The sequence below is a fragment of the Gorilla gorilla genome, chromosome 5 (assembly GCF_029281585.2).
Source record: "Gorilla gorilla gorilla isolate KB3781 chromosome 5, NHGRI_mGorGor1-v2.1_pri, whole genome shotgun sequence".
In the NCBI taxonomy this organism is placed as follows: Eukaryota; Metazoa; Chordata; class Mammalia; order Primates; family Hominidae; genus Gorilla; species Gorilla gorilla.
This window is the reverse complement of record NC_073229.2, coordinates 129,059,655-129,348,012: the sequence shown is the minus strand read 5'-3', so window position 1 is coordinate 129,348,012 and position 288,358 is coordinate 129,059,655. Positions and strand designations below refer to the sequence as shown.

Here is a 288,358-nt window from a genome sequence, read left to right as displayed (position 1 = left end):
GGCGTGTTTTACTGGTCGTCACCAACCCTCACATTTGTTTCATCACAAAAACAAAACAAAACTTTGCTAATTGCAAAGGAAGAAAAAATGCACCTGATCATTGCTTTAAAATTGTATGCATTTGGTTATTACTGATATGAGCTTTTTGTCATTTGTGTTTTTAAATTTTTTCCTTTTATGATTGTCTATGCCTTTTACTCATTTGCTTTTGGAGATGTTCATTGATTTGAATATAGATATTTTATTTTTCACGCAACAGTCCGTATTTATTGGTTAGGTGCGGTGGCTCACACCTGCAATCCTAAGCTTTAGGAGGCTGAGCCAAGAGGATGCCTGGGCCCAGGAGGTCGAGATTGCAGTGAGCCGTGATCACCACTGCACTCCAGCCTGGGTGACAGAGCGAGACACCATCTCTAAAAAAAAAAAAAAATACTATATTTACCTCTCTCTCTCTCTCTCTGTCCAATACACCCAAATATTCCCGTCCCCACTATGGTGATTTACCTCTTCATTTTGTTTACGGTGTGTGTGGAGCGGGGGTGAGAGAGCAGGCGTGCAGTTGCCTTGGTTCAGCAGCCAGCCCATCGCTCCTGCCTAGTGTGACTGTGAATACTAGGTGTACGTTACAACCGGGAGCGGTGTACACTCGGGGAACCGCATCTTTGGAAACTTCGGTCCGTAGCGGCCGCTAGGATTCTCCGCAGCCCCGCACCCCGGTGGCGGAACCGCCTGTCCCGGCCCAGACGCAGCCGCCGCGCCCGCCCACCCGGCTGCGCCCCGGAGCGCGCGCCCGTGCCCGGCCCCCGCCCGCGCCGCCGCGCCGCTCCGGAGCCCGCTGCGGTCACGCTGCGCCCGGCGCCGCGGGGTGGGCGGCGAGGCACTCACGAGGCGGGCGCTGAGGGCTTCCGCGCGGGCCACCCGGGTCCAGCGCGCTCCGCCGGGAACTTCTGCGGGCGCCGGGCTGGAGCTCCGGGCAGGGCTGGGAAGGAAAGGTAAGAAGGCGCTGCGCCCGCCGCCTTCCGGTGCTGTCCGCACCCTCGCACCTCGCGGCCGCTTCGGGCAACTTAGCGGGCGCGGCTTCTGCTGGGCCGCCGACCCCTGCGAGCGCGTGCGTCTCGCTGCCCCGCGCTGCCCGCGCCGCCCCGCGCCGCTCCCTTCCCGGCTCCGGTCAACTCCGCGCCCTGGGGTCCGGGGTCTGGGGTCCCGGCTGTGTCGCCGCTCACAGCTCGGAGGTCTAGGGGATCCTTTGCTGCGGTTCCTATCCGCACCGACCCCTGAAGAACGCGAGTCGTATGCCCTAGAGGCTTCTGGGCGAATATTCCTCCCAGATCTTCTCCTGCAGGTCCTACTCTGGCCCCAGGCACCCTGGAGCCGAAATAAACAGGCCAGTTTTGCAAGGGAGAAAAGCAGTTCCTAGGGGCCCTTGTCAGTCCTGGGGAAGTCATGCCACCGCCGGGAGTTTCCTTCCCCCCCCCCCCACCCCCGCCCCCGGTCTGTAAGCAAGGGCCTGACTGGTGTCAGTGCTCTCACACTGTTCTCACAGAGTTGGGGGTACAAAAAAGCTGCCTCATCAAAGGTCGCGCTGACCTGTTTTCTCTATTTGGGTATCCCCCTGCCAAAAAAGAAATTTGCCAACCACTAAATTGTCTTATCACCATGTCGGTTACAGTGGTATAGTTTTGAGGGTCTGTATTTTAGGCAAAGATGAAAGACACAACCAAAATACAGTAAGAGGGGCAGTGCCAAAAATTTAGCCAGAAGACATTTGCAGAAAGTGAAAAATTCTGTTTGTAAATAATAAATGGAAAAGTAGAATTAGAAGCCCACTTTCGGACGCAATTTGATTTACTAAACTTCGTTGCTTCCTGACTTTTCACTGTAATTCCGGTAGTTAGATGTTTTGAATTTGCAAGCCTACAAACTGCAATTGAGTTTTATAGCAGCCTTAAAAAATTATTGTTGCGTGTTCATACTAAGTTTAGTGGCTATTTTTTTTTCCTTCTTGTTTTTAATTCTACGGACTGTTGCATGAAAATATCCTCTTGTGAGAGTACAATAACTTGGCATTGTTCTTTGTGACACTAGAAAACCAAACAAGAACTACATGAGACAGAAAATATAAACAAAATTTGGATCTCAGTTTCCATATTTGCAAAATGAAGAGCTCTGGCTGATCCCAGATTCCAGGTATCTCTGAGGTTCTGTCCTGAAAAATCTGTGTGTGTGTGTGTGTGTGTGTGTGTGTCTTCAGGAGTTTGGGATACAAATATTAATTGAAATCTAAGATATTCTCTGTCCTCAAAATTTTATACATTTAAATGGGAAATATTTGATAGTTGAGTTTCTTTAATCATATCAGTCCCTCAAAATAGCTGAATCATGGTGCATCTTCTGCCTCTAAATGGTTACATTCTATGCTATTAAATAAAAATGTGTCATGGGAAACAAAAGTCCCATACTTTTCACCACAAGACTGACTAATACGGTTGACACACTAGAGCACTGATGCCTGCTTATTTTGAAACAGTCTCCAGGAAGAATTAAGAATGTTATGAAGCATTTGCTACAGTATGTGAGCATAACACATAAGCAACATGGCAGGCAAGAAATTTCAAAACTGCTTTGGAAATATCCATGATAGATCTGAAAGTCTGTAAACTGCAGTTGAGATCACATTTTGTAATTATGGTCATTGGTCAGTTGGGATTATGAGCTCCCTCGAGAGAATGAATTTCCCTCCAATTAATAGAAGAGTATATCGAATCACCGATTCGATTGTTTTAAAGGAAGAGAGAAAATGTTTCTCCCTTTTATCTAAGTAGTTATAAGAAAAAGTCTTACATGGAAAATTACATTAGGTGTTTTCTAAATTAAATAATCGAAAGTTCCTGACTGAAATTACCTATAAAAATGCAGGGTCCTCCTCCAACCCAGAGAATCCAGGGATTGATTCACACAGACTTATAGCGAGACTTTCTTACTTTGTGTTCTTCAGCAGAATAATAACCTCCAGTGACTCTGGCACACTGAAATTGGCTAGAATGGGATCATGAAGGAAGGTGTTGTGGGGTAGTATTGGAAGGACAAGCAACTGGCTAAGCTTATAGAAGAATCTCCATCCCTCTGAGCTTCATCTTCCACTCTGAACAATGCTGACAGTAGTATGTAGGTTTCAGAGTTGCTGTGACTCCTAAATGGATCTGTGTTTGTAGGAATTAGTACCTGCACAGAGAAAGAGCACAGCTGATCTTGGTTCTTCCTGTCTTCTTTGGAAGGTGTTTGTTTCCTAGCTGAACAAATTGCAGCTGAACTGAAGATAACAGCTTTTGCTTTTAATTTCAAAATTCTATGTGGCAAAATCTTGATAATTGTTGAATCTGGGTAACAGGTATATGGGAATTTGTTGTATACTATTTTCTCTATTTTTGTATGTGTTCAAAATTATCAGAAAAAAATTTAAGTGTGAATCTGAAAAAAAAACTCCACACTTTGAGTTATTTCTGGTCTAGGATTTCATTTTACATTGTCTGTTTCATTTTACATTGTATTTTTTAATTAGTGAATATTTAAATATAGAGAAATATAAATTATGTACTATATAGGGAGTGGATGGGCAGCGACTGGTCCTGGAGAACAATCCATGGCAGTCTTCAATTTTTTGTGTGGAATATTTTTTATTATGAAACAATCTAAAGAAAATATGACAGTGTTGATGGTCGTTAATTCTGGTTGTTGGGTTCATGGATTTTTTTAAATGTTTATATTTAAAATTTTTTTACATTGATATAAAATCACCATATTGTTTCCCAAAATCATTATAAGAATACAAATAATGCAGCTATTTTTAAAAAGGTAAAAATAGTTTCTATCCCACTATCAAGACATATTCATCTTTAACATGAAGTGAAAATCATTGCGTATGTCTTTCTATTTTTACACAAAGAGGATATGTCGGTCGGGCTTGGTGGCTCACGCCTGTAATCCCAGCACTTTGGGAGGCTGAGGCGGGCAGATCACCTGAGGTCAGGAGTTTGAGACCAGCCTGGCCAACGTGGTGAAACCCCGTGTCTCTACTAAAAATACAAAAATTAGCCAGGTGTGGTTGCGTGCACCTGCAGTCCCAGCTACTTGGGAGGCTGAGGCAGGAGAATTGTTTGGACCTGGGAGGCGGAGCTTGCAGTGAGCCGAGATCGCACCACTGCACTCCAGCCTGGGTGACAGAGCAAGACTCTGTCTTAAAAAAAAAAAAAGATATGTCAAAAGATTAAAAAGAAATGCTTTTATAAAAAATAGAATTGTTAAATAAGCAGGAGGCCATTAGCCTGAGCCTTTCTCCCTACTTTGAGTCCCTGTGTGAAAAACTAACTTTGTACATAAACAAACAGAAAACTAACTCAACAGTGTATTTTTTGTAATAGCCAGGTTTCAGCCAATCACAGGCGGCTAGCTCATCACACTATGCCCAAATAAAGCAGATGCAGAGCTGTAGCCAATCGAGTGATTTTGGTTTTTTACTTCTGTCATCAGTGTATAAAAACTGCAGCTCATGCTGCTGGATAGAGCTCTGTGAACCTCTTCTGGTTGTGAGTGCTGCCTGATTCGTGAGTTGTTTGTTTTTCAGGTAAACTGTTAAATTGAATTTATCTAAAGTTTTTCTTTTAACAGGATGATACTATATATGCTTTTTAAAATAAAAAAAAATATGATATTTTAACAGAAGAAACTGTAGTGAAAGTGAAGGAATTGCTGAACTTGACATCAGTATTTCTTCATTCTTAGAGATAAACAAGTCTTCCAAACTAAGAAAAGATTCTGAATACATCTTGAGATCAAGATTTTTTAAACATACATTAATTTAGACAGTCAGAGGCTCCCTGTTATAAAGGATGGAGCACTGGGCACTCTTACATTACCTATAGTTTCACTTCTACTCATATCCCAATTTTTATTATTTATTTATTTATTTATTTATTTATTTATTTATTTATTTATTTATTGAGACAGAGTCTCACTCTGTCACCCCAGGCTGGAGTGCAGTGGCACGATCTTAGCTCACTGCAACCTCCGCCTCCCGGATTCAAGCAATACCCCTGCCTCAGCCTCCCGAGTAGCTGGGATTACAGGCATGCACCACCATGCCCGGCTAATTTTTGTATTTTAAGTAGAGATGGGCTTTTACCATGTTGCCCAAGCTAGTCTCAAACTCCTGACCTCAGGTGATCCTCCCACCTGTCCTCCCAAAGTGCTGGGATGAGCCACTGCGCCCGGCCTATTTTTTATTTTTTTAATTTTGGAGACAGGGTCGCACTGTGTCACCCAGGCTGGACTGTAGTGGCATGATCACAGCTCACTGCAACCTCAGCCTCCCAGGCTCAAGCAGTCCTCCCACCTCAGCCTCCCATGTAGCTGACTACAGGCATGCACCATGGCACCCAGCTTTTTTTTTTTTTTTGTAGAGTTAGGGTCTCACTGTGTTACCCAGGCTGATCTCAAACTCCTAGGCTCAAGGCATCCTCCCACCTCAGCCTCCCAAAGTGCTGGGATTACAGGCATGAGCCACTATACCCAGCCCCAATTTTAAAAATATGTTTATATTGTGAGGATCTATAACATTTGCATTGTGTTTTGTAAACTTCATTTCAGATACAATTTTTTTTTTTGAGATGAAGTCTTGCTCTGTTGCCCATGCTAGAGTGCAGTGGTGCATTGTTGGCTTACTGCAACCTCAGCCTCCCAGGTTCAAGTGGTTCTCCTGCCTCAGCCTCCTGAGTAGCTGGGATTACAGGTGTGTGCCACCACACCCGGCTCATTTTTGTATTTTTAGTAGAGATGGGGTTTCACCATGTTGCTCAGGCCGGTCTCAAATTGCTGACCTCGTGATCCACCAGCCTCGGCCTCCCAAAGTGCTGGGATTACAGGTGTGAGACACCACGCCTGGCCATTTCAGATATAATTTAGTCTTAGTTTTATAACTAAATGAAATCACGATGAATCACTGGTTCTTTTACCATGGCATCTCAAGTATCAACTTTTGATTCATCCTTTGATTAGCTAGATTTTGTCAGTGTGTCTGTTTGTTTCCAAGAAGGGCTCATTTCCTGTGTCTTTTTATGTTTGAAATGCCCATGTTTCTTTCCAGACAGTCCCTGACTCACAATGGTTTGACTTAACCATTTTTCAACTTTATAATGGTGCAGAGACAATATACAGTCAGTATGCTCAACTTTCGGTGTGGTTACACCCAAGTAAACACATCATCATCATAAATTGAGAAACTGTAAGTCAAACGTGTGTTTTCAACTTATGATATTTTCAGCTTACCATGAGTTCATTGTACATTGGGGAGCATCTGTACTTGAATGACCATTTGGCTGGCTGTACCATTTTTGAGCCAGTTTCCTTACCTCCGGATTATATAGCCTTCGCTCCATTCACTGCTAGCATCTAATGTAGCTGTAGAGAAGTCTAAGTTTGGTTTCAAAATTTCTGGCTGGGCGCAGTGGCTCACGCCTGTAATTCTAGCAGTTTGGAAGGTCAAGGCAGGCGGATCACTTGAAGTCAGGAGTTCAAGACCAGCCTGGCCAACATTGTAAAACCCCATCTCTACTAAAAATACAAAAAATTAGCCGGGTGTGGAAGCGCCTTTAATCCCAGTTACTTGCGAGGGTGAGGCAGGATAATCGCTTGAACCCGGGAGGCAGAGGTTGCAGTGAGCCAAGATTGTGCCATTGCACTCCAGCCTGGGCAACAAGAGCAAAACTCCATCTAAGAAAAAATTTCTTCCTTGCAATTGATTTGCTTTTTCTGCCTGGAGTCCTAAAGTATCCTTTATATTCCTGAAGTGTAGTAATTCAGGCTATATCATTGTTAAGTTCTGTATCAATTTTTCATGGAACCTGGTGCATTCCTTCTATTTCTGTTCTTTCTATTGGAATAATCTGTTGTTCTTAATTTCAGGGTTTTTTTCCCCATTATGAATGCTTTTTCTTTCCAATTTTGTAATTCTCTACTTCAAAGACACCAATTATTCTCACACTGTCTCATCTTTGTTCTCCATAATGATTATGTTATCTCGTTTTAATTTCTCCTCTGTTTTCTTCATTCACTGTACTTGTCAAAATGATTAAAATGTAACTGATTTATAAATGAAAGTGTAGCATGGTATAAACAGAAGCAGGTTAGGTATGAGGATATTTGGATTCTAACTTGGCCAAGTCTTTCTTAAAGAGGTTTTCTTGCTTGAAAAATAGGAAAATAACTACCCCTTCCTCCTGCCCTAAGTATTTTTGGAGCTATGAAATAATATACATGTAGTAGTTCACACAGGTTCTGACACAGGGTTGCTACTCAACAGATGCTGGTTATTATTACTTACTCCTCCATTCAAGATGCAGGAGGGGTGGTGTTAGAATTCAAGTTCCAAACACATGTTACATTATAATTGTTCTGGAAGTCACAATACATGAAGGATAGCTAGTACCTTTTCCTCTATGTTATAAAGAAAATTTAACCTCCATGAGAAAAAGAGATAAACAGAAGCACTTTAAAACATTCTGTTTGGAATTTATTTTGTGGAATCTCAGCTTATTTTCTGTTGTTTGAGTTCATTTTCAAGTTTATATTAAATCTTGGTAATGCATGGAAACCCACCAACTAGTGGAGCATCCTTGATCAATACTTGGTCAGATATGAAAGGAAATTTAAGATAATGATTCTAATCTCATTAAGACTTTAGACTGTTTTAAAATGTAGCATTTCTTTAAAATTTAGTATGCAACAACTGACTTTATTTTTTATTATACTTTAAGTTTTAGGGTACATGTGCACAACGTGCAGGTTTGTTACATATGTATACATTTGCCATGTTGGTGTGCTGCACCCATTGACTCGTCATTTAGCATTAGGTATATCTCCTAATGCTATCCCTCCCCTCTCCAACAGGCCCCGGTGTGTGATGTTCCCCTTCCTGTGTCCATGTGTTCTCATTGTTCAATTCCCACCTGTGAGTGAGAACATGTGGTGTTTGGTTTTTTGTCCTTGCAATAGTTTGCTGAGAATGATGGTTTCCAGCTTTCATCCATGTCCCTACAAAGGACATGAACTCATCCTTTTTATGGCTGCATAGTATTCCATGGTGTATATGTGCTACATTTTCTTAATCCAGTCTATCATTGTTGGACATTTGGGTTGGTTCCAAGTCTTTGCTGTTGTGAATAGTGCCGCAGTAAACATACGTGTGCATGTGTCTTTATAGCAGCATGATTTATAATCCTTTGGGTATATACCCAGTAATGGGATGGCTAGGTCAAATGGTATTTCTAGTTCTAGATCCCTGAGGAATTGCCACACTGACTTCCACAATGGTTGAACTAGTTTACAGTCCCACCAACAGTGTAAAAGTGTTCCTATTTCTTCACATCCTCTCCAGCACCTGTTGTTTCCTGACTTTTTAATGATCACCATTCTAACTGGTGTGAGATGGTATCTCACTGTGGTTTTGATTTGCATTTCTCTGATGGCCAGTGATGATGAGCATTTTTTCATGTGTTTTTTGGCTGCATAAATGTCGTCTTTTGAGAAGTGTCTGTTCATCTCCTTCGCCCACTTGTTGATGAGGTTGTTTGTTTTTTTCTTGTAGATTTGTTTGAGTTCATTGTAGATTCTGGATATTAGCCCTTTGTCAGATGAGCAAAAATTTTCTCCCATTTTGTAGGTTGCCTGTTCACTCTGATGGTAGTTTGTTTTGCTGTGCAGAAGCTCTTTAGTTTAATTAGATCCCATTTGTCAATTTTGGCTTTGCAACAACTGACTTTAAATGAGTTTTAATGGCTGGGCACAGTGGCTCATGCCTGTAATCCCAGCACTTTGGGAGGCCAAGACGGGAGGATTACTTGAGTCTGGGAGTTTAAGACCAGGCTGGGCAACACAAGGAGACTCCATCTCTAATATAATAAAATAAACGAAATAAGTGTTAGGGAGTTTATTTGTAGATAAGGTGTATTTTTAGTAATATTTAAAATAGATCACAGTTTTGAAAACTGGACTTAAATAGTGTTAACATTGGAATTTCACTAAAATGCAGGCTCCATGAGGACAGGTTTTTAATGAATAATAATAATTATTATTATTATTATTTGAGACAGAGTCTTTCTCTGTCGCTCAGGCTGGAGTGCAGTGGCGTGATCACAGCTCTCTGCAACCTTGACCTCCTGGGCTCAAGTGGGTCTCCTGCCCCAGCCTCCTGAGTAGCTGGGAATACAGGTGCATGCCACCATGCCCAACAAATTTTTTTAATTTTTTTGTAGAGCTGGGGTCTCACTTTGTTGCTCAGGCTGGTCTTAAACTCCTGTGATCAAGCAATCCTCCCACCTCGGCCTCCCAAAGTGCTGGGATTATAGGCATGAGCCACTGTACCTGGCCCTGAATTATTGCATATATTAATTCACAATATTTTTAAGGCCATTTGAGAGCTAATGATACAGTTAATTATGTTATAATGCATGTTTTGAAAGTAAGCATTATTCCAAAAAATTGACATATTAGGGAATGATTTGGGCATAATACAACTTTCATGTTTGCTTATGCATGTTTTACCCAGAGAAAACACTGGGTGAATTCATTAAATTGCAACTAGCTGACCTAAGCCATGTAGGGATACACAAAATGCAAAATGCAAAATGCAAACACATACCTCTCAAACCTCTACCAGCTATCTTGGTTTGCCATGTATTATTTTGAAAATTTACACTTTGCTATCCTTTCACACTTGTGAACTTTCCTATATAAAAACATGCTCATTCTAGGATTTAAGGGCTGAGAAAGAGCACAGTTTTTATTCCTTCTTCCACCGCTTCACCATAACTCACAAATGGCAACCATTCCCATACCACCTCCCTAGCAAGTTTTTGGCCTTTTTTTAAGATCAAGTGCCATATTTGTGTATTTTTAACCATTTTAGATAGATGTAACTGTGCTATTGTTTTTATTAAATTCCTATCTTTTAAAGAATGTGCCACTGATTAAGATTTTAAGTGTTATATCACTAACCCCATTTTCTTGTGAGCCCTGTGGTTGTTATTGCACAGTTTAGTATAGTGCAGTGACTGTTTAGGATCACATATGTTGTTGTATTAGAGTAGAATTGACTCTAGTTGATTAAAGTGGCTTAGAAGTGCTATTAAGTGTCATGTTGTTGAGACAATAAGCGTGATATCTACATCTGGCATTCTCGCTACTAAAAGAGTCCTAACGTGACTCCCCTGACCCAAATGTGTGGTCCACCTGGTTATTTAGCCAGAAAAAAAGAAAAGGCAGAGATTATGGCCAATTAGCTATCATATATGATCTTGTTAGGGCTGTTTGCCAGGAAGTAACTTGAAAACTTGATCTAAACATAGGAAAAGTGAGTTCATTTTCTGCATATAGGTCACTTAGAGTAAAGGAAAGCAAAAGTGTCTACCATTGATTCATATAAAGAAACGACTGCTTAATGTATCTAGTTTCTCTTGCATCTTTCATCAGGAATCTCTCTTCAGTAAACTTACTGCATGATGTCATAGCAGCTCATCGAAAGGGAATGTCTTCCTGCTTATGCCTTTAACCATTTCCAGGATATGGAGAAGAACTTGAGCAGAGCCTGTCAATTATTTAAAACAGTCTAATGGCAAGCTTGAGAAGTAGAGACTTTACTGCTGCTTCTTAAAATTAAGGATTTTCACAACTATAGGGCTGAGTGACTCAACTGGTAGGACCTACCCTCCTATCCCTCTGTGCCTCAGAAAACTGTAGCTTCTTAAGAAGACATTTAAATTATTTAATCTAAACTGAAGAAAGAAAATAAGAATGTTGTTGATTTGTTTTGTTCCAGTAAGTCCAGATATTTATTGAAATTGTATATGTAGCAGGATATTTTGGTGGTAAAGAGAGCAGACACTGGCATCTGCCTGCCTGGGAGTGAATCTGGGCTCTATCATTCATGTTTCCCTAGGCAACCAACTTAACTTTCCTAATACCTCAATTTTCTTATCTTTAAAAACTGGACAATAAAACTATCTGCTCAGTAAATGCTAGATGCTAGTAGTAGCATATGAGGATCAAGAAGATGACAGCTGGGTATTGCCTTCCCAATGCTGAAGTCATCTGGCCTAGGTGGCGTCACACAATTTGAAGAAATAGAGTTAATTCTTTTGAGTTTCTCTGGGCTGTATTTTGAGGGTCAATCTCTGAATATATGTAAAACATTAAGTATTTGCCCTATCTTTATGGCTCAATGTTACAAAGAACTGACTGATTTGAAAGTCAACCATGAAAACATGGTATTCCAGGAATTTTGGAGATTGGTATATGAATGTCATAACTATTCTGGAAGTTGCCCATGTGTTCAAATGCTTAACAGTATGGTGACTACCTGACTATATGAAAGGAAAACCTCTTCAGTGACACTGGGAACCACAGTGAATTTAATGTAATTCCCAGGGACTCTCATAGGGTCTTGTTTTCCAGGTTCTATCAAGGAACGATTCTCAGCTGATTTTCCTGATTTAAATCTAGCAAGGATTGAGTGTCTTTAGCTTCACAGATCTATATTCTAATTCTATTATAAAATATAGATTATTAATGAAAAGCCTCATATACAGTGAGTACTTATAACTGTTTATGTGTGTGTTTAGTTTTCTGTTGCTGTATAAAAAATGACTACAAACTTGGCATCTTAAAACAATAAATATTTGTTACCAGTTTTTGTGGGTCAGGAGTCCAGGCACTGTTGAACTGGATCTTCTGCTCAGGACCTCCCAAGCCTGCAGTCAAGGTGTCAGACACACTGAGCTTCTTATTTGGAGTTTGGGGTCCTCTTCCAAGCTTCTTAGATGGTTCACAGAATACTGTTCCTTGAGGTTATAGGACTAAAGTCCCAGTTATCTTGCTAACTGTTGGCTGGGACTTCTTCAAGCTCATAGAGGCTGCCTGCCGTTCCTTTCCTTGGAAACCCCACAGGCAGTTCACATATGGATGTTTGCCTTCTTCCAGTAGGAGCACATCAATCACTCTGACATCCAATCTCTCTCCAGTCCTATGATGGAGTCCTGTATAACTTAACATAATCATAAGAGTGACTATTCCACCACCATTTGCCATATAATGTTACCTAATCAAGGGAGCATCTATCCCATTCCATTCACAGGTTCTGCCCACACTCAAGGAGAGGGAATGATACAGGGCATGTATACCAGGAGGTCAGGAATGCTGAGAGCATCTTAGAATTCTGCCTACCACTGTATGTGATAAAATGAGAGATCAATCATGGGTAGAGATAAATGTGATGTTAGCTGAGACATGAGAACAGAAAAAAGTCCAGTGTAGCCTGTCGGCATGTTCTCTGATTTCTTCAACTCTCAAGGAGACTCCAATATCTCACTGATAAGGGGGATCAAAAGCATGCTCCAGCCTAAGAGATTAGTGGTACATGAAGAGTCTCCAAGTATTGTGTGAAAGCAAAGGCTGGTGTGAATACTCTGGAATCCACATCAGAAGATGAAATGAGAAAATTAAACCGTGTAATATAATTGTTTGGGAAAGGGGAACTGTCCTCAGGCAAAAGGAAAAAGGTGATACTTCCCTTGGTAGGATAAAGGAGCCAAGTGCTGTAGTGGGGTTGGCCACCCCTGTAGGCAGAAACCAGATGGTGACATCTATGCTTTGGGTAACATCTGACTGATGGCAGCATATGAATGTTGTAACCAATACCATTTACATTTCCATCAACACTCTGTTCTGAATCTTGGATAATTCGTCCACATTTATACACTTATGCATTATACATATGCAATGTTTGCATAGCATCATGCCAAGTCTTTTCATTTCTTCTATTACTTGAGAGACTCTAGACCAGCACTGTCCAATAGAAATATAATGCAAGCCACATAAACAACATTTTTTTAAAGTAAGAACAAGTGAAGACAGCTTTAATAATAGGTTTTACTTAACCCACTATTTCTAAAACACTATCATTTCAATATGTAATCAATGTAAACATTAATGACATATTCCTTACTTTCTTTTTTTTTTTTTGAGGCTGAGTCTCGCTCTGTTGCCCAGGCTGGAGTACAGGGGCACGATCTCAGCTTATTGCAACCTCCGCCTCCCAGGTTCAAGCAATTCTCCTGCCTCAGCCTCCCGAGTAGCTGGGATTATAGGCAGCCACCATCACATCTGGCTAATTTTTGTATTTTTAGTAGAGACGGGGTCTCACCATGTTGGCCAGGCTGGTCTTGAACTCCTGGCCTCAAGTGATTCATCCTCCTCAGCCTCCCAAAGTGGTGGGATTACAGGCGTGAGCCACCATGCCCAGCCTATTCTTTACTTTTGTACAGTCTTCACAATCTATTGTGAACACTTTCATTTCTCCCTATGCTCTTTTTCAATAATCTTAACAACCCTAGTTTTTATTTAGCATTGACCTGTGTGATAGTAACTGCTAAATCTCTCTCCCTTTATCCTACCCCTTATCCTCTGCTGTAAATTCTGCTAGACTCAGAGCATCAGATTAAACATGGCTAAAACTGAGTTCCTTTTTCCTCTGACTTTTTCCCTAACTTCAAGGTCTTATATAACCCCAAAATGTCTTCAACCCTTCTTCGTTCCTCTGTTTCAATAGATCCTTTCACCTCTTCCTCATAGTCTAATACATGCTTCCCTTTTTTTTTTAATTCAACATCTAAACTGTTGATTCAGGAGCTTTCTGATTTATTAAGCCTTATCCCAAGCTTATTTCAAACACTGTTTTTCTACCTGTGCACTCTTGTCTTTATTAGTGAATGTTTACTAAAGACCACTTTGTGCTAGACAGAGGAAAATTTCAAATATATTTACATAAATATACATATACACACACACAATGCTCTATCAATAAAGCTGTTATTCTACACACACACACACACACAACCATCTATGTTCATTTTTTTAAATGCTTGAATATGTAACCCAACTGAAAAAATTTAAAAATTGTGATGCTTTAAAAAGGAAAAATATACATAATGGTCAGTATGACACAATCTATGATGGAGGCTATGTAGACAGATAATAAAGGCCATTAAAAACTCAGCTTACAAGGTGCACTTCAGGCCACCATGGTCAGGGAAGGCTGCTGCAAAATTTCGACAAGCTTCATCCCTCTTGGACTGATGAGCGTACGGAAGGAAAACGTCTTTTCACCAAGGTAAAGGATGGAAGTGAGAACACATGAAGAGGAAATGTACCTTTCCAGCTCTTTAAAAACAAGGATTAAAATCCAGATCCTTTATTCTGTGGAATGTTCTGGTGTCTCTTTTCCCTCCCCCACCCCCACCTGTCACCTCCTTCCTATCTCTTAGATTTGTTCAACACTTCTTAACCCTGGTTGATCATCAAAATCCCTGGGAAGTTTGTGAAAAAAATTCAGTGCCCTGGCGACAAAACAGGCCAGTTAAGTAACAGTCTCTGGAGCTGGGCCCCAATCAAACACCTGATGTTAAGACCTGCAGTCTTAATTCAGTTCTGCCACTCGGCTCTATATTTTGACCCATGTTTGGAATCATCTTCTACTCCACATCATACGGAGTCATGTCATTTTAGAGCTCTTGTGATGTTGTCCAGTTCTTTCATTTTACCAATGAGGAAACCAGACTAAGGAGATGAAAATCACATAGCTATCTAGGGATACAGCTAAGACTAGAACCCTTCTCTTGGGTGGAATCTTAGTTCCATTATAAGCAATGTGACATTGAACAACTTAGTTTTTTGCTGAATTTAAATTTTCTTATCTGTAAAATGGAGATAATAGTACTTTCCTCCTGGGGTTGTTAAATGAGATAATTTTAAAAATATGCCTGGCACATAGTTGCTGGGTAAATGTACCACCTCAAGGACAAGTCGAAAAAACTAAGAAAATGAGAATTTAGCTTAGGGAACACGTGCCAAAGTTGAGAGCTGATCCCAATTAATGAGTAGAATATTGATGGAATTTTCAGTTTGTGGGTTGCTTAGCAACCAAAACTCACTCAATACCACTGACTACCCAAGTTGTTGTTTTCAATCAAAGCAATAAACTGTTCTTAAGGAGTTCAAGGTTGTGAACAGACAAAAGGATTCCCTTATGCATTTGGGGTTGTGCCAGGCATTTTGAAAAAGTGATGCCCCAGCTCCTCTGTGTTTTTGCACTTAAACATCTTGGACATTTGGATCCCCCCAATTCTGTGCCCATAGATGACAGAAGATGTTACAATATCTGTTACATTGGATAGAGAGTGAGAAGGGAGAAGGCAGAGTGCTTGCACTTCTGTACCAATGTATTAAGCCAAACTTATTGAGTGCTAGGGCTCAGAAATACAAAAGCATTTGTCTTTGCCCCTGCTGCTCCTTAGGATTTCAGTCTAGGAGAGGAAACCAGTCAATATTGAATAATACAGCAAATTATTCATGAGCGGCTCTCTGTGTCTCCAGCAGTATTCTAAGAGTTACAGACTGAACAGTACAAGAACTTATAGGGTAAGTCTGAAATATCCATGGTTAGGATTTTTATTTTCTTGGCAAAGCAGCCCTGGAAGAATATCCTACTTGGGTTCCCCAAAACATTAATATTTGATTCACAGTCTTGAGAGCTGGCACTGAATGTTGGAGAGGGTCTAAAGAGGGGCGGACGGGAATTGGAGCTCCATGCCACCACCTGTTTTACCTGAAGCCAGAGACTCAACCAATCTGTGCCCTTCTTTTCTCATTTGTAAGCTGGACATGATGATTTAGATTCTGCCTCCCTCGTGGCAATGAGATAATAAATGCAGAAGTTTTTTTTGCAATAAATGCAGTTTCTAGCTAATTTGCCAGCAGGTTTACTTTGCATTTCATTGAGCATCCTTGTATCTTCATTTACATTTCCTATTCCTTTATAACTCGTAATCTTAACAATTTAAAGAGAAAAAACCCAGATGAGCTTGGAACAACTGTGTTTATTTGCACTTAAGTTTGTCTTCATCATTTGTAGCTCAGTGTGCTAACTTACTTTGCAGTGAAGATCAACTCTAGTGCTTACGAAAGAAATCCATTGTGCCACTTTGGCATGTCAGCATTTATTTACGCAAAACATGACCTCAGGCTTACAGGCCTTTAAGGCAGACAGCTGGTTGATGAATCATGTTGGACATTCATATAGTGCTGCTGGCACATGTCAGAAGGATACTCCTGCTCATCACCTGCCCCTGTCAGTTCTTCCACTTCTAATAAAGCATATCTGTTTTGGTGACCAAATAAAAACACAAGTGAAGAAGGGCTGGGTGTGGAGTAATTTAATCAGGGCAAGTCAGCACGCTGCATTGAGCAGTACAGTATCAAGGATAAAAAGATGGTTTGGTAACAGCTGAATGAAACGAAGTAGATTAGTAAAGACGGAAGCACAGTTCCCCTTATAATCATAATGGGTCATGACCCTGGAATGCAGAAGCCCCAATATATCCTACAAATCAAGATTTTTAAGGAGACAGGATTCCCAGAAGTTCCCTTCTGAATTGCCACGAACGTTTTACATGGCCTTTCTCTATTAGCACCATTTTAACATTTCGCTGAGGATTATAAATTTTTAAGGAAGTTCAAACCAAAGTTCAGAGCTCCACTAGCAAATCTTTTTAATACTGGCTTTCGTGGGTGTGTTTGGTATCCTGAAGAATTGATTGATTTAAAATACCCTAGTTTTGAAACAGCAGGGAGACTGACATTTGCAGCCTGGTATTTTGCAGTTCTCACTACTCATTGTATTTGAACAATCATTTTTCTTTGTTGTAATACCCAGTAGAATAGAATTTTGTGCTTTGTTTAAAAGAGGAGAAATTGAACATGTTCAGGATGCTGGCCTGTCTTCAATTTCATCACCATCATCTCATAGATTGATTGGTGGGGAGAATAATTAGGGATATGCAGCATGTTTGAAATGTATTTGAAAACAAGCAAAAACAACAATATGACTATAAGTTGTAAGTCTAAGCTTTTTTTTCCTTTTTTTTAAAATGATTCACCTGGCAGTGTTCTTGAAGTTATTACTTACTGAGAAAAGAATCACTATCCAAGATGAAAAATCAGGAACTTCAACAACAGCTCCTTTATTTCCATTTCTACTTCTGTTGGTGATTACACTGTTCCATTTTTTACTCCAGCTAAGTCATTTTCACCTCTGTATTTTTTCTCCTATGGGGCAAGATCTGTGATATCTGATAGTTTATTAACAGGTGTGCTGGAAATAATCTATTTCAAAAATAAAACACTAAATATAGCACACAAGTTCAAGGCTTTTGAATGTTACCATGGTTTTAAAAAATCAGTGTCATGAATGCTTTACATTGAAATCATTTATTGTTAGGAAACCGGGTGGCAAATGATACATATATCCTGTAGCTCTGTCATCATGGCTAATGCTCTCCTGACTCAGATTACATATTAGCATTTCCACCATATGGCTGAAAGGGTAGAGAATGTATGTGCAGAGGAACAGAGTCGGTAATATTTTTGACCATCTGGTAAATAAATACGTAAGTAACAGGAATATTAATATTTATTTCGTCATATGATGCAACCTTTAACCTGAAATAACCACTAATACAACAAAGTAGTACATCTGTTTCTCAAATAATTTCAATCTAATTTATTAAAGATTTTCATAGTCAATTAATGCTCTTAGAATGTGACTTCTAATTCTGTTTCTTATGTTTATTGATATAGTAGGGTTCCTTATCATGCCAAATTTAAAAATCTTTCATGAGAGGCCACACGATTGGACCCAGCATATGGGCATGAGTGCCAGAGTTCTGCTCTGCCAGTGACCACTGTGTGGCCTGGGATAAATTACCTGACCTCTCTAAGCCTCAAATTAATGTGTAAAGAGTGAATAACCTATTATCAGACAGTATCCCTCAAAGGGTGGGCCATGGAGGACCATGGATTAACACATCAGAATCACATGGGGAGCTTAAAATACAAACATCTGGGCCCCACCCGCAATGATTCTGGTTCATGTATCTGGAAGCAGTCCATGAATCTGCAAATATATATATATATTAATACAGAGTCTTACTCTTTCGCCTAGGCTGAAGTGCAGTGGTACGATGATCTCGGCTCACTGAAGCCTGTCTCCCAAGTTCAAGCGATTCTTGTGCCTCAGCATCCTGAGTAGCTGGGATCCCAGGTGCACGCCACCACACCTGGGTAATTTTTGTATTTTTAGTAAAGACAGGGTTTCGCCATGTTGGCCAGGCTGGTCTCGAACTTCTGGCCTCAAGTGATCCACCTGCCTCAGCCTCCCAAAGGGCTGGGATTCCAGGCACACGCCACCTCGCCCGGCCCGCATTTTTAGTCACTGTCCCGAGTGATTCTGAGGTACACTGAATCACTCCCATAGAGACGAGATTAATATAGAGCACTTAGCTACCTTGAAAAATATGTAGCTAATTTTAATAAATATACTTTTTATACCATAGAAATTTAACACCCAACAGCATTTGTGCTTAAAATACTCTAACTTCATAGAAAATGGGAGGTCAGCTTGCTAAGTAATGCTGCTGATCATTAAATATACCCCACAATTCTCCTTTTTGTTTAATTAGATCCTTTATCTTTTTTTCTCTTGCATAGGAAATACCAAAATATTTGCAGACTGGATCCAAATCAGGAGCCCAGATGAACTTAAAGAAGCGAGCATGGGATTCTTAGTTTTTCAAGATCCGTACACACGAAGCCTTTAATCAGCATCAACTCCAGTGTCCGTTTTCTCTGGTTTTGTGAAGACTGCACAAAACTCTCACGATGGAGAACCAAAGGACTTAGTTACCTGTTTCAGTGTCATCTAAAGTCAACTGAAAAGTGAAGCAGGCAGTAATACAGCCATGGAAAGAAATTCAAGTTTATGGAAGAACCTAATAGATGAACACCCAGTCTGCACAACCTGGAAGCAAGAGGCCGAAGGAGCCATTTATCATCTTGCCAGTATTTTATTTGTAGTAGGTTTCATGGGTGGCAGTGGATTCTTCGGGCTCCTTTATGTCTTCAGTTTGCTGGGGTTGGGTTTTCTCTGTTCTGCTGTCTGGGCTTGGGTAGATGTCTGTGCAGCCGACATATTTTCCTGGAATTTTGTACTGTTTGTCATCTGCTTCATGCAATTTGTTCATATTGCATATCAAGTTCGCAGCATAACCTTTGCCCGAGAATTCCAAGTGTTGTACAGCTCCCTTTTCCAGCCCCTGGGGATCTCTTTGCCTGTCTTCAGAACGATTGCTTTGAGCTCTGAAGTGGTTACTTTGGAAAAGGAACACTGTTATGCCATGCAGGGGAAAACTTCCATTGATAAACTCTCCTTGCTTGTTTCAGGAAGGTTTGTACCTTTGGTGCTTGCATGTCTTTCCTCAAGTATTAGTTGTTTGTGTTTCTTTCCACTATATTTTTCCATCTCAGTATCACATAGTCCTGGGTGGCATTTAGCACCCTGAGGCTTGAGGAAGTCTTTGATACTTGAGTCACAGACATAGCCATTTAGAGTATATGGCATTATTTACTTGAAGCAGAAAATAATCAAGAGCCTTAATATTTCATCTTTGAAATCAAATTACATAATCTTAAAGTATGAATTTGTTTATGTGATATGATATTTGTTTCCTAATTACTGAAAGTCGAGAAGATGATGTCAGCTTGAATTAATAGAATACTTATATTGGCGTGCAAAATATTTTAAAGACTCTTTGATAGGGCTTTCTTTTAAGTAACAGAAAACATTTAAATTTTATTATTATCTTTTTTTCTTCAGTAAATTCTAGCAATTGCCCATGAGAAGCAGGCTGGGGAGACACTTCAGGAACATATATAGAAATCTAAACTTTGAAAACAGGCCAGGTGCGGTGGCTAACACCTGTAATCCCAAAAACACCTGTAATTCCAGCACTTTTGGAGGCCGAGGCAGGATAATCACCTGAGGTCAGCAGTTCAAGACCAGCCTGGCCAACACTGTGAAACTCCCATCTCTACTGAAAAAATACAAAAACAAAATTATCCAGGCATGGTGGCACGTGCCTGTAGTCCCAGCTACTCGGGAGGCTGAGGCAGGAGAACTGCTTGAGCGTGGGAGGCGGAGGTTGCAGTGAGCTGAGATCGCGCCACTACACTCCAGCCTAAGCAACAGAACAAGACTCTATCTCAAAAATAAAATAAAATAAACTTTGAAAACAAAGTTTGGGAGAGGAAACAATAATGGGATTACTCATGGTTTTCAAAAAGTTAAAAATTTGGCTTACAGGCCAGGCGCGGTGGCTCACACCTGTAATCCCAGCACTTTGGGAGGCCGAGGCTAGTGGATCACTTGAGGTCAGGAGTTCGAGACCAGCCTGGCCAACATGTTGAAACCCTGTCTCTACTAAAAATACAAAAAACTTAGCTGGACATCGTAGTGCACACTTGTAATCCCAGCTACTCAGGAGGCTGAGGCACAAGAATCGCTTGAACCTGGGAGGAGGAGGTTGCAGGGAGCCAAGATTGTGCCACTGCACTCCACGCTGGGCGACAGAGTGAGACTCTGTCAAAAAATAAATAAAAAATAAAAATTTGGTTTACAGAGGTATTTGCAGAACTCCTCTATGTTCTTAAATGTTTCCCTACTTAAAATCTGACAAAGTCCATTAAAATGTTTTATTGAAGTATAATATGCACACATAAATGGACATATATCATAAATGTACAACTTGATGAATTTTCTGATGAATTTCACTCAATATTCCAGAATCCTGACTGTATAAGGAACATGATAACATGAATCTTACAGGATATTATGTCACTTATTATAATGTATGAATTTAATATTTTGCCTCTCAGAATCATAAAGGGCAAGAGTCATCAGGGATCTGAAATACACTTCCTCTACCCCCCACCCCTCCCCAATTATGTGCTCTCTTTCTCCTTCCCTTATAAATGTTGTTCTTGTGTTTTGATAGGATCAGAGTGACAGTTGATGGCGAATTTCTGCATTACATTTTCCCCCTTCAGTTCCTGGATTCTCCTGAGTGGGATTCACTGAGACCCACAGAGGAAGGCATTTTTCAGGTAAGGGATACCAGAACACACAGTTAGCACTCCCTCTTTCAAACAGATGTTTGTTTAAAAATAAGTAAACAAATAAACAACAGTGGATAAGACAAGAATATTTTAAGACTTTGGAATGTACTTTGCAGCATACATGACTTTCCCAATTCTGCTGGACTCTTGATGATTAATGCCACTTTATAGGTCCAGCAATGAGAAGAACAGGTGCTACATATGACAGGAAGGAGGCTGTGATCAATACTTTAAGCTTTACTTTGCATAACTGCGTATTTAGGAATTAAAATATAATTGAGATTTGACTAAACACTGCTAATGCGACGTCTAGAAAACATCAAGAACAAAAAACTGCACTTACTAAAAAATAAATGATTTTTAAAATTTAAAATGCCAGTGGATTTCAGTTGTTTTCCAGCAACAGAATGCTAAACTTACTGTCATTACTCTGCTGCCACGTCTGGCAGTTTTGAAAGATAATCATTTCAGCAGGTTTCATTTATTTTGTTACACAGTTTTCTAACAAATATATGTGTGTATGCAACAAACTCAAATATGTATGCAGATTAGGTATATAAATTCTGTTTTCTGCTGCAGAAACTGCATTAGGGTTAAATGTCCACAGTCTTCAGAAGTGACTTGGAAATATTTCTGTAACATCAGCCAACTTTTTTTTTTTTAAGATCAAGTAGTTCTCCCTTCAATAAAAGAAATGTAGATACTGGAACTTAGAAAAACAGACAGATTGAAGATGGCTAGAACATTGTGATTATTCATATTATAAATTATGTATGTAGTAACGAATTTTGTAGTTTCTATTTTTGCAATATATTGTAGGTCAGTGGGCTTTTTCAACCTAAAAAAAAGGCAGCACGTGAAATTAATTTAACAATTGGGGTACTAAAAATGTGGCAGAAGTTTTCTTGCTTCCACATCTGTTTATGTGTGGTCTTGTGTTTTTTAGGTAACCCTCACTGCAGAAACTGATTGTCGATATGTGTCTTGGAGGAGAAAGAAATTGTATCTGCTCTTTGCTCAGCATCGTTACATCTCCCGCCTGTTTTCAGTGCTAATTGGCAGTGACATTGCAGATAAACTCTATGCCTTGAATGACAGGGTATATATAGGAAAAAGATATCACTATGATATTCGGCTACCCAACTTCTATCAAATGTCAACTCCAGAAATACGCAGATCACCCCTGACACAACATTTTCAGAATTCCAGACGATACTGTGATAAATGACATCAAAGTCTGAAATTTATAAGTATAAAAAAAGACTCTCTCTTCATCATTCCCCAGTGAAATAGCAAAATACAAAAAAAGAGCTCCCTAATGTTTTTATAAATCAAATTCAGAAGCAAGATGCCATTGCCAACTGTTTTATTCCTTTCAACAACTGCATTGTGAATAAACTTTACAAATTTTTCTTGTATTTCTCATTGTTATAATTGGGGAGGGGGTGGATAACTATGGGCAGTTTGCCCTTTTCTGCATCAAAACTGGGAGAATGAAATTCCACTTTCTCAATTCTTTTCTCACATTTACTCAAATGCATTGTCTTGCCCTATAGACTCAGGAGTTGCTTCTCAAGAAACAGCCAGCAAGTATTCTCAGCCTGAGGGTGGGTTGCTACTGTCCACATAGGCATTTCCAGAATTCACTTTTTTGCTACAACCTCCAGTGAAAGCAATTATTTATTTTAAATGTGCAGTTACTTGATGTGACTAAAAAGTAGAATAAATGCAAGAGATAATAATATGTGAATCTTGAAGCCTATTTTATTGCTACAAATAAAATAACATTTAAAAAGACGCATTTCCTGGAAAACAAAGCTGCCTGATCATTACTAAGTCAAAAGAGTACTCCTGAACCAATAGTAAAAATGTTGCACGGTGTTTCAGTTTCACGTGTTCAGCAGAAAGAGCTTTCAGTGGTGTGAATGGGCAGCGAGGGTTCACAGGGAATGCTCAGCCCACCACACAAACACAAGGGTCTGCCTCACAGCAAGTGCTTCAGCTTTGTGAAGAGCTTAAGAAAGAACCCTAGTTGGAGATCTGATCCCTTCCTTTGGAAAACTGGTTTTCTGAAGATCACATGCAGACTATGTTCTTTGATACAGAGATACATTATCAAATATTTAACAAGTGTGTATTGAGCACCTTCTATGGCTGACATGGGCATGGGGATATATCAGGTAACAGATGGAGATCCCACCCCTCATAAAGCTTACATTCTGGGGATGCGGGAGACATAATAAAGTAAATCAGTAAATATTTAGAAGGTGATAGTACCAAGGGGAGTGATAAATTAGAGAAGGTGGGTAAGAAAGGGCATTGCAATTTTAATAGGGTGGTCAAGGAAAGCCTCCACAAAAAGGAATGTTTGAATGAAGACCTGAAAGAGGCAATGGAAGAATCCATGCAGATATCTGGGGGAAGAGCGATTTGGGCAAAGGGGACAGCAACTGAGGAGGCCCTTAGGCATGAACATGACTGGCCTGTTCCAGGAGCAGCTGGAAGGCTAGTGTGGCTGGCACAGAATGAACAGAAAGTAACTGTGGGCAGACTGGGTAAGGCCTAAATAAGTCATAGTAAGGACTTTGATTTTTTTCTAAGAGTGACCAGAAGCCATTGTAGGGTCTGAAGTAGAAGAGTGATATGATCTGCCCCATGGTTTAATAGGATCACTCTGGCTAGCCTGCTGAGAATAGACTAGGGGGAAGAGAGAAAAGAGGGAATTGGAAAGTAAAATGAGGATTAAGAGTGAGATGCCTGCTAGACGCTGAAGTACAGTAGATAGCTGGAGATATGAGCCTGGAGTTTCAACGAAAAGTCTGGGCTGTAGGGACAGCTTTGGGAGTATTTAGCATATACATGGTATTTAAAGCCATGAGTCTCCATGAGATGGCCAAAAGAGTGAGTGTAGATCTGAGGCTTGCCTTGGAGCACTCCATTGTTAAGGGGACAAAGAGATGGGGGAAGAATCAGCAAAGGATCTGAGGAAGAGCAGCCAATGAGGTAGAAAGAAAATCAGGAGAGCCTGGGATCCTGGAAGCCAAGCAAAGAGAATTTCTGGGAGAAGGGAGTGATGAACTGTCTCAGATGTGGCTGAGAGGCCTGAGAATGAACCATCAGGTTAAGCAACATGGAAGTCACTGGGGAACTTAACAAGAGCAGTTTTGGTGGAGTGAGCAGGAACAAAAACTCGACTGAAGCAGGTTGAAGGAGAATGAGAGGCAAGAAGTTGGAACAGTAAGGGTAGGTAAGTTTTTCAAGGAGTTTTGATGTGAACTGAAATAGAAATGGTCAGTAGCCTGGGCAGAAAGTGGGGTCAAGAGAGGGGGTTATTATTGATTTTCAGATAAGATGGTGCATTTGCATGCAGATGGAAATAATCCATAAGTGAGAAGTGAACTGCGGGAGTGATGACCTTGAGCAGGTGATGGGATCCAGTGGCCTTAAAGAGAAATATGGACAATTCTTCATGAATGAAAAGAGTATCTGTGAGAGTAGTTGCTGGCAAGTGGGAGATGTGGTGAGAGACTGTGAAAGTTCTCCAGTGATTTTCATTTTCTCAGTGACCTAGGAAGCAAAGTCAGCAAGGAGAACGGGAGAGGAAGTACTGGGGTTATGTAAAGGACATTGTTTTTTCTGTATGTTAACATCTACCATAAGTGGGACAATGTAACAAGATTTAAATCATTAGTCTGGATGAACTACTGAGCTATTCAAGTTTAGCATGAACTAAAGGAATCACTGGAATGGTTTCTTCTATTTCTTGGCCACACATGGCCATCGTGGGAAGCTCTTCCAAGCAGACACGAAGGCAGCTGTCTGCCAGATGCAATCAAAGGCCTTCAGGAAGCACCCACTGGCTTGTCAGTGGGCTTTACAATGGCTCTGGGAGAAATTCATTTCTTGAATCTTTAAGACTTTGAGATATTTATAAAGTATTAAAATGCAGAGCATCCCAGGTAGAAGTCACATCTTAAGTTAGTACTACCAGGTAATAATTTTACAGGGATTAATTATCAGATAGCTTTCTAACCATTAAAGTCAGCAGAGAACAAAGCCACATAGAAATGGGATGTAGACTTTGGCTCAACTCAGTGGCAGAGGGGACAAGATTTTATATGTAAGTTTCCCAGAAATCTATTTTTACTATAAGGAGAAAGGGGTACTGAAAGAGGAGGTAAAGGGATGCTTTGAAACTTCACAGTCTTCACTTCTGTATAGGGCTGGCACTGTTCCTTGGTGTTAACAGATATGCTATTATCCAATACCTAGGTTTGCACTCAGGTTTTCTCACTTTATTAAAAAAAAAAATCAAAAACCTACAGTGACTTTTAGGTAGCTGTATTGTATGTCTGGTTTGAAATGTCTAGCAAACCACATACTATCTCAAAATAATCAAACCAGATGGAAAGCAGAAATGACACATATCCTAGAAAAATACCTCTGACCTCTGTATCATAGTGCCCCTAAAATTTAATTTTTATTAAAAATTGGGCTCATTTTAGTCTTAGCCTAATTATTTCCATCCTTTGGTTCTCTTATCATTGATAAGAGTGCACTAAGATGAGGAACAGCTTGTGTTCTTGTGCTAAACATGCTTTATGGCTTTGTATACAAGATCTGGATATTCATAAATAAATGGACTCTTTGTTCAAAGAGTCTTAAGAATTTCAAGATGGAGATGGCAGAGCATTATGCCAAATGCAGGGCTCTTGTAAGCCTGGAGCCCTTTGTGACTGCACAGGTCGCATGCCCAGGAAGCTGGCCCTAGCTGAGTTGTTCCTAGACTTTAAGAAATTGGGGTGACTGCCTTGTGATTTTCTGTCCTAATTTTCATGGTCAGGAGGGACTCTGAGAAGTAGTGAGTCTGGGAAAAGGGAGTGGCTTTGGCACAAAATGAGGCCGTAAACACCCCACACCCCAGTCGCCAAAGCAAGTCCCTGGAGCCTGCAGGCTTCTCTTGCATGGCCTTTCCTTTACCTGCATATCTGGAGGCTTCCCATCCCCATGGGGCTATTCCTCTGAACTTGATTTGACCCCTGTGCAAATATGAGAAAGGATCAGTGGGATTTGCCTTGGACTCTGCAACCCCTAGGAACTCATGGTCTTGAGATTAGTCTACTGTAAAGAATAGCATGATGCTCTCTGAGCACTTACAGCTTGAAGAATTTTTCTCTCCTCTTCAACAGGGGAGCAGAAGGAAATTCATTTGCTCTCTGCTCATCTGGATAAGCTCTGGATGCCACATTGTTACACTGCTCAGACCCAGAAAGGCAGAATTAACAGGGCAGTTACAAAGTGAAATTTCCTCAGCTGACAAGAGCCATAAGAAAAACAAACTAGGCAGACAGTACATATTATTGTAAAAGCAATACGTTTACAATTTTATGTATGTGAGATGCTTGGTTTGACAAAAGCCATAAATATACATGCAGCATTGGATGGCACTTTCTAATCGGGTTCCATGTTCCTCCTATACTGCACATTGTTAGAGAAATTAAACTTCAGAAATGATGTGCCAATTTAATATTACTTGTTAGTAAAAGACAGTTTTTATACAAGTTAAAGAGATCAATGGGCCCAATTAATTCCACTGTTTTTCTTCATTCTACTAAAATTTAACGCATACATATCAATCAAAAATACAAATAAGCATTAGTATGATATAGACCTATTATAATAAAATGCAGGTTTAATTTGAGAGAACTGTGTATTATTTCAAGACTGGAACTCTCACAGCTGTGAAAAGATGCAGCAAGACTGAAACACTGGTTACTTTAACTCTTAGTCATCTCATCATAAGTATTACCATGACTGTAATGCTGAATTGTACATTTGCATATAATATCAGCATGATTTGAACATAACTTCAAGTTTTATTGCTATGCTAAATTTGACTAGTTTTAAAACCTACTAGCTATTAAAGATTGGCAGGGAACTTTAAAACACTTTTCTCCCTAAGAACTGATAATTTGTGTCTTGAACTGTAATTGTCCCCTTTTTTCTTTTATTCCAATTCAAGCTTTGGTGATCTTAATAAGAGTAATTTTATTTTATTTATAAGATTCTAAAATATTTGTTTTTGCATAATTTCATAGAATTTTAGCTCCACTTGATATAATATCAAGTGTCTCAGGCCATCAGAATTGAGATTACTACTCTTATTAAATGTAAATTTATCTCACAAATTCTATAATTACAAAACAATGTCTTACATTTATTTAACACTTTATAGTTTACGAAGCATATGCCTACATGTGATTTCATTTGCTTGTTCCTTGGAAGGATCCCATTTTATGGTAAAAATCAGAAAGACTGAATCACGGTTAGTAAACAGTGGTGACACTCAGCTTAAGCCTAATTCTTCTAAATCAGTGTCCTTGCATTTTTCATGCTGCACTGACCATGTTCTTGACTGTGTTCCTGACTTGGAGAGTACTAAAATGTCCCCAATCTGACTTGAAGGAAAATTCAATGCCAAAATGCTAGTTACACATCTTCCAAATCTGTTAGTGACAGCATGAGGAAAAATTATTCAAACATGAACCTTTCTTCTTTTGAATCATCAGCAGTAGCTTGAGCTCAAATGTGATTTACAAGTAAAATGTGTCATTAAGTGTAACTCTATTTTAAATGGCTATAAGTTTACATAATGAAAGAACAAGGCCAAGTTTCTTTGATGCAGTTTAAATCAGTTTTTAAAGTTTTGGTTCTGTCCAATTTCATTCAGATATTGTCACAGCTCAATTGAGGTCTCTCTCTAGGTATCCTAGAGAGAAGCCTTCATTATCTCAGCCCATCATGTTTTATGTGCCATCCACTCCTTCTTATAAGAAAATTAATTCAGTGCCCCTTGTAGTGCTACTTCTCTTTCTTCTCTCAGGTAGAATAAAACTTTATGTACAATGAAACGTTGTAAAAGCTAAAGTTTTTTCAAATAGCACCAGGTAAGGGTTCCAAGATGTGGAAGAAATTTTTGGTGTAATACAAGTGGGGTTTCTGAAGAACAGGATATTACTGCAGAATATAAGTTGGTTCCTTTGAGATAAAAGTTTAACCAATGCACAAGCACAATGTCCATCTTATGAGAAAAGGAATTCTACTCTGAAACTCTTCCACTAGTCTATATCTTCTTCACTGTTAGAGAACAATGCCTGGCACATGGTAGCTGCTTTGTAAATATTCATTGCATAGAAGGAAATTAATTGCATCTTTATTTTTGAGACAGAGTCTCACTCTGTCACTCAGGCTAGAGTACAGTGGTGCCATCTTGGCTCACTACAACCTCTGCCTCCTAGGCTCAAGCAATCTTCCCACCTCAGCCTCCCCAGATGCTGGGATTACAGGCGTGAGCTGCCATGCCCAGCCAATTGCATCTATTTTTGTATTTGAATTTTAACATTGAATCCCCTTCTCAAGTTGATTTCAATTATGCAGTGCCACTAGTAGTTTCTCATGAAATAAAATGTAAGAACTATAATAATAGCATTTTTTTATGATATAGAATTATTATTTCCTTAAATGACTTTCAAAGTCACATTTTTTCTTGCTGATACTGTTGAAGTGAGTCTGAACAGCACTTGTTCAGGATGCAGAGTTATTAGTCTTTAGGTTCCAAGATCATTTATTGAATTGAAAATCTACAAAATGATTTTTGCTTAGAGATTCTTTGTTGGGAATGTTAAAAGGTAAACTTAGGCAAAACAAAATTTTGAAGAGTTTATTTGGGCAGACAGCAATTCACGAATCAGGCAGCACTAGGCTACAAGTGGTTCAGAGCTTCACTGTAGGGGGACAGGCAAGAGAGAAACTTATAAGGTCCAGAAGCAAAACAAAGAAAATATACTTGAGTGGTTAGTGTGGAAAGTCCCTAGTTAGAGGCTGGTTGGCAATTTCTGATTGGTTAAGCTTAAGTTTTGTTTTACTGTTTACACTGGGCTTTGGTTTTTTTACATAGGAGCCGAAGGCACTGGAGCCACCTCAGCCTAATGGCCTCCCAATTAAATTTTCTTTTTTAACAGAAACATGTAATGGATTATCATGTCCCTCATAAGTGCAGTCAGCCCCCTGTATGTGAGGGTTCCACAGCCACAGATTCAACCAACCTTGGATCCAAAATAAAATGTAAGGCCTGTAATAATAGCATTTTTTTTTCCTGCATAATGTAGAATTACTATTTCTTGGAAATAATAATTTGGAAAAAATTTAAAATAACAATACAACACTACAAATAATACAAATAAAAACAATATAGTATAACTATTTACATAGAATTTCCATTGTATTAGGTATTATAAGTAATCTAGAGATGGTTTAAAGTATACGGAAGGATGTTTGTATGCTATATGCAAATACTACGCCATTTTATATCAAGGACTTGAGCATCCTCAGATTTTGGTATCTGAGGGGGTCCTAGAACCAATCCCCCACAATACCCAAGGATGACTATAATTCCATTTTAAATGATAAATTAAATAATATGGCTCTCACACCCTCTTCCCAGGGATGGCAGAAAACAAACATTTGATCCTGCCACTTAAGAGACATTTCTACAACCCACAGAATGGAAGAAAATATTTGCAAACTATTCATCTGACAAGGGATCAATAACCAGAATATATAAGGAACTTAAGCAACTCAATAGGAAAAAAATCAGTCCAATTTAAAAACGAGCAAAAGATCTGAATAGACATTTCTCAAAAGAAGACATGCAAATAAACGGCTGGCAGGTATATGAAAAAATAGTCAACACCACTAATCATCAGAAAAATGAAGCTCAAAACTACAAATGAGGTATCATCTCACCCCAGTTAAAATGGCCTTTACAAAAAAGGCAGGGAATAACAGATGCTGGTGAGGATGTGGAGAAAGGTTGGTGGGAATGCAAATTAGTACAGCCACTATGGAGAACAGTATGGTAGTTCCACAAAAAATTAAAAATAGAAGTAACATATGATCCAGCAATCCCACTGCTGGGTATACATCCAGAAGAAAGGAAATCAGTATATCGAAGAGAATCTGCTCTCCCATGTTTAATGCAGCACTATTCACAATAGCGAAGATATGGAATCAACATAAGTGTCCATCAACAGATGAATGGATAAAGAAAATGTGGTATATAGACAAAATTTTCAGCCACAGAAAATAATGAAATACTGTCATTTGCAACGACATGGATGAAACTGGAGGACAATATTTTATGTGAAATAAGCCAGGTACAGAGAGACAAATATTGCATGTTCTCACTCATTTGTGGAAGCTGAAAAAAAAACTGAATTCATGGAAATATAAAGTAGAATGATGGATACTGGATACTGAGAAGGGTAGTCGGTAAAGGGGATATGAAGTGGAATCATTAATGGATACAAAAATACAATTAGATAGAATGAATAAGATCTAGTATTCAGTAGCACAATAAATAGGGTGACTATAGTTAACAATAAATTATTGCATATTTTTAATAACCAAAAGAGTGGAATTATAATGTTCCCAATACAAAAAAATGATAAATGCTCGAGGTGACAGGTACTCCAATTACCCTGACTTGATCATTACACATTGTATGCCTGTATCAAAACGTCACATGTACCCCATAAATATATACAACTATTATGTACCCATAACAATTTTTAAATGTTTTAAAAAGATGTTTCTTTCCATTTTAGGCAGTTATTATATTTTATTTTTTAAATTTTATTTATTTATTTTTGCAACGAGGTCTCACTCCATCACCCAGGCTGGAGTGCAGTGGCACGACCCGGCTCACTGCAGCCTAGAACTCCCAGGCTCAAGAGACCCTCCCACCTCAGCCTCCCTAGTAGGTGCAACTACCATGGTATGCGCCACTACACCCAGCTAATTTTTTTTTTAAGAGATGGGGTCTCGCTGTGTTGCCCAGGGTGATCTTGAACTCCTAATTCCTCCCTGGATCGAATGCAATGTTGCTTGGGTAGTTGGTCTCTGGGTATCTGGGCTGATGGCCCCTAGAGTGTGGTTGGCTCTGCTGCTGCCTCTGACTTGGAGGCCTCTGCATTCTTCCCCTATTGCTACTGTCTGACCCCAAGCATTTCCCACCTATCAGACCACTCAGTGTTTCTGAATGAATGAATGAATTCTGAATGAATCTCAGGGTTAAACCTTCCCTCTCCTCCACCAGCTCTTTCCACTCCTTCCAAACCTATCTTTTTCGAGTTGTTCCTGTTCCATCATTAATCAGCTAGACAGGACAGGGGAGAGGACGCTGGTGATGGGGAGTATGAGGGTGGGCTGTGGGGTGGGGTGTCACTGTCATGGTGAGACGTCACCATAATTCTAATAAAGTAATATGACCTGGTAGAATATTAAGTGTCACTTTGTTATTTATTCTATTAGAAAAATAATGTATTATAAACAAGTTAGAATAGAAAAAAGAAAAGACAATCATTCCACTATCCTAACCCAATTTCTATTAACATATTGGTATACATTTCTTCTACTGTTTTCCCCATTCATAATAATTTAAGTTGTAAAACACGATTTTTAAAAAGATTTACTGTTTGTTCTATTGGAGAATTTACCGAGTTCCAAATATATGTAAATCATGTGCTAAGCACCACGGAGATATGAAAGATAAATCAGATACACTTCTTATCCTCCAGAAACTTTTGACCTGGAGGGAGAAAAAGACTTTTACATAAATATGTAAAAGGTAGCAAGTAATAAAGGCCATAACAGAGATAGAGAAAAATGGCTCTAGGGAATCACACATCTGTAGCGTCACCTTAAAACAGCTGGGAATCACATGCCAGCATGTTAAGTCATCAATAATGTAAGTACTGAATGCCAAGTCATTAATAGCAATATTTTATTTTTCCCATTCAACATCAATTTTCTAGGTATTACAAGTTTTATTTATTTATTAAACCAAGTCATTTGAAACCTTCAAAACGTGAAAAATTTCCTGATTCACACTGTAATACTCTATTGCTTTTAGATGCCATTTTCTGAGCTTATAATATATTCATACACTTCTACTCAGATGACTTAATGTGGCTGAAAGATATTAAGAAATTCTATGTTGTGGCATGCAGTAAAACTGCATAATAGTTCTGTATATCTCGTATAAACCCAAATCATCTTCTGTCAGAAACTGCTCTGTCCAAAGTACTTCTATTCTTCTCATACTCTAAAAAGAGATTCAATGGCTCTAAAATCTCTTTTTCAAAGCATGATCTTTTTGTTCTTTCAGGGGAATGTGTGAGGGTGCCCTATAGTTTTCAAACTAAATAGCACTTGCAATCACTTTGTGTGGTTCTAAATTACATCAAATATGTTTGATCTTAGATTAGAGAAATGTTTCATCATGTTTACCAATTTTTTATGCAAAATGCTAAAACTGCTGGATGTGGCTCATAAATATTTTATTAGGTTTTATATATGTATTAAACTAGAGAGGTGTCTTATTTTCATGAATTTATTACAACAATTTAAGTAGTACTAATACAAATTTGCATTTAAATAATTCTTTTCTCCTGGGAACTGAGTGCTTTTGCACATCAATTAACGCTGGATGGCAGCGTCATTATTCCCAACTTTATTTTATTATTCCATCTTTATGATGTGCTGCTTTGGGTTTTTGTTTCTAGCCTTATGTCAAATTACTTGGCTGGCTATTATCAGGCCTCCTATTTCCCTCCCAAACCAGCCTTTTTGGAGAAGTAATTGTATAAAAGAATGATACAGAACTCTATGTCACATAGTAGAAACTCTATGATAATTGAAAGTTCTGCTTTCACCAGATACAGATTAAAAGTCCTTACATGGCTTCACTTTTTTTTTTTTTTTTTTTTTTTGAGACAGAGTCTCGTTTTGTCACCCAGGGTGGAGTGCAGTGGTAAGATCTCAGCTCACTGCAACCTCTGCCTCCTGGGTTCAGCAATTCTTCTGCCTCAGCCTCCTGAGTAGCTGGGATTATAGGTGTCTGCCACCACACCTGGCTAATTTTTGTATTTTTAGTACAGACTGGCTTTCACCATGTTGGCCAGGCTGGTCTTGAACTCCTGACCTCAGGTGATCCACCCGCCTCGGCCTCCCAAAGTGCTGGGATTACAGGTGTGAGCCACTGTGCCCAGCCTATAGCTTCACTTTCAGTCAATCAAAATCTTATCTATACTACTAAATTACATACTATTAAAAATTGCCAAAAGTTATTTTTCTACCTTTAACAAGTTTTCCTTTCTAACCACTAAAAACCTCATATAAAGAAGTTGTTTACCCACTAAATAAAATAGTACCTTTAAAAGTGTTGTCCTCAGAGACTAAATGGTTGTTGGCATTTCTCTTCTCTGAAAGTGGACATGCTTGAGATTTATAGATGGGCTTTATAGGTCTGCAAATTCCTAGAAGTTCCCAACAGGGAAAGAACAAAAGACAAGAGAGGTTGTCACTATAGATGGCGCCAGACATTTGAATCTGTCCTTCTTGGGGTATCTACCTAGGCCCCTGATCCAGTTTTGTTTTGAGGATCCTATCTGGCCCAGAGATTGAATCCTTCTGGTTACAGGTTGAAGCTTCTTAGAGAATTGAGTGGAATTCAGGGTCACTTCTCTGATCCTCTTTTCATATTTACCTTTTTTATTTAAAACACGATTTTGTTACGCCTGCTTACTTACAATAATTTCCTTCTCTTTGAAACAATTTCCAAAAGGATTAGGAAACCCTATGAAATGCTTCATCTGTGGCCTTTGTTTGTTATTATTAATATTTAAAACAAATATTAACAAATGTAATTCTTCTCTTTTAGAAGAAAAGCTATGTGAAAAAGAATAGACAGAGGGAAGATCAGGCCTCTGGTTTTTGACAATACAGTTACTGTATGCACATTTCTGCCAACCCCAAGATGGTGAATTACTGTAACTTAGCTCTGCCAACTGCCCAGTTTATACAATCTACACTGTTGCATATTTCATGAGTTTGCTTTTGAAGCCAGTATCTTTTTTTTTTGAGATGGAGTCTCGCTCTGTTGCCCAGGCTGAAGTGCAGTGGCACGATCTCAGCTCACTGCAAGCTCCGCCTCCCGAGTTCACACCATTTTCCTGCCTCAGCCTCCCGAGCAGCTGGGACTACAGGTGCCCGCCACCACGCCCGGCTAATTTTTTGTATTTTTGGTAGAGACGGGGTTTCACAGTGTTAGCCAGGATGGTCTCGTTCTCCTGACCTCGTGATCTGCTAGCTATTCCAGGGAAATCCCAAACTACTGGAAATTTTAGCATGCATCAAATTCTTATAATGTATAAGCAAGTTTCATTTAAAATACCTTGTGCATTCTGTATTCCATCTATTTAAAACTGGCAAATATATAGAAAAATGAAACTACATTTTAGCTACTTCATGTGTTCATAGGATAGTTCAACTATTTCTCCAGACTAGGGAATTTTGATGATTCAAATTCATTTCCATTAAACAATTAAACTAGAATTCAAATAATTTTTATGAATTGTGAACCATGTGCAGGGCACTATTAGGGGCATACAAGAGATATGCAATTATGCTACCAAGAACTAGATGCTAGGCATTTTAAAAAACATAATCTCTAAAAGTCAAAATCATCTTGGTAACTATGAGTTATTTTCCCAGTTTTATAGACAAGTAAATTGAGGCTCAGAAGAGATAATTATCTGAATACACATACAGCCTATTAAATGTAAAACCACTGTTCAAATCCAGCTGCTAATTCCAAAGCTACCACTCTTTGAACTGCCTTCATAATTCACTATCTTCTTAAAGTTCGGGGTCACTTTTTAAAATTTTGGTGTTGTGTGTGTGGGTTTTTGTTTTTGTTTTTTTTTTTTAGACCGAGTCTCGCTCTGCCGCCAGGCTGGAATACAGTGGCGCGATCTCAGCTCACTGCAACCTGTGCCTCCTAGGTTCAAGCAATTCTCCTGCCTCGGCCTCCCGAGTAGCTGGGACTACAGGCGTATGCCATCATGCCCAACTAATTTTGTATTTTTAGTAGAGACAGGGTTTCACCATGTTGGCCAGGATGGTCTCAATCTCTTGACCTCGTGATCCACCCGCCTCGGCCTCCCAAAGTGCTGGGATTACAGATGTGAGCCACCGTGCCCAGCCGTGTGTGTGTTTTTTAAATTTTGTTTTGTTTGTTTGCTTGCTTTTTGAGACAGGGTCTTGCTCTGTCGCCCTTGCTGGAGTGCAGTTATGTGATCGCAGCTCACTACAGCCTCTACCTCCCAGGCTCAAGGGATCCTCCCACCTCAGCTTCTGGAGTAGCTGAGACTACAGGCGCCAAGTCGCCATGATGGCCCATTTGTAGAGATAGGGTTTTGCCATGTTACCCAAGCTGGTCTCAAACTTTTGGGCTCAAGCAAACGGCCTGCCTCAGCCTCCTAAAGTGCTGGGGTCACAGGCATGAGCTACCACGCCCAGCCTGTGTGTCATTTCTTTTAGGAGCTGTGAAGCCTTTTGGTGAAAGTTTATTGTCCAATGATTAAACTGTTACATGACTTTAGGGAGCTTCTCCCTGAATTTAACATTAACAGTATCTGGACACTGCATTTTTTAGACGGCGGGACTTGCAAAACAATAATACAAAAGTTTAGGCCCTTTCCTTTGAGATGCTGTTTCCAGTTTTCCATCTAACAAAAATATAGACCTGTTGAGTGCATAACCTGTTTGGTTATTTTGAACAAATTAAGTAATTGAATCAATTTATAAAGTAAAAAACATACCTATTAGAATGGCTAAAACTCCCCACCCCACCCTACAAAAAAATGATAGTATTAAATGTTAGTACAGATGTGAAGCAACAGGAACTGTCATTCATTGCTAGTGAGATTGCAAAATGGTGCAGCCACTTTGGAAGACAGTTTGGAAGTTTTCTTACAAACCTAAACATAGTCTTACCATATGATCCTAGGTATTTACCCAAATGAGTTGAAAATATGTGTACACAAAAAACTCCACACCAATATTTATATATGTTTAGACATAATTTGCCAAAACTGGAAGAAACCAAGATGTCCTTAAAATGGTAAATGGATAAATGAACCGTGGTACATCCAGTAATAAAAAGATATGGGCTATTAAGACTCAAAAAGACATGAAGGTTACAATTGATACCACAGAAACAGAAAAGATCGTTAAGACACTACTATGAACAATTATATGGCCACAATTGGGTAACCTAAAAGAAATAAATAAACAACTAGAAACAGACAACCTACCAAAACTAAATCACAAGTAATAGAAAATCTGAACAGACCAACAATGGTGAGGAGAATGAAGAGTAATAAAAAGACTCAACGAGAAAAGTAAAGGACCAAATGGCTTCACTGGTGAGTTCTACCAAATATTTAAAGCTTCAATCTTTAACTTTTAGTTTAACATCAGTCTTTCTCAAACTCTTCCAGAAAGCCAAAGAGGAGAGAACACTTCCAAACACGTTTTATGGGCCCAGAATTATCCTCATACCAAAGCCAGATAAGGACACCACAAGAAAAGAAAATTACAGGCCAATATCCTCAATGAACATAGATGCAAAAATCCTCAACAAAATACTAGCAAACTAAATTCAACAACACATTAAAGATTTCACACACCATGATCAAGGGGGATTTATCCCTGGGATGCAAGGATAGTTCAACATATACAAATAAATAAATATGATACACCACACTGACAGAGTGAAATACAAACACCATATGATGATCATCTCAGTATCTGTGGAAAAACGTTTGACAAAATTCAACATCCTTTCATGATAAAAACTCTCAAAAGGAATGTTCCTCAACACAATAAAGGCCATATAGCACAAGCCCACAGCTAACATCATACTCAATGGTGAAGGCTGAAAGCTGACTGAGCATGGTGGCTCACGCCTGTAATTCCAACACTTTGGGAAGCTGATGTGGGAAGATCACTTGAGGCCAGGAGTTTGAGACCAGCCTGGCCAACACAGTGAGCAGTGAGACCTGTCTCTAAAAAAAAATGACAATTAGCAGGCTGTGGCAACACACAGCTATAGTTGCAGTTACTCAGAAGGCTGAGAGAAGAGGATTACTTGAACCCAGAGTTCAAGGCTACAGTGAGCTATGATCATGCCACTGCATACTAGACTGGGCAATACAGCAAGACCTCGTCTCAGAAAAACAAAGAAAAAGAAAAAGGAAAAGCTGAAGTCAGGAACAAGACGAGAGTGTCTTGTCTTCTATTTAAGACAGTACTGAAAGTCCTCGCTGGGGCAGAAAAAGAAATAAAAGCCTTCCAAATCAGATAGGAAGAAGTAAAATTGTATATTTGCAGAAGACATGATCTTATATATAAAAACCCTGTATACTCCACCAAAAATTATTAGAACTAATAAGCACATTCAGTAAAATTAAAGGATATAATATCAACATGTGAAAACCAGTTGTATTTCTGTATATGAATAACAACCTACCTGAAATGAAGTAGCAATCTCATTGACAACAGCATCAAAACAATAAAATATTTAGCAATTCATTTAACCAAGAACATGAAAGACCTATACACTAAAAGTATAAAACATTGATGAAATAAATTGAAGAAGACACAAATAAATGAAAATATGTCCTACGTTCGTGGTTCAGAAGAATTAATATTGTTAAAATGTCTATACTACCAAGAGTAATCTATAAACTCAATGCATTTTCTATCAAAATTCCAATGGCATTTTTCACAAAAATAGAAAAAAATCCTAAAATTCACATGGAACTACAAAAGGCCCCAAATAGGCCAGGCGCTGTGGCTCACGCCTGTAATCCCTTCCAGCACTTTGGGAGGCCGAGGTGGGTGGATCACTTGCGGTCAGGAGTTCGAGACCAGCCTGGCCAACGTGGGGAAACCGCGTCTCTACTAAAAATACAAAACTTAGCCAGGCATGGTGGTGGGCACCTGTAATACCAGCTACTTGGGAGGCTAGGGCAGGAGAATCACTTCAACCCTAGAGGCAGAGTTTGCAGTGAGCGGAGACTGTGCCACTGCACTCCAGCCTAGCCAACAGAGTGAGACTCCATCTCAAAAGAAACAAACAAACAAACAAACAAAAACCCCAAATAGCCAAAGCAATCTTGAGAAAGAAGAACAAAGCTAGGGGCATCACATTTCCTGATTTCAAGCTGTATTACAAACCTGCAGTAATCAGAACAATGGTACCAGCATAAAATCACACGTCTAGACCAATGAAACAGAATAGCCCAGAAATGAGTCCATGTGTTTATGATCAAGTAATTTTTGATGACAGCACCAAAAATATACAATGGGGGAAAGATAGTATCTTTAATAAATTGTTTTGGGAAGACTGATTATTGGACCCTTATCTTATACCATTCACAAAAATTAACTCTGAATGGATTAAAGACTTTAATGAAACCATAAAACCACTAGAAGAAAATGTAAGAAAAAATATTCTTGACATTGGTCTTGGCCATGACTTTTTGGATATGATACCAAAAGCAAAAACAAACAAGTGGGATTCCATCAAACTTAAATGCTTCTGCACAGCAAAGGAAACAATCAACAAAATGAAAAGGCAACTTATGGAATGGGAGAAAATATTTGCAAACCATATCTCTGATAAGGGGTTAATATCCAAAATATGTAAGAAACTCATATAACTCAACAGCAATAAATAAATAAATAATAGGTAAAGGACCTCAATAGACATTTTTCCAAAGACATACAAATGGCTAACAGATACACGAAAAGGTGTTCACCATTACTATCATCAAGGAAATGCAAATCAAAACTACAATGAGATAATCACCTCACACCTGTTAGAATGGCTACTATCAAAAAGACAAGAGGTAACAAGTATTGGCCAGAATATGAAGAAAAGGGAGCCCCTGTGCATTGTTGGTGGGAGTGTACACTGGTATAGCCATTATGGAAAACAGTATGGAGGTTCCTCGAAAAATTAGAAATATAATTACCATATGATCCAGAAAGCCCACTTCTAGGTATATATTGAAGGAAATAAAATCAGTATCTCAAAGAGATGTCTGCACTCCCATGTTCATTGCAGCAATATTAACAACAGCTAAGACAGGGAAACAATGTAAGTGTCCACTGAGGAAGGAATGGATAAAGAAAATATGGCATATGTACACAATGAAATATTATCCAGCCATAAAAGAGGTAAATTCTTTCATTTGTAACATGAATAAAAATGCAGGGCTTACACTAAGTGAAATAAGTCAGAAAGAGATAGACAAATGTTGTATGACCTCACTTATGCATGGAATCTAAAAAAGTTGAACTCACAGAAACAGAGAATACAGTTACCAGGGGCTGAAGGGTGGGAAAACCGGGGAGAAGGTGGTCAAAGGGTACAAACTTCCAGTTATAAGATGAATAAGCTCTGGGGATCCAATGTATGGAGTAGTGACTCTAGTTAGCTATATCGTATTTTATAACTAAATTTGCTAAGAGAGTAGATCTTACATGTTCTCACTACACACATAAAAATGGTAACTATCTGAGGTGATGGATGTGTCAACTAATTTGATTGTGGTAATCATTTCACAATATATACATACATCACATTAAAAAAAGAAAAGGCATGGAAGAAACTTAATGCATACTGTTTAGTGAAAGAAGCCAATCTGAAAAGGCAATACATTATATAAGGCCAACAATAGGATATTTTGGAAAAGGCAAAACTATGAAGACAGTAAAAAGATCAGTGGTTGCCAGGGGTGTGGGAGGAGGATAGACAGAGGGATGAAGAACTGCAGCACAGTATATTGAGATTGTTCTGTATGATACTGTAATGGTGGATACATGACATTATACATTTGGCAAAACCTGCAGAATCTACAACATGAAGAGTGAACCGTAAAGTAAACTACAGACCTTTGTTAATAATGATGGATCAATTTGAGTTCTCCCTTTGTGACACACATACCACACTAATGCAAGGTGTTAATCATGAGGGAAACTATCTGCTCAGTCATCTGTAAACTTGAACTGCTCTTTAAAAAAGTCCATTAATTTTTTAAAAATCAAAAGAAATGTAAAAACAATCCATGAGGCTGGTTGTCAAACTGGTCAGTGAAAAAGTTAATGCAACAATTAATGAGAGGAATGTGGGTTCAGAAACCAGTCGTGACCAGAACTGTCTGCTATGAGAATGTATCAGAAACTGCTATAGTCTCCATGCAATTAGTAATAACAGTTGAAATAAAGTCTACACTGATGTATACCATGGGCAGATTTGTAGATAAGGAATATAATGCTACTTACTGTTATGTGAGTACTTGTTTTTTTGTTTTTTATTTGAGACAGAGTCTCACTCTATTGCCCAGGCTGGAGTGCAGTGGTGTGATCTCAGCTGATCGCAACCTCTGCCTCCCGGGTTCAAGCGATTCCTGTCCCTTAGCCTCCAGAGTAGCTGGATTACAGGCATGTACCACCACACCGGGCTAATCTTTGTATTTTTAGTAGAAATGAGGTTTCACCATGTTGGCTAGAACTCCTGACCTTAGGTGATCCGCCCACTTCAGCCTCCCAATATATGTGTACTTTTAAAACAAGTGACTCCCTCAGATCTTGTTTTATTTTCACAAAACTTATTCTATCTGAACTTTGAAGTCTCATTAAGGTTTTATCCAACTGGTAAAAGTAGACTAGGATGCCTATAGAGAAATAAAAGTAAAAATAATTATGTCAATCTAACACTAGCCAGAGTTTTTACAGAGGAGACAGACTGCCTTGTATTTTGTTATTCATGCTTCTTACCCTTTTCATTCTACACGTATGTGCAAATTAGCTCCTTGCTTCATATTAACTTTCAAAATAGCGCTCGGAAGCTTTCAATCTGACCTTTCTGTGGCCAGCAGGAGGAGACCAGGGAGCTTAAGGCATTCCCATATCCTGGGCTATGTGTCTAGAATTCTTGCTTTGAATTTTATAAAGCTACTATTCATACATCTGGGATAAGAAATTAAAATACAGTAAGATACTCATTATAAATAACGGTTTCAATCCTAGATGGGTTATAGTGAGGGGATTAGGTTTTTTCCGATCTTCACTTCCTATAGAACACAGATTCAAAGAAAACACAGACTCTGTGAAAGGCTAGAACTCAAATCTTATGATAACTAATTCAGTGCTCTTTTCATAAAAATGTGCAATCTTTATAAGATCTACATGCCTTACAGGTATCCTATCCTGAAGGTAAGGAGTGGGTGTGTAATAGGTGACAATATATCTAAGTTACTTATAACACTGCCTGACACAAAGTATACTCTATTTGAGGCGTCAGTAAGCTTCTTCTGTAGAGCCAGAGAGTAAACATTTTAGGCTTTGTGGGCCATAAGGTTTCTCTTGTAACTAATCAAAGCCGCATTGGCAGCATGAAAGCAGCCATAAAAATGAACGTGACTGGGTTCCAATAAAACTTTATGGACACTGAATTTGAATTTTATATAATGTTCACATATCATGAAATATTCTTCTTTTGATTTTTTCCAACCATAAAAAATGTAAAAATGGGTATACAAAAACAGGCAGTGGGCTGGGGTTTTGGGGGCATAGCTTGCTTTATATAATTAGTAGACATTATTATGATGTCTATAATATCTTTCTAGAAATTATTTTTAATGGTTGTTTAAACATAGAGTCTGTTTCTATGTTTTTTATTTTTAATGGCTGCTTAAACTGGTAGGAGAGGGGGGATTCAAACCCAGCTTGTGTGACATCAAGGCCCATGCTCTTTCATAAACAAGACTGTCTGGATGTTCTATAATTTACTTAGTCCCCTGTGGTTAGAATTTAGGCTATTTCCAATATTCATTATTATAACTCACCCTCCAGTGAACATCTGTGTAGTTAAGTCTTTACGCACACATGTATACCCACACCTTAAAATGTAATTAGTGGTAGCTATCAAAACAGCTGGCAGGGACGTGCGCACACCTGTAATCCCAGCTACTGGGGAGGCTGAGGCAGGAGAATCGCTTGAACCCGGGGGGCGGAGGTTGCAGTGCGCCCAGATCGCGCCATTGCACTCCAGCTTGGGCAACAAGAGCGAAACTCTGCCTCAAAAAAAAAAACGGCTGGCAGAGCATCTAGAAAGAAACAGACTCTAAAGAAGTAATCTCAAAAAGTAACCTTTTATGGTTATAGGAAAGTTCAGACGTATTAGAAAAGGAGTTTTATAAATACAATATATATACATAGAACTTATGTCCCAAACACCATTTTAAGACCCTTATATATAATTACACCATTTAGTCCTCAAAACTATACTATGAAGTGCAGGTACAATTATCATAGTTATCATCATCAACATCATCATCATCATCATTATCCCCACGTTCCAAAAAGGAAACTGAGACACAGAAGGGCTAGGTAACTTCTCCAAGGTCACACAGTAAACTGGTAGGAGAGGGAGTATTCAAACCCGGCTTGTGTGACATCAAGGCCCATGCTCTTTCTTACTAAGCTGCACCATCTCTTCAACCAGAGACTTGTCCAGTGTGCACCTCCAGGTACTCTTTATAATGTACCTTCACACAATCGGTGGTGGTCTTTTTTATACTGAGATCACATTTCACATGCATGAACGATCTCATACTCTAATAACTGATGCCAATTTTAACCCATAATGGGACACTTTTGGTGGAAACTGGGTACCCATCCAACCTTCCGCTATTGTCCTACAAGACAACCCCCAACAACGCCAATTCTTTATTAAGTTTCCTTGCTTTTCTTACCCAAAATAGTTGTCCAGTAAACAGTAAAAGTTGATCGGAGCATACTCTCATGTCTTATTTTCCAACGTATGGCCCCAAATCTACATTCAGGTAGTGCTTTGCCTACGATGGAGGGCCTTGTACCGCCTGGGATTGCTAGTTTCGGTTAAGTACCCCTCTTTGAAAACAAAAACAGTGGCGCGTGTCAGAAGTCCCTCCCGCGCGGCCTCTTCCCCCTCTTCTTCCGCAGCAGGAGGCCTGACCCCCGCGTCCTGCACCCGTGTGGACCAAACGTTCAGCCTCCCCCGCCACACTCGGACGGGAACTCGCGTGCTTTCCGGGCTATTCCCTGTTTGTGCTGAGTTACGGGCGAATCTCCCAAAAAGGAGATATGCGAGTGGGTCGTCCAACTTTGAGGGGAAACGAGGATTCTCTTTCTCATTTTCTCTCCTGATTTCTCTCCCTACCCGGACCGCACTTCTCGAATTATCCCCGTGAGGAGGAACGACGAATGCCGCCGGTCCCACGAGACTGCCGCCCCCCACTCATGCCCAAACAAGGATAGAATCTTGTAGCGAGGCGACAAGAAAATAAATAAGCGGGCGTTTCAAACCGAGTCCTCGGGTGTGTAGACCCGCCGCGGAATCGCGGGAGCGAGGTGGGAAGTCCTGGCCGCGGCGCCGGGCTCCGCCCGCCGGGGGGCGCGGGGCGGCGGGCGCATGCGCGTGCGCGGTGCGGCCCCAGCCCTGGCCGCCGCCGCCTGCCGCCGCCGTCGCGATGCCTATTTTAGTCAAAGCGGCTGCGGGCTTGGGGACCCGGCCCGGGCAGCGGAGCTTCCGGACCCGCCGACCCGCCGAGAAGCGCGCGTCGGGCTCCCGTCGAGCAGCTGAGCCCGTGTGCTCCGCGTCCCGCGCCCCGAAGCTGCCGCTCCGAACTTTGGTCGGCGCTGCCCAGGCTCCCCGCCAGGGACCAGCCAGGTAAGGATGGGAGGCGCAGCTGCAGCCGGCTGTCCCCCCGCGCCGGGTTGTGTGCGGCCTCGCGCTCCCCTGGCTAAATCGGGAAGCGAAAGTTGGATCTCAGCCCCTCGGGGAGCAACTTTGTCGGCCCCGGCGACAGCTGCTTGTTCTACGCGCCCGGGCAGCCGGGGGCGCCGCCCTCTGTCCCTCCTCGCTGGCCGCGCCCTCGAGGGGCTCCCGGCCCTTGGAGGCCGCCCTTCTCCCCGGGTCTGGGCGCTGCGGCCACAGAGACCCTCAACGGTCAGCGGCCGCCGCTCGGGTCAGGCAGCCCCAGCGTCCCCGGGCCCTCGGCCCCACCGGTGCCGGCTCCCGCGCTCTGCGGCGGGCAAGCCCCTTGGTGAGCTCCGTCTCTGCTCTCTCCGCCGGGTCTCCGGGGTTCCTCCTCGCCCCCTGTAGGGCCGCCGCGAGCCGCGCATAGCCTGCGTGCAGCCGGGCGCGCGGTGTCGCCCACTGCGTCCCCGCTCGGAGAGTAGGGTGGGCCACGGCGCTCACTCCTCACCCCCGCGTCCCGAGAGCGCCTGTCCGAGGAGGACCGCTGCCACGGACCCTCCTCCTTTAAGGAGCGAGGTGAGAGGGCCCCGGGAGAGCGCCGATGGCTGGGGACCCGAGGTCCGCGCCACCCACCCGCAACCTCCTTCCCCGAGCCTTTGGGAACGGGTTGTTGGCCAGACAAGTCCCAGAAACTGCCTGCTTTGAAGCATGAATAAGTGCGAAAAGACTCTTAGCAATGTAATGCCATTTGCCATTCGGGAGATGTGCGAAGATTCAGTTAGAATTACAGAATGAATTAACTCGACTAGCAAGACGCTCGTTGCAGTTATCTTTTTCATTTTTTTAGTTTGGTAGAGGTTTAATGTTAGTTTCAGCATTTAGCTATTTAGCCCTACAATCACCTATTTGAAAAACGATAAACAAAACTTTACTAGTATAGGTAATTTAAGGACTTCAACTTTGATGATCTGATGAGGGAAAAATAATTTCTCTTGATTTAGTCAAAATTAATCTGAAAAGTTTACCAATTTAGCAGTCTAACCTTTCTCTTTCCACCTATTCTCTGTATAAGAATTGTTAAGTGTAAGCCACTTAACGATTAAGTGGTAATCAAAGTAAACTGATCTGATCAATATTTTCGACAATAGGTAACTGGCATTTCACAATAGACAATTATATAGATATATGGATACATATATCTATCTCTCTCTCTCTCTCTCTCTCTCTCTTTAATAAGGTGTCGTGCGTCAAAACATGTTTAGGATGACCGTACCTTCTAAAAACTGCTAATAATATTTTCTGGTTCTTGGGTCATAATTGTAGTTTTCCTGTCATTTTTCTTGGACCAGAAATTGGTACTTTTAATGTCACTTTAAGAACTTGTAAAAGCCTGATGTTGAATTATAGTGGATTAATAGGCAATACAGATGAAATTGGGTGAACTCGAGGGGCAACATGTATTGATAGATTGATTATGTAAATGTGTATTAGAACCATAGGCTATTAAAGTTTTCCGTATTCCAAGGAAGAAACAGACCCGAGGAGCAGAAGTGGCTTTCCCTGGCTTAGGTAGCACCCTGGTGGCTTGTGGTGTAGAACCTCACTCAACCTCAGGAAGGCTAGGCACTCCTCTGGCTTTATTACTGAGATCTGGGGAGCAGTGATTTCTGAAAGTGTTTATCAGGTTGACGTTCCTTCAGAGTGGCTTTCATCCCTGTCTCAGTGGCCTTCTCTACAGAGGCTAGGCCTTGCAAGTACATAGATGAATACACATTGTCCCTGCCTCCTAGAGGACAAACAGGACAATGGGAGTGTAGGTACATTCTACAGTGCTGTCGAAATGATAGTTATTATTAACCTATGTAATGCTAGGGTAGGTGATGTTGGGTTATGAGTGATAGAGGATACCTCATATCATTCTCTGTCCTGCAGAAGTTACGAGATTCATTCTCGTTTGGCCTTGAAAAGCAAACTTCGTATAAATGGAGTTATTAAAATAATGATCTTCCCCCGCCCCCCGCCATCCTGATAGGCTTATGTATTTGCTGATTTCAGACATTTGGAAAATAGGTGAATTTTTGTTTCTTTCCTTTTTGTAGCAAATCAATATCTAAGTCAACTATTACTATTATATTTATGAGCTGTTTCAGAATTATGTAAAAAGATCTTCAGTTGACTTGATCATTTCATTCACAATTTGTAAATTGGTGTGCTTGTTTTTTATCATCTTTAAGCTGTGGAATTCTTTCACATTTGTCTGTTAACATCCTTTCAAAATACCCATTTTGTACCAATTAATTATTCTACTACCTAAAACCTTTAGTATGTTAAGAACAAGCAGTAGAAGAGTAAGATTAATTGCATGACCTTATTTTGAAAGAAATACATATTTCTAAATTTAAATGTATTTAGGGTCCCCATTTGGAATTTTGCTGAAACAGAATAATTCATATAATCTGTAAACCTACATAGTGTTTGGCAAGGACCAAATTTGTGCAATTAATAATAGAGTGTTTTTTAAGGACCGGAGACAGAAGACAGGTAACATAGGAAATGGTTTTATATAAGTGTGTGTAAAATGTATATTCTTTAAATGTACTTGCTATGGATTTTCATATGTATAAGTAAACTGGAAGTTTACTACTTTTAAATTTGTGATGTGCTACCAGGTAGAATTATTATGGGAAATAAAGTAGAGATTTAAATAAGACAATGAAAGTTTCATGTTGTATCTCTCTGTGTATATATAAATGTTTATATGGCTATATATTATTTGCATATATGATAATGTATTATGTATGTATGATACAGTGATTTAATGGTGGTATAAAAATAGAGCCTTCTAAATATCCTAAGCCTTCAAATAGATGTGAGGGTATTCATATTTTTTTAAGTATTCAAATCATTAGTTTTCTAGTTATTTTTCCTGTGTTTGGATTCAGTCACCAGTGGGAATTTGATGGAAGACTAGACTAAATAACTTTGTAATTACCATGGTTTATGAACATTGGTGATTATCTTAAAGACTAATTCCCTCACTCCTCCCTTCCCTACAAGTCTTTATATGTATATATGTGCCTATGAGGGAATAGTTTTGCACTATGCTAAGTATTTTATGTATTTCATTTCATTTGATCATAAGGCAAATGAGGTATTATTATCATCCTTTAACAGGTAAGGAACTGAATACATTTAATATGTGACAGAGTTGGATTTGAATCTGGGTCTGTCTAATTCATAAGCACTAGAGAAGTCTATTTAATTCACAGAAATAATTTTGGTATAATACCTGTGAAGGTAAAAAGATATAATTGCCATTTTTATTATTTTACTTTTGTTTACTTGTTTTTACAGGAATTTTCAAAATGAATTATACAGAGTCCAGCCCATTGAGAGAATCAACTGCCATAGGTTTTACACCTGAGTTAGAAAGTATCATACCTGTGCCTTCCAATAAGACCACTTGTGAAAACTGGAGAGAGATACATCATCTGGTTTTTCATGTAGCAAATATTTGTTTTGCAGTTGGGTTGGTTATTCCAACTACTCTTCACCTTCATATGATATTTCTTAGGGGAATGTTAACTCTAGGTAAGATACCTAACTGATATTTTATGTAACTTTTCTGTAACTGACATAAGATGGGCTTTACAATGAGAGCTTCAGAGTATTCTTTGTCAGGCCCATAGCAAGCCAAAAAATATAAGTCTTTGTTAATGAATTAGCAGTATATCAATTAGCTTAGAGCATAGGCCTTCACATGCCATATCTCTCCCTTACTTACTTTGTTTATATGTGCTTTCATATGTTGTTTAGGTTTTCCAGATACCAGAACATTCATTCATGTGTAAGAGTATGAACTTTAAAGCCAAATTGTGTGATTCAAATCCTGGTTCTACTTCTTGTCAACTGTAATTTGGGCAAGTGATTTAATCTTTCTACTGCCTCAGTTTCCTCATGTATCAGATAAGGGTAAAAATAATACCACCTCCCAAAGTTGTTGTGAATTAAATATGTGTCATATATATATTTAACTTGGAATATTGCCTGCCCATAGTAAGTACTGTATAGTTTTAACTATTATTACTTGAAAAGATATTTGCTGTGGGCAGTAAAGAAACATTGGGAACAAAAACAATTACCAGATACAGTAGTTCAAATAAAACAAAATTTTTTTTGGTCCCAGTAACCCTGATGAAGCAAGTTAAATTGATTCACATCAGAATATTAAAACAATTTTATCTGTTATATTAGCCAGTGATTCTTGACAAATTATTCTCTATGTGATTGTTTCCCTGATGGCCCATTTATTCAGGTGCATTTTTTAGCACCTGTGATGTGTCCAGACAAAGACTGAGGAAGGCCGTCTTCATCCTTGAGAAAGACACTCTTGTGGGGGCTGGTGGAGAAACAGATGGGCAATCCCAGTATGGCGTATCGGATGCTGGGATGCAGGTGTGCACCCATTATCCAGGGGGACACAGAGAAGGTGATAGGCTTAGTAGGAGGGCAGAGCAGGGTCCCACTGAGGAGATGACATGGGACCTGGATTTTGGAAGATGAGCAGGATTTATCTGAGTAAATGGGTATAGTATCCAAACAAAGAGCACGGAAGAGAAGGAAATTGAGCATATTGGGGTGAACGTAGAGTAGTGCATTGTGCTTAAAAATATAAATTGGCTGGACACAGTGGCTCACGCCTGTAATCCCAGCACTGTGGGAGGCCGAGGTGGGTGGATTACCTGAGGTCAGGAGTTCGAGACCAGCTTGGCCAACATGGTGAAACCTTGTCTCTACTAAAAGTATAAAAATTAGCCAGGCATGGTGGCAGGCGCTTGTAATCCCAACTACTCAGGAGGCTGAGGCAGGAGAATTGCTTGAACCCCGGAGACAGAGGTTGCGGTGAGCCAAGATTGTGCCACTGCACTCCAACCTGGCGACAGAGCTAGACTCTGCCTCAAAAAAAAAAAAAAAAAAAGTGATAAATGACAAGGAAAAAGAGGCTGGAAGGTTAGTAGAAGCTTGTGGGACCTCTGTGGCTGTGTGACCTGTGAGTAAGGTGAGGATTACAGCAGTAGGAACAGGGAGTTGAATGGAAAAAAAAAATACCGTACCCTATAAAAAAGCAAACATCAATTATGAATTTTAAGACAGAGTTTTGGAGGTGGAATGAACCAAAGATATTATCAAATCTAACACTTTATTCTGTAAATGCAGAAAGAGAAATCTAGGCCAGGCATAGTGGCTAACGCCTGTAGTCCTAGCACTTTGAGAGGCTGAAGTGAGAGTATCTCTTGAAGCCAGGAGTTCAAAACCAGCCTGGGCAATGTAGTGAGACCCTCTGTCTACAAAACATTTAAAAATTAGCTAGGCATGGTGGCATGCATCTGTGGTCCCAGCTATTTGGGAGACTGTGGTGGGAGGACGGCTTGAGCCTGGGATGTCGAGGCTGTTGCACTCCAGCCTGGGCGACAGAGCAAGACCCTGTCTCAAAAAAGAAAAAAAAATTTTAAAAAGTGAAACCTAGACAAGTAAAATGACCCATCCAAAATTAAGATGGAGAAAAAATGGCCAAACCAGGACTATAATTCAGGTCCTCCAGTTTTTCTCTATCCTCCCATTATATACCTTGTCTCCTTTAAATTAAAATATTTTAAATTGCTTCACTATTTGCTATGAAATATTACTTAAAGAATATTTAAATTTTTACATTTTGGGCTTTATTCAGGTGCCTCAAATCATTCTTATGAAATAAAAAATTGCAAGTGAGTAACTTTTAAAGTGGGTGGTTAGCTTTTGTGAGTATGCGTGTGTCAATGATTTATATCTTCATGATAGTTTTATTTTAAATGTATATACTGTATTAACTCTCCTATCATAAAATTGATCAAAAGAAACTGGGGATATTTTATATAAGGTAAGAGAATCAATAAGAAAACACAGGAAGATTCTCAGAGATAAATGGATTATCACCAAGGGAAAATTCAGATGGCTAAAACATTTTGGTAAAATATGCAGGCTCACCAGTAATCATGGAAATGCAAAATAAAGTATACATAATTCCTCACTATCAAATTAGGAGTTTTCACATTTTATAATACAGTTATGCATCGTATAACGAAAGTGGTCCCATAATATAGTACCACATGTTCACCTTTTCCATGTTTAGGTATATTTAGGTATACAAATACTCACCATTGTGTTATAATTGCCTGCAGTATTCAATATTCAATACAGTAACAAGCTGTACTTTATTGGTTTATACCCTATAGTGTGGTAGACTATGCCATCTGGGTTTATGTACGTATACTCTCTGATGTTCACACAGCAACAAAATCATCTAACGAAATGTTTCTCAGAATATATCCCTGTCATTAAGTGACACATGACTATACTGACAACTTGATATTGGCATTTCTAACTAGTAGGATTGCAAATTTGTACAAACCTTTTGGAAAACAATTCTTCAATATTGTAAAAAACTATTAAGTTCATTCCCTAGATTCACCTTCAGGTAATCCAGACTAAGTAAACAATCACAAATACAGAAAAATTTGTATGTATAAAATTCTTTTTCCATTTGTCAAAAATTATACCCTCAAAATATTGTGTTTCCGGCAGTAGGGGGATGGTTAAATAAATTATGGTTTAATCAGTTGCAGTCTTTTAAAACTATGCTTGCAAAGAGTTTAATGAAATGGGAAAATCACTGGAATAAGTCAAAAAGGAGATTTTAAAATTGTATGTGTGCTAGGTTTGCCATCAGGTAAAACTGTATGAAAACTCTCTAAGGCAGAATTAAATTATTTGATATTTAATGGCTTTCTTTAAGTAGTAGAATTATGGATTTTTCCCCTTTAAAAATATTTTTTATACTTTGTATTTCCTATATATTTTTAATACAGATTTTATTCAACAAAGCATATATTTGGGGGTTTTTTGGTCACTGGACAAAAAACAAAATGAAACAATGTGATATTTGGCTTAGGTAGTTCTAAAATGTGTTTGATTTACAGTAGTCCCCACATCCATGGATTCACTTTCTGTGGTCAACAACAGTCCAATAATATTAAATGGAAAATACCAAGAATAAACAATTCATACATTTTAAATTGCAAGACATTCTGAATAGTGCGATGAAATCTTGCAGTGTTTTGCTGTATCCTGCCTGGGATGTGAATCATCCCTTTGTCCAACTTATCCCCACTATCTATGTTACCCACCCAGTGATTGCTTATTAGCTGTCTTGGGTATCAGATCAATAAAACATAGTGTTTATAGAGTTGTATACTATCCATGGTTTCAGGCGTTCACTGGGGGTCTTGCAAAGTATCACCTTCAGAAAAGGGAGGACTACTGTATATATGGAGGATATCACATTTATTAAGCTCCCCGCTTAGGCTCTTCTAGATTATCTAACATGTTAACTTTGCTCTTCAACAGGATGTACCCTTTATATCGTCTGGGCCACTCTCTACCGATGTGCCTTGGATATAATGATCTGGAACTCTGTGTTCTTGGGTGTCAACATTTTGCATCTGTCGTATCTTTTATACAAGAAGAGACCGGTAATTACTAAAATTAATTAATAAGGAAGTGATTTTAAAGCTAAAACTTTGAAAGGTACTTTGTTCAGAGTTAAGAGTAAGCATCTAGCATATTTAGTCACTTTAATATAATTTCTCTGAAGTTTAGGCTTTCTGTTTACATATGCCTGAAAGTGAAACATTTTAGTACCATGAAACTTGTTCTACAAATGAGTTTTTAAAACTTTAAAAATCATTAGCATATGAGAGAACATGAATAATATTTTCCTTTTTAAGTCATATTACTTGATTTTTTATATTGATATTCAGATGTTAACCTGGAAATATCATTGCCCAGTTATAAAATTACTTACTAATAGGCAACTTCTTAAACATTCTAATGATTTACAAATAGTTCATGCTATTTTTTAGTGTAATAACTGTATATTTTTCTAATGCCCAAAATATTCATTTAAGGAAGTCACCATATTTGGTGGGTTGCTACCAAAACACCAGTCTTTAACTTTTTCTTTTCAACTCTGATTTATCTTATATTTGTTGATCATACCAAGAATAGAAAGAGTAGGAAAACAGCAGGGGTCCTAGAAATCACCCCATATATATCTACTGACTTTCCTAAGCACAAACAAACATTCAGTAAAGTAAAAGATATAATGCTTGCCTTAATCTTATGTTTGGGGCCAGATTTGCATGTAGAAAACTATCAGAAAACAAGATGATTCATAGAAGATTCTAATTTGAATGATGCAGATGATATATAATAGGCATTCAGCTAGATTGTAACCTCATCTAAACATAGTCAGTCTGTGTTGTTTTACTGTAATATTCAGTTTTTTCCAGGTTATGCTATGTAATAAATCTCAATGGTATATAACAGCAAATGGGCTTTTTTTCTCACCCACCTTGTATCTTGACTCTGGCAGCTATGTGTCAGCTGCGATTCTGTTCTATGCATCTCATTCATTTAAGGGTCTGTGCTGAAGCAGCAGGTTCTATTTGGACCATGCATTCTCATGGCAGAAGAAAAAGTACTGGAGAGCAAAAGAGAAACACCCAATGTCTCTTAAAACTTTTGCTCAAAAGGGACATATATTGTTTCTGTTCATATTTCATTGGCAAAAACAAGTGACATGGCCCAGTTTGATAATATGGGGCATGGGGTGGAGTAAGGGGATGTACAGTCCTCTTACAGAGGTTGGGAGCAGTGAATAATTGGAAACAATAATCTAACACACTTATTGTTGTATCCACTTTTCCTGTCAACCATTATTGGCACACAGTAGGTGCTCAAAAAAACCTTTGATGAGTAAATGCTTTCAAAGAGGAAAAGTATTAGGCCAGGTGCAGTGGCTCACGCCTGTAATCCCAACACTTCGGGAAGCCGAGGCGGGTGGGTCATCTGAGGTCAGGAGTTTAAGGAGTCTGGCCAACATGGCGAAAGCCTGTCTCTACTAAAATACAAAAATTAGCTGGCATGGTAGTGCACACCTGTAGTCCCAGCTACTCAGAGGCTGAGGCACAAGAATCGCTTGAACCCAGGAGGCGGAGGTTGCAGTGAGCCGAGATTCTGCCACTGTACTCCAGCCTGGGTGACAGAGCAACACTTTTGTCTCAAAAAAAAAAAAAGAGAGGAAAATAATTAAGAGGGCTTCATGAGGCTGGGCGCCATAGCTCATGCCTGTAATCCCAGCACTTTGGGAGGCCTAGGTTGGAAGATCTCTTGAGCCCAGGAGTTCGAGACCAGCCTGTGCAACATAGACCCTGTCTCTACAAAAAATTTAAAAATCAGCTGGATGCGGTAGCACACACGTGTAGTCCCAGCTTCTCGGGAGGATCACTGGAACCCAGGAGTTTGAGACTGCAGTGAGCTATGATCACACCACTGCACTCCAGCACAGGCAACAGAGCGAGACTCCATCTCCAAAAAATAAATACATAAAAAGGGCTTGATCTGAGAGTTACGGGATGAGCAGATTATGAATAAATCGTATTAAATGCTCATTAATAGAGCTTTGGAGTAGAGGAGGTAGATAATGATTGCATTTTCTGAATGTCAGAACTTGCTGGAACCCCAAAATGTAAGGTTCAGAAGTTGCTGATATGATCATAGCACCAAATAGGTAAATCGCTTAGTGTCTGTGCTTTTGTTTCTTCTCATACTATAAATCTACTTTTTTGAAAAATATGAATGCTGGATTTTCCTCAGAATGAAACAGCAGGACAAGTAGGAGCACTGCAAATGCTATAGTGACATCGGTTGGAGCAGCTGTCATGATCCGGGTCTATAGGCTTCGTATCGTGCCTGCCAGAGATACAGTGCAGTATGGTTTTCCATCCACCCAATTAGTATGACTTCCAGAGACTAATGCTGGGCCCAAAGATGGGGCATGACCTGGGCTTTGGAGAATCTGACAACAGAAATGATTAAGCCATTTTGTTTTTCTCTTCCTCCAGTAGCCAGCCTTATTTGCCAGTGGGTTCTCCATTTTACAGAGTTCATTTTAGCTTACGATGAAACTTCTACACTAAAACTCTTTTACACCCTTTTATTTTTCCTTCACTTTACTTGAGAGTATATAAATGTGAAGCAGTGATTGCAGCTGTGCATATTTGTTTTTCTATATTGGTGCATTAAGTAATCACATGGAGATAAAATGCTTAATGTATGTGTTACCTTTGTAAATTTGTTTCCTCATTGATTCCTATTTTGTGTTTATTTTCTTGCTGCCATATTTAAAAGTTAGTAAATTTTTTTTGTGTGTGAAACAAAAGGTTTCACAGAAAAGGTTTTCTGTTATTTATAGAAGGTGCTAAGATTGGGAAGATGAATGTTGTGGCAACATTGAAAACCTAAACAGTTGCATTGTAGCTAATAGGAAGAGGTTATGATGAATAGTGCGGATCTTCCCCTTATGCTCTGAGTTCAGTTTAACTGCAAAAGTTTTTTGATTTTTTTTTTTTTTTTTTGATACAGTGTTACTCTGTTGCCCAGGCTGGAGTGCAATGGTGCAATCATAGTTCACTGCAGTCTCAAACTTCTGGGCTCAAGTAATCCTCCCACCTCAGCCTCCCAAGTACCCAGGACTATAGGTACTAATTTTTTTCTTTTTCTTTTTCTTTCTTTTTTTTATTTTTATTTTTATTTTATTTTTTTGATACCGAGTTTCGCTCTTGTTGCCCAAGCTAGAGTGCAATGGAGCAATCTCAGCTCACTGCAACCTCCACCTCCCAGGTTCAAGCAATTCACCAGCCTCAGCCTCCTGAGTAGCTGAGATTACAGGTGCATGCCACCATGCCCAGCTAATTTCTTGTACTTTTAGTAGAGATGGGGGTTTCACCATGTTGGTCAGGCTGGTCTCAAACTCCTGACCTCAGAAGATCCACCCGCCTCGGCCTTCCAAAGTGCTGGGATTACAGGCGTGACCACTGAAAGTGCTGGGATTACAGGCGTGACCACCGCACCTGACTTTTTTCTTTCTAAGTAGAGATAGAGCCTCACTGTGTTACCCAGGCTGCTCTCAAACTCTTGGGCTCAAGTGCTCCTCCCACCTCAGCCTCCCAAAGTGCCAGAATTACAGGCATGAACCACCTCACATGACCTAACCACACCCTTTTAGCATCTGAAGTATAAACTTCTATCACCATTTCACTTGCTGTGTAAGATTCTATTAGCCTAAATACAGAAGGGTGATGGTATATATCAAAGATTTGTTAATTATCAAAACCATATTTAGACCACAGAAGTCAGTGTTTTGGGATTGCTGCTGCATTAGCATCTAGTCATTGCTGCATTTCAGGTAAAGATTGAAAAGGAACTCAGTGGCATCTACCGGCGATTGTTTGAACCACTCCGTGTGCCTCCAGATTTGTTCAGAAGACTAACTGGACAGTTTTGCATGATCCAAACCTTGAAAAAGGGCCAAACTTATGCTGCAGAGGATAAAACCTCAGTTGATGACCGTCTGAGTATTCTCTTGAAGGGAAAGTAAGTGTTCTGTGGAAATCAGAATTCCTAGTTTACCTTTAATCTTTTCATGGCCTCTGAGAAGGAAGTGAATGGAAGGAAATGTTGCCAATGAATGGAGAAAGCAGTCACAGAGTTTGTTGTTGGTGGAATTTTTTGCTACAACTATACTTTACAATGCTATAGAGCAACATGTTAAAGCCAGGTTGAGTGTACTGCTCTGAATCTTGATGTCAGGATTTCAATTGCAAGTATTTTAACCATTTTTGACCTTTTATTAAAAATATGAGTCAAAATTGTAATGGATTTAAATTAGACATTGAAATTCAAAAAGCTTATGCATGCTCCAGAGTTAATTTGTCTTGAATATCACAAAAATACAACTTCTAGGAATATCAGCCTTTTGGGGAGAGAGTCAGTCTCTGTTGTGCTGGCATTGTTATTAATAACACCTCTTTCCCTCTCAGAAGTGTCCCAGCTAGAGTTACAGATTATATGGTCACTTCTGTTAGAAGAGCAATAGTAACCACTAGACAGCATACCTCTGGCTCAATACTGGACACTGTTTTTTTCTTTTTCTAATGTTATTTTTTGAAATACTTGTGCCTCAAGAAGTGCTTTTAGTTATGTCCATCATCTCTGGAATTTTTAAAACTGTACTACAAAATAAAATCACATAAGATGATAGCAGTTTTAAGGATTATCATGGTATTTGTGAAATATTGCTTTTATTAACATTAATTTCTGTTATCAGAATGAAGGTCTCCTATCGAGGACATTTTCTGCATAACATTTACCCCTGTGCCTTTATAGATTCTCCTGAATTTAGATCAACTCAGATGCACAAAGGTGAAAAATTCCAGGTATGTTTTCACATGATTTTTAAGGAGATTGAAACTAGTTTGCATCTCATTCAGAATCCAAAGGATATTAATAGAAACACTGCTATGAATTATTGGGGGGAAAAACAAGTTACCATAGGGCATATATAGTATTGTCTCTTTTTTTTTTTTTTTTTTTGTTTGAGACGGAGTCTTGCACTGTCGCCCAGGCTGGAGTGCAGTGGCGCAATCTCGGCTGACTGCAAGCTCCGCCTCCCAGGTTCACGCCATTCTCCTGCCTCAACCTCCTGAGTAGCTGGGACTACAGGTGCCTGCCACCACCCCCGGCTAATTTTTTATATTTTTAGTAGCGACGGGGTTTCACCATGTTAGCCAGGATGGTCTCAATCTCTTCACCTCATGATCTGCCTGCCTCGGCCTCCCAAAGTGCTGGGATTACAGGCATGAGCCACCACGCCTGGCCTAAAAAATACTGTATATATGTACAGAAAATGTTATAGAAAGATATATTCTAATTTTGTCTTAATGTTATTTCTAGACTGTGTTTGCTTTTTGAACTTTTTTTTGCTTATTTGAATTTTTATAATTTTTTCTATAGAAAACATCTTATGCTTTATTAGTGAAAAGGAAAATGTGAGCTGTAGATAATAAGTGTTCTTAAACCAAGTAATTGACATTTATTGAAGAAAACCAGAAAACTGGCTTTGCCTTAGGGAATTTATTTTGTTAATTCTTATGAATGAAATCTAATCACTGAACTCTTTTATACTTAATGAATATGTTTAAGGGGAAAGAACGAAGTTCTTCGTAATGGCAATAATTTGAACATGGACTACTTGGTGTGATTCCTTTTGTGTTAAAACAAATTGCTCCAGCCGGGCACGGTGGCTCACACCTGTAATTTTGGGAGGCTGAGGCAGGCAGATCACGAGGTCAGGAGATCGAGACCATCCTGGTTAACATCGTGAAACCCCGTCTCTACTAAAAATACAAACAATTAGCCGGGCGTGGTGGTGGGCACCTGTAGTCCCAGCTACTCGGGAGGCTGAGGCAGGAGAATGGCGTGAACCTGGGAGGCTGAGCTTGCAGTGAGCCAAGATCACGCCACTGCACTCCAGCCTGGGCAACAGAGCAAGACTCCGTCTCAAAAAAAAACAAACAACAACAAAAAACAAATTGCTCCATTATGTGACACTGTTCTGATTCTTTCTGTAAGTGTCCAGCCCTCATATGTTATTCATTCACCTTGTTATTGGAAGGAAATTAACCAAGAAAATAAATGGGTGAGAGTTTCCTTTAGTCTCAGCCTCTGGATTAACAGCAGTAAGGAAATATCCTGAGAATGGGATTGCTTGTGGGCAAGAAGGTAAATCTATTTAGGTAAGAAATGGAAACGAAGAGGCTATTACTACCTGAGGGAGGAAGGAATGTTAGTGTTTCTTGATGACAGAATCTTATTTTAGAGTCTCATTTTGAGATGTTATACAATTTGGGATGCCACAAAATTGGAGATAAAAGAATACTTTTAGACATACAGTTTAGTTTTTATCATTTACGATGGTTTCAATCCTGCCCTGCTCCCGCCCTTCCTGAATAACTGGCCTGAGTAATCGTGCAGCTTGTTAGTTATGTGCATTTACTAAAAGGTTGCATATAGATTCACTGTTATGCAACATTCTTCCCAAGCTGGCTGGACTTACAATATAGAAGGAGACAGCTAATGCTGTGTCCTGGCTCCTGTCTTTACACTCTCACCTTGTTGTGAGGGTCAGCTTTGATGTGAGATTTATATTCTTAGTTTATCTTTAATCACCACAATCTACAAATGTGCAGGGCCGCATCTTCTTTCTCTCCTTCTTTGCTGTGACCTTTTTACAGTTTCTTCTTCCAAAGCCCAATATTTATCTTTTGCCTGTATTTCTCTGTGTATAGTAGCAGGTGGTTTTGTGTGATAACTATCTCATATAATCCGGAAGAGACTGGGATTTGAGGATGGGGTGGGAATTGAACCTGCTTTGTTTCCAGAATCAAGTGGTCCCCAAGAGGCCAGAAATACTAACATACTATCTTTTCTGGACTTCAGATTGTATTTATAATTAAGTCAACAAAAAAGGAATTCCTACCACTAGCTACAGTTCTCTTTCTTCTTGGGGACTAGGGATTGGATTTTGGTAGTTGAGAATTATTCCCGGTAATTACAAAGATTCCAAAAACATGACCAAAATTTTATAGTGCCATAACTGGATGAAGAAAATGTGTTCAGCTTTTCCTAATGCCAGTCAGCTTTTCTCTGCATAGAGTCTCGTGTGGCATTTCCTGATTGGCCAGTAGATTAAAACTAGCATCATGAAGCCTGTGTCCTGTATAGCTGGAGCCATCAGAGTAAGCCCTTGGGAGAGACTGTACTTTGATTGTTTACAAAATGTTCCTGTTGGCAGATCCTCGAGAGTAATAAATAGCTGTTACACATCTATGTAGGAGTATGTATATTGCCACTTACCTATGCAAGTTCCCAAATGAAAAATGTCACATTCTCCCAGAGCCAACTTCTCACTACCTGTGTCAATAGCAGAGGACGCTTGATCATCAGCCATCAGGCTTCTCCACCCTCACACTTTTTACCTCCTAAGCTCATCTTTCCCTAACTCTGACCAGTTAAACATGTTCGATGAGGATCTACTTCCTTTGAGTTTCTCTTTCTTTAAATTCGTTCTGTGGTCAGGGTGCTCATGAATTGTACAGTAGGATGAAAAGGAGGAAAGAGAAGGCAAGTGGACTCAATGACTGTCCCTTGAGATTGCACAGCAGGTGTTGCTCAGGTAAATATGTAGTAATTATCATGATAATAAGCATAGTGATAGAGCTGAGAAAACAGATTCTGAACTTACAGTTTGTTATCCCTAGGTACTTATAGTGATTTTGGTTCTTATAGCCCAGAGTTGCTGTTTATAACTATTGATAGAATCTTGAGTATTATTATTACAAAAGATGAAAGTAGGCCAGGCGCGGCCGCCCACACCTGTAATCCCGGCACTTTGGGAGGCTGAGGCGGGTGGATCACCTGAGGTCGGGAGTTTGAAACCAGCCTGGCCAACATGGTGAAACCTGGTGTCCACTAAAAATACAAAAATTAGCTGAGCATGGTGGCAGGTGCCTGTAATCCCAGCTACTCAGGAGGCTGAGGCAGGAGAATCACTTGAACTCGGGAGGCGGAGGGTGCAGTGAGCCGAGATCACACCCCTGCACTCCAGCCTGGGCAACAGAATGAGACTCCATCTCAAAAAAAAAAAAAAAAAAAAAGATAAAAGTAGTGTTTTGTTTGGTTTCTTCTTCTTTATGTAGATGTTTTATATTAAGTGAGCTTTACTGTTCGCAAGCTTTTCTTTTGTATTCTATCTCATGCTGCTGCCTTCCCATAGCCAATAGCATGTCCTGGTGTTGCAAAGCCCAAAAATCAAAGTTTTATTGACTTCAAGGGGAGAGGGATGTCTTGCAGGCACATGTCCATGCTCTTGTAAAAGAAATGAACACTAAGTTTTAATGGTATTGAAAGAAAACATTATCTTAATATTAAGTAAATATTTTGGTGGAGCTGTGAAGCAATTTCCTCTGCCACTTTTGAATCTGTGTTATTTTAGTGCTTAGGATAACTCAATAACCATCAGTGGAATAGACCACTTCTAGGATATTTTAGTGTTTGGTATATGAAATGCAGTATGATGCATGCAAAAAGTATTAAATTATTTCCTTAGGACAGTCAGCCAGTCCTATTGCCACACTGCGGTTTCTGATTCTAGCACATGTGGCAGATCCCTCAGAGACCTTTGTTTCCTACGGTGGAGCCCAGTGTCTTCTCTTTATGAGAGGCTGTAGAATTGGTTTGGAAACTAAAGGGAGGAACTGATCCAGTACCTTGTGGTAATCACGGCAAACCTGTTTGCAAATGCTTAGTCTAATTCTCGACCTGAAAGATGTCCTTTTATGTCTTCTGTTGCCATATTTGCTTTTATTTCTTCAGTAAAATTCTTCACAAGGACTCAAGCATAGCACTACTGAAATGCCTAATAAGAAGTAAATTTATTTTATGGAAACTTTTAAAATTCTTATATTGCTTTATAAGATATTCTCATAAAAAATACACTTTGCTTGACTGTTGTGACAGGAAATCATTAAATAAAACTGTCTATTTGGTAGAAATGAAACATTAGGAATCAAGTAAAATGACCTCAGTCAGCACTCTAACTACTGGCTTCCAACCAAATCCATGTTTTTATGGGCCTGTAAGTTACTCATATGAACTAAGTACTGCTTATTATTTGAATACTATTATTTTATATTCAATAATAAACAGGTCGAAAGTAATTTTTTAACCATCAATAAGAAGTGAATTTGCTAAGGAAATTACAGTGTCATCGTAAAAGTTTCATTGCCTCAGTGGAAACTTGAGGTAATTCAGATGGCTGAAGAAAAGTTAACAGCCTTATGTATCATCTAAATATAATTTCTTCATCTCATAGATGATTTCCATCTCGTCTTTTAACTCCTTCACCCACTCTTTTCCAGAATCCTGGGTGACATCTTTGCACAACGAAGGAACATCAGTCCTAACTGTCTTTAGCACTTAGGTGCATGGCTGGGCCCTCATGAGGACCCCATACTCACTTTTCTGTTATTACTCCAGGAATATTTTTCAGTTGCCTTCAATTTATGCACCCACCTCATACCGTCTGTGGGAATTCCCCAGGGTCAGTTTGCTTATACTCCTCTTCCTGTAAATGTTGCCATGTTTTTGATCCTATTTCTTTATTAGCAGCCTCCTCTACTAGAATGTAGGCTTCATGGCATGTGTTCAGCCTTTCTTTGTATGAGGGGCTCTTGATGGACTGCACAGCCAACCTTGTAGTCACTAGGCAGAAATACTTTCTATGAAATGGTATTGATGAGTATTGGGTGTATTGGGTAGATTTTGACCTGGTGGGAAAATACATTTGGGCTGAAAGTCAAAAGTGCTCACTTTACCACTACTTTTTTTTTTTTTTTTTTTTTTTTTTTTTTTTGAGAGGGAGTCTCACTCTGTCACCCAGGCTGGAGTGCAGCGGCACGATCTCGGCTCACTGCAACCTCTGCCTCCCAGGTTCAAGGGATTCTTGTGCCTCAGCCTCCTGAATAGCTGGGATTACAGGCGCCTGCCACCATACCCAGCTAATTTTTTTTCTTTTAGTAGAGACAGGGTTTCACCATGTTGGCCCAGGCTGGTCTCGAGCTCCTGGCCTCAAGTGATCTGCCCATCTTAGCCTCCCAAGTAGCTGGGACTGTAGGCACATGCCAGTATGCCCGGCTAATTTTTGTGTGTTTTGTAGAGCCACTCTACCACTAATTAATATGTGTTTGTGAGTTTTTTGGTCCTTCTCATTTGGCTTCTGAAAAATGGGGAAGAATATTACTTGTCTTATTTTAAATGGATTTTTGAGGATCCACTTACATGATAGATATGAAAGCACCTTAAAGTTTAAAAGTACATATACAAAGTGAGTGGCATTATGTGCTATTGTCACCCCCTAGTCATTCTCGACCACTTTCCCCTGTTCTATAGTTGTCAAAACACTTACTGCCACCTGAAATTGTCATATTTCTTTATTAATTATCATCCTTCTCCACTAGAATGTAAGCTTCATGGGGCAAGCATCTTGTCTTTCTTGTTTACCATTGTAACTTCATACCTTGAAGAGTATCTAGCATAAAGTACATGCATAGTAATGTATATCGAAAGAATGAATGAAATTTAGTGTTTCATCAAGTCTTAGATGCTGATGCATTTCTTAAAAACAAATACGTTTGGTTTTGGAAATTCCTACTTTTGATATAATAAATAAACACAAGCTTTTTTTCCTAGGAATGTTGACACCACTTTTTAAAGTAGCCAGACATTCTTAATTTGCCAGCAATCAGATTTCAGCTTGTTGAAGTAAGGAGACAAGCTGGGTGTTTCGTTTTCTGTCTTGGTAGATGTACATATCCCCTTGTCCTCTGAAATGTGTTTACTTTTGTGACAAAGGGGACAGAGCTTCTTTGGAAACATTTGCTCTGAGGCTCAGATAGGACTGGATGTCAGTTTAATGGACATTGGTTTTTGCCTACTGCGGTATTTGTGTTCATTTGTTTTGTTTTTGTTTTTGAGATGAGGTCTCGCGCTTGTCACCCAGGGGTCTCCTGCTGCCACTGTATGATCGAGTGTAGTGGTGTGATCATGGCTCGCTGCAACCTCGACCTTCCTGGGCTCAGGTGATCCTCCCACCTCAGCCTCCCAAGTAGCTGGGACTACAGGCCCGTGCCACCATGTCCATCTAATTTGTGTATGTTTTATAGAGCCAGGGTTTTGCCATGTTGTATGTTCATTTGCTTAAGTCCTTCATACAACAGTCATGCATTAAGCACCACTCCATGTTGGAAGTCAGGCATTCAGACAGACGTGAAGATACACAATCCCTGCCTTCACAGTGCTTAGAACAGGCAGATGTGTCAGCTGATGAGCTTGGATTTAATGATAGGATTTAAGCCATAATGAAGCTTGCAGTTGTGTTAACTGATGGAAGTGTTAACATGGGAAGAAGGGCTTCCTGGCACTGAATGGTGAGGGCATGGCCCCTCACTCTGGCAAAGGGATTTATTTGAGGGATACTTGAGCTCTGTGTCGTGCAGTTATAGTACCTTTCTGCTTTCCTACATACAATACTGAAGGAAAGGGGGTATGATTTCCAGCTCTGAGCTAATTCGGGGGTGTCTGTGAATATCTCTAATGGGCTACCCTGGATCTAACCTTGAAATGTGACACTCGAGAAACACCTATGACAGAAGGACCCTCACCAGCCGTATTCATCAGCAACAGCCGAGGGCCCTTGAAGTTTTCTCAGTCTTTAGTGTGTATTTGCAGAGTTGGATGGGCAGAAGGTCTTTCACAACTTGCCTCATGAATCTTAGTTCATCTGCTTGAAGCTGTATTTTTGAACTTCATTGTAATGTACAGGGTGTAAAGAAATATTTCGTGTAAGTCATATGTCCAGTGGCATCCTCAGTTGAATACATGCTCCAGCAGCAGTATCAATACAGTGGCCATTCTTCTGTCACCAGACCTCAGAAAACAAAACAACAAGGAAACACAGAGAATTTGCTTTTATTTAGTCTGCAGACTGCTTTTTTAAAAAACATAATTTTATACATGTAGAAGCTTGTGTGCATTGAGTCTCTTTTTTTTATAATTTGACAAATCATTGCTATGATAATGTCCACTAAATCATTCCTAGTTTTCTAAATCACTATAGTCATAATTCATATACATAGATGTACTTTATTCTTTGCATGCTTGTTTCTTTGGCAGGTCACCATTATTGCAGATGATAACTGCAGATTTTTATGCTGGTCAAGAGAAAGATTAACATACTTTCTGGAATCAGAACCTTTCTTGTATGAAATTTTTAGGTATCTTATTGGAAAAGACATCACAAATAAGCTCTACTCGTTGAATGATCCCACCTTAAATGATAAAGTAAGTGTTTTCTGAGTTTATTTTGTTAAATAAATATGTATATGAGGTATATTTCACTTTATGAAATATGTTTTCCTGAATTTTTAGTAACTAGCCATATGTTAAATGCACTGGGGATACTTGTAATCTTGAGAGGAGAAAGTATTTTATAATGATTAGATTTGCTGTTACTTAGTAAGGAGTCTACAATTGTCAGGGACTAGTGTTTATGGTGATAAGGCACCCTCTTCATCAAGAGCATTTTAAGGAAGATGGTAAAGGAGTAAGAGGGGGTGGAGGATGGAGTAAGTTAGGGAGGACAGGGCAGCTGGAGGTTTGCAGACAGAGAAAGGCTGGCAGACCCCAGCGATCAGGAAGTTGGCCTTCGAACCCTGCTGTCTTCCAGTCTTGCATATCTTCAGGTCAGGCGAGAAAGTGAAAGGAGAGGTGTAGAGCTGCATAGATCTTCAGCAATTTGCAATTTGATCTTAATTTTCCTGTATCTTTTTAGAAAGAAATTAAAATGATTACAAGAGAGAATTTTTTAAAATGTCGTTTCTGTGATAAGTACTGTTACCCAGTGACAACTGAGTATATGTGCCCTTTCAAAATCATCTTGTCTGGGCTGTTTATCAAATTAAGCTGGTGCTTATTTCAGTTAATTATTTAGCTTATTATAAATAGGCTACTAAGTATATTTGATTTTTTATAATATATTTATAGTAATAGCTAATAATAAAAATCATAGCTTATGTTTATTGGCCACCTAATATGTATCAGGTATTCTTTTTTTTAATGCACTAACGTATTTCTAGGAAAAGTACATGCTGCTTAAATGGAATGTATGATTCAACTCCCATAATTCTCAGAAAGCTTAAAACTTTGCTTTGTAGAAAGCCAAAAAGCTGGAACATCAGCTCAGCCTCTGCACACAGATCTCCATGTTGGAAATGAGGAACAGTATAGCCAGCTCCAGTGACAGTGACGACGGCTTGCACCAGTTTCTTCGGGGTACCTCCAGCATGTCCTCTCTTCGTAAGTTATCCCAAAACTGATACTACTCCAGAGTTCTGATGGGTATCTCTGGACATAGACAAATGGCAACTTTGATTAGAAAAATAACTTTGCAGGTAACTATTTGAAATGCAACCTAAAGGTAACAATAAAAACAATCAAATTTTGTTTAGCATTTCCCCCATATTGCATATGAGCTGAAAGCCAACTTTAGAACTATTATTTCTGTTTCAGAAATTGAAATTGTTCACTGGTTTTGCCATATACTTTGCTTAAATAGTGGCTCACTGGCTGGGCATGGTGGCTTACGCCTGTAATCCCAGCACTTTGGGAGGCTGAGGCGGGCAGATCAGCACTTTGGGAGGCTGAGGCGGGCGGATCACGAGGTCAGGAGATCAAGACCATCCTGACTAATACGGTGAAACCCCGTCTCTACTAAAAATACAAAAAAAATTAGCCGGGCTTGGTGGCAGGCGCCTGTAGTCCCGGCTACTCGGGAGGCTGAGGCAGGAGAATGGCGTGAACCTGGGAGGCGGAGCTTGCAGTAAGTCGAGATCACGCCACTGCACTCCAGCCTGGGCGACAGAGCGAGACTCCGTCTCAAAAATAAAAAATAGTGGCTCACCAGAATACTCTAAGAGTCCACATGGTTTGGTTTTTTTGCTTTGGTTTTGTTTGGTTTTGTTGCCATTTGGCTTTGTTTCTTTCATGACTTTAGTTAGAGTGAAAGCCTAGACCCAGAAATGTTTTACTAAGTGGTAGACAAATAAATGCTGGGTGTTCTGCTGCTGGCTGGTTATCTCAGTATGAGTGCCGTGAGTTAAAAAGTGATTGAGAAATGGATTATTCCCAAAGATAAAGGAGATCACTCAACACCCTTGTGAGCTACCTCATTCACACGCCTGCCAAGAGGCACATTTTCCGGTATTCTTCCATAGTTTAGATTGTTTCAAAACATTTTAAGTAACACAAATAACCCAGATGTTGAAAATTAGTAAGTAAAATGAGAAAAACTAAATTAAGAATTAAATACTTTAAGAATTATTCTAAGAATGATGGTATAAAAACTTTGAACAAATTCATATGAAATAGCAAAAAGGCAGACATTCTTCCATTGCATGAATTAAAAACTATTTGTATTTCCAATTGTATTTTAAACCAAATTAACTTTTAAAAAATGCAAACACATTCAACAATTCTTTATGTAAATGATCTTGTAACTTTGTATGCCTTTAGATAAGTTATATTAGGGATTTTAAGTATTGCATAGTCAGGAGAGGCTGGAATTTACAAGGCCATATAATTGGTGTGTAGGAAAGAAAAAACTTTACCTCTTCCCTTTTAGGGTTGTTTTTTGGCTGGACCTGAGAATTAAATTGACATAAGACAGATTAACAAGAGAAAAGGATACAAATTTAATACAAGTTGTATGAGTTTGTATTAAAAGCTCATACAGGTTTTACATGGCACAGAAGCTTTTGTAAGGAAATGAAGACCTAAAGAAGCAATTAAACAGTTTATAGTGAATTGGACAAAGAATAGTAAGTTATGAAAAGGCAACTAAATTATGTTGGAAGACTTAAAGACGAGTTATTTTAATAAAGGCTTGTACAGAATTCTCTCTGCCTCGACATCTTGTCCTTGATGATAAGAATGTTGTTTTCCTTCTAATATTTTTGGAGATCACCTTTCATACAAGAATTTCATCTCCTGTTTTTTTTTGTTTGTTTTCTTTTTGTTTTTGTTTTTGTTTTTTTTGTGTGTGGCGGGGGGGATGCGAGTTGGTCTCACTTTGTCACCCAGACTGGAGTACATTGGTACAGTTACAGATCACTGCAGCCTTGAACTCCTGGGCTCAAGAGAACCTTGTCTCTATAAAAAAATAAAAAATAAAAAAATAAAAAAAAAAATGCCAGGCGTCGTGGTGCAGGCCTGTAGTTCTAGCTACTCAATAGGCTGAGGCAGGAGGATCCCACCCGCCTCGGGTGCTGAGATTTCAGGCATGAGCCACTGCACCTGGCCTGCATAGTAACTTTTTGAAGGTATTAACTAAAGCTCACATGAAGGTCGGGTGCTGCACTTCCCTACTCTTGGGGCTCAGCCAAAGGACTAGCTGCCATCTGGGTCATTGCCATTGTAACTGCAGAGGGAAGACAGTCGTGGCAGATTCACAAGATGGCTGGCTGTTAAAGCTCCTGCTCTAAAGGAGCAAGTACCACTTCCATGCATGTTCCCTGGGCCACAGAAGTCACTTGCCAGAACCAACATCAATGGATAGATCATTTAACCCTTCTGCAGGGACTGCTCAGGAAGGGCCTAGTGAGAAACAGCAGGTGGAAAGCTGGACTGTAACACAGTCTACTACAGCGGGTGTTAGGTCATTTTATAGATGAGGAAATTGGGAATATGAGATGCTTATTCACTTGCCCCTCTTCCATGGGGGCTGGTTCTGCGATACAAACCTAGGGATCCTATCTGATTCCAGAGCTCATGCTTGGCCAGGCACAGTGCCTCACACCTGTAATCTCAGCACTTTGGGAGGTTGAGGCTGGAGGATCGCTTGAGCCCAGGAGTTCAAGACCAGCCCGGGCAACATAATGAGACCCCATCTCTACAAAAAATTAAAAAAATTATCCAGGCATGGTGATATATGCCTGTGGTCCCATCTACTTGGGAGGCTGAGGTGAGAGGATTTCTTGAGCCGGGGAAGTCAAGGTTGCAGTGAGCCATGATAGAGCCACTGCACGGAAGCCTGGGTGATAGAGTGAGACCTGTATCAAAAAAAAAAAGAAAAGAAAAACAAAAGCTCATGCTTGTAGACCAGATTACCTCTGTGATTTTTTAAATGCAAGTAACAGTTGACTAGTGTTTTTCCATATACAGGTCACCTTCACATCTGTTCTTGCATTTGAACCTGACAGCTATGTGAGCTAGGCACAGGAGCTGTTATTATTTGCCTCTTTGCAGATGAGTCTACCTAGAGTTGGTGAGAAGGTAGTGACTTGCCCCAAGCCACTTTTTCTCAACTCCCACCTACTTTTCTGGGGAAACCTGTCATCTCCTGATTCCTTCCTTGTGATCAAGTAGTGCTGCAGATAGGTTTTCATAGATTGGTTAATGTAATCCATTTCAATTAAAATTTTTGCCTTTTTCTTATCACTGGAGTACTAGGGTTCTACTTAGGAATGTGTGAAATTATCCAATGATAATCTCCAGTGTCATTTAGCTTTTAGTTAGATTACTTACAGAATTACAAGCAGTGTCACTCCATACCAAATTAAATATACCTTATGTATTTCCTTAAACCTTTTTACATTGTTCCACCTGTTCATTAACCCAAATCTAGGTCGATTTAAACATTAACATGCATACGAATATTTATAATTATTTTTCGAATCACGATCTGAACAGCATGTGCACATTGCATTCAGCCACTACACCTCAGGGCTCCCTTTCCATCTCTGTCTGTCTCTCTGTCTCTGTGTGTGTGTTTCTGCATATGTTTTTGTTTTGGTTTTTTGGTTTGTCCTGTAGAACAACAGATTCTTAAATGTGCATATGAATCACCTGGAGATCTTATTAAAGATCCTGATGCAGCAGGCTGGGGTGGGGGTCTGGGAGTCCACAGGTTTAACCAGTGCCCAGGTGATACCAGTGTGGCTGGTCTGTGAACTACACTTTGAGTAGGAAAGCTGTAGAATTTCCCACCTTCTGGAATTTTGCTGAATTCATCCGCATGGTGGTGATTATGGTGTTCTTGTCTTTCTCATCTGCCGGTAGTTGGGTGTAGAAGTTTGCATAAATTCTGGTAAAGGCACTACTTTAAAGATCTCAATCAGTAATGCGACAAATATACTTCATAACTTTACACAGCAAATGTTCAGTGAAACAGAAATACGGACAGAAAAAGGTGGAGGGAAACTAAGTGACCTGTTTTAATGGAATTGCTGCTGCTCCCGTTTCTCATGTTGTACTCTGCTTTTATACATGCCACACAATGCTAAATCCACAGCAAGGTCTCTACTCCTTTCCACACAGATTCTGTATTCCCACTCCAAATTGTGGGAAGAAAGTGAAGTCATGAGATAGCCTGAGAAAAAGTCATTCTCTCTGTTTATTCAGTAGTTCATAATTCAGTTCATTTAACTCTTTCACTTTCCCATTGCTTCATTTACCGGGTTTCATGTTTGCAAACATGGAATATAGCGAGATAGGAAGAGAAGAAGGGACAAGATGTATGAGAGGTGTGAGAACGCTTTAGTGCCAGTGTATGTAGGAAAGCTTTCTTCTCTTGGCTCCTGGACCAAGGTGTTGCTCGTCAGGGCACCTTGTTGTCATCTTTGTGTCATCTTCTCTCCTTCTTAGCTCCCTTCATGTATAAAACATATGCATTCACACAGATGGATTGTATTGGCAATTCCGTCACTAGTAAGTGCTGCCCAGCTCAGGCATTGCTATGGTAACAGGAAGACATATGTTTCCTTGAATGTTACAGAACTGTATTTTAGTTAATTGGGGTTAAATAACCTATCATTTGGATTTTTTTTTTTAAATCACAAGACAATATAGGCAATGCAATCAGTTGGAACTCATCTTTGAAAAAGCTTGTTAGTTTAAACCGTGTCTTTTTTCACGAAATAATAATTATGTTGTTTTTAAAAATGCTGTGAGATCTTTAGAGAGATGTTTCTTATTAAGATCTTTGTAAGTATTTTGTTTGTTATTAGTGTCAAGACAGTACTACATTGGCCAGGTACACTGGCTTACACCTATAATCCCAGCACTTTGGGAGGCCAAGGCAAGAGGATCTCTTGACCCCAGGAGTTCAAGACGAGCCTGGGCAACATAGCGAAACCCCCTCTCTACAAAAAATTTTTTTTAATTATCTGGAGGTGGTGGCATGCACCTGTGGTCCCAGCTTCTTGGGAGGCTGAGCTAAGAGGACCACTTTAGCCTGGGAGATCTAGGCTGCAGTGAGCCATGGTCTTGCCACTGCACTCCAGCCTGGGTGAAAGCGTGAGACCCTGTCTCAAAGAAAAAAAAAATGCTGCTGTGGACAGCCTACTAATGTCATATGACAAATATTTAGTTAGCTTGCAGTCTGAAAAGACTACCAATATGTCTGAGAGAAACTAATGAGTTTCTCTTGGTTCTCTTCTATATTTATTTACCTGGAAAGACGCAAAAAGCCATTACAGCATTCTTAGTTTTGAGGCTGGTTTCATGAAATAATCTGTTCAGCTCAATTTGTGTTTCATTCCCGTTGTGAGCAACCATAGACTTCAAACAATAAGCTTTACATGAATTGTACAGAGAGGTAGAAAGATGTGTGATTAGGCAGCAGGTTTCTGGAAGATGAGTCTGAACAATTCTCAGACCTACCAAGATGGCTAGAGAAAAGCAATACCCTCATTTTATAGATGAGTAAAGTGTAGTTTAGGGAGATCAATGTGAGCATAAACTTGTTTGGGGATATTCAGCTGCTGCTGTAGCAGCTGACACATCCTGACCACTTTCAGCCAGGTTCTCATTTAATCCTCACAACCACCCTATGAGGTGGGTGTTTCATTTTCCGTTTTTAGGCTTAGGAATATGACCATGTCTCCCCCAGCCAGTAGAGGCTATGCTTTCTCATGCCAGTGCCCTGCTCCTCGCCCCAGGAGGGGGCCTCTGTCCTCACACAGCATTTTCTTACCTGTAAAATCTTACCTGAAGGTATTTTATACAGTTGTACATTTTTAGTCTCTTAGTCAAAATTGTTTAAATTATCAAGTTAGTATACATAGATATCACATGGTTAAAAAACCTTACAGTGAAAAAAAAAGAACTGACCCCCCTCCAAGCTAATTTTAGTCCTGCTCCCAAGGAACAATCACTTTGAAACAGTTGGTAACCACAGTGCCAAATGACGTGCCATTATTTATTGCTTTATACACTTAATCTTTTTTTTTTTTTTTTTTTTGAGAAAGGGTCTCACTCTGTCATCCAGGCTAGAGTGCAGTGGCATGATCACAGCTCGCTGCATCTTCCACCTCCCAGGCTCAAGATGTCCTCCCGCCTCAGCCTTCTGAGTAGCTGGGACTATAGGTGTGTGCCACCATGGCTGGCTAATTTTTGTATTTTTTGTAGAGACCACGTCTTGCTATGTTGTCCAGGTTGGTCTCAAATTCCTGGGCTCAAGTGATCTGTCCGTCTTGGCCTCCCAAAGTACTGGGATTATAGGCAAGTGACTACCTTCTCACCAACTCTAGGGGGACTTAGTAACCTTTATCTACTGACCTACGTAGATAGCTCACTTCTAACTTCCCCTCCACTTTCTGCTCAATATCATGAAGTCACTAGTTTTTGTTCTTTTATTGTTTATCTTTGTAACATTAAACAATACACCTAAATCTCCATTTCTTTTTCTCACTGCACTAATTTTAAAGGTGAGGACATTAAGGGCTGGGCCCAGTGGCTCACTCCTATAGTCCCCGCACTTTGGGAGGCCAAGGCGGGCAAATCACTTAAGCCCAAGAGTTCAAGACCAGCCCGGCCAACATGGCAAAACTCTGTCTCTACAAAAAATACAAAAAATAGCAGGGCATGATGGCCTGCCTGTGCCTGTAATCCCAGTTACTCAGGAGGCTGAGGACACCTGAGCCCGAGGAGGTTGAGGTTGCAGTGAGTCAAGATCACGACACTGCATTCCAGCCTGGGCACAGAATGAGACCCTGCTCAAAAAAAATAAATTTTTTAAAAGGTGAGGACATTAGCATCCCTACTTTCTTATTCTTCCCCCTTCTACCTTCAAACTGTTGTGGGTCTCTTCTTTTACTTTGAAATGGTCAAGTTATATGTTCTCTTTTATAACTGCAATTAGCCTTTGTCTATGAATTGTTTCACAAAGTCTAAGACAAATAAACAATGTTGAGATTATTGTGCTTTACGTAGAACCAAGTAGTGGGCAGTGCTTACATTTATTTCTGTTTCCAATGTCATGACTCTTGTTCTGTTCAAAGGAGACTGTTCTAAAAATCAAGTTCAAGTGGATTCTTCTTTCATATACAACATGAAAATCATGCCACGGTTTACTTTATGCCTTGACTCTCTTTTTTCCCCTAAAGTTGTTTCATTGCCTTGCTGTTGTGGGACACATCTTATTCACCATATCCCTGGGATCTTCAGGCTTCTTCCTCATTCTGTCTTTTAGGTGAAACCCATTTCATTTTTTCTTCAGGTCTCTGAGTGGTTGTCCTCTATTTGAACCCTGCCTTTTCATACTGCTTATTGTTTCTACGGGCATTTCTAGTTGCCTTCCTTTTTCCTTATCATTGTCTTTTCTGTCCTTATATCCTTTCTCCCAGTTCTGTGTCCCATTTTTCCCAGAGACTTTCCTTACAGAGCCTGCCGTCCTCCAGCCTCATCCTGGATGGATTATTCTCTGAGCTGTTGCATGGCTGCCAGCCTGAATCCTGCCCTCACTTTTCTCCTGGGTTCATTCACCTTCTCCTCTACCCTGTATCTTCTTCTTTGTGAGCAGGAAGAGGCTGCGGGACTTTTGCTTCTCCTTGGCTGCTCACACCACACCTTGTGCTGTACAGCTCACGGCCCTGATGGTCCATCCAAGTAGTTAGGGACTGCTCTAAGAACGTGCTCTTGGGGCAGAGTAGACCTCATCACAGGAACCACTAAGCTACTTCAACCTCCGCATTTGCCCTAATTTTGTACGCTTTGCCTGAGTTCCTCAGTGCTGGTGCTGAGTGTATTAAAGGAAACATTTGGTGCACAGGCCAAAGCTACTCTTTAGTATTATTGTTCAGAAAGCTTCAATTCAAACTCAGTTTCCTCAATTAAAAAAAATCTTAGGATATAATAAGCAAAGACAGGAAAAGAATTCTTTCCAGGAAAAAAAAAGCCATTAAATCGTTCCCCATTCCCATTCTTCAAAAATTGTACAATCTAATTAAATTTTAAACTCCTGTAGGTTTTTAATTACTTGCTAAAGCAGTTGGCCAGATGGTTAAACATAATAAAAATAATAACATTTTGAAAGAAATGGAGAAAACGTCATTAAAGTTAACAGGGGAGAAAAGAAAATCTTAGCACCTTATATTAGCTTACAGAAATGTTGCTCCTTTTTAAAAAGTGTATTTCTTAAGCAAGGATAAAAGTCACCTGACAGATTTCACATCGTGGTACTCTACTTATTTGAAGCTCAGATTTGAGGTAGTTTGTTCATCCTCTGGAACAGGCATGACCTTCACTCTGGATTTAAGAACAACAAATATGTCTGTTTACTTTTACTTCCTAGGAGAGGCCTTCAGGCCCTCCTGTAATTAGAAGCACACTGAAATAGAAATAAGCTTAATAGGGACAGAATCTTACCTCATTTTTTCTTACCCTGTATGCCAGAGATTTGACTGATTGTCATGTAAGAGCTCCCTGGTTCATGTATGAAAAGGCCTCCTCTCATTATGTTAAGTGAAATAAACCAGGCACAGAAAGACAAACTTCACCTGTTCTCACATATTTGTAGAAGCTAAAAACTAAAAGAACTGAACTCAAGGACAGAGAGAGTGGAAGGATGGTTATCAGAGGCTGGAAAGGGTAATGGGGGTGGGGGGAGGTAGAGGGGAAGTGGAGATGGTTAATGGATACAAAAAATAGGTAGAAAGAATGAATAAGACCTAGTATTTGCTAGCACAACAGGATGACTATAGTAAAAAATAATATACATTTTTAAAATAACTAAAAGAGTAAGTTGGATTGTTTGTAACACAAAGGATAAATGCTTGAGGTGATGGATAGCCTATTTACACTGATATAATCATTTCACATTGCATTCCTGTATCAAAATATCTCATGTAACTCATAAATATATACATCCACTATGTACCCACAAATATTTTATACTAAAAAAAAGTTTTTTTAAGGCCTTCTGTGGTTCTTTAACTCAAGACTCTGGAAGACAGAGAAGGATCTGCAGGGCAGCCCAAGCCCACCCTCTATGGAGGTCAATGTTTTGTTTGCCCTTGCAGCCAGTGACCCTCAGGGACATGCAGTGGGTCTTAACGATGGGCTCCCCTCCTCCCTAACCAGCACCCAGCCCTAGCTGCCATCTGAACAGTTCTGCCCAGGAGAGACTCCGCTGGCTGTATCTGAATCCCCTTGTGGGAGCCCACGGTGTGGTCACCCCCTGCCATCTGGCAGGAGCAAAGGTGTCCACTGTTTCGCTCAGCACTCTCGCTGCTGTCCCAGTCTTCCGCATGTGCTCAGGGCCCTTGACTTGGAGTTTTTCTTTCTCACCCTCAGCACGGCAGCCTGGTGCTACAGTTCTCTTTCCCACCTGAACATACTGCGAGTGTGGCACACACCCCAGAGCACAATTGTGCTCCACTGGCTGCACCTTCTCGATGCTTTGGTCCTTATGGAAGTCCTTTGCGCAGAGGACTTTTTTGCCACTTGGTGTAATATGAAATATCCCTCCAGCAACAGTAACTCTTGACCTATCTGTTTAACAGTTTCACACCTGTTAAGTCTGGGTTTCAGTTCAGTATGATACTGTTTATATGCTTTTATAATAAAATGTATTAACTGGTAGGTGGAAGGTGATTATAGCTAACAGAAAAAAAATTACTACAGAAGTCTTTTCCTGATCACAATCAATACAACAGGATGGAGTTAACCACTCTGCCTCCCAACTGTAAAAATAGTTTTAATAGAAAACTAAGAATCAATTTTCTGGGAAATTTATGGATATGAAATTATTTGCCCGTCTACAATTGGCAATAAATGAAAAGTAAAGCATTCTACAGAGATCATGAACCTTATAGTAACCTCCTTGAAGAACAAAAGTGATTTGAAAAATCACTTAACTAAAGATAAGCTCTATTTCTTCCTCTCTCCTCTCATGTTCTCACATCTCTGGAAGATAGATGGGCCTCTGGGCAAATTTCTGATATCTATCAGTACGTAAAATTAATGAAAAACCAGGCAAACCTGTAGAAGTTATTTATTAATGTTCAACTTGTGAAATGTAAGAGCATTCCCTTGAAATATAATATTCCCTCTTTTTTTTTGTTCTTACTACAAATTGGTTTTGGATGTATTAGGGGTTCAAAGAAATAATTTCCTGCTATATAGGGATGGACTCTGAATCTTTCCATTGAACCAGTAAGTCCCCTGATGAGGCCAGAGAGCCCCATGTCTAGGGGCCAGGTGAGCCCCTCACTCCTCAAAGCTGGCCTTTCTGGTGGCCATGACAGTTGCAGATTCCGAGGCAGGGCAGGTGATCCTTTTGTCTTCCTGGATGTGAATGTTATACTTGGCCCTCAATGGTACAGAAGGCCAGGCTAACTGGGGTTGGTACAAAGAGTGGACACTCTCCGTGATTCTAATTCCAAGCGAGGGGTTGGCAGCCAGCTGGCACCAGGTAGTCCCTGGAAGTGACAGGTTGGGCTGTGCTCCTGTCTGCCAGTGTGTCTACCAAGGTGGAAAAAGAGCAACAAGGCAATGTTGTTATAAGGACAGGGAGTTGGGGGGGGATTGCAGATTCTCAGCCACAAAGCTTGAAATGAAAGTGAATCAAGAACTTTTGCAGAAAAATTCCATCTTTCCAGGCCCTTAGGACTCCCTGGTTTATCCTCCTAGGATGTGTTCTAAGTGGTTCACGCCCTGGTAAGAAATAAGCTCATTCGTGGCAGCCACCCCTCTCTGTTTTCTTTCACGGATGTCTTTGTTTTAGCTTCTGAATATACAGTAGGAATAACAGTACAGATGTGGTGAGGGTGAATTGCTCTGAAAAGTGCTTTGAGTTTCTGAGAAATAAAATAAGACAGCATGAAAGACTGGGTGTGATTCCTTTTTATTTCCCCAACATTTAACCCATTGTCCTAGCACCTTGTGGTCACTCCCTGATTCCTTTTACTGATTGGATGAAAACATTGTAGCAGGTGATGGTGCTATTAAGCCTATTGATATTCCTTTGAGAGAACGGTGTTCTTGTCCATGCTCTAAGCAGTGTCGAATCAATTCTATGAAAGTGATTTCCTTCAGGGGACATGCTACAAAGTAGAGTGATGATAGTCCCTTTTCCTAATGAGGTTTACTGGACCCTGAGGCCTGCCTGTGCTTGAGGAATGCTGGTGGTGCCCCACTGGGAGACCCGCCAGAAATTAAAGGTGATGTCCATGTCTTTTTCCCTCATCCTCAGGATCCTTTCTGAGGTTCCCTATGTGGCCTTTCAGAGGAGGGATTTTTTCATCACTATGTACTTAAGGACATTATCAAGGTCCTGACTATGTGTGGGGTAATTCTGTGAGGCTGCAGGAGAAAAGAGGCCTTGGTTACAGCACTCAAGATGCCTGTTTTCTAATAAGGAAGAGATGCAAATGCTATAACCACAATGTTACACAGAACGTGTAAGGGCTGAAGTTATTGAGATGAAGAGGGTAGAATCTTCCCACAGGAGTCATGGAGGGTTACACATGAAGGAGGTGGAGTTTGAATCCTGCTTGAGGAAACGATGGGAATTTGGTGGTTAGAGATGGGAGTGGAGGAACCATTCCAAGTAGAGGGAAAAAAGGCAAGAGGAAAAGAGGAGGATGGGCTGGATTTGAAGAGCAGTGAGTTTGCAAGAGCTTGGACTGGAAGAGGGAGGGAGACCCAACTTGGAGAACCCTGGATGTCACCCTAAGGATTGTGAATCACTCTCATTATCCTTTTAATGTTATATAGTAAGTTCCACAGCTCTTCTTCTGCCCCAGCAAATATGGTGGGAGCAGAATAAATTCTTTCACAGAAAAGCTGAAAGCTCTTGGGAAGTTCTCACTTAACCATTTCCATTTGTGTTGAGTCCTCCCTTCATTTTCTCTCAGTGAAAAAAAATGCAAAGGATAGGTGAGAGAGTTGGGAGGGTCAGATAGCATTGTGGCTCCAGAGTGTAGATACCTGCCTCAATATAACTGTAGGATGTCCTTCCTGGTATGATAGATGAGCTTAAAAACTAGAAACCAGTTAGTCCTACTTCCTCAGACAGAATAAACTGGGTATGTTTCTGTTAAGCGTGTTACACAATTATGTCTATATACTGTATATTATTGACTTGATTTAATGCTCTTAGACACGCCATCTTATTGTTTGTTCTGAGAGTTTTATCTCATTGTAGATACTCAGTCTAAGTTAATATTTATGAGACCCAATGATAACTTAAGGCTAAAAATATGATGGAAACCAGGGCTATTTTTTTTGTTTTTAAAGACAATTTTGCTACACTCAAGAGAGCTAAGATTGAGAAACACAAACCCACATTTGAGCACAAGGCCCATTTCCTTTATTGGCCATTCTTATGAGCAATGATGAATTTTAACAAATTTTCTCATTATTAAGTCCATAGCCTTCCAAAGACCATAGTAATTGATTTTTATGTTCTTACAAATATTTACAAAGTGGTTATTACATCCCAGGCACTGATCTAATAACTTTACAAATATCAAGTTGTTTTATCCTTATAACAACCATATGAAATAGGTGCTGTTCTTATTATTCCTATTTTACAGGTAAGGAAATTAAGGCACAAAGAAGTAACTTGTCCAAGGTCGCACAGATAGAATTCATTGCCATTTGAATAGACATTGAAGTAGAGGTTGTGTTTCGTGTGTTTGATGTCACCTGCATGGGAAAGGGGAAGAACTCGCCTGAGAACTTCCCATGCTGTGCCCTGTGCAGAATTGGGTTCTTGGACCATTTTATTAGATGCTTCTTTTCTACAGTTTATGTCAATAGTTGTCATTCAAGAGACTCAGTATTTTTGCTGTAAATGTCTGTAAGTGAACAATTTCCGTATATATACAGCGAGTATACATTAGCTGTACCACAGTCTAGCCCTGCATATTTTTTTATGTTAGAAGATGTGACTGGTGGTAGCATTTCCCCAGATGTACGGCAGTGACTGTACAGTTAATAAGAAATGACATTTAGTCACATGTTCTATAGGCCCAACACCCTGCTAAGTACATCCTATGCATTATTCTGTTTAATCCTCCTAACAATCCCGTGGAGCAGATCCTAAGAATATCCCCTTTTTATAGATATGGAAACAGAGGCCTAGAAAGGTATGGTAATTGAGTGCAGGTTGCAGAGTAGGGATTTGAACTCTGGAACTGTTTGCTGAGCCTCTGGTCTTGACCACTCTGCATGCTCCCTCCCCCTGTGCCATACCAGGGGCCAGGAATGACCACTCGTTCATGGCTGAGTGCCAGGGCAAAGCCTTTGCCGCTGTCTCAGCCTCCCTCCAGGAGCAGCCATGTGACATGCTCATGGCCCTTGGCCCTCCTTGCTGGTTTTGGCATTCTCCCTGTGCTGGCCAACCCAGCTGTCTGCTCCTGACTCCTGCCAGTGAATGACAGCTGATCTTGACAAACTTCTGTGGTCATCTTGTAGCAGATCTGCTTCATGTCTTAATAGATCCTCCACTCGCTTTTGCTGTGAGCATGTATTTAAAGAGCCAGGTTTCACCCGGTATCCCTCCACCATCAACCTTCTCCCCAGCTGAGTTCAGCATTTGTGGGCTGCCTGAATGCCACTCCACCCTGTGATTGGGTAGCGAAGATATGGGTGTGGGCCGAGCAGGTGGAAACCCAGACAACATGGATCCTGACAGTGATGGTGGTGACTGTAAGGAGGGGAGTTTATGCAGTCACGTTAGCTGCTCATTAGGCACCTTGAGAGGCCTTTTGATAATGACTTCTACTCTTACTTTTAGATAGTATTTTCTTCTACATCAAGCATGGTATCCATTATATGGTAGATGCTTGATAACCATTTGGTGAATGCATGAACCAGTGAGTGACTGAATGAATGAATTGCTGCCTGGTTCCTTTGATTAAATGGCATCCTAAAAGGCCCTGGGGTTGCCTTTTCTCCTGCTGCTGCCTGGGATTGCGTTTCCTCTACTTGGCTCTTCCCTCCTGAATGCCTGGCCTTTCTTCCTCGTCCCCTGTCTCCTTTGCGTATAAGCCCAGTGGGTGGCTGGACTCCATGGTGGAGGCAAGAAATGTTTTAGGTGATATTACAGATGGTGATTAGGTTCCATAATTTTGGAATAGAAGTATTCTTTGGGGAAATTAGGAGTTAAATCAACTTTCAAGGGCTAATATGAGACTCAAGCCCCCATGTATGATATTAATGTAGGAACATGCGTTCTGAGTCCTAAGCAGACTGTGGGGCAAACCCCTGGGAACTGAATATATTTGAGAAGCTCAGATCATCCAAGCACATGCGGTGGAATCTGTCCCTCATCTGTGCTCCTGACTGAGTCTCTTCTTGACTTGGTTGTTTTATTGAGATGCTGGATTGAAATAGAATGGTTTATGGAAATTGTGTTCTTGGTGCTAGTGATAGATTCCTACAGTTTTATTTTCCAGTTGGAATTTATAATTGATATGTCACACCAGGGTCTGGGCAGATTGTGCATTCAGTGGTTTTCCCTCCTGTGTCTTTCCACAGATGTGTCATCCCCACACCAGCGAGCCTCTGCCAAGATGAAACCAATAGAAGAAGGAGCAGAAGATGATGATGACGTCTTTGAACCGGCATCTCCAAATACATTGAAAGTCCATCAGCTGCCTTGATCAGAGAGAGAATTCAGGTTACCAAGATGGAAGGTGTCTTGAAGAGATCCTGAAAAATACCAGCACTTTTTCATGGCTTTTAGGTTATTCTGCTTTAGTGCATCCAGACTGGTAGAGTCTGAGGGAGGAAGTGAGGAAGGGTCAAGGATGGAAGAGTTCTTTCACTTACCTTTTTATTAGTCAGCTTTTAAAGTAATTGTTTTACTGAGCCTTCTGACTATGCCTTGTTCTCTTTTGAGATATATATTTTCACAGTCTTTTCTAGATATATTATTGTTTTAACTTAACAAATCTTAGCAATCTCTCAATGCCTTTTCACTTATTTTTTTCCAAGTTATGATTCTTTTTCCTCACAGTCTTTTTTGTTCCATGGCAATGAGGTGGTCCATTTGATAATTTTAACAAACAATGTAAGTTTAAAATTGAGGCTAAGGTAACATGAAAAAGCAGGGAATCTCAAACTTTATTCCATATATATATATATATATATATATATATATATATATATATAATTTTTTTTTTTTTTGAGATGGAGTTTCACTCTGTCACCCAGGCTGGAGTGTAGTGGCGCAATCTCGGCTCACTGCAAACTCCACCTCCTGGATTCACACCACTCTTCTGCCTCAGCCTCCCGAGTAGCTGGGACTACAGGCACCTGCCACCGCGCCCAGCTAATTTTTTGTATTTTTAGTAGAGACGGGGTTTCACCGTGTTAGCCAGGATGGTCTTGATCTTTGATCTCCTGACCTCGTGATCCGCCCGCCTTGGCCTCCCAAAGTGCTGGGATTACAGGCGTGAGCCACCGCGCCCGGCCTATTCCATATTTTTTTAATGGGACATTTTAGAGAAAGGTGTGATTTGACTGGTTTTGTTTTCCTCTCAGGCCAGAAGTATTACTTCACTAGATCACCTTACTTAATTGGGCACTGTGTGGATAACTTGATAATGAACAAAACTCTCAGATTTTACTCACATTACCCTTGTATTATGCCATTTATAAACTGCCCTGAAACCTGAAGCTGGAAAGATAACAGATGGGTTTCTGAGCACGGGGTTAACCTCCAGCTAAACTCAACTTCCTTGGGATTTGGAGTCACCATGTTGTGCACACTCTGGTGTGGGAAACACTTTATGTAGGGTGGGAGGACAGGGGAGTTAAATGGCTGGGCAGGTGCCACAGGATGAGGCCACTGAAAGATCTGCTTCATTCTTTGATCTGTATTCTGAAGTTCCAGATTGTTCATCTAGAGGCAGAGACGTCTCTTTTAAAAAAGTGCCAGATGCCCCAGTGCCAGAGCTGTGAACGTGAACACAGTGGAAGGCAGAGGGTTTACTACAGGCCAGGCCATGGACACCCCACCCAGATCCTGCAGTGAGGGCCTTGATTCCAGAGCTCTCTTTTCTACTGAAATCATGGTTTAGTAAACAGTGGCATTTGGCTGGTGGGAAATGCGTAACTGGTCAGTGTGTCTGGCCAGCGTGGCTGTGGCACTTGGCCAGGATGCTCCGTTGAATGAAGCTCATTGATTGGCCATGCTGGTCATGTCTATTTTGCTTCATCCACTAGAACCAACTTTGAGTCAGTCTCCTGTTACGTTAAATGGCTAAGAAAAGTTCCAAATGAAGTTGTTCTCAGGTGAACTGAGCCAAAAGAAGCAACTCTTAGCATGAGGTGATTTCTGTTAGAGGAGACATATAAATAAGCTCATCTAGGGTCACCTCATTTTCCTAAATATGTTTTTAAAGCAATTATTTTAGTAATTTCATTTGAGTTAAATTTACATGCTCGGTCACTCATTGAAAAAATTTATGCAGACTCTGAATCCAGTTCCTGACATCTTCAGATGTTGGTTTATTGACATCACAGTAAAAAGGCTACTGTCGACTGGACACAGTGGCTCACACCTGTAATCACAGCACTTTGGGGGGCCAAGGTGGGTGGATTGCTTAAGCCCAGGACTTCAAGACCAGCCTGGGCAACATGGCTAAACCCCATCTCTACAAAAAAATTAGCCGGGCGTGGTGGTGCATACCTGTAGTCCCAGCTACTCAGAAGGCTGAGGTGGGAGGTTCGCTTGAACCTGGGAGGTTGAGGTTGCAGTGAGCCCAGATCACACCACTGCACTCCAGCCTGGGCAACAGAGTGAGACCCTATTTCAAAAAAAGGCTGCTTTCACTGTACTGCTGCAGCAGTCTCTTCAGGTAGCTAAATTAGGAGCTTGTTTTGGAGAAATGAAGCAAAGGTGAATGACAGCCTAGGCTTTGAAATTATAAAGCTCTCTCAGGTTGAACTCTCTCGTGCGCTCTCGCTCTCACTTTCGCCCTGTACCTGAGAGCACAGGTGTGACTGTGATGTCATAGTGCCGAGACTACTTTCATTTAACCATTGGGGTTAAGTTGGGCAGCCCATTTAGTTTACACGCGCATAAGACTAATTTACAAAATCACTCTATACAGTCATTAGATGTAACATCCTTCCCTGAGTAGAAAGTAATGCATGTGTTTGGAGATTATTTTCTGTAATGCTGGGAACAAACCTGTTTTAAAAGCACACTGCTAAAAGTAGGTGATATAAGACCATTTGCTGTTTTTATTAAAGTATGTGTATGTATCAGTGTCTCAATGTGAAGATTGTAACCTCAAGATTAGGAATCTTAAAAGAGCCACTTAGCCTGAATGGGAAACGTGAAACTATTTTTAAATACACACCTCTAAGGAAGAAGCCCTCCCATGTAGACTTGATCTCAAAGAAGCAGATAAGAAGACAGAAAAGTGTTTTAAGTGTAAGATCTCCTATGGAGTACTTTAAATTCATTTATACAAATGAATAAGTGTATCTTTGTATAATGCATAAATACATAGATAAAAACATGTTTGCTGCCAAAGTTCCCAATAAGATGCTTCCTGTGTTTTTTGGCCTTTACTTAGCTGAATCATCAAAGTTCAGAAAATGGTCTGCAAAAGTTACTCCATATACAACCCCAAATCTACTACTTTAAATGTAACATCAACTCAGTTGTATGAATCTGGAGTGTAATATTTATATTAGAATGTATATGTCATTTAAAATATTTTGAAAGCCCTCATAAATATTTATATTTACTAAACTAATAGCATAGACACTATATAAATCCGCAGTGATGCTTATATATCTTAAATTAGTAATAATGGGTGCTATATAATTATTTTCAGTTACTATCCCTGACTCTCTGGAATCTTCTCCATTTCTCCCTATCACTCAATTTCATTTTAATCATTGGACACCTTTGCGTTTTGCTGCTAACAGTGTGTGTATGTCACCCTCTTTATATCTGGTTTTCCCACTTGTCTGAAGCTCTCCTGATCTTAGAACCTGGATCTGCAGATTCCTCTGTGTCAGCTCCCATCACGGCCCCAAAGACAGAGTCACTTGGTTGCTGGAAAAATCTTTGGGGAAAGCTGGTATAAGCTACACACTGACCTGTCCCCAGTGTTTCCAGGTAATGACTTGGCACTCCAGAGAAAGTTTCATGCTGTTGCGTGTGGTGGCTCCAAGCCAAGCACCTGGCATGCAGGTCAGCCCTTCCCAGCAGGGCGTGGCGTCGTCCTCTTCACAGATGCCACGTTGCAGCCCCAAGGCCTCACCATTTTGCGTTTTTTAGAAACCCATTTTCTTGGTCATTTATAAAGCTGCTTTATAGATATCTTTGATCCTGGCATGCCTTGGTTTCCTCTCCCTTCCCTCTTTCCAATCCTGGTTTCCTAACCTTCTCTTGTAGTAATTCTCAACTCAATTCAAAGTCCCAAGAATTTGGAATGGTAGGATGCTGTGCAGGGAGCTCGAGGCTGAGGCGTAATCACTGCTTCGGTTCTGCTCATCAGGGGACATGCTCCCTTACTCATGTTTGATTGTCACAGAGCCCCCCGAATACTCTGTCTATAGTGACACACTGTAGGTGTCATAAATTTTAAGAAACCTGCTTTTAAGTACTATTTATAGGTTTTTCTGTTATACTTGCAACCTAGTTTTAAAATACATGAGGATTTTATGAAAGCTTTATACAGACATTTATAGGAAACTCATTCTTTGATTTTAGGTGCCATTTAAATTGATAACACTTACTTTATAAAAAGATGCTTTTTGTCTGGATAGAGCCTTATAGTTTAAGATATCTTCATATATTGCCATTTGATCAAATAAATTTCTTACTTAGAAAATGTGTGTATTTTTTATTTCATTCCTCTTACATATATCTAGCTTGTTCGAATGTCATGCCCAAAGGCCAAGGTTGTGGGGATGGGCCTGGTGCAGGCCATTGTATTCTGAGCAGACCAGCAGGGGCGGTGCTTGTGGGTCGGTCATACCTGACTTCAAAGGTCCTGCCATCTTGGCTGCTTTGACTGTGAAAAAAAAAATGGCCAGAAGGCAGTGTAGACAGTGTTGACTAGATGGAGCAATGGAGAAGCCTTCAGAGTTTTATTGATGGGACTTGGTGGGCTTCAGCTTTTTTTCCATTGCATCTGAACATTCACTCCCTTCTAGTTTCCTAAGATTCAACAATATGAGGAGTCACATGAAGGAGTCAGAAAACCTCCCTGGATCTGTTCTGTGGTGGATGAGGGGGACAGTCTTTCTATCCTTTGAGAAACCCACATTTTCTCCCATCAGCTGTCCTAGGTATTGGAATGGAAACTTGACAGCCCATCTTTTGGCCTTGAGTGGCAAGTCCTTGGCATCTAACACACCCACCCTAGTCAGCCTCAATGATAGGCCCAAATGGAAGGAGCATCTTATACCATGAGAGGAATTAATTCTGTCACTCAACAGGCCATGGCATCTAGGCCTGATGTCTGGGTTTCCAGCCCTGAACATCGTGCTGAGCCAGCTTTTGGTCAGCTTCCCCTTACCTAAGGCTGTGCTGTAAGAGCTGGGAGTTTCCACTGATGTCCACTTGGGGGTTTTCTGTGGACAGACATGGCTACAGCCCACCAGAAGATAAAGCTGACAGGACTTGGCTATTTGTGGGAGCAGAAGTGGTGGTGAGTGAGAGGAGCATGTCGGAGATTTCTGGCTTATGTTACTGCTGGTGATTCTCTGGCCAGGAACATCGCAGAGCGCCAGGTTTTAATGCAAAGCCTGAGTATGTTTTCTTCATGCTAAGTTCCAGGGGCCTTGAGAATAATGAAAAGATGTCAAGCAAGCAATTGGATAAGTCAGCCTGGAACTCAGTGAAGGGATCTGGGCTGAAGATACAGATTTCCAAGTTGAAGATGTCACTGTGAGTTTACCAGCTTCCTAATACATAAAGATTTTTCTAGTTAAGGTTTTTTCTTTTCCTCATCCCTCCCCCCCATGAATGAATGAATAATAATAAATGAGTGAATTTTTTATCTTTTATTTTGAAATGTGTTAACATTTGAAAGATCCGCATAAGTGAGCCAGTATTTTTTAAGTGGTCAACACATGATGTTGTAAAGTCACACACATGGATATAAGATCTATTCCAAGCGCAAGCTAGACCAGTGCAGCAGCACAAAACTGCCATTAACGGGGTTTCGGACTCCACACTGCGAACAACCTTTAAGAAAGATTGTTCCTTTTCCACTCCCACTGCTTCACTTGACTAACCTTAAAAAAAAGAAAAACAAAACTATTACAGAGTTTTTTGTAGTATCAAGAATAGCCACAGTTGGCCGGGCATGGTGGCTCACGCCTGTAATCCCAACACTTTGGGGAGCCTAAGGTGGGTGGATCACTTAAGGCCAGGAATTCAAGACCAGGCTGGGCAACATGACAAAACCCCACCTCTACTAAAAGTACAAAAATTAGCCAGGTGTGGTGGCACGTGCCTGTAATCCCAGCTACTCAGGAGAATCGCTGGAACTCAGGAGACGGAAGCTGCAGTGAGCAGAGATCATGCCACTGCACTCCAGCCCGGGTGACAGAGCAAGACTCTGTCTCAAAAAAAAAAAAAAAAAAAAAAAAAAAAAAAATCCACAATTATCTCAAGATTATTAAAGTACTTAACTCTGTACTCCTCCCTTTTCCAAAATCTGTGTGAGGCTAGATTTTCTTCATATACTTCAACCAAAACGATATATGTTACAATCTACTGAATGCAGAGCAGATGTGAAAATCCAGCTCTTGTATTTAGCCACACCTCTAGAATTGCAAAAGCGTAAAACAATGCCACTCTACACTTTTTTGTTTTATAAAATAGTAATCTTATAAATTTTATAAATAGAAAAATGTTCTTCATGTTAACATGTAATAAGTTATTATTTTTAAGCGGAATGATGAATTTCATCATTCTCTAAGTGCCTCTGTTTCTAGCCTCTGTGGCTCTCCCCTGGTTCCTGCAATAGAACCCCACCTTGTTTCTCCACCTCTGGCCTCACTTTTTCCAGTCGACCTTTGTGCTGCTATCGGAATAATCTGAAAATTTGCCAACAGAATTGAAAACCTTCTGATGGAGCTTCCTTTCCTGCAGAGAAAAGGCCGCACTCTCTGCATGGCCACCAAGGCCCTTCCCATACCCAGTCACCTGCACCCAGCCAAGACAGTGACTTCTCCATCCCCTGAACTCATCACACATGAGCCCACCTCTGCCCAAAATGCCCGAACTTCTCCATCCAGCGGTACCCCCAGGGTAAACTCCCACACCTCTGTGGATCTGCTCTTCCCTCCTTTGCTGCCCTCTGTGGCCAAGAATTTATGCACACAATATGGCTGGTTGTATGGCAGCCATGGCAGGGACGTTTGCTTAGGTCTCAATGTCTCTTCAGATCATCATTGAATCTAGCAATGCTCTTTCACTTATCTATTTGAACCGTCAACAGTACTGTCAATGTGGGAGGGCAGGCCCTGTGTCCCCTTAGAAGGGAGAGAAGGTGGGTACAGAGACGGTAAGTGACTAACCCAAGGTCACATTGTCGACAGGTCCCAAACGTATGTGGTCTGTTCACTTTCCTAGTTCGCCTTACAACCCTGGTTAATTTTTTTTTTTTTTTTTTTTTTTTTTTTTGAGACAGGTTCTTGCTCTGTTGCCCAGGCTGGAGTGCAGTGGTGCGATCACAGCTCATTGCAGCTTTGAACTTCTGGATTCAAGTGATCCTCCCAGGTCAGCTTCTCCAATAGCTGGGACCACAAGCGTGCACCACCATGCCTGGCTAATTTTTTTTTTTTTTTTTTTTTTTTTTTTTGGTAGAGATGGGATCTCACTATGCTTCTCAGGCTGTGTCTTCAACTCTGAGAAACCGACTTATTGTCTACTTATTCTACTCCTACTCTATGCTTAGGCCTTGTTCTCATTCCAGTTTTGGGCCATGTTCACAGTTCCCACGTCATCTATAGCAGCGTCCTCTTGGTTGCTCTACCACTGGGTCTTGGATTTTGTTTTGTGTTTTTTGTATTTTGTTTGTTTGTTTTTGAAACAGGCTCTTGCTCTGTTGTCCAGGCTGGAGTGCAGTGGTGCGATCTCAGCTTACTGTAGCCACGACCTGCCAGGGTCCAGTGATCCTCCCACCTTGGCCTCCCGAGAAGCTGGGACTACAGGCGTGTGCCACTATGCCCCGCTAATTTTTGTATTTTTTGTTGAGATGGAGGTCTCACCATGTTCCCAGGCTGGTCTCGAACTCCTGAACTCAAGCGATCTGCCTGCCTTGGCCTCCCAAAGTGCTAGGATTACAATTGTGAGCCACTGTGCCCAGCTGGATCCTGGATATTAAACACTACATTGATATTTTCTCGCTATTCACCAAGGACAAATATATCCCACTGACTTCCAAGTCCTCCCAGCCTTCTTCTTCATCCTGTCATGAGAAAATTTACCTCTTTCCCACTTTTAGTTATGTCTTTCTGATTTTCTTCATCTATTCGCTCGTCCCAGCTGCCTGTTAAATGCCATGGTGCTTATCATTGCTGGGCCAGTGCACAGGGCCTGCTCCCAGGAGGACAACTTGACTCAGGATTTTACCCTCTGACTCCTTGATTGGCAGGCCAACAGAACCAAAAGTGGTTTGAACTGAGCTAAATTATCTCACATCTGAGTCAATGGAGGTCCCACGACTGTAAAACAGCTCTTATAAAAGGGACCTTGGACAGGGAGGTGATGGTAGCCATTTAATTCTTGATATTTATCTGCAAATAATGAAAGCGTACTGAGCTGTTCACAACTGTTGGTGACTACATTATAATTATTCCATTTGTGTAGAGACTGGCTGAGGCAAGACCGCAGAAGGATCTCAGACAGGGAACAAACCTCAGGTTCAACCTCCCAGCAGGCCAGCTACACTGTGCAGAAAACAGAACTACAATTCACTCATCTGCTATGACATTACTTCTCTTAAAATTGTTTCTGTAGGCCGGGTGCGGTGGCTCACGCCTGTAATCTCAAGGAGGTGGCTTTGGGAGGCTGAGGCAGGGAGATCCCTTGAGCCCAGGAGTTCAAGACCAGCCTGGCCAACATGGCGAAATCCTGTCTCTACAAAAAAAATACAAAAGTGAGCCAGGCGTGGTAGTGCACACCTCTAATCTCAGCTACTTGGGAGGTTGGGGTGAGAGGATTACTTGAGCCTGGGAGGCGGAGCTTGCAGTGAGTCGAGATCATGCCACTGCACTCCAGTGCACTCTGGGCAACGGAGTGAGACCCTATCTCAAAAAAAAAAAAAAAAAAAAAACGCTTCTGTCGTCCTGGAGACCTAATTTTTTTCAACGTGCTTCCCACTACTTTTGTTGTTCTCACCTGATCTCTTCTAACTTTTCTTATTAGTGCTGATATGTTTTGTTAGTAAGAACAATTAGGTGTAATGGGATATAGTGAGAACAGCATGTATTGAGTGCCTATTATTTACCAGGGGCTGCATTTAAAATACATGATTTAGTATTTTCACAACAATTCTGCAAGGTAGTTATTATGATCACCACTTTGCAGAGGAGGAAACTGAAGCTCAAATAGATTGAGTTTACCAAGACAATTCAGCAAGTCACAAAGCCGGGACTTCCTCCTGGACCCCTCAGACTGAGGCCTGCCTGTCTGCAGCCCTCTTTCTCTCCCGTGCCCCTGGAGGTTGAGTGTGAGGCCACCAGTGTATCTGGTTCCCAGCTCCTTTCCTTAGGTTATCAAGGAGTTTTCATGCTAAAATAGAAAAAGGTAAGACTTTCTATTCTTTGTACATGTATTTATATAGAGGGGCATTTTCTTAGAAAAAAAAAATTAAAATCTGACATTGGCCTTTAAAATGATTACCAATTCCTGTGAAAAAATGGGGTCCTAGGATATTTTGTCCCAAACTGATTTCTTATCTACATTGTTTACCTCCACTTGCCTCACAGATGGAAGCAGCTGAAAAGCACAGGCCTGAAAAAGGAGGCAGAGTCCTGTCCTGGATGTGGCTTGGAGGTGGGACAGAAGCGGTTCTGAGCGCCGGCTCTGACAGTGTGATCTTAGGCAAACTGTGAAGCCTGCAGAGCCACTGTGTCCTCACATGTACACTCGAACCTTTCCTAACACATAGCTTGCACCCAGTACATGTTTGTCCTCCTCTTTCCCTTTTTCCTTTGTCAAGTCGAATCCTTAAGCCTTCTGGAATCTTGGCAGCCACAGTCCTTGTAAAGAGCCTTGTAAAGGTCAGTGCCAGGACCCACAGGACGGACAGGGCAGGGGATTATTACCAAGGCTCCTTCTGCTTACAGCAGAAATGGCTGGAGGCATGGGTGGCCCACACTCTCAGCTGCAATCACTCTGGACCTGTTTGCCTGGGGCAGAGAGAAGAGCCAATTCCAACTTAGACAAGTGGCTCCAGAAAGCACTGGGCAGAGAGGAGGCTGCAGAGACCTCTCTGAGGCAGCCAGTGGATGGAAAGCACTGGTGTAACAGCGAAACAAGAAAAGAACTAACACAACTAACTCCATTTGTTTAAAGGGCCTGTACCCATTCCTGCACGTAGCCTAGGATAATTTTAGAGAACTAAGATAAAACACAAAAACAGCAATCCTGTAGCTTTTGAAACCAGCTCTGGGAATAAAGGGGAAGTATATATATTTTAAAAAGCAAATCAACTATTTTGTTAAAGGTTTACAGGAGCATTGTGACCTGACCAAGGACAAGGAAGTTCTGAACCTCCTCAGACCCTTGCTGGCACTCAGATGTCTGTGATTATTGGTCACCTCTTGATCCAAAAAAGTTATGTTGAGGATAACTTTCTTTTTATTTTGAGACAGAGCCTCCCTCTGTTGTCCAGGCTGGAGCGCCGTGGCACTATCACAGCTCACTGCAGCCTTGATCTCCTGGCTTCAAGCAATCCTACCACCTCAGCCTCCCAAGAAGCTGGGTCTACAGGCACGCACCACCACGCCTGGCTAATTTTTGTATTTTTTGTAGAGATGAGGTTTTGCCATGTTGCCGGGGCAGGATGCTGCTGCTGCTGTTAAGGACCACATTTTGAGGTCCTCTTGACCACTTTGAGGTCTGATCGTTTGAGTCCACCCCCTGCCCCCATTGGGCAGATGAAAAACACAGCCAGGAAAATTGAACCCAAGAAAAACTAGAACCCACGTATTCTTGTTCACAGTCCAGTTAAAAGCAACTTGTATTTATTGGCTCCTGGCCAGTAGTTTTCAGACTTTTTATAAAACGGTCACTCAGGGAACCAGTTAAAAGTCTAGCTCCAAGAGCCCACCCTCACAGATACTGACACAGTGCACCCGCCGGGACAGTGGGTTTAGCCTGGGCTGCACGTTGGGATTAAAGATTCTGATGCCATTCATCTGGGCATTGGGAGTCTTAAAAGCTCCCAGGTGATTCATACGGATAGGAACGTTGAGAAACTCTGGTCTGGGGTGAGGTCCAGGAACTTCCCTTGCACAGGCATGGCAGGTGATTGGGTGGAACTCCTGGCAGGTCCAGGCTTCGCAGGCTAGTGCATTCATAGCCTTGCTTCCCACTGTAAGAAACACGGCCAGGCGCAGTGGCTCACGCCTGTAATCCCAACACTTTGGGAGGCCGCAGCAGGTGGATCACTTGAGTCAGGAGTTCCAGACCAGCCTGGCCAACATGGTGAAACTCCGTCTCTACTAAAAATAACAAAAATTAGCCAGGCATGGTGCACGCCTATAATCCCAGCTACTCAGGAGGCCGAGGCAGGAGAATCACTTGAACCCGGAAGGCGGAGGTTGCAGTGAGCCGAGATCGTGCCACTGCACTCCAGCCTGTGCAGCAGAGTAAGACTGTCTCAAAACAAAAAACAAACAAGACCAGAGAAACACAGTGGAGCAGGATGAGAGTGAGAGTGGGTTTGGAGAATGACTAGTAGAAATGGGTGGCATGGATGGAAACATTCAGACAGAAGCAAATGTGGGCAATCACATTGGTGTGTGATTTTGATCCTTTCAACTCTCCCACTCACTTCCTTGTCTTCTTGGCACTTCCTAAAGAGTCAGAAGGAAGCTTACTGCCTGGTTCTGGTGACTGGAAGAAGAGAATGATTCAAATCAGAATTCTGAGGTATCTTTCCTAACTAGCTCCAAGCCTGGTTATGGCCCAAGTAGTTAATGTAATCTCCCTGAACCCATCTGTAATATAGGAATATTGATATCTGCCACCTTAATCTTAGGAGGGTTTTGTGAGAATTAAATTTTAAAGCACCATGTCACCGATAAAGCACTATAAAAGTAAAAGCTATTATTACATTAATCAGTGATACATAAATGGAAGCTGAAGGTAAAAGATGTATTTCTTCATTAAATTATACCTGAAAACTCTTTTCAGAACTTGTATCTAATTTGTTCTTGTTTCTAGAGGCACACATTTAACTCAAATACTTAGAATACCTGGGTGTGATATCAGCATTTTGACAAGATATTGTTTCTTCTCAAATAATGGAAGTGTGGGCAGCCCTACTAAGATGTCTGAGTGAGAAGAGGAACATCAAAGTTTTCAGTAATAAAACCCCAATGAAGAAGTCTTGCATTTCTTATTTCTTTTCTTTTTTTTTTTTTTTTTTTAGTGACAGTCTCACTGTGTCTCCCGGGCTGGAGTGCAGTGGTGTGATCAAAGGCACTACAGCATCGAACTCCTGGTCTCAAGCAATCCTCCTGCCTCAGCCTTCCAAGCAGCTGGAATTACTGACACAAGCCATCATGCCCAGCTAAGGTTTTGTAGAATCAGGCTGTATTCGTCCGTTTTCATGCTGTTGATAAAGACATACCTGAGACTGGACAATTTTACACAAGAAAGAGGTTTAATGGATTCACAGTTCCACATGGTTGGGGAGGCCTCACAATCATGGTGGAAGATGAAAGGCATGTCTCCCATGGTGGCAGACAAGAGAAGGGAGCTCGTGCATGGAAACTCCCCTTCATGAAATGATCAGATTTCGTGAGAATTATTCACTATCATGAGAACAGCATGGGAAAGACCCAACCCCATGATTCCGTTATCTCCCACGGGGTCCCTCTCACAACACCTGGGAATTGTTAAGAGCTACAATTCAAGATGAGATGTGGGTGGGGAAACAGCCAAACCACATCACAGGGTCTCACTATGTTAATCAGGCTGGTCTTGAACTCCTGGCCTCAAGTGATCCCTCTGGGTTGGCCTCCAAAGCACTGGGATTACAGGTGTGAGCCACCATGCTTGAGAGAAGTTTTGTATTTCTCATAGCTTGAAAGGTGGGGGAGAAACGTATGGGGTAATAATGCAGTATGATTATTTAATGTAATTGAATGTTTACAGTCCTGTGGTTTCTTATTACAAGAAGACTTTTAGAAATACTTTTTTCTAGACAAGTTACAAATATCTGATTATCTCTTCAGTATTATGAGCTCTGTGTTGACTGCCCCTGTCTTCTGCATAAGAGCTCAAAAGGCATTACTTATAATTACACAATTTTTCAGTCAGAAATTTTCCTAGGTAAGTTTATCAATCGTGGATATTCAGATACTCCAAAGAGTATTATAGCTATGAGGGGATGTAAAAGAAAATCTGTTTCAGAGAGCAAGTGAAGAGTGCCCTCTGGTGGTGTCAAGCAACAACTGAACTGTATCATGTTCAATCTTTATTCAGAATTATTAAATTCCAGTACTACATTCTTAAAAGTTGGACTTTCACCTTAACCATAAGGAATTTTTACACTTCTAAAGGCCCACTGCACAGTGGAGTACATTATGACATACTTTTTAGATTGTGTTATTTAGGACATCTTTTACATAAGCCTTGAAGAAAATTTTAGTAAGGATAGTGTTCCATTAAGAAATAATGTCTTACTAAAAAGAAACACTGCAGGTTGTCAATATGGTCCCTTTAAATGGGATCTCTTTTTAAATTATTTTTTAGTTTTTGTGGGTACATAGTAGGCGTATATATTTACAGGGTACATGAGATATTTTGGTACAGGCATGCAATGCGTAATAATCACATCATGGAAAATTGAGTATCCATCTAAATGGGATCTCTTGTATAATCTGACATTGACCCACAGTCTTTTATTACTTATTTTTGTTGTTGTTGTTTACTGATTCCATTCTAAAGGAACTCGTGGAGTCTCCTCCAGCAGATTTTGGGAATAACCATCTAGGATGGTCAGGTATGATCCTAGATGGAGACAGACTATTGAACCAGATGCCAGTCCAGAGTCCCTTCCCACTGTTTGGTTTTATGTTACATTTTCCCCGGCAATAAGTTTCCCCATTAATGCTGTGCAGCCTCAACAAACAAAAGCCCACCTAAGGAAGTAGAGCGTGGACCGGGCACATCGTCAGAACACCACAGCAGGAGCTTCTCACTCGGCAGCCCCTCCTCTGCATTTTCCAAGATTTTTACTGTGAGGAAATTATGATTGTAATTAGGTTTTTATTAATATAGTTTTAAGTGGATTTTTTGGGTCTGTTTGATTGCTTTTGGGCAGAAGCAGGTTAACAGGGGACTAGCAAAACTACTATCTGAACTAGTTAATGAAAGTTGTGGAGAATTAATTTCATGAAGAAATGAGAGAACTTGAAGAGCCAGTGTGGAGATTGATAACTATAAGGGCTCAATATGTGGCCCGATGATCTCAATGAAAGAGTGATAAATGACCAGGCGCAGTGGCTCACATCTCTAATCCTAGCACTTTGGGAGGCTGAGGTGGGTGGACTGCCTGAGCCCAGGAGTTCAAGACCAGCCTGGGTAACATGGCAAAACGCTGTCTCTACTAAAAATACAAAACATTAGCTGAGTGTGGTGGCGTGCACCTAAAATCCCAGCTACTCAGGAGGCTGAGGCACAAGAATCACTTGAACCCGGGAGGCAAGAGGTTGCAGTGAGCCGAGATCACGCCACTGCACTCCAGCCTGGGTAACAGAGCGAGACTGCGTCAAAAAAAAAAAAAGAAAGAAAGAAAGTGATAAATAACACTTGAAATATCTGACATACTGGCAGTGAGGGAGAGGCCACACTTCTAGAAGGTGGAAAAGCAGTATGAAAGGACAGGTCAACAATATGTCTATTTGCACCAAGTCAAACAGAAATGTGGTTTGATTCTCAAGTGTGAAACAGTTTTTCCCTGGACTTTGACTTTGGGCATTGTCCTTGCGTTAATAGGTGTGGGTCCAGCCTCTTCTTTCTTCTTGACAAAAGAAAACCAACCATGTGATTTGGGGTGTAAGCAAAACCTCCAAGGTTGGAGTTTGTGTTTTAAAGAACTTTTACAAACTGGAGCAGGCGGATATAGCTACAGATGCTGAGGAGCTCAGAAATTAAGTAGAAATGGAGACCCTTGACCTTCAGAAACAGCCCACATCTTCAAGAAATTTTGAGTAATTTTAGAAACAAAATACACTATAAATACAATAAACTATCCTATATTGTGTTAAGAAACATGCCTGCTATGCAGCCACAGAAACATTTACCATTTTCAAGGCAGTCCAAATTAATTCAGAAAGTGTGTGTGTGTGTGTGTGTGTGTGTGTGTGTGTGTGTGTGAGGATTAGAAAGGGCAACATACTGGTTTCTAAATTGAGGATGACAGAAATTACATTTGAGCAACTGTGAAAGTTTTAAGAATTTTCAATTATTTCTAGAAAGCAAAGCAAACAAGAAACCCCACAGAGTTTTTGAGGAATATTTTACAAAAATAACAGGCAATCAGGAGCAGAATCGATCACAAAATGGTGGCTATCACACAGCACTGCTTTGATTTAGTAGCCTAGCAAGCAAAAGCTTCATACAAAGGTCCTTACAAAAGGCTTATAGACACAGACAGGGGTAGGAAACATAGTACTCTGTGTACAGAGAAGGACAGCCTGGGATTCTGGCTGGGTCTTCCTGTTATCCTAAATGTGACTTACAGCTATTCTTTATTCGGAAAAAAAAAAAAAGCAGCATTAATTACATAAGCATATTGGACTATTTAATGATCAAATTATTCTATGTATAAACACTGGCCAGGCATGGTGGTTCACATCTGTAATCCCAGCACTTTGGGAGGCCAAGGCAGGTGGATCACCTGAAGTCAGGAGTTCAAGACCAGCCTGGCTAACATGGTGAAACCCTGTCTCTACTAAAAATACAAAATCAGCCGGATGCAGCGGCACATGCCTACAGTCCCAGCTGGAGAATTGCCTGAACCGGGGAGGTGGAGGTTGCAGTGAGCAGATTGCGCCACTGCACTCCAGCCTGGCAACAGAGTGAGACTACATCTCAAAAAAGAAAAACAAAATCACCCGCATGTGTATGTATCTGTGTGTGTGTGTGTGTAACCAGAAGAAAATTAATAAAAAATGCTAATGGTTATTTCTAGGCGATGGGATTATGTATAATTTTTTTTTTTTTTTAAGATTTTCAGCCAGGTGTGGTAGCTTGCACCTGCATTCCCAACACTTTGGGAGGCTGAGGTGGGATCCTTGAAGCCGGGAGTTAAAGACCAGCCTGGCTAACATATATAGTGAAACTCTGTCTCTACAAAAAATTCAAAAATTGGCCGGGCGGGGTGGTTCATACTTGTAATTCCAGCACTTTGGGAGGCCAAGGCAGAAGGATCAATTGAGCCCAGGAGTTCAAGACCAGCCTGGGCCACAAGATAGTAAACTTTTGTTTTGTGATTTTACCACCTCTACAAAAAATGCAAAAACGTAGCCAGGCGTGGTGGTGTAGGCCTATAGTCCCAGCTACTTGGGAGGCTGAGCTGGGAGAATCACTTGAGCCTGGGGAGGTTGAGGCTGCAGTGAGCCATGGTTGAGCCGCTGCACTCCAGCTTGGGTGACAAAGCAAGACCCTGTCTCACAAAAAGAAAAAAAAAAATTCCATATACTAAATATAAATAAAAGCTGTTATTGGTTACTTTCAGATGATGGGATTATGTGTATTTTTCTTTTAAGGTTTAAAGGTTTTCCATATTCTCTAAAGTACAAAAAGCCCTTCACATTCAAAGAAAAGTGAATCATACATGGTTGTACAAGAATATGAATATACTTAATAATCAAAAATGGTTAAGGCTAGGCATGGTGGCTCACACTTGTAATGCCAGCCCTTTGGGAGGCTAAGGAGGGAGGACTGCTTGAAGCCAGGAGTTCAAGACCAGCCTGGGCAGCAAAGCAAGACTCCATCTCTACAAAAAAAAAAAAAAATTAGCTGGGCATGGTGCACATCTGTAGTTCAGCTACTCAAGAGGCTGAGGTGGGAGGATCGCTCAAGTCCAGGAATTTGAGCCCACAGTAAGCTACGATTGCACCACTGCACTCCAGCCTGGGCAACAGAATGAGACCTCATCTTTAAAAAAAAATGGTTAAGATAGTAAATTTTATGTTATGTGATTTTACCAGAATTTAAAATAAAAGAGTCATAACAGATCATCAAAAAAATAAATCATCCAGGTGAAGAGAGGAAAATAAGTTTGATTGTGGAACTGGCCAATTTAAAGAACTCAATAGTTTTACCAAATGGTTTGTTACAGTACATCAATACTGCATTCATGGTTTGATAAATCTACATTCGTATTTTAGATATTTGGTACTGATAAAATTTGCCCTTTTCTTTTCAAATTCTTTATTAGAAAAAACTTGTAGAAAAATTCTAAAATGATTTCTTCAATAGGCTTTGAATATTTTTCAGACCACTCTTCTGACCACATGAAGTATGTGTCTTTATTCACAAGCTTGCACAATCCCTGCTGGACAATTCTGAGTGATGGCAGCTCCCACCTTTCCTTCTTCCTTCACTTAGACTACATTTATTCAGCATCTGTATTGTTGGAGTAAGTTCCATGTTAATACTCACCACTGAGGATATGTTAATACCACTTAACTTATGCTCCAACTGATGTAAAACACTGCCTAAATGGCCTTTTATCCTTTCACTTAACTTAGTAAGAACACATCATAAAAAATCTCCAAAACCCATCATAAATGCCAACGTTATATGTTTTATTTTTAATCAAGTAATTTTTTTAAACCTCAACATATCCATAATTGACAGAATAAGACATTAGGCATGAAATGAGAATATAAAACCCAGAGTGTACAGAAAGGCAAACAGTGCTTCAGTCCCTCCAGATGACTGCACGCGAGTGAAACGCATTCCAAACATCTACCCCTTTTTTGTCTTTTAAAAACATACAGTTCAAGTGTTTTTATTTTCACTTGTAAACAACATGAGTCAAAATGGACAATGAGGTAATCTAAATACTACACAGGATAATTTAAAAACACTAGATAAAACACCATTATTAAAGACATATAAAAATCAGGGTTCACTTTGGTCTCTAGTACGGTTAGTTGTTAATACCAAAAAGCAACACATACTAATTGAAGCCAGCTTGGTGGTAGGTGCCAGTGGTTGATAGATGTGATTCAAGAGGTAGTCAACACCATCATTTTTAAGCTGGTAACTCTCACAAGTGTTAAGCCACAGATGCATTAAATATCATAATACTTCTCACAGTACAGTACTTTACCATAACTTGCAGCTTTGTTCCAAATATAAAATTTAAAAATGAATCATAGGTCAACTTCTCAGTCTAACTGAACAATTAAGACACAGATCATACAACCACCACATCTTAAAGAGGCTGTTGACAGCTATGTAAGACAGAGTTTGATGCTTTTAACAAGATGTTCTTCTCTAAAACAAATAAATCTCATTAAGACATCTAGAAAATTAAAGTCAGTGCAGCTGCACTTGTACATACTTTCCCAAATTTTATAACCAAAGGGGAAATACACATATATATTTTATGATAAACATTTCTTAGAGAAAACAGATAAATTAATTTAAATTAACTTTAAGACTTAATGAGATTTCCCATGTCCTGTATAATTCATCTTATAGTGAATGTTACAAAGTCTATTAACACTTATGGGCTCCTATTCACAAACTAAATACAACCAGCAGTAACTTGGGGCCGCACTGGTGCAAAATAAAACTGAGCCAGAATAAAAAAAGTATCGGCAATATTGGAGGTGGACCGATGCTAATAACATGACATTTCTTGATCTTTTTTCTTACATTGCACTCTAAACTTCCAAGTTATAAGCAGGTAAAAATCTTTCTAAATCTTTCAACTGCAAAAATACATCCAAGGCCTTCTAGTGAAGACTAGAAACCCAAGTATAAAAATGTTTTCATTATAGTCTGCCATGTAGCAAATGATCAGCTTACAGGGCTAAGAGACTGGCAATGCATCTTGTTTAGGAATTACATTTGTGTTGACATGAGGGTGAGGTCAAGAGATAACTTAATTCACAGACCTGCTGCCCCACCATTAGTAATCCCTGCAAAGTGATGTTTCACACAGACCCTTTTCCCTCAATAGCTAGTAATGGCATTGCATGTTCATTCCTTGGCAAGCCAGTGCTAGTTAGTTATGTGCCTGGGGCTATAATGCTGCAATACGCTTGGCTTCAGGGCAGCACAGACAGTAAATGAAGGACATTGGCATCTTTTAAACTCTTTGCCTAGCATGAATACCTGCATACACCAACCCCTCTCCCTGCTACCCCTTCCAACCTCCACCTCTGGGCAAAGTGGTGCTTCTAAGACTGCTTCCGTGTTCTGTTTTGCTTAAGTTGAACAGTGCCCATAATTCTTTAAACTAAATACATGATTATTTTAAGGAAATGTTTGGAGACTTTGCTAACTATAACGAGATGCTTCATTATTCACAAGTGTTTGTCAGAAACATGCAGTTGTGAATTGCTATTTATAATACAGATAAAAAGGTTCTGTACCAGAGAATTATCAGCCACCTGTAAGGCTGGAACAGCATACATACAGGTGTGCTATGCATCAACTATGAGGTAGCCTTTTGCTGTAAACAGAGTAATATTTTACCTATGTAAATGAACAATGTGTTCACATCAGTGATATTCACATATGCACAGAGTTGAGGGAATCTGCTTTAGAGGAGTTTTCACATGAAATAAAAATAGGATAACTGATATCTGATATTCAAAAATTTTGATCTGTGTCAAACTCAGAGGTAGTTACTATCATCAGTACATAATACTTATATAAAGGTATAAGTTATTTGGTTTGTTTTGAGTAAGCAGGACTGTAGACTAGTCTGTAAAGAAACAACAAAAATATTACATGGTATGTTCCCTGAGCAAAGTTCTTTGTCCTGAGTATGTTATGTAATAGTGATAATATTCTCATATAAAAAATAAACCCCAACTTTCAACCATAAGATAGGTTTGGTATGTGCTCTTAGTTTAGTCTGGTAAGATGATGAAAAGGATTTCAAATTGCACCCATAAAGACCATAGTTCTCAAGTGTTTCTATTTTTTTTTACCATGATTTTAGCTCTGAATTTCTTTTTGTAAACAGGAAGTGTCCAATTTTGAAGTCCATAATTTCCTATTTCCATAAGGTGAAGGAACTTTGGTTTGAATTTTCAAAGTGACTTATCTATCATGTTTTGCATTTTTACTGTTAACCTGCTTATTATACCTGCTAAAAATTGAGCAACGCTTATCATGTTTTGCATTTTACTGTTAACTTGCTTATTATGCCTGCTAAAAATTAAGCAATGCCACTTTGATTTGTCTACATAATTTAAATAAGTTTGAAATCCTCACATAAGGCAAGGAAGTACTTCTCTACAGCTATATCACATTCAATATCGTCAAAGGTAAGCTTTGCATCACAGCACACCGATATTTCAGTGTATACCACGCAGATTCTCACAATCACTGTTGTGAAATTCAAGCTGAGTTGTAAAGGACTGGCAACCAACCTGAGGCATTTTCTTCTTATGGTGGTTTGCTGAAACAGCAGCAACTATACACGTCTCCCATGACAGGACAGGCGGGAGAGGAAGTAGAAACTGTTCAGCAGAATATGTCTCATTTGAGTCATGCTATTTTTATTTAATTATCTGAGCTTACACCAACAGGCCCATACATTATAATTATAATGCTTAATCTTATTCCCAATATTAAGCACTATAATTAACTGGTACCTTCTTGCAGATGTTTCAGAAATTTGCCCATAACATCTAGAGCCAGGATGACCCCAAAATAATTTTTTTTTCCATGACCGAAACCTAACAGGACCAATACTATGGCCCCTAGCCAGTTTATCACTCTAACGAGAACCAACCTGAGAAGATTCTCCCTGGCACTGAATGTTCATCCTGTATCCACCATATAGGTTACTTCAGAATAAGCATTGAAGGTCACTTCCATAAGATCAAAGTTACTGTATAAAATACTTCTAGCTCTCTGGTGGGAGAGGTTTGGTACCTCTGCCCCAGGCTTGTCACTCTTGTTAACTGCCACTAAATGCTGCACTTTTTCATATCATTTGCAGGTCATATATATTAGGCAACTGTGAACATCCACTTAACTTTAATTCTCAACCCCAGTATTTAATTCATTTCTTTGCTGCTTGTTTTAGAAACAAATTAGATAACTCTCCAGGAGGAATAAAAACCACCACCAAAAATATATGCCAAACAATTGGAGTTCTCTAAGGTCTTCAGTAGTAAATAAGGAGGGCTCCCTGCTCTAAGCAATGGGTAGAAGATTGACTTAGCCAAGGGAAGCTGCTGTTGCCACACAATCCCTTACAACCCTCACAACATGGAAAAGGTTACAAGAAGCTGATATTAAAATACTACTGAAAACAAGCCACTAAGATTATCCTCCCCTTCATTTCTCTTAATAGGCATCTAATTTTACAATCAAACATAGAATTTAAAACAGTGAAATATCGGCCCAAATTACACATTCATTGTCTTTTCTGGAGTTATGTTATCCCAGAATAAAAAAAGCTTATGGCAGTCAGAGGCATATGAAGTTAAGGTACTGCCTTCAAAAAAGGGGGAAAAAGATTACTACTCCAGAGATTTCAAGAAAAAGAGGCAATCCCAAATTCGGGAGAACTGGATGTCTTAAAAACCTTTAGTACCCCATAATTGGCAGCTCTGAGATCTGAAGTATCCTTTGGTTCACACAAAAGGTAACAGTCATGTTTTTAGTTTTATATAATATAAAAGAAGTGGTATTTCAAGAAAACTCCAGTGGGTTAAATTTAAAACTATCTATAATGCTTCACATGGGTTTTCAATTCTTGGAAATATCCAATTATATGAGAGAGGGTGTGTGCTTTGATCTATACACAAATATATAAAGACAAAGGCTCTTTATATATATGTCTACATTCCTATATAAAAATCCTCATGTACACACACAGACTCAGGCTCTCTCCCTCTCACACATGCACATATTGACAGACATAGTATCTTATTCTCTGAATTAACATAAAACATGACACCCTGCTCAAATGTAATTTGCTTAGAGTGATTTGTCTGTTAAAAAATTCACAGTTCCCCAATAGCAGTTAAAATCCCAGGTCAGCTACTGCTTGTGAAATACTGTTCCCCTATACTTGCATGAGGTAGACTTTGCAACCGGGTAAAGGAAAGAACATATGAAGAAGACCTGTTAGGTCTTTTTCCTTTTTTGAACTGAAGGCCCCTTTTTGCTTTGCTCTTCTGGTGCTGTAGATGACTTCGTGGAGGAAGCTTCTTGAGGTGACCTGCCTGGCCGTTCTGAGATCTCTGCCCTAGCCTCCTGAGGAAACGGTGGTGATGTACAGCCATGCCCGCCTCCCACTTCTCGAGGGAGAGTTGAAGTGCATGGCTGGGATTCTGCTTCCTGTCTTCCCTGAGAACTCGTGGGTGGCTGTGCAACATTTTTATGTGGGCAGTTTGCCACCATGTGCATGATGCTCTGACAGTAATGGCACTTCTTTGGCTGAGGAGGTAGACTACATTCCTTAGCATGATGATCAAGGCCACCACAGTTGTAGCATCTACAAGGAAAAAAGATGAAAACATCTTAGAAGTAGGCAGCATGTATCCAAAAACACATTTTAAAATGTGAAAACACACAAACTACCAATGAGATAAGCTTATTTTAATGTGCCTTCTTAAAAGCATTTATCATTGTTTATACTGGTTACACTGTTGGTTCAAAGACAATCATCACCAAAATGTTCTGGTGAGGTTAAAAACTTAGTTGTGTGCAACACAACTAAACACAGTGAAAAACAAGAGTATTAAAACATGTAAGAATATTTAATCACTTCCATATAGAAAGGATTCCTTTAAATTTGACACTATCTGGTCATTTTAAAAGAACCATTTAGCCCACTAGAGGGCAGCGAATATTCAACAAAAAACAACCAGCCAGTTTTAAAAACAAGAGTGTAGAAATACAGTTGTTGGTATGATACAAAGTGGCAATTCACTCAGAAACTGGCAAAATTTTAGACCAAATTTAAGAGTTTAGCACTTCTTTGAATGTTAATTATTTTGACTGTAGAAACCAGCTAAACTGGAAAATTTTTTTCCTTTGTATAAAATTAAGTAATGCAGTGAAATTTGATATATAAGAAAGTCAGAGTCTAGTCAGAAAGTCAGGATGATATCTGGCAAATTACCAAGTAATTTTAGAGCAATAGAGTAAATGTCTGAATCAGAACAGTGCTAAAAAAAGAAAGCTTCTAAATACTTAGATTGAATTAATAAAGGTTCATGCTAGTTCAATGATGAGAAAAGTTAACTTTCTTTTCTTTTTGTAAGAAATTAGCTTTCTTTTAGGGTGATCTCTTTTAAGTTAAAATAAATGGAAATCCGTCCATAATATGTGAATGCACACTGGGGACATGGCTTTGTATTAGATGTTTGAAAGTTCAGCTTTTAGCCTGGCAAGGAAAGCTAAGCAAGAAAATTTTTTCAGAGGTATATTTGTTCAATCAGATTTTCTTCTAAAATTGTATATTAAAAGTAACAAAAAAACCGTAAGTGGAAGAAACTAAGAAAAATTTATATTTACCAAAGGTTTTAAATCTGATTTTAAATACAGAATTTGTTTAATAACTTGTCTCCAAATGAAATATTTTAAGAGCTTTCTATTTTATTTTCCAAATACATTTATGACTCCATAAATCTCATTTATGAAGCACAAAGAACAACAGGTTATATATATATATTTTTTGAGATGGAATCTCACTCTGTTGCCCAGGCCGGAGTGCAGTGATCTCGGTTCACTGCAACCTCTGCCTCCCGGATTTGGGCGATTCTCCTGCCTCAGCCTCGGGAGTAGCTAGGATTACAGGCATGTGCCACCATGCCTGGCTAATTTTTGTATTTTTGGTAGAGACAGGGTTTCACCATGTTGGCCAGGCTGGTCTTGAACTCCTGACCTCAAGTGATCCGCCTGCCCCTTCCTCCCAAAGTGCTGGGATTACAGACGTGAGCCACCGCACCCAGCCAGGTTATAATGTTTTTAAAAAATAATAACAAAATGTTTTAACTAGCTGGGTGGCGGTGGCTCACGCTTGTAATCCCAGCACTTTGGGAGACCGAGACAGGCGGATTACGAGGTCAGGAGATCCAGACCATTCTGGCCAACATGGTGAAACTCTGCCTCTACTAAAAATACAAAAATTAGCTGGGCATGGTGGCGCACGCTTGTAGTCCCAAGCTACTCGGGAGGCCGAGGCAGAACTGCTTGAACCTGGGAGGCGGAGGTTGCAGTAAGCCGAGATTGCGCCACTGCACTCCAGCCTGGCGACACAGTGAGACTCCATCTCCAACAACAACAACAAAAAAAGTGTTAACTGAGAAAATTGGCTTAAGTCCAGACTCACAACAAAAAATGAATTATGATGACTTATATTTGTATGTGTGTGAGAACATCAAACTTAATAATTTACACTACCTTATATTTCATAGACAAACTACTAAGGTACTAACAACCTACTAAGCAGTGTATATAGGATATTTAGTATTCTATCTCCTGGCATAAATTGAACAGTGAATTTTTTAATTGGCAAAAATTAGGGTAACTATTGCCTGCTTCTCCAGTTAGCAATATTACCTTATATACTTTAGAATAATGAATTTATAAGATGGGCTTTTATTCTTTGCAATGATTAACAAGTATTTATCTTAGGACAGACTGAATCATATTTTCAAAAAGAGAAAAAAAAACAAGAAATCACATGTTGTAGTTAAATTATTCATTGTATAATTACATATCTTAATAAAGTATTACAGTGCAGATTCAATATTGTTTCAGCCATATGTTCTAAGAGAGTGTAAGATTAAATAATAAAGTTTACTTGCTAATGCTTAAAATTCAGGTTCTCAAAATAACAACACTAAAAAATGACATATTTGAAAAATATAACCACATTACTTATAATAATATATTTTCCCACACAGTTCTCCTCTACAATAGATAAGTGAATTCTTAAATTAAAGTTGCCCATCTATAAAATATCTTCTTTTGAATTAAATTCACTTCCTTGAGGATAACTTCCACTCAGGAGCTCATTTTCAAAGAGACAGAAAATAGGTTAAAGGCTTCAGTAATAGGGCTGGCTCTCCTGCAGACACATCAATTTTATCAGTCACCGTGGTATGCACTGTGTTATCCAATTCAGGGAACCATTTTGCCTACTCATTGACCAGGAGCCTGATGTCAGTATTCTACTTTCACAAATGGGATCTTCAATTACCCTCTATCTGTGCATTTACCATTAGATTTGGGCTATAAAAGTTATTTTTAAGGATGCTATATAATTTTGCTTTCCTTACATTTTGATCTGCATAGTTAATTCACCCCCTTGGCTTTCCTGATATGTGCTATCATTAGGCCAGACTTTCTTCCACATTGAAAAGATTTGCATTTAGTGTCTATGTGCTTAGCCTTAAAAGGGGGAGGAGTGGTATTTATATTCTCTTCTATTTAATCATTCAGTGTCAATCACTCTTACTAAGAGTACAGATCACTCTCCATTATGAAACCCCTTCCTTCCCAAGGGACTGACACCAAAATAGAAATGTTCAGCTACCTTGCAGCTCACAAATTATACCACAACTATACACTCCATACAAGCTATACATGATTTTAGTCCCCTTTGTTAACCCTCCACACTGTTCCACATCAGTTTGCCTTTGTAGTTGGAATGAATTTTACATTGTGATGTGAGCATAAAAATATCATGTGTGTCCATTTTTAGCTATATGCTTAAGAAATATAAGGACATAGTCTCACACAAACAAAAGACCATACAAAGAAAACTATACTCATACTTTATTATATATTCCCATAGTCCAACATAAAAAATAAAATTATTCATGCTAAGTACTTTATTAAATGCTGAACCAATGGCACAAAGGATATTTTCTCATGCATTACAAATAAGATAAAATAGGCCAAGTGCAGTGGCTCACGCCTGTAATCCCAGCACTTTGGGAGGCTGAGGCGGGCAGATCATGAGGTCAGGAGATCAAGACCATCTTGGCTAACATGGTGAAACCCTGTCTCTGCTAAAAATAACAAAAAATTAGCCGGGCATGGTGGCGGGGGCCTGTAGTCCCAGCTACTCGGGAGGCTGAGGCAGGAGAATGGCGTGAACCCAGGAGGCAGAGTTTGCAGTGAGCTGAGATTGCACCACTGCACTCCAGCCTGGGCGACAGAGCGAGACTCTGTCTCAAAAAAAAGAAAAGATTTTAAATGAAAGAATGGCAACAATGGATAGAATAGAGGCACTTATGATGGTTAAATAAATAAAAACAAATTGTTTAGACCTTTAGAACTATTTAATTATATTCTGAAGTAATTACATGAGTTTTTAAAAATCAAGTCCAAACACCTACACTAGTTAATAAGTTAATCAAAACATACCCAAATTTCTGAGGATTTCATCAAAAAATGAAAACTGATTCAGAAATCAGAATTTAGATCTGCTATGACCATTAAAAATGTTTGCATTTTTTGATCCAAACAACTGAATAAGCAGATTATATTTTCAAATGATATCAGCAATAATGGAGCTGAGCACAGCGGACAACCACTAGGTTAAAATATAGACATTAATTTTTAAATAATATTCCAATGGTGTAAATGAAAATATTCATCAGTTATATATTCCCCCTTGATCCTGAGAGTGATGAAAAAAATTGGGAAGAGGGGCGATACCACAGAGGAAGATCCAGATTTGCTTGTCTAAAAGTATAATGGAAAAAAATGTATCTTAGGATTCTTCACAGTACTTGAACATTTTAACTTAATAAGAATTTATATGTAAACTCAAATCCACATTCTGAGGGTCTGATGGGGGCATTAAGGATAATTTTGACAGTTATCTGTAAGCTTCTGAAGGGGAAGGAATTGTTGAAAGATAGTATGTAAAGCAGTATCAGGGACAGAGAAGAGTAGAGAAAGAAGTGCAAGCTTTGGGCAGGAAGAAGGTACGAATATAGAAAAGGAATTTCATAAAAATTCCTGGGAAAAACGGACTAAAAAAAGGATTAATAAAGTTTCCAAATGGGAGGCAGAGGGGCTAAAGAAAAGTCACAGATTGAAAAAAACTACAGGAACTAAACTGAAGGAAAAATAACTGATTCTTTGAAGAGATCATTTTAAACCTTGGTATAGTCCAACTAAAATCCAGAAATGATACTAATAACATTCCTCAGCTCTATTTTTTATTCTAGTATGTTTTAATACTTGTTATTTAATTAAAATTGTGTGCCAATCAACTGAACACATGGAAGTGCAAAGGATCCAGAGCATATTGATGGAAGCAACCTGCCTACCCTGTACCTCCTGAAGGTAAGAGGGGCAGATCCTGGAACCAACCTTCCCAAAGAAGGCCCCATTTTGTTCTGACTGATTCTACACAATCTAAATAAACATTTGGGTATTGTTTACTCACTCCACAGGACTAGCCCCAAAATACCAAGAGAGGAGTTAGGAAACTTTGATGAGTCACAGAACTAGTAAGTCTCTTTAATAGTGTACATGTCTTCTGACCTCTATCAACCTATACTTTAATGAATTAGTTTCTTTTATTTCATTCTTCTCATAACCAAATTCATAAGATTGTAAGCCAGTTAAACAATAACAATTTTAGTAAAGTTAATTTTTATTTAAGTATGTTTTCCATACTTAAATTTTTATATATTCTAAGTACAGGGGTAAAAACACTGAGTTTTCAAAAATAGTTAGTTGGTGATACTGATGATTTATGTTCTTTTAAAAAGTTTCCTAGATAATAAATACACATTTAACACCAGAAAAGTTTTCATTTGGATCTTCTGGAATATAGAAGCCAGCATCATGCCCCTCTGTTACCTTAATCATGCTAAAAACAAAATATTCTATATACAGAAGGACTAAACATACTTTAACATACTTTTAAGAGAATTAAAATGGTAATAACAGAAATAATAAACAGGTTCAATTCACTGAGAGCTTACTAAATTCCAGACACTGTGCTAAAGGTTTTTAATGTGTTATATAATTTAATCCACCCCCAAAGCCTATGAATTGGGAACTACAATATCTAAATTGTATTGATGAAGAAATTTAGAGATTATCTAGAAAGGAATTTTAATTGAAAGCAATTAAATTTCACTTCCATTTTGATTACACAAAAATGTTATACCCAACAATATTGATGTAATTTTATTATATGTAAGTCTAAAATATCTAGGATCTTGAATTTAAAACACTAATACACACACAGACACAAAAGAATTGAAGTAGACTTTTCTTGAGACTTTGTTACTGGGGAGGTCAGCGTGTTTCTTTGAGCATCCCATCTATAAAACAAAAGACTGGGAGTAGTCCAATCCAGATTCTTTACACTGCCAAGGCTGAATTTTCTTTTCATCTCTCCTATACTTTACATGTTGAAAAACTTGGTCTAAAAATTTGTGAATACTTTTTCTATTCTCTTTAATCATATGTTTAAGATTATAAATTGGAATTTTAAGCTGATATGCTATATAATCAGTGCTATCAAACTCACTTAATAAAATTCCAGTCAAAAGAGAGAAGATGGAAATTTTAGTTAGCCCATTAAATCACACTGCAGTATGAATGATTTATTTAGGCTCTGAAATATTGCAATCAGATTCTATTGGTTGGAGTGAATGTAAATTGAGACTGCCTCTCTTGGAGGACAATTTGACAGCATATTTGAAAATATTAATACACATACTCTCTGACCTAGTAACTCTCACTCTAGGAATTTGCTCTACAGGAATATTCACTGATAAACACAATGATTCAGGTACTAAGATATTAACAACAGCATTGTCCATACTGGTAAAAAGTTAGAAAAATTAAATTATAACAATAATGCTAACAATAACTAATTGTTATTGTTAAGCTATAAACTTGTTAAAATGAAAAATAAATTAAAGCCACATATACCAAAAAACATTTTGCAGATAGCAGAATAATGAAATAATTTTTTAAAAATTGAGGTAAATTTATATGTATTGACATGGAAAGATCTCCAAGACAAATTGTTAAGTAAAAAAAGCAAACCACGGCATAATACATAAATACAGTATGATCACGTTTATGTTTCAAAGACATTAGACATGATTATAAGTAATTGTGTGCATTTTCAAATGCATGTAAAAACCGGCCGGGTGCAGTGGCTCATGCCTGTAATCTCAGCACTTTGGAAGGTCTAGGCGGGCGGATCACAAGGTCAGGAGTTTGAGACCAGCCAGGCCAACACAGTGAAACTCCGTCTCTACTAAAAACACAAAACTTAGCCAGGCATGGTAGTGCGTGCCTATAATTTCAGCTACTCAGGAGGCTGAGGCAGGAGAATCGCTTGAACCCAGGAGGCAGAGGTTGCAGTGAGCCGAGATTGCACCACTGCATTCCAGCCTGGGTGACAGAGCAAGACTCCGTCAAATGAATGAATGAATGAATGAATGAATGTAAAAACCACTGGGAGGGAAGACAGTGAATTGACAAATAAAGAGTGGTTACATCCAGGGAAAATAGTACGGTGAAAGGGCATTTTATTTTTCTTGAGACAAGGTCTAGCTCTGTTGCCCAGGCTGGAGTGCAGTGGCGTGATAACGGCTCACTGCAGCCCGGACCTCCCAAACCCAATCATCCTCTACCTCAGACTCTCTAGCAGCTGAGACTACAGGTATACACCACCGATGTGTGTGTGTGTGTGGTTTTATTGGTAGAGATAGAGTTTTGCCATGTTGCCCAAGCTGGTGTCTAACTCCTGGGCTCAAGCAGTCCCTCCCATCTTGGCCTCCCAATGTGCTAGGATTACAGGCATTAGCCACCTTGCCTGGCTGGCATTTCCCTTTTACTCTGTAAATTTTCATATAGTTTCTTTTTTAAATAACAAGAAAGAACTGATATATTATTTGTGTAATTAAAAAAGAAAAAGAGCAATTATAATTATAAAACTCCATTGCCATTGTGTAATTGACCTTCATTATTATTGTCATCTGACAGTGAGCCTGTCTACCAGTGACTCAGAATCATTTTGAAAGCTTTCAAAAAATACTAATGCCTTGGTCCTACTCTAGACCAATTAAACCAGAATCTTTGAGGATGATGCCCGAAGCATCAGTACTTTTTAAAGTTTCCCAGGAGATGGTGATGTGCAGCTACTTGAGAACTACAGCTATTAACAAACTCAAGTGTCGCACTGACAATATTTCCCACCATAAGGAATGTGGTTCAAAAGAGAATAAATCTCTCAAAACAGTTTTCAACAGGTTACTCACTCATGCCTCAGAAAGGAAGAGGGGAGGGATGGAAGGAGGGAAGGAGGAAGGGAAAGAGAAGGAAATAAGGGAGTAAGCAAGGGAGGGAAGAAGTGTGTGTATATATCTCTTATTTCCTTATTGAGAATGGATCCTTGAAATTTCTGGTTGTGATGGCAGAAAAGCTCCTCAACCTTTTACCATCACTGATCCCTGGAAGGCACACACTGCAAAAACCTACTGAGTTTAACTTCAGATATGGTTTCTCTGTTCAATTTATAATTTATCAATCAAGAACAGGTTCAATGTATACTTGTGTCATCAAAATGGATGATAACTTACAGCTTTTTTTTTTTTTTTTTGAGACAGGGTCTTGCTCTGTTACCCAGGCTGGACTACAGTGGCATAATCAGGGCTCAGCGTCCCTCAGTAGCTGGGACTACAGGTGTGTGCCAACATGTTTGGCTAATTTTTTTTTTTTTTTTTAATTTTTTGTAGAGACGGGCTGTCACTTTGTTACCTAGTCTGGTCTTGAACTCCTGGGCTCAAGTAATCCTCCCACCTTGGTTCTCCAAAGTGGTGGGATTAGAGGCGTTAGCCACTGCACCCAGCAAATTTACAGCTGCTTAATCAATAGCTACTTTCCCTAAATTTCACCATCATTACCAATTAACAATTACTGATTTCCCATAATAACTCTTTAATTCTCCATCTTCTATTGCCTACATCTAAAATAATTTTGAACAGCATATAAATTTGTTTAGTATGGACATGCTCTTGCAAACGTTTCTCTCCATGGCCAAATTCTGTTTTTTTGTTTGTTTTGTTCTGCTTTTTGAGACAGGGTCTCACTCTGTTGCCCAGGCTGGAGTGCAGTGGCACAATCTTGGCTCACTGCAACCTCCACCTCCCAGGTTCAAATGATTCTCATGCCTCAGCTTCCTGTGTAGCTGGGATTACAGGTGTGCACCACCACACCCAGCTAATTTTTTGTATTTTTAGTAGAGTCAGGGTTTCACTATGTTGGCCAGGCTGGTCTCAAACTCCTGGCCTCAAGTGATCTGCCTGCCTCGGCCTCCCAAAGTGCTGAGATTACAGGTGTGAGCCACTGCATTCGGCCTCTGTTGGCATTTAAATAGAAAATTACTTTCTTGTCAGTATAAATATAACAACAAGATCTCTGCTTTTTATAAAAATGATTAAGTATGTTATTTTTCAAAACCCTAATATCTAAACTACATTGTGCTTAAAATAATGCCATTAATAAGATAACTACTGCTCACTGTTTTCCATACCTAAAGAAAAGGAAGTCCATAAAAGATAGTATTTAAACCTATTTAATCAGACCACCCTATGGGTAGGTGCTCAGTATTATCAAATAAAAAGCAAAATTCAGTTAGTATAATTGCCATTTGGTTCTTTCTGTTGCATAATAAATCGTGTGTGTTTGGAAGGCTCTGTATTGTCCAGTACTATTCAGCGTAACAAGCAGGGATCAGCCTGTGGTCTCATGGAACCAAAGTAAATTCAAACTCTGAACTGCTGGCAGTGGAAATGAATACTCTGTGTCTCCCCTAAAGCTCAGTGTTCAGACCAACTTAACTAATTTTTTAAAAAATTTATCAACTACTGTTCTAACCTCTTTTATCATCTGATTATATGATGAGAAATTAACTAGATACATTGTCTGCTAGTGGATTCAACTGCTTATAATATTCATTTAATCATTTTCACAGAATCAAATGAAAACCAAATGGACAAAAAAATTGAAGAATATCTACTATGTGCACAACTTTGTATTAGATGCCAATGAAAGGTATGTGAATAGTTAGCTGGATGGTTACGATTTACACATTTTATCTCATTTAATATCTTCTCCTGACTGGTTTTTGGATTGTCATAGGTTTATTAGCTTTTGGACACTTTTTCTGATTAATGCCATCAACTATCTCATAACATCAGTGAAAATGCACCAAAGTATACTGAAAACCAGCTAAAATACAGTAATAGCTCTATTCACAAACCTTTCATCATCTTATAAAAACAAGAATGTAAGAGGAAAAATGTGGGGAATGGGTATGTAATGAATGGTGGTGCAGGTCACTGAGAAATGGGGATGAAACATGTAGCAGTTTTAAAAGCAAACAAGACATGGAAGGGGAGAGAAATCACTGGAGGCATGGGGGCAAAGGGGAGCATTTTTCATATAAGGGCACTTGAATCAGGCATAGCTATAAACCAGACATTTTTATATATCATTCCATTATGTTTAAAAGTACTTGGTAGATTCTGTGTCAAATCAATGGAACAATATTCATTTGATGAAAGTTTTCTACTTTGTACTGTAACTTGAGAAGGAGCATAATAATGAATTCTAGGTCATAAGTTAAAACTTTATTTCAAATAGAAATGTTATCTCTCTCTTACATGATAAACAACATCTCAGACAGATAATCTGTTCTGGCTAATGGAAAAGTTTAAAAAAAAAAGAGAGAGAGAAAGATGTACTCAAACACAGATAACTTCATGCTTTCCAATTTCCTGGGAGTAAAAGCAGTTTGTTATGAAATAGGACCCAGTCTCACATGCAGTGGGTACTCGGCCAGTGCTGCTTTCAGAACCCAAGACAACTAAGAAGGAGTGTTCAGTTCAGGAGTAACACACACACATATACACAAATAAATAAAAGCCACATGCATTTTTGCTGTTGTAGTGTTGTAACTATCCTAACTGCAGGTTTACATTCATCCTTGTTGGAAGCAAGATCAGTTTATTGACTCTATTTGGTCTTACTGACCTTTGAGTTAAAGTGTTTTAAAAGGTTAGTACTACTATCAATTATGAAAGGAAGGGAAGACGTTCAATATTTAACTTATCTTGAAATGGTTAAAATTAGGTGCTTGCTTAGATGGAAGAATCAGATTATAATATGCAGTCTGGAAATGTTTGTTCACTTATTAGAGCAGCCTTGCCGAAAACTTAAAACCATCAGGGCTGCTTGCTTTTTTCACCAGACTATTTCAAATTCACAGTGTCAGAGGTGTGACATCTGCTGTAAATAAGCATCAGCTCAGCCTGAAGAAATACAATTCCACTAGAGCTTTGTGTCAACTCTTATAAATATTTTTTTCTTCTCATCGCATGATTTCTTTTAGGCTTTTGTTCTGCAGCCAGCATTCTTTTTATCTATTAGTATAACATTATTTTGTAAGTCATTCTAAAGTCATATCTTTTATATATATATATATATATATATATATATATATATGTAAAATGTCTTACTATTAGGACATTTGACCAGAGCACAAGAAATTTTAAAAGAAGAATTTCATCATGATTACCTGATAAGTGAGGCAATAATTTGTTATCTAGAGAAGTAGATGTAAATGTCCAAACAATATATAAAAGAATTTTAACACCATATTAAAAATACCTTAGGTATACAAAATAAGGACTACAAAATAGTGACTAGCTCACATTTTATCACATACACTTCTTCATTAAAACACAGAAGGAAGAGAGAACATGAGAAATTCCAAAGGAAAGAAAGACGTATAGAAGTCAAGAATCAATTTTGGTGGCATGACTGATGTACTGTACATACAAGATTAGATAACAGCTTCAAATTTATACCGGTTGTTTGCAAGCCAGGGGCAAAAGGGCGCTAGATTAAAAGATGTTACCCTAGTTTTAGCAAAGTAAATATCTTCTGGGTTATTCAAAGCTTTGAAGTTACCTGTGACTGGGTTACCTTTGATGCAACTAATAATGCTGGTAGAATCTGAGTTTTTACGAAGACAGAATGTTAAAACACCTCTCTATTGGTGTGTGGCTGACTGACTACTGAATTACTAGCACTTACTACTAACTACTAGCACTTCCTACTTACTAATTATTATTTTTTGAGACAGGGTCTTGCTGTGTCACCCAGACTGGAGTGCAATGGCACCATCACAGCTCACTACAGCCTAGAGCTCCTGGGCTCAAGCAATCCTCTTGCCTCAGCCTCCCAAGTACCTGGGACTACAGGTGTGTGCCGCCATGCCTTGGCTAATTTTTGTATTTTTAGTGGAGACAAGGTCTCACTACGTTGCCTAGGCTGGTCTCGAACTTCTAGGCTCGGCTCAAGTGATCCACCTACCTTGGCCTCCCAAAGTGCTGGGATTACAGGTGTGAGCCAGAATACCCCCAGCCCCCTGCATTATTATTACATTATTGAATTAGTAAGAAATATTAATAATCTTTCCATTTTGACAATGTTTATATGAATAGCATTAAAAGTATTTATAGAGGGCCAGTGGTCTTAGAACACAGTGCCTGGTATGATTTAACCAAAATGTGTTCTCAGTACAAATTCATGTGCAAGAGCGAAAAGAAGACTATCCCAAGCCATCACCTGTCTTGACAGCTACACAGCAATCAGAAGGAATTAAAACCATTTTGCTCAAGTCAGAAAGGAAAGGCTTCTAATGATCGATAAGTTTGGTCTCCCATTCCAGCACCAGCTACCGCTGAGGAAAACGATGAAGTATAAATGAGAAGTAAATGACCTCTGTCCATTTCTCCCTCTGGCCTAACTGGTCTTCCAGTGACAGACCATATATTGCCTTTTGCCAAGAATCAGCAGTTCTTCAACTGTTCACCATGTACGTAAGTAAAAACTGAACAAGGAAAATTGCTACCATGTTCAGATAACCTCTGTAAACTGTGATATTATCTTCTCTTGTGTAGGTCTTACTTTAAAAATTAGAGCTCAAGATAAAGTCTTGTATGGTGTTCTTGGCCTCATGGCTACTTCTTTCCTCCTCCTTGCTGATTGAGGGTGCCCTTCATGTCATAATCTTTTTATGACTAAAGCCTGATGGTCAAGCTGCTAAGACATCCCTACAGATCTTTTCTCTGATCACTGATCCCTTAAGGGATCTTGTCTTCCTATTTGAACATTTCGAGGCTGTGACCCTGTGAATACACAGCCACTGGTGGAGGTAAAATCTGAAGGTAAGTATGGGAAGAGCCGTTGAATCCCTGGAGAATCCCCAGATAGAACCAGATTGTTTATACAAGTCCAAATACTCTTAATAACTTCTAATCATTAGGGCTAGATTCTACATGTTAACAGATTTATTTGCACATATTCTGTAAGCCAAAAAAATCGCTTTATTATGAGTACAGTTCCTTAAGTATTTGAATGATGAGTTCTCATCTCCTTTGGTCACCCTCTAGATTTGGCTGGAGGAACTTTCCATGAAGAACTTGGCTTATTCTCTTAGTGGAACAAGAGAAACAAAGACACTAAATATTTTTTTCTAGATTTTTCTTTAAAAAATATTGAATGATACCCTGACTGGTGTGGTAAAAGGAGGTAAATTTGTTTGGGCAATACTTGAGCCTTTTATTCAAAAAATATATTTATTTCAGAAAATAAACATTTAAAAATACAATAGCTACAAATGGCAGTGCTATTTACCACTCTGAATGTAAAGTTCTCTTTATGTGTTTGACATGTAATTTGAATGAATGCAATATATGTGCGGGGGAAAGCTGTGCTTCAGTGGAAAACATCTGGAACCCAGCTTCTGGATTATCTGATTCTGATTCTAAGAGGGTTATTTTATAGCTCTTTCCATGACTGATAACTGATAGAAATACAACATCATTTTTCTTTACAGTGGGGCAAATTCTATCCTGGAGAGTGGAGAATCAACTGATTTCCCTTCCCTACTGTGGAAAAAGCCAGTTTTGGCTTCATTTGCATATTCATGTCAATATACCTGATCTACAAATATGTCTGTTCTTCGACTCTCCTTTGAACAAGTTACAACATTTGGTTCTCTCACTTAACTGAGTTCAATAAATTCTTTAACACTTATTCATCTGATATTTGCATAAAAATCATAATGCTGCCTTTTTTGAAAATTATCCTTTAACATACAGTAAATATGCACCACAGAGCCACTACATAAGATGCAAGAAACATTTATAAGCACTTTTAGGCACAGAGACTTCTAGATCACCAACTAGCTTTAACACTGAATTATTGGACCCAATTTTAGTTTTTTTGTTTCTTCTCAGTGCTTTTGTTTTTCCTATATCTTGAAACATTTTGATCTTTCATAGTATTGGGACTTATTTCCAACTACACTAAAAGATAAAATAATTATAATATAATAATTATTATAACTATTATATTTAATAAGACGTATTGAAAAATAGAATTCTGAAAAAAAAAAAATTTTAAGACTGAGTCTCACTATGTTGCCCAGGCTGGACTGCAGGGGTTATTCATAGGCATGACTGTAGCACAGTGCAGCCTCAAACACCTGGCCTCAGATGATCCTTTCAAGTAGACATGTGCCACTGTGCCCAGCAAGTCATAAAATAGAGAAATAAATCATCACTGTTTTATTATCCTTTACTTTACCTTTTTTTTTTTTTTTCCCCGAGATGGAGTCTTGCTCTGTCGCCCAGGCTGGAGTGCAGTGGCACAATCTCGGCTCACTGCAACCTCAGCCTCCCGGGTTCAAGCAATTCTTATGCCTCAGCCTCTCGAGTAGCTGGGACTACAGGCATGCGCCACCATGCCCAGCTAATTTTTGTATTTTTAGTAGAGATGGGGTTTTACCATGTTGGCCAAGCTGGTCTTGAACTCCTGACCTCAAGTGATCCGCCCTTCTCGGCCTTGCTTAAAGTATTGCCTGATCTTCCAAGAATGTACCAAAGACATTGGGACAGTGTTTTTTACAATCTTTTTCTTTTTAACCTTACATTGAACACAGCTGAGAATTCAGAAATTTTCATTTCTGTCCATAATGGCAGAGAGAAGATGAATAAGAGCATAAATACAAAAAGAAAGCTAGCAGTACTCTAGACTCTAATGATAATGATGTAATTGTATAAACTAAATCTCAGAGTATGAGCCTTTATATAAGACAAATAAATAAATATTCACTGAATCAATGAGTAAACAATATTATCTCTAAGGACAAAAAGGAAATTTGTTACCCAGTTAGTCATTCTACAGGATGTCATCATGCAACATTTTTGGACAAAAATTTTTACTAAAAGAACACGTGACAGTATTTTACCTTTTATGAGGTTTGTACTAAGAAATTTACATAAGAAACCATACATAAGAAATATGGCTCATAAGTGGACAAATGCTTAAGGCACTGACTGAAAGGAAATAACATAGAAATGAAAAAAATCAATTGAATTGATCATTCTAATCAATGTCTAAAAATGAAAATGTTTTGTCATAGGCTAAAGAAAATGACCACCTTCTAACAAAATTACGAGCCCTGAAAACTTTCAAAAGTATTTCATTTTGAGGATGTAAATGCAAGAACCACCAAGAACAATAAGCTGGAACCTCTTAGAAACGTATTTGAAAACTGAATCAGTATTTCCAAAATAGGTATGTTCCAGGATCATTCATGCAGAATTACTTGCATTCAACGAAAATCACCCATTATGAAAATTAGTATCTTCATACCAGAAACACATGCAAGAAACATTTGAGTTTGTTAAATTCTTGCTAATTTCCAATGCAGTTTTTAAAACAGGCTTTGATTTATATATTTCTAAATTATTTGTAGTATCACTTAAAAATATATTTTAAAACAGTCCATTGGGGTCAAATGGTAACTGTTGCTGACGACTGTTCTTCCTGGTATAGCAATGGCTAATAAAACGTAGATTTTGTTAAATGCTGTAAGATAGAAAGTGTTATGTCTTTTCCAAAAATGACATAATTAAAAACAAAACAAAACAGAACAATGACACAATCACAATTACTGAGAGCGAGAGGGATGACTTTGTAAAGGAGTTGGCCTGGCTGCAACATAGTACTTAAAAGTTATTTTAAAATGAGTAAGGTTTAGGCTGACTCTGAGAGCCCTGCCTCCGAGTCAGCCCTGCTCCGCAAGGAGCAGTACCATTTAAGAAAATATTCCGTCTAAAATAAATAAATACATTAGAATAAAAATAAAAATGAGTAAGGTTTAAATAGATGCAGAGATGGGAAAGAAAATATGCCAGGCAAATAAATGGCCTGAGTATAACACCGAAGTAGAAAAGTAGAGGACATGTTTAGGAAGGCAAGTTGGCTGGCTTGGAAAAGAAAATGGAAATGAAGACTACTGAGCAGAATATTAAATATATTTTACAATGTAATATTTTTAAAACTTTCATCTTACTGTAGAAAAAAAAAACCCTAAGTTTCAAAGTTTATGTACACATTGTTCATGACCTCAAATCTAATAAAAAAGGTAATCCAGGATTTCAGCCTGTAACTCAGATGGTGGTCCATGATAAAACCACCTAATCTCTCTGGGTTTCCTCATCTATAAGTAAGCTTCATACTTCAAGAATTCATTTTTGAAGATGAACATAATTTCCACTTACTTCATTTGGTTGCTGTTGGTCTTAAATGAGATACATATTTTAAAATGTTTTGTTAATTATAAAGCTCCATATATAAATGGTAGGTGAAATTTCTCCACTAGTGTTAAGACAATTCATGGTAGATGAATCGAAGCCCTCATGAACTGGGGGGTGGGGGTGGGGGGAGCGAGAGCAAAAATAAATAGCAGAAGAAGCTTAAAATATTTTTCTCTTTACAAGAATGCTAAAGAGATCAAACTAAATAGCCCAATAATGATACAATATATATATCTTATGAATGCTCTATAATTAATTTCTATTTTCCATTCCTTTTATACTGGAATTTTCTTGACCATCTCCTACTGTTCCATTTTGATTAGATATTAGTAAATTAATTTGCTTTGTTGCAGATGCCATGCATTTCTTCCTGTATGTAGTTCACTGTCTAAATATTTAATATTTTTCTGCTTCACCCCTTGGAGTCCCTACAAATCAAATTGCAGGGTAACTTAGTTCATATAAATTCTATCAGAAAATCTGCAGATAAAGGAAATGATAAAGTAGACTATCTTTGTGTAGTACAGTTTTAAGTACTGGGAATTTGCTGACTATTCCTATATTCTAGGGACTGTTCTTTCATCTGGTTTTCAAAATATTAAATTGGTTTTCTTTCTACCTTACTGATATAATTTTCCTATCTTGTTCTCAGTACCTTTCTAGAGTCACCAAGATCTATACTTGTATTTGTCTACCAACTCCCTTTTGAAAAATTAATCAACTTCCTATATACAAACTACTTTCTTTACTCTGATCACTCACAAATTATTCCCACTTTTATGTTTTCTTGTAATCTCAAACTCAACTCATCTCTTCAAGGTCATTTTGACCCAACCCTAGTTTCCAAATCTCTTCCAATAAGTTCTACATTTATCATTGCATTCACAGTGTTTACTGGTATAATACCTGGTTGGCTCAAAGAAATGGAAAAAGCACTATTGAAAAAGTCACTATATTTTGGGCTTTAAAACATCATGCTTACTGGAAGTCAACTCTCCTAAACCCATGAAGTCATCTCAGCTTCCTGTCTATTTGGGAGTAGATTCCTGATCTCTGGCCTTCATGCCATGTCACAGATCGGTCACTGTAACTGATACTCCAGGTGCATCTATCAGTCTGCTCATACCACTCAGTCACCAACCACTGTGACCCTATTTATATTACTGTGGATAATATAAATGAAACGAACAAACAAAAAATTAATTATAGGTCAAGCACAGTGGCTCACTCTTATAATCTCAACAACTTTGGGAGGCAGAGGTGGGCAGATCGCTTGAGCCCAGTAGGTTGAGGCTGCAGTGAGCCATGATCACACCACTGCACTCCAGCCTGGGCAAAAAGGCAAGACCCTATCTCAACAAAGAAACAAACAAACAAAAAAATGAATTAGCAAATCAGTCACCTTCACCTTGTATTATTAAAAAATAGAGTAAAAGGCTGGGCACGGTGGCTCACGCCTGTAATCCCAGCACTTTGGGAGGCCAAGGCAGGCGGATCACCTGAGGTTGGGAGTTCAAGACCAGCCTGACCAACATGGAGAAGCCCTGTCTCTACTAAAAATACAAAATTAGCCAGCCGTGGTGGTGCATGTCTGCAATCTCAGCTACTCAGGAGGCTGAGGCAGGAGAATCGCTTGAACCTGGGAGGCGGAGGTTGTGGTGAGTTGAGATTGCACCATTGCACTCCAGCCTGGGCAACAAGAGCCAAACTCCATCTTAAAAAAAAAAAATACAGTAACATGAGAATAAAGAAAATGAAAAGGGAAAATATTGTAAGATGCTGGAATGTAAGGATGAAAAAAGAATATTTAGTACTAAAGGGCAGCATCATTAAAGTGGAAGAAATGCAAAATGGCTCGTGTCAAATGCAATAAAAACATGAATTCCTATTTGCCATACTTTTTGGGCCAAATAGTATTGTCATACATTTTAGTAATATTTCAGAGTATACAGGCACCCACTGAGCTATAATGTAACTCTATGGCAGAAGCTTCATCTTCTGGGCAAAACTACTGCACAGTTCAATTTCCCTTTATCTAATCAATTTTTTGTCAAATCTTACTAAGCTTCACTTACCACTATAAGGATTTTTCAATAAAATAGTAATGGAAAAACTACAAGTTAACCACATGTGGATGTGCATCTCTGGAGACACAGCGAGTCTGAAACTTGAAGAGATGCTAAGGTTGAAGTCACAGACTTGGGAGACATCACTGAAAGAACAGACAGTAGCTAAAGCTCAGAGGTCACCTAGCAAAATGTGAAGAGTGAAACAAGAACTGCAGCCAAAGCTTTCAGGAAATCCACTATTTAGTAACTTTCAGGTGGAGGAACCAGTTAGGCATTCTAAGAAGGAACAGCCAGAAAAGTAGAAGGAAGACAAGAAAAGAGATACTTCTCCCTAGTTTAAAAAAAAAATACATATATATATACACACACACAACATACAGTTTCGCATTCAAGAAAGGGGCTAATAGATCAAACAAGATGAGGTATTAAAATAGACTGCTGGATTTAGCAAGTAGGAGATAGTAAGAGGCCACAGATAGAACATAAAACGAATACAAAAGAATTAAGGAACTAAAATTAAACCATAGCGCCAGTATCAAACTTCCTCAAAGTCTGACAAGCATATCTTAGGAAACAGATCTTCCTAGGGGACTCATTTCCTCAGAAAAGCAGCCCTTTCCAAAGCCATGTACTATATATTCTTTTGAAAATCACCAGAGTCCAATAGAAAAACAGACAATGGACATGAACAGGCAATTCACAAAAAGAGAAAGAAAAATGGCACAAATACCTTTAAAATACCCACAGGAGCAAAAGTGCAAATTTTAAAAAGCAACAACCATACATTAAAATGACATTATATATAACATAATTACATTACATACAAAAATACACTTCATTTCCTTCAAAGTAGCATATAAAATTCTGAACAACCATACCACTGAAAAACAACTAAAAATGCTGGAAAAATATTCTAAAGCATCCTTTGAACTGCTTTGCTGATGGCACTGAAAAGTCAGTGATGCTTAGAAGCCAAAAACAAAGTGAAAGCAGAAAACTAGGGAGGTAAGTGGAGCACTGAAATAGCCTCTCATTCTGGAGACATCTACAGAACACTAGCAACAATCTGAAGCTTTCACCTTGTAAACTGGATGATGCAGCAGAGGAGTTAGAAAACAAAGCCTAAGATCTGTCCAGAATTAGGAGTCTACCAGGAGATCCTGTCCCACAGAAAGCTGGAAACCCTGCCCAAAATTATACTCAGAATGTAAAGATCAATGAAAAGTAGTTACCTCAAAGAAGGGAAAAGGCAAGATAACTTTTCTGCTCCCAACTATGTGGTGGGAGGAAGAGAAAACGATCTCCCCCTTGAGAACTGATATCTCAAGCCAGATGCTATATGGTGTTGCAGCTCATGTGGGGCTACAACTCAAGCTGAGAATTTCTTTTTAAATGGTTCCCAGTTGGTACAAGTACCTCTAGGAACATGATAAAATAAACACATACCCTCCTCAGAGAAAATGCACTGTCAAGCCAGGAGTCAAAAAATTCCTGTAGACAAAAGTTCAAGAAATATGAATTTCTGGTTAAAAAAAGCATAAAAGACAAAATAATTAAATAAATAAGGGACCATGAGCTACATACAGCCAATAGAATTAGATCCAAAATGTTCAGATATTGAATTGCTCAGATTCAGACTATAAAATAAGTATGTTTTAACTTGTTTAAAGCAACACTTCTTAACACTACTAGGTCAATATTTCCTTTTCATACTAAGTATTTTTGTAATGCCCCTATTCTTATACTGAAATAAACTTAAAGTAATGTAATCTCTATATACATATAATTTAAACTATCTATATTCCTTAACCATAATATATAGAAAAAAGTAATTTATAGTAAACTAATACATACTTCAATTTTAAAACATAGTGGTAAAACTACACAATAATACAATAAAATATCAATGCTTGTACTTGTCTATGATAAATAAATTGGCTTTAAGCCATTCCATACAAGTAAAAGAAAATGAAAGAAGAGGTACACGGGGATACTAAGATAAAAATTATACTGAGTAATATACATATACAGAAAGAGGAAGAAAAATCACCTTGATTGAAGCAGCATAACATGTCAAGGCAAATTAAACACTCAACACTGCAAAAATGAGAAATACAACACTCTTCAAATGAGCTGCATGTTAGGTATAAGTGTAGGAGCCAAATAATTTCCTATGCTGTCAGATGGCAGATGATAGTGATGATGTGTAGCAGAAAACATGCCACATATATTTTAATTCAACCTCAGGCTGAGACATAAATTCAGTGTCACGTATATAAAAAGACCTTAGAGACCAGATCCTTTAATAGGTGATGGGGAATAGCTGATGGATTGGAAAACAAAAACTAATACAAGAGGTTATAAAGAAATTATCTCTGGAAATGGTACCACAGTTAGGCTGTAAAACAACATGCAACCCCAAAATAAATTTCTACATGTAATTTTTATAGTATAGATATTTTATCTCTGCATTACAAAAAAAGTTATGAATACTGTATATAGGTTCAGTGGGCTTCTGAATATGATAGACTTATTAGACTTACTCTTCTGTGGTCTACAGCTATAACAATGGGAAAGATATAAGACGCAACTGTTTATTGTCACTGGATAGGACAATAAGTAGTAAAAAACTGTAGTGCTTGATAGAAGGGAAACACTCAAAGTAAGCCCAGATGTTTGCCCCAGCTTTCTGCCTGGGTAGACTTTTGGGACTAAGGGGCAAGAAGACAATGAAACACAAGCACAGCAAGATCTCAGTGAGCCATAAAGGCATAAATTTCAGCTCAGAGTTTCTAAAGCAGTTGGAATTCTTGGGACAGGATACTGGAGAGAAGAGATCTGTGCAAATCCTGTACCTTTCCCTCCTTATTCGTAATTAAGGGCCAGGTTGCATGTGTGCAGCACAGGTTGAGACCCTTCAAAACACAGCAGCAGACTTTGTTGTTTGGCAGAGAGATAAGCAAAAATATCCAAGGCCACAAAATGCTGGGAGATACTGGAGTTCTGGCCTGGCCAGAAGTCAAGAAACCACAATGGATTTCAAATCGAGAAACACAGGCATTTCACTTGAGATCCTAGTAAACTCATGCCTTAGGAATAAGGATCATACTCTATGTACCCTAGGACTGCATCCTAGGAGTAAGCAAAACATGAAAATAGATCTACCATAATCTAAAATAAAAACAAAATTGGCAAAAGCAAAAACTGTCTACCAGAACAAAAGTCAACATCTTGTAGAGAAAACAAATGACCCGGACTCCCTACAATCTATCAGCCCAATATTCTACATACAATAAAAAAATTACTACGCATGAAAAGAAGCAGGAAAAAGTGACCCATATTTAAGGAAAAAAGTAGTCAAGATTTTAAAAAGACCCAAATGTTGGAAATAGCAGGAAATAACTCAAAATCGCTATCATAAATATGTTCAACAACTTAAAAGAAAAGATGGACATAATGAATGAACAAATGAGGAATAGCGGTAGAAAAAAATAAAAACAGAGGCTGGGCACAGTGGCTCATGCTTGTAATCCCAGCACCTTGGGAGGCCAAGGTGGAAGGACTGCTTGAGCCCAGGAGTTCAGACCAGCCTGGGCAACATGGCAAAATCCAGTCTCTACCCAAAAAAAAAAAAAAAAAAAAAAAGCCAGGCATGGTGGCGTGCACATACTCAGGAGGCTGAGATGGGAGGACTGCTTGAACCTGGGAGGTTGAGGCTGCAGTGAGCCATGATCATGCCACTGCACTCCGGCCTGGGCTGGAAGGAAGACCCTGTCTGAAGGACGGAGGGAAGGAAGAAAGACAGACTATTAAAACAACAACAACAACCAGGAATATTAGAACTGAAAACTACAATATCTAAAATGAAAATATTCATGGATTGAATAACAGTAACTTAGAAACTGAAGAAAAATTTAGCGAACTTAAAAAGCAGATTATAAGGAAATAGCACAAACTGAATCAAAGAAAATAAAGAAATATGAATATAATAAATATGAAGATATTTTTGCTTATCTCTCGCCAGACAACAAAGCCTGCTGCTGTGCTTTGAAGGGCCTCAACCTGTGCACATGCAACCTGGCCCTTAATCAAGACTAAGGAGGGAGAGGTACAGGAGTTCTCCTTTGCACAGATCTCTTCTCTCCAGTATCCTGTCCCATGAATTCCAACTGCTTTAGAAACCCTGAGTTCAATTTTACAGTTCTAAATATGAATCTATTCATATTTTACAGTTCTTTATTTTCTTTTTAAGATACTGTTATTCATAGTGACACGAGGGACAATATGAAATGGTCTGATATATACATACATGTAATTAGAATCTCAGATGAAGAAGAGAGAACGAAACAGAATAAAAAACACACGAAGAAATGATGGCCAAAAATTTCCCCAGTTTTATGAAAAACATTGTGGATCAACAAACCCAAAAAGCTCAGAGAACCCGAAACACAATAAATACAAATAAATCCCCCAAAATCCCACACTTTGGTGCATCATAATTCAGCTACTTAAAGCCCAAATAAAGGAATAAGAAAAAAGATACATTTTACACTATGGAACAAATAAATGAGTTATAGATAACATCCTCTCAGAAATAATGAAGACCAGTTGACAAGTAGTTTAAAAAAAACCCTTTCAATTGAGAATTCTAAATCTATTAAAAATACCTTTTAAAAATTAGGTCAAAATAAAGATATCTGAGTGAATTTTTGGGCAGCAGCAAGAAGCAATGCTAAAAAAAAAAAAAAAAAAGTTGTTCAGGTTCAAGAAAAATGTAACCACATGGAAACTCACTGGCTTGCACCCCGGGTGTGTGTTTCCCCCATGGGAGGCACCCTAAAGTGGCAAGAAGTCCCCTGGGGCACGGGGACAGGACAAAAGGTGATGAATGTCCCTCCATTCCTCAGAGTTCCTAGGACTAAGTTGATTGCTTTCCAGGTTTCAGGTTGTCACTCTCCCACTCCCTCCACAGAATTAGTCAGTCCCATTCCGGTACCTATAATTTCACCTTTATTTTCATTATCCCCTAATGTCTCCAAGACATTTTGTCCATAAGAGCAAGGTGAAATGGGGATAAAGATAGATCTACAGAAAGTAATAAATAAAACTAGAAATGAGAGATGTGTACAGGAAACACTATTTAAAGCAAAAGTAATAACACTGAATTGTGGGACTTATAAATTATGTCAAAATAAAAAATGTATGACATAATAGCACAGAGAATGACACCAGGGTGGTGGTGAATGGAATTAAATTTTGGTAGCATTGTTACATTTTATAGCAAATGAAACAGTATTAACCAAAAAGATGGCAGAAAACAAATACAAACAAAACCAAATGAGAAAAACAGAAAACTGAGAGCAAAATGGCAGACCTGCATCTAACCATATCAATAATTACATTAAGTACAAATGGTCTCAAATCCCAATTAAAAGGCAGAGATCATCAGGTTTGATTTTAAAAAACACACACTAATTACATCTTGACTGCAGGAGACATATTTTAAATATAAGTCACAGATATGTTGAAATCAAAAGGAAACAAACAAACAGTAGGCCGGGTGCAGTGTCTCATGCCTGTAATCCCAGTACTTTGGGAGGCCGAGGCAGGTGGATCACCTGAGATCAGGTGTTTGAGACCAGTGTGGCCAACATGGTGAAACCCTGTCTCTACTAAAAATACAGAAATTAGCTGGGCGTGGTGGCAGGTGCCTGTAATCCCAGCCTGTAATCCTGAATATGGTAGGCTGAGGCAGGAGAATTACTTGAACCCGGGAGGCTGAGGTTGCAGTGAGCTGAGATTGTGCCATTGCACTCCAGCCTGGGCTACAAGAGTGAAACACCATCTCAAAATACACACACACACACACACACACACACACACACACACACACACGCACCCACACACACACCGTACAAACAACCATAAAAAAGTTGGTGTGGCTATATCACTGTCAGACAAAGGATACTTCAAAGTAATAGATATTACAAGGGAGGTGGGACATTTCAGAAACATAAAGGGTCAATTCATCAGGAAGACATAATATGCCCAATATGAAAGCAACGAATCTGCTGTTAATGTGGTTTCAAAGCACATGAAGCAAACAATGTTAGCACTCAAAGAAGAAATAGAGAAATCCACAATCAGTTGAAATTTAACATTCCTTTCCAGTAACAAGTAAGTTTATGAGCACGTGCACACACACACACACACACACACACACACACACACCATAAGACATAGATTTGGGCTACACTATCGACCACCATTATCTAATTAACACTATAGAACCATGCACTCAACATCTGCTGAATATTCATTCTTTTCAGGTGCACATGAGCCACTGTCTAGGATAGAACATATCTTGGGACAAAAAAAGTCAATAAATTTCACAAAGTGGAAATCTTACAGAATATGTTTTCTGACCACAACAGAATTAAGTTAGAAATAAATAAGACATATAGAAATTCCAAAATATTAATAATACATTTTTAAATAACACTTAGATCAAAGAAATCACAAGGAAAATAAAAATGAAAAAATAAATTAAGATTTGTGAAATGCAGCTAAAGCAGTATTTAGAGGAAAATTTAAAACTTTATCTGTTTATGTTAGAAAAGAAGGTTTAAAAATCAATGGTCTAAGTTTTTACCTAAAGAAGCCACAAAAAGAGAAAAATAAATCAAAAGTAAATAAAGTAAATTAAGTAATTAAGAGCAGAAACCAATGAAATAGAAAACAATATAAAAAAATTAACAAAGCCAAAAATTGGCTAGAAAGGATTTTTAAAAAATGAATAAACTCCTAGTTAGAATGATCAAGAAACAAGAGAGAAGAAATCAATAGCCATTATCAGCAATGAAAAAAGGGAATATTGGTACGTATCTTGTAGTCATTAAGAGGACATAAAGGAATATAATAAACAATTTTATGCCAAAGCATTCCACAGCTTACATAAAAAGGACTCATTCCTTAAAGAAACAAAACATAAGAAAATTGATCTTCAATGAAGCAGTACTGGAAAGCAGGGCCTAATAGGAAGTATTTGGGTCATGGGGGCACTGTCCTTATGAATGGATTAATGTTATTATCCTGGAAATGGGCTCATTATTACAGGAATGGGTTCCTTGTAAAAGGACAAGTTTAGTATCCTTTCCTCCCTTTGCTCTCCCACCATGACACATCAAGAGGGCACTTGCCAGATGCCTGCCCCTTGATCTTGGACTTCCCAGCCTACAAAACTGTGGGCCAATAAAAATTTTTTTCATCATAAATTACCTAATCGGTGGTATTCTTTCATAGTAGCACAAAATAGACTAAGACACCATCTCAGCAAGAATAAAATCAAACTTCATAAACCATGGTCTACATGACCCTGCCAATTTCTCAGCCCTAATCTTGGACCTCTCTTCTCATCAATCAATTCACTCATACTGGCTGGCCTGCCACTCCTCAAACATGCTCAATTCATTAATGCCTCGGAATCTTTGCACAGGTTTTCCTTTTGAATAAAAATCACTTCCCCCAGATCTTTACAAGGCTTGTTCCCTTACGTCATTCATGTCTCTGCTCAGATGTCATCTCTTCAGGCATTTCCTGATTACTTAATCTAAAACAGTCCAACTATTACTCTGTCCCCTTACACTGCTATAATTTTCTTCACAGCATTTATCACTACCTGACGTCACATTATATACCTTTATTAATAAGTCTGTTTTTGCTTATTTGCCTCACATTCTAAAATCTGTGCTCCAGGACGTCAAGACCCTGGTATGTTCCATTCTCTGCTCCATGTTCAGTGCCTAGAACAGTACCTGGTCCATAGCAGGTACTCAACAAAAATTGGTAAAATGAAAGAATTTACAGATGAGAAACTGAGATAGAGGGAAAGATAACTGCACAGGATTACAACTACTTCAATAAATATTTACTAAGTAGTTACTTTGTACCCATGACACAATAGTAAATAAGGCAGATCAGGTCCTTGTTCTCATGGAGATTACACTTAAAAGAACTCAGAGTATAGGTCTTTCTATTGCAGAGATTTATTTGAAACTTAAAAAAAAAAAATCCCTGGAGAAGGAAAGAATGTAGTATACAACATTCCTCAGCAATTCAATTACAACCAGTTGTCGTGGCTCTTTCTTTTTTTTCCTTTTTTTTTTTTTCAGACGGAGTCTCGCTCTGTCGCCCAGGCTGGAGTGCAATGGCGCAATCTCAGCTCACTGCAACCTCCACCTCCCAGGTTCAAGTGACTCTCCTGCCTCACCCTCCTGAGTAGCTGGGATTACAGGTGCACGCCACCGCGCCTGGCTAATTTTTGTATTTTTAGTAGAGATAGGGTTTCATCATGTTGGCCAGGCTGGTCTCAATCTCCTGACATCATGATCCACCCGACTCGGCCTCCCAAAGTGCTGGGATTACAGGCATGAGCCACTGTGCCCAGCCCGCAGCTTTTTCTTTTACTCATTATTAACTACATTTTTTTTCTTTTAGATATATTTACTTATTAGTCTACATGAATCCTATATACCATTTCTTTTCTTTCTTTTGTTTTTTAATCTAAGGTCTTGCTTCGTTGTCTAGGCTGGTCTCAAACTCCTGGTCTCAAGCGATCCTCCCACCTTAGCTTCCCAAAGTGCTGGGATTACAGCCATAAGCCACCACTGCTAGCCCTATATATGTTTTAAAGCATCATTTGTAAAACACAGTCTTACATATTTTATATCGTGTCTTGAACTTCCTAATAAAACCAAGTACCAAAATCAACATTTCTCAGAGATTTTGGTGATCTCTGTCTAAAAGAAAAAAAAATTTTAAGAAAATTTATGAGGCCATTCATTGTCCTGATAATATAAAAATATACAGTGATGTAAAACATTGTAAAATAACAAAGGGAAGCCCATCAGACTAACAGCAGATCCCTCAGCAGAAACTCTACAAGCCAGAAGAGAGTGGGGGCCAATGTTCAACATTCTTAAAGAAAAGAATTTTCAACCCAGAATTTCATATGCAGCCAAACTAAGCTTCATAAGTGAAGGAGAAATAAAATACTTTACAGAGAAGCAAATGCTGAGAGATTTTGTCACCACCAGGCCTGCCCTGAAAGAGCTCCTGAAGGAAGCACCAAACATGGAAAGGAACAACCAGTACCAGCCACTGCAAAAACATGCCAAATTGTAAAGACCATTGATGCTAGGAAGAAACTGCATCAACTAATGAGCAAAATAACCAGCTAACATCATAATGACAGGATCAAATCCACACATAACAATATTAACCTTAAATGTAAATGGGCTAAATGCTCCAATTAAAAGACACAGACTGGCAAATTGGATAAAAAGTCAAGACCCATCAGTGTGCTGTATTCAGGAAACCCATCTCACGTGCAGAGACACACATAGGCTCAAAATAAAGGGAAGGAGGAAGATCTACCAACCAAATGGAAAACACAAAAAGGCAGAGGTTGCAATCCTGTCTCTGATAAAACAGACTTTAAACCAACAAAGATCAAAAGAGACAAAGAAGGCCATTACATAATGGTAAAGGGATCAATTCAACAAGAAGAGCTAACTATCCTAAACATATACGCACCCAATACAGGAGCACCCAGATTCATAAAGCAAGTCCTTAGAGAGCTACAAAGAGACTTAGACTCCCACACAATAATAATGGGAGACTTTAACACCCCACTATCAACATTAGACAGATCAATGAGACAGAAAGTTAACAAGGATATCCAGGAATTGAACTCAGCTCTGGACCAAGTGGACCTAATAGACATCTACAGAACTCTCCACCCCAAATCAACAGAATATACATTCTTCTCAGCACCACATCACACTTATTCCAAAATTGACCACACACTTGGAAGTAAAGCACTCCTCAGCAAATGTAAAAGAACAGAAATTATAACAAACTGTCTCTCAGACCACAGTGCAATCAAACTAGAACTCAGGATTAACAAACTCACTCAAAACCGCTCAACTACATGGAAACTGAATAACCTGCTCCTGAACGACTACTGGGTACATACCGAAATGAAGGCAGAAATAAAGATGTTCTTTGAAACCAATGAGAACAAAGACACGACAAACCAGAATCTCTGGGACACATTTAAAGCAGTGTGTAGAGGGAAATTTATAGCACTAAATGCCCACAAGAGAAAGCAGGAAAGATCTAAAATTGACACTCTAACATCACAAAAGACCTAGAGAAGCAAGAGCAAACAGATTCAAAAGCTAGCAGAAGGCAAGAAATAACTAAGATCAGAGCAGAACTGAAGGAAACAGAGACACAAAAAACCCTTCAAAAAATCAATGAATCCAGGAGCTTGTTTTTTGAAAAGACCAACAAAATTGATAGACTGCAAGCAAGACTAATAAAGAAGAAAAGAGAGAAGAATCAAATAGACGCAATAAAAAATGATAAAGGGGATATCACCACCGATCCCACAGAAATACAAACTACCATCAGAGAAGACTACACCCACCTCTTTGCAAATAAACTAGAAAATCTAGAAGAAATGGATAAATTCCTCAACACATACACCCTCCCAAGACTAAACCAGGAAGAAGTTGAATCCCTGAATAGACCAATAACAGGATCTGAGATTGAGGCAATAATTAATAGCCCACCAACCAAAAAAAGTCCAGGAGCAGATGGATTCACAGCTGAATTCTACCAGAGGTACAAGGAGGAGCTGGTACCATTCCTTCTGAAACTATTCCAATCAATAGAAAAAGAGGGAATCCTCCCTAACTCATTTTATGAGGCCGGCATCATCCTGATACCAAAGCCTGACAGAGACACAACAAAAAAAGAGAATTTTAGACCAATATGCCTGATGAACATCGATGTAAAAATCCTCAAGAAAATACTGGCAAACCGAATCCAACAGCACATCAAAAACCTTATCCACCATGATCAAATGGGCTTCATCCCTGGGATGCAAGGCTGGTTCAACATATGCAAATCAATAAACGTAATCCAGCATATAAACAGAACCAAAGACAAAAACCACATGATTATCTCAATAGATGCAGAAAAGGCCTTTGACGAAATTCAACAGCACTTCATGCTAAAAACTATCAATAAATTAGGTATTGATGGGACGTATCTCAAAATAATAAGAGCTATTTATGACAAACCCACAGCCAATATCATACTGCATGGACAAAAACTGGAAGCATTCCCTTTGAAAACTGGCACAAGACAGGGATGCCCTCTCTTACCACTCCTATTCAACACAGTGTTGGAAGTTCTGGCCAGGGCAATCAGGCAGGAGAAAGAAATAAAGGGTATTCAATTAGGAAAAGAGGAAGTTAAATTGTCCCTGTTTGCAGATGACATGATTGTATATTTAGAAAACCACATCGTCTCAGCCCAAAATCTCCTTAAGCCGATAAGCAACTTCGGCAAAGTCTCAGGATACAAAACCAATGGGCAAAAATCACAAGCATTCTTATACACCAATAACAGACAAACAGAGAGCCAAATCATGAGTGAACTCCCACTCACAATTGCTTCAAAGAGAATAAAATACCTAGGAATACAACTAACAAGGGATGTGAAGGACCTCTTCAAGGAGAACTACAAACCACTGCTCAAAGAAATAAAAGAGGACACAAACAAATGGAAGAACATTCCATGCTCATGGATAGGAAGAATCAATATCGTGAAAATGGCCATACTGCCCAAGGTAATTTATAGATTCAATGCCATCCCCATCAAGCTACCAATGACTTTCTTCACAGAATTGGAAAAAACTCCTTTAAAGTTCATATGGAACCAAAAAAGGGCCCTCATTGCCAAGACAATCCTAAGCCAAAAGAACAAAGCTGGAGGCATCATGCTGCCTGACTTCAAACTATACTACAAGGCTATAGTAATCAAAACAGCATGCTACTGGTACCAAAACAGAGATATAGACCAATGGAACAGAACAGAGCCCTCAGAAATAATACCACACATCTACAACCATCTGATCTTTGACAAACCTGACAAAAACAAGAAATGGGGAAAGGATTCCCTATTTAATAAATGGTGCTGGGAAAACTGGCTAGCCATATGCAGAAAGCTGAAACTGGATCCCTTCCTTACACCTTATACAAAAATTAATTCAAGATGAATTAAAGACTTAAATGTTAGGCCTAAAACCATAAAAACCCTAGGTAATACCATTCAGGACATAGGCATGGGCAAGAACTTCCTGTCTAAAACACCAAATGCAATGGCAACAAAAGCCAACATTGACAAATGGGAACTAATTAAACTAAAGAGCTTCTGCACAGCAAAAGAAACTACCATCAGAGTGAACAGGCAACCTACAGAATGGGAGAAAATTTTTGCAATCTGCTCATCTGACAAAGGGCTAATATCCAGAATCTACAAAGAACTCAAACAAATTTACAAGAAAAAAACAAACAACCCCACCAACAAGTGGGCGAAGGAGATCAACAGACACTTCTCAAAAGAAGACATTTATGCAGCCAACAGACACATGAAAAAATGCTCATCATCACTGGCCATCAGAGAAATGCAAATCAAAACCACAATGAGATACCATCTCACACCAGTTAGAATGGTGATCATTAAAAAGTCAGGAAACCACAGGTGCTGTAGAGGATGTGGAGAAATAGGAACACTTTTACACTGTTGGTGGGACTGTAAACTAGTTCAACCATTGTGGAAGTCAGTGTGGCGATTCCTCAGGGATCTAGAACTAGAAATACCATTTGACCCAGTGGTCCCATTATTGGGTATATACCCAAAGGATTATAAATCATGCTGCTATAAAGACACATGCATATGTATGTTTACTGTGGCACTATTCACAATAGCAAAGACTTGGAACCAACCCGAATGTCCATCAATGATAGACTGGATTAAGAAAATGTGGCACATATACACCATGGAATACTATGCAGCTATAAAAAAGGATGAGTTCATGTCCTTTGTAGGGACATGGATGAAGCTGGAAACCATCATTCTCAGCAAACTATCGCAAGGACAAAAAACCAAACACTGCATGTTCTCACTCATAGGTGGGAATTGAACAATGAGAACACTTGGACACAAGAAGGGGAACATCACACACTGGGGCCTGTCATGGGGTGGAGGGAGGGGGGAGGGATAGCATTAGGAGATATACCTAATGTAAATGTCTAGTTAATGGGTGCAGCACACCAACATGGCGCATGTATACATATGTAACAAACCTGCACGTTGTGCACATGTACCCTAGAACTTAAAGTATAATAATAAAAAAAGAAATTAAAAAATTGTAAAATCATTTAGTATTAGTTACAATTACTAACTATAAAAATATCATATGAAAAAATAGAAAACCATACAGAGATGAAAGAAGATGGGTTTTAGATTTTCAAAAAGGTGTTATTAGATAGCACATTACATACTGATCACTTGGAGAGTCATGGTAAAGTTCACAGTTCTGAGTTCTGGCAAGGTTTTGCTCAGCATCCTACCAACTGGACTTTGAAAAGCAGCCTAACCATGCACTACAGCACAACCAGACTTCCTTCCTAAGGCAAAAAATGAGTAATTGGTTTAGTATTGTCTAAGTGTGTACAGATATGGTTAACTCTTTTAATGTGAAGTGAGTGGGTGCTTGCTTTGCCAGCACATATACTAAAATTGGAACAATACAGAGAAGATTAGTATGGCCCCTATACAAGAATGACATACAGGGCCAAGTATGGTGGCTTACACCTATAATCCCAGCAGTTTGGGAGACTGAGGCGGGTGGATCACTTGAGGTCAGGAGTTCGACACCAGCCTGGTCAACATGGTGAAACCCCGTCTTTACTAAAAATACAAAAATTAGCTGGGCATGGTGGCACATGTCTTTATCCCAGCTACTTGGGAGGCTGAGGCAGGAGAATTGCTTGAACCCGGGAGGCAGAGGTAGCAGTGAGCCAATATCGTGACCCTGCACTCCAGTCTGGGTGACAAGAGTGAGACTCCATCTCAAAAAAAAAAAAAAACCAGAATGACATACAAATTTATGAAGTATTCCATATTAAATAATAATAGTTATTATTATTAAATATAAGATCATTTTCGCTCTCCCTCTCCCTCTCCCTCTCCCTCTCCCTCTCCCTCTCCCTCTCCCTCTCCCTCTCCCTCTCCCCTCTTTCCACGGTCTCCCTCTGATGCCGAGCCGAAGCTGGACGGTACTGCTGCCATCTCAGCTCACTGCAACCTCCCTGCCTGATTCTCCTGCCTCAGCCTGCCGAGTGCCTGCGATTGCAGGCGCGCGCCGCCCCGCCTGACTGGTTTTCGTATTTTTTTGGTGGAGACGGGGTTTCGCTGCGTTGGCCGGGCTGGTCTCCAGCTCCTAACCGCGAGTGATCTGCCAGCCTCGGCCTCCCGAGGTGCCGGGACTGCAGACAGAGTCTGGTTAACTCAGTGCTCAATGGTGCCCAGGCTGGAGTGCAGTGGCGTGATCTCGGCCCGCTACAACCACCTCCCAGCCGCCTGCCTTGGCCTCCCAAAGTGCCGAGATTGCAGCCTCTGCCCGGCTGCCGCCCCGTCTGGGAAGTGAGGAGCGTCTCCGCCTGGCCGCCCATCGTCCGGGATGTGAGGAGCCCCTCTGCCTGGCTGCCCAGTCTGGAAAGTGAGGAGCCCCTCTGCCTGGCTGCCCAGTCTGGAAAGTGAGGAGCCTCTCTGCCCGGCCGCCATCCCATCTAGGAAACAAGGAGCGCCTCTTCCCTGCCGCCATCACATCTGGGAAGTGAGGAGCGGCTCTGCCCGGCCACCCATCATCTGAGATGTGGGGAGCACCTCTGCCCTGCCGCCCCGTCCAGGATGTGAGGAGCGTCTCTGCCCGGCCGCCCCGTCTGAGAAGTGAGGAGACCCTCTGCCTGGCAACCGCCCCGCCCGAGAAGTGAGGAGCCCCTCCGCCCGGCAGCCGCCCCGCCTGAGAAGTGAGGAGCCCCTCCGCCCGGCAGCCACCCCGTCTGGGAAGTGAGGAGCATCTCCGCCCGGCAGCCACCTCGTCCGGGAGGGAGGTGGGGGGGTCAGCCCCCCGCCCGGCCAGCCGCCCCGTCCGGGAGGGAGGTGGGGGGGCCAGCCCGCCGCCCGGCCAGCCGCCCCGTCCGGGAGGGAGGTGGGGGGGCCAGCCCCCCGCCCGGCAAGCCGCCCCGTCCGGCCAGCCGCCCCGTCCGGGAGGGAGGTGGGGGGGTTAGCCCACCGCCCAGCCTGCCGCCCTGTCCAGGAGGGAGGTGGGGGTTCGGACCCCCGCCTGGCCGGCCACCCGGTCCGAGAGGTGAGGGGCGCCTCTGCCCGGCCGCCCCTACTGGGAAGTGAGGAGCCCCTCTGATCGGCCAGCCGCTCCATCCGGGAGGGAGGTGGGGGGGTCAGCCCCCCGCCCGGCCAGCCACCCCGTCCGGAAGGGAGGTGGGGGGGTCAACCCCCCACCCCGCCAGCCGCCCCGTCCGGGAGGGAGGTGGGGGGGTTAGCCCCCCACCTGGCCAGCCGCCCCGTCCGGGAGGTGAGGGGCACCTCTGCCCGGCCGCCCCTACTGGGAAGTGAGGAGCCCCCTCGCCCGGCCAGCCGCCCCGTCCGGGAGGGAGGTGGGGGATTAGCCCCCCACCTGGCCAGCCGCCCCGTCCGGGAGGTGAGGGGCGCCTCTGCCCGGCAGCCCCTACTGGGAAGTGAGGAGCCCCTCTGCCCGGCCAGCCGCTCCGTCCGGGAGGGAGGTGGGGGGGTCAGCCCCCCGCCCGGCCAGCCGCCCCGTCCGGGAGGGAGGTGGGGGGGTCAGCCCCCCGCCCGGCCAGCCGCCCCGTCCAGGAGGGAGGTGGGGGGGTTAGCCCACCGCCCAGCCTGCCGCCCTGTCCAGGAGGGAGGTGGGGGTTCGGCCCCCCGCCTGGCCGGCCACCCGGTCCGAGAGGTGAGGGGCGCCTCTGCCCGGCCGCCCCTACTGGGAAGCGAGGAGCTCCTCTGATCGGCCAGCCGCTCCGTCCGGGAGGGAGGTGGGGGGGTCAACCCCCTGCCCGGCCAGCCGCCCCGTCCGGGAGGGAGGTGGGGGGGTTAGCCCCCCACCTGGCCAGCCGCCCCGTCCGGGAGGTGAGGGGCACCTCTGCCCGGCCGCCCCTACTGGGAAGTGAGGAGCCCCTCTGCCCGGCCAGCCGCTCCGTCCGGGAGGGAGGTGGGGGGGTCAGCCCCCCGCCCGGCCAGCCGCCCTGTCCGGGAGGGAGGTGGGGGGGGGTCAGCCCCCCGCCCGGCCAGCCGCCCCGTCCGGGAGGGAGGTGGGGGGGTCAGCCCCCCGCCCGGCCAGCCGCCCCGTCCGGGAGATGAGGGGCGCCTCTGCCCGGCCGCCCCTACTGGGAAGTGAGGAGCCCCTCAGCCCGGCCAGCCGCCCCGTCCGGGAGGGAGGTGGGGGGGTCAGCCCACCGCCCAGCTTGCCGCCCTGTCCGGGAGGGAGGTGGGGGGTCAGCCCCCCGCCTGGCCAGCCACCCCGTCCGGGAGGGAGGTGGGGGGGTCAGCCCACCGCCCAGCCTGCCGCCCTGTCCGGGAGGGTGGTGGGGGTTCGGCCCCCCGCCTGGCCAGCCGCCCCATCCGGGAGGTGAGGGGCGCCTCTGCCCGGCCGCCCCTACTGGGAAGTGAGGAGCCCCTCTGCCCGGCCACCACCCCGTCTTGGAGGTGTACCCAACAGCTCATTGAGAACGGGTCATGATGACAATGGCGGTTTTGTGGAATGGAAAGGGGGGAAAGGTGGGGAAAAGATTGAGAAATTGGATGGTTGCCGTGTCTGTGTGGAAAGAGGTAGACATGGGAGACTTTTCATTTTGTTCTGTACTAAGAAAAAATTCTTCTGCCTTGGGATCCTGTTGATCTGTGACCCTACCCCCAACCCTGTGCTCTCTGAAACATGTGCTGTATCCACTCAGGGTTGAATGGATTAAGGGCGGTGCAAGATGTGCTTTGTTAAACAGATGCTTGAAGGCAGCATGCTCGTTAAGAGCCATCACCACTCCCTAATCTCAAGTACCCAGGGACACAAACACTGCGGAAGGCCGCAGGGTCCTCTGCCTAGGAAAACCAGAGAACTTTGTTCACTTGCTTATCTGCCGACCTTCCCTCCACTATTGTCCTGTAACCCTGCCAAATCCCCCTCTGCGAGAAACACCCAAGAATGATCAATAAAAAAAAAAAAAAAAAAAAAAGCATCATTTTCAAAAATGAAAGGTGCTCAATTGTTCCCTTTTTCTATACTCTGTAGGTCTCACAACAACAAACTGCAGTCTACAGCTTCCTAAAGTTCAGCATGTTAACCTAACATAAAACACAGCAAGAATCTTGTTGCCTGAACTATTTTAAATTAAAGAGCCAGATCTTTTTAGTGAGGCTATCCTGACAAGACTTGACCTAAACTTTGTTTTTATTGGTCATAACAGTCCAATTATATTATTGGCCAATTTTGTCCAATGGACAAGAAAAAAGCAAAGTTGCCAGGTGCGGTGGCTCACGCCTGTAATCCCAGCACTTTGGGAGGCCAAGGCGGGCGGATCATCTGAGGTCGGGAGTTCGAGACCAGCCTGACCAATATGGAGAAACCCCGTCTCTACCAAAAATACAAAATTAGCTGTGCATGGTGGCCTATGCCTGTAATCCCAGCTACTTGGGAGGCTGAGGCAGGAGAATCACTGGAACCCGGGAGGCAGAGGTTGTATTGAGCCGAGATTGAGCCATTGCACTCCAGCCTGGGTGACAAGAACAAAACTCCGTTTCAAAAACAAAAAAAGGAAGAAAAGAAAAAGAAAAAAGAAAAGTCAACAACACCATTATCTTGTCAAGATCAAGTGGTTTTACTATTGTGGCAGAAGCGAGAAAATTTTGTTTATTAAAAAAAAGAAAAAGCAAGACAAAATGATACTGTGGGGTCAAGTATAACTCCATGGAAATGCCACGTCTGCTCTTCAGTGAAGAAGCTGGTTTAGAGTCTCAAAGAAAACTTTTGACTGTATTTATTTATTGTTGCAAAAAAGATGCTTTTTTATTGCTGCCCTCATTTGTCAACTAATTATTTTTTCTTATAAAATCCAGCCACGGTTACATATAATCCATCCGTATCTTATCAATGATTCCTGTACGTAAAAGTACAAGACAACCTCTAGATGTCTTTTCTTTCTATGAAAGGAGCTGCTATGTACACATGTGCACACACACACAACTGCGAATCAACAATGAGTTTATTGTTCATGGTAGATTAAAATCAAGCTTGCATAAAGGTTGGGCTAAGTGGTCCTGGACTACAGACTCTGGTGCCTTGAATATAACAGTACAATTTGTCAATTACTCCACACCAGGTTAAAATGAGTAAAATCTATTTGAAGGTATCTTCTTTGTAAACATTTGTCAGATTCTAATTTTTCTTTTTGTATTAAAATTCAACTATGGATGTATGTGAAACAAAATAAATGGAGATAGTTTTTCTCCCACAGAAAAAAAAAAAAATAAATAAATAAATAAATAAATAAATAAATAAATATAAGTGAGTGGATTTAGGAATACTCAGGATTTAAACAGGCTTACCTACATAAGATATACATAGAATAAAAAATAGTGCCTTCAGGTATTTCTGAAACTTTTCTCAATCTATGATGTGATTATTTACCTGCTTCTTCTATTACTGCTCCTAACAGTTTAACGTTAGACTATTCACAGCACATATACTTGCAGCTATAAATGTCATATGCAATTTTTTTTTAAGAGATAGGGTCACACTATATTGCCTGAGCTGGTCTCAAACTCCTGGGCTGAAGTGATCCTCCCATCTCAGCTTGCCAAGTAGCTGAGATTACATATGCAAGCCATTGTACTTGATCCAAAAATTCCAATGACTAGAAATACAACTTTAAAATGTTACCATTAAGATCATTTCCATTGGGTAGAACGTGCACTAGTCGGGCAAGAGGTGCACTAAAAGCCAGGCTTCACTACTTTACAGTTCATCCATGTAACCAAAAGCCACTTGTACCCCTAAAACTATTGAAATGAAAATATTTTTTAAACTAAAACAGTAATTTCCAATGACTGTATTAACTCAATTTTTAGAGCATGAAAAAAATTAGATCAAGCCATATGAAGTAGTTTATCGGCTATAATTAGATTTATATCTTCATTGTGGGAATTGAAATTTCTATTTATAGTACTATACTTTGGATTTACAAACTGTAAAACTGGGATTCCTGTACCACAAATATTTTGTGAATAAAATAATTTGAATTCCTATAAAAATACCAATGAGAGTTGATAATGATAGGAAGTGATTTTTAAGTTCATCTTTAAAAATAAATGAAAATAGCTATAATAATATCTCAGAACAGTAATAAAGGGAGATTTACCTTTGAGGAATTAAAAGGTATTACAAAAATATAGAAATTAAAACAACTAGCGGAAGAAAGAGTAGGACAAGCTGTAAAAGCATAGAGCCCTGAAACATACATATTAGAAGTAATGTATGGAAGAAATCATTAAATAACAGAAGAACTTTCACAAATCAACAGAGTTCAACAAGAGATGCTGAGTAAGGGGAAATTCAGAACAGAGCTTCTTAATCTTTATATAATGTAACAAATAAAATTTTTGATGGATTTAAAAGTTAATAGAAGGAAACCAGGAAAAATATAGATAATTATTTGATCACTGAATAGGTAAAACACAAAGGCAGAAACAAAATGGAAGAACAATAAAATGGATATACCACAAATTATCATAGAGGATATAGTTATTATTATTTGTGGGTAAAAGTATTTCATACCTTGAAAACCATGAATATATTGAAAAACTATTAAAAACCAACAAAGAGCCAGGCCCAGTGGCTCACGCCTGTAATCCCAGCACTTTGGGAGGCTGAGGAGGCAGATCGCTTGAGCTCAGGAGTTTGAGACTAGCCTAGGCTAGTGAAACCCGACTAGCCTAGGCTAGTGAAACCCCATCTCCACTAAAAATACAAAATTAGCAGGGCATGGTGGTGCACACCTGTAATCCTAGCTACATAAGTGGCTCAGGCAGGAGAATTGCTTGAACCCAGGAAGAGAGGCTGCAGTAAGCTGAGATCCTGCTACTGCACTCCAGCTTGGGTGACAGAGTGAGACCCTGTCTCTAAAAAAAAAAAACCAAAAACAAAAAAATCAACAAAAGAAGTTTTTTAAGTAACTGGTTAAAAATTATCAATCTTATTAAGTTTATAAAAATAAAAGGAGGAAAAGATTTCATTTTGAATAGGATACACACACATACACAAACAAACATATCCCAGGGTAGGCTTCATACTGAGCTTAGTTTTACTCATGTGTTTTCTTTTATACTAACTTTGTATAGTTTTAGTTTTCTTTTTTTTTTTGAGACAGAGTCTCACTCTGTTGCTCTTGAGCAGCTGGGACTACAGGCGTGCGCCACTATGCCCGGCTAATTTTAGTATTTTTAGATGGGGTTTCACCATGTTGGCCAGGCTGGTCTCGAACTCCTGACCTCAAGTGATCCACCTGCCTCAGCCTCCCAAAGTGCTGGGATTATAGGCATGAGCCATAATGTCTGGCCAGTTTCAGTTTTCTTCATTTAGACTCTGTATATCTCTCATTAAGCTTTATTCCTAGGTATTTTCACTTTTTTGTTCCTTTGGCAAATGGAATATATTCTTCCAGTGAGCAAAGGACAGTTCAGAGGTTCTTTCCTTGGTCTTCCATCCTTCAACCCCCATCTCCCATAGCAGAGGGGTTGGGCTTTGATAGTTTGCTTACTGTCAGCTCACAAGAGCAGAAATCACAAATCACTTCCATAAATCAGAGGTTTATCTCTGTTTAAGAGAGGCTAAAAGCCACCTCTGTACTCATGTTAAAGGAAGAAAAACCACAATGAGAGGGGAGAAAAACTCCAGTATTTCATAGGGACAAAGTAACCTGAGAGAGAGAGCTGCACTTTTAGAAAACCTGGCTCCCACTGACATCTGAAGATAATTTTTAACATAAACCAGTTTAGGACAGAAAAGAAAGCTCTCTGGAACTAAAAACATGATCTCAAATTTTGAAACTAAATAGAAAAAAAAAAACAGTGAAAGAAGACAGTCACATCTGAGAAGTCAGTCGATGTTCTAGAAGACCTCAATTAATGTTCAAAATAATGATCTTACAAAAGAAAGCAAGACGACAGATGAAAATGCTGAGAAAAGACATGAAACTTTAGGAGCACTAAAAGCTATGTAACCAGATTTCCAGGAGAGAAGGAAAAAAGTAAAGAAACATACAAACAAATAACAGAGGAAATTTCTAAACACATGAAGAAAGGAATATTTAGTACAGGTCACACTGTTTTTGTAGCAAGGCCTTCCAATGAAGGAAGTGGTATATCAACTTAGATTATAGTACAAGCTCATTGTCTTCTTGAAAAACAGTAACAGTTTACAGACTGGCTACTCTGTAATCCAGTGCTATTTTATGTGTATCAGTTATTTTTGCCTACCCCCTTCCCCCAATTCAGTGTCTCTACTCATAATGGCACTTTTTCTTCTGGAGAATCCTCTTTCCCCTACTTTTAATTCTTGTGGTTTAGATGGGGGTGGGAGTTCACCTGACTCCCCAGCACAGAGTGGGCAAATGATTCATGTCTAGCGAATCAGATTATCACATTCTAGGCTAGATCAACAAAATTAATTCTGAACTTTTGTGAGAATTGCTGGGAATTCTATCCCTCTTGGCACTAGGATTGAGCACTCAAATCCAGATGTATCTGAACTATTTTAATTCCTGGAATTATAAACTATGTGATTCAACAGATTTCTTCCCACATCACCCTCCCACGCCAAGCCAAGGGATCTCAAACTTACAATATATCAAAATTACCCAGAGGTTTGTTGTAAGAAAGAAGAAAAAAAACACAATGGCTGAGCTCAACACCCCAGGTTAAGTCTAGGGTCAGGCCTTAGAGTGTGCATTTTAAACAAGATCTCATGTGATGCTAATGCTGGTCCAAAAATGACATTGAGAATAACTACCTTCAGCCATGATGAGTTCATTTGTGTAACTTGCACCGGAAACACTCATGACCACTATACCTCCAGTCAGATAATAAACAACAACCCTTTAACGGCACTGGATTTCAGAGTAGCCAGCACAGTGAAAATCAAGACTAAGTATCAAATTATCTAGAAAATAACAAAAAAAACCTAGAACTTCATACTGAAACCTGTGCAAAACAATTAAGTTTTTCCTAAAAGAATATTTATGGTCTGAAATCCATAGTACCTATAAAAATAAAGACTGAAGATAAATTAAGCATCCAACTTATGAAAATAGAAAGAAAAATATAACAAAATTAACAAAGAAGACATTATACAAGTGAGATCTGAAAAACAAAAAACAGGCAAAATTGTAGATAAAATAAAAGGTAATTATTCGAAAAGGTAAATTCGCGAGATGCCTAAATGAGAAAAAAAGAAAATGAAAACCTAAAATGTTAGGAATTACTAAAATCCAATTGCAGGCCAGGTGTGATGGCTCACACCTGTAATCCCAGCATTCTGGGAGGCTGAGGCGGGAAGATTGCTTGAGCCCAGGAGTTCAAGAACAGCCTGAGCAACATGGTAAAACCCTGTCTCTATTAAAAAAAAAAAAATTATTGGTTGTGTTGGTGTGTGCCTGTAATCCAAGCTGCTCAGGAAGCTGAGGTGGGAGAATCACCTGAGCCCAGGAGGTCAAGGCTGCAGTGAGCCAAGATTCCACCACTGTGCTCCAGCCTGGGCAACCAGAGTGAGAGAACCTGTCTCAAAAAAAAAAAAAAAAAATCCAATTGCATATAAGGAGGAAATTTAAAGAATAAGAAAATCTTCTTTCAATTTTTGGCACAAATTAGAAAATCTAATGGAAGTAAATAATTTCTCAGTAAAATATACCAAATCCGACTGAAAAGGAAACAGAAAACTCTAATTAGGTATGAGAAAACTCTGGACAATTTTTTTAACTACAAAATGCGAAGGGCTTTGGTGTTTATAGCTTAGTTCTATTACCTTTTAAAGTTGTGGGCTCTAAATTATTTTGATCATGCACACTTATTAGTAAGAATTTTTTTTGAACACCTACCCCATTATATGTAAATACACACAAATATACATACAACGTGTATTTGTGTGTATTTATAATATCAGGTATATACTAGTATACATTATAAAACATAAAAATAAAAGGTATATAGTAAATAAATATAAACACAAGTTGTGATGTTTTTCCCATGAAAGAAGAAATCTATTATTTATCACTTGAGAGGAGACTACTACTTAAATTCATATTATGTTAAACTATACAGCAATACAGAGACAGAAAACTCACTAATTCATGAGACTAGAATAATCTTAATAAATTTAATAAAACTTAAAGAGGAAAGTACACAAAAAGTCCTAGTTATGTATGACTGATAAATATGATGAAACTGAATAAGCAAATAATGACTAAAAAGGGTCCCACTTCCACACAGGAATGTAAGAATGCTTTAACTTCATAAAATCTATAGATGTAACTCACTTTATCAATATACTAGAGTAGAAAATTACTTATGTCGAGAGATGCTGAAAACATTTTTGATATAATAATTTAGCAGCCATCCACAGTAAAAACTCTGAGTAACCGAGGAGAAAAAGAAAGCAATTTAAACATGATTATTTACTGAAAAACAATAGCAAACATCAGACTAAACTTGAAATATTAAAGCTATTTTCATTAAATTGGAAGACAAAATGCTTGCTGTCATCAGCATCATTCAACACTGCTTAGGAAGTTTTGAGTGTATTCCTAAGACAAGAAAAGAATAGGTACAACTCTTGGAGAAGAGACAAAACTTTCCCCTAAATCTTTACACAGCTTTTCTCTACAGTAGGCAAGAACCAGTTAAAACTGAAGAAAAAAAATTCATTCAAAATAGCATCAAAAACTACAATACCTAAAAATAAATAGCATAAGTTGTGGGATCTATTATATATGAATACCCTACTGAAGGATTCAAAATAACTTGAACAAATGGTTAAATACAATCTGCATACTCCCACAATCCCATTCTCTTCTCTGCCTCTTAAGAGTAAGTACTCTCATGAATTTAGGGTTTATCATGTTTTCACATTTTTGCCACACATGTAAGTATCCATACATAATACATAATATCATTTGATGGTTTTAAAAAATTAATATAGATGGAGTAAATTTCATACACTCTGTGCAACTTACATTTTTATTCAACAATACAGTAGGGTTTTTAAAAAAGGAGTTATCCTTGAGATGTAGCTCTAATATGTTCACTTTAACTGCCATATCATCCTAAGAATATACTATAATTTAAAAATTCTCATTTACAGACATTTTGGTTTCTAGTTTTTTGTTACTACAAACAATGCTCTAAGTAACATTTTTGCATAATTCTCTTTGTGTGAAAATGACCATGACCCACATTGAGAAAACATTTTCAATCTTGATTCAGTACTCGCACAAATACACACACCACAACTCAAAAGTTTATGAAACAAGTTACTCTTACTACATGCAAAGTGCTCTGATGATTTTTATTCTATCTCATTTTTTAAAATTAATAATACTGGTCATAACCCATCAAATAAATCTCAAAGCCACCAGTGGGCCCCAACCCACAGTTTGAAAAACACTGCCATGAAAAATCTACCCAGAAGTGGAGTAAAAAGATATGAACAATCTTCCACCAGATATTGCCAAATTGCTCTATGAAGTGGTAGTGTCAAGAATCCCATCAGTATTGTGGAACGTTCTTCACAATGCTTGGTACTGTCAGACTCTGAAATTTCTGCTAGTTCAACATGAGTGAAATGATGTCTCATTTAGGTTAGTAATGCCACACAGTTTTTCAGTGAATACTTTTCTTTATGAATTACTATTTGTTCATTTCTGTCAGGCTTTGTTTTTTCTTTTTGATTTGTAGTGCTTTTTGGATATTAATTATTTATCAATTACATGCATTGGAAATATCTTTTCCCACTCTTAACTTTGTTTATATTAATGATGCTAGATTGAAATGTCAGTTTGGTTATGGCTAGCACCTGTATTTCACAGAAATCTCCTTCTCTGGATGGTTCTGAGGTAGAGTCAACCAAAAGAGAAACTTGTACAAGATTTGGAAGTGAAGAAGTCATTATTCTTGGACCTGGCCAGACTTGGTAACAGACACAGACCTGCCCAGCAGGTCCCAGCTGTTCTCTCTCTGGTGCTCTGTGCTCAGCTTGTTTTCCCAACTGTTGGCCCTGCTGACCAACAGCAGCCTGCCACTGGTCCACTCAGAGGCAGCAGTTTCCACAGGCCTCTCCAGAGACTCCCTCTTCCAGTTCCCTTTTCATAGTCACATGTGCCTGGCTTTTTGGAATTCCCTGCAAGCTCTGATTTGTACCCCCCAGCCCAGTGCTTCTGAAGACTGGTTAATGACTATTTCTCTAAAACACTGACTCTTCCATTGCCCTGCAACTCCCACATAACGTATAAGGTCTAAATCCCTAATTTCTATAGATACTTTGAGTGGTTTTATCTGTCTGACTGAAACCTTTGCCTGGTAGAAGTTTAAATTTTAGAGCAGTCAATTTTATTAATCTTATCCCTTATGGTTTGTACTGTTTGTACCTTCTTTTAAAAAGATCTTTCCCAAACCTAAGATCACAGGAATATTATCCTGTATTTCCTTCTAATATTGTTGTAAAGTTTTGCCTTATGTCTTTAAAAATGGTATAAGGTAGGGGTCCAATCTTACTCTTTCTCTACAGATAGACAATTTTCCCAGGACCATATATATACAAAATAAATTTAATATAAATAAGGTAATCCTATTATTCCAAAAAAAAGAAACATCTCTTTATGAGAACAGTTCAAGTTGTAACTCTTGGCCGGGCGCAGTAGCTCACGTCTGTAATCCCAGCACTTTGGGAGGCCGAGGCAGGTGGATCACTTGAGGTCAGGAGTTTGAGACCAGCCTGGGCAACGTGGCAAAACCCAGTCTCTAAAAAAAAATACAAAAATTAGGGTGTGGTGGAGCACATGTGTAGTCCCAGCTGCTTGGGAGGCTGAGGTGAAAGGATCACCTGAACTTGAGAGGTGGAGGTTGCAGTGAGCCAAGACTGCACCACTGCACTGCAGCCTGGGTGACAGAGTGAGACCCTGTCTCAAACAAAAAAAAGAGAGAGGGGAAGGGAGGGGGGAGGAGGGGGAAGAGAGGGGAGGAGAGGTGAGGGGAGGAGAGAAAAGTTGTAGCTCTTAATCTGTTATTTTAACCAAATTTCAAAAATTAAAATGCCCATGTGAATTTGGAAGAATCTTTATATAAGCTCTTCAAATTTATCAGAACAGAATTTGACTTGCATATTCTTATTATGTAGAATTTTAAAAGTCTAGCTGGAGACTGCTGAAAACTTTGTGATTCCCCTAGATTGTTACTGGGGTTTGGGATGCAGAACTAGTATTTCAGTGGAAGGATTCAGCAGTGCAAGTAACAAATTCAGTGGAAGGATTCAGCAGTGCAAGTAACAAAATTTTCTGTTGATCAGTCTTCATCTTGATCAGCTCTTACTCTGTTCACATAGGAACAGATTGGATGTCATAGTTAGCAGATATAAATCATGATAATTTATGTTTAAGACATTTAAGCATAATTTTTAAAATTTAACTGACGTTAAAATTTACAAGTGATACTCTGAACAACGTCATAATGTTCATTTAAACATCTACATACTTAATATTAGAGGCTAAATTAATTTCTTTTAGAAAGGATATCAAATTTCTAAAATACTACCAAATTATCACAATACCCTTGTACTGAAATCATACAATAAATATATGATCTAATTTCACCAAGGCCACAGTCTAAAGCAAGAAAGCTAAGTTACTTCTTAAATCCATAATTTCTACTTGAACTATTATTAGAGTTGCTTCTGGAACTTTTTTTCTGTAGGCATTATTTTATTATTTATTATAATCAGCAATCAGAAAATCAACCTAAAATTCTGATTATTTGCCACTTGGCTTCTGACCATTCCAGTAAGGCATCTTGGGAGACCTATGCAGCGCCAAATGAAGCTCAGCTCCACACAATGTCTGGCAGAGGGTGATGAGAATGGCACATTGTCTGCCCAGTCTGAACAGAGGTCACAGCAGGGAGAGCATCTGCTAAGATAATGTGAATGAAGGAAACAACTATAATTGCCTCATTAAGAGATCCCTGGCCAAATAATCACAAGAAGAAAGGACTTGGATAACCATCCTAAAATTAGGCTATAATAAAGAAACTTGGGATAGAATTAAAAATACAGAAGAATTAAGAAGACTTGGGTATTCTACTGGTTTTACTAATTTCCTTAGTCACCATATGGATGACTGAAAATTTGGATGCAATAGTTTAGTTATTCAACTCGAGCCTTTGCCAGTCATTAGTAGGAAGTACAAGATGCAAATTCACAGCTGTCCAGGATACAAACAAATGTAAAATAAAGAGTTGTGGGGAATTTCTTACGGGGACCAAAATATAGAAACTAAGAAGGGATATCAACTGATCTATAGTTCGGAATTACGATGAAAAAAAGCATACAAGTAAAAGACATAAGGAACATTTTAAAGGGGAAAGACAAAATTTAAAAGAGCAGTCTCAAAAAGGCAAAGGAGAAAAATGAACAAATTGTCTCTCCCTAATCAATTTACCTTCTTTTACTTTCTACCTCCATCTTTTAAAACTATTTTTTTCCCAAAAGTCAACATTGTATAATTACAACTAAATCCTCAGTCACTTCATATTACCATATGTATATATTTTATGCAACAGTTGATAAATTAAATATTTCATAGTAAAAGCTGAAGTAAATATTTTCCCAATTTAAATTTAAATTAAGTATACAAACGCACACAAGACTAAAATGTATTGATATTGTGACAAACTATTTTTACATTTCCTGATATTTTGAGGGTAAGCTATGTGAACTTAATTTGTATTATGCAGCTAAAATTTATTATTATATAAATAGTACCTTGAAGTAAACTATAGTGATTAAACTTTTCTGATTCCAACAAACACAATAAAATTAGCTTGTTATAACCATAAGCCAGGTTTAAAATAAGCAAACTATTTGATGACTTTGATGTTTTGCAACCAAAATGTGCTGGCTAATTTTTCCATTCCATTTACCATTCTGGTCTTTAAACTGCCTTAATCTCCTGCCCTCAGATGTTGACCTTGTAAGAATAGGGGTCATAGGTCAGAATAGACAGACCTCAAAGGATCTAGACTATCAATTCATGCCTGAAAGATTTCTCTGCCACAATAGGAACCTACTAAACAGCAAATTCCTAAATCTAATCACACAAGTATCAGGGTGAAACAGTTATTTATTGGTATTTGTTGATCTACATTTCAAACATCTCTATCATCTAAAAAGCATTTTTATTTTTATTTTGGGAACAGAATCTGGGATATAATACACATAAAAAATAAAATCATTGACAGAATTTTAAAAGTAAAACAGATATTCTTTAATAAAATGACACCATAAACCTAAACATGGGTTTTTTTCTGTTTTCAGGAATGCTATGGAGATTTCAAAAATATAATACTAGATTTCCCAAGCATAAAGTACCTGGAAAAATGTCAAATTATACCACTGAGATAATGAGTGGAAGAGGTTAATATTGCTGTAGAGGTGGGTGGGAGTGGGGCAGAATTACCACTAGTTAGTTTTCAGCTTACTTGCTCTAAAACTGAATGAGGGCAATAAATAAATATTTTTCTGTTTAATAAAGAAATGTGAATTTACAGCACCTCAATAAGGAAGCCTACACTGATTTTCATAATCCCAAAAACAAAAACCTCATGGCTTCTAAAACTTTCTTGCAAATTTAAAGAATTTGAGGCCACAAAATTATGGCTCTGCAAAAATAACTTTACTATCACACATCTCCACTTTCTTTTTTAAAAAGGCAAGTTAATTCAGGTGAGCTAAGAATAAATCAGACATAATTGGTTTCTGTTTCTGTTCATCTTGGTCTTTCTGATCATAAATGATAAATACACCATGATGTACCATTTTAGTACTGACTACAAGGAATGTTAAATTTCACAATCAATTTTTAAATCTAAATAAGTAGCATCTTAAAAATGATAAGTTAACAAATTCTTCTAATATGATCAAACTAAAGAAATTCCCCAAGCTTCCAAGCCAAAAGTAGTAACATCAAACATCTTTTTTTAACAGTCTATTAGCCTTCTTTCTAAACAAAATATATTACCACTTTAACTCATGTAGAAAATCAAAAAGCTCACTCATACTAATGTAGTTATAAAAACTAAATATTGAACAAAATGAAATAAAAGCAGAATGTATTATTTTCTAAGTTATTTTTAAAAATTCAAGTCAACACTGCATTATTATGAATGACACTTCTTGGAATATGTGGTTGGGTCAAAATATGTGGAAGGTTAAGAAGAACAAAAAAGACAGTCACTACTCTAAAAAAATTGGAATTTAAAAAGGAGGTAAAAAAAGAAACCATGAACAGTTAAAAATTACAAAGTATATGTATACAACCAACATATACACTACATATCCATGCACTTTGTGTTCTTTAAAATTATACACATTTTTATTCACCAAGTATTAAGGAGTAAAAACATTTAAACTATATATAAAAAAGATTTCCAGACCATTTTAGTCTAAATCCTTTTTACATATTTAACATATCTGTTAATATAAACTAAAATTATATTATATATTTAATTATGTACTACAGGCTGACATGATTATTTCATATAAATAACAGAAATCAACTGTGGCAAAGAAAATAATTCTACCACCCTCACCCATAATTTCATTATGTTGGAAGTCACTCACTCTTTTTCTTCATAGTAAATCATGTTTTTAAAGAGAACAAAAAGTCCCAAGTACAGGCTAGTTTTATTGAAGAAATATAACATTTCTTAATTTTTTATTAACAATCTTCACTTTATTATAAAGACAGCTGTATAGACTCGTTAAATTTCTTTACTCTTTCTGTAATGAACACAAGAAAAACTAAATAGAAAAAATAAATCAGAAATTATTTCATTTGAAATGTTAAGAAAACTTTTCAAATGTGGAGGATTTAAAATAAAACAACACAATATTTACTACCTTGAGTAACTAGAGAGTTGTAAGTGGACACTAAATTAAGCAGAATTTTAAGAGAGAATAAAATAATCCCACTTTCTTTTATAAACAGTCTACTAATAATTAAAGTGGAATCTTCAAAATTATTTTACATTTTTTTGCCACAGGGAGTAACTCTTCACAAAATATGATTCTACCTTATATACAAATATTAGAATTGAACAAATAAGTTCTCAAGTGATGAAATCATATTTGGAATTTGTTAAACATATTAATACCATGTAATCAAAACTTTGAAATTTCAATTTTTAACCAAAAATGACAGAAACTAAACTTCCTAATCTTAAAACATTTCAAGAAAAAGGATATTCTTTTCAATAAACGATGTTTGAACAATTCATATTACACATGGCAGAAATGAACCTCTACCTAGGCCTTACACTTTATATAAAAACTAACTCTAAATGGATCATTGATGTAAACAGAAAATGTAAAGATTGATAAATCATCTTCATTCAAATTAAAAACTTTTGTTCTAGAAAAGATATTTAAGAGATTGAAACGACAAGCCACAGTCAGGGAGAAAATATCTGCAAATCATGTATCTGGCAAAAAAAACTTACACAAAGAGCTCTTAAAGTGCAATAAGAAAACACACAACCCAGTAAAAAATGGGCAAAAGATATGAAGAAACAGTTTGTCAAAGAGTATATGAGGGTGACACAAAAATACATATAAAGATGCTTAATATCAGTAGCTATCAAGGAAATGAAAATTAAAACCATGATGAGATATCACCACATGCCTAACAGAATGGTTAAAAAAAATTTTTTTTTTTTTTTTGAGGCAGGGTCTTGCTGTCACCCTGGCTAGAGTGCAGTAGACTGATCACGGCCCACTGCATCATCTTTGACCTCTCAGGCTCAAGTGATCCTCCCATCTCAGTACAAGTAGCTGGGACAACAGGGATGCACCACCATGCCCAGCTAATTTTTTTACTTTTTGCAATGACAGGGTTTCTCCATGTTGCCCAGGCTAGGTTCAAACTTCTGGGCTCAAGCAATTCACTGGCCTCGGCCTCCCAAAGTGTTGGTGTTAAAGGTGTGAGCCACCACACGGGGCCAAAATTTTTTAAAATTGGCAATACCAAATGCTGGCAAAGATAGGTGGCAGTTCGAACTCTCACATACCAGTGGTGGGAATGCAAAAGAAAAATAATTACTCTGGAAAACAATTTGGCAGTTTTTTATAAACATACATATATGACCTTATTATGCAGCAATCCCACTCCAAAACTGAAAACGAATCTTCACACACTTGTGCATAAATGTTTATGGCTCTTCTATTCATAATTGTCACAACTGGACACCACTCAAATGCCCTTCAATAGATTAATAAGTAAACAGTGTTATAGCTATAAAATGGAATACTATTCAGCAAAAAAGTGAACTACTGATACACTCAACAGCTTGGATGAATTTCAAAGATTATTATGCTGAGTGAAAAAATGCAATTTCAAAATGTTACACACTGTATGATTCCACTTACATGTCATTCACAAAAACACAAAACTACAGTGAAAGAGAATAGGTCAGAGGCTGCCAGGGGTTATAGGTGGGGAAGGGGTAACCATTATAGATAGAGGGAGATTTTTGGGGGTAATAAACTTTCTGAATCTGGATGATGGTACTGACTACAGGAATGTATATGTGTGTTAAAATTCATCTAACTGAATACCAAAAGAAAAAAAGTCAATTTTCACTTTGGGAGGCCAAGGCGGGCGGATCACGAGGTCAGGAGATTGAGACCATCCTGGCTAACACGGTGAAACCCCATCTCTACTAAAAAAATATAAAAAATTAGTGAGGTGTGGTGGCGGGTGCCTGTGGTCCCGGCTACTCGGGAGGCTGAGGCAGGAGAATGGTGTGAACCCGGGAGGCAGAGCTTGCAGTGAGCCGAGACTGCGCCACTGCACTCCAGCCTGGGCAACAGAGCCAGACTCCATTTCAAAAAAAAAAAAGAAAAAAAAGAAAAAAGGTCAATTTTACTATACGACAATTTAATATTATGTATATATTTATATACAGAAATATACCAATGCTTACTTCCAAATTTAATATAAATTAACTGGAATTCTAGCTTTCTGGTACATCAGCAGACCAAATCAATTATTTAATATCATTATTTTAAACATTTTGTAGGCCATAAGGTCAGTATGAAAGTATCTTATACCAGTAAGAAAGTACTCAAAAAATGATGAGGACCCATCAAAAGGACACAGAAACCAGCCTGAAGGGGCTCCTACTGGTCAAATCTGGGAAATTTGAGCAGTAAAATAAATAACGGTGGTTACAGATTATAACTTTCAGAAAAATGCAGAAATCCATGGTTCAGACTAATATAATAAATAAATGAAAATTTAAAAGTTTGATGGTGAATGGGATATTTACATAGTCAAAATATCTCCCCACAAAATGCTTATTAAAAAAGGAAAAAGAAGCCACTTTAAATATGTAAGGTGGGCATATATGTTTGGCGGCCATACCTAATTTTTCCTACCTTTTTGTATTCTAAAAATTTTCATAATAAAAGTCAAAATAAAATAAAATAGAAGGAAATAAAAATAATCACAGGAAGTATTAGGGGAAAAACAGTATAACAGAAATTAATCCAAGAGGCAGGGTGCAGTAGCTCACGCCTGTAATCTTTGGGAGGCTGAGGCAGGCGAATCACCTGAGGTCCGGGATTCGAGACCAGCCTGGCCAACATGGTGAAAACCCATCTCTATTAAAAATACAAAATTAGCCAGGCACAGTGGTGCACACCTGCAGTCCCGGCTACTCGGGAGGCTGAGGCAGGAGAATTGCTTGAACCCAGGAGGCAGTGGTTGCAGTGAGCCTAGATCAGGCCATTGCACTCCAGACTGGGCGACAAGAGCAAACTCTGTCTCCAAAAAAAAAAAAAAAAAAAAAAAAAGAAAGAAAGAAAGAAATTAATTCAAGAGCCTGTTCTTTGAAATACAATACATTATCTTATCAAGAAAAAATAGCAATAGGAAATAACTAGAGAATCAAATATTTTATAAGATTTTCAAGGCTGCTTCACATAATTGTACTAATAAACATAAAATCTGGATCAAAGCACAATTTTATTCTCATTACTAAAACTGTCTCAGGAAATAAACATGAAAGAAATCAAGAAAGTTATCAAAGATCTTTGAAGTTTTTTAAACATTTGGGGAGCAAATCATGCCTTGGTAACTGTTCCAGCCATCAGCTGACAAAGATCCATTTCTTGCTACCACACTGTCAAATCTTGTTTTCTCATGGTGTCAGTTTCTATGCAGGAGTCTCTATGTTTATTGAATATTTTATTGTATGTTGTCTCTACACCATTTTATAAAAACAAGCAGCACATGGAAAACTGGAATTGCTAATCCTAGTGACAAAAATTATGGACACCCTTAGCTTAATAGAAAGTTGGAAATTATTAGATATTAAGTGTGTCAAAGCTTTAATTACAATAAGACACACAGTAAGAGTAAGGAGTTGGAACAGTTATTCACTTCTGACCACCACCACCTCGTACCTTGCCAGATCAGTACCCCAACTATAATTCTTTGACTCCACTGCAACCCACACCCCATGTGTTTACTTACCACCTTTTCAATGTCTTCACTCTTTATACAGTTTATATTCTATCATCCATCATTATATTTGCTGCCTTGCATACATCTCCAGTGCCCTTTGTCATTCTCAACTAGGAAAAACCTCAACTCTAGTTAAATCATTTTAATGACTGTTTTACAGCTGTAGCCATGAAGTCAACAATGGCTGGAGAAAAAACACAATCACATTAACTGACTTTAAATTCGTACCCACTATTCTTATGTGGGTCTTTGGCACAGCCTGAAATTCTACCTCTTTTCTATAATGTGTTCATTCTTCTATTTTATACGTCTTTCTTGTTAAATTTCCAAACCTACTCTTCTACCATCACTCTCAGTTGATGACTGTGCTTCAAATTCAAAGAAAAGAAAAAAACCAGCATAAAAAAGAGAAATCTCGCCTTATCCTACCTTCATATCTATCTACCACCTGCATCTGTGCCCATAAGCTATGCCTTTCCCCCAGGTTTGTAAGAATGAACCTTCTGTACTCACATGATCAGCTCCCCCAGTTGTGCTTTAAATCCCAATACTGTCACCCACTCAAGGAAATCACTCCAGTAATCGTTCTCCTCTCTCCTGCATGTTCAATCTTTCCTTTGCACTAGACCATTCCTATGAACATATAAACATGCTATAATTTCTTCCATTTAGCCCCTGCTTTGTTTCTCTCTTCCCATTTATTATAGAAACACTTCTCAAAAGATTGTCTAAACTTGCTGTCTCTGCTTCCTCTGTTTTCATTCTCTGTATTGAACACAACCCACGAAGGCTTTTACCCCCACCAGTCCACTCAGCCCGTTCTTGTCAACCTCAGACCTCAATAATGACTTCCGTGTTGCTAAGCGGTCAAGTTTCAACGGTTATCTTACTTGATCATTTCACCATCAGCACCATTTAACATACCTGATACCCTTTCTTGAAATATTTTCTTTCCCTGACTTTCCCTCCTATTTCCCACCTTCTTACTTAGTGCCCTTTGCTGTTCCTCCCTCTTCTTGACTCTTAAATGCTAGAGTGCCCCAGGGCTTAGTCCTCTTCTTGCCTATGTATACCCGCTGTGATGGTGATCTTATTTCCTCTTGTGGCTGTAAATATCATCTTTTTGCTAAATGTTGCCAATTTTTTAACTCCAGTGCTGGAACTCCATATAGTGCATCCATCTGCCTAATATACATCTTCACTTGGATGTGCATTATGTATCTCTAATTAAATGTCTGAAACTATACTTTTGATTTCAGGCTCCTTCTGTAGGTTTCCCCATCTTGATAAATAGTCCCTTCATCTTTCACGTTGTATAGGCCAAAAAACCTTGGAGTCACCCTGGACTCTTTTCCTCTGATAGTCCAAATCTAATCAATCCATCAGTAAATTCTATGGTCTCTTCCTTCAAAACATATCAGAATTTTTGTTCACCACTTCTACTGCTACTACCCTTGTCCAAACCACCACTACCTCTTTTCTGTATTATTGGAACTTCTTCTTTAGTGGTCTTTCAGCTTCTATCCTTGCCTCTCCACATTGTGCTGTCATTGCAGCTGCCAGAATGATACTCTGAGTAAATCAGATCATGTTACTTTTCAACCTAAAATTTCCCAATGACTTCCTATTTTCTCCAGAATCAAAGTCCTTAAAATGGTTGACAAGATCCAGTATGAAAAAATGTCCTGCCATCTTACTCTTCAAATCTCAACCTCCACTATTCTCCCTCACATACTGATTCCAACCCAGAATTGGAATGTAAAGCATTCTAAAACTACTTTGTTAAAGATTTTATCTAAAAGACATGGAAAAATAAAGGGCTGTTTTATTTTACTTTGCTTTACTTGTACGTATTTAAGTATGTATGCAGGTATTATCTCCATGGGAGCAGAAAACCACTTTAATAGCTAAGTGTATCATTAAACTTTCACACACATTCATGGACTTTCTTTTGTACAAAATGAGCTCCTAAAAATGTCAATGAAAATGGAATTTATTGTTTCACTGGATGGCTTTTCAAACCAATAGGAAAATATGAAATAGGCAACAAGTGCTGCAGAGATAACTGGTTACCAATTTGGAGAGAAAAGAAAACCTAGACCTTTACAGTCCTTTCTTCAAAAGCAAATTAGATTATAAAGAGAAGAGATACTTAAGTGTAAAATATAAATTAACTAAAATAATACTAAAAACATAAATGAATATAGTATATTTTTAATTTTGTAGTTTGGAAAATGAAATAAAGTCAGGTAACATCAAGGAGAGTCACAGACTTGTTTGTAAAAAATTCAAAACTTCAAAATACTTTATAAAAACTATCATTAAAGCTAAAATATATTTTACAAGCTAAAAAAATTTCTTATTTTTTGAGAAAAAAGATTCATATCCTAAATATATCAAGAGAACTTAGAAATCAATAATAACAAACAAACATCTCAATAGAAAATGGTCAATGGACAAGAAATGTACAATTCTTAGAAGAAAAAAATGAAAACATATAAAATATATTCAACCTCCAAAGTAATCAAATAATGTGAAAAAAAACACAAACAAACAATGAGCTGCATCTCTAACCTATGTAACTGGAAAAGATTAAAAAAACGACAACATTCAATGAGCTGTCTCACTTTCAGAGGTGTTACATACTGGCCCGCTAATCATTTCTGGAGAGTAGTTTAGAACTAGGTATTGAAATTTTTAAAATACATATTTTTTTGATCCAGACTTTTCACTATTAAGTATTTACCCTAAAGATATAATCAGACAACTTTTCAAAAATGTACATCTAAGAGTTCCCACAGTGGTGTTATTGATCAATTCAAAATACATGAGGTAGCCTAAATATCCACTAACATATTATTCTTTAAATTATATTTTGGTACATTCAAATAGTAAAATTTATGAAGTGATAACAATTGACATGAAATATTCTATAATATACTATTAGGTGAAAAAATTACAAGTTTCAAAATACCATATATATTATAATTCCCACCTCTAGGATTTCAAGTGATTTTTTCCTCTTTACGGTTTTTATATTATCTGGACTTTCTATACGTGAGCTGTCTTTCAAAAACAGACAAAACAATAGGTACATTTTCATTTGAAAAAAGAGGTGAGGTGTTTGGCAAATTCTGGGTGTAAAAAGGGGCACCTCTATCTATTGGGAACTTCAACTCCTCAACTGGGGTCTCAGAACAGTCTGGTGGAAAAGGTGGTCAAGGAACTATTCAGTGCTTAATGCTGAAGGCTCAGTTCAGTACATTCTGCAGATAATTCAAACTGCAAGATAGCCTATATTTCTGATATTTAATATATTCTACATGATGGTGGTTTCCTTTGGCTAAATTATATGAAATGCAGTAAGATGAAAACATTTTCAGAAATCCTTTCCAAACACAATAAACTGATAAATTAACAAAGTAAAAATGATTACCTATCTCCCTTTGGTTTTCTTTTCTGTAGTGTCTTCCCTTTGGGTCTTCTTTCACTTCCTAAACAGGGGCTCCCACCAGGTCCTGTTACCCGTATTGACTCAAGGCCTTTGGAAGATTTTTTAAATGTGAATTCCACTGGTTCTCCTTCTTTTAGGCTTCTAAATCCTTCCATGAATAGTTTGCTCTGTAAAGAGCAGAAAAGGGTGGGGGAGAAAAAGAGAGATCAAAATTATCATTGCTTTATACATTATCTCTATAATTTTAACAAAGAAAGGTACTCTTGTCATGCATTACAAAAGTATAAAGTCTTAAGTTCAGTGAAACATATACCATTTTAAAGTTTCTTTTTGCAGTATTGGCAGTGGGAGAAAAAAATTTTTAAGGCAATTTGGCAATACTTAGAAAAATTAAAATGTGCATATTCTTTGTCCCAGCAATTCCACAATTAATAATTCTACTATAGACATACACAAAGGCTCAAAAAGATACCACAGCACTGATTGGTAAAAAATAATTACATCTATCTGAACATCTATCAATGGGAAACTGATTAAATAAATTATTAATATAATAGCACCATATAACATTATTAAGCCATTAAGAGAAGTTTTATTAGTTCTACATGTTCTAATGTAGAAAGATAAGCATGTCATATTGTTGAGTTAAAAAAAAAAGAGTTAAGGAACTGTGTCTACCATAATGCTATCTATGTAAAATTTTAATTTTGTTTATTTATTTTTGATATGGGACTCACTATGTTGCCCAAGCTGGTCTTGAACTTCTGGGATTTTCTAGCCTCAGCCTTCTGAGTAGCTGAGATAACAGGCACATGCAGAGTCCAGCTAAAGTTTTTAAAAGATATATGTTTATTATATAGAGATGTGGTCTGAAACAACAGACACTAAAGAGTCGTTTTCTCCAGTCCCGTTCTAGAAAGGTAGCAAAGTTTTCTGGTATATACATTACTGCATCGTTTGAGCTTTTTATAATTTGAAAGGAAATCAGATTTCATTTTTTGAAAGATAGCTGATTTTTTGTAAAAATAACAATGTTCACCAATTACAAAATTGTTGATTTTGGTTTCAAATATTATTTGGCTCTTTCAATCCTCTTTTCATCAAAGTCAATGTGCCAGTTCAAAATATACTAAAAATAATTCAATCAGTAGTTTTATTTATTTTTTCAAACCCCTCTGTGTACATTTTACAGATCTAATTTAGAATATCATGTAGTTTTTAAAGACTCTCCTGAATTGGTGGGGCAACAGAAATAAAACATGATGGTAGAAGTCCTTAGTTCAAGTCCAGTTCTTTAAATAAACTGCTATATTGCTTTGAATAAGCCATTTGCTGTCGTTTCTGTTTATTTGTAAATTCAAAAGATTTGAGTTCTGAGTAACAACAAGACCACGAGAAAAAGGTTTTGTGGTCAAGTAAGTTTGTAAAACACTGTATGTTGTTTCTCTGTGAGAGACTCATATTAGCATATTAAAGTCTCAGGAATGTTCTCACCTCCCCAACTCCCACAAAACTAAAAATCTTTTTTAACTCAGCAGTTTCCTGACCTAATTGATCCCAGAGCCCCTTCTTTAAGTACAGATGACGAACATACTTAGAGAAATATTGGACCAGAAAATCTTCAATTCTCCAAGTCCATGACTCTAAAGGCAGCTAAATAATTACATGTAGCCAAATTATTACATAGAATAAATAAAAACAAAACTTCAAAAATTCATTGCAAAAGGAGACCATTCATTGTGAAAGCAAGATAGCCCATGAAAACAGGGTTATTAACCTGCTTCTAGTGCAGGTCACCTGACATAGTGAAATCTTTCATGTGGAAGTCTGCAATCTGGCAGCACCTTTTCTGTTCTCTGATGAAATGTTGGGGGAGAAAAAATCACAACTGCCTACATTCTTTAAAATAATAAAGTATTATTATTAAAGCTATTTTAACATTTCTAAAGCATCTTCTCATTTTTTCCTAAGCTTTCTCCTCACTAATTATAAATAGTTATTTTGCTTTCATTTCCTTTCTCCCTCTCCACTCAAGAAGGTACAGATTATTTCTCTTTTACAGATGAAATGGAGCATAGTTCAGCTACTGAAATTATGAGAACAAAGAAACAGCATTTTTTATTAGAGCTATCATATGTTCATATGTTTTGTTTTGGCAACAAAAACTCTATCACTGGGCTAAGCGCGGTAGCTCACGCCTGTAATCCCAGCACTTTGGGAGGCCAAGGTGGGCAGATCACCTGAGGTCAGGAGTTCAAGACCAGCCTGGCCAACATGGCAAAACCCCGTCTCTACTAAAAAAATACAAAAAATTAGCCGGGCGTGGTGGCGCTCGCCTGTAATCCCAGCTACTTGGGAGGCTGAGGCAGAAGAATCAGTTGAACCTGGGAGGCGGAGGTTGCAGTGAGCGGAGATCAAGATCGTGTCACTGCACTCCAGCCTGGGCAATGGAGTGGAAACCCTGTCTCAAAAAAAAACAACCAACCAAACAAACAAAACTCTATCACTTATCTCCTCATAGCTCTTAGTGCACTTTTGTAGGAGTTGGTGCATAGTTCCTAGTGAACTCAATTAAGCTGGTATACTTTCACTTAATTTAATTTTCCATTATTATGATTTTTGATAGGTATCTTATAAGTGAACTGCTTTTCCAAATCTAAAGTAAAATTCCAGCTCTTACAAACTAATAAATTCTAGCTGTTCTTCATGATATTCTGAAAGAATACTTTAAAAAGTTCTATCATATATGTCCCCCTCCCCAAATTAGTACATAAGGCAATTTAGTTTCATAATACTTGGCAATATATATATATATTATATATATATAATATATATATTATATATATAATATATATTATATATATATTATATATATATTATATATATAATATATATATTATATATATATAATATATATATTATATATATATAATATATATATAATATACATGTAATATATATATATCCATAAGAAACTATAATGGCTTTGCAAGAAAAAGACAAGAATTCACACAGAATACTCTGTCTTTGCTATTAGACCAAAATAGCTGCTACATAGGTGGAAGATTGTTGAAAGGTAAGGAATTAGCTCCCTGTATTTGTTCCCCCAAAAATCAACTTATCCCCTTAACTTGCCAATTTTTATTGAAGGTTTCTCCATTTTTCCAGTTACACTGGTTCCAATGCTTACTTTTACCCAAACCATTTATGGAATCTTGTTTATTTTTGCTTCCTATCTCTCCTCTCTCTGCCCCATCCACTTCATTGGATTGCTATCACCCTACTTCAGGTCTTAACTATTGCTGGGACTCAGAAAACAATACAACAAAAAAGAAAACTTTAGAAGCAGAAGTTTTTCTCTGACCTTCTCCTGTCTTCCTGTTTCTCAGTCTCATTTCCCCGCAAGGCTAGCCATAGAAACTGGAATCCCTCTTCTCCAAGGTAGGTTACAGAACGAGAACCCCTTTTCCCCAAAGGCAGCCATAAAACCTAAAAACATTACTCTAATTCCATCCCCACCCGGACCTTTCTGTGCAAAAACTGACCTACCTTGTTTGACTCTGAGTCAGTAAGACCTCCAATCAGAGAAGATCCTGCCCATACCCGAAAGGCAGGAATGCATGCTCAGAGAGGCCAAGAAAAATCTAGACAGACTTGCTGGGTTTCCCTACTCAGTCTGTTAGCATTAGATCATACATAATCTTTTTGTCCAATTATATTTCTTTACAGCTGTCTATACTTTGTTAGACATATGCCTAAAAATGTACAATTTCCCCTGAATTTTTGAATCATCATTCTGGAGGCTCTTGTGTCACGGTAAAACTATGATCAAATAAACTTGTAAGCCTTTTCTCCTATTAATCTGCCTCTTGTCAGTAATTTTTAGTGAATCTTCAGAAGGCAAAGGGAAAGTTTACACTATCTTCTACCAAGATAAGTGTAATAGTTTCTTCACTGGCATCTCAGCATCACAACTGCTCATTACTCTACATCATCTTCCATACCTGCACATTCTCTCTCAATAAATCTTAGCCTGTTAAGTCCCTTGTCTCAAAAATCTACAATTCTGCTCTTAGGTTGTAGGTGAGATCTTTCATAATCTTACCTTACTTACATTTTCCACTTCATTTCCCATTACTCTAAAACACAATCCCTCCATTAGTAAAACTGGATAACTTATATTTCTCTGAATATTTTCTCATTTCTGTATTCTATCTTATTCCGGTCGGGGATGTACTCTCCTAGTCATGGCTTTCTATTAAAATCTTACTTGGTAAGACCTCAACAGCAAGGCAAAAATAGACAAAAAAGACTTAAACTAAAAAGCCTCCTTCTTCACAGCAAAAGAAATAATCAACAGAGTGAACAGACACCCTGCAGAATGGGAGAAAATATTTGCAAATTAGTTATCTGACAGGTAGATTAATATCCAGAATATACAAGGAACTCAAACAACAACAAAAAATAGTGAGCAAAGAACATGAATAGACATTTTGCAAATAAGACATACAAATGGCCAACAGGTGTATGAAAAATGTTCAACGTCACATCACTAATCATCAGAAAACCACAATGAAATATCATCTTACCACAGTCAGAATGGCTATTATTAAAAAGATGTTAGCAAGGATGTGGGAAAAAGAGAACTCTTATACACTGTTGGTAGGAATGCAAATTAGTACAACCTTTATAGAAAACAGCATGAAGATTTGCCAAAGAACTAAAAATGGAATTACTATTCGATTTAGCAATCCCACTACTGGGTATTGACCCAAAGGAAAATAAATCAATATATCAAAGATAACCACACTTGTATGTTTTGCACAGCCCTATTCACAATAGCAGACATGGAATCAAACTATTTATCAATGGATGAGTGGATAAAGAAAATGTGGTGTATATATATACACAACGGATATTATTCCACCGTGAAAAAGAACAAAATCATGTCTTCTGCAGCAACATTAACAGACTGCAGGTCATTATCTTAAGTGAAAAAAGCCAGGCACAGAAAGTCAAATATCACATGTTCTCACTAATAAGTGGATGCTAAAAAATTTGTACACATGGATGTAAAGAGTGCAATGATAGGCCAGGCGCGGTGGCTCACACCTGTAATCCCAGCACTTTGGGAGGCCGAGGTGGGCGGATTACGAGGTCAGGAAATCAAGACCATCCTGGCTAACACGATGAAACCCCGTTTCTACTAAAAATACAAAAAAAAATTAGCCGGGCGTGGTGGTGGACGTCTGTAGTCCCAGCTACTCGGGAAGCTGAGGCAAGAAAATGGCGTGAACCCAGGAGGAGTAGCTTGCAGTGAGCCGAGATCCCGCCACTGCACTCCAGCCTGGGCAACAGAGCAAGACTTCGTCTCAAAAAAAAAAAAAAAAAAAAAAAAGAGAGTGGAATGATAGACAATAGAGACTCAGAAGGGTGAGGGGTTGGGAGGGAGGTGGATGATGAGAATTCAATTTTTAAAATTCATTCTGGCACATATTTATTTAAGAATTATAAAAATATTGGCTTTCAGCCTGGGTGCAGTGGTTCATGCCTGTAATCCCAACACTTTGGGAGGCCGAGGGAGGTAGACTGCTTGAGCTCAGGAGTTCTAGGCCAGCCTGTGCAACATGGCGAAACCCCATCTCTACAAAAAAATACAAAAAATTAGCTGGGCATGGTGGCACACACTTGAGGTCCCAGCTACTAGGGAGGCTGCAGTGAGCTGAGGTCTCAATACTGCACTTCATGCTGTTTTCTATAACAGCCTGGGTGACAGAGACCCTGACTCAGGAAAAAAAAAAAAAAATCCTTGCTGTATTTGCTTTCCTCTTCCCAACAAACCATTTAAAAAGGATTTTTAAATAATATTAACAGGGGCTAGGTGCAGTAGCTGATGCCTGTAATCCCAACATTTTGGAAGGCTAAGGTGGAAGAATTGCTTGAACCGTGGTCAAGGTTGCACCTACCCATGATTACGCCACTGCACTCCAACTTGGGCAACAGAGCAAGACCCATTCTCAAAAAAAAAAAAAAAAAAGAATAACAGGAATAAGGAGTCAACTGAAAATAGTACGAATGCTATCGTTTATTTGCCAATTATTTTTACCCAGGGCTCCAGATAGTAATGGCTTACTCATCTCTCTTGACACAGGCTTTTTCTCTCCAACTAGATTGGGAAGTGGCTACAGTTTAATAACTGATTCTCCTTAGAAATCAGAGTATTTTTTTCTCTAGGAGGCATAAACTGACTTCCAGTTCAAGATGGCAGGCTGAACAGACCAAGTGAGGTGCTTCACGTTACTCTTTAAAAGCCATCAAAATGACAAACTAGTAAAAAGAAAGATTCACAATAAAGAAGAGAATGAGAGATGCATCAGCAGAAAACCAAATTCAATAAATTTCTAGAAGTTTGAGTGCTGACTGATAACTGAGTTGAAGGAGTCACACCCAAGAAAATTAACAGAAGGAGCTGCAGCAGAAGTAGGAACCAAGATTCCTAACAGAACCCTGAGAAACTCTGCTTACACACATGTATGATGAAGGGTAAGAACGAGCAATGGGCTTGAAAACAGGGAGGTTAATGAAAGGTTTGTGTAAGGACCAGATTCCCATTTCATTCTCACATACCATTCCTACCTACACATGTGAAAACAGGCAAACATGGCCTTAAGGCAAATAATATGAGGCCCTTCTCTAAAGAGACTGAAGGAAATATCCAGGCAAGCGGTAAAATATTGGATCCTGTGCATACACCCCTATTCATTCTGACAATGAGAAGACCACTGGTGTAAAAACTGGCTCTCTACCCACTGGACCTTAAATCATTCCTATCCCTCATTCATGTATCTGAAGGGTCAACCAAGAATCATAAAACATACAGCATAATTAAGAAAGACCAGATGGGCGCGGTGGCTCACGCCTGTAATCCCAGCATTTTGGGAGGCTGAGGCGGCTGGGTTGCCTAAGGTCAGGAGTTCAAGACCAGCCTGGCCAACATAGTGAAACCCCATCTCTACTAAAAATACAAAAAAATTAGCTGGGTGTGGTGGCGGGCACTTATAATCCCAGCTACTAGGGAAGCTGAGGCAGGAGATCACTTGAACCCGGGAGGCAGAAGTTGCAGTGGGCTGAGGTTGTGCCACTGCACTCCAGACTGGGCAACAAGAGTGAAACTCCATCTCAAAAAAAAAAAAAAAAAAAAAAAGAAAAGAAAAGAAAGACCAAGATAAATGAGAGAACAAAAGAAATTTTATACACCATCTATTTAGTATATCCAGAGCTATTTGAGACAATATAACATCAATAAAAGATTTTAAACAACCAGAGAATTTAAAAAGCACTCTCAGAAAATTCTGAAATGACTAAGTGGCTTAGAAGTGAAAGATTAGAAAATGGAAGGGGAGGGGATGATATGGGAGGTGAGGAAGGAAGAAAGGAAGGAAGCAAATACATGAGACAAACACAAAAAACAAATGAGAAATACAGAGGATGAATTCAAAAAGACAAATATTTAACTTTAACTTGATTTCCAGGGAAAGGGAATACATAAAATAGAGAAACAGAAAGAAAAATTATGAAATGAATAATACAAAGGAGGGGTCTATACCATACAGAAGCATTATAGAAGCTTTACACGTGAGGTGTATTTTTGAGTGCATGGAGAGAGAATGAGATTCTAATGGAGATTGAAGACAGCAGTCCAAACTGAGCTAATGGTACCATATATACTTGTGTGGCAGGAATAGTTAATACAATGTTTGAGGATGGCAAGGAGAGTAGTTTGAGTGTATCGCTGTGAAGTGAGAGACCAAAAATGAGGTTGTAAAATGCAAGCTAGAGTCATATCACGGAATTTTATTTTATTTTTTTTTAAGAGTAAGGGTCTCACTCTTTGCCCAGGCTGTAGTGCAGTAGCGTAATCACAGCTCACTGTAGTCTTCACCTCCTGGACTCAAGCAATCCTCCTGCCTCAGCCTCTCAAGTAGCTAGGACCACAAGTGCACCCTACCATGCTTGGCTACTTTTAAAATTTTTTTGTAGAGACGGAGTCTCACTATGTTGCCAAGACCAGTCTCACTAGGCTGGTCTTGAACTCTGGCTTCAAGCAATCCTCCTGCCTCAGCCTCCCAAAGTGTTGGGATTACAGGCATGAGGTAGCATACTCAGCCAATGGAAACTTTTGATTGACATCTTAAGCACTTTATTATGTCTAACACAAATATTTCTTTCTAAAATTATTTCTCTATTTTCAAATTTCAACTTCTTTATTTGAGATTTAGAGGGTACCTGTGCAGGTCTGTCACATGGGTATACTGCATGACGCTGAGGTTTAGGGTATGATTGATCCCACCACCCAGGTAATGAGCATATTACCCAATAGTTAGTTCTTCAACCCTTGCCCCTCTCCCTCCCCTCCTTCTCTAGTAGTCCCCGGTGTCTATTGTTGCCATATTTATGTCCATGAGAACCCATGTTTAGCTCCTACTTATAAGTGAGAACATGCAATATTTGGTTTTCTGCTCCCTCATTAATTTGCTTAGAATAATGGGCTCCAGCTGCAAAAACTGAAAAAACACTCAGAGCCCGTTTCCTTGTCTGTAAACTAGGGATAATATATTTCAGGAATACAAAATATCTCATAAGGTTATTGTTGGATCCCAAATAAATGTACAATGCCTAGAACAATGCTCAGTACATTTACTAGAAGTTCAATAAACACTTTAAACTATTTTTATAAGTATCCAGTCTGCTTCCCTATCTGCTGACACAGAGATGGAAGAGGTGTGAGAAGACAAACATGTATGGAGAATCTATTCAGTAACAGGTACTGTGCTGAATGCTTTCACCTGCTATCTCATATGCTCAACCCACCCTTACCCCTCACCCACACTTGGCAAATATCTGTACATTACTGAGTTTCAGTTTAAACATTACCTCATCTTCAAAGCCTTTATGATATTCTTAAGCAAATACAGGTACTCCTTTCCCAGTGCTCCAATTATGTATGGTATATATCACCATTATAACACGATACTACATTATAATGTGTCTGTTATCTTTTTTTTTTTTTTTTTTTGAGACAGGGTCTTGCTTTGTCACTCAGGCTGGAGTGCAGCAGCACAATCTTGGCTCACTCCAACCTCTACCACTCAGGCTCAAGGGCTCCTCTCACTTCAGGCTCCCAAGTTGCTGGGACCACAGGTGTGTACCACCACACCCAGCTGTTTTTTTTTTTCTGTTTTTTTGTTTTGATTTTCATTACAGATGGGGTCTTGCCAAGTTGCTCAGGCTGGTCTCCAACTACTGAGCTCAAGCAATCCACCCAACTCAGCCTCGCGAAGGGCTGGGATTACAGGCATGAGCCACCGCGCTCTGCCAATGTGTCTGTTTTCTTATAAAGCTACTAACTTCTTGAAAGGAAATACCATAATTTTTCATTTACATGCCTAAAACCATCCCTGAAACATAGCAGGTGTTCAGCATATATTTGAAGCAGAGAGGGAGAATCAGGATGGTGGGGAACAAGGGAAAGAGGGAGGGAGGCAGAAAAAAGTAGCTGTGACTTTTTCTCACTTAGATGAGGACATCAAGAGTCCCAAGGTCCTATCTAACGAGAGGCAGAACCAGGACTCAAAGCCAGATCATTTGACATAAAAAGCCCTTGTCTATCATAATGCTTAATATAACATTCTCTGGAATATTTCAAATGTCCCTCAACAACATAATCACAATATTAAAGTTTAGAATCTTGAAACTACATGCCACAGGTAGGCCACCCTACTCAACCCATGCTCACCTTTTATCCTTTAATTTTCTGAACTTTTAAAAATTTACTATAAAACTTCTTAGCTGACACAATGAATCATAAGAAATGGGTGCTTTTATGATAGAGTATGTTGTTTTTATCCTTTAATTTTCTGAACTTTTAAAAATTTACTATAAAACTTCTTAGCTGACACAATGAATCACAAGAAATGGGTGCTTTTATGATAGAGTATTTTGTTTTACTGCTCCTCTTTGAAAATAAGAGGTACTTAATAGATGATGGCTGAAGAAATTTTTTAAATCCCTATCAAATCTATACTTCTATGGTATTAATCTTGCACTGTTGAAATAATACTATATTTCAAGTAGATCTTACTTATAAAAATATCTCTGATTTTACATGGAGTGGCAGAATAGTACATCTATGTACACTATCTAATTTAAGGATGTATACTATAAGCCTAGAACACTTTTTCATTATACTCCCCATAGTAAGCTTTGTTTCCTATTTTCCTCTCCATGTGAAATTTTAATAATACAAATATACTGAATATTTACTTATGTACTGTAGCTCTTTGGAAGACTACAAACCACTACAGTATCTGGCATGGTATTGCCTCTACAAGAACTAATTTTCATTTCTTGGTTGTGATATCATGCTCTAAGAATGCATGTCCTCAACCACTTAAAAATGCAAAAATGTGTAACTGAAAAGCCAGTGGATAAACTAAAATGGAATTTTAAAAATATCATATTAACACAGACAGCAGCAGAAAGACATAAAACAGTTACCAAAGAAATGAGATAAACAGAAGAATATCAAAATGGTAGATCTAAATCCAACCATATGAACAGTTACATTAGGTGTTAAATTAGGATTTAACACTCCAACCAAAATGCAGAGATGTATCAAATTGATAAAAAAGCAAGACCCGACTCTTTGCCGTCTACATCTACAAAAGAGCCATTTTAACTATAAAGATATATAAAAATAAAAAATCAGAGCACAGAAAAAGACAATCATGTAAACAATAATAAGGCTACAGCTGTGTTATATTACTAAAAGTAGACTTTAAGATAAAGAGTATTATCAAAAATAAAGGACATTTCATAATGGAATTTTTAAAAACTCATTAAGAAGGCATAACAATCATAAATGTGTATGTGCCCAGTAACAGAGCTTTGAGATGCACAAATCAAGAACTGACAGAATTATAAAGAGAATTAGACAAATTCCAAGCATAGCTGGAGACTTTTTTTATAAGCCACCCTCTACAGTTAACAGAACAACTGGGGGAAAAATTCATTTAAGACACATTAACTTTTAAAAAACACCATCAAGCAATTTAACCTATTTGGGATTCATTTGTTCTCTGATCAAAAGAGAAGTAAAATAGAAACCATAATGATAAATAAAAAGATAAATAATTATAAATATTTGTAATTACACAGTATACTTTTAATTGACCTGATAATGCAAAAAAAAAAATCACGGGAAATTTAAAAATTTTTAAACCAAATGATAATAAAAAACACAACATATTAAAATTTGTGGGATGCAGCTAAAACCATTTATGAAGGAAAATTTAGATTTAAGTACTTTATTTATTTATTTATCTATTTTTAAAAAGGCCAGGTACAGTGGCTTACATCTATAATCCAACACTCTGGGAAGCCCAGGCAGGAAGACTGCTTGAGGCCAGGTGTTCATGACCGCCTGGGAAACACAGTAAAACCCTGTCGCTATAAAAAAAAATTTAAGGCCAGGTGCAGTGGCTCACGCCTGTAATTCCAGCATTCAGGAAGCTGAGGTGGGTAGATCACCTGAGGTCAGGAGTTCAAGACAAGCCTGGCCAACATGGTGAAACCCCATCTCTACTAAAAATATAACAAAAATTAGCCAGGCGTGGTGGTGGGTGCCTGTAATCCCAGCTACGCAGGAGGCTGAGGCAGAAGAATTGCTTGAACCCGGGAAACGGAGGTTACAGTGAGCCGAGATCGTGCCACTGCACTCCAGCCTGGGCAACAAGAGTGAAACTCCGTCTCAAAAAATAAAATATTTTTTAAATTGGCTAGGCATAGTGGCACATGCCTGTATTCCCAGATACCTGGGAGGCTGAAGTGGGAGGATCACTTGAGCCTAAGAGGTTGAGGCTGTAGTGAGCTGTGATTGTGCCACTGTATTGCAGCCTGGGCCACAGAGTGAGATTCTGTCTTAAAAAAAAATAATAAAATAGAGAGGTTTCAAAGAACATCATAGGGTTTCAAACTAAGAAGCTACAGAAAGTGCAAAGGAAACTCAAAGTTGGTAGAAGAAAATAATAGGAACATAAATCAATAAAATAGGGTAAAAAGAGAGAAAAGTAAAGACAGCTAAAAGTCAGTGCTTTCAACAAAACTGATAAACCCTTAGGTAGAAACACAAGAGAAAAATAAAGAACACAAATTATCAAAATCAGGAATCAAAGAGGGCCTGTCACCACCAATCCCACAGACATTAAAAGGAGAGCAAAGAAATATTACAAATAAATGATTGCAATAAAACTGACAACGTAGATCATCTCTAGGAACAAAAGGTCGCTTAAAAAACAGATCAGATTAAGTTGTATAATTTTTTTTATTAAGGCTAACAAAATGTAAATTTTTTTTTTTTTTTTTGAGACAGGGTCTCACTGCTATGGCCCAGGCTGAAGTGCAGTGGTGTGACCACAGCTCACTGCAGCCTCAACTTCCTGGTAATCCTCCCACCTCAATCTCTCGAGTAGCTGGGACAACAGGCACATGCCACCACACCAGGCTTATTTTTTGTAGAGACAGGGTTTTGCCATGTTGTCCAGGTTGGTCTCGAACTCCTGGGCTCAAGCAATCCTCCTGCCTCGACCTCCCAAAGTGCTGGGATTATAAGTATGAGCCACTGCACTTGGCCAGAACGTAACTTGATTTTTAAAAGTAAGCAAATGACTTGAACTCATATGCCTAATTAAAAAAAAAGATACATAAATAGAAAATAAGCACATGAGTAATCAACATCATTAGGCTTCAAAAAAAAATGGGAATTAAAACCACAATGCAGCCGGGTGCAGTGGCTCACACCTGTAATCCCAGCAGTTTGGGAGGCAGAGGCAGGCGGATCACCTGAGTTCAGGAGTTCACGACCAGCCTGACCAACATGGAGAAACTCTGTCTCTACTAAAAATACAAAATTAGCCGGGCTTGGTGGCGCACGCCTGTAATCCCAGCTACTCGGGAGGCTGAGGCAGGAGAATCGAACCTGGGAGGTGGAGGTTGCAGTGAGCTGAGATTGCGCCATTGCACCCCAGCCTGGGTAACAAGAGCAAAACTCCGTCTCAAAACACAAACAAACAAAAAAACCACAATGCAATACACAGCCACTAGAATGGCTTAAAAGTTGGTGAGGATGTGTAACTACTAAAATTCTTATATACTGCTGGTAGGAATATAAAATGGTAGATCTACTTTGGAAAAAGTTTGGCAATCTCCTATAGAATTAAACATATACCTGCCCTATGACCCCAGGTTCCACGGCTAGGCTTTTATGCAAGAGAAATTAAAACACATGTTCACACAAAGACTTGTGTGCAAATGTATATTAGGGGTTTATCCATAATAGCCCAAAACTGAAAACAGTGTAGATATCCTTCAACGATAGAACAGATAAACAACTTTTGCTATGTACAATACTACTGAGCAATGAAAAGGAATGAATCACTGGGATACACATCATAATAGTTGTCAAAAACTGAGAAGGGTTTTTGGTTTTACCTGAAATACAAGCTAGCAAATAAATTAGCCTGCCAAAGTTTCACAGAAGGTGGTAGAATGCATGATACTACAGGGTCAGAAACAAAGGATAGGGTTTTTGTTTGTTTGTTTGTTTTTGTTTTTTTTTTGGAGATGGAGTCTTGCTCTGTCACCCAAGCTGGAGTGCAATGGTGTGATCTCAGCTCACTGCAACCTCCACCTCCCGGGTTCAAGCGATTCTCCTGCCTCAACCTCCTGAGTAGCTGGGATTACAGGCACCCGCCACCATGCCCAGCTAATTTTTGTATTTTTTAGTAGAGACAGGGTTTCACCATGTTGGTCAGGCTGGTCTCGAACTCCTGACCTCAGGTGATCCACCTGCCTCGGCCTCCCAAAGTGCTGGGATTACAGGTGTGAGCCACCGCACCCAGCCCAAGGTCGGTTTATTTTATTTTTTGTTTGAGACGGAGTCTTGCTCTGTCACCCAGGCTGAAGTGCAGTGGCGCAATCTCGGCTCACTGCAACCTCTGCCTCCTGGGTTGAATCAATTCTCCTGCCTCAGCCTCCCGAGTAGCTGGGATTACAGGCGCCTGCCACCACACCCGGCTAATTTTTGTATTTTTAGTAGAGATGGGGTTTCACCATGTTGACCAGGCCAGTCTCGAACTCCTGACCTTGTGATCTGCCTGCCTCGGCCTCCTAAAGTGCTGGGATTACAGGCATGAGACACCACACCTGGCCGGCAGTTTATTTGTTTATTTTTATTTTTTTGGAGAGACGGAGTCTCACTCTTTCACCCAGGTTGGAGTGCAATGGCACGATCTCAGCTAACTGCAACCTCCACCTCCCAGGTTTAAGTGATTCTCCTGCCTCAGCCTCCAGCTGGGATCACAGGCGCATGCCACCATGCCCGGCTAATTTTTGTATTTTTAGTAGAGATGGAGTTTCTCCATATTGGCCAGGCTGGTTTTGAACTCCTGACCTCAGGTGATCCGCCTGCCTCGGCCTCCCAAAGGACAATTTATTTTTTAACAAGAGCAGTTGCTTCAATTCCCACAGGGTGATGTGAAGAAGGTCAGATGAGACCTATACACCCAGAGGGTTGCATTAACAAGAGAGGAACACTGCCGGGCAGGCACAGTGGCTCACGCCTATACTCCTAGCACTTTGGGAAGCTGAGGTAGGCAGATCACTTGGGCCCAGGAGTTAAACACCAACCTGGCAACATGGTGAAATCCCGTCCCTACAAAAAATACAAAAATTAGCCAGGCATTGTGACATGTGTCTGTAGTCCCAACTACTCTAGAGGCTGAAGTGTGAGGATCACCAGAGCCCAGGGAGATAGAGGCTGCAGTGAGCCATGATCATGCCACTGCACTCCAGCTTGGGCAATAGAGTCAGACTCTATCTAAAAAAATAAAAAGAAGGAGGAACACTGATGTTAGCTAGGCAAACTGAATTTTTATAATGGGCAGTAAGCATACTGGCCCTTTATTTTGGAAGGAAACACAAGCCTATGTTCCAAAGCTATTAGCATATTATAAACATTTTGAAAAGATACTCTGGAACAAAGGAGAGTCGGCTTCACTCACAAGAGATGCAGCAATCTGAGTGAGAGATGCAAGGAAAGTTATCTCCCAACAATAGCAAGTAAAAACAGCTTTATAAAAAATGAGTATACTGTAATTCCATTTATTTGAAGTTCTAGAACAGACAAAATTAACTTATAGTAGGAAAAAAATGAAAATAATTGTTGCCTGTGGGTGGATATATGGACTGACTAAAGAGGGACATGAAGGATCTTTCTGGAATGAGATAATGTTCCATGTCTTGAGATACGTTTGAGTTACAAAAGGGTAGACATGTGTCATAGTTATTGAATGGTGCACTTACAATTTCACTGTGTATCAATTTTACCTCAAAAAAGATAGTGAACTCTAGTTAATGATATGCATGCTGGAAAATTTAGAGGAGATTATATTGATGTCTGCAGCTTCTTTTGAAATGTAGCAAAAAGATAAACAGATGAATCCATAGAGGTATAATAGATGCAGAGTTATATAAAGTATACAAAAATGATAATTGCACATCTAGATAGTATTGTGCTCCTTGTTGAAATTCTTTCAACCTCTGTTTCAAAATTTTAAAAATATTAGAAAAAATAACTTTGATACAGATACTTTATGGGTGAGAGATATGTTGGTTTGTTTAAATTTAAAGATGAGAAAGTAATGTTGATATTGAAACTGTTATCATTCTAACCTTTTTTTTTTTGAGTCAGGGTCTGGCTCTGTTGCCCAGGCTGGAGTGTAGTAGCATAATCTCAGCTCACTGCAACCTCCACCTCCCAGGCTCAAGTAATCCACCCACCTTAGCCTCATAAGTAGCTGGGACTACAGGTACACACCACCATGTCCTGTTAATTTTTGTGTGGTTTTTTTTTTGTAGACACGGGGTTTCGTCATGTTGCCCAGGCTGCTCTCATACTCCTGGGCTTAAGCAATCTGTCTGCCTGGCCTATTCTTACTGCTATGAAGTATTCAGTAAGAATGGCACGTGCATGGAACTTATATTGGATGCTACTAACAGATTTTAGACAATATTCAAGTGACTGACAATCTGACATTTTATATTGTTCATGTAATTGGAAAATGGGGAGAAGGTAGATGAAGAAACAGAGATGAATATGAGGAAATGAATATGAATATGAATGAAACAGAATAAATGAGTATAAGAACTTTGAAGTGAATCTGCGGAATTATTTTCAGACTACACTCTTGGCTGCTGAGCTGATGAATGAATTTGAAAGGCAGCAGGAAAATGATTTAGACATCAACAAATGAGAATACAGATATGAAACTAAAGGGAACAACTGATATAAAGACCCTGCTTTCCTTTTTAGCATATTTTCTGAGAAGTTATATTTGATTCTTTCCTCCAAGGCAGTTTCAGCCATCTTCGTGGAGCTGATCTGGCTTTGAGAACAGTGCGCTATTCACCCTTTATTGCAATGACAGTTGATGGGACAGTAGTATAGAAAATGAATCAACAAGAGTGTGTCTACTTTTCTTTTAGAGCTGAGAAAAATTAGGAACTTCTCAAGCTGTACAGGTAATAGGAAAATTCAAACTTATCTTTGGCTTTTACCTAATGTAAAAATAATAACACGCCTCCCCCCCAAAACCAAAAAACCCCAAAACTTTGGCTTTCCACAATCTCCCCACCATCATCTGAAAGAGTGATTTTGAAACTGTTCTATCTTTAAAACTCTGGAGATCAGGGAAATGCTTCAAAGAGTCTAAAATAATTTATTTGAATTTATATTTTAAAATATATTTTTAAAGTATCTTAAAATCTGTAACATATAACATGCACTATTACACACTCAAAACCAAGTCAATGGAATCCCTAACACAAAACTTGGTACCACCAGGTTCATATATTTTTTTTGGTGCAGATTTCAGAATAGTTTCTACTGGTAGCTTTCAGTGCATATATTTTGATTTAGAATATTACAGCTCTGTATTTCTCAATCATTAAAATCCCTGGCTTGTGCACAGCCATTCACACACACAAAAAAAAACCATAAAAGAGTAGTTAGTTCTAAAGTACTTGTGATATTAAATGATGTGGTGAGTCCTAGACACAGAATGTAATCCTCAGTTATTGATAAACAAATGAACATATAACATGCCTTATTATAATAACTTGTTAGTTCCTCTTAGTTGAATGTCACTGTATGTGTGAAGTAAAAAATAACTACCCTTAGAGCTAGAAGTGGTTTCCTTTTTGTTTTTAACCAAAATCAGGACATTTAAAAAGAAATGTGTCAAGTCTTTGACTCAAAGTAAAACAAATTCCATTAAATTAGCAACATTGCATTCTTCAACTGCTTCCGCTATGTAGACAATACACAAAATAACAAAAATAAAGTTGTTATTCAACAGCAAGCAAACATTATGTTACTTGATATTGGTATGCTCTTTTTTTTTTTTTTTTGAGATGTAGTCTCGTTCTGTCGCCCAGGCTGGAGTGCAGTGGCACAATCTCGGCTCACTGCAAACTCCACCTCCCGGGTTCACGCCATTCTCCTGCCTCAGCCTCCCGAGTAGCTGGGACCACAGGCGCCCGCCACCACGCCCAGCTAATTTTTTGTATTTTTAATAGAGACGGGGTTTCACCGTGTTAGCCAGGATGGTCTCGATCTCCTGACCTCGTGATCCGCCCGCCTCGGCCTCCCAAAGTGCTGGGATTACAGACGTGAGCCACCGCGCCCAGCCTGGCATGCTCTTTTATGAAAATAAAAATTGTCTGAACATACATGAGTTTCAAATAATGAAATTTAGTGAAGAGTTTGTATGGTCACTCTCAAGATACAATGTCATTTTCAAACACAGAATGAAAATAATTCCGTTATTTTTAGTGTACATTTAACAACTTCGTGGTTTGGAAAGCATTTTATTGCTTAAAATAACCTACTATATTGAATATGAGGGGAAAACAGGCATAGACAAGGAAGAAGCGCACAGATTTAGCAATCTGGTGGTGTAATGTTACTATGTCAGCAATAAAATTAAAGTTTGGACACAAGGCACAAAATTACATATGACTGAAATTTTATCTGACAGAGGGCACTAACATACTTGAGGTGTTTTTTAATGACAGCATAGAACAATTTATGATTTAAAAAGGGGGCTGGGCATGGTGGCTCACGCCTATAATACCAACACTTTGGAAGGCCAAGGCAAAAGGATTGCCTGAGGCCAGGAGTTAGAGACCAGCCTGGGCAACACAGTGAGACCCTTCTCTCTACTTTTTTTAATTTAAAAAATAAATATTAAAAAAGGGGCCAGGCATCTTGGCTCATGCCTATGATCCCAGCACTTCAAGACAAGCCTGGGCAACACAGTGAGACCCCATCTCTACAAAAACAAACAAACAAAAATTTGCCAGGTGTGGTGGTATGTATTTGTAGTCCCAGCTATTCAGGAGGCTAAGGTGGGAGGATCTCTTCAGCCCAGGAATTAAAGGCTGTAGTGAGCTATGATCACATTACTGCACTCCAGCCTGGGCAACAGAGTGAGACACTCTTAAAAAAAAAAAAGAGATATATTTAAAAATATATATGCTTTATTTTCAACAAAGAAAGAACATTTAAATTAGCCAAGGAATCTGGTCATTTAAAATCTCCAAATTGGACATTTATAATTCAAGAATGCAAGCAGTTATTAAACATTGCCAGTGATGCAACACAGAAACAAAAATGTCCCACGATTCTTTCAAGCATCTGACTCTGTTTCAATAAATTATTTTGAATAATAAATTCAATTGTTTTCAATAATAAATTCAACTGTTTTGAATAATAAATTCAAATTGAAACTGTTTCAATAAATTATTTTGACTGTAAATTATTTATCTTAAACTACTACTGGGGAAAATAGCTCCCAAATGTTTTCATTAACAGTATATTTACTTAACATAGTAATTTTTAACAAGTTGTTAGGGTGAATGGCAATTCTCAAGTATTACAGCCATATAATTTGAAGCTGAAAGAGACCTTAGACATCCCATTCTTGGAAGATATGTATATCATAAAATCCGTTAAAATGGCAAGAGCATATATGAATTATAGAACATGTATAAGTAGAATGCCCTTACAGTTGTTACAAATATTCTGGTCACCCTTGTCTTCAGGACAAAAGCAGGCTTGCATTTCCCTACTGTCTTTTACATTAGGCATGGCCATATAACTTACTTTGGCTAATGAAATGTGAGTAGAAATAGCTTAGGTACTTTTGGGAAGAAACTGTAAGAGCTAGCTAGTGCAAAATCTGCTGTATCCCCTTTCCTGCTTCAAAACTTATGGAAGCAAGTTTCAAGATCCACCTTCTGGGTCCTGAAGTGAGAGGACCATGACTACAGGACTCTGCAGACCACACTGAACATGTAGTGCAAGAGAGATAAAACCTTTATTGTGTTACCTCACTGAAAATTTGGGGTCATATGTTACCAAAACATAATCTAGGCTGGGCGCGGTGGCTCACACCTGCAATCCCAACACTTTGGGAGGCCAAGACGGGTGGATCAACTGAGGTCAGGAGTTCGAGACCTGCCTGACCATCATGGTGAAATCCCATCTCTACTAAAAATACAAAAATTGGCCTGGCGTGGTGGCGGGTGCCTGTAGTCCCAGCTACTCAGGAGGCTGAGACAGGAGAATTGCTTGAACCTGGAAGGTGGAGATTGCAGTGAGCTGAGATTGTGCCACAATACTCCAGCCTGGGCAACAAAGCGAGACTGTCTCAAAACAAAACAAAACAAAACAAAACAAAACAGAACCATAATCTAGACTATGCTGAGTGGAACAAAAATTGGAACCTAAAAGTGCATTATGGCCACTTGGTGTTATCTTAGGGCTGGTAAGTAAAAAATATACTGGTTGGCAATCCATGCTATGTAGTGTTAAAGCGTTTAGTAAAAATGTCATACACCAAAAAGCTAGGTCACTCTTCAAAATGGACAGCCAAGAATCACCAGTCACTTCAACATGAGAGAAAGGAGCTCAAACAAGCAAACAGAAAAAAGGAACATAAAGGAAACAGACACAAAGTCAGAAGAATAAATCTTTAACAACTGCAATTAATATTCCTCAGCTGGATGAAAGATTATAATGCATCTATGAAATGAGTCAGAAGTCTCCTGAAAACAAGAAAGAGCTCTTGAAAATTAAACTATTATTAGAGAAATTTAAAGAATCAACACAAGTGTTAGAAAATAGATTAAATCATCCAAAAAGAACACAGAAAAAATGAAGAACAACAACAGTGTATTAGTCCATTCTCACACTGCTATAAAGAACTACCTGAGACTGGGTAATTTATGAAGAAAAGATGTTTAATTGACTGACAGTTCCAAAGGCTTCACAGGAAGCATAAGTGGGAGGCCTTAAGAAACTTACAGTCATGGCAGATGGCAAAGGGGAAGCAAACACTTTCTTCACATGGCAGCAGCAGCAGAGAGAGAGAGAGCCAAGGGACGAGTGCCACACACTTTTATTCAATAAACCATCATATCTCAAGAGAACTCACTATCATGAGAACAGCAAGGGAGAAATCAATTTGACATGAGACTTGGGCAGGGACACAAATTGAAACCATATCAAAGAGTAAAAAAGGTTAAAATAAAGCATCACCAGTAGGAGTTACAGAAAAAGAGAACTAAGAAAGGAGAACACTTTATTGAGAATAGTTCTACGAACAGAAGGATATGAGTTTTCACAATTAAAGGATCAAGTCATAAAAAAATTAATTAAAAACCCTGCAAAATCACTGTGAAACCTCAGAATAACCCAGGGAGGAGGAAAAAAGAAAATCCCTAAAAACTTATTGGAAGAGAACAAAAAGGTAGAGGGGTCTCATAAAAAGGAATAAGAATCAGAAGGGCACCTGAATTCTCTACAGCAACAGCGAACACCAGAAGATAAATAAAACGATACTTTGAAAATGTGGAGGGAAAAGTATTTCCATATTAATTCTATACCTGGCCAAACTATCAGACAAATGGAGTCTTTAAAAGTTTGCCTCATTACCCTTTCTATGAAGGAGTTTAAAGATATGTTCAATCAAAACCTGGGAGAATAAATATGATGAAGACATGTGATCTAAAAATGGTAAAGAAGAAAGGAAATTCCCCAAGATGAAACTAAAGGAAAGCACGAGACAATAGCTATCAAGCAGGCCTATATAGAACAACAGAGTCTGGACTGGAGCAGGAGTATGGTAAGCTACAGGAATGATTCTCCAAGGAACAACAACAAAAATTGGCAGATGACCTGATATGTTTGAAGCTACTGAGTAGATTTCTAGTTCTGTTAAGATTTTAGAGACATATTAATGATACTTACATGTGAAATTAAGCAAAAGCAAAAAGCAATTATAACCCTTAAAGTTGTTTTTTACAAAAAAAATCACTATATACTGTGATTCTGCCACAAACAATATTTATGTAGCTACAACAAAATAAACAATCAATATTTATCTAACCAGAAAATGGGCTAAACTTTCATTTTTGGAAGAATGGTGAAAGAAGTGGTTTAAAACAGCTAAATTCTCATTTTCTGCAGTAAGAAGTTCATGGATAATATCTGAGGGGAAAAAAAAAGATACAGAAGTATGAATACCAAATACCAAAAGAGACCACTACCCAATTTAAATGTGGTTGTCTGTACAAAAAAGAAAGAGGGAGTGGAGAGGAAAGGCGCATAAAATTGCTTTTCCTTTTTCCTTCTTAGCTGTGATAGTTAATACTGAGTGTCAACTTGATTGGATTCAAGGATGCAAAGTATTGATCCTGGGTGTGTCTGTGAGGGTGTTGCCAAAGGAGATTAACATTTCAGTCAGTGGGCTGGGAAAGGCAGACCCACCCTTAATCTGGGTGGTCACCATCTCATCAGCTGCCAGTGAGGCTAGTATATAATGCAGGCAGAAAAATGTGAAAAGACTAGACTGGCCTAGCCTCCCAGCCTTCATCTTTCTCCTGTGCTGGATGCTTCCTGCCTTCGAACATCAGACTCCATGTTCTTCAGTTTTGGGACTCGGACTGGCTTTCCTTGCTCCTCAGCATGCAGACAGCCTATTGTGGGACCTTGTGATTGTGTGACTTAATACTTAATAAACTCCCCTTTATATATCTATATATTTATATCTATCCTATTAGTGTTGTCCCTCTAGAGAACCCTGACAAATATATTAGCCTTGCAGAACAATTGATTTTTTAAAATTATTGCTTTGTAAAATTAAATTGAAAAAACAAAGTCAGGCTGGGCGCAGTGGCTCACGCCTGTAATCCCAGCACTTTGGGAGGCCAAAGTGGATCACTTGAGGTCAGGAGTTTGAGACCAGCCTGGCTAACATATAGTGAAATCCTGTCCCTACTAAAAATACAAAACTTAGCTGGGCATGGTGGCGCACCCCTGTAGTCCCAGCTACTTGGGAAGCTGAGGCAGGAGAATCACTCAAACCAGGGAGGCAGAGGTTGCAGTGAGCCAAGATTGCGCCACTGCACTCCAGCCTGGTTGATAGAGCAAGAGTCCGTCTCTCAAAAAAAAAGAAAAAAAAATCAGTAAGGCACAGGGAGAGAAAGAGAGATCTAATCTCACCTCACTATTTCCTTTGCCACTTCATCCATTTATTCTTCAGTTCTTCGTAAAGTGACCTCTGCCCCAAACTTTCTACCTAGCCAAAATGTTCTAAGGTCATCATATGACTCCTTGAATACAAATTCAGCAGACTTTCATTCTTTATTACACTTATCAGCTTTACAGCACTGAACATTATGAATCACTCCCTCACTTGCCGTTGGTATCTGGGCCTCTAAGGCCTACTTTTCTCTATCGTAAAATGATTTTGAATAAGGGCAGGATCGTTTTAGCACCTTTATCAATATCTTTCTCTTTCTCTTTGTATTACCTTTTCCATTCAAAACCATAGGTCTTTTATAAAAGTCGTACCTAAGGGAAGAAAATGCTTAGAATTAACTATTTTAACAAAAGGGACTTCAAAAATTATTTCATTTAAACCTACAATTTAGAGATGAAGAAATTAAATCCCAAATTAACCTGCCCGAAGTCTTACAACAAGTTAGTGCCAAAGCTGGGACAAGGTTCCATGTTTCCTGTCTTTAAGGTCTGTGTTCTTTTTCACTATCTATACAATGCTGTTGCCCAGAAGCCCAACTTTGTAGTATTTTACAGCATAACACAGTAAATATTACTGATTAATTTGAACAAAGTTGTCCTCTACTAAAGTCAGCTAACTTGCAAATCTATTCTCACTGTAATATACTGTCAAAGTTACAAGAACATCTGTCCAACTTGAAAAAACAAATAGCTTCTCTTCAATAGACTTACACTTTGAAAGCCACAGATGAAGCAATATTGATGACCTCTTCAAAAGATATATGCTCTAAAGGAGTGCTGACCAACAAACTTTACACAATCATGGATATGTTCTATATTTGCTCTGTCCAAGACGGTAGCTACTAACTAGTCATGTGACTACTGCACGCTTAAAATACTGTTCTTGCAACTGTGGAGTCAAATATTTTATTTAATTTTTATTAATTTCAGTTTAAACAGCTGTAGATGGGCATGAATTACCATTTCGAATAATGCAGTCCTAGAGTTATATCACAATCTGAGGTAGTCTGCAAAGGAGGACTGAAAATAGATTCCATCTCTACCCTGTTCAACCCTATTAATGTCAAAGAATTATCATAGATAGTGATTATGAGATATCATATTATTTTAAAATGTATTTTCTTCATCCTGAACACCTTCATCTTCCAATCTATGTATCAGAGAGCAGGATCTTATATGCCACAGGAGAAAACCTTTATGGCTAATGCAAAGTTGGGTAAAAATGAACCAACCCTTCTCCTGTAAAAAAAAAAAAAAAAAAACCCAGAGAATCTCTTTAAGTGCTCAGCCTGCTCCAATGATCACAGAAGGGTCAGGAAGCCCCGGGGGATCTTTCCAGGCATAAAAAACAAGTTCCACAACTCTGCTCTAATTCTTTCACTAAAGTTGCTGGATACATGTAAGTCAATGGCCCAGCTTCACCATAATGCAGTTTTTACATTACTGCAAATTGTTCCAAACAACCAGATGCAATAGAAAAATATGCAATTTTAGACAAGGGCTGCATTAATATATAATTGTGCTACGTACTTTTTCTCCCCTCCCCACTTTCTAATATTTGAATACTTGTCTAAAAATAAATTCTCTTCCAGCTAGAGATCGAGTTTTTTTGTAATATCAAGAAAAACTTGAAGAAGAGCTCATTTTATTCTTAGGGATATCATAACATCTTCTTAATTAGCTCATCTTTCAGTAATACTGATTTCATTTCTATGATATTTTCATTAGCACATTTCCCCATAACTTCTTTCTCCTTGTCTTCCCTACTCATTTGTTCATTGCAGTTCATTGACCTTGTTAATAATTCTTCCGTTCTCTTACACATGTCCCTTTTCCCTTAGAATCCTGGTAATATTTTTATTCCTGATACTTATCAAACCTAAACAGTATTTTGGAAATGCACTGACTATCTGCTGTAGGAAAAAAGCATATAAATAGCGATTATTAGTCTCCAAATGCACTCTGATTTCTCCCAGCTTTCTCACCTAGCTCTGAGAAGACCCACAAGGTCATAGATAAGAAAATATGTAGACAGATGGTCCAATGAAGTTAGTTACCATCATAAATAAGTCAGGCATAAACATCACTGACAGTCATCTTCAGTATAAAAAAGTGTGATTTATGTATATCCCAAGGCCAAATGATTTATATGTGTTCCACAGGCAGAGCATGTAGACACTGTTCATACCCCACATAATTGTGGTAGTCAGCTTGCTTCAAAATATACATAGTAACTCAGGGTCAAAGCTACCACAGACAAAACTTCAAAAATATTTTAATAAGAAAGGGCATCTGATCAACCTAGAAGATCTTCTTGTTTACTATCTGCATATGATGGTAGCAATGAGTGAAGTAACAACAGCTGTTGGTCAAAGGCTTCTAACAAGATGATTTAAAAAAACTGAAAATACAAATAACATAAAATATACACATATATGTCAATATATATATGTTTTCACATCTGCCATCTATAAACTATTTTTAAAATTTAAAAGAATTAGTTGTCTGAATTGGAGTTCAACGAGGTGAAACTCAGAATACAAAAGTAACATCTAAGGTAGTTTGAATCAGTAGTGTGACCTTGGTCATATTACTTCAGCTTTCTGTACATAACAGTAATTCTGAATTAGGGTTGTTTTAAGAATTAGACGAGTGAATATATGTCAACTGCTTAGAACAACTGGCATATAGTAAATCTTATATTTAGTGATTATTATTCTAGGTTAAGGAAGGATTTTCTATTTTTTTAATTTAATAAATATTTTAAATTTTTATTCTTTATTATTTAAATTATTTTACCTATTAAATTAAAACACTAGTGCAACAGAAATCCAGTTACAACATAGCTCTTTTACATAAAAAGGTCTCTTGAACAATTAGTCTTGACAGGCAAAACTAGTTCTGACCAGACCAGCATTAAAATAGAATTTTGCATGGAAATGTGCCAACATTTTAAAGGTATTTATAAGTGACTGCTATTGCTTTGTTTTCTAATCGTCACAAATACTACGCATTCATTTTAGAAAATATAGACAAGAAAAACAGAAAGTAAAAAACAACTTGAAATCCCACCACACTACTGTGACCATTTAATTTTTTTACCACTCTGTTACCACTATAAAAAACTGTGTGTATGAAAAACTTGCATTTTTTCATACACACAGAGAGATGGAGATATAACTGTTTTTTTAAACATGGCTCCTTCTATACCCAATGTTTCACACTATACTTTTTTCATTTAGGAAGATAACATGCATAGAATTGAACATTTTAAGACCATGGTTTTAGCAGCCAAATGTGCCCCCTCCCCCACCATTTTTGCAGGTAAACTCTTATTTGAAACTTCTGTATTAAAAAAATAGAGACAAAACATTCTGGTTGAAGCAGAATGGAAATGTGCTCCGCTTTCCCCTTCCCTGGTGGTCCTCAAAAGGAGTGCCAAGGAAATCAAAGGAACTTCTGAATACAATTAACAATGTAATCCCAGCACTTTGGGAGGCCGAGGCAGGCGGATCACACCTAAGGTTGGGAGTTCAAGACCTGCCTGACCAACATGGAGAAACCCCATCTCTAATAAAAACACAAAATTTGCCAGGCATGGTGGCACATGCCTGTAGTCCCAGCTACTCCGGGGGCTGAGGCAGGAGAATCACTTGAACCCGGGAGGCAGAAGTTGCAGTGAGCCGAGATCATGCCAATGCACTCCAGCTTGGGCGACAAGAACGAACTCCGTCTCAAAAAAAAAAAAAAAAAAAAAAAAAAAAAAAAAAAAAAAAAAAAAAAAAAAAGAACTTCCTTTGTTCAGCACCATAAGACAGGGTAAAACAAACAAATAACTTAAATTGGCTACACAATATACATGCCATTACATTGATGTTCATAATTTAATCACCTAATGATGAACATGTTTCTAATTCTTTGTTGTAAGTGCTATAATAAATATCTTTGTGCATATCCATTCTAATTTACATGCTTTTGATATACATTACAAATGATTTCTCTGCAACCTTGCTAGTATTAGGTATTATCATTAAAACAGGCTGGGTTAGGTGGGTTATGCCTGGAATCCCAACATTTTAGGAGACTGAGGTGGGATGACTGCTTGAGGCCAGGAGTTCAAGACCAGCCTGGGAATCATAGCAAGATCCCATCTCTACAAAAAACACAAAATCAGTTGGAAGTGGTGTCACAGGCCTATAGTCTCAGCTGCTCTGGAGGGTGAGGTAGGAGGATCTCTTGAGCCTTAGAGTTCAAGGTTGCAATGAGCTATGAGCATGCCACTGAACTCTAGCCCCCACCTCAAAAAATAAATAAATAAATAAAATAATAACATTGCCAAACTTTCATCTACTAAATGTTGCTTTCAAATTTCAGTTCTTTAATTTCTATATTTATATCTTCATGAATTTTCATATTCCTGTCCTTTGCCCATTTTCGATAAGGATGCTTGTTTTTTCTAATTCTCAAGAGCTCTATATACTGCAAGGATTTTAAATCTTTTGTCTGTGCATTATAAATCATTTTCTTACTTTGCAATTGGCCTTTCAATTACTTAAGAAGTTTCTACAAGCTATTTAAGTCTAGTAATAAAAATATAGTTAAAATGACAAAGATCCTTAGTCATGCACAATACCCAAAAAATTACCTGGTTTACCGTACATACATATTTAATTTATACATAATTTACTCACTTTAGTTCAATATTTTAGACCCCAACGTGTAAGTAAACTGTCTTGATGACATTAAAATATATTTGGAATAAAATATTTCACTCATTAAATGGCCATCATTACTTTTATAAATAATAGGTTATCTAAATATAAAAATGACTTTAAATGTCAACATCAGTGAATGATAAATGATACTGGATTCTAAGAGGAAATGAATGGACAAGAAGAAATTAATTTTTTATATAGGCAGTTGTAACATGACACAGCTGGCAAGTACGGAGAGAAAAAAGTAGTTAAATATAAATGGTGAAGGTAAACAAATTTTAAAATCACAAATTATTATTGTCTATATTTTAACAATAAACTACTATACAAAGAATAAAATTAAACCAACTAATCCTAAGTTATTTTGGAATAAGCTCATTGTTAAGTATGTTCTGTTTAACACTGAAAAATCTAAACAAAATGATAATAAAATGTTAACAGATTTACATCCCTCTTTTAGTTGAACTTTATGCTTTATGAATAAAATATAGTCACAGGACTTCAATTACAGAATAGGTTAAATTTTACTGCAATGAACTTCAATTATTTTTTGGTTTTAACCTTGTAGGGTCTTATAACATGAAACACTTCTTAAAAACATGGGTCTTGAATTAGGTATGTTTATTTTAATATTCTGTTATTGTATGGTTTGATCAGTATTACACATTTTAGCTAAAACTATTCTAATTATGACTAAAACAAGTTAAATGGATAACAAAAGGACTTAATTTTACAGCATAAAAGGGTTTAAAACAATCTTTCAACAATAAGGCTTTTCCAATAATGAAACCTTTTTTTCCTCAGTTTATTATTGTATATAAATAAGACAGTCTTCAAAAGCATTTAGAAGAAGACAAGCTCATCAAAAAGGCACAAGGGAATAAATTAAGGAAAAAAGGCTACTGCTGCTTCCGATGAGTGACACCAACACTAATGGGGATGCTAGGCATACAAACCCGGAAGTGTCAGCCTTAGCTAATGTGCTAAGACTAATTTTTATGGGATATGAACCTGGCCATGTGCAGATTATAAATTCTGATTTCAGTACAAGTATGAGTTTCTTACCATTAGAAATTCTACCATCATTATTCTCTATCATCATCACCAAATGTCAAACCTCTCAACCTGAAAACATTTTATCATTTTAGCAGTCAGGTCTATATTGCAACTTTCAGGCTATCTCATAGAAATAATGTGTGTGTGTGTGGGGGGGGGTGTTACATATTTTTGTTGGTACTATATTATATTGGGCAACTGAGAAACTATACATACAGATACAGTTCGATTTTGTCATCATCAAGGTTCAAATTTTTTATTCTTTTCTTCCTTTCACTCCATATTATCTATATATATGAAATACAATATATAAAAATCACAATATTTATATATCAGAACAATAAAATTAAAATTATAACCATGTAAAAATATTTTATGGACAAACTTTTTCTTTTCTTTTTTTTTTCTTTTTTTTTTTTTTTTGAGACGGAGTCTCGTTCTGTCGCGCAGGCTGGAGTGCAGTGGCGCGATCTTGGCTCACTGCAACCTCTGCCTCCCGGGTCCATGCCATTCTCCTGCCTCAGCCTCCCGAGTAGCTGGGACTACAGGAGTGTGCCACCATGACCAGCTAATTTTTTGTATTCTTAGTAGAGATGGGGCTTCACCGTGTTAGCCAGGATGGTCTCGATCTCCTGACCTCATGATCCACCCGCCTTGGCCTCCCAAAGTGCTGGGATTACAGGCATGAACCACTGTGCCCGGCCTTTCTTTTCCTTTTAAAAACCAAGGTTTCACTCTGTCACCCAGGCTGGAGTGCAATAGGTCATTCCTAGCTCACGCAGCCTCAAACTCCTGGGGTGAAGTGATCTTCCTACCTTAGCTTCCCCCAAGTAGCTGGGACCATGGGTGCATGCCCCCTTACCTGGCTTGGACAAACATTTTTAAGAAAAATAAAGTTATTTGAAATAGACTTATAGGCAAGGTAAAATGTTCATTAAACAATTAAGGGGGAGTTTTGTCCACAAACACTATTTTCATCATACCACAACCTGGTTAAGGAATCTACATGAAGGATATTCCAAAGTTTATCAATTAAAACCATATACAACCTGGTTTTTCCTTACTTTACTACCCCTCTACACCTCCTTAATTACTGTCCTTAGTGTATTCCCAATACAGACTTACTAGAGCACTTCCTAACAACACCCAACATTTGTCTCTGCCACTAAGCCTTTGCTAAATTCTTCTCTTCACTTATCACTGTTATATACTGAGAAAGACAAAAGCAGCACTTCACAGTCAGGAGCTGTCTTGGCACTATCTGTTAGGCCAAGAGTGTTCTGTTGAACATAAACAATTTCAGAGAACACTAACATCAGACAAGAACATTCTGTGACCTTATCTGAACAGAGACAAAAACAAGAACACTGTCCAAACCAGAAATGATCAAACACTCCCCTCTTCTGGCTAATAAAGTTGTTTAACGATTTCTAGTTTTAGCCCTGCTATATTCCTCTTTCTAGATAAGAATTATTAAGATACCCAACCACAGAATGACTCCTGCTTTCTGATGGCATCCAATCCAGAGCAAATCCCTGCTTCCTTAACCCTCTGCAAATCCCCTAACATAAACTCAAGTCCCATAAGTCCTTTTTAACGCCCTCTTATTGAGATGCTACAAGATTCCACATGATGTGCCGTGTCTCACACTGCTGCAAATTATAAACCTGATTTTGTTTGATTCACATGTGTTTCTAGTGGGGTATGTATATATGTGTATTTTTATATATACATATATATAAAGTATATAATTTTAAAATAATTTTTAAATATTTTTTAAACCTTACTCAAAAGACATAGTATCTAAGAAGTTTCCCTTCATTATATAAGCCCAAGCTACTTTTAGTTTGGCTTTAGCTATTTTTTTTAGTTTAGTTTATATTTAGTTCATCATGTTTTTACAGTTCTTATTACATGTATTTATTTACATGCTGTTGAGTAAAAATGTTTCCATTAAACGCACATATATATTTGCCTTCTACTTCCAAAACAGAAGATAAGCTTCTTGTGGATCTAAACATTTATATCTTTCTATCACTATGAAGAAAGTATGTCACTAATCCCTCTTATTTACTGGTACTTTGCAAAGTTCTGTTCCTGGATTCTTTTCTTCCCACTCTACATTTTCTATTTCACTACCACTTAAATCTGATGATTCCCATATCTATAACTAGAACCCAGACTTGAGTTCTCAGACCCACATGAATATATCCAACTGGATGGTCACAGGGCCTGCATACTTACATTTCTAAAACAGATTTTATATCTGGCCCCCCCAAATCTGAGGATCCCTCTCCTTCACTATAATTCTCATGCTTCTGTCTCTCCGATCCACTCAAGCAACTCAAGCTAGAAATGTAATAAGTCACTCGTATGCTTGCCTCCTCTCTCACCCTCTACAACCAACAGTCTACCAAATCCTAAGTATATTCTCCTTAAATCTCTAATGTTCCTGTTTGTCTCCAGTGTTACTGCTTTGGTTAAGGCCTCCTTTACCCTTTTCCTAGAAATGCAGTTCTCTTACCTTCCTTAAATGCATCCTCAATACACAGGCTGAGTATCCCTTATCCAAAATGCTTGGAACCAGAAGTGTTTGAGATTTTGGACATTTCTGGGATTTTGAAATATATGCATTATACTTACCAGCTGAGCATCCCTAATCCCCAAAACCCAAAATGCTCCAGTGAGTATTTCCTTTGGACATAAGTTGGCGCTCAAAAATTTTTGGATCTTGGAAGATTTTGGATTTGAGATTTTCCAGTTAGGGATAACTCAGCCTGCAATACAGCAAGAACCACTTATAGTGAAAATCTGTTCAAATTACTTGTCTGCTTAAAATCCTTCAAAGGCTCCCAGTGTGAATCAGTTTAAAGCCGACCTTTCAATAAGTTTAAGGCCAACCTTTCCATCCCTCTTACCTCTTCAACCAACTGTCTCACACCGTCCTCTCATCCTTTGTCCACACTTAACTATTTAAAATGTTCTAAAAATGCCTGGCTCTGAATGTAATGCCTTCTCTGTTGAGAATTACTGCCTGACAAAGACCCTTCTCTTACAAGGCTCAAATTAATAATCGACTCTTATATAATATTTTTAACACCCTGACAAATGAAAAACCTCCCCTTTTGGGATTCCAATGTACAAATTTTCCCAACAGGATCTATGTCACTTTTATGAACGATTTATAGCTTTCTCTCCTATTCCAAACCACAAGGTCCTTGAAGACAGAGCCCATGACTGAATTCATTTTTATATCCTAAATATCTAACACAATGCCTGGCAGAAAACAAAATTGAATGGATAAGTTAAATAACTGATTTGCTAATTCTTAGTAAAACAATTTTATTTTGCCACAAATCTTCACTTAAAAGTATCGTTAAAAGTTAAAAAATGTTTTTATCGGCCAGGCGCGGTGGCTCACGCCTGTAATCCCAGCAATTTGGGAGGCCGAGGCGGGCGGATCACGAGGTCAGGAGATCGAGACCAACCTGGTTAACACAGTGAAATGCCGTCTCTACTAAAAATACAAAAAATTAGCCGGGTGTGGTGGCACACGCCTGTAAGTCCCAGCTACTTGGGAGGCTGAGGCAGGAGAATGGCATGAACCTGGGAGGCGGAGCTTGCAGTGAGCCGAGATTGCGCCACTGCCCTCCAGCCTGGGCGACAGAGGGAGACTCCGTCTCAAAAATATATATATATTTTTTATCAAGAACTGGTATAGTTTAATGATACCTTTAGAAATAAATATTTTCTGCTCAATACTATTTAAGAAAAAGTAACTTTCTAAGATGATTGGTTTATTGCTTTTGGAATTATTATTTGTACTGACGCTCACAAAATTAAGGGTCTTAACTTTTTTTTTTTGAGACAATCTCGCTCTGTCATCAAGGCTGGAAGTGCAGTGACTCAATCTCGGCTCACCGCAACCTCCGTCTCCCAGGTTAAAGGGATTCTTGTGCCTCAGCCTCCCAAGTAGCTGGGACTACAGATGCATGCCACCACACCTGGCTAGTTTTTGTATTTTTGTAGAGATAGGGTTTCACCATCTTGGCCAGGCTGGTCTTGAACTCCTGGCCTCGAGCAATCCACCCACCTCGGCCTCCCAAAGTGCTGGGATTACAGGCCTAAGCCACCGCCCCCAGCCAAAGCTCTTAACTTTAAAAGCCTGAAACAAACAAATTAAACAATGGCCATTTATTCAACAATAAAATCTTGTTTTGTTTTGTTTTTTTTGAGAAAGGGTCTTGTTCTGCCCCCAAGGCTGGAATGCAGTGGTGTGATCACAGCTCACTACAGTCGAAATCCTGAGCTCAAGTGATCTCCTGCCTCAGCCTCCCAAGTAGCTCAGACTACAGGTCCTCTCCACCATGCCCAGCTATTTTTTATTTTTTATTTTGGTAGAAACAGAGTCTTGCTATGTTGCACAGGCTGGTCCTGAACTCGCCTCATGTGATCCTCCCACCTCAGTCTTCCTAAGTGCTGGGATTACATGAGTCACCATGCTGGGCCCCAACAGCAAAACTAGTCTTAATAATATTAATATAAACACATAACTTCAGGGACTTTTAAATGTTAAAGAAAATATTTTAAAGCTTTAAAAATAAGATGAAAGAAACCAGTTTAATAATCTCAGAATAAGAAAATAATTCTGAAACAAAATACAAAAGGCAAAAATCATGTACGAAGGTTGATAAATTCAACTATATTAAAAGAAACAACTCAAGAGACACCATGAGATTCTTGGGAGAGTAAAAAAGTAATAATTCAAAGTTGTCTGAAATAAATTGAGGACGCACACTGTAACCTCCAGTGTCACCACTAAAAAAAATTTTGAGAAAAGTAAAAGTATAAAGCTAATAGAGAAGAAAGAGTAGTAAAAAATACTTGATCAGGCCAGACACAATGGCTCGTGCCTATAATCCCAGAACTTTGGGAGGCCAAGGTAGGAGGACCACTTGAGCACAGGAGTTCAAAACCAGCCTGGGCACCATAGGGAGATCCCATCTCTAAAAAAAAAAATTTTTTTAATTATCCAAATGTGGTGGCACATGCCCGTGATCCAAGCTACTCAGCAGGCTGAGGTGGAAGGATCGCTTGAGCCTGGGAAGTTAAGGCTGAAGTGAGCCATGATTATGCCACTGCATTCCAGCCTGGGTGACAGAGTGAGACCCTGTTAAAAAAAAAAAAACCACACACACACACACACACACACACACACACAACAGAAACTTAATCCAAAAGCAAGCAAGAAGGAATAATGACAAATAACAGAAAAAACAACTTGAAAACAAATAGCAAGGTTGCAGACCTAAACCAAGTAATATTAATTGTTACATAAGATGTAAACGAGGCCAGGCGCAGTGGCTCATGCCTGTAATCCCAGCACTTTGGGAGGCCAAGGTGGGCGGATCACCTGAGGTCACTGCACTTCCAGCCTGACCAACATGGAAAAACCCTGTCTCTACTAAAAATACAAAATTAGCCAGGTGTGGTGATGCATGCCTGTAATCCCAGCTACTCGGGAGGCTGAGGCAGGAGAATCACTGGAACCCAAAGGCGGAGGTTACGGTGAGCCGAGATCGCGTGAACTCCAACCTGGGCAACAAGAGCAAAACTCCATCTCAAAAAAAAAAAAAAAAAAAAAAGATGTGAACAGATTAAAGACTCCAATTAAAAGACTAAAATTCTCCCTCTCCCGCTCCCTCCCTCTTTCCATGGTCTCCCTCTGATGCCCAGCCGAAGCTGGACTGTACTGCTGCCATCTCCGCTCACTGCAACCTCCCTGCCTGATTCTCCTGCCTCAGCCTGCCGAGTGCCTGCGATTGCAGGCGCGCGCCGCCACCCCGACTGTTTTCGTATTTTTTTGGTGGAGACGGGGTTTTGCTGTGTTGGCCGGGCTGGTCTCCAGCTCCTAACCGCGAGTGATCTGCCAGGCTCGGCCTCCCGAGGTGCCGGGATTGCAGACGGAGTCTCATTCACTCAGTGCTCAATGTTGCCCAGGCTGGAGTGCAGCGGCGTGATCTCGGCTCGCTACAACCTCCACCTCCCAGCCGCCTGCCTTGGCCTCCCAAAGTGCTGAGATTGCAGCCTCTGCCCGGCTGCCACCCCGTCTGGGAAGTGAGGAGCGTCTCTGCCCGGCCGCCCATCGTCTGGGATGTGAGGAGCCCCTCTGCCCGGCTGCCCAGTCTGGGAAGTGAGGAGCGCCTCTTCCCGGCCGCCATCCCGTCTAGGAAGTGAGGAGCGTCTCTGCCCGGCCGCCCATCGTCTGAGATGTGGGGATCACCTCTGCCCCGCTGCCCCGTCTGGGATGTGAGGAGCGCCTCTGCCCGGCCGCGACCCCGTCTGGGAGGTGAGGAGCGTCTCTGCCCGGCCGCCCAGTCTGAGAGGTGAGGAGCCCCTCCGCGCGGCAGCTGCCCCGTTGGAGGAGTGAGGTGCCCCTCCGCCCGGCAGCGCCCCCGTCCGGCCAGCCGCCCCGTCCGGGAGGGAGGTGAGGGGCGTCTCCGCCCGGCCGCCGCCCCGTCTGGGAGGTGGGGGGGCGCCTCTGCCCGGCCGCCCCTTCTGGGAAGTGAGAAGCCCCTCTGCCCGCCGCCACCCCGTCTGGGAGGTGTACCCAACAGCTCATTGAGAACGGGCCATGATGACAATGGCGGTTTTGTCGAATAGAAAACGGGGAAATGTGGGGAAAAGATAGAGAAATCAGATTGTTGCTGTGTCTGTGTAGAAAGGAGGAGACATAGGAGACTCCATTTTGTTCTGTAGTAAGAAAAATTCTTCTGCCTTGGGATGCTGTTAATCTATGACCTTACCCCCAACCCGGTGCTCTCTGAAACATGTGCTGTGTCCACTCAGGGTTAAATGGATTAAAGGCAGTGCAAGATGCGCTTTGTTAAACAGATGCTTGAAGGCAGCATGCTCCTTAAGAGTCATCACCACTCCCTAATCTCAAGAACCCAGGGACACAAACACTGCGGAAGGCCGCAGGGTCCTCTGCCTAGGAAAACCAGAGACCTTTGTTCACTTGTTTATCTGCTGACCTTCCCTCCACTATTGTCCTATGACCCTGCCAAATCCCACTCTGCGAGAAACAACCAAGAATGATCAATAAAAAAATAAATAAATAAAAGACTAAAATTTTCAAAATAAATAATGAAGACTAATATATATGGCATTTACAAGAGGCACACTAAACATAAGGTTAACAGAAAAGTTAAATTCAAAAGGATAATAAAATTATACCAGGTGAAACACTCATCCAAAGACAGCCAGTATAAACCATATTATTATCAGATTCTCTTAGACAGAAAAAGCAAACAAAAAAATCAGTAAGGATATAGATTTGAATATGACTAACTAGCTTAACCTAATAAATATATGTAAAACGCTATGCCTGAAGAACTGCAGAATATACATTCTTTTCAAATGCACATACTATGACCACATTCTGAGCCACATACTAGATCTTAACAAATCCTGAAAGGATTAAAATAATACAGAATATATTATCTAATCATTATGGAATTAAATGTGGCTCAATTACAGAAAAGTAACTACGAAAACTCCAAATATTTAGAAATTCAGCAACATACTTTCAAAATAGCCCATGAGCCAAAGAAGAAATCACAATGAAAATTAAAATGTATTTTTCACTGAATGGTAATGAAAACACAAATATCAATCTATGAGAAATGTGGTTAAAGTAGTCTCCGATGGAAATGAATAGCTTTAAATGCATTTACAGAAAAGAAGCGTTTAAAATCAATAACCTAAAATTTCATTTCACTGGCTGGGCATGGTGGCTCATGCTTGTAATCCTAGCACTTTGGGAGGCTGAGGCAGGTGGATCACTTGAGGCCAGGAGTTCGTAACCAGCCGGGCCAACATGGCGAAATTCCATCTCTACTAAAAATACAAAAATTAGCCAGACATGGTGGCGCAGGGCCTGTAATCCCAGCTACTCAGGCTGAGGCATGAGAATTGCTTGAGACTGCGAGGCAGAGGCTGCAGCGAGCCTAGATCATGCCACTGCACTCTAGCCTGGGCGACAGAGTGAGACTCTGTCTCAAAAAAACAAAAAAAAAAAACCCAAGTAAAATAAAAATAAAATAAAATTTCAGACAGCTAAGAAAGCACAAATTAGTGGGACCAGGCATGGTGGCTCACGCCTGTAATCCCAGCACTTTGGGAGGCCAAGGTGGGCAGATTGCTTGAGGCCAAGAGATTGAGACTAGCCTGGTCAACATGGCACAACCCTGGCTCTACTAAAATTACAAAAATTAGTCAGCCATGGTGGTGCACACCTATAATCAATCCCAGCTTCTTGGGAAGCTGAAGCAGGAGAATCACTTCAACCAAGAGGTGGAGGTTGCAGTAAGCCAAGATTGCATCACTGCCCTACTCTGACAGAGAGATACTCTGTCTCAAAAAAGCAAAAATAAAAAAAGAACAAATTAATCACCAGGAAATTGGGTGGAAGGAAATACTCAAGAGCAGAAATCAAGAAATAGAAAGCAGAAATAAAATACAGAAAAAAAGAATCAACAAAATCGAAGATAAAATAAATATATCCCTAGCAAGATTAATCAAGATAGAGAAAACACAAATTTCCAATATAAGGACAGAAGGCAGGAACACGACTGCAGATCATATAGAAAGTATGAAGAAAATGTGAGGCTATTATGGACTCTTTGATGGTGACAGCCTTGAAAATTTATATGAAATACACAAATTCCCTGAAAAACACAACTTGCAAAGGTTGACATGGGAAGAAAAGAAAATCTAGGTAGTGGCTGGGCACAGTGGATCACGCCTGTAATCCCAGCACTTCGGGAGGCCAAGGCAGGTGGATCACCTGAGGTCAGGAGTTTGAGAACAGCCTGGCCAACATGGGGAAACTCCATCTCTACTAAAAATACAAAAAAATTAGCCAGACATGGTGGCAGGCACCTGTAAGCTCAACTACTCGCGAGGCGGAGGCAGAGGCAGGAGAATCACTTGAACCTGGGAGGCGGAGGTTGCAGTGAGTTGAGATGGTGCCATTGCACTCCAGCCTGGGTGACAGAGTAGACTCTGTCTCAGAAAAAAAAAAAAAAAAAAAAAAATCTGGGTAGTCCTCCTATATGTAGTTTAAAAATCAAATCAATAGTTTAAAACCTTTCTACAAAGAAAAATACAGGCCACGTGGCTGCACTGGTAGACTCTTCCAAACGTTTAAGGTAAAAAAAAAAAAAAAAAAAAAACAAATCTTTCAAAAACTCTTCCAAGGAATAGAAAAAAGATGAAAGGCTTCTCAACAAATCTTATAAATCAGGCTTTATATCTGGATAAAAACACAATTTACCACATTAACAGAATAAAGCCAAGTACCGTAAGGTCATCTCCATCCATGCAGAAAAGGCATTTGATAAAACATTTGTTCATAATAAAAACTATCAGCAAACTAGGAATGAAAGAGAATTGCCATGATTTGACATATTTATAAAAACTCTGTAGCTAATATCATGCTTAATGATGAGTTATTAAACATTTTCCCCGAGTTGCGAGCAAGAGAAAGATGCCCACTATCATCACTTCTAGTCAACAAGCTAGTGAATCAAAAAAGAAAATTAAAAAAAATAGAAGAATATTGATGGCTGGGAACAGTGGCTCATGCCTGTAATCCCAGCACTTTGGGAAGCCGAGGTGGGCAGATCACTTGAGGTCAGGAGTTCAAGATCAGCCTGGCCAACATGGTGAAACCCCATCTCTACTAAAAATACAAAAATTAGCCAAGCGTGGTGGTGGGCACCTGTAATCCCAGCTACTCGGAAGGCTGGGGCAGGAGATCACTTGAACCCAGGAGGTAGAGGTGGCAGTGAGCCAAGATCGCACCATTGCACTCCACCCTGGGGGACAGAGCAAGAGTCCATCTAAAAAAAAAAGACGAGTATTGAGATGGGAAAACAAGAAATAAAATTGTTATTATTTGAAAATGACATGACTGTATACACAGATCAATTTTAAATCTATAGGAAAAAGAGGTAAAGTATTTATAATAATTTATAAAGTGATTGGGTGCAGTGGCTCACACCTGTAATCCCAGTACTTTGACAGGCCAAGGCAGGAGAACTGCTTGAGCCCAGGAGTTCAATGCCAGCCTGGGAACAAAGAGAAATAAAAAAATTTGGCTGGACATAGTGGTGTGAGCCTGTAGTCCCAGCTACTAAGGAGGCTGAGGCGGCAGGACCCCTTGAGCCCAAGAGTTTGAGGTTGCACCACTGCATTCCAGCCTGAGTGATTGAGCAAGACTCTGTCTCCCCATCCCCACCAGAAATAAGTGCAAAAACCATGTGAATCAATAAGAAAATTTAGCAAGGTTGCAAGATGCAAGGGCGATATCAAAAAATCAATTATTCTTACGTAGAGTAAAAAATAAGTGGAAAATAAAATGTAAAAAAATACTATTTAACAAGAGCATCAAAAAAATCAAATATATAGGAATAATCTAATTAAAGATTTACAAGACCTCTGTACTAAAAACCAAAAACATCTCTCAGAGAAATTAATGAAGCTTTAAATAAATAAAAGGACAAACATGTTCATGGATTTGTAAATAAATCCATGTATAAACAAATAAATAATTAAATAAATAAATAAAATGTAGATGTAGAGTCTACAAAATAAAAATGTAGAGATGAGTCTCTAAACTTAATGTTTTACTTGGGAAGAAAGAATTGCAGTTCAGGGTATACATGCTTTGGTATGTCTGAAGAACAAAGAGAAGATGAGATGATTTTTAAAAAAAGAAATGTTAGGTATTGCTCTTTGAGAAAGTTCGTTGACCCTAGTAAGTGTGTGGGGAGCTGGCAAGCTCAGATTGGTGAGTGGTAAATGAGGGTAGTAGGCAAAATTAGTCCTAGAGTTGCAGCGAATTATTTCAGAACCTAAAGGTAAAACTGGTTTTGGATTGCAACAAGCAGTTTCAACTGTCAGGCTTGCAGAGAATTACATTCTTGGAGCAATGTTTTGTATTCTGAGTGCTTTTTCCCCTGGTTTCTCAACTCTATTTTAGTTGGGTATGACAAGAATGACCAATTCTTACGACCAACTGTCACAAATTGAGCACCTCCATATGAAGATGTCATTTCTCCCCTAAAATGAACCACAAATGTAAAGCATTCACAATCAAAACCCTCACAGAGACTTTTTTTTTTTTTTTTTTGGTAGAAATGAACAAGCTGACTAATTTGTAAGGAGAAGAAAAGGACCTAAAATAAAGAGACAATATGGGAAAAAAATGAGATTGGAGAACTTAAAACTACCAGATGCTGTCTTACTATAAAGTAACAATAATTGGGAATATAATGCCAGAGCAAGGATAGATAAAAAGGCCAATGAATTAGCAGACCCACTGTATTAGTCTGTTCTTGCACTGCTATAAACAAATAACCTGAAACTGGGTAATTTATATAGAAAAGATGTTTAATTGGCTCATGGTTCCTCAGGCTGTACAGGAAGCATAGCTGGGGAGGCCTCAGGAAACTTACAATCATGGCAGAAGGCGAAGGGGAAGCAGGCACATCTTACATGGCTAGAGCACGAGGAAGAGAGCAAAGGGGGAAGTGCTACACACTTTTAAACAACCAGGTCTCATGAGAACTCACCCACTATCACAAGAACAGCAAGTAGAAAATCGGCCCCCATAATCCAATCCACTAGGCCCCTCCCCCCAACACTGCAGATTACAATTCAAACATGAGATTTGGGCAGGGACACAAATCCAAACCATATCACCCACACATATGCAATCACCTGATTTATGACAAAGGTTCCAGTGTAATTCACTGGAAAGAGGATCATATTTTAAATCTAGGGTATTGGGTCAACTGAATACTCATAAGACAAAACAAATAAACCTTGACATCTACTTGACTAGCTGCTCAAAAATTAACTGTATATGGACCATAGATGTAAATGTAAAGCTAAACCTGTAAAATGTGTGGAAGAAAACACAGGAAAATGTCTTCATGACCATGAGGTAGACAAAGATGTCTTAAACACGACATAAGAACACTACCTGTGAAAGAAAATATATAATATGACATATAATATAAAATATAAATTGGACTTACTCAAAATTTAAAACTATTCTGTTCATCCAAAGAAACTATGAAGAAGGTAAAAAAGGCAAGTCACATATTGAGAAGATATTTGCTGAACAAGTTTATAAAAAACTGTATCATATCAAGATATGTACTATCAAGAATATATAAAGAACTTGTCAATAAAAAAGAACAATCAATTCAAGTATAGGCAAAACACACTTAAACAGGAATTCGAACAAACACACCTTGTTAAGTTCCCCCAGTTTACTATATTTAGGTCATATCCCTTTGTACTGTCATGTTTTTCATTGACTTTCCACTCCTCATCAAACCTAGTATTAAAAACACTCAGGCTTAACAGTTGCTTCAGGTCTTAATTTTCCTATGAATGCTTCTGTGTCACATAAAGCTCATATTAAATAAATGTGTATGCTTTTCTTTTGTTAATCTCTCATTTGTTAGTCCAACTTACAAGCTCCAGCCTGAGAACCTGGAAGAGTAAGACAAAAATATTTTTGTTCCCTCCCCTACAGTTTGTCACTGTGCATTTTTTCTCAAATCCACATTCAGTGATTTCACACTGGTAGCTTAAAATTGGCGATGGTGGAAGTATTTATTACCATGGAAATTCGGAAATGCTACAAATCAGGGCTTGATTTGTTTTCTTAATTGTCTAGACACTTAGGAAAGTAATGGAGAAAATGTTAATAATGCAGATAAAATTTAACAGTGTGTCATATCTATAGCACTTACGTTGTAAATAGCACAAAAATTTAGGAAATATTCCTACAGTATTCAAAAACTGTTATCTAATTCGGCAAAGAAGTCACTCATAACATTCTCAATGAATAAAGTTCTGACCTATATCTTTGTCTTTGTTGTTTTACTTTTGTGTTACTAACTAGTATCAAAAAATATTACTTAACATACATTTAAAAATTATACTACTTTGGGAGGCCAAGGTGAGAGGACTGTTTGAGGCCTGGTGTTCAAGACCAGCCTGGTCAACATAATGAGACCCTGACTCTACAAAAACTAAAAAATAATTAGCTGGGCATGGTGGTGCACAAACTACTTGGGAGACTCAGGTGGGAGGATCGCTTGGGCCCAGGAGTTGGAGACCGCAGTGAGCCACTGCACCTCAGGCTGGGTGACACAGTGAGACCCTGTCTCAACAAAAAAAAAAAAGAAAAAAGAAAGAAATATACTCATTCATCAACTGCAAGCATAGTTTGGCTAGAGATACAAGAGTTGAGGTAAAGCCAACAAAAGCATTCCAAGAGAATCAATTGGCTACACAGAATTTATAATGACTACTGTATGTTTATTATTTATACATTGTGTGCTGTTTTTTAATCAGTAAAATGTGTAACACATACACACAATTATTCCTCTGGAGAAAAAGCTAATTATTAAACATTTACCAAATCACCTATTTTTTTAAATGCATACTGGGCTACAAATAAAAATTAAAACCACTTTTTCAGAGAAAGCTCTTATATATCTAAATCACTTTTCTTTCTACTTGTAGAATAAAAGGTGTAGTCTTCAGTAGGAGGAATTTTAGGCAGCTGTTACTATAGCCACATTTTCAATTTGGCAGCTGGATACTCTAGTACAACGTTAGTGTGGTATGAGGATTGGTGCCGGCAAGTAAATTGTTCGTGACTTACTTGTCATAGTCCATAAGTACATAAATTGAAAATAAGCATTTGTACACAAGGATTTGGTCTGTAGCCGATCAGAAAAAAATTTAAAACACCTGGAGAATCGACCAGGCATGGTGGCTCACATCTGTAATTCCAGCACTTTGGGAGGCCGAGGTGAGTGGATCACTTGAGGTCAGGAGTTTGAGGCCAGCCTGGCCAACATGGTGAAACCCCATCTCTATCAAAAATACAAAATTAGCCGGGAATGGTAGTACACGCCTGTAATCCCAGCAACTTGGGAGGCTGAGGCAGGAGAATCGCTTGAAACTGGGAGGTGGAGGTTGCAGCGAGCCGAGATAGCACCATTGCACTCCAGCCTAGGCAATAAGAGCGAAACTCCGTCTCCAAAACAAAAACAAAAACAAAACCTGGAGAATCACTGGGCTAGCACACCAAGATTTGTCCAAGATTTGACAGTAAAACTGATAATAATCTGTTAAGTAACCAAGGTAGCTGCCTTCAAGCAAATTTTACTGCTACTCAAGGAAAGGCAGCCAGGTGCTACTGGCCAAAGGCCATTCCCAGACGCTACTAGTGGAAGAGGAATGTCTATCATTTATCATTGTTTTACTTTCTTTTTTTCCTCACAGAACCTACCCCAACCAAATTTCAGCTTCCCTACACCATCACCACTACCACCATCTACCAATTTTGAGCTATCTTCACTCTCCTTTTAAGATACCCAGATGCATGGTTGATGCTTTCTAAATATTCACCTGATGTTAGCTCATCTGTTATGCTATTTTTATATAAGCCATCCCCTTGCCAGCTTTTCTGGACGCCTTGAATATTATTTATGTCTCTGGCTTTGTAAAATAAAAATATACAATTGAAAATGTTTAGAAAGACCAGGTGTTATGGCCAGCACTTTGGAAGGTCGAAGAAGGAAGATCACTTGAGTCTGCAGTTCAAAACCAGCATGGGAAACAGAATAAGACCCTGTCTCTACCAAAAAAAATAAAAGAAAAAAATTAGCCAGGCATGGTAGTGTACACCTGTAGTCCTAGCTACATGAGAGGCTGAGGTGGGAAGATCACTTGAGCTCATGAGCTTGAGGTTACAGCAAGCTATGATCACAACACTGTACTTTGGCCTAGACAGCAGAGCAAGATCCTGTCTCTAAAATAAATAAATAAATAAAAATGTTTAGAAGATGTTTAAAAGATCTTTAAATTTTTTAACTTAATAATTATGAGATAAACAGTAAAGGTGTTAGTATTGATTAATATACAGATTACCATCAGCCAATAATTTCCCAGTACTTGTCTCCATGCAACCACATATGGTCCATGAGATGATTTCTCAAAATGGGAGGGGTGGTCAATGTTCACCAAGTATGGAAAATACATCTTATCCTCCTATCATGCAGATTGACAGCATACTATAGTATGATAAAGCACTGGTGTGTCATATATTAAATAAAAGGATTGAATTTTGTATAGCCAAGAATTTCCCAAACTTATTTAACAACTTTTGCTTTTCTTTCAGGAATTTACAATAACTAATGTACCACAGAACTATTTATTTGTAAAACATGCTTTTGGGGCATTAACTGTCATTCAATCTCATCACTGAATTGGAGGCCATTCAAATTAATAATTAATTCCTCTTTTTTTTTTTGAGATGGAGTCTTGCTGTATCGCCCAAGCTGGAGTGCAATGGCGCAATCTCAGATCACCGCAACCTCTGCCTCCCTGGTTCAAGCGATTCTCCTGCCTTAGCTTCCCAAGTAGCTGGGACTACAGGCGTGTGCCATCACGCCCAGCAAGTTTTTTATACTTTTAGTAGAGACAAGGTTTCACCGTGTTAGCCAGGATAGTCTCAATCTCCTGACCTGATGATCCGCCCACCTCGGCCTCCCAAAGTGTTGGGATTACAGGTGTGAGCCACTGCGCCCAAGCCCTAATTCCTTCTTCTTATGATAATCCTGCCGTATCTATTATCACTATGCACAAACACCTTTATGCAATGCCTAAAGGATATTCTAAATATAATCCGTCTGACCAGTTTGTAAATAGTCTTACCACATAACCTTATTTGTAGGCTAACTTGGCTGCTCAAACTTGTTCATGACCTAATGACTAGTTCTTTTAACTCTATTTAATTCTAAGATGCTTGCCATATTTAAAGAAATGTACCTATAAAAAGAGCAACAAGTAACTTTCCCTTGTTTTTCTGGGTATCTTGGGATTGACATTAAAATTGCTTTCTCTTCCTTTTTGCTGGGAAGTCAGCAAGAGCTAGGAAATAGATACACTCATTTTTGATTTGCAGTCACTGTCTTTTGAATAGGAAGCGGCTTTACAAATCGCACTGTACAAGTATACACATTAGCTGGAATTGCTGAGGATATATGAATTACAAGAAATTAGCTCTTTACTCTCCAGTACAAATGAGATAACTGAAAGCCAAGAATTAAAAGTTTATAATAAAAGAGCAAAGTGATAGGAACAGAAGAAGAGCAGATGTAAGCAGCCATGGGTAAATGAGTGAAATTTCCGGTTAGTTTTCTTTTGTTAAGAGCAGTTTCTCCTGTAAAGAAAAACTGATTAATCAGAGAACTGACAAGGATCACAGGAACCTGGTCAATTTCTGTTAGCAGCCAGCTCCATGTGTTAAAGACTTTGAAGCAGAAAGACATGGATTATCAATTCCCTACAGAAGCTTTTAACACCAGAAAGAGTGAGTGGGGGTAGAAGTTGAGAAAAAGGGGAGGAAAAAAAACCCAAGTGGTGAGAGGAGCAAATATGAGTAGAATGATTTTAAAATAGCAGTGTTTTCAGAAGGATGGGAAATAATAGCACACACAAAAAAACAAAGGCTAAGGTGAATTATAATGTGAAAAGCTATGTCCTGCATCCTTTATGACACTGTATTTTTACTAGCTAAAATAAAATGTTCCAGAACCTGTTGTGGTGTCCAACCTTAGTTCTGCTTGGCATTATCTTAAGAATGGGCTAAACACCCAGAAGACGAGAGAAAATATATAGCATGAAAATATACGGCAGAATATGATAGCATTTGGCATATATTTTAATATATGGTAGCAATAAAATTACTAACAGATTAGAAATGGGCTGTTTCTAGTGGCTCTGCTGATAAAATGAGTAGAACAGCCAACAATTTATATGGACATGATATGAAAAGGTTAATTCAGTCTGTGTGCAGAGGAAGTATCCCAGAGTATAGAGAAGATACATGAGTGACCACCAATAAATATGTGGATAAGCAGATAATGAATCCATCACTGTAGAAAAAGGAATATTTACAAAAGGCATAAAGACTGTTTCCTTTCATATTGAATGAAACTTCTTCCTTTAACATCAGTTTTAAATATCTGTAACACAGGACAGAACCTGAAGTACATTTGCCATTTAAATTCAGGTCAGCATATGACCTTCTAATCATAAAAGGAATATATACATTTGTGCACCTCTGAAACCAATCTGGGATGATAAAGTTGAGAAAGCCTCCTGGGAACTCCATGTCACATAAAATTTCAAGATCAAAAGACTGTTAACACCTACGTTTTAACACCTGTATAATTTTTGCTACCAGAATGCTTTTCCTCATTGCTCTGTGGTCAGACAAAACATCTTCCTTTCTCAAAGAGATAAAAACTCATCTCTCTCAACTGCAAATGACACTAAAAGGTACTTAATATACCATGGTTACACATACAGATTCATCAAAACTTGTATAAACCTATACATTTTAATAACATAATTACTTTATGCATTTTATTAAATTTAGGAAAACTACATTATGGAATTTTAAATACATTTTAGGAGTGAAACTGATCTCTAAGTATAGTTAACAGAATTGAATTCCATATTAGCTAGGAGAAAAAATATTAACTTGCCTATTAAAGAGGACCTATTAATAAATTTGTATGCAAAAGCACATCAATCCTTTCTATGTTTCTCATGTTAAGATAAAGACATATTGCTATAATTCTGTTGTTTTTCTTCTCTAACCAGGTGACAAAATTTCCCAAAGCACTTAAATTTTTGAAAATAATAAATGGCTTACATGTTCAGACTAATGAAATTATGAGCGGACCAAAGTAAGAAATAATACAGAATATCAGGTTTACTCATTTTTAAAGATGTATACTTCATCAACAAATATAATTCAGAATCTGTCACTCAAATGCATAGTGTTTCTCTACATTCTCTTTTTTTAATTTCCAAATTTATATATCTGTTTTTCTGTATAATTTGATTAATTTTAAACTCATAATTTATAATTTGACAAAGAAAATTGAAAGTTAATTTCCCTATTTGTATAAAAAGTCTTAAGCTAATAGCATAAATATCTGATTCAGAAACAGCTTTTTTTTCTTTAACAAGAAAAAGAAAATATACCAAAGGGTAAGCAGTGGTTATCTCTGAGTGATAGAATAATGGGTGATTTTAAAAATCATCTTTGGCTGGGCACGGTGTCTCACACCTGTAATCCAGCACTTTGGGAGGCCAAGGCGGGTGGATGACTTGAGGTCAGGAAGTTCGAGACCAGCCTGGCCAACATGGTGAAACCCCGTCTCTACTAAAAACACAAAAATTAGCCGGGCGTGGTGGCGCACACCTGTAATCAGCTACTCGGGAGGCTGAGGCAGGAGAACCACTTGAGCCTGGGAGGCGGAGGTTGCAGTGAGCCAAGACTGAACCACTGCATTCCAGCCTGGGTGACAGAGTGAGATTCTGTATTTAAAAAAAAAAAAAATTAAATTAAATTAAAAAATAAAAATAAAAATCATCTTTATATTCTTTTTCTCCAAATATCCTATAATCACATGTACTACATTTATAATCAGAACAATACAACATATAACACCCTAAAAACAAAAATGCTAAAATGTTTTATATTTAGTCCATATTGTTACTTAAATCTTAAATGACTTACTGGTAGTTTCTTATGTCTAATGTTTAGGCCCTCTAAAAACTAGTAACTAAAAACTAATAACTGCTCCCTTCAGATTGAATCGGACAACTTATGTCTCACTCTCCTAGACTTACAATAGTTGCCAGAAGAATGCCATGCTTAGACTAAAAAGTCTAAGCCCCTTATATTGGGGGTGGAGCCACTTTTCCCAGTGGCATATGGGGATAGAGGTAAATACATGAATAAAATAACCCAGGGTTTTGATCAGAAGGAGGAAGGGAAGAAATGGATGTTGGATATACAACCAACAGTGTTCACTACAAAAATCTTTGGTGCCAATTTCTGTCTTTTATTCCATTAAATTTCACCTTGTGTGGTTAGTCCCACTTACCTGCTACAGGGATTAAGATTTGGCTCCGTCACCCCTTTTATCGGATTCACTCTGCATTATAGCAATTGTAGCATATCTACATTTTTTTAATTAAAAAAAAAAAAAGACAGGATACCTTTATACTCCTTTCAGACACTGGACCAGACACTTAAAATACATGAACACTAATCCTCACAATCCTATAAAATTAGTATTACTGATTTCTATAAATCTGTAAATTTCTATAAATTTACTGATTTCTATAAATACTATAAATTCTATAAATTTACTGATTTCTATAAATACTGAGTTAAGGTATTCAAGCAGCTGATAAGCATTAGAGTTGGGATTCAAACACAGGTCTCTCCCATTTCAAGGCCTCTATTAGTTACATTTAATACCACGTCATCTTCCCAATGAGACTGCCACTTCTAAATATTTATTAAACATCCAGTTCAATGTTTTTTGGACTTAAAAAGAGAATTAGACAGATAGATCCTTCCCCTCCAATGAACTACAGATACTTTAGATTTAGCGGTAAACTATAGTAACAAATAGAACACGGAAGCCACCATCTTTTCCACTGAAAAAAAGAAGGTGGAGGGCAGTAGCCCAAAACTATCTTGGATTTCTACAGTTTACCGTATATAACTCAATGCATAATGAATATGTAAGAGTGGTATTAGAAGGGGATGGAATATAGGTTAAACACTTGGTTTTCTTAAACAAGAAGAGTTAATATATATTCTCTTGGACACTGAATACAGTTTATGTTCTAGAAGCCCTATGTTTTTACCCAATGGAAGACAGGAAAAAAATTCCTAATGTATTATGCTTTTTTTCATTGTTCAAGAAATGTTCTGCAGTAGGAATTATAAGAAAGGCATACACCTGGTCGGGTGCGGTGGCTCACGCCTGTAATCCCAGCATTTTGGGAGGCCAAGGCGGGGGTATCATGAGGTCAGGAGTTCAAGACCAGCCTGGCTAACATAGTGAAACTCCATCTCTACTAAAAATACAAAAATTAGCCAGGCATGGTGGCGCACGCCTGTACTCCCAGCCACTTGGGAGGCTGAGGCAGGAGAATCACTTGAACCTGGGAGGTGGAGGTTGCAGTGATCCAAGATCACACTATTGCACTCCAGCCTGGCTGCCAGAGTGATCGTCTGTCTCAACAACAACAACAACAACAAAAAGAGAAAGGCATACACCTAAGTATTGTCAGAATACCAAACTTAATAAAACAATTTCCACATAGAGTTTACAATTCAGTAGGAGAAAAAAGGAAACAAAATAATAATAGAAGACGGTCTATGATAAATGACACATTATTTATAAAGAGTTTTGAAGTTTATAAGAAGGAAGTAAGCAATTCTGGCTAGAAAGCCCTTGGAGAAAGAAGGTTCTGACTTTGGGGCGAGGTTCTGAAGGATGACAATGATTTCCAAAAGTGAATGTAGGAAGGAATTTGGGAGAAAATACTGTTTGTGCAAAGGAAAAGTGGCAAAGAAGCGAAGGGTATGTTTATAAAATGGCAGGTCCTATTTGACAAAGCAAACAATTTAAATAGGAAATATGAGAAGAAAGATTTTAAAAGTGGATTCACTCAGGAGGCTGAGGTGAGAGCATCACTTGAGTCTCGGAGTACAAGATTATACATAGTGAGCTATGATCATGTCACTGTACTTCAACCTGAAAGAGCAAGACCCTGCCTCAAAAAAAAAAATAAAAATAAGAAGTAGATTCAATCAGATCATGAAGAGCTTAAATATCTGGCTATGATGTCTAAATTTTATTCAGAAAACAAATAGGCAATGAAACTTCTGGGAGAGTGAATACTTTAAATAAATTCACCAATAGCAATGTTCAGGGTAAGGGCTAACAAAAAGTAGCCTGCCCGCTACAAGCTGGTCCCAACCTTGGCTTGAGCTTCATCTTCCACCTCCTTCCCTTTTGCCCTTCACCCATCAAGTCTCCATGCTCTAACCAGACACTGGCCTTTCCAAGAGGCTCTTTAACCTCTCCACATCTTTGCTCATTTACAATATGAAATGCCTTCTCAGGCTGACAATTTCCTAGGTATTTCCAAGGCCCATCTCAAATGGGCTCTTCCTTTGTAAAAGCCTTCCCTGCAACTAAAAGCATTGGCAATTGCTACCACAATGCTGTTATCCTGGCACTTTACACTCTGTGGGAACTGTTGGTCACATGCATACACATGACTATAAGCTCTTAAAGACAGAGACTGGATATTACTGATCTTTGTCATCTTAACACTTTGTAAAGCTAATGTTCAATAAAGTTCCACAACACAAAGCCACAAAGCCTCTGCCCACAACTCCTTCTTCTGTTAGAATGCTCTTTTCCTTGTTTATTTGCCTACTCGTTCTTCATTCTTCATCACAAATCTACTGCCCCAAAGAAGCCTTTCTCACCCTGAGACTAGGTCAGGCCCCTTACCATTACACATGCAAAGCACCATGTACCTTGTCTTTATCACACTAATTTTACTTTCATTTGTGTGATGAAATTGTCTGATTCCTTAACTGGTCTTTAAGCTCCACGAGGTCAGAAACCCTCTCTGCTTTTTGCTCATACCTGAATCTTTAGCACCTAGCACAAAGTAATTAATATAAAATTAAAACAGCTACATGTGGCTAGAACCCAGAGATTTAAGAGCACTACCCTGGGGTGACACTGCTGGCTCAACTGTGTGAAATTAGGCAATCAGCCATTCTATGATCATTTTCTTCATCAGGACATAGCACACTAGGCTAGGCACAGTGGCTCATGACTGTAATCTCAGCACTTTGGGAGGCCAAGGTGGGGTAATCGGATTGCTTGAGCTTAGGAGTTTGAGACCAGCCTGGACGACGTGGTGAAACCCCAACTCTACAAAAAAAAAAAAAAAAAAAAAAAAAAGAAGAAGAAGAAAAGAATTAGCTGAGCATGGTGGCACGCACCTGTAGTCCCAGCTATGCAAGAGGCTGAGGTGGGAGGTTCACCTGAGCCTGGGGAGGATGAGGCTGCAGTGAGCCGTGATCACACCACACCACTGCACTCCAGCCTGGGAGACAGAACAAGGTCTTGTGTCCAAAAAAAAAAAGAGAAAAAAAGCACAGTACTTGGCACATGCAAGCACTCTGTAAAAGTTACACTATCATCACTGTGTTGTCACTATATCAAAATTTTCATAATTACTACAATACTGTCTATAGTTGAACAGTTCTCTCAGGTGGCAGAACAGAAGGCTTGGTAGAGAGAAGTTAAACCAGTGGCTTTGGATAATCAGTTAAGAAAAAATGGTGGCAAACTGGGGTCTATGCCTAGGGATTGGTAGTAGTGGGGATTTAGTGTTAGCAAGCATTTAAAACAAAATATAAATGTTAATCTATAAAACTATAAAATAACTACAAATGTTAATCTGCAGAGGAATTAACAGAGACGAACAAATGATTATAATCTAACTGTATTTTTAGATATTATTAAATATTAGATAGTCTATTATAGAATAATCAAAGATATTACTCTATCTTTCGATAGAATGATCAATTTTTATATTACCTTAAATCTACTTAGCTATTATGTTTGTATTTATCCTTTAAACAAATAATATTCAAAAATTTCAAAATATCCAGGGCTGGGCACGGTGGCTCACGCCTGTAATCTCAGCACTTTGGGAGGCCGAAGTGGGCAGATCACCTGACGTCAGGAGTTCAAGACCAGCCTGGCCAACATGGTGAAACCCCATGTCTACTAAAAATACAAAAATTAGCCAGGTGTGGTGGCAGGTGCCTGTAATTCCAGCTACTTGGGAGGCTGAGGCAGGCGAACAACTTGAACCCAGGAGGCAGAGGTTGCAATGAACAGAGATCATGCCACTGCACTCCAGCCTGGGCAACAGAGTGAGACTCCATCTCAAAAAATAATAATAATGATAATTCAAAATATCCTTGATTCTTTCCATAAAACATGTTTTATGCAATATTTATTTTTATTATCTTTCATATACAGATTGTGAGCTAACTGTGAGATTCATAACCATACTGTGTAAGTTTTTCAAACTAGTCAACAAGTATAAGAGACTTAAATTCATGTGGAGCTAAGTAAAGAGATTACCCTTTAAGATGAAGAAAAGCCAAAAGAAATACCTATACTGCAATGGAAGAAACTTGGGCCCTTCAGGGAGTTTACACTATGGTTTATAGAGTTTATTCCACTGAATCTGCATTTTCTTTTTTTCTTTTTCTTTTTTTTTTTTTTTTTTTGAGATGGAGTCTTGCTGTGTCGCCCAAGCTGGAGTGCAGTGGCATGATATTGGCTCACTGCAACCTCCGCCTCCCAGGTTCAAGCGATTCTTCTGCCTCAGCCTCCCAAGTAGCGGGGACTACAGGCACATGCCACCACACCCGGCTAATTTTTGTATTTTTAGCAGAGACGGGGTTTCACCATATTGGCCAGGCTTGTCTTGAACTCCTGACATGGTGATCTGCCCACCTTGACCTCCCAAAGTGCTAGGATTACGGGTGTGAGCCACTTCACCCAACCTGAATCTGCATTTTTTTACTCATCTTGGAAAACAACCAACTTCACAAACAGTCTTTCTAAGGAAGTAAACAATTAAAACATTTCTACATCTATTGATATCAATTTATTTTCATTATTAGCCTATTTTATGAGTCAGTCTGTGGTTTTAAAAGCCTTCTTCTAGGTAAAAATATGCTAGAAACACAAACACTATCTTCAGATGACAAATGATGTACAGTAAAACATTTCATATATACTTTCTTTGGAAATTCAGGTTATATCAATAAGTGTGTAAAAATGTTAAAACTACTTAACCATCCAATGCTCTTGTTAAGAACTCTTTCTTCTTCAATGTTGGAAAAATCATTAGCCTTTAGAAAAGGTATAAAAGAATTAACCAAATCTAAGTAAAGACAGAAATGTGGTGAAGAACTGGATTTGACTTTGCTAATACCTAAAGAGACAGAACAGACATTTTTTCATGACAGCAACAGCCAGCTGTATCAAAAATAAATTCTAAAGTAATTAGAATAAATTCTAAAACTCTATTATCTGTTATTAACTTCTTCTCAACTACACTGTTCGTCAAGGAATGACACTTCTGCTAAAGACAGACACTTTCTGCTGAGTGATTGCTTTTTCCTGGTATCTCTAAAGCCAGGGCCTCAGGCTTCCTTCCCAAAGAGGAGTGGGAGGAGGAGGAAAAAAGAGAGAAGGAGACTAAAGAAAGAGACGACTTAAGGCTGTAATAATTCCTGGTGGCAGATCAAATTATAATGATAGGGCAGGGAATAATTTGGGGACAGCATAAAGCACCAATAATTTGGGTAATTTCGTTTTTCAATTTACACTGAAAATTGAACAATATAAATCAAAATAATGAATTCTATTCTATTAAATTCTCACTCTGAAAACATTATCCCATGTTTTAAGAGATTTTGGAATACATATTCAACATTAAATATCAAAGGAAATTCTGAATTACTATTAGGAATATTAATGGCTTAACAGTGACCAGACATTTTTAAAACTAAAGACAGAGAGGATGGAAAAGTGGTCACCATCTAACAAGACAATTTCCCAAACATCATTTGTTAAGACTTTTTTTCTTTTTTTTGAGACAGAGTGTCACTCTATCCCCCAGGCTGGAGTGCAGTGGCACAATCTCGGCTCGCTGCAACCTCTGACTCCCGGGTTCAAGTGATTCTCACACCTCAGCCTCACGAACAGCTGGGATTACAGGCGCCTGCCACCACACCTGGCTGATTTTTATATTTTTAGTAGAGACACGGTTTTGCCATGTCGGCCAGGCAGGTCTCGAACTCCTGACCTCAGGTGATCCGCCCACCTCAGCCTCCTAAATCCTAAAGTGCTGGGATTACAGGCATGAGCCACCATACCCGGCCTCATTTGTTAAGATTTTTAAATATCATATCCTTAAAAAAATAAATACTGAACTCTAAAAAATATGTACTGAAACAGATATCTGCATCTATCTGGCTGTTCACATATTTCAACTATTTGAAAATTTATTTATTTAGTATTAATTTTATTTTAGGAGAAAGAAAATCTAGAAATCAAATAATTCATTAAACTTATACTTACAATAACCCACACAAAAACAAGTAGCAACACATCTAATGGTGTTACCCCCACCCCAGCAAACTAACCTTGTATTTTTGACAAAACATGAAGATGCTTAAAACCTGAATACATTCATTTTAAAAACTAATTTTCTCCACAGAAGTTAAAGAAAAATTCTGAAGGAAGAAAACAGGTATAAAGGGGAAAACCCTCAACTTTTCACCTTTCACTTCCAAATGTTGTTATTAATTAATACCAAATTTTGTTATGTATTTTTTTTTAAAGCCTGGGTCACACAAAAAAACCAAGGTAGCACTTCTTTAAAAACAGGCTTTTGTTTATCTTTTTATTTTAAAACTCACAGTAGGCCACGCACAGTGGCTCACACCTGTAATCCAGGCACTTTGGGAGGCCAAGGTGGGTGGATTACCTGAGGTCAGGCATTCAAGACCAGCCTGGACAACATGGTGAAATCCCCTCTCTACTAAAAAATACAAAAATCAGCCAGGTGTGGTGGCGTGCGCCTGTAGTCCCAGATACTCAGGAGGCTGAGGCATGAGAATCACTTGAACTCGGGAGGTGGAGGCTGCAGTGAGCCGACACTGCGCCACTGCACTACAGCCTGGGAGACAGAGCAAGACCCTATCTCCAATAAATAAATAAATAAATAACAGTAATACTAGGATACAAATAATTTCAACAATAAATGTTAGTACTAGATTTAAATGCTTAATAATAGTCGTTAGTGTTTTCTGTATCCCTTGCTAATCAAAATGACAAACGAGGGAGGATCATGGATTTGAAAGATTTACTATCCTAAACCTTTCCAAAAGGCAAAATTTAAGTGACAACTTAAGCATTAATTAAAATATCAATAAAAATTTAAATTTAACTAAGTAAACAGAAGTTGAAACATTCAATTGTAGAGGACATAAAAAAATAAATCAATTGCTGTAAATTTTAATGTCAATGAAAGCATGGGCCAATACATTAATTAGACTTCATACCTGATCCTAGTTCTTGAAAGGTTGATAACCCACTGTTATCAACAGAAACTTAAGTAGCCTTTCTATGTAGCTCAACAAATCTTGTATTTAACTTTTAAAGGTAAAATAAACTTACCACAAAACACTACTAAAAATGAAAAGATGACTTTGTTTCTCTCATTATTCATCCTAAAAGCAGACCAAAAGATTGTATTTATAAATCTAGTTAACTTAAAAGTTATCTTGGACTGATATGAAGATCATATGACCAAATATCATTGTCTTTTAAGATCTATAAGACTGAAAATTTAAGGAAGAATTTTTTAAGTAAACAATAAATACTCATTGAAATAAAATATTTTAAACAAAAATGCCTATTAGATTTTAAAATGTAATTACTTATGTCAAGGGTGGTCTATACAGTATTCTTAAAAGTCTTTTAAAAGTACTTATTTGCATGAAAATATGTGCCAATAAATGACATATTTTAAAAATCAATGGCAGAGAAGGTACTATTTTTGAAACTATTGTTTCAAATATTTTAGTTATTATTTGGACACAGTTATACTGTTCACTAAAATAGAATTTAAACATTTGAATACAAGTAGCTTAAGAACAAATTAAAATAACTTTAAAGATCAAATATTTAATGGTTCACAATAAACTAGAGCATCATGACTAAGTCACCAAATTAGGAATAAGCATCAAACACTTATCCTCATTTAACTTTATAAAAAAAAGTATATAAATATCACCGGAGGTGGATAGGATTTTCTTCCAAACAGCTAGCTACCCTATGCTAACTGTTAAGAGGTGGGTCAGAAGAGCAAGAAGAAATACATCTAATTAATTCCCTCTTGTATTTTACATGTAGTCCTATAACGTATTTCTTTCTTTTATTCTGCCAGCAATTATTTCCTGCTAATGTCTCCCAACCACCACCCCTACTTTCTCTACACTATGAGTTCTGAGAAACAAGCTACAGTTTAGAAACCTCAAATGATGCTAAAAGATAACTGAGAGAAAAATAAGTAACTAAGAAACTACCACGGTAGATTAAAAGGTCCGTATTATTTTAAAAATCTATGTAGTAGTAATTTTTTTCAGCTTCCTAAAAAACAACAGCATGCATGTAATGTAAGGTAAAGCATATGAAATTAAAGAAGACACATATCAATAAATATTTTCTCAAAGTTTTATGCTTCATTCTGAGATTCACTGCAATCCCATCTGTGACTAACTAAAAGGGAAGTCACATGACTTAAGCAATAAAAGAGAAAGTTTTCTTTCCTTTCCTTTCTACAGGAAGAAACAAAAGCTTGGTATTAGCTATCCAAAGCTAACGGGTGGGGCCTGAAAGCCAAAAAACTATACTGAATTAAGATTAATCTTAATAGGGGCCCATTTTAGCCTTCTGAAAACATCAAAAATGCGAAGACTGCAGCCAGAACTTAAATAAAATAACAAGCATTTAATGTAAATTAGGTTTTACAACTAGAAAATTCTTCAGGGACAAAATTCAGTATATAAACAATATTGAAGCTTTTATTGAGGTAAAATCACCTAACTGTGATTCCTTATACAGATACACACACCATCCCCCACTGGCACACAGATACTTCACAAGCCTCTTGAATAAATAGGAGTATCCAATGTCCAGGGTGATGGGTGGTCCTGAGGTCCTGAACCAGAGCTGTATACTTTTAAAGGATGCTAAGATAAGAACAAAGTGTTTTGTGTTTGTTTAAACCTGGGTCTAGATGTAGTCTTTGCACCATTATTGGAACAGCTCATAAACTTGTGCTGTTATTAATTCAGGGAAGCTTTAAATGTCTGCATAAATGCTAGAAATTAAGCACATCAAAATAAAATACTTTAGGGCTTTTTATAGCTTTCATTCAAATTAATTCAATTTACTTAAAAGTAATCATTACATTTCAAAAGTGGTAAATCTCAACCTAAGAGAAAAACATCATATGACCACACTTTCACTGCCAACAGGATACCATACCATATAAAATAACATGTATTTAAAGTATATACATCAAATAAGCTGCAATGCAATGAAAAACTTCTAAAGATAACGAAATTAACCCATGGAGAGTCCCAATAAAGAATCAACTATTGTGCCCATTTTTATACTGCAGGCTTTATACATGTCCAATATAAAGAGTTGTTTGTGGGGCTTTTTGTTGTTGTTGTTGTTGTTTTGTTTTGTTTCCCAGAGCAGAAAGCAGGCTTTACAAGTGGCCCAAGGAAAAGATAAGCAATGAATAGTTCTGACCCTGGCTTCTGTGGCTTGATCAAGTGGGCCTGCAACCTGAGCCAAAGGGCACAAATTCCTCACCATTCAAAATTCTTCAATGGCATGGGGGGAGGAAACAGTGAAAGGGGCAAACATGCAAATCCAAGTGTCCTTAGATTGAGTATTCAACGAAAATTTTTAATTAGAGAGCTAAAAAATGAGGCCAATAATGTGACTAAATTTCTAACGCACAGTTTAATCAACCCCTGAAAAGAGCTTTTTTTCTTGTGAAAATTGAAAAAGATGCACTTTTAAAAAAAAATGTATGGCTTACACTGAGCTGTGTTACGTATATGTCTCCAATATCATTTAATCTATTTAAAGGAGCTGCTGAAAAGTGTTACTAACTTGGAAGGATCAGTGCTTATATATCATAAGCAAAATCATGTATTATTTAAATCACACAGGAAGAAAAGTTGATATAATTCATTCCAAGCTTTACAATATGTTAATGATCTATTAAATATTTAAAGCAATAGCTATAACCTATGTTGCCAGACTTTTGTTACAGACTGAACTAAGGATAAAGACAATTCATTTGAATGGAAGAAAAAAAAATAAGCTAAGTTAAAATAATTTAAGCATTATAGGATCTGGGAACATTCTATTCACTATCTCTAATGGCCTAGGAAATTGCTTACAAAAGCTGAAGGAAGAAAATGATCACCAACAAATCTCGGCCAAAGTAAAAGTAATTTGAAATTTATATGGAGTCTTTATATCCTATAACACCATAAAACGAAATAGCAATCTTAAGAGTTATTACCAAATTAAACTTACAAGATTTAAAAATAGTCTAATTTTAAGATTAACAAAACTAATAAATTTAAGTGGGTTTTGATTTTTTAAAGTGGGCTGTTATGACAAAAGATTTAAAGCAGCTGGTAGAAATTAAGTATATTACTAATAGCACAATAAATTAATGATTCTAAGCACTGGCAAAAACAGTTTCTCCACATGAAATGTGAAAAACATATTTTAATACTATTGACAAATCATTGCATTTAGCTCAAAATTTTAAAACTAATATTTGCTTTTTATCTTAGCTATCCCAAAATTAAATTGGTAGAGACTGTATAATTAGACTTCGTAAAAGGAAGTGAATACAACACAGGAAAAATGATCCTTTGCTTTTATGCCTTATATGCAAACAATGAGAATTAACTGGAAAAAACTTATTTTAAAGTTTGCTAAAATGAAAATACCAAACCAACAGTGTTTCACTTAGTACATGATCAATAAAAATTAGTTGGCTTTACTGAACCACGATTTTTATAATCATTTTTTAAAAGTTAATACTTTTCTATGACATTAAGCCATCTTGCTGATTTACATTTCTAAAAATGTTTATACAAGCTGAGCAAAGTGGCTCACATCTGTAATCCCAGCACTTAAGGAGGCAGAGGCAGGAGGATTACCTGAAGCCAGGAGTTCTAAACCAGCCTGGTCAACAAGGCAAGATTCTGTCTCTACAAAAAATTTTAAAAATTAGCCAGGCGCAGTGGCATGTGCCAGGCATGGTGGTGCACGCCTGTAGTCCCAGCTACCCAGAAGGCTCAGGTTGGATAATTGCTTGAGCCAGGAGTTCGAAGTTGCAGTGAGCTATAATAGTTCGAAGTTGCAGTGAGCTATAATCCCACCACTGCACGCCAGCCTGGGTGACTGAGGAAGACCCTGTTTCTAAATAATAATAATAATAATTAATTAAATAAAAATTTTAAAAATGTTTATACAAAAACTGAGTTGGGACAGAAATTCAATAAATTTCTTTCTTTTTTTTTTTTTTTTTTTTTTTGAGAGGGAGTTTCACTCTTGTCGCCTGGAGTGCAATGGCATGATCTCGGTTCTCTGCAACCTCCACCTCCCGGGTTCAAGCGATTCTCCTGCCTCAGCCTTCCAAATAGGTGAGATTACAAGCATGTGCCACCAGGCCTGTCTAATTTTTTGTATTTTTAGGAGAGACAGGGTTTTACCATGTTGGCCAGGCTGGTCTCAAATTCCTGACCTCAAGTGATCCACCCCCCTCAGCCTCCCAAAGTGCTGGGATTACAGGCATGAGCCACCACGCCCAGCGAATTCAATAAATTTCTGACAAGACATATGAACATCAATAAGCCTAATTATGCCCTTTCAGTAAGTGGTGAGTTTACAGCACATGAGAAAATACCATAATGATAAATGAAATTAATATTATATTGAAGATTAGTAAAATGCATATGAATTAATCTCATTAACAAGCACAGAAACTACTAGGATAAAGGTTAATTTCCAGGTAGAAAAAAAAACTAAAGAAAACCAGAGTGAGGCCAGGCATGGTGACTCACGCCTGTAAATCTCTGTAACTTTGGCAGGCTGAGGTGGGAGGATCCCTTGAGCCCAGGAGTTTGAGACCAGCCTGGGCAACATAGGGAGACCCCGTCTCTACAAATATAATAAAAAATATCAGCCAGAGGTTGGGCGCGGTGGCTCACGCCTGTAATCCCAGCACTTTGGGAGGCCGAAGTGGGCAGATCACAAAGTCAGGAGATCGAGACCATCCTGGCTAACTCGGTGAAACCCCATCTCTACTAAAAATACAAAAACTTAGCCGGGCGGGGTGGCGAGTGCCTGTAGTCACAGCTACTCTGGAGGCTGAGGCAGGAGAATGGCGTGAACCTGGGAGGCGGAGCTTGCAGTAAGCCGATACAGCACCACTGCACTCCAGCCTGGGCAATGGAGCAAGACTCTGTCTCAAAAAAAAAAAAAAAAAAAAAATCAGCCGGGCATGGTGATGCACACCTAGAATCTCAGCATCTCAGAAGGCTCAGGTGGGATAATTGCTTGAGTCAGGAGTTTGAGGTTGCAGTGAGCCGTGATCCCACCACTGTACTCCAGCCTGAGCAAGAGCAATACTCTGTCTCAAAACAAAAACCAGAAAAACTCTTATAATTAAAATGATTAATAAAAACATAGCTCTTGAAAAAAAGATTAAAATTAAAACCTGAGATTGTTACAGTTTTTAAATTATTTTCATGTGTATTATTTCAATTGACCCTTACCATAACCCTCTAAAATAAAGATGAAAAATATTGTTTATCACATTTTACCCATGAGAACACTGAAGCTCCCTGGAAGTGACCAGCCAAAAGTTATAAACCAACCAAGTGGCAGAGCCGAAGCCAAACACTTATTCCCATGGTTTTTTTTCTCACAATACCACACTACTTCTCCTTTATAATACTAACTATGTACAACACACATTGAGTCCCTACTATCTGCCAAGTTTGTGTTAGGTGCTTTACATATGTAATAACATGTAATCCTCCTAACAGCCCTATACAAAGTGGGTACTATTTTTGTCCTCCGATTTATAGGCCACTGAGACACTGACAAGGTAACTTATTTCCCTCACAGGTATCTAATAAACTGGGATTTGAATACTGATTTGACCAGAATCTTTATCATTCTATACTATCTTACAAAGATTAAATAATTATTAATCAAAAAATGGTATTAAATTATCACAACAGGCCTATTTAAAACAGTATTTTTTCTTTAGCTTATAATGAATACACAAGATGCATATGTACACAGGTAAAATCTTACACAGGTAAAATCTTATGTTACAACAATTATTAAAACCAAAATATCTGCATAACAAAAATATTTCCAAGCTGCAGTTTACACCCTGATACTTTAAACAATATTCTAGGCCTGGCACTGTTGCTCATGCCTGTAATCCCAGGACTTTGGGAGGCCAAGGCAGGAGGATCACTTGAGCCCAGGAAGTCAAGGCTTCAGTAAGCTATGATCCTGCCACTGCACTCTAGCCTAGGCAACAGAGTGAGACCAGATCTCAAAAAAAATAATAATAATTTTAGAGACCATCTTGCTCTGTCGTCCAGGCTGGAGTGCAATGGAGTGATCTCGGCTCATTGTGGCCTCTGTCTCCTGGGCTCAAGAAGTGATCCTTTTACCTCAGCCTCCCTGATATTTGGGACCACAGGTGCATGCCATCAGGCCTAGCTAATTTTTTTGGTAGGGACAGAGTTTTGCCATGTTACCCAGGCTGGTCTAAAACTCCTGGGCTCAATCTGCCAGCCTCAGCCTCCCAAAGTGCTGGGATTACAGGCATGAGCCACCATGCTCAGCCAAAAGAATTATTTTAAATAACAAAAACAATATTCAATGCCACAAAACTATAATAAAAAGCCTTAACGTCAACTGTAATGGAAATTAAACTATTAATATACAACACATTTTGGCCAATTTTAAAGAAAGCACATAAAAGACCAGCTTAATTATCCACCATGAGTATACGCCACCGAAAATAACTTAACCATGATTCTTTTGGCAAAGGCCAGTTTACATTAGTTTATTTTCTCAACAGACACTTACTAGGCAGTTATATAACATTACCCCTACTCTTCAAAACAACTTTAAAAGTTAGGTATTATTACTCCAGGTAACAGAAAATTATAGAAAAAATTATAACACTAAATCTATCAATTATTTGTAAATCTTATTTAGAAAATATTTCCAAATTGTCAAATATTTAGATATTGGAAAAGAAGAAGCAATAATCAGACTGTCCTCCAATTTGAGATAAATGATTAGATGTATCCTGATGTATCAAAATGCAACATGGTACTTTCATTACTTGTTTGATAAACTACTCATTAAAAGATCATTTTTAAATGTACCCCACTGACCTGCAATGTACTTTCTTAAACACATTACTGTTATCAACTTTTATGATATTAGAAGATGCTATAATCAAATTATTTTAGGGAGGAATATAAATCAGTTGAGTTTCTTATGCATTGTATATGGTACAATGCCATCTATTGTAACTATGTATTAAATAAGCTGAACTTCCTGTTACTCAAAACTCAGGGGAAATAGCTCAAAGTATAAAGAACTGATAGTCTTTGATAATGATAAAATATCCCGTATTTCATTCCAAATCAAGTCTATAGAATATAACATTTAAGATAACTTTCCAGTTTAATTGATCAGAAGTATCTTCACTTTGTTTAGGTTATTCTCAGTTTAGAAGTAAAAATATAGTACATCAAGCTGGACATAGTGGTGCATGCCTGTAGTCACAGCTATTAGGGAGGCTGAGGAGGGAGTATCTCTTGAGACTAGCTAGGAGTTCCAGGTCAGCCTGGGTAACTTAGTCTCAAAAAAACAAAAACAATACAGTGCATCTTATTTTTAAGTAGCAACTTTTAAGTTAATCACAAACCAAAAGAGCTGCTCGGTTAAAACAGACATAACTATAATATGTAATATTACATAACTGTAATATTTCTAACTATCTCTGAATAGGAAGAATTAAACCAAATCCAAATAATGTTTTGTTGCTGCCTGAAAGCGACAAAAATTACAGTGAAGGACTCAATTTTTAATCTACCAAGTTGAACGCAGGTAACAAATAAGCTTTTAATTTCTCATGAAACCTAAGAACTCTAAGATAAGTTAAAGACATGCTTTAAAAGGTTACACTGAATACTTGTAAGTGGTTTGACACTCATATTTTTATTTAAAAAATTATTCTTTGATTTACTGCATTCATTTGTTGTGAATAGTCTTTTAAAATAAAAGAGGAATTGAAAATTAGCGAGAACATGCAACACCAAAGGCTAACACTAATATAAACTATGGACTCTGTGTGATTATGATGTGTCAATGTACATTCATTAATTGAAACCAATGTGCCACTCTTGGTAGGGGATGTTGATAATGGAGGATGCTATGCATTTGAAGGGGCAAGGGTACATGGAAAAATCTATGTATTTTCCTCTTAATTTTGCTGTGAACCTAAAACTGCTCTTTAAAAAGGCAGGAGAAAAATATTTAAGAAGTACACCAATAATCTTTAAAACAGGAGAAAGGCCTACATCTTCAATATGTACCCAATTCACATTTCACATTTAAATTGAATCAGAATGTCTTTGTAGGACTTAAATACATGAAAAAGAGTCTGAGAAATGCACCACCACTTGAAAATCAAAAGTATCTTTAGGGCTACATTAAGAAATCTTATAAAATTTTGTTTTATAATAAATGCCTGGCCAGGAGCGGTGGCTCACGCCTGTAATCCCAGCACTTTGAGAGGCCGAGGTGGGTGGATCACGAGGTCAGGAGATCAAGAGCATCCTGGTTAACACAGTGAAACCCCGTCTCTACTAAAAATACAAAAAATTAACCGGGCGTGGTGGCGGGTGCCTGTAGTCCCAGCTACTCAGGAGGCTGAAGCAGGAGAATGGCGTGAACCCAGAAGGCGGAGTTGCAGTGAGCAGAGATAGCGCCACTGCACTCCAACCTGGGCGACAGAGCCAGATACTGTCTCAAGAAAAAAATAAAAAATAAAATGCCTTTAAATGTGATGTTATGATTAAACGGCCTTAAAGCACTTAGCTTGAGATTCTCTGAAAATGGTCAACTGGGCAATTCATCTTAAAAATCTGGTAGGTTATAAACCATTTTAAAAATATTAAAATACGTAATTCACTATACAAATGAGCTGCTTATGATCACATTTTCAAGTTTCCAAGATGTCTAATTTTTTTTAATTGGCATTTTAAGCAGCCCAGAGAATAACAATAATCACACATATTCTTCATGTGAAAAATGATTTTATGCTTAACTATAACAAAACTAAACATGGTTAATTAATTAGCAATGAAATATTACGAAAAGCCCTTAAAAATGAACATACTGAAATAAATTTGTTTTCCTACATTGTATAATTAATTAAATACATAAGAACTCTATATTAGATCAACTGATTGAACTATGTGTAAGAAATTTTTCATATATTTAAGTACTAGTCATCTCTAAATGTTTTCATATCTCATACTGTTAATGCTTTAACTCAGTAACAATAATGATTCTTATTTTTTCTATTTCCATTACTCCTTGAGATATTTTTGAAGCAAAGGAACATAAAATATATAAAGCCTTTCTAATGCGGGCATTTGAATTATCCATAAAGATCAAAATCTAATTCAAAAATAAAGACCATAAGAAGAAAACACCAATACTTGTAAGGTAAATGAAGATGAATAAAGGTAAATTATTAATAAATATTTAGGCCTACTGAGTAATGGTAGCTAAATTGCAGTCATTTTGAAATTACTCTTTCTCTTTGAGAAAAAAAGAGATACACACATTATGCATACATTATGAAATAAATGAAATACATTTATGTAAACAATTGTATCATATTTGATGGCAAGGAATTCCAAGTATATATACACCCAATACGTGAAGTATTATTAGGCACATAAGCTGAGGAGAGAGTAATAAGGAGAATGTATTCTACACCTCCCCAGAACAAAATCAAATTCAAATGATCATTTTATCTTATTAGGTAAGATAATGACTTTGGAAATAAATATCAAAATCTATAGAAAAACCTATATAACAAACATCAACAGGTAGTTATTAGGTTAACGTTGCCCTTCTCCAAAAGAGATCTAATATTTAATTACCATTCTATTCCTCTAAAGTACCATCAAATATTTAAGTCTTATTAAAAACTTTTAACATTTCAAAAAACTGCCAGTAACATTTTCCAGGTAATGTAAATGTTATCCTACAATCTAACTGTGATTTTAAAAAACATAAGAAACTGGTAGGAGTATTAATTACTTGCACTTACAAAATAATCATATTCTGATTTATGAAATCACCTTAGTAAAAATTTAGACTTAAAGCCGGGCGCGGTGGCTCACGCCTGTAATCCCAGCACTTTGGGAGGCGGAGGCAGGTGGATCACGAGGTCAGGAGCTCGTGACCAGCCTGGCCAACATAGTGAAACCCCATCTCTACTAAAAATACAAAAAATTAGCTAGGCGTGGTGGCAGGCACCTGTAATCCCAGCTACTCAGGAGGCTGAGGCAGAAGAATCGCTTGAACTCATGAGGTGGAGGTTGCAGTGAGCCGAGATCTCACCACTGCACTCCAGCCCGGGTGACAGTGCGAGACTCCACCTCAAAAAAAAATAAAAGAATTTAGACGTAACAAATTTGTATTAACCACGTATATCCTTACTTCATTTGAAACAAATCTGTGTTTGCATTAGATACTCAAGAAATTCTTAAAAATTTATATTTAAAAATAAAATCATCAAAATTTTCCTATTTTATTAAATGTTTTTTAAAAACTTCAACAGTGAGATATGACAAAATTCACAAATATAATACTTACATATTTTGTTAATTTTTTAAAAATAAAATATTCATTATTGAACTATATCAATGTTTCACAATTAACATGGGTCAGAATATATATTTTCACATCATAAAAATATGATTATTTAAATTACAAGTTAACATTAGAAAATCAAATGAAGACTGTCATTTTAAACCATCAATGGTTACATACCATCCTCAAACAGCAGAATCTCACAGCATTTATCAACATGTCTAAAGAGAGACAAAGTACAGCACCTAGGCATGTGTTTCTTTTTGAGGATTTGGTGACATCACAGGAACTACAAGAAAGTTTGACGGTATTACTGCCAATAAATTTTAAGTAGAGTTATGTAACTATAAATATACATAACTACAAATACACAGCTCAATTTTAAAACACACACATATATATATTCTCTTTATTTTGAAGCAACTGAATATGTTTTGATATGCTGTTACATGCAATCAATATTTTTAAGAGAAAAAGTATCCTAGGTGCCTCAGCATAAATTTTTATGTGTTTATTAAGGACACAAATAATTTGTTTTTTATTTCTCCAAATATACATTATTAAAAATGTTTCAGAATACGTCAAAAAAAAATCCAGTGACACATGTACTTCCAAACACTCCAAAAAAAACTATGTCATATATTTTAAAAATTTTGAGTAGACATAGGTCCAGTTGAACATTTAAAATTCCTAATCACCTATGATACATATCCTTTCACAACAAAATAGTACATAGACATAAAACCTGGTATGTTTTCAAAAATGCTTATAAAACTAAAAAGGCCTCTAAAATAATAATAAAAATGTTTTTTAAAATTCTATGAAATCGTCTTGAATTGCAACCTTATTCCATAAGTGATGCACACATAATACCTGTATCATTTACAACCATCTAACTGTTACTTGTAGTTGCTTGGCTAACATCAGTAGGATTCCTGCCTTCTTCAAAACAATTATTCATACAATTTATATACAATTTATGTATATTACAATATAAGAAACCTCTTTAAGTAGGCATCATTTAATACTGTCCTTTTAATATATACATGAACTGTATGTATATACTACTGTATATAACTGAAGATTAAGTCAACTATTTAAAAATCAATGTTTATAGTATAGAAACAGCTATATATTTAAAAAACTTCAGCAGCTACATGTTTTAATTCAGTGAATAGAGGAATGTTTATCAATATATAATCATTAAATAGTGTAAACACAAATGCCTTGTGGTTCTAAACATTAACATTGGTTAATAAAATATCTTAACATTTGATGAATATTTTAGAAGGTAAACATAGAAAATCAAATTATAAAAAGGTGTGACCAGACAAAGAAGAAAAGGGTTATTTTTTCATTCATCTATAAAACAAATTTATGAGATCATAAAAAACAATTTAACAACCTAAAGAAGGTTCAAAGGGGGAAGAAAGAGCCTGAGAGAAAATGGATTTGTCAATGATTTTTGTCATCCAGTCTTAGAGGGGAAAAAACAGAAAATGTAGCTTCATTTTGCACTATAAAATAGGAAGCATAAAATCCAGTAGTCTGTATGTGGACTTGTATTTGTGTATTTAAACCCTGTTTCAATTCACAGATTATGCTGATCCTTCCACATATAAACAGCCAATAATGATGGCCAGGCCTTCAGGAAAGGAAAACACACACCACACAGCAAGGTCAGGAAGCTACCAAGCACCACAGGACAACACAGAATGGTTTCATATGTTTCTATTGTTTATACATTTAATTTGAAGATGATATTCCTTAGGGAAGGGGGTATAAATATTACTAGGAACATGCAACACAGTATCAAATATATACTTTTCAAGCAAATATACCAAGTATTTCACCCATGTATCTGTCAATCTGTAGTATTAACAGCCTTTCATTCAATTCTTTTTAACTTAGATTATCATGCCAAAATAAATCTCTTTAGTCGTAAACCTCTTTATTTCTAACTACAGAAAATTTATATTTACCTTTTTTTGAGGAAACAACCGGCTTCCATAAAAGTATCTTTTTTACTATAAAGGGATTAAGCAGTAGAGAGGAGTAAAGGCAGAAGTATTAATTCATTATTTCCTGGGTAAAATTTTGAATATGGGAAGCAATGAAATTCTGTTTGGTATTAAAACATCTTTAAAAATTACAACACAATACGAGCAAAGGTGGAAATTTACCCCAAGTAGCAGACCAGCACATTTTAAACACACAAGCAAGAGCCGCCTCTGGCCACATGTTTTTTTGAGTTCAGTCTCTTAAAGAGACAGTATACGTAGACCAATGACTACACGGAGCACACTTCTAAAATGTTTGTCAAGCATCCCTCTATTGCACGCATTTCTTTACAACCACATTAGGCCAACAGTGTTCTATTTTATTTTACTATGAAGTCAAATTATTTTGATCTGAGTCTACAAAATGACTACAGGACAGGCAGCGATGAAATAATAAAGGGAGCTACTGTGACTAGAGGTGTCTAAAATAAGGCAATCTATACATTTCTTTCCACAGCAAACTGTTTCGCTTTGTTTTTTCAACCTTAAAATGATCATGTTTCTTCATTTTTCTACCCATTCACCAGATACAGGCGACAAAGTATATTGTATAGATAATACCGGAAACTACAAGAACACTATTTTGCTGTAGAATGAAGCAGGGGGAAATGCTAATAACGTCAACCTTAATATATATATAGTGAAATTTCAAATATTTTCTTTTCTCTTTAGACAGAAAACCCAGGAAAAGGCCCATACACGTACCCTAAACGTTGGACTACCTAGTGATTTTAGGGAAGATTTTGTCTTTCAATATACCGAAGGACATCTTATTGTACGTCTATTGGCATAACTACCGATCAGCTCCTCCACATGGAAAAAGATGAAGAGGGGGACAAAAAAGTTTGGCTTACTTGGTGTACAAATACATCGACTGGAATATCCAAGGGGCTTCCCTCTCGGTTTATCATGGAGATGAATCCAAATCCCATGCGCACATTGAACCACTTACAGTGGCCAGTTCCGCGCAAAACCTGGGATTCCTCCTCTGCCGGCTCCGGCAGCTTCCCGGGCTCTTCTCCACCACCTTTGCTCGCCCCGCCTGAGAAGGAACAGGACAAAAAAGTCAGTCTGTATTCCCATTCAATGTGCATTCAAAGATTTAAAAAAAAAAAAAAAATTGCCTGCCTGGGGTTGGGGGGGAAGGGTAACAGAAAAAAAAATTTTTTTAATGGTTTGATTTCTTTTCTCCACAGAAAATACTTAAAATGAAAAGGATTAAAAGGAAAGCGGGGGAGGGGGAAGCCACACTGTTCTATCGATCACACCAACTTCCACGTTTCTATACATACGTGTACTTATTCATTTAACTCCATTTTTCAGCCACATTTTACATTACAGCATGCGATACTTTACTTGTATATTGCTGATTTAATACTGATCCCATTGACAAAAAGAAATTTTCAGCGAAACTATTCTCTCCGGCGGGCACGAGGAGGAAAGAGAAATCGTGAAGATGGTTTAGAGCTACTAGTTAAGGCACATGGGGCAGCACCGAATCCAGCGTTATTTGCAATGTGCATTCCCCTCCCCCCCATAACTTTCAATTAAAGTTGGGGTGGAATGGGGGAGGGGGCAGGTGTATAAAAGTTTTCTTGGAATCACTAACTGAAACTGCGCTTAATCACACTCACACAATTCAAACAATAGCCCCCTGAAAGCTTTTCAAGTTGTGAATCAGTGTGGGCGGTACAAAACATTTTTGGAGATCTATAACAATAGGTTTGCAGAAAGCCCCACTGCGTGATGGGGGGTTGGGAGGTAATGCCCAGTATTGGGGTAAAAGGGGAAGGGGGGGACGGTCTAAGAAGGGTGGGAGAGGGGGAGGGGGAGGAGAAAAGAAGAAAGAAATTCACAGTAAAACAATAGAAAAGAAAATTAACCTTCGGCCATGTTGCCCCACGGGCCCTCAGCTCCAAACTCGTGAGATGAAAACTTTCCCTTTGGAACGGAGTGATCTTCTGCATCAATCTAACATCTTGATTTTGTGCGATCACAAATTTAGCTCGCATGGTCTAATGTGCTTTCCTTCTTTTGATTTTTTTCTCTCCTCTCTCCAGTTTCTGGCCCCCTGAGCACACGTGACTTTGTCAATTACATGCTTTCTTGCTACTAATTTCACCTCGTATCCTTAAGGGGCTGGCAAGAGGAAGAGATAACCAATCGCCATTTCATCTATGCTGACATCAAAATAATTTATGAATGAACACGAAAAACTCAAACATGTTATCTTAAAGACAATTTGGAACGCTTCTTTAGGATAAATCAGAATGCTGATTTCGTGCTTCTACTTAAACACAATGGAGGGACCTTGTGAATCATAGATTTAGAAAAAAAGGCAGTCATATATGTGCACACGCGTGCCTTACACACAAGCCTGACTAAAATCATGGGAGGGGGTCGTTTAAATAAAACAACCGATGTTAACGCTTTTTTTCCCCTTAAGAATTCAGCTATTCCATGGCAGTAAACCTGCTTGGAACGCTAATTTCATATTTAATTCAATTCTTAGAGGAAAATATAAAATTTATAAAAGATCTAATTAAACCTAATTACATCCCCATGAAACTTTAGATAATGAAAACATACACCTAGGAAAAGGCAGAGGCACATAAATTACCTGATTATGCCCGAAATTTTTTCAAATTTAAAATAAAATCCTACTAGAAAAATCGTTATCACCTTCACATAGTCAAATTGTGTTTAGGTAAACCATTTTGGAAAATTTTAGAGGGGGTTGGTAAGGAATTGTACTTCACAGGTTTCTCTGCCATCTCTTTCCGGGGGAGGAGATGTGATTAATGACTTCCTAAATAACAGCCCAGTTTTCCAGCCTAACATAGAGTGAACCTCAATCAGTGGCGATTGTTCCCCAAGAGCTGGAGGACATAGGGCAGGAGGGGGAGGGGATCGCCAGGCAGGGGAGGTGAAGAGGAGCCGCCAGGATAGGCGGCAGCAGAGTCAAAGAAAGAGGTGGGAGAGAAAAAAAGCCGGCGCGGGCAGGGGGTGGGGTGGAGAAAGAAGGACAAGTGGGAGAAAAAAGGTAAATTCATATCACATTGACTTGTACCCTGACATTTTAAAAGTCCACTACCAATGGCTAGAAGAGTTGAATAAACGAAAATGTAACAACGGATGAAGCTCCTACTGTCCTTCCTCAACTGACCCCCAGTTTCAAAATGCCTACCCCCTTTACCTTTCAAACTGGTTCAAACGATTGATTACAAGATGCTGGCAACAGTATTTCTGCCCTTATCGAATACTACAATAAATATTATAGATTAACTAAAAATACTTTATTTCCTTTAAAATATAAAATATCGCTATTTTAAAACCTTAAAACGCACCACCAGACTTGCCTACCCCACCCCCCATTTTCTTAAACAAGCAGTTTACCAAGAAACTAACTGTTCAGATACCACTTCCTTCGACAAAGCTACTGAGTTGACCCTCCCCCACCATGCCAGCAATCCCCCTCCCAGTCTCTTCAAACACATCCACACTCCAGCACTGTTTCACACAAGCTAAAATGTAGGGATTATGAATCGAAGAGCTATGGAAAAAGCTGTATACACCTATTTATACTCCCTCCCCATATTAAACAACTAAATATAAATTTAATTGGCTCAGATTGGAAAATGGATGTATAAAAAATAGAAGTTATTTTCAGCTGTTTGTGATAAAAGGTTTAATCAAAACTAATCAATTTGGAAAGATATTTTTTTTTGTCTGTTATTCCTTTTGTTATTTCTCAGGAAAAAGGGCTACTTTCTCATTTTGTTTATTTTGGGAGGAATAATCATGTGCCAGCTGTTAGGGAGAAAAGAAAAGGTGCAAAAATCCAATGACTTTGAAAGTTTAACAAAAGCTCAAAGCTCTGAAAAAATTATTTACTAACAAAACATTTACTAGGCATTATTTTGATGGTAGAAATTACTTCTATTATACTGATTACACTGACAAGAAAGTAATCTCAATGATGGCATTACAGGCTAAGCTTGTGACATAATATGAAATCGAGAAAGTAATTTATATTTTTTCATATTTTAATAATCACTTTTAAAAATCAACATCTGGTATAAGAGGAAAAAAATCTCAGAAAGTATTCATGTAAATCGAGGTGAAATGCTATTACTTACATAAAAGTAATGATCACAAAATTCACAGGCCAGTATAGTTTAGCTTTGTAAAATATTCATTTAAGTTTGCTTTTAATTAGAAAACAGTTTAATCATTATAAAACCAGAATCATAATAATGTAGGTAGATTCAGAATCTGTTTATTGTTAAATTTGATGAAATTCAAATTTATGAACATGTGGGTGAAAAGTGGAATATCATAACTGAACTACACTGTACAGTATAGTTATGAGATTCACAGTCTTGCCTGATTGGGGGCCTCCAGTATTAGTGGAATTAAGGTAAGGTTCACTGGAGTGGTCACTGGTGTCAGAGGTTATCGACTCATTCATTTCCTGAGAGGGACATCAGCCTTTCAAGTTGTGTAGAAGGCTTTTTCCAACTGGGAACCCTGAAAAATCCTCTAAAATTCGTTCATGAAGAATTTAAGACAAATGCATTTACATACCTTGGGGGAGGGTAAAAAAGAAAGGGGAAAAGAAGAGGCGAGGGAAGGGTAGAGGGAAAAGGAAGAAGAAAGCAAGGAAGTTGGAAAGGGAGAGAAGTAAAGGAAGGAGACACATTGAGGAACACAAAATAATCACTCACCAATTTAAGAATATGGCACTGTTTTTTCTGTGCCTTCCCCCAAAACTTTTGAGCCTAAAATCCTTTTATAATATAAATTGCCCATAAGCTTTTAAAGCTCCTAGAGTGCTTCTTTCACAGAAAGTCGTCCTATGAGTCTTCTAGAATGCTTTCCAATTTGTCACTTTCCTGAAGTCTTCTGGTTTTAATTTTTTTCTCATTTCCTACTTGTTTTTAGTGCCTGAAAGACCTGTGTTTGACTCAAAAGGGGTGTTTTATTCCTGCAAAAGCCAAATACTTTATAGCTTGACTTATAGTTCTTTCAAAATGTCTTTAAAATGAGTTCAAGTAGCTACAAAGAATCGTCAATGTACTGGGGGGAAAAAGCAAGGAAATAACCTACCATTATGCCTGTTGGCTATCACAATCATCCCCATTTAAAAAACAAGGTACACGTTTTCCCAGACTTTTTTTCCAACAGCACAAGGAGCCGAAAGAGGTGCCAGAGCCCACCGTCGTTGTTTTCAATTATAAGGAATGAGTGACTTCTGTTAAAGCAGAAACAATGCTTCGGTTCTTCTTAAAACTAGGAGGAGGGGCTGTGGCAATGCGGCAAGTGACTCCACCCGTCCTCTCCTCCCCGCAAATAAGGCGGGGTCTGTAGCCCAGCGCTGCCATCGCAACCCGCCTCTCCAGGCAGGTCGCTCCCCAGGCGGCCGAGACCTGAGACCCCAGACCCCGCGCTAGCAGATCTGCGCTTTCCCTCCACCTCCTGCCTCTGCAGCTTCCTCTCACCTTTCTTTCCTCAGTCACTTTTCCCTTTATTCGTCACTTTACCATCTCCTCTCCCTAAGTAGGGTAGATCCAAAGGCTGGTGATTTCTCACTAATTTAGGGACTTTTACATTTGTCATCTTGTCCCCAAGAACACCAAACAAAAGAAATCCCTGCCTTCACTACTATGGCAAAAACACTATGCACAACCTACTATTTTTACTGAATTTCCAGACGTATATCACTTATAATTTGATCCCTTTTCCTATGAGATGCCAGAATCTCCTAAAGCTAAGATAAGTGCGGTCAAAGAGAGGGAATCCCAACCCAAGAAAATGACCACCCCCACCCCCACCGGGCCATGCCTAACACTGAGCTGTCTTCCAGCAAACCCGGCGCCGTCCTTTCGGGAAGCCGCGATGGCAAACGTCGCCCTGGGCCTTCGGAGGATCAAGAAAAAACGTCGGCGAGAAAGGGCTGGACGCAAGGCTGGGGGCGATTTTCGGGATCTCTCACTGCCCCTGGCAAGATCTCTCCCGCCTGAAAGCCGCCGACCCGCCCGTCGGGCAAACTGTCCTGATTCCTTCCACCGCGTTTTGGTAAACCACTTGGCGGTAACTTTCTTGACATTCCTACGACATGGAGACAAATGCAAGGCGCGCCCGACTGGGTGCATGGGTCTTGCAGCAGAGGCACTTCAGAATATAGTTGGGTCGCTTTGCTTTTGTTTCCAAAAAGCAAAATTCTATTCTCATTTAATTTCCTTGTCTGGAGGCAAAATGCTCTGGCTTCACACAATTGGTCCAATGTTAGAATTTTTATACAGAGGTAAAAATCTCTCGAGACTTTCATTAAATACCTTAACACACTTTCCCCAGAATAATAAAGTAAAATTATGGAAATACAGAAACGGATTAGCATAAATTTTAAGTTTTCCAGACAAATTGCCTTTATATTTCAAAATTTGCCTTTATATTTCAAAATTTCCCTTTACATTTCAAAATTTGCAAATGCTTCCTTCTTTTTGGTCAGTTATGTTTCAGCAAAATATTTACAACAAAATTCAGAAAAGGAGCATTATTTTAAGACTAACATTCTGAAGAAAGAATTTTTTAACTCTTTTTTTAAAAATTATACATAATAGCTGTAGAAAGTATCTTTTTAAAAACCTGGAATAGCAAAAATCCTATTACATTAACATACTTCTCTCCCAATAAGCAGGAAAAATATTTTCCAAACTGTGCTCAACAAATACTTTCTTAAATTACTTTAATTAGAATAGTAACAGGCTAGAAAAATCATTTAGTACTAAGTTTTACATTACTTTGCCCAGAATGGCACAAAAGGAAGCTTCATGTTTTAGCTGCAAAATGAAAGTATTTTTCAACTGTACTACTTGAACATGTATGTTTCCTAATTTAAAGGTCTTTTTGCAATAAATACCATGAGTCTGTGGAGCAAACACTAAATAATGTTAATATACTATTCTTTCTTCCTCCCTCAAGCAATGAATAAAAGTATTCTTTAAAGCTCTGTTTCATCAAAAGAAATAATCAACTGAAATAAGAATGTGGACTGTCTCCCAGGTATTTATTTCAATATTTACCCTTTGGGTTTATTTGAGGGGAGAGGGCAAGTATATCAGAAATGAAAAAGGAAAGAAGAGTGGCAGGGTAAAAGATGAGACAAGTTAAAAGAAATCTTCAGGCTTTAAAGATGCCTGAAGCAAATCAGCATGTGTGAGAAGCAAATCTGTGGAGAAAAAGCCTCAGCTAGAAAATGGAGGCCAGAATTCTGGTCCTATTTACCAATTCTGGTCCCATTTACCAATCTGTGGCCTTGGGCTAATCACTTAACTTCTCTGGAACTCAGTTTCTTCATCTGTAAAGTGAGGAAACTGGACCAGCAAATATTCAAAGTCTTTTAACTTGAAATGTAATCTCTAGAAATAACCATTCTTCTGGTGAAAGTTGTACCTTTCCCCTCCGATCCTTTTTAATCACAAGGAAATACAGACATGAAACTTTATTGCAGTCACTTAACACATTGGTGTTAACATTATTTCCCAACAGAAAAGAAAAAGGACTCTGAACTGGCCCCAACAAAAAACCACAGTCGATAATAAGGGGAAAAAAATAACAAATTAATAAATGAAAACAATAATAAGAGGAAACTAGGTGGTATACTAAAACATTTGTACCAACTTTTGAGAATCTTCTTTTTCATGATATTAGAGTATCACCCCTATGTCAAGATTCACTCCAAAAAAAAAAGCAGTTTCTCAAATGGAAATCCTATCATAGTTTCCTCATTCAACTTTTTGATCCTTACTGCTTTCCTCTTGCTACTCACAATCCTATATTTGAAAAGTTTAATAACAGAATAACATCATTTTACTTGTAGTTATTATTAATATTCATATACTTTGCAATATCACAGCTCCTATGTGTGCCTTCAAAGTGGTATGGTCAAGCCAGAGTAATAAATTATCATCAAATAAGATTGTTACTAAAAAATGGTGCTATAACTTTTAAGTTAATTTTAATAATATAAGAAAGCATGTCAAAAGTCTGGGTTTAAAATATTAAAGTTCAAATGACTCAGCTTTGTCATATGAAAACGAGGAGCAAATTCTGATATATGTTTATGAAAAGCAACACAGAGCTTCCTAGATAAGAAAAATTTCCTCAAAATGTCTAATATATTGTGCTATTTCTGTTATGATAAATTATTTTAAAACAGCACCATGTCTCCATTTTTAATTTAGTTCAGCAGATATTCGTTAGTGCATATTTTACTTTGGGAGTTACAAAAATGAACAAACCATGAATACTTTTAATTCATCTCCATAAGCATTTAAATATCTATTATCTATGTTGCTTGAGTTACAGAAAAAGGAATCACAAAATACAATACTGCTAAAAGTGGGGGTGGGGGAAAGGGGTTAATTAGAAGAGGTTGTCCACGTAATTCTTATGGGAACATCAGTTTTTTAGATGGAGTGATCAGGATGAAGTATAGGAGGACTTGGTACCTGTCTTGCCAAAGTAGAAAGGATGGAGAATTCCTGAGGGCTGTCAGGTTCTCATATGCCTCTAGCGATCTTGATCTTTTAAAACATTAATTAAACAAAATATTAAAAAAAAAAAAAAAAAGACTAACCTGGGGCTGATGAAACCTGGTTGAATGACCTCATCCTCTTCTGAAGAACCTAAAATCAGAGAGCTCAAGTCAGTACTACATTAATTGCCTATTTAATTGCCTCTTCTTCATCCTAATGGCCATTAGAAAGCAATAAAATGCCCAGGTTTTGACTCTGTGAAGAGACCTGTAAACTTTTTTTTACAGTTTAAGACTCACCTAGCAAAATTAGATAACCAATTGGCATATACTTGCCTTTTATATCTAGTAAAGGACACTAGTTTAAAGAACATTTACAACATTTAAGACCATTAAGATGCAGTCAAAAGATCCCAATATCACGAACAATGCAGTTTAAGTTTTAATATTTAATTTTACACTGCAATTTTAAAATACTAGTATTTTTTCCAAGCACAGTTAAAATCTACTTAACCTAGAATATCATGTTTCTTGAAGAACTAACTTCTTTGACTATTCTCTTCAGATATATTTCAGAAGATAAATCATGAGAATCTAACGATGGTACTATAAAATTGATATTGGGGCTGTTGCAGTCAAGTGAATGAAAAATTACATTAATGGTAATACATTTAATCATTAAGTATATTTTTAAATATCTAATATGCATTTTAACTTATATTTTTAAATGGTTTAATGTTTTTTAAAAAGCAAACAGTTCTCATTTTTTAAATATGAGTAAATATTGATGTTTCTAATACATCCATTGGCAGACGCCACAACACAATAAAACTTGCAATAAAGAGGCCACACAGTAATCAAGTATAGTGATTGGAAGAGGAACTCCTGGTGACTACTAAATTATTGTTTTTATCCTTGGGTCAGTTATTAAGGTTTGCAAAACAGATTGGTGTGAACATGCATGCACTCACCTGCTACACCCAGAGTTGTCTTTCCTTAACTAAGTTTTACACACTATACCTACTATATCAACTCACAAAAAATAAGTAAAACCATTCTGTGCAAATTCTTTAAGTTGCAATCTAATTTTCTTCTCAAAAGGAAATGGAGACTTTTCCAAGTGCAGGGTTCTACTGAATGTTGACCCAAGGTTCTTTTTACAAAGGATGACAATCCCACCAAGTTAGATTTGAAAAGAATAGAGGAAGAATGTGAACAAAAGGCACGTGAACCTCTGTACATTAAATCCTTCACTTAGCCTGTGTTTACAACCAAAAGACACAAGATAATGACAGATCCTAACTTTAACAAAATTCATTACAGACACTTAATGAAACAGAGCTTTCCTTTACATTGATCCTGTATCAAGTTTTATTTTGCACATCTGGCTTATGTGTGAGTATATTTAATTATTGTACATAAATATTTCGCACAACTGTAGCTTCTGCCTTTCTATTCTAATAGTCCACAGCCTATTATTAATCCTATCTGCTTATATTTAGAGAAGAATTCAAGCCAACATATTTTAAAAATGTGTAAATACAATAGATAGGGTTTGTTAAAAAAAAAAAAAAAAACCTTTGCAAATAATTTGGACAAACTATCACAAATAGGTTTAATAAAGCCAAAATCAAATAATGTAAGAAAGTTAGCTAAATAATGCTATTTAATTCAAGAGCTCTAACTATTAGCTTTTGGAGTTTTTTTTAAAAAGCCAATTTGACTGACAATAACATTCAGATTTTTCACTATTCAAACTTACATATGATATCCTTGGTTATACTAGTTTTAACAGTAATGTCCGCTTCAAAGGAAAAGTAACATGAAATTATTTCACAATTAATGTTTTTCACTAATATTAATGGTTTAAAATTGTTCAAAAACAAGAGTGGAAAAAATAGCATTGTTTAAATATAGATATTATCATGTATCCATCCAATATTGACTGAACAACTATAATAGGAATGAGACAGGTATAAGCTGTAAAATATTTATAATTTTAAATGTTCATATTCTTATTCTAGGTTACTGTTTTTTGAAATGAAATATCAGGAGTTAAAATAATTCTTCAAATGCATGAATACTCCAAAAACTGCCACTCACATTTTATACATGAGTATTTACATGTAATAATTTTTTTTCTTTTTTTAGACGGAGTTTTGCTCTTGTTGCCCAGGCCGGAGTGCAATGGTGCAATCTAGGCTCACTGCAACCTCTGCCTCCTGGGTTTAAGCGATTCTCCTGCTTCAGCCTCCCGAGTAGCTGGGATTACAGGCATGTGCGACCATGCCTGGCTAATTTTTGTATTTTTAGTAGAGATGGGGTTTCACTATGTTGGCCAGGCTGGCCTTGAACTCCTGACCTTGTGATCCACCCGCCTCGGCCTCCCAAAGTGCTGGGATTACAGGCATGAGCCACTGTGCCAGGCCTTGTATTTAATACATTTTGTTAAAATATTTTATTTAACAGAGTTCATTACGTTTTCTTAGAAAACAAAAACCTAAACCTATGAAATCCCAAAATACACTTCTTTGCCCCTACACTAGAATAATCTCCGTTCATCATTTAGATCTCTACTTAGAGCTCTTTTTCATACTGTTCCATACTGAATACAATGTCTCTACCATGTAATAGTGTACTGTAGTTTATTATAACTGTCCATGAAAATGTTCTCTCTCCCAACTGAACTCTATGCTCTGTGATTAGAGAGACTGTGTATATTTAGCTCATTATTATAATTCTGGCATTATTTTGTATTCATTATATTTTTTGAACCAATGACAATGAATTCCTGTACCGAGGTTGATTATTCCTAGGTTGGCTTTTATAAGAAAAAAAAAAAAAAGTACACAAAATGTTTTGTTAAACCATCTTTTCATAAAAAAATAATTGGATAGGCAATTAATCTCTTATAAATATAAAACACATATATTACAAATATAAAATACATATATACAAAATAATTCCAATTATTTTAATTTAAATATATGATTTACTGCTATAGGAGTACCTAACTTATAAAGAGTATCCATCACAAACATTCTTAGATTTCACACTTTCTATTAAAATATATAACAATATTCTTCAAAATACATTATATATTGTTCATTGTTAAAATCCACTGTTGTAACTAAATGTAAAGGAAAATGACTGCTATTATGAATTATATATTGTAATTCACTCAAAAATTGCCAGCTGGTGCGGTGGCTCATGCCTGTAATCCCAGCACTTTGGGAGGCCAAGGCAGGTGGATCACTTGAGGTCCGGAGTTCGAGACCAGCCTGGCCAAAATGGTGAAGCCCATCTCTACTAAAAATACATGAATTAGCCAGGCGTGGTCGTGCATGCCTGTAATCCTAGCTACTGAGGAGGCTGAAGCAGGAGAACTGCCTGAACCCGGGAGACAAGGGTTGCAGTGAGCCAAGATCCCGCCACTCCACTCCAGCCTGGGTGACACAGCGAGACTCTGTCTCAAAAAATAAAAATAAAAATTGCCAAGCTGTTAAGCTCAGATAAATGAAGTGATAAATAAAAATAAACTATTACTACATTTCACATTACTCTGAATTTTATTTCAATTCACATCATGCTAACTTTTACTTCTAATACTAACGAATGCAAAATTTACTTTAAGTTGCAAAAATGATTTAACAATCAGGAATAGTATTCACCATAATAAGAAAAATTATTTCATTACTTATTCTCATCTCCAGAATTTTTCAACATTTTAAAAAATACTCCAGATAATTTTTTGTTTCTGTTACAGTATTTTCTAAAATAACATAAGTGTAAAGTACATTATAACTTACTATAATAAATATTCACTTTATGGTTTAAAGAAAAATTAATCTATAGTATGTGTCAACTATCACTGAACTACATTCTTTGGAAAGCAACACAGATTTTTCTTTCCTAGCAAGAGAAAACGTTTTAAAATAACATTACTTAAAATCGTATAGCAAACATATTAATATTACACTAACACCAGAGTAAAACCCAAAGCACAATACTGATTTAAACTGACTATAACTTAAAATATAACACACACACACACCAAATAAAATATTAAACATGGAAGTTCAACACTGAAGTGAATGCAGGTGCTTTATGAAAGTGTTTCCTTACATTGTCCTTTAAACGAACATTTAATATCTATTACAAACCTTACTGTAATTATTTTTTGCAATTAGTCAACAGACTAAATTCAAATGCTGCCTCAGTAAAATCAGGATAAATTATTTTGCAATTTAACTGAACATCCTACTTTAATCATAGATGTAGCTGGAAATGTTGCTGATGTACCCTCAGTCATACACAGGAACAGAAAATCTAAACAAAATAATTTACTTAAAAGTAAGAGAAATAGTTACACATGACTTTCTACAGTTTAAAAATATTAGGCTATTGGAGTTTGAAAACAAGCTTCACATTCGGTGAAATATTTTTAAAATTATCAAGAGAACAGAAAATTTTATATTAGGAAAAAATCTCAAAGTTGCATTATTTCTTATATTTATAAAGTATATGATTTAATTTAGAATATATCATATGAAACACTCAACCTTAAATCAGAGGGTAGTATTTTTGGCACTGCTGAATCACAGAGACAAATTTAATTTTCTCAACCATATTACAAATAGAAATTTTATTTGTTTCATATAAGATATGGACAGCTCTATCATTCTCTTCAAATACTGTAATGAGAACAATTTATTTTGGAAAATAAAAACAAATGAGTAATAATTTAAGATGACTGGCATATTTTCAAAATTGTTTAAAGGCAATATTATGGCACAGATAGCAGCTGGCAAACACAATTCTTTAGCTTAAATGTAAGCTATAACACAGTTGAGCCACAGCACAGTTTTGCTAATATGTTTGTATTTTCCAACATATGAAATAATAACTTTATGTAATCAAGCTCACAGCCCAGGCATTGTTAGATCACGTTGAAGAAAAGTAAAAGAAAGCGATAGTGGTTTCAAATCAAAAAGATCAAAATAATGGCAAAATTCCTGCCTTAAAAAAGGTAATCACATATACTTTGAAGGCCCACCATAACTTTAAGACAAAACTTTAAAGTGGCTTTTTGATAAACAAAAATGATTCTAGGTAAAACTGAACACTTCTTTTAATTACAATAATAACAAGAAAATTTTATTGACATACATTTTAAGTTTTAATATACAACATTATTAATGGTTCAAAATTTATATCATCACCAGAGATTAACAAGTAAATGAGAACTTTGTGTATTCTAAATATTTTCAATTAACATTTTAATAAAGATAAAGAGACACTTTACAAGTTACTCATCCTTACAACACTGGGTGACTTACTGATGTAATAAATGTAATAGCAAATAAAAATAATAGGATTTTAACTAACAGAGGAGATTATAACAGACTAATACAAAAGATAACACATAATTTACAGATTTTTTCTAAAATTTTAAATCCACAAAATGTCTATTTTTTAACCTATACAGTCTAGAATATTTTAGTTAAAATGTTTTTGTAAAGTCTGAACAAATGATGCACAGAAAAATGTTTGAAAAACATAAAAGTAGCATTTCGGCTCTTGCCTTTCCAAGTAAGTCTGTAAAATAAATACTGATTTCAAAATATCTAGAAAATTGTAAACATGTTTTTCCACCATTAGAACTGGCCATTCAACATCAAGTCTTTTTTTCCATATAATTAAGCTTTTGTTCCGCTAAGAAAAAACTAGAAACTGATTGCTTGAAAATGAGCTGCATGCCCTTTGTCCTGATTTGTCACCTTTGACCCTTAATTTGATGATCCTGCATATCAACCCATTCTATTTTTAGAAGAATCATGTCAATGTTCTATGCTTAAAATAGTACTTTTTACTGATATATTAAATGTATTACAACATTACTTTTCAGGTAATTTCTACAATGGTTTCATACTAGTACTCATTTCATATAATGTAGAGCACTATAATATTGTAAGCAGTGAAAGCCTGCTGTTTGTCCTGTTTCAAACAATAGAAAATTTCCCCCAAATGACACGTCAATATCATAATTTCAAAATTTATATTATTTTTTAAATTATTTGTTTTTAAGTGGAATTTATTTCATGAATGATTTCTAATTTAAGCTTGATATCACATATTTTGATGTTGGTTTTGATAGTGCCAGAATATGAACCTAAATCAAAAATTGCAAATATCAAGTTCATACTCTATCTTACCAGTAGTGTCAACTAAAACTGTACAGTTTTTGAGTTAAATAACTAGTTGCTTAAACGGGTTTTAAAAATCTTGTCATCATCTGCAAGTGGCAGTTTTCAAAGAAAGAGAAAACCTCTAGCATTGATCCTATTGATTTTACTGACATTATTCAAAATCAATGTTACACAGTAAATTAATATACTTCAGGGATAACATTTCTCTATCACAATTTCTGATGATTCCAATTCAACTAGGTGAAAAGCAAAAAAAAAATTATGAAATATATATGCATATATTTCCTATAGTCATGATGCTACTTGAATCCCTACACAATTTCTGTGTACTGTACAGTTTTCAGTCAGATTTAGCAGGGACCAATATGGCTGTCTTGATTCAGCACTGTGGCCAGCGACTTTGTCGAGCATCATTGTGTCAGAGAAATCCAACACAATAATGTACATGTATACAAGTACATGGTGGGCAAGTTTCTCAAAACAATGAGATTCTGTATTTCATATATTCCAAGACTTATTCATATAAATCAACCTTAAGTATCTGAATGTAAAGAATTTCCATTGTTCTTCTTGGCAAGCTAGAAATACTTTACTTTGTGGTTCATCAAAAACAGTAGTTATCTGTAAAGAAAATACAGTCTCTTTAAAAGTCAAGGAAATAAGGTACAGGTTCAAAAGTATTTAAACAAAAAAAGCTGAGTATCTGAGAATTTTAAAAGAAAATTAAATTCTATTAAAAAATACCTAATAAGAAAACGCTTTAGTTGTCCAAAAATTTGTAACGCCACTTTCATAATCAATAATTTAATTACTTCTAAATTGATTCACCTCTGTATGCCCATGTTTCATTTTTTAAATCAATGCAACTTTGGATTAAGATAAACCTTTATAGATCATTTCCTGACCTGAACTTGCTAATACAGTCCCCAAATTTGGTAGCTGTGCCTAGCGCTTCAATTATTTTTAAAGAGACATCACTCACACCTGAAGACTGTTATTCATACATGTTTTATTTAATAACTTATTTTCTTCCTTTAATCATGATTTGTAAATTATGACAGCAGTGTGTCACAAAACCCTAATCATGTTACCAGATCAGATACCAAGCATTATCAAACTTTCAGGCAGGTAAGATCTATTTAATCTTCTCTTTCTTCAGAGTAAACCGGAAAAAAAAAGCCAAACTTAAATTCACCGTATTTTGGGATTTATATGTGCAATAAACTTAAAAATAAGTTATTCTGAAGACTAACTTTGAGCACTACTATTTTAAATCTCGATTTGCTTCCCTTACCAAGTATAAGACTGACATACCTCGCCTCACAACCTAGCGATTTTTAAATTTAAATCTTGACTAATTTCACAACAAACTTTTTATTGTTTCTGAAGTCTAGCAGAGAACATACATAGTAAGACACCATACAGTCTGACAAGGATTAATGAGAATATAATTATTGAATCATTTAGTTCCAGATCTATTAATTGAGAAACACCTATAAAGTTACCAAAAACCAATATGCATTACAACCCGATCCAATTCCTTAAATTTTTATGACCTTATATTGTCAAGCAAAGATTAGCTGATCCTACTTGTAAAATGGAAAAGTCAAATAAAACTTTTTTATTCATTGGTAGTATAGCTCCTTCCCCACTAAGTGCTAGAAGAGGCCTTGTGTCAGTTTCATTTCTAAAGCTCTGTAGGAAATTAGGCACACTGGATTGCTGTATTTCATACATGCAAAGATAAATAATTTGGCAAGCAAGAACTTTCCCTAAGATGGACAAGGGTGTAATTATTATTGAAAATGGAATACTGATTATTACATTCTCTTCTGTTAATTTATCATATGAGTCCTCTATAAAACCTATGCAAATTCACAGCAGAAGAAAAAAAGGCATAAATTTCATAGCAAATTTATTTTTTCATACAAATTGGCATATATTTCCAAGAATTCACCCTTAACTTTCAAAATTTCCCTGAAAGCTTTCATAAAACTGTGATGTTCTGTACTTATTGTTGGACGTAAAAATGTGCTTTTTAAAAAAGCACTTTTGCATTATCTAAGTAAATATGGTAATAACCAGCACCAAAAAAAAGAAACATTAAGATTTTCTTGATTAAAAATCACTTTGTCATATTTTCCCAGCAATGTTGTAAAACGTTTTAAATTCATTCTAATACTAGTTGTCAGGTGTAATTTTCACTTCCACAGTATTTGTGATCGATAAATAAAAAACTACAATAGGAGTATAATTTATTTTTCCCTTGCATTAACAATAACAGGTATAAAAATCTACAGTGGAGAATTTGGTTCCATGAACAGTGATACTTGGCAACCTTAAAAACCTACGGATGAAAACAAACCCACAAAGAACTGAAGGGAACTCAAGGAAACACAGGCACCTAAGATTTCATTCTGTGTTACATGAAACAATTCAAAATGGCGGACTTACTATTACTTACATTTAAGAAATTTCCGCAATAAGGGCACTAAATACATACTGTTAGATTTTACTCGAAAACACTCAATATTTACCAACGTGCAATTTTTAAAAAAAGTTTTTGGAGTACAAATCTTCACAAAGCACCCGCATCCAATGTTCCAGTCAGTAGTCAGTTAATGCTCCTGCAAACGTATCATTTCTTCTTTGGTTTTTCCTTTTCAAAAACAACCTAAATCCAAGTGCGTTCTTCCCCGTTCTTTTCAAAATCCTTAATTTTAATTCATGAATTTACATCACCGATACCGAAGCAAAAACGATCCCCGACGCCTGCCCGGTACAAAGCAGTTCGGCTTGCGGAGCGCGAAAGGGAGGTGCGCACGCCCTCTGGCGGCGCGGCCCCGTGCGTCCCAGACGAGCCGGCACCGGCCGCGAGGACCCGCCGCCGGGACCCCAGCCTGCGCCGCACCCTCGCGCCCTGCGCCCCCGCGTGGCCTGCGCCCCCGCCCTGCCCCGCCCCGCCCTCCCGCTCCAAGCCGGCTTTGGCCGCCCGGCAGCAACCGCAGCGGCGAGCCTGGGCGGCCGCTCTGGCAACGCAGTGCCCACACCGGGCGCCGACCCAGCAGCACCGAGCGGGGAGAGAAAGGTGTGAACCCGGAAGTACATCGACTGCCCGCGTCTTAGCGGCAGCACCGGGGCAATAAATCAGGGCCGGCGAAGGAAAGACGCGGCGCGCCGGCTTCCGAACCGCAACTTGCTGCGAGACCTGTCACTTCCCCGCGGTGCCCAGTCCTCGCCCCTCCCTGGCGCTCGCGCCTCCTCTTTTCTTCCTGCTCCTCAGCACGGAGCTCCCCTCGACGTTGCTCACGTGCCAGACTCGGGACCGCGAGCGGCGTCCGCACCCGCACGCACACCCGGCCACGCTCGCACTCGCGCGGCCGCGGGGCCGGCTGCTTACCTCCGGGGCCTCATGGTCGCGTCGCTAGCCTGGGTGTGAGAGGGGGAGAGGGTGTGAGGACGTGTGTGGCGTTCAGTCCCGGAGGACGGGGCGGAGGAAGGGGCCTGGAGTCTGTCACTTCCTGAGGGAGCGCGGAGGTCGAGAGACCTGTGAGGCGCGCGGCGGGGCCGGGAGGGTCAGCACATTGTGAGCCGGCAAGGGGACGCGGAACAGCCGGGCGGCGCGCGGCCACCGGGCGCGGAATCCGCTGTCACCACCACTCCGCCGCCGCAGCCCGGCGAGTGGCGGGGCGCGGGGAGGAGGGGGCTGAGCCGGGTGGGGGAGCGCGGGGCGCGGCGGCGGCACCAGGCGGTTCGACTGGAGCCCTGCGTCAGCCGGCGGCACGCGCACACCTGCCCGCCGCCGCTACCGGCCGCGTCATTGGCTGCCGGCGCCGAGCGCGCGAGATTGAACCTTCCATTCATTCCAGGGCCGGGCGGGCGCGCGCGGCCACGGTGGAGCTTTACCGCGGGCGCCCCCGAACCCCCGAAGCGCGTCCCCGCGCAGGCCGTGGGCGCGCACGGCCGCTGCCGCCGTTTGTTCTGGTGGAGGCTGCGAGTGCCTGGGCCTGTGACTCCCGGCTCTCCGCGCGCAGCGTCAGTCTGGGAGGGAAGCTCACATGGCGGTCCCTAGGGTGCGACTGGAGGGAGGCGGGACGATGCTACTCCTTGCTCCCCAGCCTGACACCTTGGTGCGGTAAAACTGTAAGAAGGTAACAAAATCATATCTGAAGCCCAGGTCTTCTTTTCTTTTACTACAGATGCCCTGGACATCATTCCGAACAGCACAGTTCAAGGTAATAATAGTCATGTATTTCAGAATCCAGTGAGAATGGTAGACAATGCCAGAAGTTTGGGGAACCTACTGTCAGCTGTTTCTTTTCCTAAACAATAAGATACTCAACGTCAAATTGGATGATACAAACTTAATCATCATCACTCAAAGAGCCACAAGATCTGGGGCCAAAAATACTGTGATATACACACATATTTAGCTTGGTATTTTGGTATATGTTCCCAAAATATCACTGCTTTCTCTCCTATAATTTTCTACCTGATAATTTTATAGTTCTTTCTTATACTTTGGGTAGTTTCTCATCAGACTTTCAGAACTAAACAGTACTAGTCAATCATTATCTGACCAGCTGAAAAATCGAATATCGCCTTGTAATCTGGACTGTTCTGTGGAACTGACTAAAGGGATTAAATATTTCAGCAAACTAAAAATTTGTTCAAAAATTTAAAATATAGGAAATCAAATTAAAAGTGGAAAACTTTTCAAATGAAAACACTTTCATTTGAAAGTAACTAATAAAGGCCAGTTCACTGGCTACTGTTGTATGACTAAAAGGCAAATCTCCAAACCGTTGCTGTGTGATGATACATTTCTCCCTTCCAATTTCTGGATTGGGATTAAGAAACCAATGTATCTATCAAGGGTAACCACAGTCTAGAAAAAAGCATCTCTGGCCTGGGAGTGAGATCAATGCAGACAAACTGATCAGAAGCAAAATCCTGTTGTGACCCCTCCTAAGAATTTTCCACATTGGCTACCACCTTCAGCAAATTCCCTGGATGGCTGCTCAACTTTCCGTTGAGCTAGTGGAGTGAATACCACTTACTTTAAAGATGCCTTTTCACTGGCAAGTATGTAAAGTATTTCTTACATTACTTTGCGAAGTAGTACAGAGGATTCTTTCAGATACAATTCTTAGTTATAATCATTGTATCAATTTACACTATGATTTCAAATACAATTTAGAGGAAAAAGATGTGGACATTGATTACTAGAAATGAAAAACAGCAATTATATCACCATCTGAAATGTGATATGCTTTGACTTTAAAGCATTATAGTAATTTTTTATTTATGAGTAGAGCTTACAAATGCACTTACAGAATGAACTGTTTTTTTTAATAGCTATGTTTCTAGGTATTTTGTAAGCCTTTCAGCATTTAAGTGTGATGTATATTTATGCAATACCTATTTAAAGTCCTGAGAAGAATTGTAAACAGAAAATAAAAAATTAAAACACAACCCAGGGTTAGTATCCCAGCACTCAAGAGTTCATCCTTCTTTTTGATTTCAAACTAGTTATCATCATGCCATCATGCTCCTGTGACACAAATAAAAAATGGGACATTATAATATTTAATGTTATTTCATATAAGGTACCCGAAAGGGGCGATGATGAACATTGATAGGCTAAGCATTAAGGAGTATGTTAGCATGATTAGAAATGAATGAAAAGCCATAAGAACAAAGGAATTTATCGTTTATGTATGGCTCTTGGCAATTTCTTTTTCTTTTCAGGTTTTTTTTTTTTTCTTGAGACAGGGTCTCACTATGTCCCCCAGGCTTGAGTGCAGTAGTGCAATCTTGGCTCACTGCAGCCTCCACCTTCTGGGTTCACGGGATTCTCGTGCCTCAGTCTCCTAAGTAGCTGGGATTACAGGCCTGCGCTACCACACGCAGCTAATTTTTGTATTTTTAGTAAAGATGGGGTTTCACCATGTTGCCCATGCTGGTCTCAAACTCCTGGCCTCAAGCAGTCTGCCCACCTGGCCCTTCAAAGTGCTGGGATTACAGGCGTGATCCACCATGCCTGACCTTGGCAATTTCCTTCTAAAAGTGAACCTTGGCAATTTCTTTATAAAAGTGAATCCCTCTACCTGGGACCATGGTCATAATTTATTTTACTTTATTTCCAATCTCCCCTTTTTTAGAGACTCGGTCTCACTCTGTTGCCAAGGCTGGTGTACAGTAGTACCTTCCTAGCTACTGCAGCTTCGACCTCCTGGGCACAGGTGAGAATCCATCTTCAACCTCCTGAGTGGCCGGGACTACAAGCACCTAATTTTTTTGTTTTTTTGTTTTTTTTCTGCCTAATTTTTTTTTTTTTTTCTGTAGAGACAGGTTCTTGCTCTGTTGCCCAGGCTATTCTCAAACTTCTGGTGGCAAGATATCCTTGCAGTCTTCGCCTCCCAAAGCACTGGGATTACAGGCATGAACCACCGTGCTTGGCCTGCTTTACTTTTAGAATATATCTAATAATTATTCCCAAAGAGAACAGGCTCTTACTCTTAATATCTCCAATGCCTACAACGGTTCCTAGAATATGGTAGTGTGTAAGAAATGTTTTTTAATGAATGCATCTGAATGCACCCTGATTATATTTTCAAGGAAATACTTACCAAGACCTTTAGAAAACATAAAATACAGTGTTTCATATTTCTCTTGCCCTCTATTTTTTTATGAGTGGAGTATATGAAAGCAAACCCCAGGCATCACGTCATTTTACTTACGAATTACAAGTATTGAGTGTTACAATGTTGAAAAACTAGGCTTATATATTTATTATACTACATTAAAACAATTTGAAAAATAGAGTTGGCCGGGCGCGGTGGTTCACGCCTGTAATCCCAGCACTTTGGGAGGCCGAGGCGGGCAGATCACTTGAGCCCAGGAGTTGGAGACCAGACTGACCAGCATGGTGAAACCGTCTCTACAAAAAATCAGGCAGGCTTGGTGGCGGGCGCCTGTAGTCCCAGCTGCTGGTACTTAGCAGACAGCCAGGAGGCGGAGGTTGCAGCGAGCCGAGACTGCGGCCCTGCACCCCAGCCTGGGCAAAATGGTCACCGCTTCTCTACAAAATACTAGCTGGGCGTGGTGGCGCGCGCCCGCGGTTGCGGCTTTTGGGGAGGCTGAGGTCGCCCGCCCGACCAGTACCCAGAGGTTCCAGTAAGCTAAGATCGCACCACTGAACTCCAGCCTGGGCGACAGAGTGAGATCCTATCTCAGAAAGAAAGAAAGAAAGAAAAATAGAGTTTAGAAATAAACTGACCTGGCGGCGGTGGCTCATGCTTGTAATCCCAGCACCTTCTTCAGAGGTTGACGTGGCGAATCGCTTGAGCCCAGGAGTTCAAGACCAGCCTGTGGAAAATGGCGACCTGGCTCTCTACAAAAAATTCGCTGGGCGTGGTCTGCGCGCCAGTGGTCCCAGCTATTGGGGAGGCTGAGGTGGGAGGATCTCTCCAGCAGGGGGGCGGAGGTTGCAGTGAGCCAAGATTGCGCCACTGCCCTCCACCCTGGACAACAGTGCGATCCTGTCCTAAAATGGAAGAAAGAAAGAAAAAGATTAAAACTAGCTGGCCGGGTGCAGTGGCTCATGCCTGTAATCCCGGCACATTAGGAGACCGAGATGGGCAGATCGCTTGAGTACAGAAGTTCCAGACCAGCGTGGGCAACAGGGTGAATAGCATTGTATTTGCTTTCTAGGGTGGCTGAAACAACAAAAATGTAACGTCTTACCGATCTGAAGGCTTCCGGGTCGATTCTGGACTGTGATGAGAATCTGTGCCATGCCTCTCTCCTGGCTTCTGGTAGACCCGGGCATTCCTTAGCTTGTAAATGGCTGCTGCTTGTGTCATCACATTGTCTTCCCTTTCTACTTATCTGTCCCCATGCCCCAATTTTTCCTTTTCAGGACGCCAGTCAGATTAGGACCCACCCTAATGATCTCATCTTAACAAGGACCCTATTTTTAAGCACACATTTACAGAGACTGGGGGGTAGGACTTCAACATCTTTTTGGAGGGATGCAGTTCAACCCATAACAAGAATCATTGTTAGAAATGATTTTGCTTCTTCACTGAAAAATTAATATCATTCTGCAGAGAACTGACTTGCTGCACATGGCACAGATTTTTTGCATTTATCATAGTAAAAGAAATCAGTCACAAAAGTTTGTTTTAGACTGCTACATACCTATCACAAATACAAATTATTTCCAACATCAAAAGTTAATAAAGCAAGCACTGTCACCCAAATTATATGGTATCTATTGAGCACTCCCTTATGTACAGAAGAGGAAAATGAGAAATGAACAGGAAGTTTAACATTCATAAAAACTGTTGGCTGGGCGCGGTGGGTCACTCTTGTAATCCCAGCACTTTGGGAGACCGAGGTGGGTGGATCACCTGATATCAGGAGTTCAATACCAGCTGGCCAACATGGTGACACCGCATCTCTACTGAAAATACAAAAATTAGCCGGGCGTGGTGGCGGGCGCCTGTAGTCCCAGCTACTCCGGGGGCTGAGGCGGGAAAATCGCTTGAACCCGGGAGGCGGAGATTGCAATGAGCCGAGATTGCGCCACTGCATTCCAGCCTGGGCGACAGAGCAAGACTCCATCTCAAAAAAATAATAATAATTCATAAAAATTGTGACAAACTTGTGTTTGTCTATTAAACTGGCAAAAATCCTAACGTTTGACAACACACTGTGTTAAAATACAGCTTTAAAGTTTTAAAATAATTTTTTGGTGAGGCTATAGATAAACCCATACTTTGATACATTCCTGGTGGGTGTACCAAGGGGGCACAACATTTAGAGAGGGAAATTTGGTGAAATCTCTCAAAATTTAAAATATACTCTATGACTTAGCAATCCCTTTCCTGGGAAATTATCCCAGAGATATAAGTGCATCTTATACAGTAAATGATGTGTATACCTGGATTGATTTTTATAATAGCAAAAGAATGGAAATAGCCTACGTGTCCACCTACAAGGACTGAATAAATAAACAATAGTACACTGAGATGTAAAATCCTTCTGTGTATTTATATGGGAAGAGCTCCACAATACATTGTTAAGTACAGGAAGCTGCATACCAAACATCACATATGCTGCCTTTTGTGTGAGAAAGGAAGGGGATAATGAGAATATATGTTATACTTATTTATATACTTATAATTATATAATATATTTATATACGGAAACACTCAGAAGGATATATAAGAAACTAAACGATTGCGGGCAGATAGGGAGATCAGAATGGATGAAAATAGGTGTGGGAGCAGGATTTAATGTATATTTGTTATATTGTTTTGATTTTTCAGCCATGTGAATGTACAACTTACTTTTAAAAGTTTAGAAAAATAAGGTTATGAAACACTATTAATGCTACTTCTATGAAAAATGCCTTTAGAAACCTATATTTTGAAAACTCAAATGCTAAAAAAGATAACCTCAAAAAAATAGATGAAGCAAATGTGGCAAAATCTTGATAACTGTTATCTGGGTAATGGATATGTGGCATTGTACTAGTCTCTCTAGTTTTATCTATGTTTGCACATTTTCACATTTTAAATGTTCTCTCAATCATCAAAATTTATGAAATTTCATAAGAGGCATCCTTAAAGTGTTATTTTAAAATTGTTAATGACTAAATATTCTAGGCTCTGGGGAGAATCTGTGTAATTCAGAGCTTTAAGGTAGGTGCTAGAAATAGCCAGTAAAGCCTCCTTTGAATAGATGGTCTTGCCAAGTATGTGGACCAGGAAAAAAAGAATGCTTGGCAGAAAGACTATTTATTATTACAGTTCAGTCATACATGAATCTACAGACCCGAGCTTTTTAAAATCAAACTTCTTTATCCACCTCCAACTTCTGAAAGAATCATTGTTGTTCATTTTTTAATTTTTATTTAAAAGTTTTAAAGCTGTATTTTAAATTATTAGAGCCATGGTGTAAAGGTTTTTATCTTACACCACTATCAGTTTTTTTAAAAAAAGTGTTATGCACACACCTCTGTAGAGGAGATAAAATATCTTATCCTTCTGTCATTCTTAGGTTCATTAGCCAGGGCCCTGTAAATTAGACTAACAAATGATGCAGGAGCCTTTAAAAGATAACGAAGAACTGGAGAAATAATTCCACCTAAGCATTTTTATAGTAGGTTTGTCGAAGAGTGGAGAGTCTTGGAAAAATGTGATAGGACAAAAAGATCTGAGCTAACAGTGGTAAACCGGGAGAAATTTACTGTGTTCTGTTTGTTTGGATTCCCCTCAGGGTCCCTCCATCTTCAGAGATAAAGATGCCCCCTTCCTCCGTGTATAGGAAGGGCACGTCTCATATGAGGGTCTTATGACCTGCCTCAGGGAAGCAGGGCAAGGTCAGAGAGTTCTAACATCTGCATTTCTCAGATTCCTTCAGCTTAAAATATTCAGTTGCACCAATGCACCATACTTTAGGGTAGAATGCTGTGAACCCCATCACCTTCAATTATGTATATTTATTTATAGATCGTATACTTGTGTACTATAGTACATTATGTAATGTAAAACATGTACAAGTAGAAATTTAAAAGAATGAGATTTTTAAAATTGTAATTATGTGTTTCCCATTCTTCATTGGATTATCTTCTATGCTTATCCCATTTGGAGGCTTTGGGCATCCTATCATTGTGGCCACAAACATAGGCTGGAGGTCAGGGACAGTGAGCAGCCCTAATCCTGCTCTGCTATTGCTTAAGGCATAATCAGAACAGAAAAAGTGCAAATTAATAGGATGTTTATCCCCACCTCTGGAAAATTAAGATCCAAGACTTAATGTAGGTACATTAGTATCATTTTTGTATATTACAATATAATAATAATTTGCCCCATGAGGGCAGGTGTTTTCCTTATTTTCTCTGGCAACAATAAATAGTTGTAGAATAGATTAAATATTTGCACTGCTTTCATCAAATTATCTCAAGCCTTCAAGGCATAAAATGATTTATTAGCCCCATTTTATAGATGTGAAAACGGGTATCTTACGTGAGATACATGGGCTTTTAAGCAAAAGAACTAGTGGTCAAATTCAGATCACCTGATGCTCATATGCAGTATTCTCTGTGCTCTAGGGGCTTCTTCAGTCTGACATATTTTTCTTTCAGATTTTCAATTCACAAGTAGGGGAACACCTCAACAACCATTTTTTCATTTATACCTATAAAAAAGTTACATATTCTTACAGCCGGGTGCAGCGGCTCACGCCTGTAATCCCAACACTTTGGGAGGCCGAGGCGGGTGGATCACCTGGGGTCAGGGGTTCAAGACCAGCCTGGCCAACATGGTGAAACCCTGTCTCTACTAAAATAAATAAATACAAATAAAATTAGCCAAACGTGGTGGCTGGTGCCTGTAATCCCAGCTACTCGGGAGGCTGAGGCAGGAAAATTGCTTGAACCCAGGAGGCAGAGTTTGCAGTGAGCCGAGATCACGCCATTGCACTCCAGCCTGGGCAACCAGGGGGAAACTCCGTCTAAAAAAAAATGTATATATTTACATATTCTTCCTCCATTCCACAGATCTCTTAAATCCTCAGATTTTAATCTTAACTTTGCTTATAATATCTTTTCCTTTATTCCTATATTTGGCTAGAATTTTGAAGTTTAAAAAAGTATACTGTTATTCAAACTTTTCATTAATTTCATAATTAAATAATTCTAACACTTATTAAATGATTTATTTAAATTAGTGCTCTCATGGCCTTTTTCTATTTTAAAAACATTTCATCCTGGCCAGGTGCAGTTGCTCACACATGTAATCTCAGCACTCCAGGAGGCCAAGGCAGGAAGATCAATTGAGGCCAGGAGGAGTTTAAGATCAGCCTGGGCAACATAGTGAGACCCCATGTTTACAAAAAAAAAATTTTAATTAGCTGGGTGAGGTGGTGTGCACATACATCCCTAGCTACTTGGGAGGCTGAGGCAGGAGGATTGCTTGAGCCCAGGAGTTTAAGGCTGCAGTGAGCTAGGCATGTGCCACTGCCCTCCAGCCTCAGCAACAGAGCAAAACCCTTTCTCTAAAAAAAAAATAAAAATTTATTCCATCATCAGTCATTGACATGCAATTAATAGAATGAGATTTTAAAAATAAAATTGTAATTATATGTTTCCCTTTCCTCATTGGATTGTCTTCTGCACTCATCCTACTTCTTGGAGGCTTCTGGCTTTGAGCATCCTATCAGTATGGCCACAGACACAGGCTGGATGCCAGGGACAGTGAGCAGCCCTAATCCTCCTTTGCTATTGCTTATGAGCATAATGAGAACAGAAAGAGTACAGGGTAAAATTATGGTATATTGATACAAACATTCTGCTGCCATAAAGAATAATTCAATAGAAATAGAATTAAAATAATAATGTTGGGCCAGGCATGGTAGCTCACGTCTGTAATCCCAGCACTTTGGGAGGCCGAGGTAGGCGGATCACGAGGTCAAGAGAGCGAGACCATCCTGGCCAACATAGTGAAACCCTGTCTCTACTAAAAATACAAAAATTAGCGGGGTGTGGTGGCACATGCCTGTAGTCCTATCTACTCAGGAAGCTGAGGTGGGAGAATCACTTGAACCTGGGAGGCGGAGGTTGCAGTGAGCCGAGATCATGCCACGGCACTCCAGCCTGGCAAAAGAGCGAGACTCCTTCTCAAAAATAATTAAATAATGTCACTAATAATATCTAACAGTTATATAATTCCTATCTGAAGTCTGATACAAGGGCTTCACATGTGTTCTTTTATTTAATGATCACAACAAACATCTTAGTACAATTGCTAAACTTTTCTACAGGGGAGGCTTTTCCAAATTATGCAGCTGGTAAGAGGCAGAAAAGAAGCAAAGGATGACCATGATCTCAGGTTGTACTTCTTGATTTATTGCTTCTACTCAATGCTGAAATTCTTGAGGCTTGATTCCCAAACAGGAATTACAAATTTAAGAGTGCACCAAATGCTGGCTTTTGGTCTGGTAGGGAAGTTGAGACTTTCCCTCTGAAGATTCAGGTCTAAGTTTGCTGAAATGAATTGACAAAAGACAGATTAATAGGAGAAAAACCAATTAAAATTTATTACGTGCATAGGCACAGGAACCACACGAAATGTGAGACTCACAGAAGAGCCAAATGATTAAAGTCTCTATAGCATACAGAAGGGAATAGAGGCTTGGAGTGTGGCAACAGCTTTATGGGAGGGAGAGGGGAGGAAAGGCATGGTGAGCAAAGGCTGTCTTGTTATGCAGATGAAGCCTCAAAGGTAGCAGCCTTTAGAAAGAAAAAAATGGTAGTCTGTGGTAAAAATTTTTCTGTTAGGCATTTAAAAGTGTTAGGACATTTGGTCCCTTTTCCTGGAATCAATCTTTCCTGGGTCTGGATAAGGGGACCCCTGAGAAAGACTCTATAGCTGCTGTTTATTTCACTGATGTAGATTTCCCCACAGAATGACAGCTTTTAGGGAGCTATTTCTGTGGTCTGTAGCCCCTCTGAATAGCCATCTTAAAATATGCCATGGAAGTATATTTTGGGGTAGCATATTTTGGTTTCCTTCTGTCTCTGAATATATCTTCTGTCTAATCTTCCTCTTTTAAGATTCCATGAAGGGAAGATGACATGCACAAAAGTTTTTAACTCGATCCAAAGATACCAAGCTTAGAAATGGTCTTCAAGGGGCTCCTTATTCCAAATGTTGTATGTGTGTTTGAGTATATGCTTTTAGTGGGATGAGAGCTCACAACCTTCATCACACTCTCAAAGAGATCCATAACCCACAGGAGGTTAAGAACCACTGACTTACAGGATGTGTGAGGATCAGGTAACAACTCTCCTCTAGGAGTGCCAGTGCTCACATCAATGGTAAACTGCACTTCTAAAAAAAGAGGCAGAGATAATTGTGAGTGTGATTATGAATGGCTTGGCCTTCCTGGCCTTCCTACTTGAGATTGACTGATTGCTGTAGAAATCAGGGGTAGAGCAATCTGGAAAGGACAATGGCCATGAAAAAATATTCAGAACTTTCTTTAAAGCAGCAACACAACAATCAATGAAAGTTATTCTAGAGGTGGGCTGATATGGAACTCCTGGCCTCAAGCAATCCTCCTGCCTTCATCTCCCAAGTAGCAGGGTCTACAGGCCTGAGCCACCACACCTACTACCAGTAGGTCTCTTTAAAGACACTTTGTAGCAGCCCTTCACACTATTCTAATGTTTATTCTGGAAACTGACCCAAGGGCTCTATTTGGCTACTCTACATTTTAATATAAATGTTCCTATGCTAAACCTAAAATTTAGAAATCAGGTGGCTGGTATCTGTATTTAAAAGCTACCAAGTTTCTTCACTTTCTCAAGTTGTCATCTCATCTCAATAACATAACAGATTTTTTTTTTTTAATCTGACTTGGACTGGTCATAACAGTGCATTAACCAGTTGTTACTTGCACTGAATTGGATATGTTGGCTCTTCACCACATTATTGCCTGGTTATGTCAAAAAGCCTTAGAGACTTTGAAATGCTGCAGAATATAGAATAAAGATCCCTGGTTTCACAGACAGACTTAGATTTGAGTCTTGGCTTGGTTATTTAATATGTCCAGTGACCTTTAGCAAATCATTTTACCTCTTCAAATCTCAACGTTCACATGTATAAAATGGGCAGATGCTTGGCATATATTAATAGTAAGCTCTCAATACACATTGGTTGCTGTTTTTACTTCAGGGTGAAGACACGCAATGCACATAGTGCTCAGACAGATTCGAAATCCAAGAGTCAACCTTAAGTTCTGCATCATCATTGTGGCTTGCAGTCTGCACTGTGCTAGTGTTCCTGTGTTCCCTTTACCAGTCATCTTTTTTTTTTTTCTTTTGTTTTTGGAGGTGGAGTTTCGCTCTTGTGGCCCAGGCTGAAGTGCAATGGTGCCATCTCAGCTCACTGCAACCTCCACCTCCTGGTTTCAAGGGATTCTCCTGCCTCAGCCTCCTGAGTAGCTGGGATTACAGGCATGCGCCACCACGCCCGGCTAATTTTTGTATTTTTAGTAGAGACGGAGTTTCTCTATGTTTGTCAGGCTGGTCTCGAACACCCGACCTCAGGTGATCCACCCACCTCGGCCTCCCAAAGTGCTGGGATTATAGGCGTGAGCCACCACACCTGGCCAGTCATCTTAAGATTTTAGCATTTTAATATAAAGTGCTACTGATAATCAGATGGCTTTTTCACAAATATACTTGAATTTGTTCATCAGAATGAATGTGGTCTACTTCTTAATACATTTATTCCAGCACTGTCTGCTTTGAACATCTCTGACACTCCTTTTTTGGACTAGCTTTCAGAGCTGCCTTTCCATCCTAAGAAACCTGTCATGCTGCTTTGCAGTTACAGGATATTCCCTCTTATCTGACATTTCATTTATCTGTCTCTCCTAGGCTCAATTTCTTTCTCTTATGTCCATGCTTTTCCTTATCTACTTCTATCAGTACTCTGGAGTCAATGTCTAAGAATTCTCCGTGTAGGGCTGTGATAACTGATTGGTTAGGAGTCTATATGTATGTCAGCACCTGTCTGTTTTAGGAGTAGGGGGAGACTAAGCGATTTGGAGAGGTGGCCAAGCAGAGCTAAGACAGAGCTAGGAGCCAGGGGAGATTTATGGGGAGGGGAACTAGTCAAAACCAAAATAAACTGGATGTTATTAATGGCACATGGAGCCAGTAACTAGTTTATCATATAGAAAAAAAAAACCCCTATATTTTGGGAGAGTTAATACTGCCAGAGAAATTACTAAGTTGATCTAAAATTGTATGAATCTGCTCTAGATTTAGAACTACTCTTAGGCTCGTAAGAGTCTTCGGGCAGGAAAAGGGTTGAGAAACGTGCAGCTTCCAAGGAAGGCATATTTTCCAACAACCACTTCAGGCGTCACTAAAGAGGTAATAGAAAAGGAAGAATCTTCTGGGGAGGTTGAGTTGGGAATGCGGGGGAGCAAAGGCTGTGGAGAACAACAAACAAAGGAGCTCCTCTCAGAGAGCAAAGTTATGACCCAATCAAGGAAGATTTCCCACACCTTGGTCAGGAGGGCCTCACAACATCTATCTAGCAGGATTCCAGAATTGCTTTAGACCATTGACTACTGTGTGTCTCCCATTTTTCTCCCTTTCAGAATGGGAGAGTTAATTACAGTCCCAGTTCTGCAATTATATATTGCATGTGGTTCAGGAAGTGGGAAGCAGATATTTCATCCCTTTGGGCCATATGTAGTGGAATCAAGGGGATTCACATTTGGGCCTGATGAGAGGATCACTGTGAATCACTGAGAAATCCAGAATTTTGAGCTCCATGACATAGCTAGTTGAGATTTTTAGATTATCTTTTTTGGGGAGGTGGTTATTGAATCTACATCTGAGAAGAAGAGACATGGCCTTGTGGTGACAAGAATGGTGGACTATAGAAGATACTTCTGATGCTCACTCACATCCACATCTCTCCTGATAAACAGAAATCTCACATGCAGTTGGACAGGGCCATGTGGCAGTTCTACCCAATAGGTTATAGATGAAAGTGGCACATGCTTCTTGTGGGCCAGAACATATCATTGCCAGTGTAAGAACCCAAAGCATCTTCCCTGATGTGGTGACCAGCAACTTTCCAGATGGTGGCCTCCATCAGCCTGGGTCTGGAAGACTACACAGTTAGAGTCCCCGGTCAACATAATATTGACATCTAATAAGAACAAGATTTGGCCAGGCGCAGTGGCTCACTCCTGTAATCCCAGCACTTTGGGAGGCCAAGGCAGGCAGATCACCTGAGGTCAGGAGTTCAAGACCACCCTGGTCAACATGGTGAAACCCTGGCTCTACTAAAAAAATTCAAAAATTAGCCAGGTGTGGTGGTATGCACCTGTAGTCCCAGCTACTCAGGAGGCTCAGGCAGGAGAATTGCTTGAACCTGGGAGGCAGAGGTTGCAGTGAGCCGAGGTCACGCCACTGCACTCCAGTCTGGGTGATAGAGGGAGACTCCATCTCAAAAAAAAAAAGAATGAGATTTAAAATTTGTTGTTCATGCTACTGATAGATTTATTATTATATATTATTACTGCAGCACAACCTCATTTATTGGTGACTGCTACAGTGTTGAATATGGTAATTGATAATGCCAATGTGTTCATTAATGATTTCTACCTGAAATATGTGCAGTGTATCTTAATAGCTCTTAGATTCAAGTAAGGTGCTCTGTTCCTGAAATTAACAGGAATATAAAAAAATTAAAATATTTACCTCTAAGAGAAGACTAGCTTCAGTAATCTTACAACTTTAATACAAGTTGAAAGTTGAAGAAATAGTGTTCAAGAAAATGACAAACCTGATAACTAGAGCCAATCCTAGATACAAGTATAATGAAGGTAAATTTATCTCCCAAGTCTAGGGTAGATTCTATGCAAAATTGGTTGCAATAATTCCTCTGCTTGTTGCCAGGCTCTTGGGTAACCCCCTCCCACACCAACTCTGAGTTTGTTTATGGCTTGTTTTGGACAATAAGACATTAGCAAATGAGATATAAGTACAGGCTTGAGAAGTACATGGGCACTGGGGTTTGCTTGCTGGCTGCTCTGTGGAACCACCACGTGAAGAAGTTCGAAGTGCTAGAGATTGAGAGAACATGTGCAGCAAAGATGAAGCATCCCAGCTGAGATTCCCCTAGACCAATCAGCTTGCCAACTGCCGCAAAAGCGAATAAAGCCGTCCAAGAGCATCCAGCTATAAGGTGAGCCAGTCCAGACCAGAAGAATCACCTGATCAACTGAAAGATATATGTGAAATAATAAATGTTAGAGGTTTTAAATTTTAAGAGGTACAGAGGCATATGGTTGATGGTTCTGTTGTATAATCATTATTTAGTCTGGAAAGAATCACTTGGAGTCGTCTGCTTTTAACTTTTGTCATAAACACAACATATGAGATAACATATTTCAAAACATTAAAAAATTTTTGTTTTGTTTTGTTTGCGTTTTGAAATGGAGTCTCGCTCTGTCACCCAGGCTGGAGTGCAATGGCGGGATCTCAGCTCACTGCAACCTCCACCTGCCAGGTTCAAGCGATTCTCCTTCCTCAGCCTTCTGAGTAGCTGGGATTATAGGTGTCCGCCACCATGCCTGGCTAATTTTTGTATTTTTTGTAGAGCCGGGGTTTCACCATGTTGGCCAGGCTGGTTTTGAACTCCTGACCTCAGGTGATCCTCCTGCCTCGGCCTCCCAAAGTGTTGGGATTACAGGCGTGAGCCACTGCGCCCAACCAAAAAAAATTTTTTTAAACTATAGAAACCCCCCTCAGGTTTGTAGCTGATGTTGGGCATGAAGATATCTGTGCTTTTAGAGCCCATTTTCAAGTTTTAGATACAGATTTTCCCCCAACAAAAATTCATGGAAGTTTCAAGGATTGCCCATAAGAATATATCTCTCAAGAAAAGCATTGAATTTATTTCATTGTACCATATTTTGAAATGTCAAGGAAAAAGGAAGATGCCTCAAAACATTGCAGATTCACACACAGCTTTTCTTTATTTTTAGCATTAACATAAATTACATTAAACTCTTGATTTTTAAAAATCATTATACAGTTAATTAGTGAAGAATTCCTAAGTGTTTATCTGCCCAGGGTCATTTCTTCCATTAGTACCCCCTTAGTACTTAACTGAAATTGCTGTGTTTTCAGACCTAAAGATTAAATCATGGGAGGTTGGTGTTGAAGTACAAAAGGTATTTGGTATTTTAGATACATGATAAATAAGGCATGAATGCGTTAGCTCAAATTATGGGACAGAATTAAAATATGATAATAATCGTGATTTCCATTTATTAGGACACAGTATCATGGACCTGGGGCAAGTGGCAAATGAATTTTAAGCAGTTGGCAAAGCTTTTCATAAGTAAATCTAGCTGCATATCAGACTGTATTGTAGTCCCAGCTGCTTGGGGGTTAGGGTAACTGAAGCAGAGGATAGATAGCTTGAGCCCAGGAGTTCAAGGCTGCAGTGAGCCATGATCCCACCACTGCACTCCAGCCTGGGCAACAGAACCAGACTTTCGCTCTAAAAATAAATTAATAAATAAAAAGTAATTCAGCAGTTTTCTTTCTTGGATAGTAAAAAATATCTCCTAAAATAGGAAGAGGTGTAGGGTGAAGAATTAACATATGCTGAATCTTTACCAGGTGGCAGATTCTATTCTTAGCATCTATGTACATGATCTCATTTATATCTCATAATAAACCTATAAATTGAGCATAGTCATTTCCATTTACAAAGGAGGAGCCTAAGACTACTCACTGTATGTTTCTCAAAGTGTATTCCACAGATCACTCACACCAGATAACCTAGGGAACTTAACAGAAGTTTACATTTCTTGTCCTCAAATCAGATTTCCCTGACTCATAATTTCTGGGGCACTTTTAAGAAAACCAATAAATTATACAAAAGCAGCCGGGCACAGTGGCTCATGCCTGTAATCCCAGCACTTTGGGAGGCCAAGGTGGGCAGATCACAAGGTCAAGAGATTGAGACCATCCTGGCCAACATGGTAAAACCCCGTCTCTACTAAAAATACAAAAATTAGCCAGGCATCGTGGCGCATGCCTGTAGCCACAGCTGCGCAGGAGGCTGAGGCAGGAGAATTGCTTGAACCCGGGAGACGGAGGTTGAGTGAGCTGAGATCAGGCCACAGGCCACTGCACTCCAGCCTGGCGACAGAGCGAGACTCCGTCTAAAAAAAAAAAAAAAAATTATACAAAATTTACAAAATACAGCCGGCACAGTAGCTCACGCCTGTAATCTCAGCACATTGGAAGGCCGAGGCAGGCAGATCGGTTGAGGCCAGGAGTTCCAGACAAGCCTGGCCAACATGGTGAAACCTGTCTCTACTAAAAATACAAAAAATTAGCCAGGTGTGGTGCCGCAACTACTCAGGAGGCTGAAGCACGAGAATCATTTGAACCTAGAGGTGGAGGTTGCAGTGAACCAAGATTGCACCACTGCATCCCAGCCTGGGCGACAGATCGAGACTCTGTCTCAAAACGAAAAAAAAAAAAAAAAAAAGTTATAAAATCCATGAAAGTTTTCACTTTTGGTGGGTGGATGTTAAAGTCATTAGTTAATCCACCTCTGTTCATGACAGTTTCTTAATGATCTATATCTGTAATTACATTTCTATGTTATAAAAGGTCAATTATTTTTATCTGCAAATAAAAGCAGCATAAGGAAGAAAGAGATCAACATTCTAGACATTAGTTTCTATCCAGTCTCTTCCTCAATGTATTGCTATTTTTATCACTTGTAATTATTAAAAAATATTTATATCTTTCTTTTCTAATTTTTTTTGTCCTTATTTCAGTCTCTCTTTTTACTACTTTCTTATTCTACACCAATTTTTCTTCTTCCCTTACTAGCTAGCCTTGGGTTTGTCACTAGCTTCTCATGATATTTGGTGAGGTGTTAAATAATACTCCCCTTTCCCAGTTCTGAACAAATTAATATCCTATATACAGAGAATCCAGACAGATGGAGATTAAAACCAAAAAGCTAGATTGAAAACTAGGGCTTAGATCAACAACTAATCAAGCTTCCTAATACTTCTCACTAAGTGTAGACCTTGGGATGACCCACTTACCTGAAATCACTGCTTCAAACCTGTCAAGCCTAGAGCGTAGTAACAGGGACAAGCAGCCTCCAGCCATGTTTCTAGAAGACAGTTTTAAATTGGGTATTAGTATTAATGCATATGTATTTGTATATGTTTATAATTAATACATATATTCATATATATTATATGAAAAGGTAAATATTTCTGCAAAATTTAAACCTAAATTAAAATCAGTCACTCTCAGTTGCAGAGGCAGAGTGCTAAGCTTGGCAGAATATGTAAATGTGGAAGAAGCATGTGCCTCTGACGACTGCCTTAAGACCATGCCCTCCCTCCCAATAATAATATACAGGAACAGAGATAAAATGATGCCATAGCAGATTCCCTATCATGTCCACCTTGCTTACAAGTTCATGTTGCTTGAAGGGATTCAGTAAATCATGTAGAATTGTAGGATCATGTCTAATTATATGAATTAATTATGTGAAATCATCCAGTGGGAATTAAGATATGGTTCAAGAAGTTACATGTTGGCTGTAGAAATGAAGATTACCGGGCCCCAATGTCAATTCTCTGTGACAAGTATGGGGTTTTCCCAAAGTTAGAAGGCTATCATTACTGATTTTTTTTTAATACACCATGTAGCAATTGGAGGAGTATAACAGAGTGTACAGAAATGGGGATGACAGTGGTGGCAATAGCAGCTATGACCCAGAGTCAACTAGCTTCAGGTAAAGCCTCCTAAAATGATATACACAGATGAATAAGAATGCCCTGTCCTCACAGAATTTATACTTTGGCAGCTAGAGAAGATAGAAACGAATTTATTTCAGTAATATAAATAAGAGTGACAACAGCTAACATTTATTGAGTCCCTATTATATTCCAGACACTGTGTTATACAGTTGATCCTTGCTATAGAATCATGATGTAGGTATTAACATAATTATTATTTTAAGCCTGGATAACATGATGAGACACCATCTCTACAAAAAATTTAAAGATTAACAGGCGTGGTGGCACTCCCCTGTAGTGCCAGCTACTCAGGAGGCTGAGGTGGGAGGATTGCTTGAGCCCAGGAGGTCAAGGCAGCAGTGAGCCATTATCACACCCCTGCACTCCAGCCTGGGCGACAGCGCAGGACCCTGTCTGGCTAAAAAAAAAAATCTTATTTTATAGATGGAGAAACTGAGACTTGGGTAGAGTGTGGGTATTAAGCAGTTTGCTCATGAATGTGCAGGAAGTAGATCCTTAAGTTAGAATGTAAACTCAGGGAAAAACATATAAAACATTGTGAACACAAAACCCATAGGTCAGGCAGGAAGAAAGACTTGGGGAAATGCCTAAGTGAAGTTGCTGTTAAGGCCATTTTCTCAATAGACTAGCACCTTGCCTAGAATAGTGTTAACTAGTTTTTGAATTTTTTGGGTGTGAATACTCATAATGAACTTATGTGTTTAGGGGAAGGAAGTGGCAAGAATCATACTTTATATTGGAATCCATGTTTTCCTCTATTTTTCTCTTGGTTTGAAGAGAGAGACAGGAGGGAGAGGCTTTAGCAGCCAGGCTTAAGAACAGAGGGAAATCAAATCTGCCAAGTGAGGGGCGTGCCAAGAATTCAGGTCCTAGAGATTATGGTGGATTCGGGCATAGATAGCTAGGGCAATTAGAATATGCAAGTAATCAGCCAGAGCTAATTAGTTAACAACAGACTTCTGGTTTAAGTTCTGAAAACCTAAAGTTGCAAAGCAGCTGAAACAGCTAAAGTGAGGTTTTAGGTGTCAAAACTATTCCCAGAGTAGAATGTACAAATTGAGGCAGCAAACATAATTATGAATAGGTCTAAAATATCAAAAGTGGAAGATTTCTAGTTTTCTTAAAGGTAGCAAAGAAAACCAAAGATGAAAGAGTTGTTAATAAATGTTAAGATTTATTCTGACAGGAATGTGATTTGTACCTAAAAGATACGTTTCTTTTATAACACTTTTTGTATAATGAATAACTAATTTATAGCATTATTTTAATAAAGGGTTACATATTTAGATTTAAACATTTACTTCTCAACAGAGCTAACTTATAGAGCTCAAAGGATTGTCATAAACAGATTCTAGCTAGGAAGCTATGCTTCTGAGTCCTGACAGGACAGCTCAACGTTGTCTTATATGAGAAACCATAAGAAATACCTGATGGGGGCCGGGTGCAATGGCTCACGCCTGTCATCCCAGCACTTTGGGAGGCCAAGGCAGGCAGATCACGAGGTCAGGAGATCGAGACCTCCTGGCCAACATGGTCTCTACTAAAAATACAAAAATTAACCAGGTGTGGTGGCACGTGCCTGTAGTCCCAGCTATTCGGGAGGCTGAGTCAGGAGAATCACTTGAACTCGGGAGGCAGAGGTTGCACTGAGCCGAAGATGGTGCCACTGCACTCCAACCTGGGTGACAGAGTGAGACTCCATCTCAAAAAAAAAAAAAAAGAAATATCTGATGGATGGGAGATGGAAGGATGGAGAGTGTGGCATTGGTTATTAATATACCCAATTCAAAGCTCAAAAGCAGGTTACAAAACTTCCTTTTTGCTTAGAGTCCCAGGATCCCTTGGAGAAAGCTTTGGGACTGACAGGTCCCTGTGATATTGAAACTGGGACAAAGAGGGGAGACAAAATCCACCCAACTTCTATGCAGGATGGGGCTGGGGGTTAATATATCAGGAAAGGAAACAATTTACCATATAATAAAAGATTCTTAGTGGTCAACAGAGAAAAGATTTTTTTCAGTTGTTCAGATGGGGTGAATAATACTTATCTGTCCTCGAGTTCACTGCTTTTATCTTGTCATCTCCATTCTTGATTGGAGATTCTATGAGCTGATCTACTGTTGTGTTGTGTTGTGTTGTGTTGTGTTGTGTTGTGTTGTTTGAGACAAGGTCTTGCTCTGTCACCTAGGCTGGAGTGCAGTGACACAGTACAGTCACATCTCACTGCAGGCTCGACCTGCTGGGCTCAACCAATTCTCCTGCCTTAACCACCACCCCCCTCAACCCGCTGCCACCGGCCCCCAGTAGTTGGTGGCATGTGCCACCACACCCAGCTAATTTTCGTAGAAACAGCGTTTCACTATGTTTCCCAGACTGGTCTCGAGCTCCTGAGCTCAAGCGATCAAACCACCTCAGCCTCCCAAAGTTCTAGGATTACAGGCATGAGCCACTGCACCCCACCTCCAGTGGGTTTTTAATTTTGGTTATTGTATTTTTCAGTTTTCTATTTTCCATTTGATTTTTTAACTTATATTCTTTTGCTGAGATTTTCTATACTTTTACTCATTTCAAGTGAAATCTTAATTGCTTGTTGATGCATTTCTATAATGGCTGCTCTAAAATCCATGTCAGATAATTCAAACATCTGATACGTTTCAGTGTTGGTGTAATGTAATTGTCTTGTCTCATCTAAGTTATGACTGTCCTGGCTGCTAGTATGATAGGTGACTTTCTATTGTATCCTGGACATTTGGGCTATTGTGTTAGGAAATTTGGGGTCCTATTTAAATCTTCTATTTTAGCAAGCAGTCACTCTGCATATGTTTAGCTTGCAGGTCCTGGTCTAATTGTAGACTGCGGTTCCAATGACAATTTAATTTTGTTTTCAGGGCCTTTGCTGTGCTATTTTGATCTGCTTAGTTCCTCTGATGACACCAGGGTTCCCACTGATCCCTGCAGTTACCTCATGTGGGGACAAAAGGCACTTCCCCAGTCCAGGCCACCTGTGCCTGTACATGGGAGAAGGAAGTGTCCAGCCCCCTGGAAGAAAAAGTAGTTTCCCAGGGTGACTTGTCAAAAGAGCTTCTACTCTATCCTTCTTGTCAATGGAAGTCCTATTAAATCCAGGGGAGGAATAACCCTACTTGGGCCATCTTCTGCTACTAGATTAGAATTCATGAAAAACAGGGACTGGGCTGTCTTCTGCTGCTGAGTGGAGAGGATCATAAGATACCTGGCCACTGTGCTGCTCCTCACCTCTCATATTCTTAGCCAGCCTGCCTTCCACTTTTTAACTTCAGAGTACTCCTGTGGTTGCATCATGCATTATTTCCAGGGTTTATAGTTGTTCTTGGCAGGAACAAAGAAGTACAAGTCTATGCCATCTTATCTGGAAAGGAAGCCTACTAGAAGGATTTTTATTTTATTTTATTTATTTATTTTTGCCACATAAGGGGTTTCTCTCTGTTGTCCAGGCTGGAGTGCATTGGCATAATAATAGCTCACTGCAACCTTGAACTCCTGGGCTTAAGCAATTCCACCTGCCTCAGTCTCCTGAGTAGATGGGGTTATAGATGCAAGCCACTGGCACAGCTCAGAAAGAATATTTTTAAAGGTAATACAGTGTTGTCATTTAAATACACTCTAACCAATCTTTGAGGGACTTGAAATGATTGAACAAATATTATTGAACACTTACTAGATGGCAGATAGTGTGCCAGAGATATGGAAATAAACAAGATGGATATGGTTTCTGCCCTCATTTTGAGGGGGGCAGGGGGAGAAATCAGTAGAGTGTGGAATTATTATTAGTGGGAAGAATTCTATTTGGAGGCCAAAAGAGTATCACAGAAAAGAGCACCTTATCATTTTTCAGTCTTCCACTGTGGTGGCAATATGACAGAGAGCAGAAGCACACTATGACTGGAAATATAAAGAAATATGCCAACACCATGATGATAGTGAAAGCAGTAGCCCAGAAAGCAGTATTAGAAAATAGAATGCTGTGATGTTTTCCAATGAAGAACATGAGCGACATTGACCAGTCAAGGGAATTGATAGTGGGTAGAGGCTCAGGCCAATTCTCATTGCCTCCCAGAACCACATTGAACAGAGATGTAGGAAATGGTATGACTATCACAAGGATTCTTTGGACAATAATAGGAAACATGAACACAAGATAACTAGGGCTGCATTTCACACAACTAATGAAAAACAAGGTTAAAAAGAACAAAGCTGGTGGCATCACATTACCCAACTTCAAACTATACTATAAGGCTACAGTAACCAAAACAGCATGGTACAAGTACAAAAAACAGACACATAGACCAATGAAACAGAATGGAGAACCCAGAAGTAAAGCTGCACACCTACAGCCATCACTACAAAACTTTGATGTAGTCGACAAAAATAAACAATAGGGAAAGGACTCCCTGTTCAATAAATGGTGCTGGAATAGCTGGTTAGCCAGATGAGAAAGAATGAAATTGGACCCCTAACTTTCACCATCTGCAAAAATTAACTCAAGATGGATTAAAGATTTCACTCTCTTTTTGAGACAGGTCTTGCTCTTTCATCCAGGCTGGAGTGCAGTGGCACAATCTCAGCTCACTGCAACCTCTGTCTCCCAGGTTAGAGCCAACCCCCCACCTTAGCCTTTTGAGAAGCTGGGACTACAGGTGCATGCCACCACACCTGGCCAATTTTTGTACTTTTTTGTAGAGATGGGGTTTTCCTTTGTTGCCCAGGCTGGTCTTGAACTCGGGGTTCAAGTGATCCTCCCATTTTGGCCTCCCAAAGCCCTGAGATTACAGGCATGAGCCACTGCACGGATTAAAGATTTAAATGTAAGACCTCAAACTATAAAAGTCCTCTAAGAAAACCTAGGAAATAACATTCTGGATTCTGGACATCAGCTTTGGGAAAGAATTTATGACTAAGTCCTCAAAAGCAATAGCAACAACAGTCTTTAAAAAAATGACAAGTGGGACCTAATTAAACTAAAGAGCTTCTGCACAGAAAAAAAGAAAAAGAAAAACCAACATGCTGTCAACATAGTAAACAAACAACTTATAGAATGGAAGAAAATATTCCCCAAGCTATGCATCCAACAAAGGTCCAATATCCAGAATCTATAAGGAACTAAAATAATTCAACAAGCAAAAAATAAATAACCCCATTAAAAAACAAAAGATATGAACAGACACATAGAAGCTGCCAACAAGCATAGGAAAAAATGCTCAACATCACTAAGTCATTAGAAAAATACAAATCAAAACCACAATGAGATACCATATCACACCAGTCAGAATAGCTATTATTATAAATTTTTTTAACTAACAGATGTGGCGAGGCTGTCAAGAGAAGGTAATGCTTATATACTGTTGGTGGGAATGTAAATTAGTTCAGCCATTGTGGAAAGCAGTTTGGAGATTTCTCAAAGAATTTAAAACAATGACCATTCACCCCAGTAATCCCATTACTGGTTATATACACAAAGGAAAATAAGCCATTCTACCAAAAAGACACATGCATGCATAGGTTAATTGCAGTGCTATTCACAATAGGAAAGACGTGGTCTCAACCTAGGTGCTCATACAGAAAATGTGGTACATATAAACCATGGAATACTGTGCAGCCATAAAAGCAACAAAATCATGTCCATTGCAACAGCATGGATGCAGCTAGAGGCTGTTATCTTAAGTGAATTAGCAGGAACAGAAAACCAAATACAACATGTTCTCACTTATAAGTGGGAGCTAAACATTGAGTACTCATGGACATAAAGATTGGAACGGTAGACACCGGGGACTACTAAAGCAGGGAAAGAGGGAGGGATGCAAGGGTTGAAAAGCTCCCTATTGGATACTTTGCCCACTACCTGGGTGATGGGATCATTCATACCCCAAACTTCAGAATCATGCGGTATACCCATGTAACAAACCTGCACATGTACACCCTGAATCAAAAATAAAAGTTAAAATTAAAAAAAAAAAAAGAAACAGACATTCAACAGACAATGAGAGGTAAGAGGGTAGATGTTCTCTTAGCATGAAATTCAATGCTGGATTGTTTCATATTTATGGTTTTATGATAATCAGTGTGCAAAAGACCTGATGATGTATTTTCATTGATAACTCATTCATCTATTTATAAATGAACAAGCATGCATGGTCATTTCTATTATTTTTTTAATTTTTAATTTTTGTGGGTACATAGTATATATATGTATTTATTGGGTACAGGAAACAGTTTGATATAAACACAATGCATAGTAATCACATCAGGGTAAATGATGTCTTCATAACTTCAATCACATCCTTTCTTTGTGTTAGAGACAATCCAATTATACTCTTAGTTATTTTCAAATGTACAATAAATTGCTGTTGACTGCAGTCACCCCATCGTGTTTTCAAATACTAGATCTTATTCATTCTATGTATGTTTTTGCACCCATTAACTGTTCCCACTTCTCCCACCCCACTACCCTTCCCAGCCTCTGGTAACTATCATTCTGCTCTCTCTTTCCATGAGTTCAGGTTTTTTAATTTTTAGCTCCCACAAATGAGTAAGAGTATGTGATACTTGTCTTTCTTTGCCTGGCTTATTTCATGTTGCTTAATGACCTCCAGTTCTTTTCATATTGCTGCAAATGACAAGATCTCATTCTTTTTTATGACTGAATAGTACTCCATTGTGTACATGTACCACATATTCTTTATCCATTCATCTGCTGATGGATACTTGGATTGCTTCCAAATCTTTATTGTGAATAGTGCTGCAATAAACATGGGAGTTCAGATGTCTCTTCTACATACTGATTTATTTTCTTTTGAATATACACCTAGCAGTGGAATTGCTGGATGATGTGGTAATTCTGTTTTTAGTTTTTTGAGGAACCTCCAAACTGTTGTCCATGGTGGCTATACTAATTTACATTCCCACCAACAGTGTGCAAGGGTTTCCTTTTCTCCTTATCCTCAGCAGCATTTGTTACTGCCTGTTTTTTGGATATAAGTGATTTTAACAGGGGTGAGGTGATATCTCATTGTAGTTTTGGTTTGCATTTCTCTGATGATCAATGATATTGAGCACCTTTCATATACCTGTTTTCCATTTGTATGTCTTGTTTTTGAGAAGTGTCTACTCATATCTTTTGCTCATTTTAAAATCAGATTATTAGATTTTTTCCTACAGAGTTGTTGGAGCTCCTTATACATTCTGGTTATAAATCCCTTGTCAGATAGATAGTGTGCAAATATTTTCTCCCATTCTGTGGGTTGTCTCTTCACTTTGTTGATTGTTTTCTTTGCTGTGCAGAAGCTTTTAACTTGATGTGATCCCACCTGTCATTTTTTGCTTGGATAGTTTGTGCTTGTGGGATATTACTCAAGAAACGTTCCCCATCTAGTGTCCTGGAGAGTTTCCCCCATGTTTTATTTTAATAGTTTCATAGTTTGAGGTCTTGTAATTAAATATTTAATCAATTTTGTTTGATTTTGTATGTGGCAAGAGATAGGGGTCTAACTTCATTCTTTTGCATACGGATATCCAGTTTTACCAGCACCATTTATTGAAGAGACCATCCTTACCCAAATGTATGTTTTTGGCACTTTTGTAGAAAGTGAGTTCACTGTAGATGTATGGATTTATTTCTGGGTTATCTCTGCTGTTCCATGGGTGTATGTGTCTGCTTTAATGCCAGTATCAGGCTGTTTTGGTTACTATGGCTCTGTAGTATAATTTGAAATTAGGGGCCAGGCGCGGTGGCTCACACCTGTAATCCCAGCACTTTGGGAGGCCTAGGCGGGCGGATCACAAGGTCAGGAGATAGAGACCATCCCGGCCCACATGGAGAAACTTCATCTCTACTAAAAATACAAAAATTAGCTGGCTGTGGTAGTACACACCTGTAGTCCCAGCTACTTGGGAGGCTGAGACAGGAAAATCGCTTGAACCCAGGAGGCAGAGGTTGCAGTGAGCCGAGATCATGCCACTGCACTCCAGCCTGGCAACAGAGCAAGACTCTGTCTCAAAAAATAAGAAAATAAAAAAAAAAAAGAAAAGAAAAAAAATTAGCTAATGTGATTCCTCCAGTTTTGTTCTTTTTCCTTAAGATTAGCTTTGGCTATTCTGGGTCTTTTGTGGTTCTATACAAATTTTAGCGTGTGTGTGTGTGTGTGTGTGTGTGTGTGTGTGTGTGTATGTGTGTGTGTAGAATGTCATTGGTATTTTGATAGGGATTACATTGAATCTGTAAATTGCTTTGGGTAGTATGGACACTTTAACAATGTTGATTCTTCCAATCCATGAACATGGAATATTTTTTCCATTTTTTTGTGTCCTCTGCAATTTTTTTAATCATTGTTTTATAGTTATCATTGTAGAGATCTTTCACATCTTTGGTTAATTTGTAGATATTTAATTTCACTTGTAGCTACTGTAAATGGGATTACTTTCTTAATTTTTTTTTTTTTGCCATTTGTTTACTGTTGGCACATAGAAATGCTACTGATTTTTGTATGTTGATTTTTGTGTCCTGCAACTTTACTAAATTTGTATATTGGTTCTAATTTTTTTTTGGTGGAGTCTTCAGGTTTTTCCAAATGTAAGATTATATCATTTGCAATCAAGGATAAGTTGACTTCTTCCTTTCCAGTTTTGATGCCCTTTATTTCTGTCTCTTGTCTGATTTCTCTAGCTAGGACTTCCAGTACTATGTTAAATAACAGTGGTGAAAGTGGGCATCCTTGTCATGCTCCAGATCTTAGAGGAAAGTCTCTCAGTTCTTCCGCATTCAGTATGATATTATCTGCAGGCCTGTCATATATGGCTTTTATTATGTTGAGGTATGCTCCTTCTAGCCCCAGTTTTTTGAGGGTTTTTATATTAAGGGTGTTTAATTTTATCAAACGATTTTTCAGCATCAATTGAAATGGTCATATGGTTTTTGTCCTTCAGTCTGTTGATATAATGTATCACACTGATTGATTTGCATATGTCAAACCATCCTGGCATCCCTGGAATAAACCCTACTTCGTTATGATGAAAGATCTTTTTAATATGTTATTGAATTTCGTTTGCTAGTATTTTGTTTAGGATTTTTGAATCAATGTTCATCAGGGATATTGACCTGTAGTTTTCTTTTATTGATGCATCTTTGTCTGGTTTTGCTATCAGGGTAATATTGGTCTCATAGAATGAGTTTGAAAGTATTCTCTCCTTCTCTATTTTTTCAGAATAGTTTGAGTAGGATTGGTCTTAGTTCTTCTTTAAATGTTTGGTAAAATTCAGCAGTGAAGCCATCAGGTCCCAGGCTTTTCTTTGCTGGGAGACTTTTATTACAGCTTTGATCTCATTATTTGTTATTGGTTTGTTCAGGTTTAGGATTTCTTCATAGTTCAATCTTGGCAGGTTGTATGTGTCTAGGAATTTATCCATTTCCTCTAGGTTTTCCAATTTATTGGCATACAGTTGCTCGTAGTAGCCTCTAATGATCATTTGAATTTCTGCAGTATTGGTTGTAATGTCTCCTTTTTCATCTCTGATTTTATTTATTTGGATTTTTACTCTTTTTTTTCTTACATAATCTCACTAAACATTTATCAATTTTGTTTATGTTTTCAAAAAATGAACTCTTTATTTCATTGCTCTTTTCTGTTCTTTTTGATTTTATTTATTTCTGCTCTGATCGTTATTATTTGTTTCCTTCTACTAACTTTGGGTTTTCCCTGCTCTTGCTTTTCTAGGCCTTTAACACACATCATTAGGTTATTTGAAATTTTTTTTTCTTCTTCTTCTTTTTTTTTTTTTTGAGACAGAGTTTCACTCTTATCGCCCAGGCTGGAGGGCAATTGTGTGATATTGGCTCACTGCAACCTCCGCCTCCTGAGTTCAAGCAATTCTCCTGCCTCAGCCTCCTGAGTAGCTGGGTTTACAGGCGCCTGCCACCATGCCCAGCTATTTTTTGTATTTTTAATTGAGACAGGGTTTCACCATGTAGGCCAGGCTGGTCTCAAACTTCTGACCTCAAGCGATCCACCCACCTCGGCCTCCCAAAATGCTGGGACTGCAGGTGTGAGCCACCACACCTGGCCTCTTCTTTTTAAATGTAGGCACTTACAGCCATAAACTTCTCTCTTAATACTGCTTTCGCCGTATCCCACAGGTTTTTGTATGTTACGTTTCGATTATCATTTGTTTCTAGAAAGTTTTCAATTTTCTTTTTAATCTCTTCATTGGCCCACTGCTCATTCGTATTATTTAAATTCATGTGTTTGTATCGTTTCCAAAATTCCTCTTGTTTTTAGTTTCTAGTTTTATTCCGTTATGGTCAGAGAAGACGCTGATATTATTTCAATTTTTTCTCAATGTTTTAAGACCTGTTTTTGGATCTAACGTGATCTAAGCTTGAAAATGATCTGTGTGTTCAGGAGAAGAATGTGTATTCTACAGCCATTGGATGAGATGTTCTGTAAATATCTACTAGGTCCATTTGGTCTATAGTGAAGATTAAATCCAATGATTCTGTGTTGATTTTCTGTCTGGATGATCTGTCCAATGCTGAAAGTGGGGTGTCGAAATCTCCAGCTATTATTGTATTGGGGTCTATCTCTCTCTTTCTCTCTAATATTTACTTTAAATATTTGAGTGCTCCAGTTTTTGGTGCATATACATTTAAAATTATTGCTTAATTGACCCCTTTATCATCATGTAATGACCCTCTTTGTCTCTTTTTATAGTTTTTGTCTTGAAATCTATATTGTCTGATATAAGAGTAGCTACTCCTGCTCTTTTTAGATTTCCATTTGCATGGAATATCTTTTTCTATCCCTTAATTTTTAGTCTGCATGTGTCTTTGTAGGTGGAAGTGTGTTTCTTGTAGGCAGTAGATATTGAGTCTTGTTTTTTCATCCATTTGGCCACTCTGTGTCTTTTGATTGGAGAGTTTAGCTCATTTACATTCAATGTTATTATTGATAAGTAAGGACTTACTCCTGCCATTTTGTGATTTGTTTTCTGGCTGTTTTGTGGTCTTCTCTTCCTTCTTTCCTTCCCTCCTGTCTTCCTTTGAGTGAAGGTGATTTTCTCCGGTTATACGTTTTTTTCTTGTTTTGTTTGTTTGTTTTTGTTGTTGTTGAGACAGAGTCTCTCTCTATCATCCAAGCTGGAGTGCAGTGGTACAATCTCAGCTCACTGCAACCTCTGCCTCCTGAGTTCAAGCAATTTTCTTGCCTCAGTCTCCCATGTATCTGGGATTACAGGCATGCGCCACATTGCCTGGCTAATTTTTTTGTGCATTTTTAGTAGAGATGGAGTTTCACTGTGTTGGCCAGGCTGGTCTCCAACCCCTGACCTCAAGTGATCCACCTGCCTTGGCCTCCCAAAATGCTGGGATTACAGGCGTGAGCCACTGTGCCCAGCCTGGTTGTATGTTTCAATGTCTTGATTATGTTTTCTTCCAGTTTTATTGAGGTATATTCGACAAATAAAAATTGTATATATTTGGCCAGGCATGGTGGCTGACACCTGTAATCCCAGCACTTTGGGAGGCTGAGGCAGGCGTATCATGAGGTCAAGAGATTGAGACCATCCTAGCCAACTTGGTGAAACCCCGTCTCTACTAAAAATACAAAAATTAGCCAGGCATCGTGGCGCATGCCTGTAGCCACAGCTGCGCAGGAGGCTGAGGCAGGAGAATTACTTGAACCTGGGAGGGGGAGGTTGCAGTGAGCCGAGATCACGCCATTGCACTCCAGCCTGGGCGACAAGAGCGAAACTTCATCTCAAAAAAAAATTGTATATATTCAAGGTGTACAACATGATTATTTGATATACATATACATTGTGAAATGATTGCCACAATCAAGTGAACACATCTATCATCACACTTACTGACCATGTTTTCGGGGCAGGGAGACAGCAATGAGGTCCCTGAAGATCTGCTCTCTTAGCAAATTAAAGTATACAATACATTATTAGTAACTATAGTCACCATGCCATATGTTAGACCACCAGAACTTATTCATTTTATAACTGAAAGTTTATACCCTTTGACCAATATCACTTCATTTCCCTGCCCCCAGCCCATGGCAATTACTATTCTGCTCTGTGCTTCTATGAATTCATCTTTTTTAAGATTCCACATGTAAGTGAGATCATACAGTATATGTCTTTCTGTGTCTAGTTTATTTCACTTAGCATGATGTCCTCCAGTTTTATCCATGTTGTTGCAAAAGGCAGGATTTTCTTCTTTTTTATGGCTGAATAATATTCCATTGTGTGTACGTATATGTGTGTGTATATAGTGTATATAGTGTATATATACACTAATTTCTTGCTTTATATTTTTTATGCATTCATTGTATGATTTTAGATTTGAGGTTACCATGAGACTTGCAAGTAATATAAAGCATTATTTTAAACTGATGATAACTTAATTCTAATTGCATAAACTAATAAGCAAAAAGAAAACTAATAAAGACTCTGCACTTTAACTTTGTCTCCCCACTTTTAAATTTTTTGTTGTTTCTATTTATATCTTATTGTACTATGTCTTGAAAAGTTGTCATATTTATCATTTTTGGTCAGTAATCTTTTAATCTTTTCTATTTAATTCTTTTAATCTTTTCTATTTATGATATGAGTTATTTACCCATGACAATTACAGTGTTATAATATCCTGTATCTTCAGACGATTTCTTATTACTCATTAAATATCCTTTCCTTTCAGATTGAAGAACTCCCTTTAGCATTTCTTGTAGAGGTCTGTAGAAGAACAGGTCTAGTGTTGAAACCCCTCAGCTTTTGTTTGTCGAGGAAAGTCTTTATTTCTCCTTCATGTTTGAAGGATGTTTTCACCAGATATGCTATTCTAGGATAAAAGTCTTTCCTTCAGCACTTTAAATACGGCATGACACTGTCTCCTGGCCTATAAGGTTTCTATTGAAAAGTTTGCTGCCAGATGTATTGGAGCTCCATTGTATGTTCTTCATTTCTTTTTTCTTGCTGCTTTTAAGATCCTTTCTTTATCCTTGACCTTGGGGAATTTGTTGATTAAATGCCTTGAGGTAGTCTTCTTTGGGTTGAATCTGCTTGATGTTCTGTAATCTTCTAGTGTTTGGATACTGATCTCTTTCTCTAGGTTTGGGAAGTTCCCTGTTATTTCTTTGAGTAAACTTTCTACCCCTATCTCTCCACCTCCTCTTTAAGGCCAATAACTCTTAGATTTGCCCTTTTGAGGCTATTTTCTAGGTCTTGTAGGTGTGCTTCATTCTTTTTTATTCTTTTTTATTTTGTCTCCTCTGACTGTGTGTTTTCAAATATTCTGTCTTCAACCTCACTAATTCTTCTGCTTGATCACTTCTGTTGTTAGGAGACTGTTGCATTCTTCAGTATGTCAATTACATTTTCAACTCCAGATATTCAGCTTCTTTTTAGTTATTTCAGTTTATTTGTTCAATTTATCTGATAGAATTCTGAGTTGCTTCTCTGTGTTATCTTCGGAATTTCTGTTGGTATTTCACTGAGTTTCCTCAAAACAGCTATTTTGCATTACCTGTCTCAAAGGTCACATATTTCTGTCACTCTGTGATTGGTCACTGTTGCTTTACTTAGTTTATTTGGTGAGATCATGTTTTCCTGGATGCTTCTGATGCTTGTGGATTTTGTCAGTGTCTGACATTGAAGAGTTAGGTAGTTATTTTAGTCTTCACAGTCTGGGCTTGTTTGTACCTGTCCTTCTTGGGAAGGCCTTCCAGGTATTTGAAGTTACTTGGGTGTTGTGATCTAAGTTTTTGGTCACTGCAGTCATATCTGCATTATAGGGCACCCCAATCTCAGTAAAGCTATGGCTCTTGCACACTTGTAGAGGTACTGCCTTGCTGTTCTTTGATACGATCCAGAAGAATTCCCTAGATTACCAGGTATAGACTTTTGTGCTCTTCCCTTCCTTTCTCCCAGAGTCTCTTTCTTTGTCCTGAGCTGCCCAGAGCTCAGGCAGAGGTGTAAATCACCCCTGTGGCTGCCACCACTGGGACTGTGCTCGGTCAGACCTGAAGCCAGCACAGCACTGAGTCTTACCCAAGGCCCACAGTAACCACTCTCATCTGCCACTGGTGTTCACTCAAGACCCTAGAGCTATACAATTAGTGGGTGGCAAAACCAGCTAGGCTTGTTTCCTTCCCTTCAGGGTAGTGAGATCCCTCTGCGCTGGGAGGATCTAGAGATGCCATTGAGGAGCCACGGCCTGGAGTTAGAAACTTTAGGAATCTACCATATCCTCCACTACTCTGGCTTAGCTGGCACCTAACCCACAATACAAAGTCCTTCCCACTCTTCCCTCCCCTTTCCACAAGCAGAGAAGTCCCTCCCTATGACCACCACTGCCCAAGGGCCGTTATTTGCCTGACTACTGTCAATGTTCACACAAATGCTCTTCAGTCAGCTTGTGGTGAATGCTGTCAGGCCAGGGACTATCCCTTCAGGAAAGTGGGCTCCCCTCTGGCCCAAGACAGGTCCAGAAATGCTGTTCAAGAACTAAGGCCTGGAAGCAGGGAGCCCAAGAGCCTACTTGGTGGTCTATCCCACTGTGGCTGAGCTGGTACCTAGGTTGCAAGACAAGGTCTCCTTTACTCTTCCCTCTTCTTTTCTTAAGCAGACAGAGCCTCTTCCCTTAAGCACCCCAGCTAGGAATTTGCTGGGTCACACTTGAAGCTAGCATGTCTCTGAGTCACACCCAATGCCCATGGCAAGTACTGCGTGGCTATATTATTGAGGGCCTAAGGGCTCTGTAGTCAGCAAGTGATGAATCCTGCCAGTACTAAGTTAAAGCCAGCAGATTCCCTTCTGCCCCAGGGTATGTTTAGAAATGTCATCTGAGCGCTAAGGCCTGGAATGGGGGCCTCAGGATTCTACCCAGTGCCCTATCCTACTGTGGCTGAGCTGGTATTCAAGTTGCAAGACAAAGTCCTCTTTACTCTTCCCTCTTTTTTCCTCAAGCAGAAAGAAGGAGTCTCTCCCAGTGCTGTGAGCTGTGCTGCCTGAGGTTTGGGGAGGCATGGCTCAAGCACTTGCGTGGCTGCCCTGGCTAGTATCTCACTAAGCCATGTACCCCATAAGTCCAATGGTTCCCAGCCCACAACAGCACCAGGACTTGCTTAGGAATTGCAGGCCTTGTAGCCTAGACTGCCTTTCAAGTTTATTTAGGATCCTAGAGCACTTTAGCCCACATTGGTGAGGCTTGTCAGAACTCAGGTTCTGACTGCTGGGATGGGCAATTCCCCTCTAGTTAAAATTGGTTTAAATGCTCCTCCATGGGCACTGCTTGAGTTCTGCCCAGTGTTGCTTTCTGCTGTGACAGGGCAGCTCTAAGTTCCAATACAAAATCCCACAATCACTGTGCTTTCCTTCTCCCAAACGCACGGATTCTCTCTTCATGCCATGCAACTGCCACTGGGGAATGGGGGAGGGGTGGCGTCAGCAATTTAAGACTGTCTTTCCTACCCTCTTCAATGCCTGCTTCAGTGATATAAAGTTAAACCAGGTACTGTGAATGCTCATCTAATTTTTTGTTCTTTTGAAGGTGCTTTTTTGTGTGTGGACAGTTGTTTAATTTGGTGTTCCTGCAAGGAGGATGATCAGTGGAGGCTTCTATTCAGCCATCTTGCTCGCCTCTCCATGTTTCTATTATTAAAAACTTCGTGTTCTTTTTTCCCCCCCCAGCTCAGTTATAAATATATTGTCTGCCTGTTAAAAATAATAATAATTTAAAAATAAGGTTGATACTAAAGTATCTATGGTGATATGCAGTGAAAGCAGTGCTTACAGAAACATTTATAGCATATATATTAAAAAGAAGATTAAAATTAACCATCAAACTTTCTGTCTTAGGACACTAGAAAAATAAGAGCAAATGATATCCAAAGTAAGCAGGGAAAAAAAAAATAGAGCAGAAATCAAAGAAATTAAAAATAGGAAATAGAGAAAATCAACAAAACCAAAATATGTTTATATTTTATTTTATTTTATTTTATTTTATTTTATTTTATTTTATTTTATTTTATTTTATTTTTGAGATGGAGTCTCACTCTGTCACCAGGCTGGAGTGCAGTGCCACGATCTCGGCTCACTGCAACCTGACTCCCTGGTTCAAGCGATCCACCTGCCTCAGTCTCCCAAAGTGCTGGGATTACAGGTGTGAGCCACCATGCCTGGCCAAGATGTTTCTTGTAAAAGATCAATAAAGTCAATAAATCTTTAAAAAAAAAAAAAAGTGAGAAAGAAAACAAGAAAAGCCGGGCGCGGTGGCTCACACCTGTAATCCCAGCACTTTGGGAGGCCGAGGCGGGCGGATCACGAGGTCAGGAAGTCGAGACCATCCTCGCTAACACGGTGAAACCCCATCTCTACTAAAAATACAAAAAATTAGCCAGGCGTGGTGGCAGGCGCCTGTAGTCCCAGCTACTCGGGAGGCTGAGGCAGGAGAATGGCATGACCCCGGGAGGTGGAGCTTGCAGTGAGCCGAGACTGCGCCACTGCACTCCAGCCTCGGCAACAAAGTGAGACTCTTGTCTCAAAAAAAAAAAGAAAGAAAAGAAAACAAGAAAAAAGAAAGAGGACACAAATTACTAATATCAGAAATGAAAAAAGGGCATCACCACAGATCCCATGGACATTAAAGGATAATAAAGGATTATTATAAACAACTCTATGCCCACAAATTTAGATGAAACAGACCAATTCCTTGAAAGATACAATCTGCCAAAACTCACACAAGAAAAAAATGGACAATTTGAATAGGTCTATATCTGTTAAAGAAATTGAATCAATAATAGCCTTTCAAAACAGAAAGCACCAGGCCCAGATGGGTTCACCTATGAATTTTACCAAACATTTAAGGAAAAAATTATGCCAATTATCTATAATCTCTTTCAGAGGATAGAAACAGAGGGAATACTGTCTGACTCATTCTGTGAATCCAGGATTACACTAGGATTTTCTTGTAATACCAGACAAAGGTATTACAAGAAAACTGCAGACCAATATACTCTCATGAGCATAAATGCAAAAACCCTCAACAAAATATTAGCAAATGGAATCCAACAATGTATAAGAGTTATACACATGACCAACTGTGATGTATTCCAGGTGTTAAGGCTGATTCAATATTTCAAAATGCATTAATGTAATCCATCACATCAAAAGACTAAAAAGAAAAATTATGTCAGGTGTGGTGACTCACGCCTGTAATCCCAGCACTTTGGGAGGCCAAGGCTGGCGGATCACAAGGTCAGGTGATCGAGACCATCCTGGCTAACATGGTGAAACCCCGTCTCTACTAAAAATAAAAACTAAAAAACAAAATTAGCCAGGCGTGGTGGCTGGCGCCTGTAGTCCCAGCCGCTCAGGAGGCTGAGGCAGGAGAATGGCTTAAACCTGGGAGGCGGAGCTTGCAGTGAGCTGAGATCGCACCACTGCACTCCAGCCTGGGCAACAGAGCGAGAGTCCGTCTCAAAAAAAAAAAAACAAAAGTCAGCTGGGCGTGGTGGCAGGTGCCTGTAATCCCAGCTACTCGGGAGGCTGAGGCAGGAGAATCACTTGAACCTGGGAGGCAGAGGTTGCAGTGAGCCTAGATTGCACCATTGCACTCCAGCCTGGGTGACAGAGTGAGTCTCTGTCTCAAAAAAAAAAAAAGAGAGAAACATTATATGATTATATAAATAGATGTGGAAAGCATTTGACAAATTCAACAACCACTGATAATAAAAACTCTCAGTAAATAGGAATACAAGGGAGTGTCCTTGACTTGATAAAGAATATCTATAAAAATCTACAGCTAACATCATACCTAATAGTGAGAAACTCAAAGCTTTCCCATTAAGATCATAAACAAGACAAGGACGTCCCCTCTCACCACTCCTTTTCAATATTTTGCAATATTTTACTGGAAGTACTAGTTAATGCAATACAACAAGAAAATTAAATAAAAGGTATACAGATTGGGAAGAAATAAGTAAAACTGTCTTTGTTTGCAGATTATATGATCATCTATGTAGAAAATTCAAAAGAATAGACAAAAAAAACTCCTTGAACTAATAAGCAATTATAGCAAGGTTGCAGGATTCAAAGTTAATATCAAAAGTCAACCACGTTTCTGTATGCCAACAATGAACAAGTGGAATTCAAAATTAAATACAAATACCCTTTACATTAGCACCCACAAATGAAATACTTAGGTATAAATCTAACAAAATATGTAAAAGATCTTTATGAGGAAAACTACAAAACTCTGAAGAATGAAATCAAAGAAGAACTAAATAAATGGAGAAATATCCTATGTCCATGGTTAGGAAGACTCAATATTTTCAATATCCCAGTTTTCCCCAACTAAATTTATAGAGTCAACCCCAATCAAAATTGTAGCAAGTTATTTTGTGTATATTGACAAAGTGATTTTAAATTTTATTTATTTATTTGTTTGTTTGCTTATTTGAGACAGGGTCTCACTAGGCTGGAGTGAAATGGTACAATCATGGCTCACTGCAGCCTTGACCTCCCAGGTTCAAGCGATCCTCCCACCTCACCCTCCCACATAGCTGGATCTACAGGCACATGCAACCATGCCTGGCTAAGTTGTTTATTTTTTGTAGAGATAGGGTTTTGCCACATTGCCCAGACTGGGTTCGAACTTCTGGACTCAGCAATCTGCCTACCTTTGCCTCTCAAAGTGCTGGGATTACAGGCATGAGCCACCGCACCCAGATGATTTTAAATTTTATACAGAAAGGCAAAAGACCCAGAATAACCAATACAATATTAAAGAAGAACAAAGTTGGAGGATTGAAACTACCTGACTTTAAGACTTTCCATAAAGCTACCGTTATCAAGACAGTGTGGTATTGGTGAAAAAAATAGAGAAATAGATGATCCATGAGCAAAAACATGAATCCAGACGCAGATCTTCCACCCTTTACAAAATTTAACGAAAAATGGATTATAGAGGCCAGGCACAGTGGCTCGCCCTGTATTCCCAGCACTTTGGAAGGCTGAGATGGGTGGATCACCTGAGGTCAGGAGTTTGAGACAAGCCTGGCCAACATGGTGAAATCTTGTCTCTACTAAAAATATAAAAACTAGCCAGGCGTGGTGGTGGGTACCTGAAATCCCAGCTACTTGGGGGGCTGAGGCAGGAGAATTACTTGAACCTTGGGAGGTGGAGGTTGCAGTGAGCTGTGATCACGCCATTGCACTCCAGCCTGGGTGACAAGAGAGAAACTTCCTCTCAAAAAAAAAAAAAAAAAAAAAAAAAGGGATCATAATGGATCATAGCCCTAAATATAAGAGGCAAAATTTTTAAACTCCTAGAAGATAACATAGGAGAAAATCTAGATGAACTTGGATATGACAATGACTTTTTAGGGACAACACTGAAGACATGATCCATGAAAGAACTAATTGATTAGCTGGACTTGGTTAAAAATCGAAACTTCTGCCCCCAAAATACAATGTCAAGAGAATGAGAAGATAAGCCATAGATGGGGAGAAAATATTTGCATAGACACATCTGATAAAGGACTGCTATCCAAAATATACAAATACTTCTTAAAACTCAACAATAAGAGAAAAAATAACCCAATTTAAAAAATTGGGTGGCCAGGGGTGGTGGCTTATACCTGTAATCCCAACACGTTGGGAGGCTGAGGCAGACAGATCACTTGAGGTCAGGAGTTCAAGGCCAGCTTGGCCAACATGGTGAAACCCTGCCTCTACTAAAAATAGAAAAATTAGCCGGGCATGGTGGCCACATGCCTGTAATCCCAGCTACTTGGGAGGCTGAGGCAGGAGAATCACTTGAACCCAAGAGGCAGAGGTTGCAGTGCACTCTACTATAGCCACTGCACTCTAGCCTGGGTAACAGAGCAAGACTCTGCCTTTGAAAAAGAAAAAATGGGCCGGATGGGCCAGGCGCGGTGGCTCACGCCTGTAATCCCAGCACTTTGGGAGGCCGAGGCAGGCGGACGACAAGGTCAGGAGCTCGAGATCATCCTGGCTAACACGGTGAAACCCTGTCCTACTAAAAATACAAAAAAATTAGCCAGGCAGGAGAATTATTAAAGTGCGTCTTTTGTTCATTTGTTTTAGTAAAGATTACATGGATAATTAGAGATAGAGTTAGGGTTATTGGACATTTTTTCTTGTTTTTGTAGAGCCCAAGTTTTCATTAATCTCCTTGAGAATCAAAGCAATTATGTAAAATTTTCTTCTTCCCAAGTGTGCCCTTCACCTGCAAATTGTATCCTTTATTCCAGTCTGGTTTTGTTTCAGCATTTCTGTAGCCACCTGCGGCAGGAGAATGGCGTGAACCTGGGAGGCGGAGCTTCCAGTGAGCCGAGATCGCTCCACTGCACTCCAGCCTGGGCGACAAAGCGAGACTCCGTCTCAAAAAAAAAAAAAAAAAAAAAAAAGCTAAAGACCTGAACAGAGACTTCATCAAAAAATACGTGTAGGTGGCAAATAAGCATATTGAAAAGATTGAAAAGATGCTCCACATCACATGTTATCAGAGAAATGAAAATTAAAACAACAATAAGATACTACCATACTCCTATTATAATGACCAAAATCTGGAACACTGACAACACCAAATGCTAGTGAGGATGTGGAGCAACAGGAACTCTCATTCATTGCTGGTGGGAATGCAAAATGGTACAGCCACTTTAGAAGACAATTTTGGCTGTTTCTTACAAAACTAAACATATTCTTACCATATTGTCCACAAATCATGCTCCTTGGCATTTACCTAAAGGCATTTACCTAAAGGAGTTGAAAACTTATATGCACACACGTTTACTGCATTTTTTATTCATAATTGCCAAAACTTGGAAGCAACCAACATATTCTTTAGTAGGTGAATGGATAAATAAACTGTAGTTTTGTAGACAATGGAATATTACTCAACACTAAAATTAAATGAGTTATCAAGCCATGAAAAGACATGAAGGGTCTTTAAATGCGTATTATTAAGTGAAAGAAGCCAATCTGAAAATGTTGATGTATAATTCCAACTACACATCATAGAACGTGTGATGGATGGATGGATGGATGGATGGATGGATGGATGGATGGATGATTCCAACTATAGGGCATTCTGGAAAAGGCAAAACTCTGGAGACACTACAAAGATCAGTGGTTGGCAGGGGTTAGTGAGGGAGGAAAGGTTGAATAGGTGGAGAACAGAAAATTTTAGGACCGTGAAAATACTCTGATACGAATGTTGGATACATGACATTAAACGTTTTTCCAAGGCATACAATGTAAAATATGAAGAGCTAACCCTGATATAAACTATGCACTTTGGGTGATTATCATGTGTCAACACAGTTTCATCAGTTGTGACAAATATGTCACTCTGGTGGTGGATATTGATAATGGAGGAATCTATGCATTTGTAGGGTGATGGGGATATATGGGAAATCTCTATACCTTCATCTTTTTTTTTTTTTCTTTTTTTTGAGATGGAGTTTCGCTCAGTCGCCCAGGCTGGAGTGCAATGGCGCAATCTCGGCTCACTGCAACCTCTGCCTCTTGGATTCAAGCGATTCTCCTGCCTCAGCCTCCCGAGTAGCTGGGATTACAGGCGCCCGACATCATGCCTGGCTAATTTTTGTATTTTTGATAGAGACAAGGTTTCACCATGTTGGTCAGGCTGGTCTTGAACTCCTGACCTCAGGTGATCTACCCACCTCGGCCTCCCAAAGTGCTGTGATTATAGGCGTGAGCCACCGTGCCCAGCCTATACCTTCATCTTAATTTTTTTGTGAAACCAAAAGTGCTGTAAAAATAGTCTTTTTTAAAAAGATGGCAAGAAATTTAAAAATATATTATCTATGATATTGGTTCATAGAACAGTGGGTTTTTTTTTTCTTTTTTTTTTAGAGACAAGGTCTCTGTTGCCCAGGCTGGAGTGCAGTGATGCAGTCATGACTCAGTGAAGCTTCTACCTCCTAGGCTCAAGTGATCTGCCTGCCTCAGCCTCCCAACTAGCTGGGACCACAGGCATGAGCCACTGCGCCTAGCAGAACAGTATTTTTTTAACAACTCACTCTACTATAGTGATAGTCTGTCTTCAAAGCAAACCCGTGGGGCAGTTAGCCATACAATAAATAGTTGATTCAGAGTGGTGTGGAGATACTCAAGTTTCCTACTCTCAGATTTCTGCAGGTTTCCATAGGGGCTTGAAACACAGCCACACGTAGTTGAATTGGTGACAGCAAGGGGTTTAGATAATAATTAGTGCATTATGAGGAAATTGCCTGGTTCATATTACAGTATCCTTGTGTGTGAGAGAGCATCAATAATGTAACCATCATTTCATTGAAACACCTGTCAGGTTGTTTCAAGTGCTTATGATGGATGCCTGTGATCTACTGAGCTGAAATAGTTTTCATTGATAATTGGGGAAATCAGAGCATGTCCATAAAGCAAAAATACCTCCAGCATCCTCAAAAGTTTGAAAATTTCTAAAGTAAATCAATTAACTCAATAATAACCTCTAGCCTCCCTTTCTTTCAGTATTTTTCAATTTTATATTGATATTGAATACAATTTTCAGTACAATACAATTAGTGCCTGTCCTCTGTCTATGTACTTGCTCTAGTATATTTATCTTCATTTGGGATAATGTCCATTACTGCTACTTCTTCAGTCATAATTCTATCCAATTTTTTTTGCAAAGTATTGTGCATAGCTATTCTACATTTAAATTTCCAGTGTACTGAATTTTTATTTGCAGCAATATTAAAGTTGATTTTTTTAAAACTTGAATCTTAAGCCAGGTACAGTGATGTGTGCATGTAGGCCCAGCTACTCAAGAGGCTGAGGTGGGTGGATCCGTTGAGTCCAGGATTTCAAAGCCAGCCTGGGCAATATAGTAAGAGATAATTTCTTAAAAAAAATTTTTTTTAACCTTTGATCTTAAAACTATTGAAATGAAATAAGTTTATTGAAAAAATTAGAACATGATGGAGTATAGAAAGTAATAAATAGAATTCACAGGGTTAAGGGTTTGTTTTGGTATGGGCTTTTCCAAAGCATCAACAAAGCATTACCCTACCTGAAGTCATTTTGTAGTGTTGTAGGACTACAAGGTAATAAGGCACCCACTGTGATCCCCTATTTTGAAGATGAAAGGCTGAAAGCCTGGAGAGGCAACAAGAAAGGCAAAGACAAGCCACTTGGAGGCCATTCCCCCAATGCAGCTGGTCAGTTGTAATAGACTTTGTGATGACTAGCTGCCGTATTAAACATTCTCTAATCTGACTCCTTAATCACAGTGAGAGCTCTAGAGGGGAAAAGACAAGGGATTCTATATTAGGATCCACATTTGCTGCAAAGGAACAAAAATGATTAGATGGAGAAAAGATAAGTTGGCCCACTCAATAAAAAAGAAAGGGAAAGCTAAAGGGGGGAAAAAAAGAGAAAACACAATTAATAAATCATGGGATGTCACACTAACCTGATTTTTCACAAAACTGTATATAACTCATTCTGAAGCTAAAGAATAAACCAACACCTAAGGACATCCCGCTGAATAGGAAAGATACGAATGATACTTTTCATAATTTGGCATAACTGGAAAGTGGTAGATGTTTTTTAACATAAAGTCATAATACTGTGATTACTTATAACCCCAGACATTTTACCTAATCCTCTTAGGCAATGAAGGGACTAAAGAATAAAAAGCATTAAAATGAAACCTCTAGCTCATATTATAAGGTAAGAATTCAAATGGCCCCCAAATAAATAAAAAACACCCATCAAGATGATTCTATGGAAAAATTGCAAGATATGGCTGGGCGTGGTGGCTCATGCCTGTGATATCAGCACTTTGGGAGGCCAAGGCGGGTGAATCACGAAGTCAGGAATTTAAGACCAGCCTGGCCAAGATAGTGAAACCTCATCTCTACTAAAAATACAAAAATTAGCCAAGCGTGGTGGCGGGCCCCTGTAATCCCAGCTACTTAGGAGGCTGAGGCAGGAGAATTGCTTGAACCCGGGAGGCGGAGGTTGCAGTGAGCCGAGATCACACCACTGCACTCCAGCCTGAGTGACAGAGTGAGACTCCATCTCAAAAAAAAAGAAAAGAAAAATAGCAAGATAATTATATCTTGATATTTTTTGACAAATACCAAGAAACACCTACATAGGACTTCTACAGAAATGCTGAAACAAAACCAGACTGGAATAAAGGATACAATTTGCAGGTGAAGGGCACACTTGGGAAGAAGAAAATTTTACATAATTGCTTTGATTCTCAAGGAGATTAAAGAAAACATGGGCTCTACAAAAACAAGAAAAAATGTCCAATAACCCTAACTCTATCTCTAATTATCCATGTAATCTTTACTAAAACAAATGAACAAAAAAAGCACTTTAATAATTTTTTTCATCATCTTTAAGGGATAAACGAAAATGAATGTTCATGCTATGTAGGAAAGGACTAGTGATATATATTGAAACTTTTAAAACACAGAATTAAACTTATATAACTCTGGTAAATGGTGAGAGAGAAGAATGTAAATCTTGTAACTCTTAGAGAAGAATCTTAGTGTATAATGATAATCATTTGATTGTAATAGTCTAGGACAAAATTCTCAGAGCATGCAAACAAAAATTGCAAGTTGGAAAGCTAGGAGCCATATTCCCTGTCAGAAAACACAGGATAGAATAGAATAGAAATACTAATTCAGTGATGTGATTTTACTATAATTTTATTTTTAAATATGAGTAAAATATGAACAAAACCACTTTCATTTTCTAAAACTAAGTTCAGGTGGTACAAGAAAGTGGGGCTTCTTAGCTTCAAGGTGTTATGGAACCTCAGCTATGGAAGAAATATCTGAGGCTATCTATGAAAATATTTAATAGCTTAACGCAGTCTATTGTTTCATTTCAAACTCTGATCAAAATAATGCCAGTCAGCTGAGCCAAGTGTATACATTCCTCACTCAACCCCAGACAGCTTCATAATGGTTCATTAAGCAGCTAATTAGGCTTGTATTACTCTCAGCCACAGGCTCACAGATCCCACCCAATGGACACACCTTTGGCATGATCCTTGCTCTTGGTGCATCTCACTTCATTTTGCTATTCAGAGGCAGCTCAAGAGAGATTTTTGTGTCCTAGAAAAAAAAAAAAGTATTTTAAGCAGCCTTGTCCATGCACTGATTTTGATTTGTTTTGTTGAATATGTTTAAAAGAGGAGTGCTAGGAAATTTAGTGATTCCACAGCTTAAACTTAAAAGGAGAACCTCAAGTCAATTGTTGGGTAGGTGGCAAGGAGGTATATAGAGAGTACACTTCAGGACTATAACATGTGGCTTTTTTGTGAAGAGGAGTATCTTGCTCTCATGACCTGAAGAAAATCCCGAATACATAGATTCAAGTCCACTTATTCAGCTCTTGAGATGATAGGGTGTTACCTATGGAAAATCCTTCTATGTAGAATTTTATTTTGGTCCTGTGTTGTCAAAGTACCAGTTTGTGGACCTCCAGGGCTTGCAAAATGGTCATTTTAAATGAGATTTTAACGGAGTTTATTATTTTCTAAATTTATTACATATTTCAAGCAAACGTTTTGTATTATTATTATTATTATTATTATTATTTTGAGACGGAATCTCGCTCTGTCACCAGGCTGGAGTGCAGTGGCACGATCTTGGCTCACTGCAACCTCCGCTTCCTGGGTTCAAGCGATTCTCCTGCCTCAGCCTCCCGAGTAGCTGGGATTACAGACACGCGCCACCAAGCCCCTCTAATTTTTGTATTTTTAATAGAGACATGGTTTCACCATGTTGGTCGGGATGGTCTCGATTTCTTGACCTCATGATCTACCCGCCTCGGCCTCCCAAAGTGCTGGGATTACAGACATGAGCCACTGTGCCTGGCCTTGTATTTATTTTCTAATGATCTTTTATTATAAATCATAATCTTAAAAATAAAGAAAAAATTAAACCATCGGAGCATTTGGCTGGATTACAATTCATAAGTGCTGACATCTAGTGGTTGTTACTATTCTTTAATAAAGTACTATCCAGGTAGTACAGTATTATGATGCTGGCTACATCGTGATACTTGATTTAAAAGTATTTACTTCAAAATTTAGGTCATACTATTTCTCTTTGTAAAACTGATGCATTTGAAATACTTTGGTTAAGAAAAATCATTCTGAAACTTTGGAATTAGACACAGAGTTTTCAAACTTTTTTCCCCTGCAAGTATGCGATTCACAAGTACAGTACTCTTCCATGATAACGTCCTGCTGCATGCAGTGGTTTTCAACAAGGGCCTGGAAGACAGATGAGAAGTCCTAAGAGATGGGTAAGAAGTTGTCCAAACCCCTTGAAACTTACTATTTTTAAGTTTTTCTTTTGTGTCTGCTTAGGAAGGCAGATAGAATCACTGGCTAGTCATGATGCTTAAATTCATTGGGATTTCCTGGAAGCTTAGCTTTGGTATCATTTGATAATCACAAAGAGCATTTAGAATGAAAAGATATAGGCCAGGCATAGTGGCTCACACCTGTAAACCCAACACCTTGGGAGGCCGGGGGAGGATTGCTTGAGCCCCGGAGTTTGAGACCAGCCTGGGCAAAAAAGTGAAGTGAGACCCCTGTCTCTGAAAAAAAAAAAAAAGAAAAAGAAAAGAAAAGAGAAAGAATTATCCAGGTATGGTGGTGTGTGTGCCTGTGATCCCAGCTACATGGGAGGCTGTCAGGAGGATCACTTGAGCTGAGGAGGTTGAAGCTGCAGTGAATCATGAGCCAAGGTTGTGCCATTGTATTCCAGCCTGGGTGACAGAGCAAGAACCCAAAAAAGAATGAAAACATACTTATTAGGCATGTGCCATTCCTAGCCTTGCCCTAGGGACACAAGATGAATTCATGTGAATCTTACTGTTGACCAATTTTAAGGTAAGAAAACCAAATGTCATTAAATAATTGCAATTTATTATGACAGGTAGAATAGGTGAACTATGGTAAGGAAATGTAAAACATATAGGAAGAAATTGGAGGGAAGAAGAAAAACTTCACATAGGAGCGATCTCTAAACCAGGTCTTGAAGATCATGAATTACCAAGGTGACAAAAGATAGGCATTCTAGACAGTCACTTATTCATTAGCCACTCAATAAATATTTATTGAGCACCTACCATATGCCTCATGGGGTACAGAATGTGCAAAGGCTAGAGATATAAATGATATTTTAGAGCATATTATCGCTAAAGCAGCAAATAGAAGAAATTGGGGGAGCAGTAGGAGATGAAGGTATGCAGTGGAGAAAGGCAAATCTGATATCAAATCTAATATCTACCACACTTACTTGCTATATAACCTAAGAAAGTAACATAGGCTTACAAAATATTGTTTACCCCATCTGTACAATGCAAGACTGTTTTACAAGTTATTGTGAAAGTTAAATGAGCTAATAAATGTTAAAGTTCCTTGTGTGGATTAAAGACTAAAATGTTAGTCATTGTATCCATCAGCTTTTGCTACTTGATAAACAACCAGAAAAATATTTGTGGTATGATTTTCTTGCTCATTGATTTGCAGGCCAACTGCAGATCTAGGCTAGGGTTGGCTAGGCTACAGGATTCTGCTTTAGGTTGTGGGTCTAGCCCACTTATCTCATTCTGGGCTCAGACTCTAGGGACAGAGACTACCAGCGTATGTTTTTCTCATGGTAATGGCAGAAGCAAAAGGTCTAACCATGCAAGTCCCTTTCAAGTCTTTGCTCATGTCACATAGCTAACATCCCATTGGTCAAAGCAACCACATGATCGATCGAGTTCAAAGTCAAAGGGCCAGGAAGTGCTCTCTACCTCCCTAGAGCCATCACATGGTGT

General features: G+C 38.7%; 3 protein-coding genes, 1 long non-coding RNA gene and 1 other non-coding gene across 13 annotated transcripts; 4 read left to right on the top strand and 1 right to left on the bottom strand.

Annotated features, from left to right (window-relative positions):
- Positions 1-784: 784 nt before the first annotated feature.
- On the top strand, positions 785-22,529 carry POPDC3 (popeye domain cAMP effector 3). 3 transcript variants are annotated; one of them, XM_031012549.3, is made up of 5 exons: positions 786-992; positions 2,086-2,187; positions 18,649-19,384; positions 20,991-21,099; positions 22,058-22,529. In XM_031012549.3, exons 3-5 carry the CDS (start codon positions 18,900-18,902, stop codon positions 22,337-22,339), a joined length of 876 nt encoding a protein of 291 aa, XP_030868409.1. In that variant the 5' UTR covers positions 786-992; positions 2,086-2,187; positions 18,649-18,899; the 3' UTR covers positions 22,340-22,529. The 3 variants fall into 3 exon arrangements, with proteins under 3 accessions (XP_030868408.1, XP_030868409.1, XP_055247224.1); XM_031012548.3 differs by lacking the exon at positions 2,086-2,187 and having other exon boundaries at positions 785-992; XM_055391249.2 differs by lacking the exons at positions 786-992; positions 2,086-2,187 and adding an exon at positions 4,525-4,621.
- A 19,907-nt stretch (positions 22,530-42,436) lies between these two features.
- Positions 42,437-83,526, top strand: POPDC1 (popeye domain cAMP effector 1). 2 transcript variants are annotated; one of them, XM_019030221.3, is made up of 8 exons: positions 42,437-42,617; positions 47,183-47,419; positions 51,272-51,396; positions 55,173-55,360; positions 56,094-56,202; positions 63,557-63,724; positions 64,597-64,738; positions 79,205-83,526. In XM_019030221.3, the coding sequence occupies exons 1-8, from the start codon at positions 42,554-42,556 to the stop codon at positions 79,327-79,329; spliced, it is 1,158 nt and encodes a 385-aa protein (XP_018885766.1). In that variant the 5' UTR covers positions 42,437-42,553; the 3' UTR covers positions 79,330-83,526. The 2 variants fall into 2 exon arrangements, with proteins under 2 accessions (XP_018885766.1, XP_004044508.1); XM_004044460.5 differs by lacking the exon at positions 42,437-42,617 and adding an exon at positions 43,575-43,798.
- Positions 83,527-96,685: 13,159 nt separating this feature from the next.
- LIN28B (lin-28 homolog B) lies at positions 96,686-246,454 on the bottom strand. Of its 6 annotated transcripts, none has more exons than XM_055391242.2 (5): positions 246,324-246,454; positions 232,935-232,983; positions 225,148-225,335; positions 157,081-157,265; positions 96,686-101,598 (listed from the first exon to the last, which is right to left on the bottom strand). In XM_055391242.2, exons 1-5 carry the CDS (start codon positions 246,339-246,341, stop codon positions 101,229-101,231), a joined length of 810 nt encoding a protein of 269 aa, XP_055247217.1. In that variant the 5' UTR covers positions 246,342-246,454; the 3' UTR covers positions 96,686-101,228. The 6 variants fall into 6 exon arrangements, with proteins under 6 accessions (XP_055247217.1, XP_055247218.1, XP_055247221.1 ...); XM_055391243.2 differs by lacking the exon at positions 246,324-246,454 and adding an exon at positions 242,442-242,761; XM_055391246.2 differs by lacking the exons at positions 232,935-232,983; positions 246,324-246,454 and adding exons at positions 222,414-222,522; positions 224,216-224,260 and having other exon boundaries at positions 225,148-225,208.
- Positions 133,477-133,583, top strand: LOC115935093 (U6 spliceosomal RNA). Its single transcript, XR_004070804.1, has one exon. It is a non-coding gene; the product is annotated as a U6 spliceosomal RNA (small nuclear RNA).
- Positions 242,763-247,308, top strand: LOC101147836 (uncharacterized). The gene is made up of 2 exons (XR_008680981.2): positions 242,763-243,276; positions 246,758-247,308. It is a non-coding gene; the product is annotated as an uncharacterized lncRNA (long non-coding RNA).
- The last annotated feature ends 41,050 nt before the right edge of the window (positions 247,309-288,358 follow it).

Excerpts from the sequence above, each read along its gene's own strand:
- LIN28B (XM_055391242.2), bottom strand. Across the intron at positions 225,336-232,934 it reads CCAGGTTTCATCAGCCCCAG|GCGGGGCGAGCAAAGGTGGT; the intron begins GTTAGTCTTTTT and ends GTTCCTTCTCAG. Across the intron at positions 101,599-157,080 it reads AGAAAACCAAAGGGAGATAG|ATGCTACAACTGTGGTGGCC; the intron begins GTAATCATTTTT and ends TTTTCCTTGTAG.
- POPDC1 (XM_019030221.3), top strand. The coding sequence starts at position 42,554 with ATGCTCTTTCTTACTAAGCTGCACCATCTCTTCAACCAGAGACTTGTC. Across the intron at positions 47,420-51,271 it reads TAGGGGAATGTTAACTCTAG|GATGTACCCTTTATATCGTC; the intron begins GTAAGATACCTA and ends GCTCTTCAACAG. Across the intron at positions 55,361-56,093 it reads AGTATTCTCTTGAAGGGAAA|AATGAAGGTCTCCTATCGAG; the intron begins GTAAGTGTTCTG and ends TTCTGTTATCAG.
- POPDC3 (XM_031012548.3), top strand. The coding sequence starts at position 18,900 with ATGGAAAGAAATTCAAGTTTATGGAAGAACCTAATAGATGAACACCCA. Across the intron at positions 19,385-20,990 it reads TCCTTGCTTGTTTCAGGAAG|GATCAGAGTGACAGTTGATG; the intron begins GTTTGTACCTTT and ends GTGTTTTGATAG. Across the intron at positions 21,100-22,057 it reads CAGAGGAAGGCATTTTTCAG|GTAACCCTCACTGCAGAAAC; the intron begins GTAAGGGATACC and ends TGTGTTTTTTAG.